The sequence below is a fragment of the Hypanus sabinus genome, chromosome 10 (genome assembly GCF_030144855.1).
Source record: "Hypanus sabinus isolate sHypSab1 chromosome 10, sHypSab1.hap1, whole genome shotgun sequence".
Lineage (NCBI taxonomy): Eukaryota > Metazoa > Chordata > Chondrichthyes > Myliobatiformes > Dasyatidae > Hypanus > Hypanus sabinus.
The window spans coordinates 50,489,818-50,778,175 of record NC_082715.1 but is presented as its reverse complement, the minus strand read 5'-3'; the positions used below and the strand labels follow the sequence as shown (position 1 = coordinate 50,778,175).

Below are 288,358 nucleotides of genomic sequence, written 5' to 3'. Positions count from 1 at the left end.
CCATTGAGTTACCTGGTATTCTCAAAATACTGTTAATAGTCTTAGGGGTTGAAAATACATATATTGACTTTTGTAAGCAGAGTACCAATTAACAACTTATTGCAGTTACAGGCCAATGGTAGATTGTGTTGGAAGTATCCCTACCAGCAGACTGAAACAACCCCAAAGCATTGGAGATTACTGACAATACAGCAAGAATTCGGCCTTGTTGTGGAATAATTACAAGAAGCATAAGGAGAGGTCTGGAAGAATCTATGTTAGTTGAGTCAAAGGATAATAGTAAACAACTCTTTCACTGTGCCAATGTAGGAGGTGAAAATCACAGCAGATGCAGATTGCTTTGACATTTACAATGACTGCAATGTAGCAAATGTTTTGAATGATTACTTCCTCCACCATTCACATGGGAAGGCATCAACTACATGCTCTCTCACATTAAAGAGATATTGATTAAAATACCATGAAAATAAAATGGAATCATACAACGACATGGCTCAAAGTAAATACACCCCCAGGAGGAAATGGGAGGAAATAATGGCATTTTTAAAATATAGAGGGGTTTGAGACTAGATTGTGAGGAATCTATAGCCTACCATAGAGATGTCAATGTAATGGTACTTGTACTTAGAAACAGCATCATGTGGTGCATTTATTCAAAAGCTCATTCAGACAACCAGGCATCCTTCACTTTTCTATCCCATCCATATGTGTAAACTTATAAAATTAATTATCAATAGGTCATCTATGCAAAAATAACATAGCCATAGAAGTCAACAAGGATTCAGAAGGGTCAATTAGTTTTCTTAACTTTATAAAGAAACAACAACTGTATATATCATGCACATTGACATACATTACTCAACTTTATGTAACTTTGCATCAAAAATCTACATATTAGACAATTACTAAATAATCTCAAATAAGTGGAGGTTTAAAACAAAACTTACTTCTAAGGCAGGAATCATTAAATACTCATTAACAAAGATGGTTGACAAGGCTCCCCATAGTAAACTCATTCAGGAAGTCAGGAGGCATGGGATCCAGGGAAACTTGGCTGTGTGGATTCAGAATTAGCTTGCCAACAGAAGGCAGGAGGCAGTAGTAGTTGGGCCGTATTCTGCCTAGAGATCAGTGACCAGTAGCGTTCAGAAAGGATCTGTTCTGGGACCCCTGTTCCTTGAGATTTTTATAAATGATGTTAATGAGGAAGTAAAAGAGTGGGTTAGTAAATTTGCAGATGATGTGAAGGTTGGTGGTGCTGTGGAAAGTGTAGAAGGTTATCATATGTATCAATGGGACATTGATAGGATACAGAGCCAGGCTGAGAAGTGGCAGATGAATTTCCCAGTCTGGGAAAGTGTGCAGTGATTCACTTTGCAAGGTTAACCTTGAAGACAGAATACAGGGTTAATGGCAGGATTATTAAAAATGTGGAGGAACGGTTGGTCTTGGGGTCCACAACCATGGATCCCTCAAAGTTGCAGCGCAAGTTAGTTAGGTGGTTAAGAGGTATATGTTGGCCTTCATTAGTTGGGGGATTGAGTTCAAATGCTGTGAGGTAATCTTGCAGCTTCACAAAATTGGTTAGACCACACATGGAGCTTTGTGTTCACTTCTGGTTGCCTCATTATAGGAAAGATGTGGAAGATTTAGAGTTATTGCAGAGCAGATTTAACCAGATGTTGCCTGGATTAGAGTATGTCTAATGAGGATAGGTTGATTGAGCTAGGGCTATTCTCTTTGGATCAAAGGAGGATGGGAGGTGACTTGATAGAAGTATACAAGGTGATAAGTGACATAGATAGAGTGGACAGCTGGAGACTTTTCCCCATGCTAGAAATAGTGAATACAAAGGGCCCAAATAACTTTAAGATATTTGGAGGAATGTATAAAGTATAGAGGGGGATATCAGAGGAAGCATTTTTTACATTAGGTGCATGGAATGAGCTGCCAAGAGTGGTGGCAGAAGCAGATATATTAAGAACATTTAAGAGACTCTTAGATAGGCACAAGGATGATAGAAAAATGGAGGACTATATGGGAGGGAAGGATTAGATGGATCTTAGTGTGGGTTAAAAGTTTGGCACAGACCTCAGGCTGAAGGGCCTGCATTATGTTCTACATTCTACAGTTGCTTGTGCACTTGTTCCACTGCTAATGTCGTATACTAAAGGGCTGCTCATGTATAAAATTAAAAATTGATTGGATCATGCTCAGTCCCAAGCCAATGCATATATTCTGGACTATTAGGCTTGGGACAGATACCAGGATCTTCTGTGGAATCAGAAATAAGAACTACTTCTTGTGCAGTTTGCTTAAAATAGGATACAGTTTTAGTTAGCCTATCAAGAAATTCAGTTCTAAGCTAGAGTTCATCTACTATATTTAAAAAAGACTCAGACTGGCCTAATCTTACACAAACCAGAGGATTTTTCACATTTTTGACACCCAAATGTAATGCATATAGTTGTGCCCCATCAGGCCTGGGATGAACACTAAGACTTTATCTTCCTGCTGGTTTCTCTTCCCCTCCAACCACCTCTGTGTTCAGTGATCATATACTTCAACATCCATTCATTTTCAAGTCAAACCAAACTGCTGCTGTTGTAGACCATCCTCTTCAAGTTTGGTATACTTTGCCTTCAGAGATGCTCTTCTTCACACCACTCTGGTATTGGGCCTGGCTTTAAGGCTCAGAAGTGAAGGGGCCGAAGAGGCGAGCTGTAGTAATAGGAGGTTTCTGGTTAGGAGAACAGAAAGGAGGTTTTGTGAATGAGAAGGAGATTTCTTGATGGTTAGATGCCTCCAGGTCAGGGACATCTCGGATTGAGTCCACAGCACTCTTGTGCAAAGGTGAGCAACCAGAGGTCGTGGTCTACATCATACCAATGACATGGGTAGGATCGGTGACGAGGTCCTGCAAAGTGACTTCAGAGAGTTAGGTGCTGAGTAATACAACAGCTCCTCCAGGGTTGTGTTCTCAAGATTGCTACCCATGACATGTGCTAGTAAGGCCAGAATTAGAAAGATTATACAGTTTAACACATGGCTAAGGAGTTAGTGCAGGAGGGAGGGCTTCAGATTTTTGGATATTAGAGCTCTCTTCCAGGGCAAGTGGAACCTGTAGAGAAGGTACAGTTTGCACCTGAACTAGATGGGGATGATTATCCTAGCAGGGAAGTTGCTAGTGCCACAAATGGGTGGGAGGGTTTAAGCCCAAGTTGCGGGAGGATAGGAATCAGAGTGTCAGAATAGATAGTAGAGTTGTTGTGGAGTAATTGTTGTTAAGCCTGCATACAAAGTCATGATTCAAGAGGCTGAGCACGGTGAGCTGTTCTGAGCTGCATATGTTTCAGAGCAAGAAATATTGTATGCAAGGCAGAGGAGCTTAGGCCGTAGATTAGCATGTGGAAATATGACATTTTAGCCATTAGCGAGACTTGGTTGTAGGAGGGGCAGGACTGGCAGCTCAATGTTCTGGGGTGCCATTGTTTTAGATAGTGGAGGAGTGATTAAAGGGAGAGGGCTGGCATTATTAGTCAAGGAAGATTTTATAGAAGTGTCAGTTGGGAAGATAGGAAGGCTTGTCTAATGAGGCTTAATGAGTGGAACTGAGGAATAAGAAATGAATTACCACATTAATGGGATCTATTTTAAATCATGTAACAGTCCACGAGATTTAGAAAAGCAAATTTGTAGAGAGATCGCAGACTGTTGCAAGAATCACAGGGTTGTGAAACTAGGTGATTATAATTTTCCACATATTGACTAGGACTCCCATACAGTAAAAGGGCTGGATGCGAAAGAGTTTATCAGAAGTATTCAGGAAAGTTTCTTTAATCAGAACATAGAAGTCCCAAATAGAGAGAGTGTGTTACTAGATCTCCTATTGGGAGTAAGACAAGGCAGGTAACAGAAGTTTGTGTAGGGGATCTAGTGATCACAATCCCATTACTTGCAAAGTAATTATGGAAAAGGATGGGTCCAGTCCTCGGATTGAGATTCTAAATTGAAGGAAGGCCAATTTTGATGAGATCAGAAATGATCTGCAAATGAGGACAATTTGTTTTCTGGTAAAGAAGTACTTGGTAAATGGGAGATCTTCAAAAGTGAAATTTTAAGAGTGTAGACTTTATATGTTCCTATCAGAATAAAAGGCAAAGATAACCTGTTTCAGGAACCTTGGTTTTCAAAAGATCATGAGGACCTGGTTAAGAAGGAGGTGCATAACAGGTATAGGCAAATAGGAACGAATAAGGTACTTGAGAAGTATAAGAAATGCAAAGGAACACTTAAGAAGGAATTCAGGAGGCCTAAAAGGAGACATGAGGTTGCTCTAGCAGACAGAATGAAAGAGAATCTTAAGAGCTTCAACCGCTATATTAAGATCAAAAGGATAGTAAGGAAGATCAGAGTGGCAATCTATACATGGAGCATCAATTTCTCTAATGTCCAACAATAATTCCTTTACACCCCCCTCTCTTTTTCCATGACCTCTCTTGGTTACACTCTCACCCTTTCTCTTCTCTTCATCAATCACCTCCTTCTGGTTCCTCTCCTTCCCTTTCTTCCATGGTCCACTGTCCTCTCCCATTAGATTCCTTCCCTTCAGCCCTTTACTTCTTCCATTCATCAACTCTCAGCTTCTTACTTCATCACCCCCCTTCTCCATCCACCCATCTACCCCCACGTGAGGTCTCACCTATCACCAGCCAACTTGTACAACTTCTGCCGCCTTCCTATCTGGTAAGGAAAAGGCTTTCCTCCCAAACTATTTATTCCACTCCATAGATGCTGCCTGACTTGCTGAGTTCCATCTGCATGTTGTGTGTGTTGCTCAGAAAGATGACACCTAAATCACCTACTTTCTCCATGCGCATTTCATTTTTATATATTTCATTATACAGCGTACAGATCATTAGAATTTGTCGGCTTCAAACTCACCACCTTGTGTTGTGCTATTTTTGACCGACGTTTATCTTTTTCAGAATCAGGTTTATTAACACCGGCATGTGACGTGAAGTTTGTTAACTTAGCAGCAGCAGTTCAATGCAATTCATAATCTAGCAGAGAGAAAAAAAGATAGTAAATAAAATAAAACATAATAATAATAAATAAACAAGTAAATCAATTATATATATTGAATAGATTTTTAAAAAGTGCCAAAACAGAAATACTCTATATTAAAAAAAAGTGAGATAGTGTCCAAAGTTTCAATGTCCATTTAGGAATCGGATGGCAAAGGGGAAGAAGCTGTTTCTGAATCGCTGAGTGTGTGCCTTCAGGCTTCTGTACCTCTTACTTGATGGTAACAGTGAGAAAAGGACATACTCTGGGTGCTGGAGGTCCTTTATAATGGATGCTGCCTTTCTGAGACACTGCTTCCTAAAGACGTCCTGGGTACTTTGTAGGCTAAATTTATAATCTTTTGCAGCTTCTTTCGGTCCTGTGCAGTAGCTCCTGCAGACCAGACAGTGATGCAGCCTGTCAGAATGCTCTCCACGGTAAAAACATAGAAGTTTTTGAGTATATTTGTTGACATGCCAGATCTCTTCAAACTCCTAATAAAGTAGCGCCACTGTCTTGCTTTCTTTATAACTACATTGATATGTGAGGACAAGGTTAGATCCTCAGAGTTCTTTACACCCAGGAACTTGAAGCTGCTCCCTCTCTCTACTTCTGATCCCTCCGAGGATTGGTATGTGTTCCTTTGTCTTACCCTTCCTGAAGTCCACAATCGGCTCTTTCGTCTCACTGACGTTGAGTGCCAGGTTGTTGCTGCGGCTCTACTCCACTATTTGGCATATCTCAGTCCTGTTCGCCCTCTTGTCACCACCTGAGATTCTACCATGAATGGTTATATCGTCAGCAAATTTATAGATGGTATTTGAGCTATGCCTAGCCACACAGTCATGGGTATACAGAGAGTAGAGCAGTGGGCTAAGCACACACCCCTGAGGTGCGCCAGTGTTGATAATCAGCAAGGGGGATATGTTATCATCAATCCTCACAGACTGTGGTCTTCCGGTTAAGAAGTCGAAGATCCAGTTGCAGAGGGAGGTACAAAGACTCAGGGTTGTGGGAATTCAGTTCCTCATTTACACTGTTATCTCTAGCAGTGTCTGTAAAGACAGACACAAGATGTTTGTTTAATTTCTGTGCTGTTTCCTCTCCCCAATTATTTATATTTTCTGTGTCCATCTATAACGGTCCACACTTACACTCACTCGTCCTTTCTCTTTTAGGTTTCTCTGAACACCCTTACAGCCTGTTTTTATATATGTTTACACTATATTGTTTTTTTCTTATCAGGTTCTTGGTCTTCTTTTGCTATAGTCTAAAATAGTCCCAATTCTCAAGCCTACTGTTACTTTTGGCAACTTTATGAACCCTTTGATTCAATATCTTTTGCTTGCTATTGTTTCTGTAGAATACTATTCCATTTACTATTTTTCTAATCTCCACTTCCTGCTTTGTTTCTGAAGTCCTCCTGATGTTACCATTTCCCTGCTAAGTTTAAATACTCAGCAAGAGTACTGGCAAATATGACTGAAAAGATCCGAGTTCTTGAGGTGCAGCTGTTCAATTTGCACAGGCCCCGTTCATCCCACAAAACGTTTCCAATCTCTCGGAAACTTAAACTATTCCCTCCTGCTCCATCAACAGCAAAACAAGTAGACAAGATAAGACAAAGAATTTTTGGCATACTTGCCTTCATAGGTCAGAGCCTTGACTACAAGAATTGCAATCTACCGAATGTTGAAAGGACTAGATAGGGTGGATGTGGAGAGGATGTTTCCTCTGGTGGGCGTATCCAGAACTAGAGGGCACAGCCTCAGAATTGAAGGATGACCCTTTAGAACACATGTAAGGAGGAATTTTTTTAGCCAGAGAGTAGTGAATCTGTGCAATGCTCTGCCACAGACTGTGGTGGAGGCCAAGTCTGTGCATATATTTAAGGCGGAAGTTGATCATTTCCTGATCGATCCGGGTAACAAAGGGTATGGCGAGAAGACAGAAGTATGGGGTTGAGTGGGATCCAGGATCAGCCATGATGGAATGGCAGTGCAGACCTGATGGGCTGAATGGCCTAATTCTGCTCCTATGTCTTATGGTCTAATGGACATCATGTTATATATGTACAAGTTGTTGGTGAGACTGCACCTGAAATATTGTGTGCATGATAGCCATCCATCTGCTCATCATTATGATCCTGGAGCTGATTAAGACAGGGAGTGTGCAGAAAAGGTTCTGAAAGATGACATGGGCTCTGGCAGGCTTGAGTTATACTGTAATTAAAGGATGGATAGACCAGGACAGTTGTTCCTGGAATGAAAGAAGGCAAAGGTGTGACAAGATCACAAGGGGCATAGATATGGTGGATAGTCAGAGTGGATAGGTCACAGTCCAAGGATAGGTGAGTCTAAACCTAGAGACAAAGGATGAAGGTGAAAGGGAGATGGTTTAACGGGGACCTGAGATGTAAGTTTTTCACACAGAGGATGGTGGACGTCTGGACTGAACAACCAGAGGAAGTGGAACAGGTGGGTACAGTTATAATGTTTAAAAGACATCTGAGTAGGTACAAGGATAGGAAAAGTTGAAAGGGATATGGACCAAATACAGGCAATCAAGACTAGTTCAGAAAGGCACCTTTATTGACAGGGATGAATTTGTTTAAAATGCCCATTTCTTCCTGATATAAACTCCATCTCTCTGGCCATATACTCATTTGATCTATCCTCCAACCTTCTGAACTTGTGGCACTGGAAGTAATCCCTAGATTTCAGCATTTGAAGTCCTGCTTTCTAACCTCTTATCTAGCTTCATAAACTTTGTCCGTAGGTCCTTGCCACTTTTTCTATCTAATTCATTGCTAATGTTGTGACCTCTTGATGTTCACTTATCTACTTCAGATACTTGCTGCTATTCAGTGACATCCTTCACCCAAGTACTCACAGGTAACATATCATTCAGAAATCACATTAAAAGCCACAGAAATGGCTTTCTGTATTCCCCATTCTCCAATGCCCATCCACACTTTTATAAATGTGATGATCAATTGCTACTGATAATTAATAGACCATGTCTAAACAGTCAGGATTTGATGCAGGAGAGCACAATTGGGTGGCAATGGAGATAGAAAGACGTTGGTCAGCCATATCACCCTCACATTAAAAATTGTAGAGAAGTTAGACAGAGCAATAAGACTCAATCACCTCAGGTGTTATTTATGGCTTGCTTAGAGCCTGCTCAGCAGAGGAACAGGAAGATTCCTGAAGGGATTTATACTAGGATTAGAGGAAAGGTAAGCGTGTATTTGGAAGGTAACTATTTACCCAAAGTGCTTTCAAGGAGGAATAAACAAATTTAGACGTTTTCTGTGGAAAAGTAAGCAAATACCAGATAGAAGTCAGAATTAAGCTTATTTTAATATACCTCCATCTTAACAACAAATATTGATCAACAGCTTTCCCAAGATCATGAGAAGAAAGCCTTCTAGGAGATACTGAAAACCTCAGGACCATCACTGATTCTTTCCCTTACTTTTCTGTTACTCTCCATTACACACTTATTTCCTCAGCCCTACACACCTAACTTATGAGAGAATCAGCTATGCTATGCAAACGACATTAATCTCCTGCACCAATATCATTCCATCAGGACCTAATGCTGCAAATAAAACACAGAAAATTGAAGTATAACTATGTGTAATGTGCTATGCATATGCAAAATTGGCTGTTTGGTATTGTATTATGCAGATACGTTTTATTCAGATTAATACTTTGCATGAAATTCCTTGATGGTTATTGAAAAAATACATTTACTTTAAATTTAACCATCCTGTCTTTTGAAAGGGTGTTTGTAAAGATAATATGACAAAATTCCATGCTAGTGTCCTACCCTAAATCCTGGCAGATTTCATCGCACGAAAAGCCAACTCCGACCATGACCTTGGAAAAATATTCTCCAAGGCCTCTTTCTGTAATCAGAAACCATATCATTAATCAGAGCTGTCTAGTACTAAATGCACTTGGTTGAAGTTTTTCTAACAGATTTCTGATAGATGGGAAACTAGTATCATCCATCCATTGTCATACCCCAGGGAACCATGGCGTTGAATGTACTTATATCAGAAACATTACAAGCATCCAGAAATTTAACCAATTAGTTATCATCCATCTGTAACACACTCATTTTAAGCTCAGATGATGATTAATAGAGAGAAAAATATATTTATTGGATTTTTATTGAGCAGCAATTTTATCCGTCTAATAATGCATTACGGTGATTGTTTGCTTTGTTGAAGTAACTGGTGTAGGTATTTCAATAAAAGTCTGTTTTTTTTAATTGTAGTGCATAATTGAAATTAAATAAATTACAAATAAATGTGCAAAATGATTCAAAATGCATTTGCTTTCTCTTGAAAACAACTTACAATGAGAACATATGCTTTCAATGAAAACATAGAACATAGAAATCTACAGCACTTTACAGGCCCTTCAGCCCACAATGTTGTGCTGATCATGTAACCTACTCTAGAAACTGCCTTGAATTTCTCTACCACATAGCCCTCTATTTTTCTAGGCTCCATGTACCTATCTAAGAGTCCCTTAAAAGACCCTATTGTATCTGTCTCTCCAACCTCCGCTGGCAGTGCATTCCACACACCCACCACTCTCTGGAAAAAACTTACCTCTGACATCCCACTTGTACCTACTTCCAAGCATCTTAAAACTATGCTCCCTCATGTTAGCCATTTCAGCCCTGGGGAAAGGCCTCTGACTATCCAGAAGATCAATGAATCCCATCATCTTATACACCTCTATCGGATCACTTCTCATCCTCTGTCACTCCAAGGAGAAAAGGCCAAGTTCACTCAACCTATTCTCAAAAGGAATTCTCTCCAATCCAGGCAACATCCTTGTAAATTTCCTCTGCACTCTTTCTGTAGTATCCATATCTTTCCTGTAATGTGACCAGAACTGAATACAGTACTCCAAATGGGGTCTAACTAAGATCTTATATAGCTGTAACATTACCTCATGGCTCTTGAACTTAATCCCACGGTGGATGAAGACCAACACACCATACGCCTTCTTAATAACACTGTCAACCTGAGCAGGAGCTTTGAGTGTCCGGTGGACACAGACCCCAAGATCTCGCTGTTCCTCCACACTACCGAGAAGAAGAAGAAGAAGAAGAAAGCCCTTAACTCCGAGTGGAGTCATGGGGACGCCATTGTGATGGTGTTTTTTTTAGCAGGCTTCTTTATTTTTATGAGGCTGAGTTGCTAATTTAACACTCAACCCAGCACAGATGGAATGCATGTAAGGGAGCTGGCTGGATTCGAAGTCGGGAACCTTCACTCCAAAGTCAGGCGCTGATGCCGCTACGCCACTACCAAGAGTCCTACCATTAATATTATATTCTGTCTTCAAATTTGACCTACCAAAATGAACAATGTCACACTTACCTGCGTTGAACTCCATCTGCCCAGTTCTGCATCCTATCGATGTCCTGTTGTAACTTTTGACAATCCTCCAGACTATCGACAACACCCCCAACCTTTGTGTCATCAGTAAACTTACTAACTTACCCTTCTACTTCCACATCCAGATCATTTATAAAAATCACAAAGAGAAGGGATCCCAGAACAGATCCCTGTGGAACACCACTGGTCACCGACCTCCATGCAGAATACAAACCACCCTTTGTCTTCTGTGGGCAAGCCACAAAGCAAGGTCTCCTTCAATCCCATGCCTCATTATTTTCTGAATGAGCCTTGCATGGGTAACCTTATCAAATGCTTTGCTGAAATGCATATATATTATATCCACTACTCTATCTACAAACATAAATCAATGTGTTTTGTTACATCCTCAAAGAATTCAATCTGGTTCATAAGGCATGACCTACCCTTGACAAAGCCATACTGAATGACCCTAATAAGATTATGTCTCTCCAAATACTCATTAATCCTGCCTCTCAGGATCTTCTCCAACAACTTGCCCACTGCTGATGTAAGACTCACTGGTCTATAATTTCCTGTGTTTCCTCCACTCCCTTTCTTGAACAAGGGAACAACATTTGCAACCCTCCAATCCTCTGGTACTTCTTCTGTCCCTTTTGATGACGATCATCGCCAGAAGCTCAGCAATCTCCTCCCTCACTTCCTACAGCGGCCAGGAGTGGATCTCATCTGGACCTGATGACTTATCTAACTTCATACTTTTCAAAAGCCCCAGCACATCCCCTTTCTTAATGTCTATATGCCCAAGCATATCAGTCTGCTGTAAGTCATCTCCACAAGTGCTAAGGTCCTTTTCACTGGTGAATACTGAAGCAAAGTATTCATTAAGTACCACTGTTACATCCTCCAACTCCATGCATACATTTCCACTGTTGTACCTGATTGGTCCTATTCTCACACAGCTCACCCTCTTGATCTTCATATATTTGTAGAATGCCTTGGGGTTTTCCTTAATCCTGTTCACCATGGCCTTCTCATGGCCCCTCCTGGCTCTCCTAATTTCATTCTTAAGCTCCTTCCTGGCAATCTTGGCATTTTCTAGATCTCTAACAGCACCTAGTTTCTTGACTTTTCAAAGCATTTCTTTACTTCTTAGCTATATTTTCCTCATTTGTACACCATGGTTCTCTTACCCTACCATCTTTTCCCTGCCACAATGGAATATACCTATGCAGAATGCCATGCAAATGTTCCCTGAACATTTGCCACATTTCTGCCAAGCACTTCCCTGGGAACATCTGCTCCAATTTATGCTCCTAAGTTTCTGCCTAATAGCATCATATTTCCCCATACCCCAATTAAATGTTTTCCCAAATTATCTGCTCCTATCCTTCTCCAGCACTTTGGTAAAGAAGATAGAGTTGTGATCATTATTTCCAAAATGCTCTCCCACCAAGAGATCCAACACCTGACCAGGTTCATTTCCCAATACCAGATCAGGTAAAGCCTCTCCTCTCATTGGCTTAACTACAGAGATATTACATCAGGAGATCTTCCTGGGCACACCTAACAAACTCCAGCCCATCCAAGCTCTTTGCTCTAACAAGATACCAGTCAATATTAGGAAAGTTAAAATCACCCATCACAACAATCCTGTTATTATTGCACCATTCTAGAACCTGCCTTCCTATCTGCTTCTCAATATCTCTGTTACTATTGGGGAGGATCTATAAAAAACACCCAGTAGAGTTATTGCCCACTTCCTGTTTCTGACTTCCACCCACAATGACTTCCTCCTTTGCTGCAGCCATGATATTGTGGTGAACTACATATACCTGTCTGGACACGCCCCCCCGCTGACTGCTCCTGTGGCTCCTCCCACTGACCATGGCTCCTCCCACAGACCCCGGTATAAAGGCGATTGTGGCCTGAGCCCTGCCCTCAGTCTCCAGGATGTAGTACGGTGGTCAATTGCTGCTTGTTCTTTCTTCCAGTCAATAAAAGCCGATATCTCACCTCACGTCTCAGAGAGTTATTAATGGTGCATCAGATATATCTTTGATAAGCATTCCATGCACCACCTCTTTTTCCTCCCTCCCTCCCTGTCCTTTCTGAAACATCTAAGCCCAGCACACTCAGTAACCATTCCTGCTCCTGAGACATCTAAGTCTCAGTAATGACCACAACATCATATTTCCATGCATTGATCCACACTCTAAGTCCATCCACCTTGCTCATGATACTCCTTATAGGCACAGCTCAAACCACCTGGCTGAGTGCATCTTAAATCTATTATCTGACAATCCTTCCTCATAAACTCTCTGCAAGCTGTCACTACTTGTGCGCCAACCACCTCATCCTCTGCCTCTTCAGTTCCCATCGCCCCTGCAAATCTAGTTTAAACCCTCCCCAATAGCATTAGCAAACCTCCCTCCCAGGATATTGGTTCCCCTCCATTTCAGGTGCAACCCATCCCACTTGTACAGGTTACCCCTTCTCCAGAAAAGGTCTCAATGATCCAAGTACGTGAAACCCTGCCCCCTGCAGCAGTTCCTCAGCCACTCACTCGTCTGTTCTATCTTCTGACCTTCCCTAGCTCATTGCACCAGGAGTAATCCGGAGATTACCATTTCAGAGGTCCTGCTCTTCAGCCTCCTTCCTAACTCCCTAAACTTACTGCACAGGACCTCTACCCCTCTCCTGCTTACGTCATTGGTCCCAAAATGTACCATGACTTCTAGCTGCTCACCCTCCCCTTCAGCAACTCAAAAACATCCTGGGCCCTAGTACTCAGGAGGCAGCACACCATCCTGGTGTCTCTTTTGCTAGCACAGAGTCTCCTCTTTGTCCCCCTAACTATCGAGTCCCCATGACTATTGCTGCACCTGGTTTCACCCTACCCTTCTGATGCTCGGAGCCGACCACAGTGCTGCTGCTGCTGCCTTGCCCAGAGAGGTCATCCCCCTCAGCAGTATCTAAAGGGGTCTACCTGTTGCTGAGGGGAATGGCCCCGGGGTCCCTGCACTGACTTCCTTCTCCCTTTACCTCTCTCGTGGTCACTCATCTACTCACAGAATGCTGCACTCAGGGGTGTAACAACCCGCTCACAAATCTTATCTATGAATTGCACTGTCTCCCAGATGATCCTTGTTTCATCCAACTATATTTACTGGAATTAACTACAACATAGTTTATTTGAAAAAAAAATAGAATTTTCCAAATGTTCTATTTTCCAAGCAGAAACATATCATTTCAAACTTTAGCAAGTGAAACATATTGCCATTGCAAACAGTATCTATAATTAACTTTAAAAAACATTTTCCCTTTATTATTTTTGTTGTGTTTAAACACTGAGCTCTGATTTCTATCACCAGGGGAACTGGGTTGGACAAATCACTGACTAAACTGTGTGTGGGAATAGATTAGCATCACTAAGAGCAGTATTGGTCATCTTGGGTGAATTCACTCCATTAATTCCTCAGATCCAACTCTACTTGCTGCATCGCTTAAGCAGCAACATTTAAATCACAAACAGGAAAAATAAAGAGGGAAATTTTAAACTAACTTCATGAAAAGCTGATAAAATCAGCAATGTTGCCTGGTTAACATCTCTCCTGATTTTACATTATTCCGATAGCAGATCTAATTCCATTCATTTCACAGATGATGGATTAGGGTGAAAGCTGTACAAGATTTCAGACTGATAGTCAAAATTGTAGTTGAAGCAGTTTCACTGCTTCAGTTCCTGCATAAATGTGGAGGCTGAATGTAACTAATAAAAAATCTCTAACTTTTCACCCAGCTTAAATCCATCTTCAGATCTCGGCTAATTATCCCGTGGATCATAGCTCCTCATCTACAAATCCAAATACATTCTAAGTTTGTTGTGGGTTTCCACCTCCATCATCAGTAAGTGTCCTATCACCCTCAGAGCGTAAACGATTTTCTGCATTTCATCTCTGATGTATGGCTTTATCAGGTGAGAGAAGTGTTATTTCTTTACCTTGTCTCAGTCTGTCATAATTTTAAACACTTCAGCCTCCACTGTTCAAATAAAAACAATCCTTGTTTATCTAACCTCTTTTTACAGCTACATTTTCCATTCTGGCAGTCCTTATGAATATCCTCTGCACCCTGTTCGCTGCTCTCACAGCTTTCCTGTAAATAGGTGATCAGTACTGTATGATGTATTCAAACTAACTTGTAATGTGTTCAATTCTAGCACTTTGCTCTTACAGTATATTGAGTGCCTCAGCTAGGAAAGGGAAGTACCACATTATTGATTCATCCTGCTTCATTACGAATCTCCAGACTTACACACCAAGCACCCTCTGCCCCTCCACGCAACTCCATATCCTTTCATTTATAGTGCACTCCTTAGATAAATTGTACCTTTCCAAGAGCATTTACCTCACACTTCTCTGGATTGTTAGTTTTCTACTCAACTGATTCAATCTTCAATATCATGATACAATTTAAAACTTTAATACATTCATAGAGTCATAGAACATAACAACAAAGAAACAGGTCTTTCGGCACATCTGGTCCATGCTGAACCATTAATCTGCCGAGTCTCATCACCCTGCACACAAACCATCACACTCCGTAACCCTCCCATCTATATACCTATACAAATTTCTCTCAAGTGTTGAAATCAACCCCACATCCACCACTTGCGTAGCCATCCTGAATGGTTCCCCCTCTTGTTCCCCTTAAACATTTCACCTTTCACATTTAAACCATGATGTCTAGTTGTAGACTCATCCAACCTCAGTGGAAAAAGCCTGCTTCGATTTATCCAATTTTTACCCTTCATAATTTTGCATACCTCTATCAAATCTCTCCTCAAACTTTGATGGTCTAAGGAATAAAATCCTAACCTATTCAACTTTTCCCTATAACTCAAGCCCTCAAGTCCCAGCAACATCCTTGTAACTTTTCTCCAAACTCTTTCAATTTTATTTACATCTTTCCTGTACGTACGTGACCAAAACTGCACATAATCCTGTAAATCAGGCCTAAAATTATACAATTCCATCAAAACATCCCAACTCTTGTACTCAGTACATTGATTTATGAAGGCTAATGTTCCAAAAGCATCTTAATGACTCCATCTATCTGGGATATCACTTCCAAGGTGTAATGAATCTGCATTCCCAGATACCTCTGTTCTACCGCACTCCTCAGTGTCCTACCGCTGACAATGTAAGACCTACGCTGATGCATCTTCTACAGTGCAACAGCACACACTTATCTGCATTAAATTCTATCTGCCATTTTTCATCCCATTTTGATAGTCTTCCTCGCTGCCCACTACACCCCCAATCTTAGTGTCATTCACAAATACGCTGATCCAGTTTATCACATAGTCATCTAGATCATTGATATAGATGACAAACAATGAAGGACCCAGCCGAAATCCTTGCAGGAAAACACTAATCACAGGCTGCCAGTCAGAGAGGCAACCATCTGCTACCACTCTCTTGCTTCTCCCACAAAGCGAATGTCTAATTCAATTTACTATCTCCTCTTGAATGCCAAGTGACTGAACCTTCTTGACCAACTTTACATGTGGGGCCTTGTCAAAGTCCATGTAAACATTAACTGTTTGCCTTCATCAACGCTCCTGGAAACAACCTCCAAAAACTCTCTAAAATTGGTTAGACATGGCCAACCATGCACAAAGCCATGTTGACTATCCTTAATCAGACTCTGACCATCCGCTTCTATAGATTTTGTTTTTATCTCACAAGTAAATACAAATACAGAAATTCCATTTAAGATCTTCCCCATCTCTTTGGGCTCCATGCATAGCTTACACTCAGGCTTCCAGAAGAGCAATTTTGTCCCTTGCTATCCTTTTGTTCTTAATATATCTGTAGAAGCCCTTAGGATTTTCAATTGGTTCATCTGCTCATACTCTTCAAGTTCCTCCCTGCATCTTCTTTTTCTTAACCAGGACCTCAATATCTCTCAAAAATCAATGATCCCTTAACCTGTTCTTTTTGCCTTTATTTCTGACAGGAACCTACAAATTCTGCACTCTTATTTTTTTATTTCAAAGGCCTACTGCTTACCAAGTACATTTTTCCCAGAAAAGAACCTTTCCCAATCCACATTTGCCAGATCCTATCTGACAATTTAGAATCTCCACATATGGACTAGACCTATCCTTTTCCATAATTGCCTTGAAACTAATGGCATGATCAATAGATGCAAAGTGTTCCCCTACACAAACATCTGTCACCTGCCCTAATAGGAGAAGTTATATTTGAATGCATGCAGTATACAGAATAAGGTAGATGATCTTGTAGCAGAGTTAGAGATCGGTAGGTATGATGTTGTGGACATCACTGACTTGGCTGAAGGAAAATCATATTTGGGAACTGAACGTCCGAGGATGCAGCTTGTATTGAAAGTGCAGGCAGGTGGGCAGAAGGGTATCTTTGGTAAAAAATGAAATCAAGTACTTAGAAAGAGGTGACAGAAGATGTAGGATCCTTGTGGGAGGAGTTAAGAAACTACAAGAGTAAAAAGACCCTGATGAGAATTATGTACAGGCCTCTGAACAGTAACCAGAATGTAGGCTACAAATTACAACAGAAGATGGAAAATGCATGTCAAAAGGACAATGTTATGATCATCATGGAAGATTTCAATATGCAAGTAGATGGGAAAATCAGGTTGATGCTGGACCCCATGAAAGAGGATTCGAAAGTTGTGTACAAGATGGCTTTTTAGAGCAGATTGTGGTTGACACCACTGGAAAAAGACAATTCTGGAATGGGTGTTGTGTAATGAACCAGATTTAATTAGCCACTTTAAGGCAAGGAAACCGTTAGGAGACAATGATCATAATATGATCAAATTCACCCTGCAATTTGAGAGGTAGATGGGATAGTCAGCTGTATCAATTTTACAGTGGAATAAAGGGAGACATGAAAGAGGAGCTGCCCAAGTTGATTGGAAGGAGATACTAGCAGGTACGATGGCAGAACTGCAAAGGCTGGAGTTTCTGGGAGAAATTTGAAAGGCGCAGGATAGATACACCCTGAAGAGGAAGTATTCTAAAAGCAAGATGACACAACTGTGGTTGACAAGGTAAGTCAAAAACAACATAAAAGCCAAAGATAGGGTTTACAATAGAGCAAAACTTAATGGAAAGTTAGAAGATTGGGTAGCTTTTAAAAACTAGTAGAAGGCAGCTAAAAAGCCATAAGGAAGGAAAAAAATGAAGTATGAAGATAAACTGCTAATAATATCAAAGGGAATATCAAATTTTTTCAGATATATAAAGAGTAAAAGAGAGGTAAGAACAAACATTGTACTGGTGGAAAATTTTGCTGAAGAGATAGAAATGGGGAACAAGGAAATGGCAGATGATCGAAATAAACCGGTAGATCTGAGGTGAGGCAGTGTTGAGACAGCGGGGTCCAGGCCAGAGAGCTAGGAATGAGCCAATGTTTGACCAGTTTTAGCGCTGGGCCAAATTGAGGTGACATGGCCCAGGCTCAGGAACCTATCACAGTAGCAGAGCTTGGATCCCTGAGTGAGGAAAGAGCCAATGTTTGACCAATTTAATCACTGGGCCAGATTGCAAAGGTCAGGGTGGCTGGGCTGATACAATAGACAGGCTGGTGTTCAGCTCATGGCTCGTCATGGTTTACTGAACTGAGGATATAGCCTGCAACTAACTAAGCCAGTGCCAACTGGCTTCATGGCTGTGAACTCACATTCATGAACTTTTGCTCTGAATGTTATTTGCTTACTTTTTATTGCTTGTATGGGCTGTTCTGTTTTTATTTTACACATTGAGTGTTTGACAGATTCGGTTTTGGTGGGTTCTATTGGATTTCTTTCTTTTTGTGGATGCCTGAATGGAGAAGACCATAAGAGCATAAGACAAAGGAGCATTGACTCTGCTCTGCCATTCCATCGTGGCTGATCCAATTTTCAATCCAATCTCCTGCCTTCTCCCATATCCCTTCATGCACTGACCAATCAAGAATCTATTAACCGCTGCCTTAAATATGCATACAGACCTGGCCACCACAGCCGCCTGTGGCAAAAACTTCCACAGACTCACCAATCTCTGGCTAAAGAAATTACTCATCTCCATTCTAAAAGGACGCCTCTCTATTCTGAGGTTCTCTCCTCTGAACTCTTCCACCTTAGGAAATATCCTCTCCACATCCACTCTAACAAGGCCTTTCACCATTTGATAGGTTTCAGTGAGGTCACCCCTTATTCTGAATTCCAGTGACTGGCCCAGAGCCATCAAACATCAAACACTCTTCCTACGGCAAGTTGTTCAAACCTGGAATCATGTTTCTCAACCTCCTTTGCACACTTTCCAGTTTCCACATATCATTTCAAAGATAAAAGGGGAAAAACTGCTTACTATTCTCCAAGGGAGGCCTCACCAGTGCTTTGTAAAATCTCAACATTACATCCTTGCTTTTATATTCTAGTCCTCTTGAAATGAATGCTAACATTGCACTTGCCTTCCTCTCCACAGACTTAACCTGCAAATTAAACTTGCAAACCTGCAAATTTGAGGATCCTGCACAAGGACTCCCAAGTCCCTTTGGGCTTCAGATTTTCATGTTTTCTCTCCATTTAGAAAATAGTCAACCCTTTCATTTCTTCTACCAAATTGTATGACCATACACTTCCTGACACTGTATTCCATCTGCCACTTCTTTGCCAATTCTCTTGAACTGTCTAAGTCCTTCTGTAGCTTCTGTACTTCCTCAAAACTACCCACCCCTCCACCTAACTTTGTATCATCTGCAGACTTTGCAACAAAGCCAACAATTCCAGCATCCAAATCATTGACATATAATGTGAAAAGAATCAGTCCCAACACAGACCCCTGTGGAAGACCACCAGTCACCAGCACCCAACCAGAAAAGGCTCCCTTTATTCCCACTCTTTGCCTCCTGCCAGTCAGACACTGCTTTATCAATGCTAAAATCTTCCATGTAATACCATGTGCTCGCAGCTTGTTAAGCAGTCTCACATGTGATAATTTGGCAAAGAACTTCTGAAAATCCAAATACACAACATCAACCAACTCTCCTTTGTCTATTCTGCTTGCCTCCATAATCTCTTCATCACCTCTCAGAACCCTAGTGTGTACACCATGTGGTCCAGGTGACTTATCTACCTTCAGACTTTTCAGTTTCCCAAGAACATTCTCTCTAGTTATGTCAACTTCACACACTTCATGACCCGCTGGAGCATCTCAAAGTTGTATATAGTATACATTGATAGTAAATGTAATTCAAATTTAAACTTTAAAGTTTGAAGTTGAAGTAATTTGCATCCATCTTCACAGTGGAAGACACTAACAGTATGCTGGAAGTTTGAGAGTAGCAATGGGCAGAAGTGAGCGCAGTTGTTATTAGAGGGAGAAGGTGCTTGGGAAAATGAAAGGTCTGAACACGGATAAGTCACTTGGACCAGACTACACAGGGGGTGGGGGGGGGGGAGAGAGAGAGAGAGAGAGAGAAAGACAACTCTTTGATTTGTCTTCTCCAATTAGGCACAAAACAAAGAGGGAACTTGAAGGTTATTCAGAGAGAAACATCAAACACACTCCTCTACACAAAAAAGAACGGCATCCCAATCATCTACCCCAACCCCCCTCCCCCTCACAAAATGCAAGTAGAGCATCAACTCCCAAACAACCCTTCCCTATGCAAAAAACTAACAGAACGCAACAAGAACATCAACTCCAAAACTCACAGTCCCCACCCAACAAAACGGAAAAGGAATGGGTGAAAGAACACAGAATATAAAAGCATAAGTCTGAAGAAGTCCACAGTCCATAAGCACAATAGTCCAGCCCATAAACGCAGAACCACAATAACATCTTCCAATATCACCAACATTCATCGAAAGAGAGGGACACCACACAAAGTAGTGGCGTCCTCACCCACCACAGCTAGCCACACAGAGTTAGGCCACTCACAGACAAGACAGCAGTCGGCACTGAACTCTCACTCACCTTCCACATTCACTTCAACGTCTCAATCTTCTTCAATGCTCATCTCTAACAAGCTTCTTGCTGCAGTGCTGCACATTACCTGGACAAAGGGAAATCTACTCATCTTATGTGGAATCCACTCAAAAACAACATCTACCCAACATTAGTAGGTAAAATGTAATATGTAGACTATGCTCACACATTTTCTCTTTAATGACCACCTTAACTGTTTTGAATCTTACCGCTTTGCATGGATGCAGTTTTGCCAAATACCATGAATTACCCATTACCAGCTCACCTACTGTCTTTCCTGTCTATATATCTACAGCATTTTAGCCAAATGCAGCCCAATTCCATTTTAATTCTTTATTTAAGTTGAAAACAATTGTTTCCCATCTAAGTTCTTGCTCACAGATTGTTCATTGTTTAAATTCATAGTGTTTTGATCTAGAAAATTATCCTAAATGCACTCTGAATTTGATTTTATGACCACCCATTCCAACTTGATTAATCCAATATATAAGATTAAATTCTTCCATATTTACAGGTTTTTTGCATGCAGCCATTATTTTTGACTTACATCCTTTCCTGTGTCATGGCTAACATTTGACAGTCTGATATTAATTCTACAAATGGCTTCTTCTTTTTGCTATTTGTTATCTCTGCACAAGTTTCATCTGATAACCGTAGATCATCTCTCAGAACTACCTTACCACCTTTTCCTTCCCACTTCTCCTTCTAGAAATCAAATGTTAGGTTTGGAACTTTGATTTTCCTGCAGCTATGACTCTGTAATGTCTTCAGATCATATCTATTTTTCTCCATTTAAACTGTTAGCCATCATACCTTATCATGAGTGCTTTATGTATTACTTACAAAACCTTTAAACTTGCCTTACTGCTGTTTTTAATAATCATCCATTTTGTGTTCTCTGCTTCTATTTGCCTCTCAGCTTTGATTTTCCTGCCTTCTGCTTTGGCATTCTAACATTCATATTTTTGCTTCTCTCGTCCTAGTTTTCCTGCTTTTGTTCCAACCTGCCCACAGCTCCAATTAAATTCCTTCCCAAAAGCTATTCTGTATGTACAAGTCCTGGCTTCCTCAAAACTGTGTCCAGCATCTCAGTAATCTAGAATCCTCCCTCCTGCATCATCTCTCCAGCCTTGCATTTGTAAGGACAACTCTTCCTGCATTTACACTGGAATTACTAATTTTAATTGATCTCCTCACTCCTTAATTCCTTTGCAGGAAATGTTCTGTGACATTATTCATCCTGGCACAAATGAAACAACATATCAGTGGAAGTCAGATAAATCTTGTCTGCTCCCCTTACCAAAAATACTGTGGATTTTACTTTACTAAAATACTGTGGCTCCTCCTCTCTTTTTCCTCCCCTCCCAGGCATACGACATCACAACATGAACTAAATGTCCAAACAATGCATATTTTTCAGAAATCATATTGTGCCACATACTTCGGCCACAATCCTTCCAAACAAGCATTCAATAGCAAATTTCAGAATTTCCAGATCAGCATGATTTGACGAATGGTTTGTACAAACTGGATTTCTCTCTGAAATAACCAATTTTCAAATACAATACATACAATAAAAAAAAGCAGGAGAAATACATGTGGCTCTTGCTGAGGCTGGCTTGGATTGGCTTCTGCAAGGACAGTGTACTTAGACATGCACATGAACAAGCGGGGAATGGAGGAATGGGAATAGTTTTGATTGACATCATGGTTGGCACAGATATCATTGGCTAAAGTGCCTATTCTTGTGTTGTACTGTACGATGTTCTATGTATCTATAAAGGTACTCTCAAGCCCTCAATACTCCCAATATCTGTTTCTAGATTCCTAGACAAAGTATTAATGAGCTATTTCTACAAAATGAAGAATTTTGAAAATGAATTTCTATCAGTGAAAATTTAAATATGAGAATCAAGCTTTCAGCTTTGCATAAGTAGGAGTCTATGCACAAGCTATATTATCCACCAATCGTTTAATTAACACAATACTGATATATCATCATTTTGCACTTTATAATGAGTGTACTAGCATTTTGAGATGCATGCATAAATTATATGTCAGATTCAGGAATTAAGGCTGAGCAATTTGACAAGACGTGATTTTATAGTCGATTGCTTTTAACTTAAGGTGAGATATAACTGCAATGTATTTTACAATTTGTAAACAAATGCTTGGTTTCATTTGCTGAATAAATTGCTTTTTACACTGGTACATGCAACTGGTTGAATCTTCTTTGAAGACAACATAAATGGTTTTGATTAATACATGTAATGCGACATCAATATGTATATTGCACACTTCATATTCAGTAAGTTTAAGTTAAACATAACTTGTCAATTATGATAATGACTCTCTGAGTATGTACATATTTTACCTCTTGCATTATGCATTCCATATATATTGAAAGCCTTTGATTCCATCTGCTTAACCTAAAAAAGGATCACATGAATTTCATGATTTTATTTTAGTTCTTTTTTTGATTGCTGAAGTTACAGCTGAGCATCTTTGGTAGCTGAATACTATCTGGTGGGTTACTGGCATATCAGTAAACAAAGAACACATTGGGGAATGAATATTCTGTCAAAGGAGGATTGCTGATGCTACACAGGGGAGTTTAAACTACCTTGGGAGGGAGCTGGGAACCATATCACCAGGTCCATAATTGAAGGATCGGTCCAGGAGGTAGATGTCAGGGCTGAAATTGAAATAACAGGTATAATGGGTCAGATAGTTTGAAGTGTGTTATTTTAATGCTTGGAGTGTTATGGGTAAGGGTGATGAACTTAGAGCTGGATCAGTAGAGCTGGAACTACGATATTGCAGCCATTACTGAAACTTGGATGAGAGAGGAGCAGAAATGGATGAATAATGTTCCATGCTTTCGAAGTTTTTGAAAAGTTAGAGGAGCATGTAAGGGGGGGTTTGCACTACTAATAAGGGACAATATCACAGCTACACTCAGGGGAGAGATTATGCAGGGGTCAGACACTAAGTTCGTTTGGGTGGAACTCGGGAATTAGAAAAGTGCAATCACATTGATGGGATTGTGCTACAGACTCCATAATAGCCACCGGGACGTTGAGGAACAGATATGTAATCAGATTAAGGAAATGTGTAAAAATGATAGGCTTGTTGTCATGGGAGAATATCAAATTCCCTAATATAAACTTTGACCTTCTTAGTGCAGGGGTCTTAGATGAGGCAGAATTTATTAAGTGTATGAAGGAAGTTTCTTAAATCAAGATATGGACATTCCAATGAGAGGAAGGGTCATACTGGACCTGGTGTTGGGTAATGAGGCTGGTCAGGTGACTGATCATTCAGTGGGTGAACAATGATCACAACTCATTAACTTTCAGGATAGCTGTAGATAAGGACTTGTAGGATCCTTGTGGGAAGGTTTTAAATTGGAGTAAGGGAATAGTCATGGGGGATTCAATATGCAGTAGGCTGGGAAAATCAGGCTGGTGTTGGATTCCAAGAGGGAGAATTTTCTAGAATGCTTACAAAATGGCATTTTCTAGCAGCTCATGGTTGAGAACTGAGCTATCTGAGCTATTGCAGATTGGATGTTACACAATGATCCGGAATTGATTAGAGAGCAAGGTCAAGCCCAGTCAAGTCAACTTGCTTTTATTGTCATTTCGGCCATAACTGCTGGTACAGTACACAGTAAAAATGAGACAACATTTTTCAGGACCATGGTGATACATGAATAATACAAAAGCTACACTGAACTATGTAAACCAATGCAAATATTACACTAGACTACAGACCTACCCAGGACTGCATAAAGTACACAGAGCAGTGCAGGCATTACAACAAATAATAAACAAGACAATAGGCACAGCAGAGGTCAGTAGGTTGGTAGTCCAATAGCTTGGGAGAAAATCTGTTACATAAATAATCAGCTGAATGGCGGCATCCAGGATTCCGTCCGATTCTGTACTCTCGCCGAGTATATCGTTGCCACAGTTGTAGTCCAATTTAATGTCCATTGGAGAGCAGAATGGATGGAAGAGCCGGCCGGCTAAGACTTGCTTTTTCCCTGGCACGAACTCCTGCCCACTTACGCTTCCTCACACACCGCTTATGCCGTCCCCACCTCTGGCCACCAGCATCAGGTGAATCCGAGGACTGCAGGCCCGATTTCCTCAGCAAGCCGACATTGGAGAGCAGAATGGACGGGAGAGCCGGCCGGCTAGGGCTTGCTTTCTTCCTGACACGGACTCCTGCCTGCTCGCCTTGCTTCCTCTTCCTCGCACACCACTTACAACGTCCCCATCTCTGGTCACCAGCATCAGGTGACTCCGAGCACTGCAGGCCCGATTCCCTCAGCAAGCCGAGGTCGGGCAATCTAACCAGCAGATTTTCATGAAGGTTTGTTTTTGGGCGATCTCTATCGTAGCAGTATCTGGTGATGGTAGATAGTCGCTCTGTTATTCATTGCCCTAAACCCTAATTGTGCCTTAAAATTAAATTTAATTAAAATTAAATTAAATTTAAAAACTAAATTAAAGTAGCACCCGATTCGAAAGGCCACTTCTGCCCTGTGCTGCGCTGCCTAAGGTAAAAGAACCCTTAGGGAAAGTGATCATAATATGATCAAATTCACACTGAAATTTGAGAAGGAGAAGCTAAAGTCAGATGTACCAGTATTACAGTGGAGTAAAGGGAATTACTGAGGCATGAGAGAGGAGGTGGCCAGAATTGGACCTGGACCCACTGCAATTTGCCTATCGCCACAATAGGTCAATGGCAGATGAATAGCTTTCCATGCAGTTTTAGACCACCTGGACAGCCCAAACACCTATGTCAGGATGCTGTTCATCAACAATAGCTCAGCATTTAACACCATCATCCCCACAATCCTGACTGAGAAGCTGCAGAACCTGGGCCTCTGTAACTCCCTCTGCAACTGGATCTCAGCTTCCTAACCGGAAGACCACAATCTGTGTGGATTAGTGATAACATATCCTCCTCACTGATGGTCAACACTGGTGCACCTCAGGGGTGTGTGCCTAGCCCACAGCTCTACTGTCTATATACACAAGACTGAGTGGCTAGGCATAGCTCAAATACCATCTATAAATTTGCTGACGATACAACCATTGTTGGTGGAATCTCAGGTGGTGATGAAAGAGTGTTCAAGATTGAGATCTGCCAACTAGTGGAGTGGTGCCACAGCAACAATCTGGCACTCAACGTCAGTGAGATGAAAGAGCTGATTGTGGATTTCCGGAAGGAACACATACCAATCCTCGTAGAGGGATCAGAAGTTGAGAAAGTGAGCAGCTTCAAGTTCCTGGGTGTCAAGATCTCTAAGGATCGAAACTGGTCCCAACATATCAATGCAGTTATAAGGAAGGCAAGACGGCAGCTGTTCTTTATTAGGAGTTTGAAAAAATTTGGTATGTCAACTAATACACTCAAAAACTTCTATAGATGTATCGTGGAGAGCATTCTGACAGGCTGCATCACTGTCTGGCATGGAGGGGCTACTGCACAGGACCAAAAGAAGCTGCAGAGGATTGTAAATTTAGTCAGCTCCATCTTGGGTACTAGGCTACAAAGTACCCAGGATATCTTCAAGGAGCGGTGTCTCAGAAAGGCAGCGTCCATTATTAAGGACCTCCAGCACCCAGGACATGCCCTTTTCTCACTGTTAACATCAGATAGTAGATACAGAAGCCTGAAGGCACATACTCAGCGATTCAGGAACAGCTTCTTCCCCTCTGCCAACCAATTCCTAAATGGACATTGAACCCTTGGATACTACCTCAGTTTTTTATCATTTACTATTTCTGTTTTTTGCACAATTTTTAATCTATTCAATAGACTATACTGTATAAAGTATACTGAATAAGATTTACTTTATTTATTTTTTTTCTTCTATTCTTGCATTGAACTGCTGCTAAGTTAACAAATTTCATGTCATATGTTGGTGATAATCGGTAGTTGGAAAGTTATTGGAGTCGATCCTCAAGGATAAGATTATGAATTACCTTGAGGTGCATGACAAGATAGGCCTGAGCCAACATGGTTTCATGAAGAGAAGATCCTGCTCACCAACCTATTGGAATTTTTTGAGGTAATCTCAGATAAGATTGACAAGGGAGAGGCTGTGGATGTAGTGTATTTGGATTCCCAAAAGGCCTTTGATAAGGTGCCGCATAAGAGGCTACTTAATAAGATGAGACCCCATGGAATTACAGTAAAGATATTGGAATGGGTGGAGCATTGGCTGATAGGCAGAAAGCAAAGAGTGGGAATACAGGGATCCTATTCCGGTTGGTTGCCAGTTACTAGTGGTATTCTGCAGGTGTCGGTGTTAGGGCCTCTTCCTTTTACACTGTATATCGATGATTTAGATTATGGATTAAATGGTTTTGTGACTAAGTTTGCAGATGACACCCAGATAGGTGGAGGAGCAGGAAGTGTTGAAGAAAGGGAAAGGTTGCAAAGAGACTTAGTCAGTTTAGGAGAGTGGGCAAAGAAATGGCAGATGAAATACAATGTTGAGAAATGTACAGTTGTACATTTTGGAAGAAGAAACAATCGGACAGATTATTTAGATGGGGAGAAAAGTCAAAAATCAGAAGTGCAAAGGGACTTGGGGGTCCGAGTGCAGGATACCCTAAAGGTTAACCACCAGGTTGGATCAGCAGTAAGGAAGGCAAATGCTATGTTGGCTTTCATTTCAAGACAAATAGTGTATAAGAGTAAGGAGGTGATGATGAGGCTCTATGGGGCACTGGTGAGACCCCATTTGGAATATTGTGTGCAGTTTTGGGCCTCCTATCTTAGAAATGATGTGCTGATGTTGGAGAGAGTTCAGAGAAGGTTCACTAGGATGATTCCTGGAATGCAGGGACTAACATATGAGAAGTGTTTGACGGCTCTTGGATTGTATTCATTAGAGCATTGAAGAATGAGAGGGGATCTCATAGAAACATTTCGAATGTTGAAAGGGTTGGACAGAGTAGATGTGAAAAGGCTGTTTCCCTTGTTGGGTGAGTCCAGGACAAGAGGTCACAGTCTTAGAATTAGAGGGTACCCATTTAAAACAGGGATGAGGAGAATTTTTTTTAGCCAGAGAGTCATGGATTTATGGAATTCATTGCCACATACAGCTGTGGAGCCCCGATCATTGAGGATGTTTAAGGAGGAGATTGATAGGTATCTAATTAGTCAGGGTATCAAGGGATATGGGGAAAACACGAAAATTGGAACTAGACGGGAGAATAGTTCAGCTCATGGTAGAGTGGCAGAGCAGACTCGATGGGCTGAATGGCCTACTTCTGCTTCTTTGTCTTGTGATCTTGTGATAATAAACCTGATTCTGTTTGGAAAAGAACACTGGTAAGGATAACAACAGAGCAGAAATGTTTGAAATTTCTGGAAGCAGTCTGAAGGCACAGGATATATACATCCCAAAGAGGAAGAAGTGTTCTAAAGGCAAGATGGCACAACCGTGGCTAACAAGAGAAATCAAAGCCAACACAAAATCAAAGATAAAGAGAGGGCAGGTAATAGAGCAAAAGTTAGTGAGAAGTTGTAGGATGGGGAGGTTTCAAATAGCAACAGAAGGCAACTAAAAAAGTCATGAAGAAGATAAAGACAGAATGAATACTTGATTCAAGATTCATGTTCTCTAATGATCAAAGAATGTATAAATTATACAATGTTGAGATTTGCTTGGTCTTAGGTAGCAAGAAACTCAAGAGAGTACAATTAAAGCAAAAAAAAGAACTAAAATAAAAATAAAAATCATGAAAACAATTGAAGAGAGCAAAAGCATTCCAACCCAAAATCAAGACCTCAGATCTGAACCCTGGAACAGCGAGAGTAGGTCCAAACTCTTGGTTATTAGTGCAAAATATTAGTGGGCATGGGACACAGTAGGCTCAGTGTCATAGTAGGCTCTCATCCCAATTGAAACTCTGTCTTTACAGTCTATCTGGGCCAGTGTTTAAATTGACCCAATAACAGAAAAGTGAAACGCTCCACACCCCGGAGAGAGGAGTGACCATCGTGAAGAATGAGCATAATTGGCTTCCATCTCCGATCTAGATAGGCATTGAAATAATCTGAACAGCATATTGTACCTCACACTAGGACCCAGGCACCGCTGCTGCAAAAAGACTCCGAGCCCCAATTTTACTGCCCAGTGACTCGCTCTGGGGCCAGATTTTGAATATAAAAGTAATATATTATTGAAGGATACAAAATGTTTCTTCAGATACATAAAGTGTAAAAGAGGGTGAGAGTGGATATCAAACCACTGGAGGCTTTAGTAAAGATCTTTCAAGAAATGCTAGGTTCTGGAATGGTTATGGAAGACAGGAAAATTGCAAATAGCACTCTATTCTTCAAGGGAGAGAGGCAAAAGAAACAAAATTATAGGCCAGTTAGTCTGACCTCATTGGAGGCAATTGCTAAAGATCTGGTTTCTGGATACTTGGAGGCACTTAATAGAATAGGTCATAGTCAGTATGTTTTCCTCAAGGGAAAACGTTGCCTGACAAATTGATCTGAATTTGTTGATGAAATAACAAACAGGAAATTCAAAGGAGAATTGGTTGATGTTATGTATTTGAATTTACAGAAAGATTTTAACAAGATACCACATACGAAGCTGCTTAACAAGCTATGAGCCATGGTATTACAGGGAAGATTCCAGCTTGGATAAGGTTGTGGTTGACTGGCAGGAGACAAAGAGTGGGAATGAAGGGGGTCTTTTCTGGTTGGCTACTGGTGACTAGTGAAGTTCTGCAAGGGTTTGTGTTGGGACCGATTATTTTCACGTTATATGTCAATGATTTGGATGATGAAATTGATCGCTTTGTTGCAAAGTTTGCAGATGATACAAAGATAGGTGGAGAGGCAAGTAGTTTTGCAGAAGTAGAGAGGCTACAGAAAGACCTAAACAGATTAGGAGAATGAGCAAAGAAGTGGCAGATGGAATACAGTGTCGGGAAGTGTATGGTCATGCACTTTGGTAGAAGAAATGAAAGGGTTGACTATTATCTAAGAGGAAAGAAAATACGAACAACTGAAGTGCAAAGGGACTTAGGATTCCTTGTGCAAGATTCCATAAAGGTTAATCTGCACTTTTACTCTGTGGCAGGGAAAGCAAATGTGATGTTAGCATTCAGTTCAAGAGGATTGGAATATAATGAAAGGATGTAATGTTGAGACTTTATAAAGCACTGGTGAAGCCTCACTTGGTATTGTGAGCAGTTTTGTGCCCCTTATCTTAGAAAGGATGTGCTGAAACTGGAGAGGGTTCAAAGGAGGCTCACAGGAATGATTCCAGGTTTGAAAGGTTTGTCATATAAAGAGCGTTTGATGGCTCTGGGCCTGTATTCACTGGAATTCAGAAGAATAAGGGGTGACCTTATTGAAACCTATCAAATGGTGAAAGGCCTTGATAGGGTGGATTTGGAAAGAATGTTTGTTCTGTTGGGAGAGTCTAAGACCAGAAGACACAGCCTCAGAATAGAAGGGCACCCTTTTAAAATGGAGATAAAGAGGAATTTCTCTAGCCTGAGAGTGGTGAATCTGTGGAATTTTTTTGCCACAGGTATGTATATGTATAGTTAAGGCAGAGGTTGATAGATTCTTGATTTCTCAACCTTTTTGCTCTGGAAGAAGCCTGAAATAATTTTTAGATCTCAGCAAACCACTGTGTAAAATTTTTACATCTACAGCTCACAGTACGTTAACGTGATCAGTAAATTGTCAATAATAATATTCCAAAAATAATTATCAATGTTCTTTTGAGCAGAGAATTATTTTTTTGCCAACTTTTCTTGTAAAAAACATAGTTAAGCTTAGCTTACCTTGCCTGAAATTAATCTTTTTCTTCCCCTTTCATAAATTTTAAACACTCATGAGGAAAACATAATAAATTACTGTTAAATAACTAGCTTAAGCCAAATGGGATTTATTTTTTTCTAAAGGTAAGCTTGGTAGATTTTAATTAATGCTATTTACATCATGAAAATTTATTGACAATGTTGAATAGTAAAGTTACTAAAAACCATAAGACAAAACAACATGAACAAAAATGTAGCCCAAGACACAAGACTTAAAAAAAACATTTTCTTACTAAGTGACATGATCAGGCTCAATGATAGGCTTAGCATGTGAAACCTCTGCTTGTTTTTTGCTGCACAAATACTCAGTTCTGGGTTGAACTTGAGATAAGCACACACAGATTCCACCTTCAATTGAAATAAGACAATTTCTATCCATGCTCTTGCTGCTTGTTAAACAGGAAAAAGCTTGCTCACACATGCAAGTTGGAAAATGTTCATTGTTTTCCTATGGATGGCAGGATACTCTTCTTCTTTCATAGAAGTGAAGTTCAGAACTTGTCCAGGGACAGGTCAGTAAATCTCATCTTGAGTGCACAATCAGACTATAGATCACAAAGTTCTTCATTTTCTCCCAAAGTCTAGTTCTCAGGCTGAGTAGAAGATTCAGAGAAACGGTCCCTTACCCAGTCATACACTTGTATTGAAAAGGAGGAAAAATACTGTTCAATTTTGTTCTGTTGTTCTTCCAGGTGGTTTTCAATAAGACTCAACTTCCAAATATCCTTCCTCACTCTCAAGCCCAAGTAGCAGTGAAAATACTTCAAGATTTCCTTTTAACCATAAAACAACTACAGCACAGAAACAGGCCATCTTGGCCCTTCTAGTACGTGCCAATCACTTACTCTCACCTAGTCCCACTGAACCGCACTCAGCGCATAACCCTCCATTCCTTTCCTGTCCATATACATTACCAATTTTACTTTAAATGACAATACTGAACCTGCCTCTACTGCTTCGACTGGAAGCTCGTTCCACACAGCTACCACTCTCTGAGTAAAGAAATTCCCCCTCGTGTTACCCTTAAACTTGTGCCCCCTAACTCTCAACTCATGTCCTCTTTTTGAATCTCCCCTACTCTCAATGGAAAAAGCATATCTATGTCAAATCTATCTATCCCCCTCATAATTTTAAATACCTCTATCAAGTTACCCCTCAACCTTCTACGCTCCAAAGAATAAAGACCTAACTTGTTCAACCTTTCTCTGTAACTTAGGTACTGAAACCCAGGTAACATTCTAGTAAATCTTCTCTGTACTCTCTCTATTTTGTTGACATCTTTCCTATAATTTGGTGAACAGAACTGTACACAATACTCCAAATTTGGCCTTACCAATGCCTTGTATAATTTTAACATTACATCCCAACTCCTATACTCAATGCTCTGAATTATAAAGGCCAGCATACCAAAAGCTTTCTTCACCGCCCTATCCACATGAAATTCTACCTTCAGGGAACTATGCACCAATATTCCTAGATCACTCTGTTCTACTGCATTCCTCAATGCCCTACCATTTACCATGTATGTCCTATTTGGATTATTCCTACCAAAATGTATCACCTCACACTTATCAGCATTAAACTCCATCTGCCATCGTTCAGCCCACTCTTCTAACTGGCCTAAAACTCTCTGCAAACTTTGAAAACCTGCATCATTATCCACAACACCACCTACCTTAGTATCATAACTAAGTATATATCATGATATATATCATATATATCACATGATACACTTAGTATCATATGATGTTTTGGAACATGATATTTCCAAAGATGCAGTTTTCTTTTAAACCTAAAAAAATTGTCACCTGAAGTCAAAAACATTTCCTCTAGGACCTTGCAGAGACTTGTTCAACTGGTTCACAAAATAAAATATGTCTGCTTAGTAGGCTAGTTTCTGTGGCTATTCCTCATCTTCAAAGCACTTAGCAAATTCTGGCCTACTATGTTCTTGAAAATACTTCTGCAATGGAGCCAGCCACTGATGGGGCACCATCAGTACAGATACCAACACAGTTCCTCCAAGACAGACCTTTTGTTTCCAGATAAAAAGACAAAACATTAAATATATCTTGGCCTTTGTTTGTTCCGGGAAGCTCCTTGCAATAGAAAGTTTTATTGAATTTCACTATCATTTACAAATCTTACAAATGCTACAACATGACATTTATTGGAGAAATCTGTTGACTCATCAACCTGAATAGAGAAGCTATTGTTCTTCAGTTTATCACACAAAACTGCTTCATCATCATGTGACATGTTGCCAATATGTCAACTTATTGTACTGCTGGACAGTGAAACCTTTTCAATATTGCATACTGTATCTTGTACTAGCATTTTGCCCAGTTTAATTTTACATAGGTTCACAAATAATTTTACATAGGTTCTCATCAGCTGTGTGACTTTTCCTTTTCTGGGTAGTAAGTTTTGCCACTAACTAATTTGCTTCATGAGTGTTATTACTGACTATGACTTTACTAACAAAACCTTTACTCTGCTTTGAGGTTCCAAAAGCCATTTCAAGTCATCAGCACTTTTACATGTTATATTGCTGTGATTTGCAGTCTTCTCAATTTTGCTGGAGCCATTGCTGCATTTCTAGGTTGTTTGACACAGACTAGGCACAATGGAATAGGATGCCTTGGATCACCAGTCCATATAAAACCCATTGATAAGTAGTTTTCATTATAAAAACAGGCTTTTGTTGTGTCCGTTGTTGCACTAGCACAGTGAAATGGCTCAGAAGATTGTAATTCTTCATCATTAAACTTAACAGAATTGTCCATAGGCCTGGGCCTTGAATCCTCCTGTTCCATCTCACACTTCCTCTTCAAATATTGTCACAATGGACTGTGTTTAGAATGAAAATCTCCCTGCAACTTTCTACTACACAGATAGAGTTAGTTTGCTCCCATAAGTCAGTCATCAGCATTTAAGGGGAAGTTCAGGGAGGTAATTCAGGAGGGAAAGGCTGACATCACAGCCCAAGTTGGGCAAGTCTATTTAATGCTCAGAAAATGCTTTTCATGCTACTTATCCGACTATCGTCCTCCCCTCCTTGCAGTACAGCACTCACCAATTATCAGACTACCATCCACCTGTCCATGTAATACAGTGTTCAACACTTAACATCCTACCATCCACCTGTCAATGTAATACAGAGCTCCCCAGTTATCCTCCTACCATCCAACTGTCCATGTAACACTGTGCTCACCGATTATCAGCCTACCATCCACCTGTGCATGCAATACAGTGCCCAGCATTTATCCTCCTACCATCCACCTGTCCATGTAAGACAGTGCTCACCAATTATCAGCCTACCATCCACCTGTCCATGTAAGACAGTGCTCACCAATTATCAGCCTACCATCCACCTGTCCATGGAATACAGTGCTCACCAATTATCATCCTACCATCCACCTGTCCATGGAATACAGTGCTCACCGATTATCAGCCTACCATCCACCTGTGCATGCAATACAGTGCCCAGCATTTATCCTCCTACCATCCACCTGTCCATGTAAGACAGTGCTCACCAAATATCAGCCTACCATCCACCTGTCCATGGAATACAGTGCTCACCAATTATCAGCCTACCATCCACCTGTCCATGGAATACAGTGCTCACCAAATATCAGCCTACCATCCACCTGTCCATGGAATACAGTGCTCACCAATTATCATCCTACCATCCACCTGTCCATGGAATACAGTGCTCACCAATTATCAGCCTACCATCCACCTGTCCATGGAATACAGTGCTCACCAATTATCAGCCTACCATCCACCTGTCCATGGAATACAGTGCTCACCAATTATCATCCTACCATCCACCTGTCCATGGAATACAGTGCTCACCAATTATCATCCTACCATCCACCTGTCCATGGAATACAGTGCTCACCAATTATCAGCCTACCATCCACCTGTCCATGGAATACAGTGCTCACCAATTATCAGCCTACCATCCAGCTGTGCATGTAAGACAGTGCTCACCAATTATCAATGGCCTCACCTGTCTCACTTCAAAATCTGAGACTAGACTCAACTAAATAAATATGGTCCTACTGCGCACTGCTATTCTGCACTGAGAGACCTCTAATGAGATTGCTAACAGGCTGCTCGGCCACTGTCCTTCACTGTGAGCACTAGCATTGCACATCGTTCAAAACGATGAGAATTATTTTTTTAAATCACATTCTCTCGCGGATCCCCTAGTGACCTCTAGTGGAACCCTTGTTGAGAAACCCTGAATCAGAGCATGAAGTGGTATGGAGAGAAGGCAAGAGACTGGGGCTGAGAGTAAAAATGGATTCATTATGATGAAATAGCAGAGCAGGCTCAGTGGGCCAAATAGTCCAATTCTGCTCCTATGTCTTATGGTCTAAATTACAAGGACATTATTCAGGAACTAAGAACTGTTCATTGGGAACATCTTTTCTCTGGCGATTCCACATCAGACATGTGGAGGGTGTTTAAAGATCAATTGCCAGAGTACAGGAACATTTAGAAGGAAGGATGGGAATAGAAAGATAAGAAAACCTTGGATCTCCGAACAGGTGATGAATTTAGTCAAAAAGAAAAAGCAGAAGTATGTAAAGCTTCAGAAGTTTGGATCAAATGAAGCACATGAACATAGAACATAGAACATAGAATAGTACAGCATATTACAGGTCCTTCAGCCCACAATGTTGTACTGACCCTCAAACCCTACCTCCCATATACCACCCCCATCTTAAATTCTTCCACATGCCTGTCTAGTAGTCTCTTAAACGTCACTAATGTATCTGACTCCACCACTCAGGCAGTGCATTCCACACACCAACCACCCTCTGAGTGAAAAACCTTCCTCTAATATCCCCCTTGAATTTCCCTCCCCTTAACTTAAAGCCATGTCCTCTTGTACTGAACAGTGGTACCCTGGGGAAGAGGCGCTGGCTGTCCACTGTCTGTTCCTCTTAATATCTTGTACACCTCTATCAGGTCTCCTCTCATCCTCCTTCTCTCCAAAGAGTAAAGCCCTAGCTCCCTTAATCTCTGATCATAATCCATACTCTCTAAACCAGGCAGCATCCTGGTAAATCTCCTCTGTACCCTTTCCTATGCTTCCACATCCTTCCTATACTGAGGTGACCAGAACTAGACACAGTACTCCAAGTGTGGCCTAACTGGAGTTTTATAGAGCTGCACCATTACATTGCGTCTCTTAAACTCTATCCCTCGACTTATGAAAGCTAACACCCCATAAGCTTTCTTAACTACCCTATCTACCTGTAAGGCAACTTTCAGGGATCTGTGGACATGTACCCCCAGATCCCTCTGCTCCTCCACACTACCAAGTACCCTGCCATTTACTTTGTACTCTGCCTTGGAATTTGTCCTTCCAAACTGTACCACCTCACACATCTCTGGGTTGAACTCCATCTGCCACTTCTCAGCCCACTTCTGCATCCTAGCAATGTCTCTTTGCAATCTTCGACAATCCTCTACACTATCTACAACACCACCAACCTTTGTGTCATCTGAAAACTTGCCAACCCACCCTTCTACCCCCACATCCAGGTCATTAATAAAAATCACAAAAAGTAGAGGTTCCAGAACAGATCCTTGTGGGATACCACTGGTCCCAACCCTCTAATCTGAATGTACTCCCTCCACCACAACCCTCTGCCTTCTGCAGGCAAGCCAATTCTGAATCCACCTGGCCAAACTTCCCTGGATCCCATGCCTTCTGACCTTCTGAATAAGCCTACCATGTGGAACCTTGTCAAATGCCTTACTAAAATCCATGTAGATCACATCCACTGCACTACCCTCATCTATATGCCTGGTCACCTCCTCAAAGAACTCTATCAGGCTTGTTAGGCACGATCTGCCCTTCACAAAGCCATGCTGACTGTCCCTGATCAGACCATGATCCTCTAAATGCCCATAGATCCTATCTCTAAGAATCTTTTCCAACAGCTTTCCCACCACAGACGTAAGGCTCACTGGTTTATAATTACCTGGACTATCCCTACTACCTTTTTTGAACAAGGGGACAACATTCGCCTCCCTCCAATCCTCTGGTACCATTCCCGTGGACAATGAGGGCATAAAGATCCTAGCCAGAGGTTCAGCAATCTCATCCCTTGCCTCGTGGAGCAGCCTGGGGAATATTCCATCAGGCCCCGGGGACTTACCCATCCTAATGTATTTTAACAAGTCCAACACCTCCTCTCCCTTAATATCAACATGTTCCAGAACATCAACCTCACTCATGTTGTCCTCACCGTCATCAAGTTCTGTCTCAGTGGTGAATACCGAATAGAAGTATTCATTGAGGACCTCGCTCACTTCCACAGCCTCCAGGCACATCTTCCCACTTTTATCTCTAGTCTATCCTACCTTCACTCCTGTCATCCTTTTGTACTTCACATAACTGAATGCCTTGGGGTTTTTCTTTAACCTACTCGCCAAGGCCTTCTCATGCCCCCTTCTTGCTCTTCTCAGCCCCTTCTTAAGCTCCTTTCTTGCTACCCTATATTCCTCAATAGACCCACATGATCCTTGCTTCCTAAACCTCATGTATGCTGCCTTCTTCCACCTGACTAGATTTTCCACTTCACTTGTCACCCATGGTTCCTTCACCCTACCATTCTCCATCTTCCTCACCGGGACAAATTTATCCCTAACATCCTGCAAGATATCCCTAAACATCGACCACACATCCATAGTACATTTCCCTGCAAAAACATCATCCCAATTCACACCCGCAATTTCTAGCCTTATAGCCTCATAATTTGCCCGTCTCCAATTAAAAATGTTCCTGTCCTCTCTGATTCTATCCTTTTCCACGATAATGCTAAAGGCCAGGGAGCAGTGATCACTGTCCCCCAGATGCTCACCCACTGACAAATCTGTGACCTGACCCCGTTCGTCACCTAATACTAGATCTAGTATGGCATTCCCCCTAGCCGGCCTGTCAACATACTGTGACAGGAATCCATCCTGGACACACTTAACAAACTCTGCCCCATCTAAACCCTTGGAACTAATCAAGTGCCAATCAATAATAGGGAAGTTAAAGTCACCCATGATAACAACCCTGTTATTTTTGCACCTTTCCAAAATCTGCCTCCCAATCTGCTCCTCGGTATCTCTGCTGCTACCAGGGGGCCTATAGAATACCCCCAGTAGAGTAACTGCTCCCTTCCTGTTCCTGACTTCCACCCATGCTGACTCAAAAGAGGATCCTGCTACATTACCCACCCTTTCTGCAGCTGTAATAGTATCCCTGACCAGTAATGCCACCCCTCCTCCCCTTTTTCCCCACTCTCTATCCCTTTTAAAGAACTGAACTCCAGGAATATTGAGAATTCATTCCTGCCCTGGTGCCAGCCAAGTCTTCGTAATGGACACTGCATCATAATTCCATGTATGTATCCAAGCTCTCAGTTCATCACCTTTGTTCCTGATGCTTCTTGCATTGAAGTACACACACTTTAGCACTTCTACCTTACTACCTTTATACCCTTTATTCTGCTTCTTTTTCATCAAAGCCTCTCTGTATGTTACATCTCCATGCACTTCTTTCACTGCTCTATCACTCCGGGTCCCATCCCCCTTGCAAATTAGTTTAAACTAAAGTTGAAGAGTATAAAAAACACAGAAAATAATGAAAGAAGGGAATTAGGAAAGCAAGGAGGGGCTATGAAAAGTCCTCAGCAAGTAGGATTAAGGTGAATCCCAAGGCATTCCATACATACATCAAGAGCAAGAGGATAACTAGACAGAGAGTAGAACAACTCAAGGATAAAGGGGGAAACATTTGCCTAGATGTAAAGAATATGAGTGAGGTACTTAATGAGTATTTTGCTTCAGTATTTACCAAGGAAAAGATGTGGTGGACCAAGAGATCAGTGCTGAGTGTATAAATACGTTGGGGCAGTTTCGAGGTCAATGAGGAGGAAGTGTTGGGCCTCCTAATGAGTATTAAGGTGGATAAGCCCTAGGGCCTGATGGGATTTACCACAGGCTATTGAAGGTGGCAAGAGATGAGATTGCTGGGCCTTTATTGTACTCTCTAGCCACAGGCGAGGTCTCGGAGGACTGACAAGCGGTTAGTGTTGTACCTCTATTTAAGAAGGGAACAAGGGGAAATCCTGGGAACTATCAACCAGCAAGTCTCACTTCAGTTATCAGGTAATTGATGGAGAAAATTCTTAGGGATAGGATGTGTGAGCATTTGGAAACCCATGGCCTAATTTTGGAGAGCATTGGCTCTGTTTGTGGCAGGCTCATTCCTTACTAACTTGATTGGGTTTTTTGACAAGGCGATGAGAGTAAGGCAATGGATGTTGTCTACATGGATTTTAGTAAAGTGTTTGAAAAGGTCCCTCATGGGAGGCTAATCCAGAATATTGAAATGCATGGGGTCCATGGTGAATTGGAAGTTTGGATTCAGAACTGGCTTGCACATAGAAGACAGAGAATAGTGGTTGAAGGGATTTATTCCAGCTGGAAATCTGTAATTAGTGGTGTTCCACAGGGATCTATGCTGGGACCTCTGGTGCTTATGATGTATAAAAATGACCTGGATGAAAGCATAGAGGGGTGGGTTTGTAAATTTGCAGATGATACCATGATTGGTGGAGTTGTGGATAGTGCAGAAGATTGGCAAAGAATACAAAACAAGATAGAACAGTTACAGATATGGACTGAGAAGGGGCAGATGGAGTTTAACCCAGATAAATGTGATGCATTTCACCTTGGCAGAGCAAATACAAGGAGACAGTACACTGCTAAGGGCAAGATCCTTAACAGTGTTGCTGATCAGAGAGATTTCGGGATCCAGCTCCTTGAAAGTGGCTACACAAGTCGATAAGGTGGTTGAGAAGTCTTATAGAATGCTTGCTTTTATTAGTGGTGGCATTGTGTTCAAAAGTCAGGAGGTCATGTTGCAAATTTATAAAACACTGATTAGCGCACATGTGGAGTATCGCATACAGTTCTGCTCAGCCCACTAAAGGAAGGATGTTGAGCATTTAAAGAGAGTGCAGAAAATTTACCAGGATGCTGCCTAGTTTTGAGGGCATGTGCTGTCATGAGATACTGGATAAACTTGGGTTGACAGGAAGTATCGGTTTCCCAGGGTTGAAATGTCTGAAACCAGAAGGCATACATGGAAGGTGAGAGGGGGTAGGGTCAAGTTGGGTGTGAGGGTTGAGTTTTTTGCCAGAGAGTTGTGAATGCCTGGTATGGTGGTAAAGCCAAATACATTAGAGGCTTTTAAGAGACATTTGGATGGGCAGATGGATGTTAGGAAGATGGAGGGATATGGACATGGTGTAGGTAGTTGGGATTAGTGTTTGGATGTTTTTGATTTGCTTTTAGCTCGCTCGACACAACATTGTGGGCTGAATGGGCTGTTTCTGTGCTGTACTGTTCTATGTACTATGTTCTATGTTAAACGAGGTATAACATATAACACCCGATAACGCCGCAAGAAATTTATCCATAAAGCACAGATTACAATTATAGAGTACCTTTCATTTGATGTCAATGGAACTCAGTTGCAAAAGAACATTACAATGCACAGAGAAGTTCTGCATTCATTTAATTCATAGATGTAATTCCGTGGATACAAATATATATCTCCTCCGTTACCCAGAGATCAGCCCTCAATCATCTTCCTGCCACCATAGCAGGGATGGGGTTTCCTTTGTCTTATCTACTATTCCACAAGCCTCCACATCCAGCACATCATTCTCTATAACTTCCACATCTTCAACAGAATTGTACCACTTAATGTCTCATTCCCTCACTCCTGATCCACTCGTCCCTCTGCATTGATCTCCCTCCTAGTACTTCTACCTGCAAGCAGTCAAGTGCTACATCTGCCCAGGGACCTCCTGCCTCAGCACCTAATATAACCTCAAACACACCTTCCAGTTGAGGTGACACGTTATTCGGAAATTTCTCGAGATTATCTACTGTATCTGGTGCTTCCGGTGAAGCCCCCTCTACATCGGTGAAACCCAACGTAGATTGTTGAGCACCTTCATTCTGTTTGACACAACAGATAAGTTTTCACAGTGGCCTTCCCATTTCCTTTCCCCATTCCGACATGTCAATCCATGGCCTCCGCTGCACCATGACAAGGCCATTCTCGGGTTGGAGAAACAACAGCTCATATTCCATCTGGTTAGTCTCCAACCTGACAGAATAAATACTGACTTCCTTAACTTCTGGTAAGTTCTCATCCCTCTTCTTTCTCTCTACTTCCATTCCTCATTCTGCCTCTTCTCCATTCTTTTCTCCCAGGGTTCACTCACCTCTCCCATCAGATTCCTTCTTCTTCAGCTCTTGACCTCTTCCATCTATCATTCCCAGCTTCTTTCTTCCTCCCCTTCCTCCCATCCACCTACCTTCCCCTCACCTGATTATTTCCTATCACTTACCAGCCTGTACTCCTTCCCCTCCTCTCACCTTCTTCCCCCTTCCATTCCAGTCCTGATGAAGGATCTTGGCCCAAAATGCTGATGGTTTATTCCTCTCCATGGATGCTACCTGACCTGTCGAGTGCCTCCAGCATTTGTGTGTGTTACTCTCAATTTCCAGCATTTGCAGGATCTCTTGTGTTCTTGATTCATTTCTAGCTCACAATTAATGTAAATGAACATATTAAAACAAGTGGAAAACATTCACAAGGAGACTTACTCCCTGCAGGACAGATCAAGAGGCGACTTAAATCCAGTAAAGTTGGAAGCAACATCAAAATAGAATTATTGCGTTAGCTGGGATGCAACATGGGAACTGGGTTCAGTTTCACGGCAGGATGCAATTGAAGATGCCGCTAGATCTCGGGAGAATGCAGCTCCAGTAAACCACTATCTCAACTTATTGGGTAGGCTAAGGATTCTACAATGAACAGCGCAAATTAGATGTCATTAAATCACGAACAGCTCAACTGTCCTAGAATTATAGTCTGAAAATTTATCACTTAGTGAAGAATTGTTTTATATGTACATTGCATTCTAATCACCAGAGGTGATTCAAGCAAAGTAACTTATCAAAAACTGAGAATGATTGCCTGGTGTCCTGATAAAAAAAAGAAGGGCACCTAAAAAACATTATCAATAATGTTTGTTCAGGAAAAAAAAACATGTATTTCCCTGCCTCCCAAGGAACTATAGACCCACCTCTACATTGGTTTTATTCAGCTCTTGCACTGGGCAGGCATGGGGTTGCAATATTAGTAAATTCACTGAATTAAGCAAGAGTTTATCAAGCAAATCTAACATAGCACTGGTGTGTTCTTGCTACTGAGCATAAAAAAAAGATTCACCCTGTAGGTTAGAGGCAAAATTTATGGGGTACCTTAATCCTTTGTCATACTTAACAAAACACAATAAATGAATGAAAGTGAGCTCAGATTGATCTCATGGACAAAATGGTAGAAGTGCAGCTGAAGCTCATCATGCTGGAATAACACAACCCATGGATATATTTTTACAGTCAAATCACCATAAATAAGAGGACAATTTGTTCATGGGAGGAGATGAATATTGCATATAAAGAAAAATATTTTCTCAGAAACAATATCCTTTTTGGAAGAATGTCCACTACCATAGCTAAATATGTATACTTCTTTATCTATTTGAATTAGGTTTCCATGACTTTTTTCCAGTCTGAGCAGTAAAATCTATTATTAAAACAAAGTTGATGAATGCTTTATTTACAGAAACTTTAAAAAGCATATGCACAATTTGGTGATTATGTACCTCTTCTTAAATTTAGATTAAAGAATGGCTAGAGGGACCAGCTATCTCTAAAGGGCATCAGGTAAAAATATAGTTGACAATATTTCACAGCAACCATAAAGTTGACAATAAAGGTTTACTGGTTTCAAGAGCTCACTCCTTCTGGGAAAATGTAATGAAACATAAAGTACTGGGAAAACTTAACAAATCAGGCAGCATCTGTGGAAAAAGAATCAAAGATAAAATGGTTCAGATCAAAGACACTTTATCAGAAGGAGGAGGGAAAGTGGGGGGGAGTGCATGGAAACGATAAAGCCTTTAAATGAACCTCTGTCTTTCAGCCCAAAGCGTCAACTGTACTCTTGTCCTAGATACCGCTTGGCCTGCTGAGTTCCTCCAGCATTTTGTGTGTGTTGCTCAGATTTCCAACATCTGCCGATTTTTTCTTGCTTCTCTGTGTATAGTGTGAAGTCTGGGTTATATCAATGAAAGGTAAAAAGAAACATGAAAAGAGGAAGGCCAAACACAAATGGCCAATCTGGATACAAACAGAAAGATAGATAAGCAACAAACACAAAATGCTGGAGGAACTCAGCAGGCCAGGTCAGTCCAAAATGTCAACAGTACTTATGTTCCATAGATGCTGCCTGACCTGCTGAGTTCCTCCAGCACTTTGTGTGTGTTGCTTGGATTTCCAGCATCTGCAGATTTTCTCTTGTTTGATAAAGATAGATAAAGTTGTTTGAAGTTGGATAATCAATTTTAAGTACTGCAGGCTCAGACAAGATATGAGGTGTTGTCCATTTTACATTGGGCTTCATTAGAGTTATGCATGAGGCCACAGGTCGAGGTCAGAAGAGAATGGGATAGTGCATTAATGTGACAATAGAAACATAAGGCCACCACACATGTGGACTGAATGCAAGTGCTTCACAACATGTTTGATTTTGCCAGTTAGAGGAGGCTACATTGCGCACACTGAATGCAGTATACTAGATTAGAACAATGGCAAGTGAACCATGAGTAGACTGCTGATGCTCCTGGAAGGTGGGAAGGAAGTTGGTGCAACACTGCTGCTCAGGCTACATCCACACTAGACCAGATAATTTTGAAAACGCTGGTTTCGCGTAAAAACGATAGGCGTCCAACTTTGTGTTTTTGAAAATATCTCTATCCACATTGAAACGGAGATTTTGCCGAATCTCCTCCTCCTGCGCACATGCAGGACACATCTACCGAAAACAAGTAACGTGTTTGGTGATGAATCTCGCCGTAAAAGTGCGCGTTTATATAGTTACAGACTAGAAAAACTTAAAACGATGGACAGCTGTTGGCTGTCGCACAGGAGAACTTAAAGCTAAAAAAAACAAATACTTAAGCATACGGAGGCAACCAACAGGGAGTTCATGGACAGATTGACCCGGCTGATGATGAACATTGAAAAACTGACTAACTCTGTGGCATTAATAAAGCACCTTGTTAAATGTATAAAACATGTCTGCATCAGTGTTATCTTGTATTTCCATACAACGTTACATTAGGCTGTTACACATCTATTGTCAGAGAAGTACTTGCATAAATAGGTAAACCACCTTCATACGAGCAAGGACAGAAAACAGGGCAAAGTGAGTACAGTATACTTATTTATTCAGTAAGTTATGGGTCAAAGCATTTGGTGAGTGATGCACCATCAATAACTCTCGGAGACTGGAAGTGAACGATAGGCTTTTATTAGCAGCAAAAGGGAGCACAACATCTCAGAGACCGAGGGAGGAGCAGTGCCCCAATCGCCTTTATACAGGGGTCAGTGGGAGGAGCCACAGGAGCAGTCAGCAGAGGGGCGTGTCCAGACAGGTATACATAGTTTACCACAGTGAGTACATTTCTAACTCTTCTGGCTTCAGTCTCGTTGCCATCTGTTCTGAATTTGTTAGGTTGAGTTCAAGAAAACAATGAAATAGCACTCCGCCATCTAATAGCGTTTTCAGATTTCTCCGGTTACCCCATCCACACTGATCTGCCCGAGCAGCGTTTTCAAAAATACCCACCCTGGAAAGCATTTCTGAAAAGCTCCAGTATTGGGGGCGAAAACGCCGTTTTAGTGTGGACGGAGGGTAAAAACGAAGAGAAAAGGCTTCGGTTACAGATTTATCCATCGTAGTGTGAACGTAGCCTCAGTATAAAGACAAAGAGCCTTAACTGTCTATTTACTTATTTCATCATTTCATTCCTATTAAAGAAATCTCCTCTATCTGCTCATTGCCATACCCTCTTCCCACCCAACCCCCACAGCGATTAACTTGCTTTCTTTCTCTCTGTTCTGATGAAGGGTCAGAAACTGTTTCTGATTGCGTAAATGCTGCCTGACCTGCTGTTCTACCACCATTTTCTGTTTTTATTTCAGATTTCTAGCGTCGTTTTTATTTTCGGTAAAATATGTTACCCTCACTGTGCAAATGATTTAATTGCACCATTATTAATTACCACTGGGTGGGTTAAAAGGACTGTGGGAAATTTGAAATTGAAAATTAAAAAAAGTATTATTCAAATACAAAAGAGGACTTAAAAAGGTCCAATTATTCTGAAGATTTTAACTTTTAATTTAATATATAAAAGATTAGGATTCAGTTTTGATTGTCACAATTAAAGTTCATTTTCTTTGGTATGCTTTAGAATTTACAGAAGCAAAATACTGCAGATGGTAAATCTGATATAAGAAAATGTTGCAAACAATCAACTATTCAAGCAGGATCTACACAGAGAGGAACAGAGTTAAAGCTTCATTTTTATTTGCTTTTCATTAATATGCTGCTGTCCAAATTTGATGATGTGATTTAACTTGCTGAAAAATCAGATGGTGTTAGTCTTCATGATTTGGCTAGTTTTGGTTCAAGTGGATGGCCAAAATATCTGAGTTCCTCCAGCAGTTTGATTTTTGCTTCAGATACCAGCATCTTCAGTCTCTTTTGTCTCCTACAGGCAGGCAATGGCTGCTTCATTATCTGAGGGCTTACAAACAGAGCTAAGCACCATGCAATTAGCATTGTTAATGTTCTTACTGTAGAGTCATAGAGTTATATAGCAAAAGCAGGCCCATGGATTCAAAACAGCCACACTGACCAAGCTGTCATCCTGAGCTAGCATTTGACCCATATTCCTCTGAATTTTTCCTATCTATGAACTTGTCCAGATGTCTTTTTAATGTTGTACTGTAATTGTATTCACTTCTATCATTTCCCCTGGAAGCTCATTCCTCTAGGTTTTGACTCTTCAGCCAGATAAAACATCCTCTCAGCACCTACACAGTAAATTCCTATTAGAAATTTGCATTTCTCAATGTCTCCAACATTTTTCCAATCTCTAAAAAGATCTAACTTACTCAGTCTTTCGAGTTGTCAAGTCAAGTTTATTGTTATTTAACTATATACATGCATACCATCAAACGAGAGGTTTCTCCAATCCAGGGTGTAAAGCACTGTAGTATACATAACACACAATAACTTATGAAAGTAAGAATGAAATCTACAGATGCATTACTTTTTTTTGATAAATAACTAAAGTGCATAAATATTGTAAGCCACAGAACAGATTAACTAGTGACACTTTGAATGGAATGCAGCAGAGAGTTCAGAAGCCTAATCGCCTGAGGGAAGAAACTGTTTCTCATCCTGACCATTCTTGATTTTATGTATCATAGTCTCCTGCCTGATGGTAGAAAGTCAAAGAGGATTCTGGATAGATGGGTGGGACCCTTAATAATACTAAGGACTCTGCGTACGTAACGCTCCTGATAAATGTCCCCATTAGATGGTAGAGAGACGCTATAATTCTTTCATCTGTTTTCATAATGCTTTGTGGGGGCTACCAGTCCAACGCTCACTTACTCCCGTACCAGATGGAGATCTGGTGAACTGTGCTGCTCCAAAGAGCTCTGTATGAGGTCATTCTTACCCTCAGCTATTAGGCTCTATAATGAGTGATGACCCACTCCTGTTAGACTGTTTATAACCTCTGTTTACCAGAGCTGGTCAATACTACTAACACTTCTTATCTAGACGGTATGAACGTGCACCCATTACTGTATAATATTACAGTAATTCTTGCACTACCATCTTATCAGTGTGAACTCGGATATCTTGCAATTCCTGAAAATATTTGACTTGTAAATCTTGTACATCTTACTTTTAAGGTAACTTTTTTATTCTTTCTTACATCTAATGTTTGAATATCTGTGCACTTGTAATGTGACACTATAATTTCCCTTGAGATCAATAAAATATCTATTTATCTACTTCCCTCTTTCACATGACCTCACAAAGTGCAATATTTCACACTTCCCTGGATTAAGTTCCAACTGCTATTTCTTTATTCATATTTCCATCTGGTCAAACTTCTGCTGAATACTTTGACAACCCATCTTACTCTCCACAACTGTGTCATCTGCAAACTTACTAATCAGCCTACTTACATTTTCATCTGAATTATTTATATATACATATATATATTGTATTTCAAAGAGGAGGTCCTCAATCTATGTGGAATACCACTGGCCATAGAATCCAGTCAGATTAGCACCCCTCTACTACTCTCCTCTGTTTTCAATCATCTTTGTTAATAACCCATTTTCAGGAATGGTTGAAAATATTCTGCAACGAACTGTGGTCTATTGTTAGTAATTAAGAGTCCTGGAATAACAACCCTTGAGAAGAGGCTTCTCAACACAACAGCAGGGTGCAAGGCTGCAGTAAGGCTATTGGGAACTCTTCTGGCCACTATGAAGAAATTTGTGCCCATGAATTGTCTGACAAAATCCACTTGAATCCTCTGCCAAGGCAAGGCAGGCCATTCTCAGGGATGGAGGGACACTGAATTAGGCATCTTCTTGACTAGCTGGCATCCCAAACAGTGCATGGCAAGCTGCTTGATCTGCTGATCTATTCCCAAGCTATCAGGTAAAACTTAGAGCCAATGCCTTCACTTTGATCGCACCTAAATGACTGTAGTTCTTCCAACACTTAAGCTCTCAGCTTGAATAGTACAGCTCTCAATCCCCACATAAAACAACCCCCATCAAGGGCAAGTTCATCCTGGCACTGGGAAAAATGGGGAAGCTGGGATTTCTGCTGCACATTCCAACCATTTTGGGATGCCATGTAGACCTGATACAGTGTGGGGTCTTTTCTCATTATCCTTTGGATCATCTCTAAAATAATAGTGAGGCTTTCGATTTGTAGTAGGGAGTGTGCCCCTTTGTAATTTTTTCTGGTATTTCCTTTTCTAAGGGTAAATGGGACAGTCCATCAGCACTTCAATGATTAAGCTTCTTGAACTTAGTCTTGTGAATGTGTCCTCAAAGAACAGAGCCCATCTATGCATTTGTACTGCTGCTGTTAGGGAACGTCCTTCTGTTGACTGAAAATGGACACCAGTGGTTGATCTTCCGTAATGAGGGTAAACTCTCTCCTATACAAGTACTAATTGAAATGTTTTACACCCCAAACCAAACAAGGCCTCTCTGTTAAGCTGTCTGCAATTTTTCTCTGCAACAGTAAGGAAACATGATGTAAAGGCTATTATGTGTTCACTTCCATCAATCATAACATGTGACATGACTAAATCTATACCATAAGATGAAGCATCACAAGCAAGCTTCACTGGGCGATGTGGATCATAATGTATGAGTATAATGTCTGATTCACTATTTCCTGGACCTTTTGGAAAGCTACTACACACTGTTTGCTTGGCTATATTGCATCCTGGCTATAATAATGGGTTCAAGGGATGGAGAACAGTAACTGGGTTTGGCAGGAACCTGTTATAATTATTGACAAATCCTAAAAAGGACCACAACTGTGACATGTTATTTATTCTTGGGGCATCCACCAATGCTTCAATTTTCTCAGCTCTCTTGTATAATTCTTGTGTATCAATGCTGAGACCACAGTAGGTGATGCTTGGATTAAAGAATTCACTCTTATTGCATCATGCTCTGAATCCGTAATCTTCTAAGCTTTATAACACTTTCTTGAGATTTTCCTTTGTGTAATAGATGACAATAAGGCTTTGCTTCCAGATGAGCTCAATGCCTTGTATGCTCCATCGTCAAAGCATGTAGAAACCAACACAAACTCCCAGAGCCCCCAACAATTCTGTGATTTCAGTCTCTGAGGCCATCGTGACAGCTTCTGGAGGGTACACCCATGGCAAGCATCTGGCCCAGATTCCTCAGGGTACCTGGCCAAGTTCACTGAGATCCTTCGCCTCTTGTTTCACCATCTGAGGCTTCAAGCAGGCTTCAATTCTACCAGAAACTAGGAAGAACATGGGCCCTGCCTCAGTAATATTGTCTAGTACTATTTAGACCATAAAATATATTAGCAGAATTAGGCCATTCAGCCCATTCAGACTGCTCTGTCATCACATCATGGCTGTTTCTGGATTGCACTCAACCCCATACACCTGCCTTCCCATCATATCCTTTGATGCCCCGATCAATTAGAAAACTATCAACTTCCACTTTAAATATACCCACAGACTTGGCTTCCACCACAGTCTGTGGCAGAGCATTCCACAGATTCACTACTCTTGGGCTAAAAAAAATTCTCTCTTAGCTCTGTTCTAAAAGGCCACCCCTCAGTTTTGAGACTGTACCATGTAGTTCTGGATACACCCAGCACAGGAAACATCCTCCCCACAGCCACCTTTTCTGGTCCTTTCAACATTCAGTAGGTTTTAATGAGATCTCCCCACATCCTTCTAAATTCCAGTGGGTGTAGGCCCAAAGCTGCCAAATGCTCTACATATGTTAACCCCTTCATTTCTGAAATCATCTTAGTGAATCTCCTCTGGACTCTTTCCAATGACAACACATCCTTTCTGAGATAGCGGGCCCTAAGCTGTTGAAAATATTCTAAGAGTAACCTGACTAGTGTCTTATAAAGACTCAACGTTATCTCCTTGCTTTTATATTTTATTCCCCTTAAAATAAATGCCAATGTTGCATTTTCCTTCTTTACCACAGAGTCAATCTGTAAATTAACCTTCTGGGAATCTCGCAGGAAGTATCATAAGTCCATCTGCACCTCTGATGTTTGAATTTTCTCCCCATTTAGATAACATTCCACACTATTGTTTCTTTTACCAAAATGCATTATTATATATTTCCCAACACTCCATTCCATCTGCTACCTTTTTGCCCATTCTCCTAATTTGCCTAAGTCCTGCATTGCTTCCCTGGCAGCTCCTCACCTCCACCTATCTTTGTATCATCTGTAAACTTTGCCACAAAACCATCGACTTGGCTAAAATCGACTAACAATGTGAAAAGTAGCGGTCCCAATACTGACCCCTGAGGAATACCACTAGTCACTGGTAGCCAACAGAAAAGGCCCCTTTTATTCCCATCCATTATCCCCTACCTGTTAGCCATTCCTCTATCCATGCCAGTATCTTTCCTGTAATGCTATAGGATTTTTATCTTGTTAAGCAGCTTCACGTGTGGCACCTTATTAAATGTCTTCTGAAATCCAAGTAAATGACATTCTCTGCCTTTCCTTTGTCCACCCTACTTGTTACTTGCTTGAAGAACTCTAACAGATTTGTCAGGCAAGATCCTCATTTTCAGAAACCATGCTGATTTTGACTCAGTTGATCACTAGTCTCCAAGTACCCAGAAACATCCTTAATAAAAGACTCCAACACTCTCAGCTCTGAGGTTAGGCTAACTGGCCTATAATTTCCTTTCTTTTGCCTTCCTCCTTACTTAAAGAGTGGAGCGACATTTGCAATCTTCCTGTCCTCCAGGACCATGCTAGAATCAAGTGATTTGTGAAAGTTCATGACCAATGCATCCATTATCTCTTAAGCAACCTCTCTCAGGACTCTGGATGTAGTCCATCTGGTGCAGATGACTTATCCACCTTAAGAGCTTTGAGTTTGCTTAGCACTTTCTCCTTTGTAATATCAATGGCACCCACTCCTGCTCCCTGACACCCATGCACCTCTGGCACACTGCTAAAGTTTTCCACAGTGAAGACTCATGCAAAGTACTCATTAAGTTCATCTGCCATTTCTTTGTCTTCAATTACTACCTCACCAGCATCATTTTCCAATGGTTCCTTATCAATTCTTACCTCCCTTTTACTCTTTATATAACTGAAAAACTTCTTGTATTCTGCTTTATATTATTGGCCTGTTGCCCTCCTATTTCACCTATCCTTCTTATAGCTTTTTAGATTCCTTTTGTTGGATTTTAAAAGCTTCCCAATCATCCAACTTCCCATTCACCTTTGCTACCTTATATGCCCTTTCTTTGGCATTTATTCAGACCTTAAGACCATAAGACCATAGGATATAGGACCAGAATTGGACCATTTGATCCACCGAGTCTGCTCTGCCATCCTTTTTTCCTTTCCTCAACCCTATTTCCCGGATTCCCCCTGTAATCTTTGATGTCATATCCAATCAGAACCTATCAACCTCTGCCTTAACGAGCTGGTCTCCACAGCTGTCTGCGGTAACAAATTCCACAAATTCACCACGCTCTGCCTATAAGCAATTTCTCTGCATCTCTGTTTTAAAAGGACACCACTATATCCTGAGGCTGTGCCATCTTGTCATAAACTCCCCCACCATGGGAAACATCCCTTCCACATTTACTCTGTCCAGGCCTTTCAACATCCTCCTTCATCTTTCTAAATTCCAGCAAGTACAGACCCAGATCCATCAAACCCTTTTATTCACAGAATGATCCTTGTGAACCACCTCTGGACTCTCCAACACATGCCAACACATCTTTTCTTAGATGAGGTGCACAAAACTGTGCACAATACTCAAGGTGTATCACCAGTGACTCATAAAGCCTCAGCATCAATTTCCTGCACTTGTATTCTAGACCTCTTGAAATGAATGCTAACATTGCATTTGCCTTCCTCACCACCAACTGTACCTGCAAGTTAACCTTTAGGGTGTTCTGCACAAGGACCCCCAGTCCCTTTGCATCTCATATATTTGGATTTTCACCCCTTTTAGAAATATTTTACACATTTATTTCTACTACCAATGTGCATGACCATGCATTTTCCAACATTATATTTCATTTGCCACTTTCTTGCCCATTCTCCTAAACTGTCTAAACAACCTACCTGTTTCCTCAACACTACCTGCCCCTCCACCAATCTTCATATCATCTGAAAACTTGGCAAAAAATCCATCTATTCCATCCTCTAAATCATTGATAAACAGCATACAAAGAAGGGTTTCCAACACCAACCCCTGTGGAACACCACTACTCACTGGCAGCCAACCAGCCAAGGATCCTTTTATTCATACTCACTACTATTACCAATCAAACAATGCTCTAACCACATTAGTAAGTTTCCTGTAATACCACAGCCTCTTAACTTGGTAAGCATGTGTGACACCTCGTCAAAGGCCCTCTGAAAGTCTAAGTATACAAAATCCACTGCATCCTCTTTACCTATCCTACTTGCAATCTCCTCAAAGATTTCCAACAGAATCATCAGGCAAAATTTTTCCTTAAGGAGATCATGCTGACTTTGAACTATCTCCATAACCTTACCCTTAACAATTGATTCCAACATCTTCCCAACAACTGAGATCAGGATAATTGGTCTATAATTTCCTTTCTGCTGCCCTTCTCCTTTTTTAAAGAGTGGAGTGATATTTACAATATTCCAGTCCTCTGGCACCATGCCAGAGTCCAATGATTCTTGAAAGTTCATTGCTAATGCCTCCACAATCTCTAATGTTACTTCTTTCAGAACCCTAGGGTGCAGTTCATCTGTTCTGGGTGACAAGTAATCTTAGGTCTTTCAGCTTTTTGAACAGCTTTTCCCTAGTAATAGTAACTGCACTCACTTCTCTTCCTTCACACATTACAACATCTGGCTTCTCGTGTCTTCCATAGTGAAGACTGATGCAAAATACTCATTTAGTTCATCAGGCATCTCCTTGTCCCCCGTTATTATTGTTCAAGCCTCATTTTCTAGTGGTCTTATATCCACTCTCAACTCTCTTTTAATTTTTACATACTTGAAAAATCTTTTCCTGTTCACTACGATATTGTTTGTTAGCTTGCTTTCATATTTCATCTTTTCCCTTCTAAATTATCCTTTTTGTTGCTCTCTGTAGGTTTTTAAAAGTTTCCTAATCCTCTCTCTTCCCACTAATTTTTGCTTTGATGTATGCCCCCTCTTTTGTTTTTACATTAGCTTTGACTTCCCTTGTCAGCCATAATTGTACTATTGTACCATTTGAGCATTTCTTCATTTTGGAATATGTCTGCCCTGCACCTTATTCATTTTTCACAGAAACTTATGCCATTGCTGCTCTGCTGTTATCCCTGCCAGCAGCTTCTTCCAATTTACTTTGGCCAACTCCTGTCATACCACTGTAATTTCTTTTAATCCAGTGAAATACTGTTACATCAGACTTTACTTTCTCCCTATCAAATTTCAAGTTGAACTCAATCATACTGTGATCGCTGGCTCCTAAGGGCTCTTTTACCTTAAGCTCCCTAATTGCCTCAGTTCATTACCAAGTCAAGTCAAGTCAAGTCAACTTTTATTGTAACTTCGACCATAACTGCTGGTACAGTGCATAGTAAAAATGAAACAACGTTTTTCAGGACCATGGATGACACCCTATCCAGTATAGCCAATCTCCAGTAAGCTTAATGACAAACTGCTCTAAACTTCCCTTGTCACACAGTTGCCTACCTCCACCATTTAAGAACAACTTCTTATGTGGGACGTATCCATCTTGCGCCATGTGAACAATTCCCAGAAACTTCAGCCATTTCTTCTCTGACGTCATCTCCACTTCACCCCCACCCACCCCAGTATCCTCCTCCAATCCACCTGGGCAAGCTCCTCTCTCGTGCCTTTGTAGTTCCCTTTATTCCATTATGATACTGATACATCTGACTCATGCTATTGCCTCTCAAATTGCAGTATGAATTTAATCATATTATGATCACTGCCTCCTCAGGATTCCTTTACATTAAGCTCCCTAATAAGATCTGGGTTATTACACAGCACCCAATCTAAGATAGCCTTTCCCCCAATAGGGTCAAGCATGAGCTGTTCTAAAAAGTCATTTCATAGCCCTCAACAAATTCCCTCTCTTGCAATCCAACAGCAACCTGATTTTCCCAATCCCTTTGCATATTGATGTCCCCCATTACAATTGTGACATTACTCTTATTACATACCTTTTCCAGCTCTCTTTGCGATCTCAACCCCACATCTTGGCGGCTATTTGGATACCTATATATAATTCCAATAATTTTTTTTTAACCCTTGCTGTTTTTTAACTCCACCCACAAAGATTCAACATTCTCTAACCCTATGTCACTTCTTTCTAAAGGTGGAATTCTATCTTTTACCAACAGAGCCACACAACTGCCTATGCCTTCCTACTGTTCTGTCAATACAACGTATATCTTTTGATGTTCAGCTCCCAACTGTGACCTTCTTTCACCTACAACTCAGTGATGCCTGCAACGTCATATCGACCAAACTATAACCGTGCAACGAATTTGTCCACCTTATTCTGAATACTATGCACGTTCACATCTGCCATGTTTAAGTGTTTTGATAGGTTGTTGATGAAATACGTCAACATCAGCCTGAGATGCGACTCTGATCAGCTCTAATTTGCCTACTAAGAAACAGATCCCCAGCAGATGCTATTTCATTGGCTTTTCACTCAACACTGGAACACCTGGATGCTAAAATACTATATCAGGATGCTGTTTAAGGAATTTGTAAAAATTGGATGTCGCATTTTCATTTAACACTACTTTACCCGTAATATGTTTGAGATTTCCAATGCCATCCTTGAACACAGCTGTGGCATCATTTAGTACCTTTCTTAATGTGATTTCAGTTGACTCTATTACAGGGACTGTGACTTGCAAATGGTGGATGGATTTCTTATCAAGCTATCGTGTCAGCCATCACAACCAACCAATGTTGGCCCTCCTATTTTCAATATGTACATGCCCAAAGTGGCTTGATGGTTGTTGCATTTTACTATTACAAATGACATTCCCACAGGAGTTATCTTTTCTCCAATATAAGTTCTTAGTTGGATATCTGCAGTTCAGTATATTTGAAATGCCTCACAAAATCATTTTGTGGAATGACTAAAGTAGCCACGCTAGTGTCCATTCCATTTTAATTCTAGTGTAAGCCAAATTGCTTGTCTCATTAGTCGCCACATTGTAAATCTCAAGACTATTCAGTCCTCTTGTCACTCACATCACTATCAGAATTTACATCAGCAGCATGCAGATTAGTGCTCTTTTTGAAACTGCAATTGACTTTTAAACTTTTTAGCTTTATCTCTTCCCTGTGTAGTCCCTTTATTTTGTCTGCCCAACATGTTCTTTGGACAGGATGTGCCCTACTTTATTGCATTTTCTGTCTTTAAATTTTCATCTTTAAACTTGTATTGGTCTGATTTATGAAAGCCCCAGCCACAATACTACCACAATTTGTTCAGCTAGGCAACTTTCTGTTTTGATGTTGCAATTTTGGTTGCTCTCACTTTTATTCCTGAGTGCAACTCAATTGCATCTCTGACTGCAGTTTCCATTGATGCAGTGATTTCAACTGCTCTTTGAAATGAGAGTTGTGCCTCACTTGGGAGCCATTTTTGAATGATTTCTTGTAAGATTCCACAAATTAAACAATTTCTTAGTGCATCATTAAGTCCATATCCACTTGAACTGGCAATACTCAGACAATTTCTTCCATTCAGCCACCTAAACTGAAATAGACTTTCCTTCCTTTTGATTCCACTTATAAAACCTAAAGTGCTCTGCAACCAACACTGGCTTTGGTACTCAATGTTTATGCATTACTTTTATGATAACCGAGAATCTAGTTTCAGCTGGTTTGGTTAGAACAGTCAAATGTATAAACAAACTGTGTGCAAAACTGGCACTCACTTTTCATTGGCTATTTGATTTGCATCAAAATACTGCTCAATTTGTTCAGTATACATCAACCAGTTATCTCTTGTCCAATTGAACCTGTCTTTCTGATGTAGCCAGCCATTTATGTTTTTTTAAAGTTTATTATTACTATTAACACATGGTACTCATTGTTTATAAACCTGTGAATTCATCCATTTTTCTGCCTTTTTTTAACTCAACCATCTTCTTGTTGGAAGAAAAAAATACGTGCTGCATTTATTTTAATTCAGTCATGTCGCTGCACTTTACCACGTGGGTAAGAATCTTCAGATAATTTTAAAACTACAGTGTGACATCAGCCTGTTAGAATATGCATGTTTTGTTTTTATTTTCAGCGAGGTGCGCACATGTGATGTTGTGCATAATGATGAATGTCTTTTACATATAACCCGTAATGAATTATTTAAACAAAGAATGCTTAATCAATCAATCAATATATTTACATTACTCAAATATTACTGAAATATTAGATACACAACAACTTCATTCATCACTATTCTGAACTGAATTTACAATCTACAGACTGTCTTTCAAGGCATCTTTGCAACTCATATTTTCAGTATAATTTTTATTTGCACATTTTGTCTTCTTTTGCACAATGGTGCTTGTCAGTTTTTGCCTGTTCATGTGTAATCATTCGTAAAATTCTATTGTATTTCTTTTTCCCTTTAAATGCTTGCTTGCAAGAAAATAAATCTCAAGGTAGTAAAGTATAACGTAAGTTTACTTTGAACTTAAGTGATGTAAGTTTTATTTTGCTATTGATTATGTGGTAATTTATTATAATTTTATACCTAACTAATCCAGTTTGACTGTCTTTATAAAACAAGAATGTAAAAAGCAAAATTTCACCAAGTCATGGTTTGAAAATACTGAATGTTTATTAAATAGCTAGTACACTCATTTCAATGGTATAAATATTTAGCAAGTGAATACATATCATTTTAATTAACTTCAAACAGGTTTACTTCAATTTTGCCTAAAAACCTACAAGTTAAACATAATACAATATATGAGAATCCAATATTAACCAAATATATAATGTTTTACTAACAATGAAACTAAATCTATAATAAATTGAACTTACAACTGCAGTTTGCAATTTTTAAAAAATAGTCCTACATGGTAAAGACAACTTAGATTTCCAATAAAATTCAATTGTAAGTTAAACTGAGCATGCATCATGGATAACACAGTGGTAAGTAACTACTGTAAAATCACAGTTCATATACTAAGACCAATAAATTCAAATTCCACGTACATCTTCCACATGTTTTCCTGAAGTGTGCATATTTTTAGCCTAAATATCCTTTTGGGTTTAAATAGAAACCAAGATTTGGGCATTACAAACAGCACTTTTTAGTCAGTGGTAAATAAATGGTGTTGGACGTTTATCACTCTTACACCTGCCCATAAACTTCCTGTGGGTTTTATGCATGATTGGCAGCAATTGCATTGCCAAAACAGTACACTGTCTTTTTACCGGAGATGAAAAGGACAAGAAGGAGTGCCAATTTAATCAATCATATTGAAGAACCCATCAATCTAAATAAAGAAATGTTAATGAGAATATTCAATTTGAATCCAAGTTATGTATCAAAGGCAAACTGAGGGAAAGAAAAGTGGACTTAAAAAGTGTAAGAGATAAAACTGTAAAAATGATAAAAGCTTTCAAATAAAAATACTTAAGTAACAATTAAAATATCAAAAATGCAATGGTGATTTTAAAAGTAAATTTTCAGAGTCAGAAAGGTTATTTTGTAATATTAATAATTATAAATCTATTAAAATATTATTTACACATGAATGCCTGAGCTAAACTTTATCTGCTACATATTGCAATGTAAATATAACTAATTGTTTCAGCCCTTTTTTCAGTGTTGGTCCGGCAAATATAAAACATTTCAAATAGCAGTTTTCTGACTATTTTGTTTACATGCCTTAATTGTAGTTAAATCTGATGTTGACAGTAACATAAAAGCCATTTTGTCTTTTATAATCAAACTAGGAATTGCTAAGTAACAAGTTTTGTGTAATGGTATAGTCATCACTGATACCTGTATACAATACTGCCGAACTTAACTGTTTCCATGTCATAATGTATTCTAATATCTACAAACAAATAAAACAGTAAAATAACTAGAATTATTTATCCTAGGAAAACATTGTGCTGGAATGGTACAGGTCTGTAATTCAGATTGTCATCTCTTACTTCTTGGGGAGCTCATCTCTGCATACAGCATTCTCTGCCGGAGTTCATCTAGACAAGATGGGCCATGAGATTTGCTATAAACAGCAGCAAAAAAGGGATATGATTGGCTGCTAAAAAGAAGCATTTGCCAAATGGAGGAAATTGCTTTTTTGATCTTCTCTCTTACACTACACTTTTGTATGGAAGAAATATCTTCAATATTCAGACATGGGAAATCCATTGATACGAACATTTTGGAAATTTCATCACACATATGAAGAAACAAATACTCTGCTGTTTGTGACATTTATCAACATGAAATTTGGAAGGATTATCATTAAAGTATTATTGCCGTGAAATTTATAATTCTTACATAACAATAGTAAAACAGTAAATAATTGCAACACTTTGTAAACCATCCAGATAACGTACAACAAAACATTCATTCTATCTTAAATACGGATGTAGATGTTTAGTTTTGATCCTTTTCGATAAACCAATTCTTATGGGACCAGAGCAAGTTTTAAGAGGTTCAATTCTTGGCAATCCATTTGACAAGTAAGACCCTGAACAAGAATTATAAGAAACATGCACACTTAGAGAGAAGTAGGATATAATGTAATATTTCGTACAATACATTAAATACCTCTGTATAATGGAACAGTAAAGAGGCAAAATATAATCAACAGCAAGGTCACAGTTGGCTATCTATTAGAGGAAAAAATAAACTTGAAAGTAACTCCTCTAATAGTGGAGATATTTACCAAACATTAGTTAAGCAACTGACGAATTGGGAAAGAACTTTCAATATTTTACACATATTTTGAACAAAAGATGAGGATAGCTTACAACCAATTGCTAATTCTGAAAGCAGACAACTTTTTGTGTTTGCCTGAAAAGGATTAGTCATCTAATCTCTAATAGTACAATTAACAATATATCTTTTAGAGGTTATTACAGACATTAAATATGTACAAACTGTAACCACAACCAAACAATACCATAAAAATAATCAACTACCAAAAAACCATCTTGAAGAAATATTTTAAAACAACGGTGTAGTTCTTTATTTCAAAGTTTCTTAACACCAAGGAAATCTAATTGTTGCCATACAGATTTCTTACTCTAAGAAGATCTGCATAGTATGGGGTACCGGACCCACTTTGAACTTCAAAATCCTCATATCATTTGCAAGACAGAAGCTAACTCATTTACAAATAGACGGTGTGTATATCATACATGCTCCAGGCTAGCACTAAATACTCAAGCAAAGTAACTAATGCTCCTTAACAGAGAAAGATGAAGGCTAATCAAAGATCAGGAGTTAGAACAGTCTGTCTTCCCAATTTAAAGGGACTACCAGCTGGCTTACAAAGCCCAAAAGCAGCCAGGGAGAAGTTTACATTAGGTTTGTATGTTCGCTGACCTGTTTAGAATAGCCAACATATTCTGGATACCAGAATCTGCAGCAGCAGTGGAATAGAACTAGCACTTTGCGTATGTACCGGGAGAAGCACTTTTGATTGATTAATATCTGTGCTGTACTGGTCAGTAGCAACTTCTTTTCATTGGTTAACTCTAGTGGCCTCAGTTGATTGATATTACATTAAATTGCTTTGGAATTTTGGCTTTTTAACACAGGCTGTTAGGGTTTGAGTTCCTCCAGCATTTTGTGCATGTTGCTCAAGATTTCCAGCATCTTAAGAACCTCTTATGTTTCTGACTTCTATTTTATTCCTTATACAATCATTAATATTCACCAACGTCATGCAAATAACAAAGAGGCTGCATTTCAACTCAATTTAGTTAACACTTTTACATACTTACAGGTCATGAAATTAGTTAACAGTTTTGATTACTTTCCATAGAATTAATAACACCAGATCTTACCTATTTTACTCTCAATACTATCCCTTGCAGTCCTTGTATTGTTTATTTTAAAATTAAATGCTGGTGACCATATTTTAGCTTCCCTGGACCCATGACTTCTGTACTCTATTAAAATTACAAAGAAAATTGTGATGAAAAGAAAGAAAAAAACATTAAATTCTCTGTATTTTCCTTTATAGAGTGAGTTATTTCTATGCAGACAACACACACAAAATTTGTGTGCTGGAGGAACTCATCAAGTTATGCAGCATCTATGGAGGGGAATAAAGTGTTGACGATTCAGGCCAAGATCCTTCATCAAGGCCTGCTGATTAGAAAAGCAAATCAGAATTATGTGTATAATTTCATAACAGAAAATGCATTAATAAACTTGACTAGAAGGGTTGCATTTAAGTATTATTTAACATACAAAGGAAAACATTAAGGAAATAGTTTAAAACAGGTGAAAGGAAATAGTCAATCATATGTATATATTTGGGATAGATCTCATTAGCACCAACTATATGAAACCACTTTTTCATAATCTACCACAAACTCCACTGCAATTTGATATGAAGCATGGCTATGATTGTGCAATAAACTATTACACAACTTTAATACACTTGGATTGTTTCATTGTGTCTGTTGGCAGATATCTGAAATATTTCGGAGGTACGCATGCTCTATGTTGGGCCTGGTAATAAAACTGACCATAACTTTTAACTTTTTTGACAACTGATTTTTCCAGACCACTACCTGAGAGATAGTCAGGATGTCCCACGCTGGAATCTCAGAAGAATTGATTATCAGGCAACTATTTAGTCAATTCACATGTTAACAATAGCCTGAATTAACTATTCTAGCTGAATTCACGGAAGTACAGAGTATTGCCAACTGCACACATACTGCAATCCAAACATTGATAGAGCAGTAAATTATTTTTTATAACTAGCAAGGAATATTCATGAATTATCACAAAGCTGACATGAAAATACAAAAGAAAATGTTTTTGGATTTTTTAGAGCAGTTTATAAAACTAAACTATATTGTTCCAATAAACAAGAATTTATTCAAAAGATATAAAGGATAACCATTTCAAATTAGGTTCCAGGTTCCTGCAATGGATACCATCAAGTAGTTACACAAGGGCTACAAGGACAAACACATTACCTTAAGGTATGTCAATCACCAATTGAGTGTATTCTTGAAGATGTACTTCAGTTATCTCAGTAGGTTCAGAGGCATTCTTCAGTATTGACTAGTGTACGTCTCCAAGATAAAAGCTGTATGCTGCATCCTTCATAACACTGTACAGCAAAGGAGAAAGCCTAACGAAGATAATAATTAACTTGTCCCTTGGACATGTTGGGCATAATTATGACTTCAACTTGCACAATAAATAGATGGTGGATCATGAGCGAAAATATGCTAGATTGCATTCAACCACTGAAAATGAAAATTATTCATTATCCTAAGGAATTTTTAGCTGCAGAAAACCAAGAGGCTATGGCAGCCATATGCCAGTAGTCTGTGATACAACAACTTTATTTCATATTAGTTTCAAGAAATTACCTACATTAAAGCTCCAATAATCTGCCATATGATCATTAAGAAAAATAATAAGATCTGTTATCTGGTTCACCAGCTAATGATTGATGTGTACTATTTAATTTACTAGGACTCCAGTTCCCACACTCTCTTTCCTCTTCACAATTACTGCTCTCCCTCTAACAAGCTTTGACCCTGCATTTAGTGTTCCCTTTCATTCACTGAATTCTTGTTCCCACATTCCCTTTCTACTCACCAAGCCCTAGAAGCAATTCCTATTCCACCTTCCCAAGTCCTGGTTCCTGGGCTCTGTAAAAACACCTAGGGCACAATTCTAGAACCCTGGGGGACAGTGATCATAATATGATCAAATTCACCCCACAATTTGAGAGGGAGGAGCTAAAGTAGGATGTATCAGTATTAAAGTGGAGTAAAAAGGATTACAAAGGTATGAGAGAGGAGCAGGCCAATGTTCATTAGAAGGGGATACAAGCAGGGAAAACGACAGAGCAGCAATGTCTGGAGTTTCTAGGAGCAATTCAAAAGGTGCAGGATAGATACATCCCAAAGGATAAGTATTCTAAAGGGAGAATGACATAACCATGGCTGACTAGGGTAGTCAAAACCAACATAAAAACCAAAAAAGGACATATAATAGATCAAAATTTATAAGTTAGAATAATGGGAAGCTTTTAAAAGTTAACAGAAGGCAACTAAAAAGTTATACAGAGGGAAATGATGGAATACAAAAGGTAAGCTAGCCAATAATATTAAAGATGTTACTTATAAATTACTTCAGATATATAAAGAGTAAAAGAGAGGTAAGTGTAGGTATCAGACTGCTGGAAACTGATGCTGGAAATATATTACTAGGGGACAAGGAAATGGTAAACAAACTGAGTATGGGTTTTGCATCAGTCTTCTCTGTGGAAGACAGTATCACTATGCCAGAAGTTCGAAAGTGTCGGGGCAGAAGTGAGTGAAGTTGCTATTCCTAGAGAGAAGGTACTTCGTAAACCGACCTGAAGGAAGATAAATTACCTGGTCCAGGTGGTCTACACCTCACGGTTCTGAAAGAAGTGGCTGAAGAGTTTGTGGAGGCATTGGAAATCATCTTTCAAGAATCAATAGATTCTGGCATGGTTCTGAAGGACTTAAAATTGTAAATGTCACTCCGTCCTTTAAGAAGGGAGAGAGAGGCAGAAGGAAGTAAATCATAGGCCAGTTAGTCTCACCTCAGTGAACAGGAAGATGTTGGAATTGATTGTTAAGGATGAGGATGAGATTTTGGATTAAATAGGCCAAAGTCAGCAAGAGTTTCCTTAAGGGAAAATTTTTCCTGACAAATCTGTTTGAATTGCTTGAGGAAATAACAAGCAGAACAGACAAGGGAGAACCAGTGGATGTAGTTTCCCTGGATTTTCAGAAGGCCTTTGACAAGGTACCATACATGAAGCTGCTTAACAAGTTAAGAGCCCATGGTATTACAGAAAAGATACTAGCATGGATACAGCACTGGCTGATTGGCAGAAGGCAAAAAGTGGGAATAAATGGAGATGCTTCTGGTTGGCTACCCAGGACTACTGGTGTTCCAGAGGGGTATGTGCTGGGACCGATTCTTTTTATGTTATATGTCAGGTCACTCATCTGAGTGCTACCGGTACCACGTAACCCAGTACTACCTGTTGCATGGTCGGGTGGTTGTTGATTAAACCAGCACCCCCACCAGGCTTGAGGATGGTGGCCAGACACGCAGCAGGATGAAAAACAAGACCTGTCAAAGGGCAGATGAACCCTCTTGTAGGGTCAACGGCCATCTAGCAAATACGTGCCGTGAAGCACAGAAAGGGCATCCCTTGCGTTGAAGATTGGTCTGGCCATTCACTGCAACAGAACTTCCCCCAGCTATCCTGGACCCCACCATGCCACTGGATCCAGGAGGGGATGTCGATAGGGTGGGTCTGGACCTGTGCAACCCCCTTCTCACCTAAAATCCATTCACACACACACTGTTCTTTTCTGAGGAGTGGGGTATCCTCAACACACCCAAGTCCTCTAGCAACGGGCAAGTGGCGAAGCGGTAGGCTTGACCAGCAGGGAGCCATCGTCACAAGTCTGCCTGCATGAGGCAGGGGGAGAGTGGTCGTACATGGATTACTGAGCAGAGATCAGGTGAGCCAGCATCCTCTGCATTTGAGCAGCCCTGTTAGGGAAGCACTGCTCACCCTTCAATTAGAGAAGGGCCTAGAAAAGGTGGCTTAAACAAAGCCCACTCACACCAACCTGGCCAGTCTGCCACGGCTGGTTGGTCGTCCAACTTTAGCGGTAGGAATCACAAGCAGAATCTGATTGTCACTTCATGGAACATACGAACTCTGTTGGACAATGCTAACTCTGATCGCCCAGAGAGATACACTGCACTGGTTGCTTGTGTGCTCAAGGACTACAACATGGACATTGCGGCTCTCCAGGAGTTCCAACTCGCACTTTGTGAAGAGAAAGGAGGGTACACATTCTTTTGGTCTGGCAGGCCCAAAGAAGAATGAAAAGAATCTGGTATGTGCTTGGCTATCAAAAACTTCCTCTCAGCAAAGCTACCAACCCTACCTGTTGCTGTAAGTGACCAAATCCAGACCTTGCGTACACCTCTGTAAGGAAAGCGCCACCTCACCATAGTCAATGTTTATACCCCAACTCTGACTAATCCCAGTGAAGACAAGGAGGCATTCTACGGTGAGCTGAAAACCACCATCAGTAGCGTGGCAACTTCCGATAAGCTGCTGTTGCTAGGACACTTTAATGCTTGAGTTGGCCTGGTGTGATTAGACACCAAGGGATTGGCAACAGTAACGGGAAAGGTCTACTGCTCCTCTCGATGTGCACAGAATTCAAACTGTGCACTACTAAAACACTGTTCAAATTGCCAGACAAGCTCAAATGCATATGGATGCATCCACGATCTAAAAGCTGGCATCCCATTGACTATGTCATCACCCAACAATGAGACATCTCTGACGTTCATATCACCAGAGTTAAGTATGGAGCTGAGTGCTTAACTGATTATCAAATGGTGTGGATGTATCTAAGTCTATTGATTAAACCTCCACACAGACTGAATGCTGCCAAACTACCCAGAAAGCTGAACACCTCCAAATTGAAACACCGTGAATGTGCTGATGCCCTAAAATCCTCTGTGGAAACTGCTCTAAGCAGACTGGTTGAGAATCCACCAGACGATATTACTAAGCACTGGAATGCCTTCAAAGAAATGGTCTACAGCACTGTCCAGGACACCTTGAGGAAAGTAAAGCACAAGCATCAGGGCAGGTTTGATGAGAGCAACCAGTCTGTTCAAGACCTTCTAAGAGCTAAGGCAGCTTCACACCAGGCTCTTCTTTGACACCCAAACTTAAGTTCCAATAAATGTGCCTTTTTGTGTGCAAAATCAACTTTGCAGAGGCAGCTCAGAGCTATGGAAGACCAGTGGTGGGTGAACAAGGCCAAAGAGTTACAAGCTTTCACTGACTATAATGACTCAAGAAGCTTCTATGAAGCAATCAAGGCTGTGTATGGTCCATCAAAGAAAGGTACCTCACAATTCCTGAGCAAGGACAGTACATCCATCTTTACTGAGAAGTCAGAGCACATGAAAAGATGACGAGAGCACTTCCACGAGCTGCTGAACAGACCAAGAACCATCACCGATGAATCACTGGGCAGAGTACACCCTCGACCCATACTGTTCGAGCTAGATGCTCCCCCTACTCTTCATGAGGTCATCAAAGCCATCAAACAACAAAAACCCAACAAAGCACCAGTGCCTGATGGTATCGCAGCCAAGATCTACCACATTGACATCATGCCTGCACCAGCTGTCCACAAAGTTGTGGGGAGCTGTAGAACTACCGCAAGACTTCAAAGACACACCAATCGTGACCATCTACAAGAACAAAGGAGATAAGAAAGACTGCAACAATTACTGTGGCATCTCTCTTCTGTCAACTGCGGGAAAATGCTTGCCTTTAGAAGCTTGGTGTCCAACATCAGTGACAACATCCTTCCAGAAATCCAGTGTGGTTTTTTAAACAGGCTGTAGTACAGTGGACATGATCTTCTCACTGAGGCAGGTCCAAGAGAAATATGTTGAGCAGTAGAGAAGTCTCTAGTCACATTTGTTGATCTAACCAAAGCGTTTGACACTGTTGGTAGAGATGGCTTGTGGAAGCTCCTACCAAAATTCGGGTGCCCCCCTATGCCTAACCAACATCATCCTTCAGTTCCACGAAGGCATGGAAGGCCGCATCAAATGTGTGGTGAGTTGTCAGACCCATTTCCCATCAGCAACGATGTAAAACAGGGTTGTGTTTTGGCACCTACTCTGTTTAGTCTATTCTTCGCTGCTGTTCTTCAGGATGCCGCATCACACCTGAAGTCAGAGGTCTTCCTACAAACAAGGGTTGATGGCAGGCTTCCTCAACCTTGCAAGACAGAAAGCAAAAAACAATAATTTGCTGATGACTGTGCACTGGTTGCCTATTCTCGCAAAGACTTACAGGAGATCACCAGTCGCATTGCCAGTGCAGCCAAAAGCTTCGGACTGACAATCAGCCTGAAAAAAACAGAAGTTTTGTACCAACCGGCTCCTCATTGAAGAACCAACTGTCCTCATTGATGACACTCATAACAATGCTGTCAACAAGTTTTGCTACCTGTGTAGCATAATAACATCCTCAGCTTCTCTGGATGTAGAGATTGAGTCAAGAACCAGAAAAGCCTGCTTTACCTTTGATGAGCAGACTCACTTGTAAGTGTTTTCAATATCTTCAAATTGAATTAAAAAAGTGTTGAGATATTTATAGAAATAACATCAAACAGCCAATCCAGCAAATCTGCCAATCCAGCACCACTGAAGGATTATCAAAGCTTTAATGCTTAACATGTTACACATAATTAAATTCCCAACAGCAATCCCAGAAACTAGCCACTTCTAGATCCACCATGCTCTGACCAATTAACAAGCCTTCAGACACCAATGAAATTCTAAGCCAAAGCATGATGTTTCTAATGTAATCTAGTCCATCATAAAGGGAAATAATGCTTTCTTTATAATTTATTTTTTTATTGAAGTTCATCATCAAACAAACATTTCCATAAGATGTATTTCAGACTTTGCACATATATATCATATAATCATATATATCACAAATCTCCACTAAGTATTTATCTGAGGTATACACTCATAGAAAAGAGTGGAAAGAAAAAAACAAGCAAAAGGAAAGAACTATGTACAAGTAGGGAGTGATCTTTTTTTTTACAACAGATTCATTGATTTGTGAGAATAAAATCAGACCTATGAGCCATTATGTGGTTAAACCATTTTTCCCAGTATGAATCAAATCATTCCAAATTGGATAAAATTCTCTTACATTTGATTGGATTTAATAGCCCATTGACATTAAAAGAAATAAATTTTACCTTGTCCTTAGCCATCTGTATTTATCTGTCAATGTACCATTGAAATTAGAATAAAACTTAATCGATCTACTCCCTGAACAAATAAGAACCAAGAAATGCAAATAACAACAAAAATGGCAACAAAGGTGTGATTCCAAGGCTGAGGTCTCTAGTAGATGACGCTGTGTTGAGCTAGAGGAAATGTCTAGCTGTTGGGGATAGCCCCTCCTACTTGTGAGTTGAGGGCCCCCAATGCAGTATTCATAAAAGTCAGTGAACAAATCCATTACACATAAAAGATTTCCCTGTGTACTCCTCCTATATATATATACATACATACATACACACACATATACATATACATACACACACACTTTACATACACATATATATTCTCATTTTGGTGGGGAAAAGGGAGTAAGTGAGAGAATAAAGTGCAAAAGCAACAATAGGTCCAGATCCACATTATTTCTTAGAAAATTCCAAAGTAATATCACCCTCAATGTGAGGGTCTTGGCAAATCAAGGATGTCTCCAAATCAGAACCTATTCCTCAAAATCATAACTGCACATCTGCAGTTTAAGAATGACTACTGACTTCATTATTATTGCTGTGCATATGACCATAAGACATAGGAGCAGAATCAGGCCATTGAGCCCATTGAGTCTATTCTGCTATGTGATCATGGCTGTTCCATTTCCTTGTCAGATCCATTTTTCTGCCTTCTCCCAAAACCTTTCACTCCCAGACCTCACAAGCACCTTTCAATCTCTGTTTCAAATACACCCAATGATATGGCCTCTGGAACTGCCGGTTGTAACAAATTCCACAAATTCATCACCCACTGGCTAAAGAAATTCCTCCTCATCTCCATTATAAATGGACATCACTCTATTCTGTGGTTGTGTCCTCTGGTCCTAGATCCCGCTACTATATGAAACATCCTTTCCACATCCGCTCTATCTAGGCCTTTCAATAGTCTATAGAATTCAATGAAATCTCCCCTCTTTCTTCTAAATACCAGTGAGTAAAGCCCAGAGCCATCAAACACTCTTTATATGATAAGCCTTTCATTCCCAGATGTATTTTGTGAAGCTTGTTTGAACCCTCCCCCAAGTAAACACATCCTTTCTTAGATAAGGGGCCCAGAATTGCTCACAATATTCCAAGTGACGTTTGACCTTTGCTTTATAGAGCAAGCTAACATTGCATTTGCCTTCCTCACTACTATTTCAACATCCAAGTTAACCTTTAGGGAATCTTGCAAGAGCACTCCAAAGTCCCTTTGCACGTCAGACTTTTGAATTTTCTCCCATGCAGAGAATAGGTTACACTCTTATTCCTTTTATCAAAGTGCATTACCATACACTTTCCAACACTCATTCCATCTGCCACTTCTTTGCATGTTCTCCTAATCTATCTAAATCTTTCTGCATCCCCCCTGCTTCGTCAACACTACCTGCCTCTCTACCTATCTTCATATCATCCACAAATCTGGCTACAAAGCCAGCAGTTCTGTCATCCAAATCATTGATATAAAACAGAAAGAGAAGCAGCCCCAACACCGACACCTGCAGAACACCACTAGTCACCGTAGCCTAATTGTAAGTTTCCTGAACTCATTTACATTTACAATAAGAACTAAAGCCTGGTTCTTGTTTGAATTAATATCTGTTATATTCACATAACTCCAGAATACTCACTAACAGGTAGCAATTTTATTTCATTAAAAAAGGCCAAAACATTAAGAGAACTAAAATGCAGCAGGAGAGTAAATTTGCAGGGAACATTAGAAATGTGAGGACACGATAATTTACTTTGTAAATGTATTGGTTATCAATTTTCAAATTTCTATAGATTATGGAACAGTTCACAGAGGAATGGTAAATATAATCTCACTAGTTAACAGACAATGGAGAGAGAAAACTGGAAACTATAGACTGGGAAAGCATAATATAGTAGTGGGGAAAATGCTAGAGTCTACTATAAAGAATGAAATACAGGATATTTGGAAAATATTACCAGAAATAGACTACATCAATGTGGATTTTTAGAAAGGAAATCATGATTGACAAACCTTCCAGAGCTTATTTGACGATACAAGTTGAATGGATAAGGGAAAACAGTTAGATGTGGCAAACTTGGATTCTCAGAAAGCCTTTGCTCAAGGCCCACTTTAAAAATCATTGTGTAAGAGAAAAGCATATGGTATTAGAGGTAATACAACTGCAAAGATTAAAAGACCGATTGACAGGTAAACAGAGAATATGAATATATGGATCTTATATGGTAGTAGGTTGTACCTAATGGGTATACAAGAGGATCAGTGCTTAGGCTTCAGTTGTTCATAACATGCATCAACTATTTGAACAAAAGAACAGAAAGTAATTTCTCAATGCGTGACAATGATATCAAACTGAATGGAATTATGAAATGTCACTCAGATGCAAAGAACGTTTCAAGACAACATAAATAGAGTGAGTGTGTACAAAATCATGGCAGATACTCTATGACATAGATAAATTTGAAGTTATCTGCTTTGAAAGGATAATCAAAAAGATAGCAAATTACATAAATTATATAAATTATGTTACACTAAGAAACGTAGATGCATAAAAGAAGCAACTCCCCCGGATTCTACATCAGCACAGGTGCACTATAAGGCTGTGTGCTTAGCCCCCTGCTCCACTTGCTTTGACTGTGACCGTGTGGATAAGCACAGCTCCAATGTCATTATCATTGGCTGAATCAAAGGTGGTGTCAAATCAGCAGATAGGAGGGAGATTGAAAATCTGGCTGAGTTGTGCCACAACAATAATAACTTTTCACCCAATGTCATCTAAACCAAGGAACTGATTATTGACTTCAGGAGGCAGAAATCATAGATCCATGAGCTAGTCTTCATCGAGAGATTGGAGGTTGAGAGTGTTAGGAACTTTAATTTCTACGGTGTTATCATTTCAGAGGATCTGTCCTGGGCCCAGATGTAAATGCCATAACAAAGAAAGCACAGCAATGCCTTTACTTTCTTAGAAGCTTTCAAAGATTCAACATGGCATCTAAAACTTTGACAAATCTTAATAGATAAATGGTGGAAATTATACTGACTGATTGCATCACAGCCTGATATAGAAACTCAATGCCTTTGAATGGAAAATCCTACAAAAGGTAATGGATATAGCCCAGTCCATCACTAGTAAAGCCCTCCCCACCTCTGAGGACATCTACACTGATTGCTGTTGCAAGAAATTAGCATCCACAATCCATGTCCCTAAACGTCAAGTTCATGCACTCTTCTCACTACTGCCATCAGGAAGAGGTTAAAGAGCTACAGGACACCCATCCAGATTCAGGACCAGTACCTCTGAACCATCAGGCTCTTGAACCAGAGGGGATACCTTCTCTCCCCCATCACTGAACTGTTCCCACAACTTGATGACTCACCTTCAACGACCCTTATTCACGTTCTTAATATTTATTGCTTATTGATTTATATATTTTTTTCTTTTTGTTTTGCACAGTGGCCATTTGTTGAACCTGCTGTGTGCAGTACTTTTATAATATATTTACTTAGAACTTTGAACTTGGATATTATTGCATATCCATCTCTGAAAGCAAGCACACAGGCAGAAAAAGTGGTCCGGGAAAACTAGCATGTTAGCTTTCATAGCAAGCGGATTTGAGTGCAGGGGCAAGGATGTCTTGTTGCGATCACAGAGGGCCTTGGTGAGACTACACCTTGTGTACAATATACAGTTCTAGTCTTCTTGCCCATAAAGGATGTTCTTGCTATTAAAGGGAGTGCAAAAACACCCACAGGTTGATCACAGGGAGAGCCTGTTCAGCCTGTTAGGGAAACAGCAATTCCATTGAATGGAAAGTCCTACAAAAAGTAGTGGATATAGCCCCTTTCATTATGGGTAATGCCCTCCCCACCATTGAGCATATTAACATGAAAAGCTGTCACAGGAAAGTGGCATCCATTATCAGGTATAACCACCACCTAGGACATGCTCTCTTCTCACTGCTACTATCAGGAACCTCAGGACTCACATCACCAGGTTCAGGAACTGTTATTACCTCTCAACCATCACACTCCTGAACCAAAGGGGATAACTTCACTCAACTTCACTTGCCCTGTTATTGAAATACTGTATTCCCACAACCTATGGATGCACTTTCAAGGACTCTTTATCTTAATATTTATTGCTTTTTGTTAATCTTATTATATCTTTCTTTTTGTATTGCACGGTATGTTATCATTTGCACATTGGTTGTTTGTCCATCCTGCTGAGTGTGGTCTTTCATTGATTCTATTATGTTTTTTGGATTTACTGTGCGTGCTCGCAAAAAAATGAATCCCAAGGTTGTATATAATGACATATAGATATTTTGATATTAAATTTACTTTGAACACTACCTCACTTTTTTAATATAATCATTACTTCTATTTTCTGCACAATCTTTAATCTATTTAATATACATGTACTTATTTATTATTATTATTGTTATTATTTTTCTCTCTATATTACATATTGCATTGAACTGCTGCTGCTAAGTTAACAAATTTCATGACACGTGCTAGTGATAATAAACTTGATTCTGAACTTTAGTTGAACTTAGAAAATTCTGATCAGTCTACACAGGAACCATCGTTCTCTTAACTCAAGGGATCACAGATTAAGATTATGGAGTAAGAGATCAAGACTGATCTGTGGAGGTGGTAAATATATTGAATTCACTAGCAGAGAGTACTGACTGCACCTAGAAATAGAGCATGTAGAGAAACTGGGAAGATAGTATTGAGATACTGTATATGATCAGTCATAATTACAGTGAATGTTGAAGCAGGCTCAAGGACAAAATGGCCCCCCTCTTCTCCTCTTTCTATTTTTCTAATTAGATAATATCAACCTCAACAATATTTTTAGATTATTTCAGAAATATCTCAAATGCATCTTCCTCTGTCTGCATTTATAACTGAAATCATTTCACATCCTTCAGTGCTTAACGAAATATGCAATGATCTTTTTAAATTTTATTGATAAATAAGCAATGCAAAATATCGTATCACAAGTTATAAATTAAAAAGTGAACTTGGAAAAAATTACTACTATATCTTAATTTACTGAACAATGTTTTTTTCTATTTTACAGTAATAGTTGAATATACTCACCTGAGACTTTATGTGGGATATACAATGACTCTTCATCATCTGTTTCTGAAACATCAATTGTCATTGGTACCTCCTGTTCTCCTTTGGTAACTGACAATGTCTTGGCAAACTTAGGAAGTGTATCTTGTAAAGCCTCTTGTCTTATAAAGCAATCATCATCATTTTCATCAGCCAAAGGCTGTGAGCTATTATGCATTTGACCCACATGTGAATTATTCATTTTATCATTATTTTGTGGAAACATAGCCACATCTTTTCTTTCATTGACAAGCTCAGTTACATGGTCTTCAGAAACTGTTTCAGCCCATTCTGATTGTTTACTGATCTCATGAAAAAGACAAAGCTCCTTCAGCACAGCACTAAACTGCTCTTTCATTTCAAAATTTGGTATTTCATTGTTTGAGATCACGATCTGTGTCTTGAAGCATTCCTCAGCAACTCTTGAGATTGTTGAATCTTTAGTAGAATTAATAGGCTCAAAATAATTAGTTCGTCCATGACCAATTATACTATCACATCTCATTGCTCCATCTGTCCAAGCAAAAGGGCCTGAAGTTTGCACTGATACCACCTGTTGAGTGTTATGCATTGAAGACAAATCATTCTGAATGTTGCTAACGATAACACCTGATAATTGCTGACTGTTTTCATTCACAATGGATTCTGTGTGGACTTGCTTATGGTCCAGTGTATGTTGCTGTACTTGATCTGGAGCACTGTCCAATTCATAATTTTTAAGTGAAGCCTTAGAAGCTTGAACACAATACATACTGTCTTCTTGAATTCTATTCTGCAACTTTACAGGTAACTTTATGTTAGAATATTCCTTTTTGTCTTGTTCATGAGGAATCACATTCTTGGTTTCTCCAGAATTAGTGTTATTTATGCTGCTCTGACAGCACTCTGCAGAACTGGATTTGGAGCTTGACATTTGAAGTGACAAAGCCTCATTTGAATTGTTATCATTATTATGAATAATCTGTTTAATTATGCTTGCATCCTCATTGTGTGCTTCCTTGTTGCAGCAATTATTTTTTCTAATGAGTTCTTGTTCTTCAGTGTCAGTATTGAGGGTATATTTTTCAAAACAGTCAAAAGCAGATGCAGTTGTTCTGGAAAAGCTTTTACTTTTTATTCCTGGCTGTTTGTTTTTTTCATTCACCAATTTAACCAATGTTGAATTTCCTTCAACATTTGAATGAGGAAATTCAGTATTTCCTTTTACAGGAAGATCAGTACTAAATGTAACAGTGGGTTTTTTCCTGCCATTACATCCTTCCAGTCCTCCTGCCATTTCAAAATGCTGTGAAGTATTTACAGTGCCACTCAAGCCTGAACAATCTTTGAATGAATTACAAATATTGTAACACTGTACTGCTTCATCAAAACACTTAATTTGAGTCAAATGCATTTTGGTAGGTTCAAATTGAGAAGTTTCCTGAAACTTATTGACTAAATCTGCAGTCAAATCATTACTACTATTTAAAAAACAACTTTGCCCATTCACAGGTTTATTAAAATGATTTGAAGAATTGTTTATACTACTATCTTCAAACATTGGATTGCAGGCCAGTGGTAATTGAAAACCCATGTACTTTGATGCACTAATCATGGCATTTTCTTCAATTTTATTCTTGGCATCTGGATCTGTACTAAATTTATCATCGTTTTGACGTTCTTCCAATATTTCATTCACATGCGTGAGAGGTGAAATATCCTCAGGACTACTCAATGATGCAGTATCTTTGCTTGAACTGAAGCAAAGTGAATACGGTCCTACATTATGTGAAAAATCAGTCTGAGAATCATGTGTATTTTCAGTATTAAAGTGAGATGCAGTATATAACACATTCAGTTTTCCATGAAGATCAATATCTGATTGTTTAAAGTGGTTATAACTATATTCACATTTATGAAAACTCTCCATTTCACTTTTGGATATATTATTCATTGTAGTCCTTGTGTAATTTGTTAAAGATGAATTTTCTGAAAAGAAGACTTTAGTCACATCTGAACTGTTCTCACAATCATTGTGAGAAGTAGGAAATGCTAAACGTTCATCCACAAGTTTATTTCGTTCTCCAACTAATAAATTAGCAGTGCTTGTCAAAGAAATATCATCTTTTGTCAAATTGCAAACACTAGAGAACTGTGCAGTTTTATTTGCACATCCAAATTCATACTCCTTCACAGTGTTACTCTCCAATGAAGAGACTGGATGTAACTCATTAACTGTTAAAGCATCCATGTTACTTGCAAAGCCTCTGAACTGCTCAAACATGGTTAAATGTTTAAGCTGATATTCTGCTTTATTTTCTGAACAATTATTTTTTTCAGAAATTTCATTTACATTGGGAGAAATTGCTGTTTCAATATTTCCATTTTCTGAAAATCCATTTGTAATATCATCCGTACTTTTCTGTGTACTAGATATAGTGGTAAATGTTTTAGTGCAGCATTGTTCATTCAATACCTCTTCCCCATAACTGAAATGTGGATTATTTTCAACCATGCTCAATGCTGTGTTTTTCTTAGTTGCCACATGCAAGACAGAAGACTCAGATTGAGACCTGAAGCTATTATCAAGGTGAGGAATACCATATAACGCATTGAGTTCTTTATGAGCATGGTGATTTGTATGTGTCATACTCTGTGACTTACTCACATACTTTTGCTGACACATTACAGCAGAAACCTTATTCCCTTCAATCTTCGCAAACGACATCTGTATATCTGCTTTAACTGGTACACTAGCAGTACAACTTAGCACATTGTCACTTGTCAAACTGCAAACGTTGTTTAAACATTCAGTATCAAAACTTTGCCCTTTGTCATCCTGCAAACATGAAATTGCTTCTAATAGTTTTGAAGCTGCACTCTGCATTTTATTGTCAGTACCTTGGAGGCTGCTAAGACTAGCTACATTTTTAAGATGACATTCTCCTTCTTTCACTAGAAAATTAGTTACTCCTGTATTTTTAAGCAAATTACAGGCAACAGATTGCTGAATACTTCTGTCATTTGGAACACAAACTGTAATTTCTTTGGTATTGTTCACTTTACTAAATGTAGTGTCTAGCAGATTATTAGTTTGAATTTCATCTAATAGTCCAGTTTTCTGACTATATAGCAAAGTATTTCCGGAGGTATTAAATTGTAACCAGTCAGATAACGAACAGGCAGGTGTGGAAGACTGTTTTAATATGCCTGTCCAATCACTTTGTACAATATATGTACTACATCCATCACTATAATGAATTGTATTTTCTGTTTGATAGTCACAGTTCCAGTCTTTCACATACTGGGTGTTGCACAAGTATTTCATCTGACATTCTGCTTCTCTTTCAGAAATATCTATTCCAGTTTCTTTTGTATATACCACAATAGAATCTGATTGGCCCTTGTTTATTTTTTCTGAACTAATGTTGGTTAATCCAGAACCCTTCAATATACTGTTAACAGTACACGTAGAAGGAATTTCCATTACACAAGTATCTTTAGGTTCCTCAATTTCACAAGCACACAATGATACACCATTGGTGCCAGAGGAATCAACATAGTCTTCCACTGAATCATTAAAAGTGGATGATATTTCTGTTTGACTTGCATATTCAGTTTGTATCAAATTGCCAGATTGATGTTCAGAAAGAGGCACATTATTTTCTATTAAAAGAAAATCTGGTTTAGCCATATAGATCAGTTCATGTTCTCCATCATTTTCTGAGGTGGTATTCCTATCACTTTCTTCATCACAGGCATTTTTATAAACAAAAATTCCTTTTGACATTTTTTCATATGCTTCAAATGAGCTGAAGAAAATATTTCCAGGCTGACATTCAATGCTACTAGAATGTACTAAATCCTTCATAATAATACCAACATTTAGCAGCATTGAGTCCTGAGACTCAGCATTATCACTGCACGACTCATACAGTACATCACAAAATGACTCACCATCTTTCTTTAAGTATATTTTTCTAGTCAATGAAGTAGCTCCCAACATTTCTAATTTTCTCTCCATTTGAGAACTGTTAAGATCACAATAATATCCACCCTTACAGTTTGAAATTTCTAGCAATTTTTGCTTCAAGTGTCCTTGCTTTTCCTTAGGCAACTGCAGCTGGATTATCAAAAATGCTTCTTCAGCTTGTTTTCTATATGCAGTTTGCATCTTTGTATCAATACTTATAGGAGAATTGCCATAAATTAATTCTATTACAGCTTTAGAAGCATCTACAATATTGTATTTGAAATTTAAAATTTCACGTATTCCAATAAGCTCACTAAAAGTCAGAGGGTTAACTATTCTCAGTGCCTTTTTAGTAACTCTCCAAGTTTGTTTACACTCATGAATTTGGACCTTACTAGATTCCTTATGAACAGCAGTGTCATATCTGTAATTGAGATTATTTTCATTCTTTCTTTTAACAGGAATCTTTTCAACAAAACAGTCATTGCTATTTTTAGAAGAGGCATTTTCTAAACATACTATGGCCATTTTCTGAGCATCAATGTCATAGGCATTTTCATTCAATCTAGAAATTTCAAGTAAACATGAAGTTTGTACATTAGTCTCCAAATCAGAAATAAGTGCTTCAGTCTGACTGATCATCATTGAATCATTTTGGATCTCACCATACTCTGATGTAAGTGGAACACCCAAAGTGAACTTTTTGTTATCCATAGTTGCATTTCCATGATGTTTCATTGTTATGGAATTTGACAGTGTTCTTCTGGGTTCTTGGGCTCCTTGTTTCATGTTTTTCATTTCCCCTTTTTGATTCTGCAGCCGACCAACTCTTACACGTTCAACATTATATATGTCACTTGTACCTGTTCCTTCTGAGTTAATTGGTTCACAAGTTTGAACACTGTCAAAATTATAAAAGCTGCAAACAGATTTACTGCAGCTTTGTTCTTGGGTTTTGACTTTTCCAACAGTAATGCCACTCAAAATCATACTTTGACCCAAAACCTGTTCAGACTTCATTGATATATTAGATATCAATTCAATATCCTGGATATCAGTTTTATACCCAAACAACATGAGTTTAGTTTCAGACGCTTTATCTTCTGTCCCACTTGGAATACACTGAGATCTGGGATAGTTAACCATTTTAATGTGTTTCTCTATTTGCACAGGGACCATTAGCTCTGAACTGTGATCTTCACAATTTGTAGAATCCTTTTCAAATCCATATTCATGAAATGTAAATCTCTCTTGTTCAACAGCATTGCTGCTAATGATTTTTCCATCTATAGGCTTTTTCTCCATAAATGAATCAATACAATGCCCTGTTTCTTGTGTAAATTCATTTCTATGCTTTAACAAATCCTGAATACTGCTTCGGGCTGCATTTTTCTCAATTGACCATTCATTTGTTTTGCAGGAATCAATTGATAGTTTCATTCGTTTTGAAGGTGAATGTTCCATGTCATTCTAAGCTTTGTAGAAAATTATTGTAGTGGTGTAGTATTCTCTATGAGAGGAATGGACTGCAATATGAATTGTGGAATAAGCTAAAACAAAGCAAAACATGTAAAGTGTAAAGTTTAGTCATCATTTGAAATACTTCAGTTAAAAAAAACTTATTTTTAACCTGTGCATATCAACCTGAACCAACACTCGTATATTACAAAAAATTAGTAAAACCTTTAGGCTGGGCATCCTTACCTACATGCCTATAAAAAGTATTCACCCCTTTTGGAAGTGTTCACGTTTTATTGTCTGACAACATTGAATCACACTGGATTGAATTTAGCTTTTTTTTTTACATTGATCATCAGAAAAACACTCTCATATTAAAGTGAAAACAAATTTCTACAAATTGTTCTAAATTTATTAGAAATATTAAACAGAAAATAATTGATTGCATTATTATTCACCCCCCTCAAGTCAATATTTAATAGATGTATCTTTGGCAGCAATTATAGCCTTGAATCTGTGTAGACAGGTCTCTATCAGCTTTGCAAATCTGGACACTGCAATTTTTCTCCATTCTTCTTTGCAAAACTGTTCAAGCTCTGTCAGATTGCATGGGGATCATGAGCAAACAGCCCTTTTCAAGTCCAGCTACAAATTCTCAATTGGATTGAGATCTGGATTCTGACGTGGCCACTCCAGGACATTAGCTTTGTTATTTGTAAGCCATTCCTGTGTAGCTTTTGCTTTATGGTTGGGTCATTGATTTGCTGGAAAACAAATCTTCTCCAAAGTCACAGCTCTATTGCAGGCTGCATCAGGCTTTCCTCCTGGATTTCCCTGCTTTTTGCTGCATTCATTTTACCCTCTATCTTCACAAACCTTCCAGGGCCTACTGCTGTGAAGCATCCCCACAGCACGATACAGCAACCACCATCCAAGCACCTGTTATCTCTTCAGCAACCTCCCTCAGGATTCAGGGATGTAGACCATCTGGCCCAGGTAACTTATTCACCTTAAGACCTTTGAGTTTGCCTAGCACTTTTTCCTTTGTAAAAGCAATGGCACTTACTCTTGCTCCCTGACACTTACGGACCACTGGTACACTGTTAGTGTCTAAGGGCTCCTTTACATTAAGCTTCCTAGTAAGATCTGGGTTGGTACACAACACCAGTCTAAGATAGCCTTTCTCCAAGTAGGTTCAAGCACAAGCTGCTCGAAAAAGCCTTCTCGTGGACATTCAACAAATTCCCTCTCTCGCAATCTGACACCAACCTGATTTTCCCAATCCCCTTGCATGTTCAAACTCCCCATAGCAATTATGTCATTACCCTTATTACATGCCTTTTCCAGCTCCCTTTGCAGTCTCAACCCCACATCTTGAATATTATTTGAAGGCCTATATATGATTCCCATAATGTGTTTTTTATTCTTGCAATTTCTTCACTCCACCCACTAAGATTCAACATTCTCTAACCCTGTGTCACCTCTTTCTAAAGATGTACTTCCATCTCTTACCAATGTTACCACACCACTGCCTATGCTTTCCTGCCTGTACCTTGTATACAAAGAATATTCTTTGATATTAAACTCCCAATTATGGCCTTCTTTCAGCTACAACTGAGTGATGCCCATAACATCATACCAATTTCTAATTGTGCCACGAATTTGTCCACCTTATTCTGAATGCTATGTGTATTTAAATACAGCACCTTCAGTCCTGCATTCTTTGCCCTTTTGAATTTTGCCCCTGCACTACAATTTAACTCTTATCTCTGTCTGCATTTGTATCCAGTCACTGGCTTGTCTTCCCTTACATTCACGTTATGCCCATCATCTACTTGTAAATCTTCTGGCTCATCCTCAGCCCGATCATCCTGGTTCCCACCACACCCCCCATGCCATTTTAGCTTAAACCACTTCCAACAGCTCAAGTAAATCTGCCTGCAAGAATATTGGCCCCCTCCTCGGATTCAAGTGCAAACCATCCCTTTTGTACAGGTCCCACCTACCCCAGAATAGGTCCCAATTATCTAGATATCTGAATACCCGCCCCCATTCCAAATCCTCAGCCACATACTTATCTGCCACCTCATTCTATTCATATCCTTACTGTCACGTGGCACAGGCAGTAATCCCAAGATTACTACCCTTGAGACACTGCTTCTCAGCTTCCTTCCTAACTCCCTATATTCTTTTTTCAGGATCTTCACCCTGTTTCTTCCTATGTTGCGGGGACCAATATGTACCATGATTTCTGGCTGCTCACCCTCCCTTTTCAGGATACTGTGGACACAGAAACACAGAAAACCTACAAGACAATACAGGCCCTTCAGCCCACAAAGCTGTGCCGAACATGTCCTTACTTTAGAAATTACCTAGGATTATCCTTAGCCCTTTATTTTTCTGAGCTCTGTGTACCTGTCTCTTAAAATAACCTATCATATCCACCTCCACCACAGTCGCCAGCAGCCCATTCCATGCACTCACCACCCTGCATAAAAAACTTACCCCTGATATCTCCTCTGTTCCTACTTCCAAACACCTTAAAACTGTGCCCTCTCATGCTAACCATTCCAGCCCTGAGAAAAAGCCTCTAACTATCCACACAATCAATGTCTCTCCTCATCTTAAACACCTGTATCAGGTCACCACTCATCCTCCATTGCTCCAAGGAAAAAAGACTGAGTTCACTCAACCTATTCTCATAAGGCATGCTCCCAATCTAGGCAACATCTTTGTAAATCTCCTCTGCACCATTTCTATGGTTTCTACATCCTGTAGTGACGCAACCAGAACTGAGAACAGTACTAAAAGTGGGGTCTGACCAGGGTCCTATATAGCTGCAACATTACCTCTCAGCTCCTAAACTCAATCCCACAATTGATGAAGGCCAATGCACCATATACCTTCTTAACCACAGAGTCAACCTGCAGAGCTGCGTTAAGTGTCCAATGGACTCAGACCCCAAGGTCCCTCTGATCCTCCACATTGCCAATATTACCATTAATACAATATTCTGCCATCATAGTTGACCTGCCAAAATGAACCATTTTTCACTTACCTGGGTTGAACTCTATCTGTCACTTCTCAGCCCAGTTTTGCATCCTATCAATGTCCACTGATAGGCCCTCTGACAGCCCTCTACAATATCCACAACACCCCCAACTATTGTGTCATCAGCAAATTTACTAACCCATCCCTCCACTTCCTCATCCAGTTCATTTATAAAAATCACGAAAAGAAGGGGTCACAGAACAGATCCCTGAGGCACCCCACTGGTCACCGATCTCCATGCAGAATATGACCTGTCAACAACCACTCTCTGCCTTCTGGGGGCAAGCCAGTTCTGGATCCACAAAGCAATGTCCCCTTGGATCTCATGTCTTCTTACTTTCTCAATAAGCCTTGCATGGCCTTGTCAAATGCCTTGCTGAAATCCAGATACACTACATCTATGGCTCTACCTTCATCAATGTGTTTAATCACATCCTCAAAAAAATGTAACCAAGCTTGTAAGGCACGACCTGCCCTTGACAAAGCCATGTTGACTATTCCTAATACTGTTATGTTCTCCAAATGTTCATAAATCCTGCCTCTCAGGATCTTCTCCATCAGCTCAACAACCACTGAAGTAAGACTCACTGGTCTATAATTTCCTTGACTATCTCTATCCCTTTCTTGAATAAGGGAACAACATCCGCAACCCTCCAATCCTCTGGAACTTCTCCTGTCCCCATTGTTGATGCAAAGATCATCACCAGAGGCTCAGCGATCACCTTACTCGCCTCCCACAGTAGCCTGGGGTACAGCTCATCTGGTTCCAGTGACTTATCCAACTTGATGCTTTCCAAAAACTCCAGCACATCCTCTTTCTTAATATCTACAAGCTCAAGCTTTTCAGTCCGCTGTAAATCATCCCTACAAACGCCAAGATTCTTTTCCGTAGTGAATACTGAAGCAAAGTACTTATTAAGTACCTCTGCTATCTCCTCCGGTTCCATACACACTTTTCCACTATCACACTTGATTCGTCCTATTCTCTCACGTCTTATCCTCTTGCTCTTCACATACTTGTAGAATGCCTTTGAGTTTTCCTTAATCCTGTCTGCCAAAGCCTTCCCATGGCCCCTTCTGGCTCTCCTAATTTCTTTCTTAAGCTCCTTCCTACTAGCCTTATAATCTTCCAGATCTCTATCATTACTTAGTTTTTTGAACTTTTCTTAAGCCCTTCTTTTCTTCTTGACTAAATTTACAACAGCCTTTGTGCACCACAGTTCCTGTACCCTCCCATCCTTTCTCTGTCTCATTGGAACATACCCATGCAGAACTCCTCGCAAATATCCCCTGAACATTTGCCACATTTCTTCTGTACATTTCCCTGAGAACATCTGTTCCCAATTTATGCTTCCAAGTTTCTGCCTGATAGGCTTATATTTCCCCTTTCACTAATTAAATCCTTTCCTAACATGTCTGTTCCTATCCCTCTCCAATGCTATGGTAAAGAAGATAGAATTGTGATCACTATTTCCAAAATGCTCTCCCACTGAGAGATCTGACACCTGACCAGGTTCATTTCCCAATACCAGATCAAGTACAGCCTCTCTTCTTGTAGGCGTATCTATGTATTGTGTCATGAAACCTTCTTGAACACACCTCACACTCCCCCACATCTAAACACCGTGCTCTAAGGACATGCCAATCAATATTTGGAAAATTAAAATCTCCCACCACGACAATGCTGTTATTATTACACCTTTCCAGAATCTGTCTTCCTATCTGCTCCTCGATGGCCCTGTTACTATTGGGTTGTCTATACAAAACACCCATTAGAGTTATTGACCCCTTCCTGTTTCCAACTTCCACCCACAGAAACTCCATAGACAATCCCTCCATGACTTCCTCCTTTTCTGCAGCTGTGACACTATCTCTGATCAACAGTGCCACGCTCCCACCTCTTTTGCCTCCTTCCCTGACCTTTCTGAACCATCTAAAGCCTGGCACTTGAAGTAATCATTCCTGCCCCAGAACCATCCAAGTCTCTAGCTTTCTCATCAGGAATGTAGCCCAAAGAATAAGTGGGATTTCAACACAGGAATCCTTATCAAGATATTTTAATACAAAATCCTAGACTGTCATAGTAATCTTTATGATCTATCATCAATGTAGAATGAAGTGAATTGAATTGAATTGAATTGACTTCATTACTTATATCCTTCATACACATGAGTAAAAATCTTTGTTACGTCTCCCTGTAAATGTGCAATTTATAGCAATTTATTATAAATAATATGCAATCAAAATCAATGCAATAACTACAAAACTCACAAAAACAGTAACTCTGCTACAACTCTGAGCAAAAGACCAAAAATTCACTTTGATTAATAAAATCAACTTTCCACAACTCCAAAAAACTGTTCTATCAGTGTGAAGATGGATTGTCCGCTAACTCTCCTTATCAATTTGAAGAAGGTAATTGTGTCAAGGATAAACCTGATACACAAATGGCACATATAATCTGGAAAACATCAGGATTAGTGTTCCATAGCACACATGCAGTTCATAGCCAAGTACCATACACATAAATTGTCCAAGAGTAACTAAAACCAACTGTTAATGAGCAAGCAGACAGTGTAACTGTGATGTGCATGAGAAACTTCAAGTTGACCTCAAAAATGCACATGCATACTGCTTTCTTTTCTATTTGTCATGATGCAACAATGTGCATTGGATGTCCAATGAACCACAATAAAGCAATACTTCTCCACTTACCAGGCTCAGAGCCATACCTCTCAATCCAACTTTAAAACTTCTAATATTCTTTTAGACCCACTAATTTAACCTTCACTAGTGCAACTTCTCAATCCTAACATAACTTGGAAAACTTAATACAGTTTATAGGAAATCACTTGAAAAATATCAGGACTCTATATTTACACAGTTCATCAACAACTTTTAACTACAATCTTACAAGTTGTGGCAGATGGAGATGTTTGATGCATGAATGGAAATCTTTTTAGCACTTTATGTAACCACATAACAATTACAGCACGGAAACAGGCCATCTCGGCCCTTCAAGTCCATGCCAAAAACTTCCTCTCCCCTAGTCTCACATACCTGTACTCAGCCCATAACCCTCCATATACCTATCCAATTTTTTTTTAATGACAATATCGAACCTGCCTCTACCTCTTCTACTGGAAGCTCCTTCCACACAGCTACCACTCTGAGTAAAGAAGTTCCCCCTCGTGTTACCCCTAAACTTTTGCTCCTTAACTCTCAACTCATGTCCTCTTGTTTGAACCTCCCCTATTCTCAATGGAAAAAGCCTATCCACGACAACTCAATCTATCCCCCTCATAATTTTAAATATCTCTATCAAGTCCCCCCCTCAACCTTCTACGCTCCAAAAAATAAAGACCTAACTTGTTCAACCTTCTCTGTAACTTAGGTGCTGAAACCCAGGTAACATTCTAGCAAATCTCCTCTGTACTCGCTCTATTTTGTTGACATCTTCCCTATAATTCGGTGACCAGAAGTGTACACAATACTCCAAATTTGGCCTCATCATTGCCTTGTACAATTTTAACATTACATCCCAACTCCTATACTCAATGCTCTGATTTATAAAGGCCAACATACCAAAAGCTTTCTTCACCACCTTATCCACATGAGATTCCACCTTCAGGGAACTATGCACCGTTATTCCTAGGTCACTCTGTTCTACTCCATTCCTTAATGCCCAACCATTTACCATATATGTCCTATTTGGATTATTCCTACCAAAATGTAGCACCTCACAAATAATTCAATAATATTTGTCAAACATGACCTTCCACGCACAAATCCATGTTGACTGTTCCTAATCAGACCCTGTCTATCCAGATAATTATATATACCATCTCTAAGAATACTTTCCTGGTAATTTCCTCAGTACTTCTATAAGTACTTCTATAAGATCAAGTAAACTTTCCTGAACAACCTGGAGCAGTACAGTGGTGCTAGAAAGTTTGTGAACCCTGCAGAACTTCTGCATAAATATAACCTAAAATGTGATCAGATCTTCATGTAAGTCCTAAAATTAGATAAAGAGAACACAATTAAATAAATAACACAAAAAAACATTATCCTTGTTCATTTATTTATTGAGAAAAATGATCCAATATTACATGCATTTGCTGGAAAATTATGTGAACCTGTGGGGTAATGCCTCCTGCAAAAGCTATTTGGAGTCAGGTGTTCCAATCAATGAGATGAGATTGGAAGTGGTGATTGAGGAGATGCACTGCCCTATAAAAAAGACACACAAAGTCAGTTTCCTGACAGACCTGCTCTTCTCAAGAATGATCTGTTTATGTGCACTATGCCTTGATCTAAACAATTTTCAGAGGATCTTAGAAGAAGAATTGTAGAGATGCATGAAGCTGGAAAAAGCTACATAGACATTTCAAAAGACTTGAGTGTTCATCAGTCCACAGTAAGAAAAACTGAAAGTCTACAAACGGAGGAAACTCAGTACTGTTGCTACTCTTCCTAGGAGTGGGCATCCTGCAAGGATCACACCGAGACCACAATGTGCAATGCTGAAGGAGGCGAAGTAACAGCAAAAGACCTTCAGAAATCTCCAAAACTTGCTATAGTCTCTATTCATGTGTCTGCTATAAGAAAAACACTGAACAAGAGTGGTTTTCATGTAAGGATCCAATGAAGGAAAGCACTTCTCTCCAAAAAAATGTTGCTGCACATCTCAAGTTTGCCAAAGACCACCTCTGGGACAATGCTCTGTGAACTGATGAGACAAAATTTGAACTTTGTGGCAGAAATGTATACTGCTATGTTTGGAGGAAAATAGGCACTGCACACCAACATCCCATCCCAACTGTGAAGCATGATGGAAGGAGCATCATGGTTTGGGACAGCCTTGCTGCCTCAGGGCCTGGACAGCTTGCAATTATTGAGGAAACAATGAATTCAAAATTGTATCAAGTCATTTTACAGGAGAATGTCAGGGTAGCAGTCCATCACCTGAAACTCAATAGAAGTTGGATAATGCTACAAGACAATGATCCAAAAGACAAGAGTAAATCAACAACAGAATGGTTTAAAAAGAAGAAAGTTTGTGTTTTAGAATGGTCGAGTCAAAATACTGACCATAGTCCTATATAAATATTGTGGAATGACCTGAAGCAAGCAGTTCATGCAAGGAAGCCCACCAACATCCCAGAGTTGAGGCAGTTTGGTAAGGAGGAATGGCCTAAAATTCCTCCAATCCAATGTGCCAGAGAAACAACAGCTACTGGAAATGTTTGGTTGAAGTTATTGCTGTACCAGGACGTCACAACAATTATTAAAAACAAAGGTTCATCTACTTTTTCCAGCAAATATATATAATATTGGATCATTTTTCTCAATAAATAAATGAATAAGTTTAATGTTTTTTGTATTATTCATTTAGTTGAGTCTCTTTATCTAGTTTTAGGACTTACGTCAAAATCTGATCATATTTTAGGTCACATTTATGCAGAAATAGAGAAAAATCTACAGGGTTCACAAACTTCCTAGCACCAATGTATCTTTCCAGATTGACTTTAATTTAGCTAGCATTGCTATTGTTTGGGCTGTCTTTGTAAGGACCTCAGGTTTTGATCCTTCTTGGTTGATGACGGCAAAAAGATACTTGAACCCTTTGACAATCTCTAATTCTTGTCCGCTGACTGTGATTTTGACTGACTGTCATGATTGGCTCCTCGCTGTTTCTCATCAGATTGGTATTCTTTTCACTGTTCTCAATACCATATCTGGTAGATTGATCATGGAGATGGTTCACAAGGCAGGCCAATTCATCCCCACTTCCTGCCAGCTCATCAATGACATCAGCAAACTTGAGGTTGGTTATGATCTGTCTCCGATGCTGACTGTGCTGATATGGCCTCCCAGAGCATCTGTCATCATTTGCTTCAGGAAAATGTTGAACAGTCTGGGTGAAAGGAGGCAGTCTTGTTGGACTTCAACTGTGTGGAACCACTCTCCAGCTGTGCCTTGAACAAATACCACACTGCTAGCTTTAGTGCAGAGCTGCTTGATGGTTCGGATCAGCTTCTGGCCCATGTTATATCTCTTCATCATAGCCCAGAGTACATCAGGCCACACACTACCAAATGCCTTCTTGAAGTCTATGATCACATGAAGGACGTCCTGTTAATGATGGTTATATTTCTCACATAGTACTCAGATATTGAATTACCAGGCTCAGAGCCATACCTCTCAATCCAACTTTAAAACTTCTAATACTTCTAATACTTTAAAACTTCTGTTCTGCCGCTTCTGAATCCAGCCTGCTCTTCAGTGATTATTTCTTCTGCCTGAGGTTTCAGTCTTTTCAAGATGACTTTCAACATCACTTGCATGGCTGATTAGACTTATGGTCCTATAATTCTGGCACTGCTGTAAGTTGCTTTTCTTGGGGAGAGTGATAATGAGTGATTTCATCCAGACTGAAGGCCTTCCCCAGTCTGCCAGATTTTGTGGCAGATATTGATGGGGATGTCTATCACTGTCTCTCCTCCATGTTTTATCAGCTTGGCTGAGATTTTGTCTATTCCTGCAGCTTTCCAATTCTTCAGCAATCTTATGGCTGTTTCTACTTCTCATCATCTGAAAAATCCTAACTTGTGAATATGCTGGGGTCTCCTTGTTGAGAATGTGTTTGTCTTCTGTGAGACAGTTTCCTTCTTTGTCTTGTATGGTGCTGGCTTGTAACCATCGCTGTTTAGTAAGGTCCTTCACAATTTGAAATTCTTGCCTGTTGTTGTTCTTGTTCAGACTATCTTCTATCTTTGTACACTGTCTCTCAATCCATTCTTCCTTGGCCTTGATCATAGTTTTCCTGATCTTAATGATCTCTCTGTATACTACAGCTCCTGTTGTTGTGTTCTTAGTTTTCTTCAGATCTTTTATAGTATCACAGAATTCTAGCATCTCCTATCTTACACAGGGTTGGGTTTTCTGGTGGTGTTTTCCAAGCATCTCATTGGCTGCTTCTGTCATCACTTCACTGAACTTACCTGTCAACGTTTCAACATCTTTGTCAAGCATCAGCAGTGTTGCAAAATTTCCACCAACTGTAGCTTTGAAGGATTTGGTGTTGGAGGAGTCCTTCAGTCTGAAGTTGAATTTCATTCATATGTTCCTGGACTTCTTGACTTCCTTCAGCCTGTTTCTAAAGCTGATTATCACTAGGTCGTGGTCAATTCCAATATCAGCTCCTGGGAATATCCTTGTGGTTCTCTTGATCCCATGCTGAAACCAGTTCTGCACCGGTATGTAACCGATCTGGCTATGATGTATTCCATTGGGCACATGCCTGGTCCAGCATTGTGACTCTCGAAGAGTGTACGTAAGCATTATGTTATTGTAACTGGTGAACTCAAGTAGGTGTAATCTTTGCTCATTGGTTACGGCATTACAGGAGGGGCCGCAGAATTTCTTCCGGTCTTTCAGTGTATCTGCACCCACTTTGGCAGTTCAGACCCCCTGGATGATTAAAATGTCCTTTTTGTCCATCTTGTCAATAATGCCCTGGAGCTGGGTATAGAATTCCTCCACATGGTCATCTTTGTAGTCAGTTGTTGGTGCATAGGCCTGTATTACCGTAATGTTGAAAGGTGCTGCTGGAAGGCAGATGGAAATAAGCCTGTTGGATACTGGGTGGCACCCCATATCTGAGTTCTTGATGCTGTTGTTGACATGAAATCCTATGTCATTGGCATGTTTGTCAAATTCTCCACTGTACTATCATATATGACCTTCCTCAGTAAGATATTCACCAAGGTTTTTCCACCTGACTTCACAAGAATCCTATGAAGTGCCAGGTTTACCTCTCCAGCTTATATGCAAGCTCTTTCAGTTTCCCTGCTTGGGCAGGTGTTCTCACATTCCACGAGGCTAATGAGATGTAATTTCTCCCATGGATATTCTGTGGAGAGGTTATACCAGTAGCATACTTAACACCTCCATCCTTGTGTGCAACATATGGCACGGTCCTTGGTGACCCAAGCGGTGACTGATTCAGTATAGGGTCTGTTGCTGTGTCCAGCATGTCACGTGTCTTGGGATGGAGAGGACTGACAGTGCCCACCCTTCTCCAGGCCAGACCACAGCCAACTTGGTGGCTCACCATGGTGTTGAACACATGGCTATTGTAGTTCTTCAGGTAACTCATCCACTGGCCGGTGACTTCATCAACAAGGTCCTTCACCCAGTGGTGTCATGTTAACACCACCTGTTCATGTTATTTAACTCTCCAGCTGAATTATTGTACTGGAATATGTTAATTGGAGGGAGACGTGAGAGTTTTAGGAGATGAATGAGGACTAGTAATGCCTATCTACCCTACTAGGTAGAGTGCAGATGCCAGACATCAAAAGTACTACTTCTATACAGAGCCCCTTCCCCAGTTATATTCCCCAACTCTTCCTCCACTAAATTAATGACTGTATTGCTGCTGCTTCATGCACCCATGCTGAGCTCATCAATTTTACCTCTAACTTCTACCCTGCCCTTAGTTTCACTTGGGCCATCTCTGACACCTCCCTCCCCTTTCATGATCTCTGTCCCCATTTCTGGAGACAAACTGTCAACTGACATCCTTTATAAATGGTAAGATTCTTGGCAGTGTGGAGAATCTGAGAGATCTTGGGGTCCATGTCCATAGGATACTCAAAGTTGCTGTGCAGGTTGACAGTGTTGTTAAGAAGGTGTATGGCATTCATCAACCATGGGATTAAGTTCAAGACCCTTGAGATAATGTTACAGCTATATAAGACCTTGGTCAGACCACACTGAGAGTACTATGTTTTGTTCTGGTCACTTCACTACAGGAAGGATGTGGATACTATAAAGACAGTGCAGAGGAGATTTACAAGGATGTTGCCTGGATTGCAGGGCATAAATTATAAGAATAGGTTGAGTGAACTTGGCCTTTTCTCCTTGGAGTTATGAAGGATGAGAGGTGACCTGGTAGAGGTGTAGAAGATGATGAGGACATTGATCATGTGGATAGCCAGAGGCTTTTCCCCAGGGCTGAAATAGCTAACGCGAGGGGACATAGTTTTAAGGTGCTTGGAAATAGGTACCAAGGAGATGTCAGCAAGGGGATGTTTTTCACAGAGAGTAGTGAGTGTGTGGAATGCACTGCCAGTGGTGATAGTGGAAGCAGATACAATAGGGTCATTTAAAAGCCTCTTAAATAGGTATATGGAGCTTAGAAAAATAGAGGGCTATGCACTAGGCCGGGGGTCGGCAACCTGCGGCTCCCGAGCCATTTGTGGCTCTTTCACCTCTGTGCTGCGGCTCCCTGTGGCTTTGGGAAATAATTGGTCAGTATTTAATTAAAATGTATTTTATGTTAGTTTGTTAGCTTTTGAAATGTAATTATGGTGATCTTGTACAACCTAAGTGTAGCGACACATTTCCTGCCACATCATAAAACGGCTCACAATTAGCCAGCATTCCGGCTAAGGGAGATAGCCTACGGGGGTTTGTGAGTACGCGTCTTTTGCAGCATCTGCGTCCATGGGGGCTGGGTTGAGGGAAGCTGAAAAGCAAGGCTGTTTAGTTCGAATAAAGCTATCTTTGACTGCAGTTTACTGACACCGCTACAACGTGTTTTTATCGCTGGCTGTCCAGACGGAAGGTGCTGAAACGCTTTGTCGCGTGTCTGGAAGAAGTGAAAACTTTCCTGGGCAGCAAAGGGCTCACCTTTCCTGAGCTGGAACAGCCAGAGTGGCTGGAAAAGCTACACTTCATGGTAGACATGACAGCGCACCTGAACATGCTGAACACAGCTCTTCAGGGGAAAGGACGTACAGCCCTGCACATGTTGGAGGATGTTTTGGCATTCGAGCGCAAGTTGACAGTGCTTGCCAGAGATTTACAGAAAGGCACTTTGTCTCACTTCCCCAATTTGAGAGAGTTCAAACAAGGTCACGACATGATAATTTCGGAGTATTTACATTCTGCAATCATCGCAATGCAAACATCGTTTGGGAAACGCTTCTGTGAGTTCAGAGAGGAAAAAAACACATTATCCTTCCCGGTCACTCCCTTAAGCATCGATCCTTCCCTACTGAATACGACTGCATTGGCAGGTGTGAGTCAACCTGATCTTGAGATGGAACTGGCCGACATAGCCGACAAAGACATATGGGTGTCCAAGTTTAGACGCTTGACAGCAGACCTTGAAGATGTTGCCCGTCAGAAGGCCGTTCTTGCTCAGAAACACAAATGGAGTGATATTGAAAACCTCACAGATGACAGCTTGCGATCCTGTGTAAAGATGAAGGTGACATCATACAGCCCTGATGTGCAGACGCTGTGCGCTGAGGTCCAGGAGCAGAAATCCCATTAACCAAGTATGATAAATATTTTAATTGCCTATTATTTTACTCATATTCATATTTTTTCATTGTTCAGTGAAATAGTCCTTTCATTTTTCAGGATGACAGCTGGCTGACGTTATTTTTGGTTTGCTGCTGGCGGAAAATTTAAGTTCGGCGTTTTTCATAAATACAAGAAGGACTCAAATAGACATTGAATATTTTACTTAAAAGTAACTTTCAACCCAACGTCTTTTTTTCGGAGTTCAAAATGTTTTTGTTGCATGCAGAAATGTAATTTCGTTTTCTCTGCAGGAGTTCATCAATTTCATAAATGCAACACATTATAGTTTGTTTATACATAGCATAAAGGCAAAAAAAACGTTGTATGCAGTGTTATTTCATTTTAAATGTCAAACGGGTTTTGCGGCTCCCAGTGTTTTCTTTTCTGTGGGAAACGGGTCCAAGTGGCTCTTTCAGTGGTAAAGGTTGCTGACCCCTGCACTAGGCCGTTTCTAGAGTACATTGCATAGTCAGCACAACATTGTGGACCAAAGGGCCTGTAATGTGCTGTAGATTTCTATGTTCTATAAACCTACTGATTCCCATAGTTATCTTGACTATACCTCATCGTATCCCACCTCCTGTAAAAATGTTATTTCCTTTTCTCAGTATCTTTGCCTCTGCTGCATCTGTTCTTAGGATACTACGTTCCATTCCAGGATATCAAAGATGTCCTCCTTCTTTAAAGAACGGTGATCCCCTCCCTCTATTATTGATGCTGCCCTCACCCACATCTCCTCCATTTCCCATACATCTGCACTCACCCCATCTTCCCGCCATTATAATGTGTGTGTGTAGTGTGTAGGCCTCTGCCAGTCTTAATAGACCATGGATTTGCACCCTGGAAAGTTTCCACGGCACAAGCCTGGGCAGGGTTTTTTTTTAAATGGAAGACCAGCAGTTGCCCAAGCTACAAGTCTCCACTCTCCATGCCACCAATGTTGTCCAAGGGAAGGGCATTAAGACCCATACAGCTTGGCACCGGTGTCATCGCAGAACAAGGTATGGTTAAGTGCCTTGCTCAAGGTCACACACGCAGCCTCAGCCAAGGCTCAAACTAGTGACCTTCAGGTCACTAGACAAACACCTTAACCACTTGGCCACGCGCCAACATAATAGTGATAGAGTCTCTCTTGTTCTTACTTACCAACCTATCAGCCTCCACATCCAACACATTATACACCATAACTTCCCCCCACCATCTCCGAAGGAACCCTACCACTAAATATAACTTTGCCTCCTCCCTCCCTGCTTTCCACAGGGATTGCTCCCTCTACAATTCCCTTTTCCATTTGTTCCTCCCCACTCCAGGCATTTATCTAAAGTACTTAAGTACTACACCAACCCATACACTTCACCTACAGATCTGCTGGAGTTGTCTATTGTGTCCAGTGCTCCCGATGTGCCAAAATGAGGCTGCCTCATAATCCATCTGGGTACCATCCAAACTGATGGCATGAATATCGATTTCGCCTACCGGTGAACAAAATTCTCCCCACTTCCTCTATTCTTCACTCTGACCTTTTAGTTCTTCTCACCTGCCTATTACTTGCTCCCAGGTTCCCTCTTCCTTCCCTTTCTCCTATTGTCCCCTCTCCTCTCCTATCAGATTCTTTCATTGCCAGACTTGACACAATGCCCGCCCACCTGGCTTCACCTATCACCTTCCAGCTAGCCTCTTTACCCTCCCCCACCTTTTAATTCAGGCATTTGCCCCCCTTCCCGGTCAGTCCAGAAGAAGGGTCCTCACCAGAAACACCAATCATTTACTCTTTTCCATAGATATTGCGTGCCCTGCTGAGTTCCTCCAGCATTTTGTTTGTGTTGCCGAGTACACCTTTGCCAAAGAACCTGTCCCAATCCACTTTCCAGGTTGAGTCCCCAAAATATGAAATCCCAAAACCTATAAATCTCTGAAATCTGAAATGTTTTTTAAGTGCTGACCTGAAGTGTTGGGAAGGTTTCCAGGTGATGTACAGGTCTCTCCACACCACAGACAGTTCTGAGAAGTGACCTCATATATGTAATGAACAGAAATTAATGAAAAATAGAAAACCATTGCTTAAAGCAAAAAATGAAGATCTTGATGGTAAATTGAAAAGTGAATTCATCAGCATGGGTGTAAGCACATGACACTTAACAGTGTGCTGATCATGAAACAAGCAAAGAAAGATCTATCACAATGAGCTGAAAACCAAAGGTAATTGTGAATATGCAGCAAGATGGTTGTAGAAATTTAAGAAAAGGCATGGTATTAAATATTTTAAACATTTGTAGTGATAAAATCACTGCTTAACCCAAAGCAGCAGAGAAAATTAAAATCACCTACTATAACACCCTTATGTTTCTTGCAACAGTCTGTAATCTCTTACTAATTTGTTCCTTTAAATCCCACAGACTGTTGGGTGGTCCAAAGTTAAATTATTATCAAAGTATGTGTACATTATACAACCTTGAGATTTGTCTCATTTTAGGCAACCACAAAACAAGAAACCTAAAATAACCCTTTAAGAAAAAGACCAACAGACACCCAATGTGCAGAGAGAGAGAGGAAAAAAAACAAAAAAACAAATTGTGTAAACAATAAAAGTAAGCTAAAAGCATTTAGAACAAAAGGGAGTCCATTGACACGAGGCTCGGAGCAGACTTGCAGCCTCAGCTCAACGTGTAGAAGAATAAATACCCAGAGCCCAGAAACATAAAGCCTAGAGCAGCCAGAGCAGGCCCACAGCCTCAATTTCAGTGCAGTAAAGAGAAGAGTAAACATCACGGAGCAGCGAGCTGAACCAGACCTAGTTATGTGATTCACCAGGACTTTAGTACCAGCATGGGTTCAGGTGGAGTCTGTCCCATCAGAACAGTTCTGTCCTTCCTCCATATTGGTGCCATTGTCCCTCGAATTCAGACCCACTTTTTCCACACCAATCATTAAACCTCACATTTAATTCTTTGATTTTATGGACAATTTGCATATGGCTCAGGTTACAATACAGAGATTGTTACCTTTTCGGTTCTGTGTTTTAATTGGGACGTAGCTACTCAAATATCCTCAGAAGAACCTCTTTCCTTGTTCTTCTATATCATTGGTGCCCATAAGGACCATCATATTATGTATTAATATTGAAATAGTAAAATGGATTCAACAGTGGCTGGATGGGAGATGCCAGAGAGTAATGGTGGATAACTGTTTGCCAGGTTGGAGGCCAGTGACTAGCGGTGTGCCTCAGGGATCTGTACTAGGTCCAATATTGTTTGTCATATACATTAATGATCTGGATGACAGGGTGGTAAATTGGATTAGTAAGCATGCAGGTGGTACTAAGGTAGGTGGTGTTGTGGGTAATGAAGTAGGTTTTCAAAGTTTGCAGAGAGATTTAGGCCAGTTAGAAGAGTGGGCTGAGCGATGGCATATGGAGTTTAGTGCTGATAAGTGTGAGGTGCTACATTTCCAAATAATCCAAATAGGACATACGTGGTAAATGGTAGGGTATTGAAGAATGCGGTAGAACAGAGTGATCTAGGAATAATGGTGCATAGTTCCCTGAAGGTGGAATTTCATGTGGATAGGGTAGTGAAGAAAGCTTTTGGTATGTTGGCCTTTATAAATCAGAGCATTGAGTATAGGAGTTGGGATATAATGTTAAAATTGTACAAGGCATTGGTAAGGCCGAACTGTATTGTGTACAGTTCTGGTCACCGAATTATATGAAAGATGTCAACAAAAAATAGAGAGTACAGAGAAGATTTACTAGAATGTTACCTGGGTTTCAGCACCTAAGTTACAGGGAAAGATTGAACAAGTTAGGTCTTTATTCTTTGGAGCATAGAAGGCTGAGGGGGGACTTGATAGAGGTATTTAAAATTATGAGGGGGATAGATAGAGTTGACGTGGATAAGCTTTTTCCATTGAGAGTAAGGGAGATTCAAACAAGAGGACATGAGTTAGGGGGCAAAAGTTTAAGGGTAACATGAGGCGGAATTTCTTTACTCAGAGAGTGGTAACTGTGTGGAATGAGCTTCCAGTAGAAGTGGTAGAGGCAGGTTCAGTATTGTCATTTAAAGCAAAATTGGATAGATATATGGACAGGAAAGGAATGGAGGGTTATGGGCTGAGTGCAGGTCTGTGGGATTAGATGAGATTAAGCGTTAGGCACGGACATAGAAGGGCCGAGATGGCCTGTTTCTGTACTGTAATTGTTATATGGTTATAACTGGATCTTTCCTCTTCCACTCCAAATTCCACTGCAGTTGCCAATTTACCAAACGGCCAGCAAGATGAAGGAGAATTCTAAGGGACCCTAAGTGGCAGATGAAATAAAGTGTAGGTCATGTACTTTAGTAGAAGGAATAAAGGTGTAGACTATTCCCCAAATGGGAATCAAATTCAGAAGTCAGAAGGTCTTGGTAGTGCTATTGCAGGAGTAATGCTGAGTCACTATAAAGCATTGGTCAGACTGCAATTGGGAGTTTTAAGCTCCTTATCTAATGAAGGACGTGATTGCATTGGAGTGGGACAAGAGGCATTTACAAGAATAATCCCAGGAATGGAAGATTTAATGTATGTGTAGTATTTGATGGTTCTGCACCTGTACTGACTAGTGTTTAAAAGATTATAGAAGATCTCATTGAAACCTATTGAATATTGAAAAGCCTTGACAGAATGGACATTGAAAGGATGGTTCCAATACTGGGTGAGTCTAGGAACAGAGGGCACAGCCTCAGAATACAAACATCTCTTTAGAGCAGAGATGAGAAAGAATTTAGCCAGAGGAGTGAATATATGTAATTCAATACTACAGATGGCAGTTGAGGCCAATTCATTAGGAGGGCATACATATTTAAAGCAGTGGTTGCTAGGTTCTCATTCAGTAAGGGTGTAAAAGGTTACATGATCAAATGGTGAAGCAGACTCAATGGGCTGAATAGCCTATTTCTGCTGCTATGTTTTATGATGAAACTGTAGGTGGGGGATAGAACTGGGACAGGTTGTTAATGAACAATAGAAGCAGGAGTAGGCTAGTCAGTCCCTGGATCCTGCTCATTTAATATGATCATTGCTCCAGTCCTTGTTTCCTCATCTGTCAGTTCTCATTGCCCTCAATTTCTTGATCTACCTCTAAACACTCTGAACCTTCTGGCTAAGAAGACTTGAGAGTTTCACTGCTAACAGAAGTTCCCACAAACCTCAGATTAACTGACCAACCTTTAATCTTGTAAATATGTCCCCTTGCTCGAGATTCTCCAATCATGCCCCCTAAGGGTCTTATATACATTGCAATAAGAGCCCCCCTTGTTCATCTGAAGTCCAAACAATGTTGATCTAATTTTCTTGATTATTCACGATAGGACAACTCCCATCTCAGGAATTTGCCAAATGAACCTCTTTTGGACTGTCCCTTAAATTAGGAGACGCAAACTCAGCCTAGAACTCCAGCCATGACTTCACCCATACATACCTGCCACAAATACCGCCACTGCTCATAAGGAGTTTGTACATTCTCCCCATGACTATGTGGGTTTTCTCTGGGTGGTCCGGTTTCCTCCCACAGTCCAAAGACATACCAGTTGGTAGGTTAATTGGTCATGAGAAATTGTCCAGTGATTAGACTAGAGTTAAATTGGGGGTTACTGGGCAGCAGGACTCAAAGGCCAGAAGACTCTATTTTGTGCTGTATCTGAATAAGTATAAATTTTTAAAAATATAAAATTTCAACCTGTGGAAGAGAATAGATCAAAGTGTAACATAAGAACTTCATGGGCCATGTAGCTTTATTTTTCATTACAAGTCAGTATAATAAAGCAGTAACTGAAGGTTAGATTTGAGCATGTATTGGTATGGGTAGTGTGCTCCCTTTTTCATTATCTCACTGGTAAAAATTATGGTTACTAAGACTAAACAGTAAAGATTATATTAAGAGTAATTTTCTTCTAATATAATTGGAAAAGAAACTGAGTCCAAAATGACTAGAGACAATATTTCATGCCATCTGTAACTGGTGCATTTAAAATAATTTTTTAATAAAGGTGCTTGTTATGGCTCGAATTTCCATCCATTCTCTTAAAATTACTAGGAACACGAGGGCGAATAGCAATTTAAATCCATCTCCCTTATAACTCCCTAATCAATTTTGCTTTGAACTAAAATCCTATCTAACTACTTTATTGGTCCCAGCTTTGTCTATCCTGATGGCATCTTGCCGTAAGATCAGAAGACATAGGAGCAAATTCGGGCTTTCGGACCCTCGAGCCTGTTCCGTTATTCAAAAATGGCTGAGTGCTGAATTTCCTCGGAAAACTCACAGGATCCAGTCCACGAGAATGTTTTGTTTTACCCCCACTTGGTTTCTTTCGATGCTGCTGCATACTTCTCTGTGGAGAATATTCTATTTAGATCAATTTTGTTCCCTTATTAGCGTGCATTAATCTATTTTTTTTAATTTCCTCCGAAGGTTGCGCATTAAGAGCTTAAATGATTTCAAGACCGCGCAGGTGGACATTTTGTAAACCTGTTGGGTGGAGGGGTGGGGGAAGACCTTCCAGAAGGCCAGATTAGAAAGGAATTCTGCCGCATTTTACAGAGGATAACCTGAGAATTTCAAAAGCCCTGGTGGTTTCCGGACGCCGTCACCAACGCAGGGACCCGACTTACCTCCTTTCTGTTGAATTGTTCCTCCCGGAACAGGGCAGCGGTTTGAAATATAGCGCCAGCCCGCGCCCTCCTCGCGCCCGCTCCCTCACCTGAACGACCACCCGCGCCCTCCTCGCGCCCACTCCCTCACCTGAACGACCGCCCGCTCCCTCACCTGAACGACCGCCCGCTCCCTCACCTGAACGACCACCCGCGCCCTCCTCGCGCCCGCTCCCTCACCTGAACGACCACCCGCGCCCTCCTCGCGCCCACTCCCTCACCTGAACGACCGCCCGCTCCCTCACCTGAACGACCACCCGCGCCCTCCTCGCGCCCACTCCCTCACCTGAACGACCACCCGCGCCCTCCTCGCGCCCACTCCCTCACCTGAACGACCACCCGCGCCCTCCTCGCGCCCACTCCCTCACCTGAACGACCACCCGCGCCCTCCTCGCGCCCACTCCCTCACCTGAACGACCACCCGCGCCCTCCTCGCGCCCACTCCCTCACCTGAACGACCACCCGCGCCCTCCTCGCGCCCACTCCCTCACCTGAACGACCACCCGCGCCCTCCTCGCGCCCACTCCCTCACCTGAACGACCACCCGCGCCCTCCTCGCGCCCACTCCCTCACCTGAACGACCACCCGCGCCCTCCTCGCGCCCACTCCCTCACCTGAACGACCACCCGCGCCCTCCTCGCGCCCACTCCCTCACCTGAACGACCACCCGCGCCCTCCTCGCGCCCACTCCCTCACCTGAACGACCACCCGCGCCCTCCTCGCGCCCGCTCCCTCACCTGAACGACCACCCGCGCCCTCCTCGCGCCCTCTCCCTCACCTGAACGACCACCCGCGCCCTCCTCGCGCCCGCTCCCTCACCTGAACGACCACCCGCGCCCTCCTCGCGCCCGCTTCTTCACCTGAACGACCACCCGCGCCCTCCTCGCGCCCGCTTCTTCACCTGAACGACCACCCGCGCCCTCCTCGCGCCCGCTTCTTCACCTGAACGACCACCCGCGCCCTCCTCGCGCCCGCTTCTTCACCTGAACGACCACCCGCGCCCGCTTCTTCACCTGAACGACCACCCGCGCCCTCCTCGCGCCCGCTTCTTCACCTGAACGACCACCCGCGCCCTCCTCGCGCCCGCTCCCTCACCTGAACGACCACCCGCGCCCTCCTCGCGCCCACTCCCTCACCTGAACGACCACCCGCGCCCTCCTCGCGCCCGCTTCTTCACCTGAACGACCACCCGCGCCCTCCTCGCGCCCGCTTCTTCACCTGAACGACCACCCGCGCCCTCCTCGCGCCCACTCCCTCACCTGAACGACCACCCGCGCCCTCCTCGCGCCCGCTCCCTCACCTGAACGACCACCCGCGCCCGCTTCTTCACCTGAACAACCACCTGCGCCCTCCTTGCGCCCGCTCCCTCACCTGAACGACCACCCGTTCCCCTCATTCCCCTCCAGCCGCACGCATTCGCTTCTTCACCTGTACGCCCACCTTCTCCCTCTCCTCCAGGGGTACACGCTCCATCTCCGCCGATTGCCAACGGCTTTTAGTGCATCGGCGACAGCGGGAGAAACAAGTTTAAATCTCTTCCCTGCATTGGAAGCAGTCAATTAAAGAGAGCACAATGGCTGGAGGAAGAGGCAGGAACTCAGCTGCTTACCACAGGGGATGGGACTAAGTTTTATACATCAATTGCTGGCACTGCACCGCCACCCTGAATGCATAGCTTTGGAGGAACTAATAGGAACAGTCCAGATGAAGGATATCGAGCAAAACATCGTCCGTTTATTTCCCTTCATGGATAATGTATTTTACCAATGAGTTTTTCCAGCGCTATGTGCATTGCTCCAGATTCCAGCATCAACTGCGTCTTGGGTCTGAAACCATTGGAGCAGAATGAGGTCATTCGACCCACTGAGGTTGTTCAGACCGATTTATTTTACCTCAACCCCTTTCTCCAGCCTTTTCCCCATAGCATTTGACCAATCAAACTCTTTTTTAAATATGCCCCGTGACTTGGCCTCCAACCCTGTCTGTGGCAAATAGTTCCCTGATTTACCACCCTCTGGTTAAAGAAATTCCTCCTTTCTGTTCTAAAGAAATATCCTGAGTTTATGCCCTTTGGTCCTCAACTGTTGGAGATATCCTCTCCATGTCCACTCTGGACTGGGAAATTTTAAAAAACCTACAGAGAGCAACTAAAAAATCATTAGAAAGGAAAAGATGAAATATGAAAGCATGCTAGCAAATAATATCAAAGTAGTTAGTAAAAGGTTTTTTTTCAAGTATGTTAAAAATAAAAGAGAAATAAGAGTGGATATAGGACTGACAGAAAATGAGAAAGGAGCAATAATAATGGGGGACAAAGAGATGTCTGATGAACTAAATGAGTATTTTGCATCAGTTTTCACTGTGGAAGACACTAGCAGTATGCCTGATGTTGTAGAGTGTGAAGGAAGAGAAGTGGGTCCAGTTATTATTACAAGAGAGAAGGTGCTCAAAAACTGAATGACCTAAAGGTACATAAGTCACCAGGACCAGATGAACTGCACCCTAGGGTTCTGAAAGAGGTAGCGTTAGAGATTGTGGTGAAATACAAGATAGTACAAAGTCAGCATGGTTTCCTTCTGGGAAAATCCACTATTTTGCCTATCAATGAAGTCAGGCTAACATATATAATTTCCATTTTGCCTCCCTCCCTTCTTAGAGTAGAGGCAGTTGCAATTTTTTAGTAATCCAGATGCATTCCAGGATTTAGCGATTTTTGAAAGATCACTACTTATGCCTCAACAATCTCTTCATCTACCTCTTTCCGAACCCTGGAGAATAGTAATTTGGTCCAGGTGACTTACCTAATTTCAGACCTTTCAGCTTCCCTAGCACCTTTATCTTATTAATAGCAACTACACTTATTTCTGATCCCTGGCACTCGAGCATCTGGTATGCTGCCGCTGCCTTCCATAGTGAAGACAGACACACAGTACTCATTCAGTTGTCCGCCATTTCTTTGTCCCCATTACCACTTCTCATGCATAATTTTCCTGCAGTCCAATTTCCATTCTTGTCTCTGTTTTACTTTTTATACAGTATATCTGAAAAAGCTTTTGGTATCCACTTGTATGTTATTGACTTGCTTACCTACATATTTCATCTTTTTTTCCTTATTCCTTTTGGTTGCCTTCCTTTGGGTTTTATAAGCTTCCCAAACTTTTAGCATCCCACTATTTTTCACTGTACTGTATGGCCTCTCTTTTGCTTTTATGCTGTATTTGACTTCCCTTGTCAACCACAGTTATCTTTTTTTCTTCTTCAGGATTCTAGATGATGCTGAACACTTGCTCACCTTCCACACTTGGCTTGATGTTTCAATCTTCCTTGACGCTTTAATCGGTGAGATCAGTGAGAAATGGAGTCTATCAGGTACAAAGTAAATTTATTATTAAAGTACAGATATATCACCATATACATCCCTTAGGTTCATTTTCTAGTAGGCATACTTACTAGAAATAAATGAAAGACCCACACAAGCTATTATGTTCAACCAGTGTGCAAAATACAACAAGCTGTGCAAATACAAAGAGAGAAATAATAGAAAATAAATAAGCAATAAATATCGAGAGTCCTTGAAAGTGAGTCTATAGGTTGTGGGAACATTTCAATAATAGGGCAAGTGGAGTTGAATGAAGTTATCCCTTTTGGTTCAAAAGCCTGATGGTTGAAGGGTAATAACTGTCCCTGAACCTGGTGCTGTGAGCTCTGAGGCTCCTGTACCTTCTTCACAATGGCAGCAGTGAGTAGACAGCATGTGTTGGGTGGTGGGAGTCCTTGATGATGGATGCTGCTTTCCCGAAACAATGCTCCATGTAGATGTGATCAAAGGTGGGGAGGGCTTTACCCATGATTGTCTGACTTGTATCCTCCTACTTCTTTTTGTAAGATTTTCCATTCAAGGGTGTTGGTGTTTCCATACCAGGCTATGATGCAGCCAGTCAATATAATCTCCACCACACATCTATTGAAGTTTGTCAAAGTTTTATATTTCATGCAGAATCTTTGCAAACTCCAAAGAGAGTAGAGGTGCTGCTGTACCTTCTTCATAATTGTACTTAATTGCTGGACCCAGGGTAGGTTCTCCGAAAAGATAACACCAAGGAATTTAAAGTAGCTGATCCTCTCCATCTCTGATCCTCCAATAAGGACTGGCTCATGGTCCTCTGGTTTCCTCCTCCTGAAGTCAATAATCAGCTCCTTGGTTTTGCTGACATTGAGTAAGAGGTTTTTGCTGTGGCACCACTCAGCCAGATTTTCAATCTCCTTTCTATATGCTGCTTTGTTACAGCCTTTGATTCGGCCTACAACAGTGGTGTCATCAGCAAGCCTGAATATGGCATTGAAGCTGTGCTTAGCCACAAAGTCATAAATGTAAAGCTAAGCACTCAGCCTTGTGGCAAACTTGTGCTGATGGAGATCGTGGAGGATATGTTACTGCCAAATTGAAGGAGGTACTGAGGCCATATTTTGAAGCTTGTCAATTAGTTTTGAGGAAATGATGGCATTGAATGCCTCTGTAGTTACTCAACTGTAATAACGATACATCTAATCTTAATTTCTCCCTCTCAAACTGCAGAGTGAATTATATCATATTATGATCTTTTTTCTCCTAAGGGTTCCTTTATCTTAAGCTCCCAAATCGAATCTGGTTCATTGCACAATACCCGATCAAGAACTGCCTATTCCCTCATGGGCTCAACTACAAGTTGCTCTATCTCGTAGGCATTCTACAAATTCATTCTCTTGGGATCCAATCTGATTTTGAAATTCCTCCATGACTAGAATAACATTGCTCTTTTTACATATTTTTTCTATCTCCTGTTGTAATTTGTACCTCACATCCTGGCCTGTATATAATTCCCAACGAAGGATCTCAGCCCGAAACGCCAACTGTTTCCTCTTTTCCATAGATGCTGCCTGGCCTGCTGAGTTCCTCCTGCATTTTGTGAATATTACTTTGATTTCCAGCATTTGCAGACCTCCTCTTGTTTGTAACTCCCATCAGGGCCATTTTACCCTTGCAGTTTCTTAACTCCACCTCATTGCATTGTTCAGTTGTTCATTGAGTAAGGGCAACTGACCCAAGCATGGAGCCATACAGCACAGAAGCGGGTACAAGCATGTCATACAAACCATCGTCCTGAACTATGTCAATCCCCACACTAAAATAGGTGATATCATAGACTGTGAAGAAGCTGATAAAAAATTGCAGTGGGATCTTGAATAGCTGGGTAGGTGAATTGGTAAATGGCAGTCAATACACTTAGTGTGAGGTATTGCATTTTGTAAAGTTATATCAGGGGGACTTAAACAGTGAAATGTAGGGTCCAGGGGAATATTATAGCACAGAGAACTAGGAGTACAAATATATGGTTTCAGTTATACCAATACCTAAGGAGAGTGTGGGGACCTGACTCCATGACTATCACTCTGTAGCACATACATCTGCAGTGAAGAAGTGTTTTGAGAGGCTAGTGATGAAACACATGAACTCCTGCCTGAGAAGGCACTTAGATGCTTTCTAATTTGTCTACAGGAGCAACAGGTCCACAGCAGATGCCATTACATTGGCTCTGCTCTTCAATCAATCTTGGAACATCTGGACAGCAAGATGCTCTTTATCAAATCATCATCCTTTCAAAGCTAATCAATAAGCTCCAAGATTTTGCCCTCAATACCTCCTTGTGCAATTAGATCCTGGATTTCCTTACTTTTAGACCCAGCCAGTTCAGATTGGCATCAACATCTCCTCCACAATGTCCATCACCAAGGGTAAACCACAAGGCTATGAGCTTAGCCCCTTTCTCTACTTGCTTTACAGTTATGACTGTGTGACATAGTAGTGGATACAGCCCACCAGGTTTAGGAACAGTCACTACCCCTCAAACATCAGGCTCTTGAATAAAGAAGATGATTTCACTCAACTTCATTTGCTCCATCATTGAGATGTTCCCACAATCTATGGACTCACTTTTAAGGACTCATCATCTCAATGTTTATTGCTTTTTTATTTATATTATTATTTCTTCTTTATTCACTTGCACAGTTTGTTTTCCTCTGCACTCCAGTTGAAAGCCTTAGTTTGGCCCTAGTTCATTGAGTCTGTTATAGTTACTACTCTACAGATTTGTTGAGCATGCCCACAAGAAAATGAACTTCAGGGTTGAATATGGTGACATATATGTACTTCAATAATAAAATTTACTTTGTACTTTGAAAGTGGAGGCACAGATAATAAAGAAGGAATTCAGCATGCTGCCCTTCATCAGCGAGGACATTGATTAAATGAGTTGGGACATTATATTACAGTTGCACAAGATGTTAGTGAGACTACATTGTCTACAGTTTGGTCACCTTGTTGCAGGAAAGATGCCATTAAGCAGAAAAGCATGCAAAGAAGACTTATGAGAATATTGACAGTTCTTGAGGGATAGATTTACAGAACAAGTTCAAAAGGTTAGGACTTTATTCCTTGAAAGTAATAGACTGAGTGATGACCTTATAAAAGTATATACAACCATGGACACAGGGTGCATGCAAGCAGTTTTTTTTTCAAGAGTGGAGAATTAACGAACTTAGAGAGTACAGGTTTTAGGTGGGAGGAGGAAATTTAATAGGAGCTTGAAGGAGCAACTCCTTCACACACAGGATAATACGTATATAGAACAAGCTGCCAGAAGAAGATGTTGGGACAGGTTCAATAACAACATTTAAAATACATTTAGTCAGACACATTGATAAGAATGTTTTAGAGGATAGTGGGCAAACACAGAAAATTTGGATTTGTTTAGATCAGCATCTTAGTCAGAATGGACAAATTGGGTTGAAGAACCTGTGTCCATGATGTATTACTCTATTACTATGTTCATTCAAGTGCTCATCCAAGTGCTTTTAAATGAACTGCCTGCACTCCTTTCCAGACTGCAGTCTTCCTCTTGGAGAAAATTCTTCTCCTCAGTTCACCTCCAATCTTAAGCCTATGTGCACTTGTTTTAGATGTTTCCGATAAAACCATAAGACATAGGGTTGTAATTAGGCCATTTGGCCTGTTGAGTCTACTCCACCATTCAATCATTGCTGATTTCCCCTCCCCCCCACCAGCCACATTCCCCAGCCTTCTCCCCGTAACCTTTGATGCTGTGTCCAATCAAGAACCTATCAAGCTCTGCCTTAAATACATCTAACGACATGGCCTCCACAGCTAACTGTGACAATAAATTCCACAATTTCACCACCCTCTGGTTAAAGGAATTTCTCTGCCCTCTTGTCTGAGACCATGGGAAACATCCTTTCCACATCTCTAGGCCTTTCAACATTCAAAAGCTTTCAATGAGATTCCCCCTTATCCTTCTAAATTCCAGCAACTACAAACCCAGAGCTATCAAACTTTCCTCGTATGATACCCTTTCATTTCCAGAATTATCCTTGCAATTCTCCTCTGAACCCTCCCCAATGCCAGCACATCTTTTCTTAGATGAAGAGCCCAAAACTGTTCTTAATACTCAAGGTGAGGCCTCACCATTGCCTTATGAAGCTTCAGTATCACATCCCTGCTCTTGTATTTTAGACCTCTTGAAATTAATGCTAACATTGCATTTGCCTTCCTCACCACTGACTCTACCTGCAAGTTCACATTTAGATTGTTCTGAACAAGGACTCACAAGTCCCTTTGCCTCTCAGATTTTTGGAATTACTCCCCATTTAGAAAATAGTCTGCACATTTATTCTCCTAAATATTCTGTTAATATTTCTAAGTCCTTCTGCAGCCTATCTGTTTCCTCAACACTACCTGCCCCTTCACCAATCTTTGTATCATATGCAAATTTGGCAACAAAGCCATCTATTCCATCATCTAAATCATTAATTTACAGCATAAAAAGAAGTGGTCCCAACACCAATCCCAGCGGAACACCGCTACTCACTGGCAGCCAACCGGGCAACGATCCTTTTATTCCTTTTATAGGCTCTTAACTTGGTAAGTAGCCTCATGTGTGGTAGCTTGTCAAAGGCCTTCTGCAATTCCAAATACGCATCATCCACTGCACCCCCTTTATTTCTTCAAAGAATTCCAACAGGTTCATCAGGCAAGATTTTCCCTTAAGGAAACCATGCTGTCTTTGTCCTATCTTGTCCTGTGTCACCAAGTACACCATAACCTCATCATTAAAAATTGACTCCAACATCTTCTCAACCACTGAGATCAGACTAACTCGTCTATAGTTTCCTTCTGCTACCTTCCTCCTTTCTTAAAAGAACGGAGTGACATTTCCAATTTTCCAGTCTTCTGGCACCATGCCAGCATCCAATGATTTTTTGAAAGATCATTACTAAAGCCTCCACAATCTCTACCGCTACAACTTTCAGAACCCTAGGGTGCAGTCCATCTAGTCTGGATAACTTATTTAGCCTTTGGTCTTTCAGCTTTTTGAACACCTTCTCCCTTGTAATAGTAATTACACTCACTTCTCTTCCCTCACACCCTTCAATATCTGGCATACTGCTAGTGTCATCCACAGTGAAGACTGATGCAAAATGTTCAATTAGTTTATCTGCCATCTCCTTGGCCCCCATTATTATCTCTCCAGCCTCATTTTCTAGTGTTCCTATATCCACTCTTATCTCTCTTATTATTTACATACTTTAAAGTACTTTTTTTACTATCCACTTTGATACTGTTTGCTAGCTTGCTTTCATATTTCATCTTTTCCCACCCAATGATTCTTTTAGTTTTTCTCTTTCTTTTAAAACAGTTCTGGTCACTGAATTATAGAAAAGATGTCAACAAAATAGAGAGAGTACAGAGATTTACTAGAATGTTACCTGAGTTTCAGCACCTAAGTTACAGAGAAAGGTTGAACAAGTTAGGACTTAATTCTTTGGAACATAGTAGGTTGAGGGAGGACTTGATAGAGGTATTTAAAATTATGAGGGGGATAGATAGAGTTGGCATGGATAGCTTTTTCCATTGAGAGTAGGGGAGATTCAAACAAGAGGACACGAGTTGAGAGTTAAGAGGCAAAAGTTTAAGGGTAACACGAGGGGGAACTTCTTTACTCAGAGAGTGGTAGCTGTGTGGAACGAGCTTCCAATAGAAGTGGTAGGGGCAGGTTCGATATTGTCATTTAAAGAAACATTGGATAGGTATATGGACAGGAAAGGAATGAAGGGTTATGGGCTGAGTGCAGGTCAGTGGGACTAGGTGAGAGTAAGTGTTCAGCATGAACTAGGAGGGCTGAGATGGCCTGTTTCTGTGCTGTAATTGTTATATGGTTATAATTGATTACCTCCTCATTCTCCTGTACAAACCGAAGGTCGTACAACTCTAGATCCCGAACATGCAGCCAGATGCATTTCACACAGATGGATCTCCCAGGCCTTCAACAATCAGCATGAAGAACACACAACAGCCATTTACTACACTAGGTACAGTAAGAAAGAAAAAACGGAACCCTAACAGAAGCTTTCCTAGAGCCAATGCCTCTTCCGAGCCTAAGCCTCGTTTGAGCCAAAACCTGATTCTTCTACTCTCACCACTGGCCTATTCCCAACAATGGCTGCCTCACTTGTCCCTTCTGTACTTTTAAACAGTTGAAATGAGCATGAACACTCATGAAGCTCTCCTTTTAAACAAGCGTTGTTGACTTGCAAGAACCCTCATTGCTGTGGCCTGCTCCTGTCACTGATTGGGCCATCAGAATGAGCCTGCACGCTCACAAAGCTCTCCTTTTAAACAAGTGTCAGTGGCCTGCTCCTGTCACTGATTGGGCCGTCGGAATTAAGGTGAAGAGTTTCTCACTATCCATCGTATCCATATCTCTCATAATTCAATTTGTCTATATCAGGTCACTCCTCCACCCTGAGGCCAAGAAACCTATCTATTTACTCTCTCATCATAATTCCATCCTATGTAGCATCCTGAAAATCTCCTCTCCTATACAATCAGGGCTTCACTAAAGTGTGGTGACAAGAAATGCACACAGTACTCTGGCTGTGACCTAAATAAAGATATGTAAAGTTGTACCTTTACATTCCTGCTCTTATATTTTACACCACACCTAATAAAGACAAACATCCTATGACTCTTCTTCATTACCTTATACATCTGTGCAGCAGACTTTGAGGATCTATGGATCCAACGTCCCTTTGCTCCTCCATGGTGTATGTAACAGCCTTTATTAGAGAATCAAAATACATCATTCATAGTTGTCAGGATTAATTGCTAAATGTTATTCCCATTGGAAGTCTTCATCCAATGTCTCAAACACACATGCATCAGAAGATGTGAAAGATCAATACCATCCTTCATGAGGACTTCCCACCTAAGTCGTATTCCAGACATTGATTCTGAGAACGTTGGACAGTAAAGATGAGTACCTGCTCTATCTGAGCCATTTCCCTAGGTTTCTAATCTGCCTTGATCTAAATTAAGTGTGGCAGACCACCACTAATACATAGTACACCTAATGCCACTGAATGGAGATAAAGTTTCAGCAGCATTGCAGGAAGCAACAGTTCAGTACTATTTCAAAGAGCACAGAAATGTCTCTGTTATCCCAGTGACTAATTATCTCTCAATTAACACTTCTAGATTTTCATCATTTACAAAGTGTGTCATATTATTTTTGGGTCCAAAGTGGATGATCTCAAATATTGAAATCTATTTGTTACATATTTTTACATTCCTTTACTTTATTAATAGTTCATTGAAATGTAATGCTAACCTCTATGGTGTTTACAGCGCTGCTTCCCTCTGTGACATTGGCAAGCTTGAATCTATGACTTTTATTTCTATTGTTTCTGTTCTATCTAAAGGGATGTTTCCTTAATCAAAAGAACTTTGAAAATTTTAAATAAAAACATCTGCAGTGTTCTAACCTAATTAATCTAAAATGCTATGAAGGAAGCCACGTGGCTTATAGGGATGTTTGACCCCAACATTTTAGTATTTCCTACATTAAAGCTTATATGTTAATTTAACTGTGAATCAAAATGAGATATTTGAATGGTTTATAAATGATTGGAAGATCATCCCTGGAATAATGCTTGCGTATAAAACAAAACACCTAAAAGAGACCCTGGTTGTATTGGAGAGAGATCAGAGAAAGTAGATAAAGACATTTCTAGTACTTTAAGCAATTGTGTGTAGACCCTAATTCAAACACCTAAGCGTTTTCACCATTGCAGTGTGGATCTGGATTATTTCCAAAGTTTAAAATTAAAGGTGAAGTTTCCCAGTAGTCACCCATTTCAATATGAGTTTCATCCTCATTCAGACACATCAGTCCATGGCCTCCTCTACTGCTACAATGAGGCATCATTCAAGCTGGAGGAGCAAAACTTTATATGCTGTCTGGTAGCTATCAATCTGATGGCATGCACATCAATTTCTCTGCCTTCTGGTAATTTCTCACCACTCCCCTTCTCTCTTTTTCCATTCCTCATTCTGGTTCCATTCTCACGCTTTCTCCTCCCCTACCAAACATCGCCCTCTGGTTCCCATTTTCTTTCTCTTTCTCCCATGGTCCACCATGCTTTCCGATCAAATTCCAGAAGACCATAAGATAAAGGAGCAGAATGGGTCATTTGGCCTATTGAGTCTGCTCTGCCATTTCACAATGACTGATCCAATTTTCCTCTCAGCTCTAATCTCCTGCTTTCTTCCTTCATGCCTAGACCAACCAAGAATCTATCAACTGCTGCCTTAAATATACATAAAGACTTGGCCTCCACAGCTGGCTGTGACAAAGAATTACACAAATTCAGCACTCTCTGGCAAAAGAAATTCCTCATCTCCATTCTAAAAGGATGCCCTTCTAATATGAGGCTGTGTCCTCTGGCCTTGGACTCCCCCACCATAGGAAACATCCTCTCCACATCCACTCCATCACCTCCTTTCACCTTTTGATAGATTTCTATGAGGTCACCCCTCATTCTTCTGAATAGTAGTGTGAACAGGCCCAGATCCATCAAGCACCCATCATATGACAAGTCATTCAATCCTGAAATCATTTTCATGAACCTCCATTGAACTATCTCTAGATTCAGCTCACCCTTTCTAAGGTAAGGGGTCCCAAACTGCACACAATACTCCAAGTGGAGGCCTCAACAGTGCTAAGTAAACTATCAACATTACATCCTTGCTTTTATATTCTAGTCCTCTGGAAAAGAATGCTAACATTGTATTTGCATTCCTCACAACAGACTCACCCTACAAATTAACTTTTAGAGAATCCTGCATGAGGACCCCCAAGTAAGTCCCTTTGCACCTCAATGTTTTGTATTTTCTCGCCACTTAGAAAATAGTCAACCTTTTAATTTCTTATACCAAAGTGCATGACCATACACTTTCCAACACAATATTTCATCTGTCATTTCTTTGCCCGTTCTCCTAATTTGTCTGTCCTTCTGTAGCCTCTCTACTTCATCAAAACTACCTGCCCTTAACCTATTTTCATATCGTCAGTAAACTTTGCAGCAAGGCTATCAATTCCATCGTCTAAATCATTGACATAGAACATAAAGAGAATTGTTCTCAACACAACCCCTGTGGAAAACAACTATTCACCAGCAGCCAAATATAAAAGGCTTCCTTTATTCCCACTCTTTGCCTCTTGCCAATCAGCCACTGCTTTATACATGCTGGAATATTTCCTGACATACCATGGGCTCATAGCTTGTTAAGCAGCCTTATGTGTGACGCTATGTCAAAGGCCTTCTGAAAATCCAAGTACACAACATCACCAATTCTCTTTTGTTTATCCTGCTTGTTATTTCTTCGAAGAATTCCAACAGATTTGTCAGGTAAGATATTCCCTTGACTATAGATTATTTTATCATGAGTCTCCAAGTACCCTGACACCACATGCTGAACAATCGACGCCAACATCTTCCCAACCACTGAGTCAGACTAACTGCCCAATAGTTTCCTTTCTTCTGCCTCTCTCCCTTCTTGAAGAGTGGAGAAACATTTATAATTTTCCAGCCTTCCTGAACCATTCCAGAATCTAGTGTTTCTTGAAAGATCATTACTAATGCCTCCAATCTCTTCAAAACACATCTTTCTGAACCCTGGGGTGTACTCCATCTACCTTCAGACCTTCCAATTTCCCAAGAGCCACCACTCTAATTATGGTAACCACACACTTCATGACCCCAGACACCTGCAACTTCCATCATACTGCTGGTATCTTCCACAATATGACTGACACAAAAAACTAATTCAGTTCATCTGCCTTTTCATTCTCCCCCATTACAACTTCACTAGCATTGGTTTCCAGTGGTCTAATAGCCACTCTCTGTCAGACGTTATGTATCAGAAGAAAATTTTGGTATCATCTTTAATATTATTGGCTAGCTTACTTTCATATTCCATCTTTACATTCTCAATGACTTTTAGTTGCCTTCTGTTGATTTTTAAAAGCTTCCCAGGAATTTTTCCGCTATTATATGCCCTCTCTTTGGCTTTTATGTTGGTTTTGACTTTTCTTGGTATCCACAGCTGTGTCATCTTTCCTTTAGAATACTTCTTTCTCTTTGAACTGTATATAACCTGTGCCTTTGAATTGCTTCCAGAAATTCCAGTGATTGCTGCTCCGCCATTATCTCTTCCAGTGTTTGTTTCCAATCAGTTCTGGCCAACTCTTCTCTCATGCCTGTGTAATTCCCTTTACTCCATTGGAATGCTGATATATCTAACTTTATCTTCTCCTATGCAAACTTTGGGGTGAATTTGATCACATTATGATCACTTACCTCTCAGGGTTCTTTTACCTTCAGTGCTCTAATCAATTCTAGTTCATTGCACAACACTCAATCTAGAATTGCTGATCCTCTAGATGGCTCAACCATGGGCTGCTCTAAAAACCAATCTCATAGGCACTCTAGAAATTCTCCCTCCTGGAATCCAACCTGATTTTCCCAATTTAACTGCATAATGAAGTCCCCCATGACTATTGTAACATTGCCCTTTTCGCATGCATTTTCTATCTCCTGTTCTAATTTGTAGGCCACATCTTTACTTCTGCTTGGGAGTCTGTAAACAACTCCTATCAGGGTCTTTTTACCCTTTCAGTTCCTTAGATCTATCCACAATGATCAAACACCTCCTGACCCTATATCACCTTCTATTAATGATTTTATTTTGTTTTTTACCAACAGAGAAACACCACACCCTCTGCCTTCCTGCATGTGCCTTTGATACAATGTGTATCTTTGGACATTATGCTCCTAACTATATAATCTTCTCCCAGCCATGATTCAGTGATGACTGCAATATCATACCTGCCAATCTGCAACTGTGCTGTAAGTTCATCTACCTTATTCCATACACTGCATCAAGCCACAGCATTGCCGGGGGAGGGATATAGAGAGGAGTGGTGGAACGATGGGCTCTTATTATGTGATTATAATCTTGTATGTGCTTACAGTGTGTGGCTGTTGGTAAAGTGTCTTTGCACCTTGAACCTATAGTAACACTGTCTCCTTTGGCTGTATTCATGAGTATTCATACTGTATAAGGTTTAATGACAATTAAACTTGAATAAAATACTATGCATATTAGACATCATTCGTAAATTCATAAGCCGTTTATATATAATGGCTATCAATCCTTTTTGAGATGGTTTAAGCTGAAAAATAACACCTATCACATTTGGTAAATGAGCAAATGGATAACTTGGCAATAAATCTCATAGAAAATTCCTAACTTGTAAATATCTAAAAAATTGTGCATTAAGTATATCATATTTATCCACTAGCTGCAAAAAAGACATTAAACAATTCTCTAAAAACAAATCTAAAAAAGTTTTTATTCCCTTAGTTTTCCATATTAAAAAGGCCTTATCCAGAATTGATGGTTTAAAAAAATAGTTAAGATGGAAATTACTAGAGAGAACAAAGTTATTGAAATCAAAAAATCTGCGAAACTGAAACCAAATTTTTAATGCATGTCTAACAATGGAATCTAAATCTTGCCTACCAAAAGTTAAACGTGCTTGGGAACTGGAACTTCAGGATTCACTTTCAGATGATCAATGGAATAAAATTTATCATTTAGTTAACAATTCATCCATCTGCGCCCATCACTCCTTGATTCAGTTCAAGGCAGTGCACAGGGTGCATATGTCAAAAGATAAACTAGCACATATTTTTTCTAATATAAATCCCACCTGTGATAGACGTAATGCTGAGGTGGCTACTTTAACTCATATGTTTTGGTCTTGTATAAAGTTAAATAATTTTTGGAGAGATGTTTTTAAAACATTATCCAAAGTCATAGGTTTGGACCTACAACCTAATTCACTTACGGCAACCTTTGGGATCACGCCGAAGGAAGCAGGAAATATTTCTGCTTCCGCTCAATGTATTATAGCTTTTTCAACTTTACTGGCTAGGAGAGCTATTTTGTTGTATTGGAAAGATCCTAATCCACCTACTGTTTTTTTTTTTGGCTTTCCTCCATTGTGTCGTGTTTAAGCTTGGAGAAGTTGATGCATCTTGGACGTTTGATACATCTTTTGAATTTGAGCAAACCTGGTGACCTTTCATTCAATATTTTCATATGATTTAAATTTTCTTCTTCTTTACTTTTTTTCACTTTTTTAGTTAATCTCTTTTCTTCTTCTCCGTGATGTTTCAGATTTGACTGGAAGGATATTTTCCCCCTTTTGTTTGTAATTATATCCTCAAATGGAATGCCCAGTCTTCTTTTTTTTTTGTTTTAGGTTAGTTTAGTGGGTTTTTTTCTTCTTAATAATAGAAATTTTTAGTCTTTTTTTTCTTGAATTGTTAAGAGGAGTTGTGGTTCCTTTCATATATTAGCTCAATATTATACTATATATGATTTAGACAGTGTACACTCCTTTTTTTGTTTGTACTTTTATTGGAATATGTATTTGATATAACTTCTCTGATTTCTATTTGTCTTTATATATTTTTTAAATCAATAAAAGAAGATTAAAAATTAAATGAGAATACTATGCGCATTCAAATAAAACACATACAGTCCTGTATTCACCATTTTAAATTTTGCCCATCTTTTTTGTTGCAACTCATCCTGTTGACTGCAATTTTGCCTCTCCTTACTACACATTGTCTTTGTAAACCTCATCTTCAACACCATAATCTACCTTTCCTATGATACATCGTGCATTGAAATATAGACAGCTCAGGACACTAGTTGCACCATACTCAATCTTTTGATTTGTACAGTAACTTTGTCTGAGGTCTTAACAACATCTACCCCCACAACCGCTCTACTGTCTCTTCTGGTACTCTGGTTCCCATCCCCTTGAAACTCAAGTTTAAACCCCATCATGCAGTACTAACAAACCTTCTTGCTTGATACTAGTCCTCCTTCAGTACAGATGCAAACTGTCCCTTCTATGCAGATCCACCTCCCCTGGAAAGGAATCCAATGATCCAAAAATCTTATGCCCTCCCTCCTACATTAAATCCTTAGCCACTTATTAACCTGTATAATCTTCCTAGTGCCTACATGTGGCATGGGTAGCAATCCTGAGTTCACAACCCTGCAGGTTCTGCCCTTTTACTTAGCACTTAACACCCTGAATTCCCTATGCAGAGCCTTGTCACTTGTCCTACCTATGTCATTGGTACCTACGTGAACCAGGACTTTCCGCTGTTCACCTTCCCACTTAAGAATGCTGTGGATTCAGTCTGAAATATCCTGGAACCTGATACCCGGGAGGTAACATATCATCCAGGAATCTTGTCCTCGCCCACAGAACCTCCTGTCCATTCCCCTAACTAATGAATCCCCTATCACCACAGGGTTGCTCTTCTCCCCCCTTTCCCTTCCAAGTCACAGAGCCAGAGACCCGCAGACTGGGACTTTCCTCTGTTAGGTCAGGATTCCCAACAGTATCCTCGGTTGTTGAGGTGGATGGCCCCAGGGGTACTCTGCAAAGGCTTGTTAAACCCTTTCCTCTTCCTGACTGTCACCCAGTTTCCAGTGTCCTGTACATTGGGTGTAACTTCCTCTCAACATGTCCTATCTATCACCCCTTCAGCTTCCCAAATGATCTGGAGTTCATCCAGTTCTAGCCCCAACTCCTTAACGTGGTTGGTTAGAAGCTGCAGCTGGATGCACTTTTTGCAGTTGTAGTGATCAGGGACACTGGAGGTCCCCCTGCCTTCCCACATCCCGCAAGAGGAGCATTCTACTATCCTGCCTGGCAACTTTACTATTATAGCTGAGCAGACATAAAGAAAGGAAGGGGAAAAAAAACTCGAGATTTCCTTCCTTTGCTTTCTCTGACTTTGCAGAAGCCTCAAAGAGCTAAAGCCTCAAGCTCACCTCTCTGACTCTGTCCACTCAGACAATGGCTGCTGCATGTGCCCCGCCTTCCTTTAATTTGTTCTTGCTAATTAATTGCATATGCCAATTGGTCACTGGGCAAAGCTCTTTTTCGCTGCACTGACCCGCTACCGCCTTTTGTACTCGGACAGTGGACCTGATTGAAGTCCCCTCCTCTCAAAACTTCTGATGTCCAGATTTGCTGCTGGTCAAAGCTCTTTTGAAGAAGATCCCTTCTTCTTCACCCTGTACCTCTTCCACTTATCACCTCCCAGCTTCTTTCTTCATTCCCCCTCCTTCTTCCCCACCTTCCCACTTCACCTTGTTTCACCTATCACTTGCCAGATTGTATTCTTTCTGTAATGTTTCGTTACTTCAAAACATTAAACAAATTCAAAAGAAGACACAGGAGTCCAAAATATGAGTCTAACCGCGTTGAAGTGAGGCATGCATCTATTAGTGGTAGGCTGGACATACGCATTTTACATATTTATACATATAACCAAAAACAAACAAGAATGCTTAATCAAGCAAAATATATTCAAGACTATAATATTACTAAAATACACAGCACTCCTCTCTGCTTAACTATCAAATCCAACTCAATAGATTATACATCTCAACTATATGCACAGTAGACTACAACTGCAATATATATAGACATCCATAGCATGGTAAATTTTAAACTATCCCATTTGGACCTAAAGATTTGATTGCTGTGGAGGATTTCTTACTCTCGGGGGTGGAACAATGTCTTTCCTACAGCTGCTTGGCAGGTGAGACTTGTGGCTGTGAAACAATCTCAAGTTCTGGGGCCTTCTCAATGGTTGTTGTAGGAGTTGACTGTGCTCTCCTCAACTGATCAATGTGCCATCTCCAGATATCAGATGCAATCTCCACTGTGTAGGAGAGTGGTCCATTTCCAGTTGCCCAGATGCCCAACAACTACTTATCAGAGGTAAAAAAAAAACAAAACAAAGAAAGCTACTAAGTACTTTATTAGTAACAGTTTATTAATAATGATCAATGCTAACAATGGAAAGGTGAACTGTGGTGGTGGCAGAGGCATAGGCAAGGTATGGTTGGAGAAAGGGTCGAAGTAGACTCAAGGCAGAGTCGTGGCATCCTCAAGTGCATTGAAAGTCCCAAAGTCTGATCAATGTAAGTGCTGGGCCAAACTGGAAAGGTTGGATATGGGCAGAATCGTGACAATAGGGTTCAGGCCCCAGAGTGGTCAGAAAGCAATGAATGCTGTTTGGATGATTTAAACACAGGGACAGATTGAAAAGGTCAGGGTGTCAGGACCAGAAGTGAGGTTAGGACCGGTTCTGCTCGGTTCCATTCACTGCTCCATGACATTTATTCAGCTCAGCACTGAACTGAGGCTGTGGCCTGCTCCAGTAACAGTGGCACCTGGCTACATGTCTTTCATAAAACTTCAGCTCTGAAGCTATTTGCTCATTTTTATTGTTTTTGTTTTTACAATTTGTTCTTTTTTCTCCCTCTCTCTGCTCATTGAGTGTTTGATGGTCTTTTTTTTAAAACAGGTTCTTTTGATGTTTCTTTGTTTTGTGGTTGCCTGTAAGTAGACGAATCTCAAGGTTGTATAATGTATACATACTTTGATAATAAATCTACTTTGAACTTTTGATCACCTATGTAGTTCCTTGCCAGGACTGTTGACCAGGTGTGAAATATCAAACCTCCCTGTTTCAGGAGCTTTCAATTTCTCTCAGCTATTTGCCTTGCAAACTCCTTTTGAGATTGGGTTTGAGCAGATCCAACCCTGTGCGAGGGACAACCCAGGCACAGCATAACTGGTGAGATGTTTATTGTGGACAGTAGTGCATTACGATGTGCAAGGGCAAATATTGGTGAACATCTGGTTCAGTGTTAGTGTAGTTTGCTCTGTTGACATTGCTCGCAGTGCATTCTTTAGACTCTGGACAAACCATTCCACTAAGCCATTTGTAGCTGGCTTATGGTGAAAATGGGATATGTCTTATTCCATTCATTTTTAGGAATGACCGAAACTGTTCCCCAACAAACTGAGGTCCATTGTCATTGATTAAGTGTTCTGGAACATCAGTCCTTGTGAATAAGTTTCTCAATTTATCAACAATTCATGAGATCATAGTGGAGGCTATTTGGAACATTTCTGGCCACTTTTGTGCTCATGAATGGTCTTGCAAAATCCATATGAATCCTCTGCCAGGGCAATGTAGGAGATGCACTGCTGTTGGCATCTTCTGGATATGTTGGCATCCTGAACAGTGCATTGCAAGTTACTTGATCTGCTGATCTTTCCCAGGCCACCTGACAAAGTTTCAAGTCAATGCTTTCATTTTAAGAAAGCCTAGATGACCTGCATGTAGCTCCTCCAACACTTTAGCTCTTAGCTTGGATGATACAACAACTCTCAATCCACACATAAGGCAACCTCCATAAAGAGCAAATTCATCTTGGTGATGGTAAATATGAGGAAGCTGGAGTTTAAATTACAGCCATTTAAGGTGGCCATGTAGACCTAAAACAGTGTGGTTTTTTTTTGTTTCCCTTTTGATCATCTCTGCCATAAATCATCTCTGTAAGGGAATTGAACTGTGACCTATCAGTGAGCAGGATTCATTAGAAAGGGAGAATAGAAGTATCACAAATGCAAAAGAAGTGGCCATTCTTGAAGCAGCCATTGTTGTGAATGACTTTGGCTCATCAGACTTGGGCGAGGAAATGTATCTGATTAAGTTCCTCTTTTTGTTCTTAATTCTTCATTCTTCATCTGTTTAGGCATAACGGTGCAGTGAGAATGGCTCCAGGGCCAGTGTTTTGTATTATGTGTGAAATCTGGGAATTCTGGAAGACATCCAGCTTCGAGGATAAACACATCTACACCAGATGCACCAAGTTGCAGCTCATCAGAGAGCATGCTAAGGAACTGGATCTGCAGCTTGATGACCTTCAGCCATACAGGAGAATGAGGAGGTCATAGACAGGAGCTACAGGGAGGTAGTCAACCATAGATTGTAGGAGACAGGTCACTGGGTGACTGTCAGGAGAAGGAAGGAAAATGCACAGCCAGTGCGGCGTACCCCTCTGGCCATTCCCCTCAATAATAAGTATACCACTTCAGATACTATGGTGTGGCACAACCAAGCAAGGAGAGCAGCAGTGTCTAGGTCCCTGGAACTGAGTCTGGTCCTATGGCTCAGAAGAGTAGAGAGGTGAAGAGGGTTGCAGTGTTGATAGAAGATTCCTTAGTCAGAGGTTCTGTGGGTGCAATAGAGATATCCGTATGGTATGTTGCCTCCCAGGTACCAGGGTCGGGGATGTCTCAGATTAGGTCCGTGGCATTCTTAATGCGGAAGGTCAGCAGCAAGAAGTCTTTGTACATTTTGGCACCAATAACATAGGTAGATAAGGTGAGTAGGTCCTGAAGAGAGATTTGAGGGAACTAGGTAGAAAGCTGAAAAACAGGACCTCCAGGGTAGTAATCTCTGGACTGCTGCCTTTGACACGTTCCAGTGACAGGGAACAACAAGATAATTTGGCAGGTGAATGTGTGGCTGAGGAACTGGTGAAGGGAACAGGGGTTCAGATTGATGGATAATTGGGATCTCTTCTGGGGAAGGTATGAATTATACAAAGGGGACAGGTTACACCTGAACCTAAGGCAGTCCAGTATCCTTTCTGGCAGGATTGCTAGAGCTGTTTGGGAGGTTTTAAATGATTTGGCTGGGAAATAGAAGCCAGAGTGATAGTGCTAATAATGAGGAACCTGGTTTACGCACAGCGGCAGTGTATAGTGAGACTGCTAGCGGGGAAAGGCTGATGATTGTGCAAAGTTACACATAACAGGATGAGTGGCAATTTACAAGGTGGACAAAATTGAAAATGGTGAATACAGGACTGCAGGCGTTATATTTGAATGTGTTAAGTATACAGAATAAGATAGATGAACTTGTAGCACAGTTATAAATTAGCATGTATGACATTGTGGGCATCACTAAATCATGGGTGAAGGAAGATTATAGCTGGGAGCTTAATATACAAGGATACACATTGTATCAAAAGGACAGGCAGGTAGGCAGATGAGGTGGCATGGCTCTGTTGGTAAGAAATGAAATCAAATCATCAAAAAGAGGTGACATAGGGTTTGAAGAGTAGACTCGTGGATAGAGCTAAGGAATTCCAAGGGTAAAAGGATCCTGGTGGGAGTTATATACAGAACCCCAAACAGTAGTAAAGATGAGGTCTACAAATTATAATGCAAAGTAGAAAATACATGCCAAAAAGGCAATTTTACAAAACTCATGGGTGATTTCAACATGCAGGTAGATTGGGAAATCAGGTTGGTGTTTGATCCAAGAAGGGGAATTTCTAGAATGCCTATGAGATGGTTTTTTAGAGCAGCACGTGTTTGAGCCCACTAGGGTATCAGTTATTCTGGACTGGGTGTTGTGCAATGAACTGGAATTGATTAGAGAGATTGAGGTAAGGGAACCATTAGGGATAAATGATCATCATATGATAGAATTCACTCTGCAATTTGAGGAGAAGCTAAAGTCAGAGCTATCAGTATTACAGTGGAACAAAGGGAATTACAGTGCCGATAAAAAGTATTCACCCTCCCCCTTCAAAGTTTTCTTGTTTTATTGTTTTACAAAATTGAATCACAGTGCATTTAATTTAGCTGTTTTGACACTGATCAACAGATAAAGAATCTTCCATATCAAAGTGAAAACAGAGAAGTGATCTAAATTACAAATATAAAACAGAATAATTGATGGCATAAATATTCACCCCCTTCAAGTCAGTATTTAGAAGATGCACCTTTGCAGCAATTATAGCCTTGAGTCTGTGTGGATAGGTCTCTAGCAGATTTGCACATCTGGAAACTGCAATTTTTCCCATTCTTCTTTACAAAATTGTTCAAACTCTGTCAAATTGCATGGGGATCAGAATGGAACAGATTTCTTCAAGTTCAGCAAAAAACTATCAATTGGATTGAGGTCTGGACTCTGATTTGGCCACTCCAAGACATTAATTTTGTTGTTTTTAAGCCATTCTTGTGTAGCTTTTGCTTTATGCTTGGGGTTATTGTCTTGCATGAAAACAAATCTGCTCCCAAGTCGCAGTTCTCTTGCAGGCTGCATCAGGTTTTCCTCTAGGATTTCCCTGTGTATGGCTGCATTCATTTTACCCTCTACCTTCAGAAGCCTTCCAGGGCCTGCTGCAGTGAAGCATCCCACAGCACGATGCAGCCACCACCATGCTTCATGGTAGGGTAACATTTAGTTTGATGGCCAAGCAGCTCAATTTTGGTTTCTTCAGACCATAGAACCTTCTTCCAGCTAACTTCAGAGTCTCCCACATGCCTTCTGGTAAACTCTAGCTGAGATTTCTTGTGAGTATTTTCAACACTGGCTTTATCTTTGCCAATCTCCCATAAAGCAGTGACTGTTGAAGCACCCAGGCAACAGTTTTTGTATGTGCATTATCTTCCATCTCAGCCAGTGAAGGTTATAACTCCTCCAGAGTTGTCATTAGTCACTTGGTGGCCTGCCTCACTAGTCCCCTTCTTGCACAGTCACTCAATATTTGAGGATGGCTTGCTTTACGCAGACATACACCTGTGTCATATTCTTTCAATTTCTTGATGATTGACTTAACTGTACTCTAAGGGATATTCAGTGACTTGGAAATTTTCTTTAATTCATCTCCTGACTTGTGCTCCTTAATGACCTTTTCGTGGAGTTGCTTGTAGTGTTCTTTTATATTCATGGTGTAGGTTTTGCCAGGATATTGACTCACCAGCAGTTCGACCTTCTAGATAACAGGTGTATTTTTACCACATTCAGTTGAAGCACTTTGACTGTACACAGATCTCCATTTGACTAATTATGTGACTTCTAAGTCCACTTTGGCTGCACCAGTAATGATTTGGTGTGCCATATTGAAGGTGATGAATACTTTTGCAATCAATTATTTTGTGTTTTATATTTGTAATTCATTTAGATTACTTTGTTGAGATGTGTTTTCACTTTAACACAAAAGAGTCTTTTTCTGTTGATTAGTGTCAAAAGGCGGCAAATTAAATCAATTGTGTTTCAATGTTGTAAAACAGTAAAACATGGAAACTTCCAAAGGGGATTAATACTTTTTATAAGCATGGTATACAAAGATGCCCAGGATAAATGGGTGATTAATTTATTTTTATATACTAGTATTGGTTCAGGTTGATATGCACTTTGCTTGTTTTGCTTCATTTTAGCTTATTCCACAATTCATCTTGCTATCCATTCTTCACTCAGAGAATACTACGCAAAGAATAAAGCAGTGGCTGATTGGCAGGAGTCAAAGAGTGGGAATAAAGGAAACCTTTTCTGGTTGGCTGCCAATGGTTAGTGCTGTACCACAAAGGTCTGTGTTGGAGCCAATTCTTTTTACATTATACGTCAATGATTGGGATGATGGAATTGATGGCTTTGCTGCAAAGTTTGAAGATGATATAAAGATAGGTGGAGGGCAGGTAGTTTTGAGGAAGTGGTGAGGCTTCAAAAGGACTTAGTCAGATTAGCTGAATGGCCAAAGAAGTGGCGGACAGAATACACTGTAGGGAAGTGTAGGGTCATGCACTTTGGTGGAAGAAATAAAAAGGGTTCACTATTTTCTAAAAAAAGAAAAATTTCAAAAATCTAAATCACAAAGGGAATTTGGAATCCTTGTGGTGGATTCCCTTAAAGTTAATTTATAAATTGAGTCTGAGGAAAGCAAATGTAATATCAGTATTCATTTCAAGTGGACTAGAATATAAAAGTAAGAATGTAATGTTGAGGCTCTATAAAGCACTGGTGAGACTTCACTTGGAGTATTGTGAGCAGTTTTGGGCTCCTAGTTTAGAAAGGATGCGCTGATATTGGAAAGGGTTTAAAGGAGTTTCACGAAACTCATTCCAGGAAGAGCATTTGATGGCTCTGGGGCTGTTTGTGTCACAGTCTCAACTGTTAATTCCCCATTTTTTCCTAAATCCCTTTGATGACAGAACATCTGGTTTTCATCAAGACCTGTAGGCGGCGTGGCACACAACAGAAGCAGCCTTTCGGATCTGGTGCTACTTTAATTTAGTTTTTAATTTAATCTTAAGGCTTAATTAGGGTTTAGGGCAATGGATAACAGAGCGACTATCTACCATTGCTGGATACCGCTACAATACAGAGATCACCCAAAAACAAACCTTCATGAAAATCTGCTATTTGGATCGCACAACCTCAGCTTGCTGAGGGAATCGGGCCTGCAATCCTCGAAGTCGTTTGATGCCAGTGGCTGGAGTTGGGGACATCTTAAGTGGTGTGCAAGGAAACAGAAGCAAGGCAAACAGGCAGGAGTCCGTGCCAGGAAAAAAGGAAGCCCTAGTTGGCCGGTTCTCCCGTCCATTCTGCTCTCCAATGTCTGCTTGCTGAGGGAATCGGGCCTGTAGTCCTCACAATCGCATGATGCCGGTGGCCAGAGGTGGGGATGTCATAAGCAGTGTGCAAGGAAGCAGAAGCGAGGCGAGTGGGCAGGAATCCATTCCAGGAAAAAAGCAAGCCCTATCCAGCCGGCTCTCCCGTCCATTCTGCTCTCCAATGGACATTAAATTGGACTACATCTGTGGCAACGAAATACTAGGCGAGAGTACAGAAACGGATGGAATCCTGGACGTGACCGTTCAGGTGATTATTTATGTAACAGATTTTCCCCCTAGCCATCGGACTGCCAACCTACTGTCCTCTGCTGTGCCTATTAACGTCTATTATTTATTGTAATGCCTGCACTGCTCTGTGTACTTTATGCAGTCCTGGGTAGGTCTGTAGTCTAGTTTTTGTGTTGGTTTACGTAGTTCATTGTAGCTTTTGTATTGTTCATGTAGCACCGTGGTCCTGAAAAATGTTGTCTCATTTTTACTGTGTACTGTACCAGCAGTTATGGTTGAAATGACAATAAAAAGTGACTTGACTTGACTTGACTTGAAGACCTGCAGCATAAGAACCCCGGCTTTGCATCCACTAGTTGCCAGATTGGTGGTTTTGCCTGTGTTTGCCTGACTACTTAGGACTGTGTGTTCTAAGTCTTGCTTCAGTACCGAGAATTACCTGTGAAACTCAGTCTCTTCACGTCAAGATAAGTTTTCTATTCGAGTTCCGAGGTTTACCCGTGAAACTCGGTCTCTTTCTGTCAAGATAAGTCTTTTAAGTTTTACTTCAGCACCGAGGTTTACCTGTGAAACTCTGTCTCTCCATGCGAAGATAAGTTTTGTCTGCCACTTCCCTTTCTACGCTTCGTGTCAAGATCAGTTCAGCCTGTCTCCTGCCTTCCTGCAACTCTCTCCTGTTAGCCGTTCAACGCGCACACCCGCATCTACATCCTAACACAACTTCCGTGCCTGTGTCCTGCACTTGGGTTTGCCTCGTTAGTTGAAACAGTTTTCATTAGAACCCAGAAATAAATGAGGGGTGACCTACTTGAAATCTATCAAATATTGAAAAGCCTTGTTAGAGTGGATGTGGAGAGGATGTTTCCTATGGTGAGAGAGTGTAAGACTAGAGGACACAGCCTAAGAATAGAGGGTTGTCATTTTAGAATGGAGATGAGGAGGAATTTCTTTAGCCAGAGAGTGGTGAATCTGTGGAATTCTTTGCCACAGGCAGCTGTGGAGGTTAAATCTTCATGTATTTAAGGCAGAGGTTGATAGATTCTTGATTGGTCAGGACATGAAGGGCTACAGGGAATAGGCAGTAGATGAGGGCTGAAAGGTAAATTGGATCAGCCATGTTGAAATGATGGAGCAGACCCGATGGGCCAAATGGCTTAATTCTGCTTTTTTTATCTTATGGTCTTATATCATTTATTTCATTCAGGATGTTAATGAACTTCTTGAGTCCTTTTGGGACTGCATTGATAGATGCAAGTGGAGAGTTGCAAATTGGTGTGCCCTATTGGTGGAAAAGCTTTGGAGACAGCAAGAGATGAGTAACCTCTTGAAGGATACCTAGCTTCTGGAATCTATTTGTATCCCTTATGTCTATGTGACAGGCTTAAGTTCAATGTCTGCTCAATGGTGATCAAAATGTTTATAGAAAGTAATAATGTGTTGCATATGTACTTGAACATCAGAAGTTAATGGTTACATTCTCTCTTATCAGAGATAATCTTTTACTGACTCTGGTATGGTTACCTATACACATTTTGAATGTCAAAGATGGTTTCACAATGACTCCATTCAGAGGAACACTCTGGAGCTGAGTTATAAACATGCTTTATAAATATTTGATCAGGAAATTATAGGATCTTAAAAGGATTATATCCTGAGATGTTTATGTAAGAAATAACAATAGCCACATGGCTGGCATTAGCAAATTATTGCTGTATTCTGTGGAACACAACAGACCAAACAAAGTTGGAGATATGGGATCAGTAAGTAAAATGTAAATTTCTTCAATTAGTTTTTGAAGAGAAATATTTCACATCGAGCATTTCCTCTTGAGATGGAATTTGTGAAGTAAATTCTAGATTAGAATAGAGTGTATATGATTTGCAGAAGAGGCTAACTACTAACATACTTTGAGCTGTAGTACTTGCTTCTATTTTTACAGAAATCAAAATGTCAAATTGGGACATTTCGCTGCTTGGAAATTTTCTTAACTTGCATGATTCTGCCTTCCAGGAGAAATGCCTTATCACAGATGTAGAAAATATAAAAAGCTTTCAAAACATTATCCATATTTTGCTTTCTGCTACTGATCTTCACCAGTTGTCAAAGTTCTCACATTATCAAAATAAACAAAGCAAATTAACTATCAGTACAGTATATTTTAAAATTTACTTCATTCTTAGCCAATACATCACTTGTTTTCTCAACTTTCATTTAATTCATTTAACATTTGGCATGCGTTTTCTCTCTGTTCAATATGTGTAACATAGCCGTTCATTTAAAATGGCAGTATAATTATACAAGCTTCACTCATTCTTCAGAAATTAATTGCAACTTATTTCTAAATTGCAACTTATTTCTTTCTAAGTGCTGACCTCTTGCAAAATGATGGCTTGCTCTTTTTACAGAGGTTACAAATTTAAAGGGTATCCAAATTAAAAATAAAATACCATATAATCAACTACATAAGTACCGTCATTGCAATTTTTTATGTCATTCAAGTTTATAAGTCTAATTTAGAACAAAAACATTTCATATTTTGCTGTATGTAATTTAATACCAGAATAGTCATTGAAAACAAGTACCAACTTAAATCAAGTGAGTTAATGCTGCATGTACAATTTTCTGGAAAGTGAATTAACATACAGTCATAATCAACCAAGTAATGAGCCATGACCGTTAATTCTATCAGAATCAGAATCAGGTTTCATATCATTGGCATATGTCATGAAATATGTTAACCTTGGGGCAGTAGTACAATACAATACATGATAAATATTAAAAATAAAGAAATCAATCAATCAATTCCAGTAAGCATGTGATATATATATAGGTAAGGTAGTGTTCATGAGTTCAATGTCCATTTGGGAATCAGATGTCAGAGGGGAAGAAGCTGTTCTTGAAGTGCTGACTGGCTGCCTTCAGGCTTCTGTCCTTCATTCCTGATGGTAAAAATGAAAAGAGGGCATGTCCTGGGTGATGGGGGTCCTTAATAATGGACACCGCCTTTTGAGGCACCACTCCTTGAAGAGGTCTTGGAGACTACAGAGGCTAGTACCTATGATGGAGCTGAATAATTTTCCAACTTTCTTAAGCTTCATTCGATCCTGTGCAGAAACCCTCCCCCCCATTTACCAGATAGTGCTGCATTCTGTCAGAATCCTCTCCAAAGTATATCTGCAGAAATTTTTGAGTGTTTTAGGTGACAAACCAAATCTCCTCAAACTCCTAATGAAACATGGGACCAGGTTAGATCCTGAGAGATATTGACACCCAGGAACTTTAAATTGCTCACTCTCTCAGCTTCTGATCCCTCTATGAGGATTGGTTCATGTTACTTTGTCTTACCCTTTCTGAAGTCCACCATCAGCTCTTTGGTTGTTGCTGCGACGCCACTCCATTAGCTGGTAAATCTCACTCACATACATCCTCTCATCTTTATCTGAGATTCTGCCAACAATGATTGTATTTCTAGCACTGTTCCAACAAAGTCCAAAGTAACTTCGATGTAAAGAAGTTATTGTTATGACTCAAGATATTGTAGCTCTTTGGAATCAAAAATTAATTCAACAATATATAAATTTTTGATGGCAATTTATAGATTTATAGATGTAAATTTATAGTAAATTTATAGATGGCATTTGAGCTATGCATAACCACACAGTTATAGGTATAGAGAGAGTAGAACAGTGGCTAAGCACAGACTCCTGAAGTGCGCCAGTGTTAATCATCAGCAAGCACCTATCATTGGCAGAATAGGATAATATTTTCCTAACTTTGTTTAGTTGAATATGTTTCTGTAATCCTAACCCTTTACGCACACTGTCTGATATAATTACTTGTACCCATACTCTGCCATTTCAACCAAGATCAATATTTTATAAATAATAAATTCAATTGTAAAATCATTGGTAGAAAATTAAAATTTATATATTTTTGAATTAATTTTTGATTCCAAAGAGCTACAATATCTTGAGTCATAACAATAACTTCTTTACATCGAAGTTACTTTGGACTTTGTTGGAACAGTGCTAGAAATCAAAGACAAATAGAAGTTAGAGAAATGAAGTGGCATGCTAATGGAAGCTCAAGATCAATCTCACAGTGTTATTCTGTAAATTTTGGTTTCCCAGTGTGCAGCACATCATATTGTAAGCATACAATGGAGTTTACTAAACTGGAAGAAGTACAGGTAAATTGCTGCTTACCCAGAAGTGTATTTGGATCATGGATAATGAGCAGGAAGGAGATAAATTTGCAGACTGCATGCGAAAGAAACACCTGCAGTATTTTGCTTTTGGAAAATAATCATTATTCTTGGAGTCATAGGAAACTGTCGAAGATTAAAATTTGGCTGAAAAACAAAAGGCAAAATTGGAACAGTCCATTTTTTCTATATTTACATTCTTGTTTGTCAACATAAAGACTCATTGTAGTAATTACAATTATCCATTTATTCCCAAAGCCTATAGACCATTCCAGCCACAGAATAATACTATCATTGTAAAACTTTAATTCTTACTATGTACTACTCCATTCAGGGGCAACCTGGTCTTCAGTTAACAATATACAAGAATCAGATATTGCATACGTCCTTTGGAATTGTTGGGCGAAAGTTATCATCACCAAGAATTCCAAAAAACAGCTAAAATACTAAAAATCTGAAAGCATTACACTCAGTGGCCAATTCATTAGGTAGCACCTGTACCTTAATAAGGTGACTACTAAGTACACGTATATGTTTGTGGTTTTCTGCTGCTGCCATCCACTTCAAGGTTCAATGTGTTGTGCATTCAGATTTACTCTACTGCATGCAAATGTTATAACACCTGATTATTTGAGTTACAGTCACCTTCCTGCCAGTTTAAACAAGTATGGCCATTTCCCTCTGACCTCTCTTATGAAAAAGGCTTTTTCGCACTTTTCTCTGTAAACTCTAGAGACTGTTGTAAAAATCCAAGAAGATCAGCAACTTCTGAGATACACAAAGCACCCCATCTGGCACCAGCAATTAATCTACAGTCAAAGTCAAATAGATCATATTTCAATTTTCAAAGTTCAAAGTAAAATTTATTATCAGAGCACATACATATCACCACATACAAACCTGAGATTCTTCTTTCTGAGGGCATACCTAGCAAATCTGTAGGTCAGTGACTGTAAACTGTAAACATGCTGTGTATAATACCCTGGTTAAGATTTCTATTGCTACACTGTAGTTATTTCATTTTAGCAGTTTTCTGCAAATCAGTGTGTCCTGCAGGTAGGATGTTTTAGTTTCAGCTAAAGAAGCCCTGCTCTTCAACTTAGGAATGGTGCATCAGCCAATTAGGCTAGTGGAATCTGGAAAAAGTTCTAGAGAAAGCAGGGCAGAGAGGGATTTATAATAGACTGTAGTCTGGTTTAGGGTCTTTTAGGCAGGAGCTGCTGGGCGAGACAGAAAGGAAGATGCTGCAGAATACTGCAAGAAGGAGAATCCCCATCGCAAGAAATGCTTTGTGCAAGATGAATGGCTCTGAGAAGAACAAATACTCCTGAGAGAGTGAGCCAGCTTGTTCGAGATGGACTTCAAGGGAAATTCAGACTGTGGCAGATGCTTTCACGCAGCCTGTGGGTTCGGCACTGTGAGTAATGGTTATACCCAGCTTTGGAAGAGATGAGCTCCAACAGTAATGTGCATATTTATACTGGTTTCACTGTAGTGGCAGTTTTATTTTTTCTCTTTCTTTCTTTTAATAACTGTTTGATAAAACTGAAATTGGCAAATATGCTTTCTTTATAATTTTATGCAGTGTATGATCTGGTATTTCTTGTCAACCAATAATTGTGTACAGGAAGTATTTACATAGCATTTGCTCAAATTGAGGTTTCTTTAATCAGAACATCATGAACCCCAAATCATACCAACCATAGATGTATATTGTTTATGAAAGGTGGCCTTCTCACCGCTAGGTCACGTGACTGTTAGCAAAGCTAGCTAACAAGCTGAGTTTGCATACAATCCCAGTGACAGGGTTACATTTGTGGTGTCCATCGTCCAGGGATTCTGGATGCTGTGTGACTGCTGTTTTAGAGTTGATTAAGCGTTTTGTGTGTTGAAACCTGTGTTTAAACTAGTGTCAGCATAAATGATTAAGGGTATTTTATTATGGACACTGCAGGGATTAAGGTTTTGTGTGATTTAAAGAGATTATCCACAAATAATGCTTGTGTTATGAATGGGATAGATATTTAAATTCTTGACAAACTGCTATTGAGGGTGCTGATTTCTGTAAATTTTTGAAGGAAGTTATACTGATTGAACAGCGTTTTGACTAATCAGCTGGTAATGATGTTTTCATTCAGACTGAAGTCGCACTGTCTGATACATTAGGAGACCTTAGAGAGGTGGGACCATAGGCAGTCCATACTTTTAGAGGAGAGAGGAGGTTGAGGGTGAAGACTTTAAAGACTAGTTGTTTTTATTTCTGCAAAGTAAAGGAAAGGAGTTGTCCAATGTGAAAGGCATAATGGATCCTTCAATGGTTGAGTTAAACTCTGAGCTGGTTTCGACTATTATATCACTGGTTAATAAATGTGAAGTGTACCTGCAGAGAGCCAAGGTTACCAAAGGGGAAGAAGAATATGAAGCATGGGCTGGGCAGACATCTCAGTTACTGGATGAATGGCAGTGCTGAGATAATATGAAAAAGTAGAGACTTAATTGGTCCAGCAGCTGATATGGTGAGGTTCCTGGCAGCAGAAAACCCATTAGCCAAGTCAGCTAATTACTTGCAAGCTCTGGAAGATGCTTTTGGCATTCCCGAAAGTGGGTAGCTGATCTTAGGATGAAGGTTAAGCACGCACTGCAGGAGGAAAGAGAGAAGATGTATCCTTACCTTTACAGGCTGGAAAAACTGCTGCATTGTTTGTGCTACAGAGGGGACATTCAACTATCTGAGAGAAATTGCTTGAGGATGGAGCAAGTTGTGAAGTGTGCACTGTCACATGATGTGATTGCTCTACACATTCGATTGACATGAAAGATGCTTCCTCCTCCATCTTTTGTTGAATTACTCAGAGAAGTTAGAGAGGAGGAAAACATAGTTAAGAAGCAGGATATTTCCAAAAGCTGAGTACTGTCTTCAATGGTAGACTCTGCTGCTAAAGTGCCAGCTGATGCCACAGAGAGAGAGCTTTTGAGGAAATAGGTAGAAAACCTTCAAGCTGAGCTGATTCAATGGATGTCTGCTAATAATTCAGCTAATCAAGATACATCCTTTGGGAAACTCGACCCACCTGTAGGACTTACAATGTAGAGGGATGCTGCCGAAAAGGGTCTCTTGACTAGAAAGTCAACTGATATTTTCTGCTACAGCTGTGAATAAGATGGACATTTCAGGAAAGACAATGAGTGACAGGAAAATTTTCAAAAAGTAAGTCAGCAGCTAATTAAACAGAGAAGGAAAGAAACAAAACTACGGAGGACCCAGTAAAGAAATGGTTGGCATCTCAGAGAGGATGCGTTCTAATCAGTATATCAAAGGAAATACTAAAGTACAAAACACTATTCCTGAAGGTTAGTGGAACCAATCTCTAATGTATCCATACAGATTGAATATGTTAATGCTAGAGCCATTCTTGACACAGGTTCTCAAGCTACTTTGCTTTATAGATCCTTTTACAACTGGCATTTGACTCATTTACCATTAATGCCACCCAGTGCTCTTGAGATTCAGGGGCTTGGTACTGATGAGTACTCATATGATGGTTACATTGTTGAAACTGTAGTTTTTGGAAGCAGATATTGGAGTAACTAAGACTATTGACACGCCAGGTTTGATCTGCCTGGATCCGATTGAAAAGGGTGGAGCTTCCATTCTTGTGGGAACAAATACTTCCATTGTGAAAAGGCCCATAGGAGCATGCAAGGAGAGGAATGGAGAGAGCTTTTAGAAAACCTTGTCCATTCACTCTCTTGCAAAGGTGCAAGTTCCTCCTAAGCAGGATGAAGAGCAGAAATGAAGAACTGTGTGGTGTACCCAAGCTAAACCTGTTATACTACGTCCAGAAGAAGTAGCTAGGGTGATGGGAACCCCCAGATTTGGTGGAGTGCCCGATGACCCAGCCATTCAGGTGGATGCTCCTGATGATTAGGAAGAAGAGTCACATTTACCTGCAGGAGTGCTGGTGAGACCTGAACTGCAGAAATCATTAGCTATCTATGCAAGCAGGATGACAGTGATTATCAGGAACATCTCAGGAAGAGATGTTACCCTCATCCATGAGATGCCAATTACCCTTCCTTTCCCTGTGACGGTAGTGAAGGGTTTCCAGGGGACATGAAAGAGAAACAGAGTCCTGGATCAAAGAAGTCAACATCAAAATCATGCCACTTTGGTGACTCATAGATGCCTGAGGAATGGAAAAAGAGATTAACTGAGAAGATGTCGGAATGCAAAGATGCCTTTTCTACTGATGAGTCTGATATTGGTTGCTCCAAAAGTAATTGCCACACTATTCGAGTTACCAAGAATACCCCTTTTCAAGAGAGGTCTCGCCGGTTAACAACAGTGGAGATTGAAGATGTTCAGCAGCACCTACTTAGAATGAAGGAATCTATGTTCAGTAATGGGAGGGGGGGGAACCTGAGCCACTGGGAGGTACAGGTGGTAGACAAGGGGAAACATCCTCTAGAAGACAGGAAAAATCACAAAGAATGGCTGAAGCTGGAGAAGCTGAAGGTAAAATAAGGAGGTCTCAGAGTGTCAGGAAACCCCTAGCTCGGCTGTCAGATGATGCACCTGGGAAATAGAGTGTTTTGTCCATTTCCATGGTGAGATATGCTACTTACAAATGGATTGGGGGTTCTAAAACTACAAAATTCATTTGAATACCATGGTAATAATAATGGTTTAATAAGTTTCACAGTGCTGAGGATATGACTATTTTTGGTGGGGAGAAAGTGTTTTTGGTGAGAGCTGCTAAGCAAAAAATGACGCTTAATGCTGCAGGAAGGAGAGTCTCCGTTGCAAGAAATGCCTTGTGCAGACAAATGGCTCAAAGAAGGAGGGCCAATACTCCTGAGAGAAAGCCAGTTTGTTCAAGATGGATTTCAAGGGAAGTTCAGACTGTGGAGGGTGCTTTCATGCAGACAATGGGTTTGGCACAGTGAGTGATAGCTATACCCAGCTTTGGAAGAGACGAGCTCCAACAGTCATGTGCACATTTAAACTGGTTTAACTGTAATAGGTCCTTTTATTTTTTTCTCTTTATTTCCTTTCTCTTATTAACTGTTTGATAAAGCTGAAATTGGTAAATATATTTTCTTTATAATTTATGTGGTGTATGATCTGTTATTTCTTGCCAACTGATAATTGAGCACAGGGAGTATTTATACACCTTTTGCTTAAATTGAGGCTTCCTAAATTGGAACATTACGATATTCCGATGTGACAGTGGAGAAGTATGTATGGAACTGGAGGAGATAGCAAAGGTACTTAATGAACACTTTACTTCAGTATTCACTATGGAAAAGGATCTTGGTGATTATAAGGATGACTTACAGCGGGCTGAAAAGCTTGAGCATGCAGTTATTAAGAAAGAGAATGTGCTGGAGCTTTTGGAAAGCATCAAGCTGGAGATGTCACTGGTACCAGACAAGGTGTACACCAGGCTACTATGGGAGGTGAGGGAGGAGATTGCTGAGTCTTTGGCAATGATCTTTGCATCATCAATGGGGACAGGAGAGGTTCTGGAGGATTGAAGGGTTGCAGATATTGTGCCCTTATTCAAGAAAGGGAGTAGAGATAGCCCAAGAAATTATAGACCAGTGAGGCTTACTTCAGTGGTTAGTAAATTGATGGAGAAGATCCTGAGAGGCAAGATTTATGAACATTTGGAGAGCATAACATGATTAGGAGTAGTGAGCATGGCTTTGTCAAAGGCAGGTTGTGCCTTATGAGCCTGATTGAATTTTTTGAGGACATGATTAAACATGTTGATGAAGGTAGAGTCGTAAATGTAGTGTATATGGATTTCAGCAAAGCATTTGATAAGGTACCCCATGCAAGGCTTATTGAGAAAGTCATGAGGCATGGGATCCAAGGGGACATTGCTTTGTGGATCCAGAACTGGCTTGCTCACAGAAGGCAAAGAATGGTTGTAGACAGGTCATATTCTGCATGGAGGTTGGTGACCAGGGATCTGTTCTGGGACCCCTACTCTTTGTGATTTTTATAAATTATCTGGAGAAAGTGGAGGGATGGGTTAGTAAATTTCCTGATAACACAAAGGTTGGTGGTGTTGTGGATAGTGTGGAGGGCTGTCAGAGGTTATAGCGGAACAATGATGGGATGCAAAACTGGGCTGACAAATGGCAGATGGAGTTCAACCCAGAAAAGTTTGAAGTGTTCAATAGACAATAGACAATAGGTGCAGAAGTAGACCATTCGGCCCCTCCAGTCTGCACCGCCATTCTGAGATCATGGCTGATCATTCACTATCAATACCCAGTCCCTGCCTTGTCCCCATATCCCTTGATTCCCCTATCCATCAAATATCTATCCAGCTCCTTCTTGAAAGCATCCAGAGAATTGGCCTCCACCGTCTTCCGAGGCAGTGCATTCCACACCTCCACAACTCTCTGGGAGAAGAAGCTCTTCCTCAACTCTGTTTTAAATAACTGACCTCTTATTCTCAATCCATGCCCTCTGGTACTGGACTCTCCCAACATCTGGAACATATTCCCTGCCTCAATCCTATCAAATCCTTTAATTATCTTAAACGTTTCAATCAGATCCCCTCTCAATCTCCTCAATTCCAGCGTGTACAAGCCCAATCTCTCCAATCTCTCTGCGTAAGACAGCCCTGCCATCCCAGGAATCAACCTAGTGAATCTACGCTGCACTTCCTTAATTGCCAGAATGTCCTTCCTTAAACCTGGAGACCAAAACTGTACACAATATTCCAGGTGTGGTCTCACCAGGGCCCTGTACAAATGCAAAAGAACATCCTTGCTCTTGTACTCAATTCCCCTTGTAACAAAGGCCAACATTCCATTTGCCCTCTTCACTGCCTGTTGCACTTGCTCATTCACCTTCATTGACTGGTGAACTAGGACTCCTAGGTCTCTTTGCATTTCTCCCTTACCTAACTCGACACCGTTCAGACAATACTCTGCCCTCTTGTTCCTGCTTCCAAAGTGGATAACTTCACATTTATTCACATTGAATGACATCTGCCAAGTATCTGCCCACTCACTCAGCCTATCCAAGTCTCCCTGTATTCTCCTAACGTCCTCTTCGCATGTCACACTGCCACCCAGTTTAGTATCATCAGCAAACTTGCTGATATAGTTTTCAATGCCCTCATCTAAATCATTGACATAAATCGTAAAGAGCTGTGGTCCCAATACAGAGCCCTGTGGTACCCCACTAGTCACCTCCAGCCAGTCTGAGAAACACCCAATCACTGCTACCCTTTGCTTTCTATCTGCCAACCAGTTTTCTATCCATGTTGAAACCCTGCCCCCAATGCCATGAGCTCTGATTTTACTCACCAATCTCCTATGTGGCACCTTATCGAATGCCTTCTGAAAATCTAGGTACACAACATCTACTGGCTTACCCTCGTCTAACATCCTTGTTACACCCTCAAAAAACTCCAACAGATTAGTCAAGCATGATTTGCCCTTGATAAATCCATGCTGGCTCGGCCTAATCCTATTTCTGCCATCTAGATGTGCCACTATTTCGTCCTTAATAATGGACTCAGGCATCTTCCCCACGACTGACGTTAGGCTAACAGGGCGATAGTTCTCCGTTTTCTCCTTCCCTCCCTTCTTGAAAAGTGGGACAACATTAGCCACTCTCCAATCTTCAGGAACTGATCCTGAATCTAAGGAACATTGGAAAATGATTACCAATGCATCCGCAATTTCCTGAGCCACCTCTTTTAGAACCCTCGGATGCAGACCATCTGGACCCGGGGATTTATTAGCCTTCAGTCCTACCAGTCTACTCATCACAGTTTCTTTCCTAATGTCAATCTGTCTCAATTCCTCTGATATCTTATGACCCTGGCCCATCCATACATCTGGGAGATTGCTTGTGTCCTCCCTGGTGAAGACAAATCTAAAGTATGCATTAAATTCTGTTGCCATTTCCCTGTTTCCCATAACAATTTCTCCCAATTCATTCTTCAAGGGGCCAACATTGTTCTTAACTATCTTCTTTCTCTTCGCATAGCTAAAAAAGCTTTTGCTATCCCCTTTTATATTCCTGGCTAGACTGAGCTCATACCTGATTTTTTCTCTCCGTATTGCTTTTTTAGTTAAGATCTGCTGTTCCTTAAAACTTTCCCAATCATCTGTATTCCCACTCATCTTAGCCCTGTCATACTTCTTTTTCTTTAATGCTATACAATCTCTGACTTCCTTTGTCAACCACTGTGGCCCCTTCCCCCTCTTTGAATCCTTCCTTCTAATTGGAATGAACTGCATTTGCATCTTTTGTATTATGTCCAAGAATATCTGCCACTGCTGATCCACTGTCTTTCCTGCCAGGGCATCCGCCCATTTTAGTAGGTCAAATATGATGGCAGAATATAGTATTAATGGTAAGACTCTTGGCAGTATGGAAGCTCAGAAGGATCTTGGGGTCCAAGTCAATAGGACGCTCAAAGCTGTTGTGCAGGTTGACTCTGTGTGTGTGTGTTAAGAAGGCATTGACATTCATCAATCGTGGGATTGAGTTTAGGAGCCGAGAGGTAATGTTGCAGGACCCTGGTCAGACCCCAGTTGGAGTATTGTGCTCAGTTCTGGTTGCCTCACTACAAGAAGGATGTGGAAACCATAGAAAGGGTGCAGAGGAGATTTACAAGGATGTTGCTTGGCTTGGGGAGCATGCCTTATGAGAATAGACTGAGTGATCTTGGCCTTTTCTCCTGGGAGCGGCAGAAGGTGAGAGGTGACCTGATAGAGGTGTATAAGATGATGACAGGCATCGATCGTGTGGTTAGTCAGAGGCTTTATCCCAGGGCTGAAATGGCTAGTTCAAGAGGGCACAGTTTTGAGATGCTTAGAAGTAGGTACAAAGGAGATATCAGGGGTAAGTTTTTTTACACAGGGAGTGGTGAGTGCATGGAATAGGCTGCCGACAATGGTGGTGGAGGCAGATATGATAGGGTCTTAAGAGACTCCTGGACAGGTACACAAAGCTTAGAAAAATAGAGGGCTATGGGTAACCCCAGGTAATTTCTAAGGTAAGGACATGTTCTGCACTGCTTAATGGGTCGAAGGGCCTGTATTGTGCAGTAGGTTTTCTATGTTTCTATGTGCAAGTACCGATAATAAATAAATAGCAATAAATAACGAGCATGAAATAATGAGATAAGAGTCCTTAAGTGCATGTAGTTATGCCCTTTTTTTCATGAGCATGATGGTTGACGGGTAGTAACTGTTCTTGAAGCTGGTGGTGCAAGTCCTGAGGCACTTGTACCTTCTACTGATGGCAGCAGTGAGAAAAGAGCATGGCCTGGGTGGTGAGGATCTTTGCTGGTGGATGCTACTTTTCTACAGCAACAATTCATATCGATGTGCTCAATGGTTGGGAGGGTGATGTATTGGGCTGAATCCACTACCTTTTCTAGGATTTTCCACTCAAAGTATGTTCCCAAACCATGCCATAATGCAGCCAGATAGCACACTTCCCACCACAGAAGTTTACCAGTGTTTTTGATGACATGCTGAATCTCCACAGACTCCTGAGGAAGTAGAGACCTTGTCATGCTTTCTTTTATCTGTAGGATTAGTCCAGGAAAGGTTCTTTGAGATAGTGACACACAGGAATTTAACGTTACTGACCCTCTCCACCTATGATTCTTCGATAATTACTGGCTCCTGGACCTCTGGTTTCCCTCTCCTGAAGTCTACTATCAGACAGTCTACTACTAGTCTTATTGACATGGAGTGAGAGGTTGTTGTTATTACACCACTCAGCCAAATTTTCAATCTTCCTCCTGTATGCTTATTCATCATCTATTTCTTTCCCATTCTGATGTTTGATCTGAGCGACGACTGACCTCTTGATCATTTCTCCATGATTTTATGCACTGAGTTGCTGCCACATGATTGGCAGGTTAGATACTTGTATTAATGAGCAGGTATACAAGTGTACCTAATAAAGTGATCACTTAAAATACATAAAGAATTTATTACTTATGCATTATAGTTGTATGATAAAAGAATTACCATAATGCTTTAGTGGTAATACACAGGCCAGTAGCATTCATATCCATCATAATGACTGATTTGAGTGGTTGGTTATTGCAAGAATTAACTCCTTCTTGAGCACTGACCAGGAGCTTTTGCATTTGGCTTATTGCTGCAACAGTTTACAGTAGATACAATCCTACTTGCTCTCTGCTCTGCTTTGGAGCACTCAGGCAATAGCAAACAAAAATAAGGCTGCCCATTTATCAATTACAACACGATGTTCAATACCTTCTTCCCCTCAGTATTAAACACTAAGCATCTAAACCTTGGCCTCTGTACCCCCCCCCCCCCCCTACATTTCAGTACTGATTGGTAATAACATCTCCTTCTCACTAACAATCAACACAGGTGCTTCTCGAAGATAAATGCTTAGTCCACTGTTCTGTTCTCTCTGGACACTCATGCCTGTGTAGCTAAGCACATCATGAACACTGTCAATAAATTTGCTGCTGACTCTGCTGTTGGTAAAATCTCAGATGATAACAAAAAGGTGTACAAGAGATAATTCAGATGGTTGAGTGGTGTCACAACAACCACACACTCATCATCAGCAAGACCAAAGATCTAATTGTGGACTTCAGGAAGAGGAGGACTGGAGAATGCACACCTATACTCTTTCAGGGGTCAAGGGTGCTAAGGGTGAGTAGCTTCAAGTTCCTGTGTGTCAGCGTTCTGGAGAGTCTATCCTGGACCCAACACTTTAATGCAATCATAAGACACTAGGACCATAAGACAACAGAGCAGAGTTAGGCCATTCAGCCCATTGAGTCTGCTGTGCCATTTCATCATGGCTGATCCCAGAACCCAATCAATCCCATACACCGGCCTTCTCACTATGACAGTTGAACCCCTAACCAATGAGGAATCTATTGACTTCCGTTTTAAACATACCCACAGTTTTGGCCTCCACTGCATTCTGTGACAGAGCATTCCACAGATTCACTACCTTCTGGCTAAAAAAATTTTTCCTTATCTCTATTCTAAAAAGTCACCCTCAATTTTGAGGCTGTTGCTTCTAGTTCTGGAGTAGGTGCACCAGTGGCTCAACTTCATTAGGAGCTTGAAGTCACCAAAGACTTTTGCAAATGTGTATAAGATGATAAGAGGCATTGATCACGTGGATAGTCAGAGGCTTTTTCCCAGGGCTGAAATGGCTAGCACAAGAGGGCACAGTTTTAAGATGCTTGGAAGTAGGTACAGAAGAAATGTCAGGGGTAAGATTTTTACACAGAGTGGTTGCTGGCGACAGCGGTGGAGACATGAACGATAGGGTCTTTTAAGAGACTCCTGGACAGGTACATGGAGCTTAGCTTAAAAATAGAGGCTATGGGTAACCCTCAGTAATTTCTAAGGTAAGGACATGTTCAGCACAGTTTTGTCGGCCAAAGGGCCTGTATTGTGCTGTAGGGTTTCTATGTTTTTTTATGTTTCAAATTTCTACAGATATATGATGGAGAGCATTCTGACTGGTTGCATCACAGCCTCATATGAAGGCTCCAAAATGCAGTATCATGAATAGCTGCAAAGGGTTATAGACTCAGGCAACCCCATCACAAGCACAACCCTCCCTACCTCTGAGGACATCTTCAGAGCTTCAATATGGTATCCATCACTAAGAAACTTCACCATCCAGTATATGCCCTCCTGTAACTACCACCAGGGAAAGACAGAGGAATTGAGAGCACAGCGCTTCAGAAACAGATCCTTCTCCTCTGCCGTCAGATTACTGAATAGTCCGTGAATACTACCTCATTATTCCTTTGTTTGCCCTGAGTATTTACTTCATAAAAGATTTTAATTTTATGTCATTGCCTTATACTGCTGCTGCAAAACAAAAGATTTAACATCATATAAGGTAGTAATAAACATGATTCTGATTCTGAGGCTTGATGAGATCTGCCAAACCAATGGAAGCATATCTCTAAATACTTGAAAAGTTTTTTTTTGAATCTTTGAACCTTCACAGTGGATAATCTGTAACTAATAATATATATGGTAGATGCAAATACTTTGATTTGGTTCAACACATGAGATGAATTAAAGATAATAAGTTGCTTTAAGTGTTCATCTGAGAAGCAGGAAAAGAATCTGAAAAGATGTAATATTTTACAGGAATTACAAAAAAGAATCATTTCAACTGGGAAAAGGCAATGAAGATAGGTTACTTAAAACTACATCCGAAACTGATAAGCATAAGAGATTCTGCAGATGCTGGAAATCTTGAGCAACATATACAAAATGCTGGAGGAACTCAGCAAATCAGGCAACACCGATAAAGAAGAATAAACAGTTAATATTTTGAACCAAGATCCTTTATCCAATTTGGAAAGGAAGGGACAGAAGCCTGAACTGGAATGTGGGGGGGAGGGGAGGGAAGGGGAAACAGTACAAGCTGGCAGCTTGTCTGTGAGACCAGGTGAGGTTCATGACGTAGGAAGGTGGGAGGGGATAGGTGGAAGAGGAAGAAGAAGGAATCTGATAGGAGAGGCCATGGAACAAAGGGAAGGAGAAGGGGAACCAGAGAAGAGGGGATGATGGGGGGCAGGTGAGGAGAATGAGATGGTAACCAGAATGGGGAATGAAATAAGAGAGGAATGAGGAAGAGAAATTAGTTCTTTAATTGAGGCAGTCTGTATTATGAATCTACAGTAGATTTCACATCTACTCAATAGTTATCATCAGTTCTCATACCATCGTCAATTGTTTTATAGACACAATGGTGCAGCTAATGGAATTGCTGCAAGCCAGTTCCAGCAGCCCCGGTTCAGTCCTGACCTCCAATCCTTTTAGGCTCCTCAATAACTTCCCTTTATTCAATTATGCATTTGTGCTGCATTGTGAATAACCACTGTGAAGGTTAAAATAAAACGCATAAAATGCTGCAATACTCAGCTTGTAAGGTTGCACCTATGGAAAGAGAAATAGTTCACATTTTAGATTATCAGTTTGAAAGATGGATTTTTAAAATTTTCTTCTGCTATGAATAATAAAGTAGTTGGTTTCCATCATGGGTGGATGATCTGCAATATCAATTTTACTTCCAGTTGAAAATCTGCAACAGCTTGTCAACAAATACAAAATAAGTCTAAACAGTGCTCATTTACTTCAAGCACATTTCAGTCATTGCTTTTGTTACACCATTTATGATATTAATGGCATCTCAATGTCAATAGTCACCATTTTCCTATGTAAACTGATCATTCACAAAGTTTATCATGCAGATAACATTTTTTCTACTTCCTGATTTTTGTCACTTATTTGGTGTTCAAACCAAATTATTCTGCCTAATTTCTCTTCTGGACCTTCCCAGTCACTTTAGCTTTACAGTCAAAAAATCTTTCCCTTTATTTCCAGTTTTATATCTAGTGCTGGCAATCTTCTTTCCTCATCCTGCTTATTTGCCACCCCTTCTATCCTAAACCTGACAATGCCCATTTACAGGCCACAATCCTGTCTGGCTTTGCTTTCCCCATCCAGGTAAAAGCTGTACTTGAAAAGCCAACTCCTATCTTTAACTAGGACTTTTGTTTATTTTCAGAGATTGTATCTCCTATTTTCTCTTGCTACTATTAAAGATTTTTTTTCCAACTTTTGGTTTACAAGGTGGAAATTCCACAACTATCGCTCAACTATTATCATCGCTCAGAATCAGAATCAGGTTTATTATCACCGGCATGTGTCATGAAATTTGTTAACTTAGCAGTAGCAGTTCAATACCATACATAATATAGAAGAAGAAATAATAATAATAATAATAATAAATAAATAAGTAAAGCAATTACATAGAAACATAGAAAACCTACAGCACAATACAGGCCCTTCCGCCCACAAAGCTGTGTCGAAAATGTCCTTACCTTAGAAATTACCTAGGGTTACCTATAGCCCTCTATTTTTCTAAGCTCCATGTACCTGACCAGGAGTCTTTGAAGAGACCCTATCTTATCTGCCTCCACCAGCTTTGCAGGCAGCCAATTCCATGCATTCACCACTCTCTGTGTAAAAAACTTACCCCTGACATCTCCTCTGTACCTACTTCCAAGCACCTTGTGCAACCATTTCAGACCTGGGAAAAAGTCTCTGATTATCCACATGCTCAATGCCTCTCATCAGGTCACCTCTCATCCTCTGTCGCTCCAAGGAGAAAAGGCCGAGTTCACTCAACCTATATGTATAATTACAGCATACATATATTGAATAGATTTAAAATTGTGCAAAAACAGAAATAATATATTATTTATAAAGTAAGGTAGTGTTCACAGGTTCAATGTCCATTTAGCAATCAGATGGCAGAGGGGAAGAAGCTGTTCCTGAATCGCTGAGTCTGTACCTTCAGACATCTGTGCCTCCTCCCTGATAGTAACAGTGAAAAAAGGACATGCCCTGGGTGTTGGAGGTTATTAATAATGGAAGCTGCCTTTCTGAGATACCGTTGTTTGAAGATGTCCTAGGTTCTTTGTAAGCTAGTACCCAAGATGGAGCCAGCTAAATTTACAACCCTCTGCAGCTTCTTTTGGTCCTGTGCAGTAGCCCCTCCATACCAGACAGTGACACAACCTGTCAGAATGCTCTCCATGGTACATCCAAAAACCTGCTCCTTTTCCGTTATATCCTTGTATTCTTCAGTGTCATTCCTCATTGATAGTATCTCGGCATCATTACGCCCTAGTTATTATTGAAAAATATGTGTACCCCACAAGGCTGCTTTATGGTCCAGAATAACAAAGGCAGCACCCAAACACTAGAATAAGGTGCATTCCCTATTTGATTAAATAAGAGAAAAAGTGAGAAGGAAAATAGAGGCAGGCAGGGAAAAAATTAAATAAATACTGAAAATGCCATACAAGTCAGAGAAATCTGTGAAGGCAATCAGAGTTAACTTCTCAGGCTGATAATTTATTATCAGGTTTTATGAATACTCATCAAATTGGAACATTAATTGTTTCTATATCAACAACTGCTGTCTAAACATTTTTGTTTTGTATCAGGTTCTCAACATCTCTATTTTGGTTTGTTATGGAAGTTATTCTGAAAATTCCCATAAGGAATTATGTGGGAGATCACTGGTTATAGCACTTAAACATGGGAATATGAGTAACGTATTGAGTTCTTACAATCTTGTTTTGAAATTCCAGGCCATACTCCCATATTTCTCAGTAACTATTTTCAACAAAAACCTATTAATCTCAAACTTAAAAAAATGATTGAGATAATATAGATCATGTCTAACCAATGTTACAGAGTTTTCTGAGGAAGTTACCAGGAAAGTGGATGAAGGCAAGGCAGTGGATGTTGTCTACATGGACTTCAGCAAGGCATATGACAAGGTCCCGCATGGGAGTATGTCAAGAAGATTCAGCCACTTGGCATTTAGGATGAGATGGTAAATTGGATTAGACATTGGCTTTGTGGGAGAAGCCAGAGCGTGGTATTAGAGGGTTGCCTCGCTGACTGGAGGCCTATAAATAATGAAGTGTCACAGGGATCAGAGCTGGGTCTATTGTTTGTCATCCATATCAATGATCTGAATAATAATACGGTTAACAGGATCAGCAAGATTGGGGGTGTAGTGGACAGTGAAGAAGACTCTCATGGCTTGCAGCGGGATCTGGACCAGCTGGAAAAAAGGGCTGATAAATGGCAGGTGGAATTTAATGCAGACATGTATTGCACTTTGGTAGGCCTCACATAGTAACACATACAACACCCTGGAGGAACTCAACAGGTCGGGCAGCATCAGTGGAAAGGAGCAGTCAACGTTTTGGGCCGAGACCCTTCGTCAGTACTGAAGAGGGATGGGACAGGGGCCCTATAAAGAAGGTGGTGGGAGGGTGGTTTGAGAAGGCTTGGCATGAATATCGAATTCTCCAACTTCCAGTAATTCCCTTCCTCTGCCTTCTCCCATCCCAGTTTCACTCTGCCAGCTGCCTATCACCTCTCTCATGATTCTGCCTTCTACTACACAGTGCTTTCCCCTTACATTCCTTCTTCACCTTTCCTGCCTATCCCCACCCTGCTTCCCTTCCCCCACCACTTGATCTTTCCTCTGATTAGTTTTTCACCTCACACCTACCAGCCTTCTCCTTCCCACCCTCCCCCTACCTTCTTTATAGGGCCCCTGCCCCCTCCCTCTTCGGTCCTGATGAAGGGTCTCGGCCCGAAATGTTGACTGCTTCCATGGATGCTGCCCGACCTGCTGAGTTCCTCCAGCTTGTTGTACGTGTTGCTTTGACCACAGCATCTGCAGTGTACTTTGTGTAGGCCTCACACAGTGAACAGTAGGGCACTGAGAAGTGCAGTAGAACAAAGGGATCTAGGAAGATAGGTCCATAATTTGTTGAAAGTGGTGTCACAGGTAGATAGGATTGTAAAAAAAACTTCTTGCACATTGGCCTTCATAACTCAAAATAATATGTACGGGAGATAGCATGTTATGTTGAAGCTGTGTAAGACATTGGTGAGGCCTAATTTGGAGAATTGTGTGCAGTTTTGTTCACCTACCTATAGGAAAGGTGTAAACTAAGTTGAAAGAGTGCAGGAAAAATTTACAAGGATGTTGTTGGGTCTGGAGGACCTGAGTTATAAGAAAAGATTAAATAGGCTAGGACTTTATTTTGGAACATAGAAGGTTGAGAGAAGATTTGATAGAGGTATATAAAATTATGAGGGGTAAATTCAATCAGGCTTTGTCCACTGAGGTTGGGTGGGGCAGCAACCAAAGGTCAGGGTGAAAGGTGAAAAGTTTAAGGAGAACATGAGGGGAAACAATCGCTCAGAGGACCGTGAGAGTTGGAATGAGCTTCCAGCACAAATGGTGCATGCAAGTTCAATATCAAAGTTTAAATGGTCTGGATAGGCACATGGATGCTAGAGGTATGTAGAGCTATGGTCCCTGCGAAGGTGATAGCAGTAGGCAGTTTAAATGGTTCAGCATAGATTAGATGTTCTGAAGGGCAAGTTTTTGTGATGTACTTTTCTATGACACTATGAATCTATAATATCAATTACTCTGTATGAAAGAATACTCCAGGCTTTTACTGGCATTCCAAAACAATCTATTGACAAACTTCAACTCATTCAAAATGGCATTGCTCAACTTAATTAAAACTAGGATGAGGGCACATATGACTCCTGTCATAGTCAGTATACATTGGGTTCCTGTATCTTTTAAAAATTGATTCTATCACTTGCTTTTAAAGCTCTGAATGGTTTGAGAACTGCGAACATCACAGTTGACTTAAATGCCAATTCAAAACCTATTAATTTTACTTTGCTTTTCTTCAGGACTTGAAAGGAAGGGGGAAGATGCCAGAATAAAAAGTTGGGAGAAGGTGAAAACGTATTTTCATCTCTTATTTCATGTTTGCACTTTATCCCATTGTAAAGCACATTGAACTGCACCACTTGAATGATAGGTTCTCTATAAATAAGTTATTATTATTATTATTATGCTTTTTTCTCAGGTCAAGCTGGTAAAACCTGAGGGATGGACATAGCAAAGCAGACTCATTTGTCAATTGCTATGAACTTTCAGTCTATTCTAGTGGTGTTTCTTATTGTTACTTTCTGAAGATTTACATAGATATGCAACCCTAATTGTTTAATACTATTGTATAGTGCCTTTGGGATGACACCATTTGTAGATATTACCATCAGAACAATGTATATCTTGTTCATGTTCCAATGTCTTTCAATTTCCTCTTTTAATTCAGCATATTTCTGGCATTTTTCATTTTCTGATTTCTGTAAATAATGTGTGTTTGGAATGGCCATATCTATTAAATAAGTTGTTCTTGCTTGTTTATCCTGTATTATTATATCTAGATGGTTATTATCTGTAATAACTGATCAGTCATGATATAATTTGTAGTATAATGACTCTAAATCTGGATCAGGGTTGTATTTACAGTAGGGTGTGATTTTATTTAGGGTTTTAGTAGGGTTTGTATTTTGGTGAATGATATTTGCTACTTGATTGTGCTCGTGTAAGTAATCAGATTGTGTTAAACTGCTACAAGATCCTGTAATGTGTTGGTTGTTTCTGTTTTTTTCTTGGCATTATCTAAATTTATCATCTTGAATTTGTTGGTCTTTTATTATGTATTTTTGATAAGTTTTTGTGTTAACTACCTGGTCCTGTATTGCCACAAGGAACCCTTGTTTTTCTGGGAAGAGGTCTCCAACTCTGAGCCAGATGTTCGATGCTTCTTTGCTGACATCTAATCCACTCAGACCATGAGGATGTTTTCCATGGAAGGTCATGCTCTTCCGTTGGTTAACTTTTCCTTCAATAGTGATAATGTCTTCATTTTTCTGGGTTGTGCTCTCATTTATGTTTCATAGTGTATACTTCTTATTGGAATTATATATGCTGGCATGGAGTGCTGATTCCTGTGTTCATTGATGAAAGTATATCCTCAGAAGAATTATCTGACTGCTGTGTAGATTTTAAATTTCTATTATTCCTCTTTCCCCTTCCGTCCTACGTAGTGTTAATCTAACAAATATACATAATGTTTTCTGAAATTTGTCAGTTCTGTTCTTATTTTGCTTTGTAAATTTTCCAGATCAGTTTTTGGACCGAGGTATTATGCCAAAAGAATGTATTAGTATAGGTATAGCAAAAGAGTTTATTGCCATTGTTATATCTTTACTGTTGAGCTCTGTGTGACAGATTTTTTAAACCTTAAAGTAAATTCTGTCAAAAGTTTTTCATTTATCACACTATGATCTATTTTCTTTGCTTGTTGATATCCAAGGTACTTATTTGTTTCATATTCATCCATCACTTGTATTGTATCCTGCTGCTCTGCTTTGTATTCTATTAGCTGTATTGCACCTTTCTTTATGTTTAATGTTCTCCAGTTATCCAGACCAAAGTTCATGTTTATATCTTTTGAAAATAGTTCTACTATTTGAATGAATTGCTTTAGCTTAACTTACGAAGGAGCATATAATTTCAAATCATCCATGTATTATATTATTACTATTATTATTATTATTGTTATTATTATTATTAAGCTTTTGACCACCCATTCATACAGCTTTCTTTTTGACTTTCTACCATCAGGCAGGAGACTACAAAGCATAAAAACAAGAACAGTCAGGATGAGAAACGGTTTCTTCCCCCAGGTCATCAGACGTCTGAAATTCCTGCTGATTCCTATCCAAAGTGTCACTAGTTAATCTATTCTGTACCTTACAGTATTTAATATTAATGCACTTTAGTTTGTTATTTATGCGTAATTCATAAGTCACCGTGTATTAAGTGTGTTTGTGTACACACAAACCAGCTTAACACGCTGGTTCAGAGAAATGTCTCATTTCTATATACATTATATGGTTATATACTACATGTTCTATACATGTATGTAGTTAAATGACAGTAAACTTGACATGACTTGACATTACAGATACACATAAGAGAGAAGTTAAATAAAAGCAGAAAATGCTGGAAATAGGAGATATGACAATTCTTTGAAAGCAGTGGAGTAAACATTTTGTGCTCTTAGGTATGTTTCACCTATGTTTTGATAGCTATGTTTTGTGGCATCACCAAGCCCATTTATGGGTTATAAATACAATCAATAGTTGTAACTTCAAAATACAGCTCTGGTCACAACCAACCAGCTTGATTTCATCTCCATTACTCCTTCTCCTGGGTTCCTATCATTAAACCAATTTTTTAACTGGGTCAGCAATTTGATTTCACTTCTAATGTACTCATCTTTAGTTAACAATTATAAGAGAATCTTTATCTATGAAGCCTTCTATGAAATCAAAAAAATATTCCAGAACTTCTGCTATGGCCTCTCTTTCTGGTTCTTTCTGAACAGCTAGAATTTATTAAAGTTTTCAGTCACTCTGCTGTTAATGATAGATTCAAATAATTTCCCATCAGATGTTAAATGAACATAATTATCTTTTTTCATTTTTTCTCTATAATTCACTTTTCTCATGCCCTTTTTTAAAATATGGAGGGATGAGTACAATTTCTTATAAAACTGAAAAAATTTTTGGTAACACACACAAAATGCTGGTGGAACGCAACAGGCCAAGTAGCATCTTTAGGAAGAAGTACAGTCAACATTTCATACCAAGACCCTTTGTCAGGACTAACTGAAAGAAGATAATAGTAAGAGATTTGAAAGTGGTAGGGGGAGGGGGAGATCCAAAATGATAGGAGAAGACAGGAGGGGGGAGGGATGAAGTGAAGAGCTGGAAAGTTGATTGGCAAAAGGGACACAGAGCTGGAGAAGGGGAAGGATCACGGGATGGGAGGCCCAGGGAGAAATAAAGGGGGAGGGGAGCACCAGTGGAAGATGGAGAGCAGCCAAGGAGTGAGGGGGGCAGAGAGAAAGAAAAAAAAGGGGGAAAAATAGATAAATAAATAAGGGACAGGGTGAGAAGGGGAGGAGGGGCATTAACGGAAGTTAGAGAAATCAATGTTCATGACATCAGGTTGGAGGCTAACCAGACGGAATATAAGGTGTTCCTCCAACCTGAGTGTAGCTTTGCCTTGACAGTAGAGGAGGCCATGGATTGACATATCAGAATGGGAATGGGACGTAGAATTAAAATGTATGGCCACTGGGAGATCCTGCTTTCTCTGATGGACAACGCATAGGTGTTCAGCGAAATGGTCTCTCAGTCTGAGTCGGGTCTCACCAATATATAGAAGGCCACACCGGGAGCACTGGATGCAGCATCCCACACCAACCGACTCACAGGTGAAGTGTTGCCTCACCTGGAAGGACTGTCTGGGACCCTGAATGATAGTGAGGGAGGAAGTGTAAGGGCAGGTGTAGCACTTGTTCTGCTTACAAGGTTAAGTGCCAGGAGGGAGATCGGTGGGAAGGGACGAAGGGGGACGAATGGACTAGGAAGCCGCGTAGGGAGCGATCCCTGTGGTAAGCAGAAAGAGGGAGGGGAGGGAAAGATGTGCTTGTTGGTGGGATCTCGTTGGAGGTGGTGGAAGTTATGGAGAATTATAAGTTGGATCCTGAGGTTGGTGGAATGGTAGGTGAGGACAAGGGCAACCCTATCCCTACTAGGGTGGCAGGAGGATGGGGCGAGAACAAATGTGCATGAAATGGGAGAGATGCATTTGAGAGCAGAGTTGATGGTGGAGGAAGGGAAGCCCCTTTCTTTACAAAAGGAAGACACCTCCTTCATCCTGGAATGAAAAGTCTCATCCTTCTAAAGATGCAATTCCATCTCTTATCAGCAAAGCCATACCACTGCCAATGCCTTCCTACCTGGCCTTTCAATACAAAGTATATCCTTTGATGTTAAGCTCCCAACTATGGCCTTCTTTCAGCCATGACACAGTGGTGCCCACAGTGTTATACCAACCTATCTCTAATCGTGCCACGAGTTTGTCCCCCTTATTCCAAATGCATTTATATACAGCACCTTCGTTCCTGTATTCTTTGCCCTTTTGAATTTTGCCTCAATTTAACTCTTTGCTCTGTCTGCATTTGTACCCAATCATTGGCTTGTCCTTCCTTACATTCATGTTACACCCATCATCTACTTGTAAATCTGTTGTTTCATCATCTGCTCTATCATACTGGCTCCAATCCCCCTGCCATATTAACTTAAACAACTTCCAACAGCTCTAGTAAATCTGCCTGCAAGAATATTGGTCACTCTCAGATTCAAGTGCAACCCATTCCTTTTGTACAGGTCCCACCTGCCCCAGAAGAGGTCCCAATTATCCAGAAATCTGAATCCCTATCCCCTACTCCAATTCTTCAACCATGCATTTATCTTCCACCTCATTCTATTCCTATTGCTGCATAGCACAGGCAGCAATCTTGAGATTACTACTTTTGAAGTCCTGCTTTTCAGCTTCCTTCCCAACTCCCTGTATTCTTTTTCCAGGACCTCTTCCCTTTTGCTTCTTATGTCATTGGTACCAATATGTACCACAACTTCTGGTTGCTCACCCTCCCTTTTCAGGATATTGTGGACACATCCAGAAACATCTCAGATCCTGGCACCTGGGAAGCAAACTACCGTCTGTGATTACTTTTTACAATCCACAGAATCGCCGATCTGTTCCCCTGACTAGAGAGTCCCCTATAACTGCTGCCATCCCCTTCAGTTCCCTACCCTTCTGAGCCACTGGGCCAGACTGATGCTTCCACTGTTAGCCACTGTTGCTTCCCCCAGATAGGTTGTCCCCTGAAACAGTACTCAAAATGGAGTACTTATTGTTGAGGGAGACGGCCACAGCTGTGCTCTCCACTATCTGATGTTCTTCCTTCCCTCTCCTGACAGTTACCTGTAGCCTTTTTGCTGACTACCTCCTTGTAGCTCCTGCCTATCACTGCCCCACTTTCCCTAAAAAGCTGGAGGTCATCAAGCCGCAGCTCCAGTTCTCTATCATAGTCTCTAAGCAGCTGCATCTTGATGCACCTGGTGCAGATGTGGCCGTCGGGGAGGCTGGGAGTCTCCTGGAAATCCCACAACTGACACCCAGAACAGAACACTGGCTCTGTAGGCATGCCTCCTATTCCCTCAAGTGTTAAATAAGAAAAAAGAAATGAGAAATAAGTAATGAACTCACCTGCTTATCCTGTGCCTTTCTTGCCAAAGCCCTTTTGAGCCAAAGCCTTACTACTGTGACTCAAGACTATTCTGATGATCGCTCTGGTGGGTGATACCTGTCTTTTATAGAGAATGGATTTTTAAAAGCTCTTGTTGGAACTCTGTAGGAACACTCCTGTTGCATCTGCACAGTACTCCAACCAGCAACTCCATCGAAAAACTTGCTGCTTTTTCAAGCTCTTTCTCAGACCTGCACAGGAACGCCCTTGTTACGTCCACACAGTACTGCAACCAATGACTGCCACCGAAAAGCTTGCTGCTTTTTCAAGATCTATGTCAGGCCCGCGAGGGAATGCTCCTGTTGCATCTGCACAGTACTCCAATCAATGACTCCCATCGAATGATCAGATCATTCATAACAGAGAATTCATTCCACAAGGAACTGAGTACTTCAAGATTCTTAGGACAACAGCTGTCCCTGCTATCCTTAATATACGCAACAGAATTTAAGTTTTCTGCAACCAAGCTGCAGATAAGGTAGGTCAAAAATCAGCTGAGACTCAGGATAGCTTGCATTTACAGGATTCCATCTGAATGCGGAATAGAGTATATCAAGCTTACAGTGGAGACCTACTTCAAAGAGCACAGGAGGTATATCCATTTGGGTTAGACCATAAGACATAGGAGCAGAAGTAGGCCATTCAGCCCAGCAAGTCCACTCTACCATTTCAGCATGGCTGATCCCAGATCCCATTTAACCCCATAAACCTGCCCTCTCACCATATCCCTTGATGCCCTGACCAATCAAGAATCTACCAACTTCCGTTTTGAATGTACCCATAGACATGGCCTCTATTACAGTCTGCGGATTTCTGGGTAACATGGATGGGCAGTAGCAGAACTTTGCATTAATAATGGCCTAGGATTGTCTTTGACGGCAGTACAATACTGTGCCACGCCAAGGGCTTTTGGGACCACCTAGTGCAAGAAGCCATTGAAATAAAACTAGAGGAAAAGAATTTTAACAAAGACAAAAGTCTCACTCTAAGTAAAGGTCTAGAATTTGATTGTAAACAAGGTTGGACAGCAGAAACCTGACTGGATGAGGACTAACCAATCAGGAGGGATGGACAACAGGAGTATAAATACCATTGAGCTAGATGTGCAGGCATCATCCTTGATGAAGATGGTACAGTTTGATATCAAAACACCAGTTAAAATTGATACTATACCTGGAGGCAACTGGAAGCCCAAGAAGAGTTTATTCATCATATACATTGCAAAAACACTAGATCCTTTTCATTGCCCTCCTTAACTGTGTCTTGATTGTGTGAACTCTGACCTGTGCCGTCGCTAACTGGGGCAATAAAACCACCATCTGCAACAAATATGAGGATTTCACCACAGAGTTGCAGCAAGTTTTTACATATGAGAAGTGGAAGGCAGGCAACATCTCCTCATTTCCTTCCTGGGTTATGTCCTTTCACCCCAAAGCATAACCATGGACCCAGAGGAATTGTGAGCCATCATTAAATGGCCCTGACTGCACTTCCTCAAACATCTAAGTGCTTCTTGGGCTTCTCCAACTTCCACTGCCACTTCATCAAAAACTACAGTCAGATCATCACTCCTCTCACATCCCTAGCCAGTCAGCTACCTCATAGATAACCTGGTCTACAGCACAGACCATGCTTAGATGTTCCTATTCTCCACCATCCAAACCTCTCTGAACCTTTTGTGGTAAAGGTTGATGCATCTGATCCGAGCAGCAGGATAATCCACTCCCAGTGAGGACTGGACAGGAAGAGACACCCTTGTGCTGCTTTCTCGCACAAGTTCAACTTTACACACTGCCATTGTGGAATAGGAGATATGGAGCTAATTAATGGGCCTTGGAGGAAGGAGAAATTGGCTGATGGGAAGCAACAAGCCTTTCCTGATCTGGACTGACCACCAGAACTTCAGGTACATACAACAGGCCCGCCAACTCAATCCATGTCAGGCTCACTGGGCTTCTTCTTCAAAGAATTCAACTTCACCATCACCAACCAACCCATTTTCAAGAACACTAAGGTGTTCAACCAGTTCAACCAAGTTCAACCAGGCCAAGACGGAGATCAACCCTCAGCCTATTTTTCCATCCTCTCAGATCCTCGCTCTGATCATCTCAGATCTGCCAGGTCCTACAGCCCAAACCTGCTCTGGCCAACACATCTGACAACCACATGTACGTGCCAGCTGTCATGCTCTCTGAGGTGCTCCAGTGACCCACTCCTCACCCCTCTCTGGCCATCCAGATGTTCAGCGAACTCTGAATTTTCTGCAACACTTGTTCTGATAGTTCACCTTGATTATAAATATATGTCAGTTTATCGTTGCCTGTCCTCAGCACGCCAAGTCCAATTCCTCCAACCAGTGGCACTCTGGGCCCCTGCAGTTCCTACCAGTCCTTTGATGTCCATGATCCCACATCACCATGGATTTTGTCACAGGTTTGCCTCTTTCCAATGGGGACAGTGATCATGACAGTTGTGGACCGATTCTCCAAGGTGATACACTTCATTGCCTTTCCCCAAACTTCCCTCAGCCGCTGAGGCTGAGGACCTGGTTCTCCAACATGTAATTCACCTCCACAACTTCCCTCAGGACATTCATCTCCTGCTTCTGGTGAGCCTTCTGCTCTCTACTCCACACCATAGGGAGTTTGTACTCTGCCTATCATTCTGCAGATCATTGTCAGTAAGAAGAAGCCAATGAGCAAGTGGAGAGGCTTCTGTGATGCTTTGCTGCCACTAATCCTCACCACGGAAGAAGTATTTTCTCTGGGATGAGCTGTCCCACAATCTACACACCTCTCTGGCACAAGTACTGTACTGTATATCGACCTTTGAAGTGCTTCATGGCTACCAACCTCTGTTGTTCCCTGCAGAAGACCAAAGGTGGAGGTTCCATCTGCCAGGGCTGTAGTTTCTCTCTGTCAGAATGCTTGGAAGAGAGCACAGAAGGCCATCCTGGCTGCCTACCAAACCTACTCCTGCCAGGCCATCAGTGCCCGACCAGACAACTCCGGCCTTTCACTCCATCACATCAATCCAGTCACTTAACATCTCCAGCTACCACTGTCCCTCAAGCTCACAACTACCTTTCATGCATCCTGCCTCAAGCCCAATGTCTATGGTCCATTCAACCTGCAACTCCAGAACCTAGGATAATGGAAAGTGGTCCAGTATACATGGTTGACCAGTTGATGAACTTACATCATTGTGAATGCAGTGTGCAGTACCTGGTTAACTGTGAAGGACAAGTCTTGGGTGCCGTCCAGTGAAACTTGGATCCATTGCTCATTGAAGAGTTCCACCAGACCCATCCAGATCATTCTGGGCTGTCGGGGCTGACTGTTGTGGGGAGAAAGGATCCTTTCAGGCTTGCACGTGCAGGCACTTTCCAGCCTCCACCCAGCTAATAGGAGTCACCTGCCACTCATTTCTAAGTCATCACCTGAAGTCTATTTAAATCCAGCTCTCATCCACAGTTCTTGTTCACTCATCAAATCAGTCAGCCTCAACCGAATGCTCTGAACCTTCAGTTACCCTGTTACCTGCTGTGTTTAGTATTTTTTCTTTCTTGTTTTGTGGTCCCCATTGTGATCTAAACTTCTTGCCCCCTACTCTGTCTATGTCCTCTAGTTTTATCTTTTGGCAGCTAGGTCCATATTTGCTCAGTGTTCACTCTCACCACTTACTTTGCTGCCAACATTACTCAATCTGTCTTCTGAACCTTAGCCTGACCATGTCCCTGAACAAATTTATGCATTTACCTAAACATCTTCCAATCCCTCCATAGACGATAGTTGCTATCACATTTCTTGATGTCTTCACTTTTTCAATCTTATGTACTCTGTGCAATTCTTACCAATGTGTATGGGATAGCTCTTAAATCAAGGAAGCTTTGGAAGATCATGACTAAATCATCACCAACATATGCCTATTTGGTCCAGAAAAGATGCATCTTGGCTTGCTTGTCCATCCAGTGAATTTGGTGGATTTTGTGGAGAAAACCAACATATAGGGTGTCAATCTCTGGAGCCTAATAGACCATGCCTAAAGTTTTGATCTTGAAATAGCCCTTTACTCAATTGATCAACAGCTGTAAATGTGAAGTGAAAGCAATGGTGAATTTTGTCAATAATATTAACCATGAAGTGACTCTGGAGATACAGGAAGTGGTCCATGTCTGCCAAACTTTGCCATGAATCTTTAATGTCAAATGCAGCACAAATTTTGTAAACAATGCACAAAGGACAGGTAATACACAAAAAAGGTGCTCCACTGAGAAACAAATTTCAGCCCAAAGGTTAAGGATAATAATAAGATATTGAAACTGGAAAAGAATCCCACAGAACCATGCTAGTCTCACCTGCTTGCTAAATCTACTAACAATCATAATGAATCATTGCCAATGACAAAATGATTGGTGCTAAAGTAGGTTGGTTATATAGTAGGGCCATATTTTTTATGATTCATCAAAAACTGTGCAATTTAAACTTTAGAGCAGGTGTTACTATTACTTTTGACCAGTGGAAGATTTGAATGTCTTATGAATGGCAAGAAGCAGCAAACATCAGAGGTCCAAAGAGGTTTAGGGTCTCATCTATGAAGGCAACAGTTTCCCATTGAAGCATACAAAAATAATCAAAACAACAAATGAAATGTTAGCAAGTTAAACTAAAGAGGGTAAAATATAAAGCGAACAGAGCTGTGCAGAGCAGAGCTGCAGCTGTGCAAAACCAGTTAGACTGAATCTGGATAATCTATAATACTACTGGGCATCACATTTTGGAATGGGTGTACTCTTTTGAACTTTAGGAGGCCACATCACACCCAAAAATGATCGCTTTTGTTCATTTGTTCCAATGTAAGAGATGTTCTAAGTACCTTTTAAGTTTGGTCGTACATCACAATGAGTAATATTGGAATTTGTAATAACCAGATATTAGACACAATCTCAATCACATGTTAACCACAGATACCGCTCTGTGATTCTGTCATTGTTGTAAGATTGCAAGGTAGAAGTTACTTCTTGACAACCCACAGGTGAATTGTCTCATCATCTCCATTGTTTATGTTGCTGAATTAAGCAACAGTAAAACCTCAGAAACAGCACCTTCTTATCTAAGGGCAGGTAAATGAGGTGAATATATTAAACGTGACCAAATATCTCACGTGAAATATTTGTTCTGCTTGCTACATCTTTCCATTGAAAAGTGACATTTGAACTAGTAGGCCATTTAATTGCAAAACACTTCTCATAAGCAATGGTTTAACAGTTTACCAAACACTGGTTGTTCAGTAAAAAACAATGAAAATGAAAATGTAATTTGAAATATAAACAGCTCAGATTGTCTCAATAGTTTCTATAACAAAGCCATTTTCTTTTCACATTATAGCATTCAGGTTTTCATAAATGTGGCAAAATACCACAGATCTTTCTTAACTGCACCATGCTACATTTTAAACCTTCAAAACCCATAAACTAACTCATGATACCCAATGCTGATTTTGAACACAACGTGCACATTGTAAACATACCAGTGCCAAATGTAAGAGAATGGACATCTCTTTCACTGCATAAGTAAATATTTGTTCAAAAATCATTTTCAGTCTTGCCTAACTTAATTTTCTAAATAGCAATTTGAAACATCGGTCAGTTGGAATCTTAGTGAACTATCTTTATTCCTTTATGCCAGAATAAACAGATTTTTATTTGTGAATGTACCGTTGTATAGAATAATTAAGTTAATACAGAATAGGCTAATTTCGGTGTAATATTCTTCACAATAAAACGTTTTTCATAACTCAGGTACCGGCAGTGCGTGATCTGAATGCAACATACCGACACATTGATATACTTTGACTTCACACTTTTCCATTAAACAGTGAACGTTATAACCCACAATTATCTAGACCTCCATTGTAAATTAAACAAGCGTAGTGGGTGCCTAAGCAGGAGAGGGGATTTATATTTTCATATGTTGAGATAGCAACCGCTCACATAAAACATCTGTAAATGTTTACTTTTTTGCTGTATAAATTTAAATACATTTTCAAAAAATATGATTGACAAATAGAGATGAGATTGATATAAGTGGAATTCGTAAAAATAATTCAGTTGATTATTTTTATCATGAATGGCGTGAAAGCGTTTTAAGATGAAGTGTTGTAATCACAATGTTTGCACGTTTCCTTGCATCTGACAGCGTATTTTTTTTCCCCGTCCCACCGATGTTTCTGCAGCACGGCTGAAACTGACCATCTCAAGCAGTAGCAGATCCCTTAACGGTAGGCGGGATTCTTCTGGCCGCGCAGACTCAGACCATATGACATCAACTAACCACGTTACTACTTCCAAAAGAAAGCGAATATATGGAGTGTATGATTCACGGGGACTGACGCTTGCTTATACTCGTTTGTGCTTTAGCAGTACTCCATAACTCAGAGCTGACGCGAGTCCTGTTGCACAGAATACATACACTTCTACAGGACCTGTACCAAACATTTGTGACTCAACCATTTTCATTGTTTTAACTCGAATGGTAGGATTCAACTGATTTCGGATCTAGCGAAAAAGAATAACTGCAGATTTAAAAATAAAACATCGTTTCACCTATAAAGGTAAGTGGTTGATGCACTGGAGAGAGAAAAATAATATTGCATTGTGCGCATGCCGATTCAGACTGCTTGTTTAAGGTCTGCGTCTTTACTATCATCTAGCAGTAGTGTCTCTACTTTTCCCTCAAACCCGTGCAGTTTTGCTAAAAGCTCGCATCACTAAATCTGGCATGTCTGATCTAAAATGGCATTTATAATGGCCGAAATGTTGTTGGAACACAAATCATTTAAGCATTTCACTTTCTCATCAGAACTGAGCACGATTCTGGCATCTTGAGATTGAATGAATTAACTGCGGAATACTGTAATTGTGCATATATATCAGCATGGAAAAAAATCCATACTATGCATGATTGCCCTTATAAAGGTTCATTGCTGGTAGTTGGACAGTATTTATCGATGCAAGGTGCATGTAATTTTCCACCGTAATTCCATCGTGAGTTGTGATTCGCAGTCGCGTGCCTGCAAAAAAAAATCAACGAAGTCCAGAACGCATAAACATCATTATTCGTCAGTTTCCTAAACCTTGGAATAGACAGAAGCATGTCACCAGAGGCTGAGAAATGTATCCGCTAATAAAGCTACCTAATTCCTGTTTGATAATTGAACAAAAACATCGTGGTGCTTCATTCAATGCAAAAAGCAAAGCGCAGGTTTATGCATTTACAGAGGTTGATGAAGTAATAATGCAAAAGCGACTCCTTAAGTCCATCTCGTGGCTTCAAAACTGAGACGCGTTGCAACATTATCTATCCCCGCCTACTGCCCCCAGCAGGTTTGTTTTATTTCTACAAAAGGCAGCATTGTTGCCTATGGGGAGGTGGGGGGAGGCTGATATTTAAAAATATTATTTCTGTGGCAATAGTATTTTTCCTGCTCTGGTTCTGATGTATGATATTGTTTTGAATCCACAACTGTGAAGTACAGTGAGTAGCTTACCAGCTAATGATAAATTCATGTAAATGCCAGTACATCATTTAATAATTAGAGTAATTCAAAATTTTAATTCAATAACGACATCAGCTATAACGTACTGTTTTTGTAGTGGGAGAAGGACACGTAGTTTATTTTTTGTCAAAGACATAACTTTGATTATTTGAATTGCAGAATTGTAATTATTCCTGGTAATCTACTGTGGTAAAATGCTTATGCTAAACTCCAAACAGCTTTTATTTTAATACTGCTAAAGCGGCATCATGTTGTGCCTGTCAAGGTTTGCTCATACAAAGTGAAGTTTTCCAGATTATATGAATGGCGAGTTTCGACAGCAGAAATTATCTAGAAATATGATTATGATCATGGAAACTGGAAGGCTTGGATTTGTGTAAGCAGATTGCGGGCAGATTGTACTCGTAATTTCAACGTTATATTAAAGTCCAGATATTGGATAGTATTAGAAATAATATCTAATGTGAAATATGGTCTTGAATATCTTTAAAACGAAATTACTATGTTGTTTAAAGTAAACAGCTATTCTTGCAGGTTTCTGAAAATTCATTGGATGTAGATGTAGCTGTAAAAGTGTACATCCCAGTTTTAAGCAGCAGGGCAAAGACTCATTTTTACAAGAATACCAGTTACCGGATCACTCTTAGTGGCTGTACCATTTTGATTTTATATTAAATAATTTTTTTCTCTACTAAATTAAGTATTCTTCCTCAAGACCTTTATCCGTTTGGCAAGAGCAGTAGAAACGTCTGGTATAATTATAAACTGGAGTAGGAATTTTACTTGCGGCACAAACGCCCAAAGGAATTTTAAAAGTGAAGCATGAAAGCACTCCGCTTAAAAATTGACGGCAATGCGCGCAGATAATGCCCGCAATGCAAAACCAGAAAGGAGTAAATATCGGACTTTGAAGACTTTGATAATTTTACGAATTTGTAGCTTGTAGATTAATTGTTTAACACAAAAGTGTTTTTTTTCTGACTTTAGAAACTATCTATTGTCATTTCCAAGCTCACCAGGGATGACTTGGAACTTTCCTGTAAGGAACACCCAGTTTGCTATTGTCCAGTTTAGCAGTGAAATGTGAATAAAATTCAAGCAAGCTTCGGTGGGGAGCCTTTGTATTTTGTGCTGGAAAGGATCTGATTACTTTGGTAATGTGAGGTGCTTCATTTTACTGTCAATGAACATGTTATGTGGCTTCAGTATATTCTGATGGCGATATAAGGCTTTTAAATTAAAGCAATGCAGTCATTCCTCTATTGTCTATAAGTATGCTGATTCTTCGTCTGTCATTATCTTGTATTGCAATGCACCACCAATAAAGTGCCCCTTACTTACCCCCCCCCCCCCCATATTCACAAAAGTGCGTTGTATAAGCATGTCCACGGCTTACAAAATAAAGAATCATGTTTTATTCTTTTTTGCAATTGCCGGTCGTTCGTGTAATCTGTAAAACTCAGAAAAATCTGCCTGCGCTGTTTTACAACGGTCTTCTTCAAATAAAACTAAAATATTAAGGTCTTCTCGTAATAGGGAAGTCATATCTATGTCACTATATAATCCATTTATTTCGTGGTTATACGATCTTGTTTATTACGATCATGTTTAACTATTTGATTGAACTAGATTTAACTGGATTTTTTGTCACTCGTGTGATTACTAATTATTGGCGTGGACCCACGTTTTATCTTTAACAGCTGATAGTTCCCATTGGGAGCCTTGCCGCTTCCAAATAATAGTTTATGTGGCTATTATATGGCCGGTTTGTTATTTTCCAGTTTGTTCGAATACTGGAATGATATGTGAAGCGAAAATAACTATTGTAACAAAACCAAGTTTCTACCAGAGGGCGCCACTAACAAAATGCTGAATTGCTAGAAGCTGGTCAAAAAATAAACTACTTGGTGATTATACGTTTCGGTAGCTTTTTCAGTCCGCAAATGATTGTTTCGAAGCAATATCCTGAAATGTTACTTTGAATTCAATCATCAACTTGCCGCATATGTATTAGCTGCCAACCACTTCTAGTAACTGTACTTCAGTTCATACCGTTCCGGGAATTCTAAAATTTCACAAGAACAAGCATGTATAGTCACTTTTTATTACTTCTGTCCCAAAACTTTCAGCAGTTAAGTTTTTTTTAATAAAGGCAATGCAGTCATGATCTTGTACCCATAAACAAGTGTCATTTAACTCCTAACTAATCTGATTTTTTTTCGGTTCAGCAATAAAAATTGGATTTCAGAGTTTCTTCCTCCGCCCCCCCCAATCAAACAGTGCGATGGGATATTTTGTATATAACCAGAAGACAGATACAGCCTCTATTCACGTGAATGAAAACACTGTAAATGCAGAAAATGAGAGTTTAAACTAAACTGAAATTGCTGGAGTGAGACAGGATCAGAGATCTAAGCACAGTACTTTTTCAGCACAATGACCAATGCTACCTGTCCTCCTGATGATTTCAATTTGATATCTATCTGTACAGACCATGTAGTGTGTAGAATTGTGAGCTTACTTGCCTGTGCTTATTTGTAACTCAGAAAAGCATGCTGTCGTTGAACCAAAATTTACTGCTGTTGATTTGATGGAAACTGGCTTTTTTTTTGGCTTCCAGAATCTGTGCTGACCACTGAGCATCCATTTTTAGTTATCCTAGCCTAATTCAATTTGTTCTCTTCCCCCCACCCCCCCCCCAACCACCCCCACTACCACCATCCAGATTATTACTTGATAGGATTATGGTAAATTGTCCTTAATTTCCCACTACACTCCGGGGTAACTTACAGGAGCCAATTAATCTTCCAACCACTACACTCAGGATGTGGAACAAACTGAAAACTCAGAGGAAACCTATGTGGAGAACATGCAAACTCCACACAGACAGCACTGGAGGTCCACTTTGAATCCTAGTTTCTGGAGTTGTGAGGCAGAAGCTGTACTAGCCTTGGCTTAAAGCTGGAGGACATGATTGAAACACAAAGGTTGCTCTGGAATTGACTTGCCATCAGCAATATTACTGTTAACATTGTTCAATTATCAATATTGAAAATATTCAATAACTCTAAATTGTGAGACACATAAGTTTCAGAGAAGGTAGCTTGCAGCACAGAACCCAGTTGGGAGTGTTACCAAGTTGTCTTCTGAGGAGGGTGAAGGAAGTGTGATATTGGCTTTTTAAAGAAAAAAATCTATCTGTGCAGCAATAAAATCAAGCAAGATATTAAATAAGTTATAATCCACATATCTTCAGTAGCTGACATGGTGTTATAGATTTGTTTCCCAAGAAACACATGAGGAGTGAAAATTAATTCTGCTGAAACGAAGATTAAGACCTAGATTTAGTAAAAGAGTTTAAGTATCCAGATTAAGAGCAATAAGGATTGTAATAATAAATTTAATTAGAAATTTGATCTTTTGTACATGGTCCATTTTATTGGTTAACTATATTTTGCTTTGTACAAAGTTTCCATTAACACAACTTTTACATCATTCTTAGCATTGTGCTATTGTTTTTTGACAAACAGTATTGCAGAAGTACTTTCAATTATTTTCAAATCTCAACACCAGACTTTCGGAACTCTACCTTACCCCAGGCTCCAATAGTCAAGAGATTTTCAGGTGGACGGAGAAAACATGAAAGATGTTCTCAAACTCTTAACTCTTTTTTTTAAAAAAGAAACTTCACAAACGAGAAAAAATCTGTAGATGCTGGAAATCAGAGCAACACACACAAAATACTGGATGAGCTCAGCAGGCCAGGCAGCATCTATGAAAAAGAGTACAGTCAACATTTTGGCCAGAAACGTCGACTGTACTCTTATATAGATGCTGCCTGGCCTACTGAGTTCCTCCAGCATTTTGTGTGTGTTGCTTTTTTTAAAAAAAACTTGTCAACTTTTGGGAATACCTGGAAATAGTATCTGTATCTGTATAATCTGGATAATATCTGTATATGTATAATACCTGGAAATAGTATCTGGAAATAGTTCCTGGACTCGTCGAAGTAGTGAGACTGTAGCCAAGAAGACATTGATAACCTGAGTCTCTTCTGGAGCATACAAAAGCCATGCTTCACCTCACTGCCTTGCCTGTACATAGAATCTACAGGTCTGACATGGGCCTCGTCAGCCACTTCAGAACACATAGAACGATGATGGAAGTAAGTAATATGTGGCTCTGTGGAAATTTTAGTGAAAACTTCAGTGTAGTATTTTTAGAAACTTCTATCAAAATAAAGCCTAACCAATATTCAAGTGATTTATCAAAACCCAATGTGCTGCAGAAAATGTAGCAATATGCTGTATGGTGACATGTCTGTGAAGGTGCTGGAATAAATTAGTTGAGGCTATCCAGAAAAACCAAGATAACAATTCTGAGAAGCTCTGAGTCGGAAGCTACCTGGATATGGAAATCATTGCACCTTAATCACAAGACCCAACTGCATGCCAGTGCTCTGCTTAAACCATTTTGGAAGAACTCCTTCACATGGACTGTAGTTCCTTGAAAGTTCTTTCAAGGCAAATAGGGCAAAAATACAGAAAAGTGCTCAAAATTATGACTTTATTTATTGTGTTGTTGGATGAATGATGTTTATAAAAATACTTAAGTAGGTTAAGGGCTTCATTTCAAAACATCTTTGAGAAGCTAAGTGGTGAGTCATTTGAGTGAAGTGCAGCAGTCCTTGTATAGTTCCCCCTTTGTGCTGTGAAGCAAAGAGATTCAACTTTTGATCCATTTATATGGAGTGTACATATAAGAGACAGGATGGTATCTGTATTGAAGGAGAATGCAGGTGAAGTTATTCTGTGACAGTGGTGCTAGACAGTAGAGTACACAAAATTTACAAGTAGGTTAAAGAAAGTGTACACCTCATGGAGGGGCTAATCATTTGGCATGGCAGAATGAATTTGATTTAAATACATTAACATTGACTAAATTAGTCACAAAATTAAGTTGACTTCCAGACAGACCCACTGACTGCATAAGCTTTATTATTATTGTACAATTGGGTGTCAAAGGACTCATTGACTTAGATTACAATGGGCATTTACGTATTCTAAGGCTATATCTAAAAACACTTAAAAACAATAATGAACTGAATACGTTACGGTCCGCCATGGTGGCATAGAGGTTAGTGTGATGCTAGTACAGCTTGATGCATTCCAGAGTTCAAAGTTCAATTCTGGCACATCTGTAAAAAAAAATTGTATATTTCCCCATGAATGCGTGAGTTTATTCTTCGTTTCCTCCCACAGTCCAAAGACCTACTGGTTAGTAGGTTAATTGGTCTCTGTAAATTGTTTTGTAATTAGACTAGTGTTGAATAGGTGGGTTGCTAGATGATGCAGCTCCATGGCTTGGAATGGCCTTTTCTGTTTGGTATCTTTTTTTTAAAAAAAACACAGATGGACTTGGCTATGTTTGACAACTCCAAGGAAGCTTCCAAGATTAATTTACTTTATCACTTTTTTTCCATTTCAGAACTGTACATGAAGTTTGATAACAGAGCCTAATTGTGCTGAGATACCCTAGTATTATATAATCTTACATCATCCAGTCTTTGAATTAAAATCCCCATTTATTTGAATAGGATTTCATGAAGCGGAAATTAAAAAAAATACTTTTTGCTTACTTTATTCAATTAGTTAATGTTTCATTTGTGTTTTACTTTTGAAAGGTATTTTTAATAATTCAAAACCACTTTAATCATTTTTAATCTGTCGTCAGTTATCCAAAACGTGCAAAAATACTTAGTAAGCCTCTACAGACAGAAGATGAGGCTCCACCTCCAGCCTTGCCACTTGTCAAAAGCTGTTCCTGTATTTGATGTATCTAAGATCTAGTCACTGCTGAGCCCTCAGTACAATCAAATCCAGGATTGTGCAACTTGAGGCCCATATTCACCTCTGGCTACCTCAGTTACAGCATAGGCTGAAGGGTGGTGGAGTGAATCAGGACAGTAGGTAGAAATGCACATGATTCAGCCCATTTACTGTATTGCTATGATTTGCAAATTATCAATCTACCTTTAGTAATCAGAGGAAGTAATAATAGATTCAGGGGTTGAGTTAAGGAATTTTTGTCACCACATCCCACTTGCCCAAATTGGTACTTTAAAGAAAAAACATTAGTTATCCATCTGCTTGCAAACATTGGTTGTTCTTTTGTATAATTATCCCTAATTTTGAATAGAATATACACTGTTACTACTTTAGTGAAGTTGCTATCCATGGGGGAAAATAAAGTTCTAACAAAAACATAAAATGACTTTTTGTTTCCCCTCAATGCTGTAGTTATAATGATGCTGTTAACTTGTAGTATTTTGTGTAAGAAATTCATAGTACACTAAAGTACTTCTCCATTGCTAGCTGTTGTTTGAAAATAGGCTTTACAGAAATGTTTCAGAAATTACATGAAGTTTAATTTCAGGTTTAATTATTATTCAACTCTGCATGATTATAGCCAAACAAAACAATGTTTCTCCAGGACCAAGATGAAAAACACATTACCACAGCACATTGCACAAATAGCACATATGGTTATGATTTCAGCCACGCATGCAGTTGCAAAGAAAAAAAAGTATAACCCAAGTCCTTGAGTGGTAATGACTAGAATTGATGGTAAGTTGTCCTGGTTCAGTTCGCTGTTCCACAGAGCGAACACTGGAGGATAGCACTGATGGGAAGGGATTGTCGCCAACTCAAGTACAGATTCCAGTGTAGTCCACAGAGACTGTCCCGCATTGCATTAGAAACATAGAAAACCTACAGCGCAATACAGGCCTTCAGCCCACAAAGCTGTGCCGAACATGTCCTTACCTTAGAAGTACCTTAGAAATAGCCCTCTATTTTTCTAAGCTTCATGTACCTATCCAGAAGTCTCTTAAAAGACCCTACTGTTTCTACCTGCACCACTGCCGCTGGCAGGCCGTTCCATGCACTCACCACTCTGTGTAAATACTTACCCCTCGCATCTCCTCTATACATTCCAATACAGCACAATTATTATAAACCTGCTTTCAAGTCACCAGTTACGCAAGGTATAACATTCATGTTTTATACACCAAAAATTCCTACTTGTAGTTGAATATCAATATTTCAATTCTCAATAAATTACCAACATAAACAAGAAATAGCGAACAAATGTAGGATCAATTTATACACAAATAATGCTTAATTTTCAGCTTCAGAACATAATATCCCAACTTACTTGCAATTTAAAACAAATTTCAAATTCCACTATAAAAACACATAAAATTGAACTTACACTTGCATGACACACACTTGTAAATCAAATCCTATTGTATGATTGGGCATGCTTTATCAATACTTTAAACTCTTGCTTAGAGGACAGATTATTGAAGGTGTTGAAACAAAATGAGATGCATAAAGTAAATGTCAATCTGAGCTCTCTCCTCTCCCGGTCGGCTGCAACAGGCATAGCCCTAGTCCTCGCTCGAAATGAGAGAACACGGCTTCCCCCACCTTTGGTTTTGCCAATGAACCCATGAACTAGACTTGAAGTATTCTGCATCACCAGTGTCCAACAGGGTCTTGTGATCACAATAAAAATGTCCAAGACAATCGCTTGCATTGCACAACATCCAGCAGTACACAGCAAGTTCAGATGACATCATAACAACGGTACCGCAAAAAGTCCAGCTCCATTTAGCAGCTCATGAATGGGGAGTCCTGCAGTACCTGATGTTCTTAGTATCCAGCAGTGACTTGCAATTGTATATATTTTTTTTTAAAAAAAGACAAGTTGAACAGACCTGGAGTGGACCCTGCGTCCAAGCGCACTGACATCTTACCGAAAAGGCTGAAGAACATGGTCAACAAATTTATAAAATAAATGCTGATGGAAAGTTCTGTAAGTTTTAAACTATTGTAAAACATTGATTTTGGCTTTGGTCTATTATAAAACCTAGCTGTCTTTATTGTACCTTTTGCACTTCATGGGAAAGCTGAGAGACTAATAGGTCATAATAGGTAATGTAAATCTGTAGTCACCTGTAGGCCTGATCAGGAAAGCTTTCTTCCATAAAGAGCATTAGCAATTTTTTTTTGCATGACTATCTTATAGTTTCATTGCAGATAATGGACTTTTAGTCCAAATTTATTAACTGAATTTAATTGGGGTTTGAAATGTATGCTGATCATTAGTTCAGACCTCTGAATTGCCAGTCCAGTGAATTAGCCACTATTGTATCCCAACACTTGATTATTTGTAGTAAAGATTAATGTTTGTTTGAAGTTATAGACTGGGGATTGCAGAAGTGCTTAAGCACTTAACCAATCTTTGATCTAATTATTTCCCTCTGCAAAGACAGAGGAGTGTGACCATGCAGTGACCCTCCAGCTCCATAACTTCAGCATGAGCTAGGAGCCAAGAATGCTTCCCTCGCAAAGAAATCTATATACCATTTCTCTGTGGTATGCAGTATGATCAGTCAGTTTGATAGAATTTTTGGTATCTTTGGAGTTTTATTTGCTCAATGCACAAGCTCAACGTTTTGTACAAAAAAAAATCTGTCAATTTTCATTTTCCCATAATGAGTTTTCAAGATGGTATGAGTAAAACTGTATAAACAGTGTTATTGAAGTTTAAATTTAAAGTGGATCTATTTTATCAACCTTTAGGGTACTTAACAACCCCAGCACAAAAGTGTCAGGAGAGATGCCTTGGAGGTGCCCATGTCCTAGAGGAGTTCCAGTGATGATAATTCAATATTTTAATCAGTACACCCAGACATCAAGTTCAAGGACAGCGAGTTCAAGGACAGTTAATGACCATTAGTTAGTAAACAAGAACAGAGCTGATTCTTTTATAGACTGTGTGATGTTTTACCAAAGTTACTGCTTGCCAAACAGAATTACAACTTGAAATCATGTACTCAAACAGCGACACTTGGTCTTTTTTTTTTGTATATTTTGTATTATGCTATTTTGGAAGGATAAAAATCCCTCCAGGTCAACTGCAAAACATAGAATTAAATCTGATCTAAACAGGGAACATGCCAAATTTAGTTGACTAATAAGTGGAAATTCTTTATTTAGATTACAGTATTTGAATATTTAAAGAGAAAAACAATTTTATTCAATAGTTTGGATTGTAGAATATGGTTATCTATTCTAAGACATTGATTTTCTGAATAACTTAGAATTATACAGCTCTTCTTTAACTTGGTGCTCAAGAGCAAAGGCCTGATATTCTTTCATAAAGGTAAAAGAAATTGTTGACTTCATAACTATAGTTGTAATTACTAGATAAAAACAGAATTACTGCAGTATATAAATGTAGGAGTATTACTTTTAGAATTCATGCACTGTATTCTTGTGCTATTCTTTATGCTGATTTTAGTCAAATTGCCATGTGCTATAGTTTTTTTTGGTCTTGGAAACATTGTTAAGTACACACTTGTAATTAAATGCAAAGAAACAAAATCTAAGATGGTTGAATCTGATAATGCATGCAGGAAATACTTGCATGAAACTAAATACTAATGTGATTTTTTTCAGAATAAAAAGAGCTGCAATATGCAAATAGAAACCTATCCATTCGTGCCTCTTGGGTGCCATGATAGCATAGCATTTAGCGCAACACTTTTACAGCTCAGGCCATCAGTCTGGAGTCCTCTATAAGGAGTTTGTACTCTCCTTCCCTCCCCCCCCCCCACCTCCAATGGAATGTGTGGGTTTCCACTGAGTGCTCTGCTTTCCTCCTACAGTTAGTAGGTTAATTGATCATTATAAATTGTCTCATGATTAGACTAGGTTAAATCGGAGGTTGCTGGGTGGCAAAGCTTGAAAGAATGGAAGAGCCTATCTTATATCCCCACATAAAATCAACAATGAACTATCTTAAACTTGGACTGACTCAAAGCTGCAAATTGTATTTGCCTGTATGCCCAATTCCTGCTAAAATACAACAGTGGGAAAGTCTAATTGATATTCCCCATTTCTCAGGTTTTAACCTGCTTTCCTGTTTTAGGTTGTACCTCTTTTTGAATTCCTGGACACTCTGGCCATTTTGCAACATAGACATAATTAGTTCTTTGGCTACATAGATGTAGATTATTCAAAATTAATCAAAATAGATAATTTTTAAAGGTTGCTGCATTGTTACTGTTTTTTTGAACTTGGTCAGTGCTTTCAAGTCAGAGCAACGTTCATACAAGTCAAGTGGAGCTTATTGTCATGCAGAAGTAGAGAGGTTCACTACAGTAAAAACATTTGCAGCAATATCACAGGCGGATACAAAAAGTACATAAGATTAAGCTATACAGTGAGATTGCAATACAAGAACCTTAGTACAAACAAAAACAAAGACGCAACTCCACAAGGTGCTCTGTAGGTGGGATTAGGGTTATACCAAAAATTTTAAGAATCTGTTGGTTCTAGAAAGTAACTGTTTCTGAATCTGGTGTTGTGGGACCTTGAGCTTCTGTATTTCCTCTCAATGATAGCAGTGAAAAGAGGCATCATCCAGATGGTGGTGATCCTTTTGATAGATGTTAAATGTGTTCTGCTGGTGATTTTCCAGAATCATAGATTAACAAAAGTATACTTTCAATAGTAGCTGTGTATTAGAAAAGTCTACCAATTTCTCAAGATGTTAGAATTGGCAAGGCTTTTTTTCTTAAACATCTTAAGAACTATAACTGCAGCTATGATAAATGGGCAGTTATCTAAAAGGATTGATTCATTGGTACTATTTAATCTACCCTACTATACTCTGCTGCACCTTTAATAGTTCACGCAAGATTTTGTGGGTTCTGCCTAGCCCACAAATGCCATTACTGAAGCTTTATGGTCCTTGAACTGTGGTATTCTTCAGCTCAAGCAAGGTTGTACAAAAATGTTTTTGAATATATTTTATAAAATGTTGCATTCAGAAACTTGAGTCCAAGATTTTCACATGTACTTCTTAAAAATCTTTAACCTAATTCTTGACCTTATAGTATCTATATTTCACTTAAAATTGTACTGAAGCTCTTTTACTTACTTAATTTGTTACTGACTAATTTTTCCTTGGCCCTCAACTGCTATTTATGCCAGCTTTGTTTTCTCACTTATTTAAATATTAGGACATTCATGACACTGGCAATGTTATGTTATTTTTTTCTAGTTGTCCTGAGGATTATAGTTTGGTGCTTTTTACAAATTGCACCTTTAGTAGTGATAGTATTCCTTTGTAATTATGAGTACAATTTCAATTTTGTTGAAGGTTTGATCTGGTTACAGATTTACCACTTGCAGTCGTACCACACGTTCCGATTTTGCACTTTATGCCTTTTGATTTCTTCCTAGGTAGTGTTAGTGCAGCATCTACCCTTTGATTTCTGACAAGGCATCTTCAGTATGCACTTGAACCAATTTCATCAGTTGTCTTATCTTTTATCAATTGTCATCTTAAAAGGTTCTTACCAAAGTCTCTATAAATGCCTGTTCATGGATTAGTCTGTCCTCTGGCTTTACCTCTCTCCCTCTCACCAATTTTATCATATGGCCTATTGCTTATGAGACATTTACCCTTGCCTTCTGCAGCCTTATGGGATTTGGTAAATTCCAGGATATTTTTTAGGATATCTAATCTCTAATTTAAAATAGGTTCAGTAATTCTGCTATGCTTCCATGATTTGAGAAATTAAGTTGCGCAAAGAGCGAGTGAAAAGCCTGGCAGGGAAGTAACAAATCACAAAGGCATGCACCAAAATATTATTCATATTTCTCATCATTATGAGAAAGAAAACAAAGGCTTTCTCTCCTTTTGCAGCCACTGATTGATGTGGCGTATGAATATCTTTAATTGTTTTTTTTTAGTTTCTGTCTCAGCGTGCCAGTTTCTGAAGTATCTTTCTTTTGCAGCTTTGATTTTTTAAAAAAAATATCTCCCTTTTCTATACTCACGGATGTTTTCATTATCAGTTTTCAGTGGATTGTGAATATGGCAATGCTATTTTTTCACACTGGGAAAACAAGCTGCTGTTAAAGTCTGAATCAATGCAAAACACAAGTCTGCCATCAGTGAAGTTTTGCATTCTGAAGCTGCTGTCACTGAATATTATATTTGTTTGTCGTTGCATCTAGAAAGCTTAATTGCAGAATAATGATCTTTTGAATTGAAATTGCTAGATCATACACATTATTGACCATTGGAAAAATGTCTTGCTACTTTGTAGAAAATGTTTGACTTCGCAGGAGCCAGTAAGCCTAACCACATTTGTGCTGGTTGAGAAATACAGCCAAATTCCTAAACTTGGTTCATGGTAGAAGATGTGGTATTTTTGGCTTTTTTATCCAATAGCACCCCCTAGGTGCAAAGATTTTCCTCCTGCCTGCTGTAATCTTTTCACAATTATTTGAAATCAATGCCTCCTGCTTTTTAATTCCTCTTGCAGGGGGATCAATAATCACCCCCCCCCCCCATTACAGATTTCATCTTAGTTGCATGTGTTCCAAAGAAAACAATCCCAGCCTATTCAGTTTTTTCCTCATTGTTACTGTTTTTCTAGTTCTCTCAATGTACTTGCTACCCACTGCTGCATTCCATCTTTGCAATCACAAATTACCTGTAATATCCAAAATGGCCAGATTAATCTACTTACAATTCTAGATAAGATCCTTATTCTTGCATTCTAAGCTTTTGCTAATAAAGGAAGGCATTCCATGTGTCTTCTTATTAATCTGTGACACCTTTTATTCAAAGCACTGTCCCTCTACTTCCCCCCCCATACCTTCCAAATTATTGATTTTCCTTTGACTTTTTGCACAATCCCAATGACAGTTTTTTTTTTCTAGATTAAACATTTTTACCGTTTACTTTATCCAATTGACAATCCACTGATATCCTCCTGTCAATCTGATCAATTTTTGTAACGTGTGCAAATCTCTTCAGAACCATATGCAGGGAACATAATCAATCATTAATGGATAATGTAAACAGCAAAGGGCTGTCCTGAAATTCGGTGAGATTCCAAATACTTCCTCCCTCCATTTTTGACAGTAGGTGCTAGATGCTGGTTGAGTGTGGTTGAGGAACATTGGTTTTGACCTAGAGTAAGTGATATTTTTCAACATGACTCATTCAAACTAGAATGTTGGCAGGTCTTTCTCCCTGTTGCACAAGGCACAATTTACAGCAAATTGTGCCTGGGCTTTACAGCTACAGTGGACTGAGTTTTAATTTCCTGCATCATGTCAGAAATTTATGAACGGTTAGTTAATTGGCCACTATAAATCGCCTTGACTGTAGTATGTTTATAATGTGGCTTGAGGAAGATTCATATTGCTCTGTGAACTGGGATAGACTCAATGTGCCAAATGGCTTACTCCTGCATTACAAGGAAATGGAGAGTACTGAGCCACTTTGAAGCACATTGAAAATAACCTTCCACTTGCAAAGTTAACATCTGTGTTCAGTATTCAACACAATCATAACCTAATTTCTCATCAAAGAAATCCAAAACTTGGGCCTCCGTACACCCTTTGCCACTGGATCCTTGACTTCCTCACCAGGAGACCATAGTCTGTGCCAATTGGAAATAACATCTCTTCCTTTCTGCTAATCGGCACTGGTGCACCTCAGTAATGTGTGTTTAGGCACCTCTCTACACTATGGCTGTGTGGCAAGCCACAGCTCAAACACTATCCATAAATTTGCCAATGACGCAACTACTGTTCACAGTATTTTAGATGGTAGCGAGGAGGTGTACTCATTCAGGACTCAGAAGTGGAATGGGTGAGCAGCTTCAAGTTCCTGGATGTCAACATAGAGATGTTGGGCCCAGGATAGATCCTCACTATCCTGGGCCCAACATATTGATACAATTACAAATAAGGCGTGACATTGGCTTTATGTCATTGGGAGTTTGAGGAAAATTGGTGTGTCACCAAAGACACTCACAAATTTCTATAAATGTACCATGGAGAGCATTCTAACTGGTTGCATCACTGCCTGGTATGGAGGGACCACTGCACAAGATTGGAAAAAGCTGCAGAAAGTTGTAAACTCAGTCAGCTGCATCATGGGCACTAACCTCCCCAACATCCAGAACACCTTCAAAAGGTGATCCCTCTAAAAGACAGCATCCATTGTTTAAAAACCCTCATCACCCAGGACTTGTTCTCTTCTTATTGCTACTATTAAGGAGGTGGTAGAGGAACCTGAAGATACACACCCAGTGTTTCAGGAACAGCTTCTTCCCCTCTGCCATCAGATTTCTGAATCCACGAACACTTCCTCAGTATTATTTTTCCTTCTCTTGCACAACTTATTTAATTTATTTTTATATATACTTTGTATTTTATAGTTTTCACTATGTATGTATTTCAATGTACCCTTTTGCAAAAATTTTCATGACATGCCAGTGATATTAAACCTGATTCTGATTCTAGTTAAAGATATCATTGACACACGAATCTGCACAAACAAAAGAAACTGTCTTGTTTTTTTATTTAACCCTCTCTCCTGCAACTCCACTGTTGTATGTTATTTACTTTTCACCCAACATCTTGGAATTGGACAGTACTCACAGTGAATCTGGAAACATATATAATATAACGCAATGTCAAATATGACCTCTTGCATGAAGATCTATGTCAACTTGGTCTCTTATGTCTTCAAGTTCTAGAGGTTGATTTTGCTCCACCAGGAAGTTCGGGTTCCAGGGAACAAACTGCAGTGGTTTATTTCCAAATGTAAGGATTTTGCTTTGAAGGAAAACGTACCACGGCCAAGTAAACTAGTAGCTATACACCAAGTTGCTGTCTCAGTCCAGTTACTCCTCACCTGCTTAAAAACAGTTATTAGTAAATTAATGAAAAGAAAGTGGTTATATCTTGATTATGGAATTGACTTATCAATAGCTAATAGAGTTATAATGCTGCAGAAATATTATTGAAGGTCAGGTAGAAGTGAAGCACTGCTGTAGCTTGACAGTCTCAAGTGATAACTATAAATTTCCTTGTTAAATAGATATAGGATTCAGGAAAGAAAAACAGAAATCCAGAGACGTCCAATCGTTGTAGGGACTTCAACCAGGCCAGCTTTGAGTCTCTGATAAACTACCACCAATGTCACCTGTGGAAGCAGATGAGCAAACACACTGGATCACTGTCAAGAGTGCTGATTGTGCCATCCTGCAAGCCCGATCAGCTGGATGTTCTTCAGCTCCTGGCATATACTGAGGACCACAGCACCAGTGGTGAGAATCGTGAAGATAAGGTCTAGGGAAGTGGAGGAGCATTTACAGGGCAGTTTTGGAATGGTGGACAGACCATACTGAGAGATTCATCTTTGGATCTGAATGGGTGTCACTGAATTCACCAAGCCTGATTGGATGAACGTCTGCCTTTGAAAAGCTACTGTGTCTTCCCAAACAAGAAGTTGAGGATGAACCAAAAGGTTCACAGTCTGCTGAGCACTTGATCAGTGGAAATCAAGAACAGCAATCCAGAATCCTGTAAGAAGTCCAGATACAGCCATCACGAGAGTAACAAAGGTAATACTGTGTTAAATTAGAGACACGCTCGGATACAAGTCTGTTGTAGTAAGGCTTACATGGTTTACTTCCTATCAGGCAAAACCTAACAGCAGAAATGACAGAGATGCCTCACTGCCTGATGAGTCCAATGCCTTTTACACACACCTTGAAAAGGAGAATAACGTTATGCCCTTGCAAATTGCCACAACATCTGGTAACTCTGAGATTTCTGTCTGGATGCCAGTGACAGAACATCCTTCAAGAGGCTGAGCCCTTGCAGGTATCAGGCCCCAGACATGTACCTGGCTAGGGACTGAAACAGGTGCCAACCAAATGACTGGAGTATTCAAGAGCATCTACAACCTCTCACTGCTGCATTCTACTGTGATGAAATACAACCAGAACTTGATAACTCCTGCCTTTGCGAGGACCTAGACCCGCTACAATTTATCCACCACCATAGCAAGTCTAAAATGGATGCAGTCTCACTGGCTCTCCTCTTTGCTTTGGAGCACCTTGACAGCATTAAAACCTATGCCAGACTGCTGTGTATTGATTACAGCTTGGCATTGTTACGAACCCCGTAACTGGGTCAATACCAGCAAAGATAGAGAGGTCCGTTGAAGTCTGATGGTACTATTTTTAACAGTATTTATTGATAAAAATACACAAAAATAATATCAATGCAAACATACAGATAATATACATCGTCAATACTAAATCTAAAAGTGCGGGTATAATAATAATCGATAAGGAATAGCTCTATCGTTGTCTGATGGAAATATAAAAGTCACTTTAATTCATTCATGCTGCAGCTTTTTGGTTAGAGAGAAAGACGGGTTAAAACTTGCCCATTCCTTTTTTGATGTCAATCCTTCGAGAGTTGTTGGGAGTTGATTTCCCCGTTGTTAGCTAAAAAACGTTCTTCCGTGGTAACGGCCCACCAATTCCGGGGCAAATGGAAAAGGATGCACGTGGCCTTCCCACCGGCTTTTGCTAATACGGGATCGCTAGCGTTTCTTCTGGTGCGTCTGAGGGGCTGTTCCCACAGACCCTCGTTTATCCTGACTCACAGGGTCTCTGATGTCAATCAGGTTGGGATGATCCAATCCCTCCACCAACCCCCCTCGGTTCATTGCCTGGGGGCTTCGATGAATCGTACCGCATTCAATACACAATTCCGTCTCCAAAAGACAGTGACCTGTTCTGTGGCTTTTTATCTCGGAGGCCCAGGAAACATTGCAACCATTGAGGAACCTGTGTGTGTCTCTCTCTCATTTCCCAGGTCTCCTGACTCGAATCAATAGCGATCCTGCGATTCTCAAAAAGGAGGGGGCCACCGGCGTAACAGCATTCTATTCCATCATTCCCTCAATGTTAATCACCAAGCTTCTAAATGTGGGCCTCTGTACTACCCTCTGCAACTGGATTCTCAGTGTCTTAATTGTGATACCACAGTCAGAATGGATCGGTTATAACATCTCCTGGCCGACAATCAACACAGACGCTCCTCGAGGATGCATGCTTAGCCCACTGCTCTACACTCATAACTGCTTGGCTAAACACAGATCAAACGCCACACAGGTAGTGTGATAAAATCTCAGATGGCGATGAGGAGATGTACAGGAGTGAGATTGGCTGGTTAAGTGACGTTGCAGCAGCAGCTTTGTACTCAAGACCAAGCAACCGTTTCAGGACTTCTGGAAGGGGATGTCAGGAGAACCTGCCCAGTCCTCATCAAGGGGTCACCTGTTCAAATTTCAGAGTAAACTTATTAACGAAGTACACATATGTCACCATATACTTACGTGGGATTAATTATCTTACAGGCATTCACAGTAAAACAGAGAAATGCCATAGAATGAATGAAAAATTACAAAACCAACAAAGAACCAATCTAAAAGAAGAGAAACTGTATGAATTCAAAATAAATAAATAATCCTGAAAACCCGAGTTGTGGAGTGCTTGCAAGTGCAGGTTGTGGAATCTGTTCAGAGATGAGGCGAGTGAAGTTATCCACACTGGTTCAGGAGTCTGTTGGTTAAAGGGTAGTAACCTAGTGGGATGGGACCTAATGCTCATACTATACCAATGCCAATGGCAGCAGGGAGGAGAGAGCATGGCCTGGAGATGGGGGTCCTTGATGATGGTTTCTACTTTCTTGTGGCAGCATTGCTTGTAGATGGGCTCAAGGGGATGGTTTTGCCTGTGATGGAATGGGCTGTGCCCATCACTTCTTGAAAGCTTTTTCATTAATGGGCATTGGTGTTTCCGTACCAGACCATGATGCAACCAGTCTGAATATTCCACACTGTGCACCATTTGTCAAAGTTTTCTGTGACATGCCAGATCCATGCAAACTTATAAGACAGAGATGTTGCTGTGTCTTTGTGATGATACTAAAGTGCTGGGCTCAGAACTGATCCTCTGTTATGATAAGGCCAAGGAACTTAAACTTATGGACAATTTCCACCTCCAATCCCATAATTTGGGCTAGCTCATGTACTTCCAGTTTCTTCCTCCTAATGTAAATATTTAGCTCTTCGGTTTTGTGACATTGAGTGAGAGGTTGTTTTGGGACAGGTGAGCAGCTTTGAGCTCCTGGATGTCAACATCTCAGGATCCATCCTAGGTTCAGTATATTGATTTAATGATGAAGGAGGCAAGTCAGTAGCTCCACTTCATAAGGAGTCTTTGGTTACATGCCAGATCTCGATCACATTTCTCCAGATGTACAGTGGAGAGGATTGTGCCTGGTATGGAAGCTCCATATCACAGGATTACAAGAGGGTTGCAGACTCAGCCAGCTCTAGCATAGACCTCACCATCGATGACCTCTTCAAAGGTGGCATCTCCCCAAAGCAGCATCTATAATTAACCCAGTCATCTGGAACATCCCCACTTCTCATTTCTACCACTGGGGAGAGTGTACAGGAGCCTGTAAATTCGCATTCAGCAATTCAGAAACAGTTTCTCACGTAACTGGATTTCTGAACAGTCCATGAACACTTCCTTGCTGTTCCTTTTATTTGTACTGTTACTTATATTGTAATTTATTGTACTTTATATCTGCTGCAAAGCAAAAAAAAATAGACATTCTATAAGACAGCGATAATAAACCTAATTTGGATTGTAAATCATGTGGGAAATGAGAGTAAGATCAACTGAGTAATTGAGCTAAGGCCTTGAGGTCGCAGCAGGACCAACAATATCTATGAGATCGACAGAGAACCAGAGAGTAGAATGGGAGTCACCATCTTGTCGATGAAGCAGTCCCCCAATTTACGATGGACCTCACCAATGTAGAGGAGTTCACACCGGGAGCACTGGATACAACAGACAACCCCAGCAAATTTGCAGGTGAAGTGCCACCTCACCCGGAAGGATTGTTCAGTGCCCCTGAATAGTGGTAAGGGAGGAGTGAATGGCCAGGTGTAGCATTTTGGCCACTTGTGGCCTAATTACTGGGATGGAGATTAGTGGGAATGGACAAGGGAATCATGAGGGAGTGATCCCTTTCAGAAGCAGAGGTGGGGGGGAGAAGTAAAAATGTGTTTAGTTGTAGAATCACTTTGGAGATGGCAGAAGCTGCTGAGAATGATGTGTTGGATGTGGAGGCTCATGGAATGGTTGGTAAGTAGACGAGGAATTCTATCGCTGTTGAGGTGGCAGGAAGATGGAGTGAGCTTGGATGTCTGGGAAATGGAGGAGATGTGGGTGAGGGCAGCATTAATGGTTGAGGGAGGGAAATGCTGTTCTTTGAAGAAGGAGGACATCTCTGATGTTCTGGAAAGGAAAGCGTTTCTGGGAAAAGATGCAGTGGAGACAGAGGAACTGAGAATAGCATTTTTACCGGAGACAAGATGGGAAGAGGTATAGTCAAGAGAGCCAATGGGAATTAGTAGATTAATAAAAGATGCCGGTCAATAGCTTGTCTCCACAGATGGAGACAGAGTGATCGAGAAAGGATGAAAGAAATGGACCAAATGAATTTAAGGACATGCTGGAAGTGGGAGGCAAAGTAGATGAAATAGATGAGCTCAGCTTGGGTGTATGAAGCAGCACCAGTGTAGCAGAGGAAGAGAAGGGGAGCATTACCAGGGACGGCTTGGAATATAGACTGTTCCAAAATGCTACATCTTCCAATTCACCTCCTCCCTCACCTCCATTCAGGGCCCGAAACAGCCCTTCCAGATGAATCAACATTTTAGTTGCAGATCTGCTGGGATCATCTTTTGTATCCAATGCTCCCGATTCAGCCTCCTCTATCTTAATGAGACCCATCTTAAATTGGGGGACTGCTTCGTCAAACACCTGTGTTCCATTTGCTTAAAGCATAGCTTCCTGCTGGCCCAATATATTCACTCTGCTTCCCATTACCTTTCCTACAGGGCAGTTCATGGCCTCCTCTACGAGTCCATTATAAGGCCACCCTCAGGATAGAGGAGCAACACCTTGTATTCTGTCTGGGGAGCCTACACTTCATGGCATGATTAGCATTGTTTCCTTCTGGTAAAAATAATCTCCCTCCCCTTCTCTTGTTTTCCTTCTCTGTTCTCTCACCTCTTCTCACCTGCGTATCAGCTCCCTCTGGTGTCCCTCCTTCCCTTCCTCCTATGGTTCATTCTCCTTTCCTATCAGATTCCTTCCTCTCCAGCCCTTGACCTTTCCCACCCGCCTGGCTTCACCTATCACCTTCTAGCTATCCTCCTTCCCCTCCCTTCCCTTTTTCTTCTGGCATCTTCCCCCTTCCTTTCCAGCCTTGAAGATGGATCTCACCCTGAAACGTTGACTGTTTGTTCATTTTTGTAGATGCTGCCAAACCTGTTGACTTTCTTTTCTTTCTGGTTCTGCTCTTAACAAAGTTTTTCCAAAAGCCTATATATGTCCTTTGTTTATTGAACAACATCTAATGCAATGTTCTCAGATCTATCCTATAAGCTAGCATTTGTTTTAATTATAATAAAGCAAAGATATCTTTTTAGTGCCAGAAATTTTCCTCTGCAGTAGTCAAAGCATTTACTGCTTCAGTTTTTGATGCAAATATTCTAGGAGGCTTGCTTCATTTACTTGAGTACTACAGAGCTCCTGATTCTAATTGGACATATTGTTCCATGAATGAGATGGTCAGTGTCTACTCAAACCACCAGTGGAATGTCAGTGCAGTGCAGTGCACTGTCCTGTCGCTCAAATGGAGAAGACTCTTAAAAGTTTGTCCTGCTTCCAGAGAGTAAATCTGCCATTGTAATCTTTCTGGGATCTAATGAACTTTAGTTTGTGATACTGATCTCAGCTGGCATGAAATTCTAGGCTGGAAGGCACAAGGGCACAATTCCTGTAGTAGCTTGAGAACACTCAAGCGATATCATTTTCACATGTGGAAGTAGATGGTTAACTCCAGGTGGAAAGGGGCAGCAGGCTGTGAAATGTGGAGCAGAATTTGGATTTCACTTAGGCTTTCAGCTGGGCATCGTTTGCGAGGTAGGTGATGAAAAAACGGGTTATTTTAGTGATGATACTGACCGTCCCAAACCTGTGCTTCGACAGGGAGCTCCATTACAAGTGAGCAAAGGAACTTGGCTCCTATGAATATTATGATGTGAAACTGAACCAGATGATAGCAGTAGTGCTTTAATTTGTGTGAAGTAAAATTTCTGGCAACATTGCAAAAAGAATTACTTTATATGAAACCATGATTTAAATTGATAGTAAAGTGCAAGAGACATTCAGTGGCCACTTTTAGGCACACCTGCTTGTTAATGCAAATAACTAATCAGCCAATCATATGGCAGCAACACCGATGCTTAATAGCATGCAGACATGGTCAAGAGGTTCAATTATCATCCAGATGAAACATCAGAATGAGGAAGAAATGTGACCAAGGTGATTTTGACTGTGGAATGATTGTTGGTGCCAGACAGGGTGTTTGAGTATCTCAGAAATTGCTGATTTTCTAGGATTTTCATGCACTAGTCTCTAGAGTTTGCAGAGAATGGTGCAAGAAACAAAACAAAAAATCCTGTGAGTGGTTGTCCTGTGGGCAAAAATACTTTGTTAATGAGAGAGGTCGGAGGAGAATGACTGGATTGGTGCCAGCTGGCAGGAAGGTAACAGTAATTCAAATAACCACGGGTTGCAACAGTGGTGTGCAGAAGAGCACCTCCAACACACAGCACACTGAACTTGAAGTGGATGGACTGCAGCAGCAGAAAACCACAAACATACACTTAGTGCAGCCTCCTTATTTGTGCCTAATAAAGTGGTCTCTGAGTGTATGTTCCTGTACCTGCTGCTGCTGTACTTGCATTGAATACCACCACCAGAAAAAGATGCAAAAGGTATCCCAAGGTAAAATGACATTTGCCAAAACTACTGCCTTTTCCATTATAAAATATTCAAAGCATAAACTGTGACTAGATGATAAACCTTTTTGAGTGCTTAGTGTATACTTGATAATGGCATCATTATGCTGCCTCTTGAATGGGTTTTGCCGAAGCAGCTTGAATGCAATAGAGTGGCAATTATTTATAATTCTGCAGATGTGGGTCTCTGCTATGTGAATGTGAATGAGTTAATATTTGCATAACATAAAAATGCTGCCAATTAATTGCAAGCCCTGCTATCGTTTACTTGCATTAAATAGAACTACAACTATCCACTGGCTGCAAATTCCTCACGTTTTTTTTCCCTGTTTTTATTTCTCTCTTCCCCTCACTCTTCTCTCGCCATCGTTTTTGTCTTTTATTTTTTTTCTCTCACTCACAATAAATAATACTGATTTATTGAATTGGAGTTTGCATATCAAGGGAGTACTAGAATTGCCACCAAAGTAAATGAATACAAATTGTTCCCATGATCTCAGTTATTACATTGCTTTATCAGTTGAGGGCCCATTAAAATAGAATAATAATGTACTGCAGACCAGCATTTTATTATGCTAGATTGCCTAATTTAGGAAAGTTTGGTTTCCCACTGATATTTAGTATTCTGAAGTTTGACCATGTTACTTGTATAATACTATTTTCTGATGTTTGCTGCTATGTTCTGCACAGCAAGACTCAGTTTAACGTACATCTACCCACAGTTTCTATTATGCCACCAGTTGCTAAATCAGCTATAGTCATTTTTGGCTGGACAGATATTCAATTAGGCTTACAGGATTCTGAATTTGAATCAGTAAGTGCAGTTTGTTCCAATTGTAGGAAAGGAGGAAGAAAAAAAAACTTCCTTCATTGATGTTGCATCTAGGTGTTCCAATGATCAATGATCTCTTTGGGAGTTAGAAATGGAGCATGTACTGATTCCTTAAATCCCCAATCAGGCATCCAGACAGGACAAAAACCATATCAAGAAACATGGCCGATTTCTTCCTCTTATGTCGTATCTGTTTATGCTTCAAAGCTGCCATGTATTTTTAATAAAAACACTAATTTGGATGAACAGTGCAGTTGAAGGGCAGAAATCTCAAATGCAGTTTGCCTAACTACTTCAAAATTATGGGTGAAGTGTAGATAAAATGGTCTCCATGGGTGTGCACCCAGATGGCTTAAGCATGTTCTCTTTTATTCTTTGTATCATAACAATTCCATTATTAGTGTCTTTTCACACTGCAGTGAATCTTGCATCTAACTCATCTTTAATAGCAGAATCTGAATCAAGTTTATTTATTAACATGGCTGGTGCCATGACCAGTTGTTGAATGCAGTGGTAGAATGTATCTCCTTGACCATTAACAACAGTAGGCACCTTCACCAACTGAACAAGCCCATAGCCTTTGTCATAACTGGAGATCAACCATCGCCTCAGCCCAGATCACCAGCAGGCTTGCTCACAGCAGTGTCTGACTGCCTGTAATTGCAAGCAATTGAAGTTCCCTGCCTTGATTGCATCATTGTCCCTAAGGCCTGATATGGCCATTCTGTCAGAAACCTTGAAGCAAGTGGACATGGTAGAACTGATAGTTCCTTGAGGAGACATTTAATCATAAGAAAGCCGCAGAAGCTGCTGAGTGAGACTTCAGATGGCTATAGATAGAGGTATGACCCATGGACCAATGCTGCTGGGACAAAGGCTGGAACCTGCACAATCGTGGCTGGGTCACCCAGGCGAAAGCATCTAATGTGGAAAGGCCCAAAGCACCCAATGATCCCAGGTTGCATCACTGATGATGTGTCTCAGGATGTATCTCAGCATCAGTGAGATACATCATGAGATTTCTTGTGTTCTGGCAGCAATACATTGCAAAAACTACTATAAGTTACAAAAATAATTGGAATAGTGGAGAAGAGGAATAGCAAGGTATCGTTCAGGGACCCTTCGGAAATCTGACGACAGAAAGGAAGAAGCTGTTCATAAGTCACTGAGTGTGGGTCTTCAGGCTTCTGTGCCTCTTCCCCATTGCTAGCAAGTAGAAGAAATCATGGCCCAGATGGTGAGGGACTTGATGATGAATGCTTCCTCCTGCAGGCCCTGTGTTTTGAAGATGCCCTCAGTTGTAGGTGGATTGTGCCTGTGCCGGAGCTGGCTGAGTCCACAACCCTATGCAAGCTCGAGTTAGAAATTAAAACACTCTGTGTTTTGCTTTTATTCATACCTGCTTCAACGAGGAAACGTTCTTTTGAAATTGAGTGTCTGGACACAGAGACAATTTGATAGACATCAGAAAGTTAATTCCTGGCTCAGTAAACCATTATTTTGTTTCAATCATTGTTTGTCTTAAAACATACAGTATTCCTGATTGCCATTTCTGTACCAGCTGTGACGCTTGCCCTCTTATTGACAATCCATAATTAATTCTTAATTATAAACTTGAGATTCTGCAGATGCTGGAAATCCAGAGGAACGCACACAAAATGCTGGAGGAACTCAGTAATTCAGGCAGCACCTATGGAAGTGAACAAACAGTCAAGACCCTTCTTCAGAAATGGAAAGGAAGGGGGAAGATGCCAGAATTTAAAGATGGGGAGAGGAGAAGGAGGACTAGCTAGAGGTGAAAGGTAAAGGACTGGAGAAGCAGGAATCTTGATAGGAGAGGAGGGTGGACCATGGGAGAAAGGAAAGCAGGAGGGGCACATGGGGAAGGCGATAGGCAGGTGAAGAGAAGAGATGAGAGGCCAGAGGGGGAATGGAAGAAGAGGGAGGGGAAAATTTACCAGAAGGAGAAACTGATGTTCATGCCATCAGGTTGGAGACTATGTAGACAGAATATGAGGTGTTTCAACCTCCACCCTGGGAGTGGCTTCATTGTGGCAAAACAGGAAGTTATGGACTGACACATGGGAATAGGGATTAAACTGGTTTATCACCAGGAAGCTCTGCTTTTGGCAGTTGGAGTGGAGGTACTCAACAAAGTGGCCCCCAATTTACATCCAGTCTCACCAGTGAGAGAAAGCCACGTTGGGAGCACCAGATACAATAGATGACCCCAACAGATTTGCAGGTGAAGTATTGCCTCCCCTGGAAGGACTATTTGAGGCCCTGAATGGAGGTAAGGGGGGGGGGGAGATAGTGAATGGGCAGCTGTAGCATTTTTGTCACTTGGAGAGATATAAATATGCCAGGAGGGAGATTAGTGGGGAAGGACGAAGGGACAAGGGAATCACAGAGGGAGTGATCCCTACAGAAAGTAGAGTGTGTTTGGTGATAGGATCCCATTGAAGATGGTGGAAATTAAAGAGAATGATGCATTGGATGTAGTGGCTCATGGGATGGTAGATGAGGACAAGAGGAACCCTATCACTGTTAGGGCAGCAGGAAAATCGGGTGAGTGTGGACATTCTTGAAATTGAAGAAGTGTAGGGGTGAGGGCAGCTTCAATGGTGGAGGAAAGGAAACCCTATTCTTTGAAGGAGGACAACATTTCTTATGTCGTGGAAAGGAAAGCCTCATTCTGGGAACAGATGTGGTGGAGTAAAGGAACTGAGAAAAGGGAATAGCCGGGTGGGAAGAGGATAGTCAAGATAGTTGTGGGAATTGGTAGGTTTATAAAAGATGTCAATAGACAATTTGTCTCCAGAGACGGAGACCATGAGATCAAGAAAGGATGTCAGAAATGGACCAATTGAATTTAAGGGTGGGGTGGAAATTGAAGACAAAGTTGTTGAAATTGACAAGCTCAACATGGGTACATGAAGCAGCACCAATGCAGTCATCAGTGTAGAACAGGAAGAGTTGGGGAGCATTACCAGGGAAGGCTTGGAATTGTAGACTGTTCTATGTAGCCAGTGAAAAGGGAGGCAAAGCTAAGGCCCATGGCTACCCTTTGGGTTTTGAGGAAGTGGGAGGAGCCGATGAAGAAATTGTCGAGGATGAAGGTAATATCTTAATAGTATGTTTCTTTACACCTCCACTCCCTCCTCTACCAACCACACATCTCCACCTCCCTGCCATACAGATTGATGCAAATTAGGACCTTGGTACATGATAAATCATGGGCAGAAATAAACGTTTTTCCCTTTCAAGCTGAAATGTACCAGCATAATTTATGCTTGTTTTGTTTTGCTCCAAAGATTAAATATACCAAACTGGTTCTCTGTACTGATGGTTCCAACAGCTTAGAAGATCATGTACAATGGGCTAAGTTTTACAAGATGCCACACCACACAGTGGGGTTTCAGATGCACAAGGTGACCTATTATTTCATTGCATTCACAATTAAGAAACTTTATATCCTTGTGCTGTTTGGAAGAGTGTTTATAAATAAGCATGTTTTGTTCAGCAAAAATACTGCTACCACATATCCTTCTGCATTTGATAAAGCAGATTAGTCCTTGATGAAAAGAGAGAAGGAATTTAAGCACTGATTGTATCAGAGGGTTTTCATGGTCATCTGCTCTTGCAATCTGAACAGCATAAATCTTTTGATCTAAGCATCTTTTGCAGGGTCAGGTTTTAAACATTATGCATATTGATAAATCTGTAGATACACTTATCAATTTGAAAATTAAACCTTTGCATGTCATAGTGGTAGATTTTGGAATTGCACTCTTTATCACTTAGTTATAAAAATGACCTCCTCCAGTACTAGTTTTGCAGTTTGGCTCCATTGCTCCAACATAACTGTTTACATCCCTCAATTTAAGTGTCAGGAGAAGCATGACAATGCCTCCTGACTCACTCATTGAACATAATCATTACAATTAACATCTCCCCTTTAGTGCCCAACTGATATTGGTATTTCTTACCCAGATCTCTATACTTATGTAGTTCCCTTCTGCATTTACTGCTCAGAGTCTACAAACAACTGCCATCAGTGACCTGCAATCTCAGTTGTTCTTTTCTTCTGTCCACTTGAGCTCTGATTCTGAGTGAAATGGGCTGACTCAAGGTGTCAACATTTTCCACCGCACTCAATGAACCACAGATTTCTCATTCTTCAATTCTGGCCCACTGATTTTGCTGTTGATTTCTACTGCTGTCCATCATTGTATAGGAGTTTATATATTTCCAACATTAATATTAATCATCTTAATTAACTGTCAGCTTTTGCACTTTCAACTTTACCATCATTTTAATCTCCTATATGATTAAAGTGTCAGTAAATAATTGAACTGCTTGTTACTGTCAATTTACATTAACAGCTCTTTCTTCTGTGATACCTAATTTCCACCCTTATTAAATTAATTTAATAAAAATCTCCACTTTGTTCTCACTTTATTCAGCTGAGTTTGGAAACACGTGGCCTGGAAGAATAAAGATGTCCTGCTTCAAACTCACAATTTACATTTCTTTGAATTACAAGGCAGTTTCAATTATATTTTTTTCTATTGCTGATTGCTTTTAAGAAAATGGTGATAAGCTGCTTTCTTAAGCAATTACAGATGGGGAGTTGAAGGTACTCCTATTGTGCAGTTAAATTGGGAGTTCCAGCATGAATGATCAGGGATATATTTCCAAGCCAGGTAGTGTGTTTTTGCAAATAATGTAATCTTCATACACTTATTGCCATCATCAAGGGTTACGAGTTTTGGAGTTGATAACAGGAAAAGCCTTTGTGAGTTACTCCAGGGTACATTGCAGATGATACACTACATTGTAGAGAGAGCATGTTCATAATGGGGGGGAAATGGAAATTTAAAATATTTATGTTAAAAGTTATAGATACTAAACTATTTGAATTGCCCTTATCTAAGCAAATGAAGTTGTTCTGTAATGTTAACAGAAAAAAGGTTTTTGGAAATCAGAAGGTGAGACACTCACTACAGTTTAATTTGTCTTTTTGGTCAAAGTCTTTGTGCAATTAGTCGAGTTAAATTCCAAGGCATTGAGGACTGCATCCCATTCCACCTCCCCGCCCACAGGGATTGAATAACATGGACTCGGCAAATATTAACCTATTTGTTTGTTAAGGGTCGGCCTGGAGACAGCCATTGCTTGAGACTTGCATGATACACATTTTACTTATTCTCTGCTGCTCACAGTCAAGGTCTGCCTCATCATGGTATTACAAAGGTTCAGTTAGGAAACTTTGTGAGTCATCTTGATTGCTGATTGAAGGCAATTGATGAAGTAGCTGAAAATGGCTGGGCCAAAGCTCCAGCAGTGAGATGTAGCCTTTAATTAACAGAACATTGAAAAGTTTTGCCCCTGATTTCAATTGTCTTTTCATCAGAGCTTTCTGATATCACCTGTCATTCTTGTCTCACCTCTGGAATCTGGAATTTGGGTTCAGAGCCGAATAATAAAGACAGTTGAATACTGGTGATTGTGCTACTTGTGAGTAGCTGCTAATTGATGGCACTGTCAATGATACCTTCAGCTGCTACTGACAATTGATTGCCAATTACTGATAAGTGGCAATTAGCCACAACAGACTTGTGTTGCTCTTTTTGGACAAGGTGCATCTGGGCTATTTTCCATATTCTCAGATAGATTATCAAGGTTACAGCTGGCCTGGAGCACAGTACATTAGCTGGAATGTTACCTGGCTCCTCAATCTTTGCTATGTCAGTTGCGCTCAGCTACTTATTGGTGTTATGTAGAATGAATTAAATTCATTGGCTTCTATGAAAGTGGGCACTGTAGGAGGCTGCGATAGATCATCCACTTGGCACTTTTGGCTCGTCGTTACAACTGCTTATGGTATTGATATTCACATACTTTGCCATCATTGAGGACTAAGTTTTCTTCATGGAGTCTCCTATTAGCTGTTTAATTGTTCATCTGCTCATGCCTGGATGTGGCAGGCTACAGAGATTTATTCTGGTCTATTAGGACTTGTTGGCCCTCTTGTTCTATCCATTGCATAAAGCTTCTACAGGCAACCCTGTGTTACAAAAATATCATATTTGGTCTCTCATCTTTAAGTGTGTCAGTTGCTTCTGTTCTTCTGTGTGCTTTGTTGAACTAGGGTCAACACTTGGCTTGATAGTTAATGTTAAATAGATATTGTCGGGCATGATTTTGCAATCTGTCATTCTGCTGCTGATGACCACACTGAATCATGGATCATCTTGGCAAAACCGATTCCAAATCTCAGCTTGTTTTAGCACCACATACTGAACAATATACGGTATAAACAAGTCTTTGGCTCCAGAAAGACTGTAGTGGCCACCCTCATGGTGTGTACTGTTGGTGAGTCAAAATATATTCAGGATATGATCAAGGAATCTGAGATACTAGCTTTGAAAACTCCGATTCTGTGACCACAAAGGAAATGGGATGTACCAAAATAACACAGGTGGACAAGTTCTAAGGAAAATCCCAAAACAATTTTTTCAAGAAACTAAGGGGAAGGGAGTAAGCAGAGAAAGAGTAGAGCCATTAAGTGCTTTGACCAGCAGCCAATCTGGACGTTTGAAGTTCCCTCTTCTCAAAACTTCCATCGGGTTCACTGTAATAGGTCAGTACAGTAAAAATTAGCTTTGACCGGTGACCAATCAGAATCAGGTTTATTACCACCAGCGTGTGACATGAAATTTGTTAAATTTGTCAGTGTTGGGGACTGATTAGTGAGAGCAAATTAAAAGAAGGTGAGGGCAAGTGTAGTGGCCATCATCTGAGTAGTAGTAGTCAGAGTGGTGATCTTGAGCCTTTAGCTCTTCGAGACTTCTGCAAAGACTTCAGTCAGAGAAAGCAAAGGAAAGAAAAGCTCAGGTTTTTTTTCCTTCTTTATATCTCCTGAGCTAGGACAGTAGAGATGCCAGGCAAGATAACAAAATGCTCCTCCTGCGGGATGTGGGAAGGCAGGGAGACCTCCAGTGTCCCTGATCACTACAACTGCAGGAAGTGCATCCAGCTGCAGCATCAAACAATTTGGAGATGGAACCAGATGAACACCAGATCATTCAGGAGGCTGAGGGGTGACAGATAGGACATATAGAGTTACACCCAAGGTGCAGGATACAGGAAACAGGGTGACGGTCAGGAGGGGAAAGGGGTTACGGAGCCAGTGCACTTCACAACGGGTATATAACTTTGGATACTGCTGGGGGTAGGGAGGATGACCTAACAAAGGAAAGATGGCACTGAGTTTGCTTTTGTGACTCAGAAGGAAGGGTGGTGGAAGAAGAGGCACACCGGTGATAGGGGGTTGATTAGTTAGGGGAATGACCAGGAGATTCTGTTGGTGAGAACAAGATTCCCAGATGGTATGTTGCCTCCCGGCTGCCAAGGTCTGTGATATCTGAGATCGATTCCTCAGTCAGAAGTCATGGTTTATGTAGGTACCAATGACTTGGATGGGATGAGTGGCTAAGTTCTGCATTGGTAGTTCATGGAGTTAGGTTCTGAGTTAAAGGGATGCACATCCAGGGTTGTGATGCATTGGCAGACCCTAACTAGAAAGATTCAGAACTAAAGATCCTGAAGGGAATTGTATACAGACCCCCCCCCCCAGAAAAGTAGTAAGGATGTTGCCCACAAATTACAATGGAAGATAGAAAATGCACGCCAAAAGGGCAATGTTACAGTAGTTGATGGGGACCAATATGCAGGTGGATGGGCAAAATCAGGTTGGTGCTGGAATGCAGGAGGGGGAATTTCTAGGATGCCTATGAGATGGGTTTTTAGAGCAGCTCGTGATTGTGCCCGGTATAGAATCAGCTACTCTGGATTGGGTGTTGTAGCATCTGTGGAAGAAAGTATGATTATGATTGGAAGTATGATATATGAGTGAATTCACTGGAAATTTGAGAAGGAGAAGCTAAAGTCAGATGTATCAGAATTACAGTGGAGCAAAGGGATTACGGAGGCATGAGAGAGGAGTTGGCCAGAATTGATTGGAAAAGAACACTGGCTGGGATGACAGCAGAGCAGCAATGGCTGGAATTTCTGGAAGTAATCTGGACGGCACAGGATATATACATTCCAGAGAGGAGGAAGTATTCTAAAGGAAAGATGACATAACCATGGCTAACAAGACAAGTTAAACCCAACATAAAAACAAGGGGGGGCATATAACAGAGCAGAAATTAGCAGAAGGTTAAAGGTTCGGGAAACTTTTAAAGGCCAGTAGAAGGCAACTGAAAAAAGTAATTAAGATGGAATATGAAAGTAAGCTAGCCAATAATATTAAAGAGGATACCGAAAGTTAATTCAGATACATAAAACGTAAAAGAGAGGCAAGAGTGAATATCAGACCACTGGAATGAATGAAATGACTTTATTTCTTGCATCCCTCATATACATCAGTAAAAATCTTTACATTATGTCTCCATCTAAAGGCTGATTTATACGTGTGTACGGGCTACGCCGTAGCCCTGATTTTCACTTTTGCGTAGCTCTACACTGTAGCGAGCAAGCATTGGTGTGTGCCAAAACACTAGTTGGAATTGTGGTTTCTATGCCACTGAGTTTATTTGTGAGAGACATGGACAAGGAAGCATGTCGGCAGGTAGATTTGACGATTGGGTTAATTTATTTCACATCGGTGCACAGACATGGTGGAGAAGAAGCAACCAGAAATGCGATGCTACCAAGCGGACCAATCACAGTTGTTGCGGTCTGTGCCGCTGCGACACACAAATTACTTTTTTGGGGAGGTGTGCATCACCCTACGGTGTAGAGTACACGGTACCTATGGCATAGATGCAAAGCACAAGTATAAATCAGCCTTAAATGTGCAATCATAGTAACTTATTATAATTAGAACAGTCAATAGAACATAGAATACACTGAAATCAGAGTGAGTTAATCAGTCTGACGGCCTGGTGGAAGAAGCTGTCCCGGAGCCTGTTGGTCCTGGTTTTTATGCTGTGGTACTACTTACTGGATGGTAGCAGCTGGAGTAGATTGTGGTTGCAGGTGACTCAGGTCCCCAATGATCCTATGAGCCCTTTTTACACACCCATCTTTGTAAATGTCCTGAATCATGGGGAGTTCACAACTACAGATGCACTGGGCTGTCCGCACCATTCTCTGCAGAGTCCTACAATTAAGGGAGGTACAGTTCCCATACCAGCCAGTGATGCAGCCAGTCAGGGTGCTCGCAATTGTGCCCCTGTAGAAGGTTCTTGGGACTTGGGGGCCCATACCAAACTTCCTCAACCGTCTGAGGTGAAAGAGGCACCGTTGTGCCTTTTTCACCACACAACTGGTGTGTACAGACCACATGAGGTCCTCAGTGATGTGGATTCTGAGGAATTTAAAGCTGTTCACCCTCTCAACCCCGGATCCATTAATGTGAGTAGGAGTTAGCATGTCTTCATTCCTCCTGTCATCCACAACCAACTCCTTTGTTTTTGTGACATTGAGGGAGAGGTTGTTTTCTTGACACCACTGTGTCAAGGCAATAACCTCTTCCCTGTAGGCCACCTCGTTTGAGATGAGGCCAATCAATGTAGTATCATCAGCAAATTTAATTGGATTGGCGATACAATCGTGGGTATACGGGGAGTAAAGGAGGGGACTCAGTACGCAGCCCTGAGGGGCTCCTGTATTGAGAGTCAGAGGGTTGGAAGTGAGGGAGCCCACTCTTACAAACTGCTGACAATCTGACGGGAAGTCCAGGATTCAGCTGCTCAAGGCCGAGGTCTCTGAGTTTCTTGTTGAGCCTGAATGGAACTAAGGTGTTGGATGCTGAACTGTAGTCCCTGTTGTTTTTTTATTACGTAGTTCAGTGTAGTTTTTTTTGTACTGTCATGTAAACCATGGTCCTGAAAAAAGTTGTCTCATTTTTACTATGCACTGTACCAGCAGTTATGGTCAAAACGACAATAAAAGTTGACTTGACTTGAGAACAGCATTCTCACATAAGCATCCTTCATCTCCAGATGTTTTAGGACAGTGTGTAGAACTGTGGCTATTGCATCATCTGTCAGTCAGTTGTATCAGTAGGTGAACTGTAGGGGGTCCAGTTTGGGTGGTGGAAAGCTGCAGGTGTAATCCTTGACCAGCCTCTCAAAGCATTTGCTTATTATTGGGGTGAGAGCAACAGGACACCAGTCATTCAGGCATGTTACCTTGGTCTTTTTGGGTACAGGGACAATGGTGGATAATTTGAAGCAGGAGGCACTCTAAACTGGGAGAGGGAGAGGTTAAAAATAAGGCTAGAGAGGTAGTAATGGGGGACAACAAAACGGCAGACAAACTGAATAAGTATTTTGCATCTGTCTTCATGGTGGAAGACACTAACAATATGGTAGAAATCCCAGGTGTCAGGGGTGATGAAGTGTGTGAAGTTGCTGTAAGGAGAGGGCAGTTTCTTGGGAAATTGAAAGGTCTGATGGTAGATAAGTCACCTGGACCAGAAAATGTACACAGCAGAGTTCTAGAAGAGGAGACGGATGAGATCATGGAGGCATTAATAATGATCTTTCAAGAATCACTAGGTTCTGGAATGGTTCTGTAAGACTGGAAACTTGCAAATGTCACTCCACTTTTCAAGAAGGGAGAGAGGGAGAAGAAAGGAAACTACCAGCCAGTTAGTCAGAACTCAGTGAGTTCTGAGTAAGATGTTGGAGTCGATTATTAATGATGAGGTCTCAGGGTACTTAAAGGCGCATGATAAAATAGGCCAAAGGACTGAAGCGATTCAAGAAGGCAGCTCAAAGGCAACTAGGGATGGGCAATAAATGCTGGCATAGCTGGTGACGCCCACGTACTGCAAGTGAATAAATAAAGAAAGAAATAGCATGGTTTCCTTAAGGGGAAATCTAGCCTGACAAATCTTTTGGAATTTGTTGAAGAAATAACAAGCAGGATAGACAAAGGGGAAACGGTTGATGTTGTGTACTTGGATTTCCAAAAGGCCTTTGATAATGTGCCACACATGAGGCTGCTTAACAAGCTATGAGCCCATGGTATTACAGGGAAGATTGTAGCATGGATAAAGTAGTAGCTGATTTGACAGGAGGCAAAGAGTTGGAATATATTGAGCCTTTTTGATTGGCTTCTGGTGACTAGTGATGTTCCATAGGTTTATGTATTGGGACCAATTTGTTTTACATTATATATCAGTGATTTTGATGATGGAATTGATGGCTTTGTTGCAAAGTTTACAGATGATATGAAGATAGGTGGAAGAGCAGATAGTCTGAGGAAGTAGAGAGGCTACAGAAGGACATAAGGGAGATTAGGAGAATGGGCAGAGAAGTGGCAGATGGAATGCAGTGTCAGGAATTATATGGTCATGCACTTTGGTTGAAGGCATGAAAGGGTTGACTATTTTATAAATGGAGAGAAAATAGAAAAAAACTGAGATACAAAAGGACTTGGGAGTCCTTGTGTAGGATTTCTTAAAGGTTAATTTGCAGGTTCAGTCTGTGGTGAGGAAGGCAAATACAATATTAGCATTAATTTCAAGAGGACTAGAATATTAAAGCAAGGATGCAATGTTGAGACTTTATGAAGCACTAGTAAGGCCTCACTTGAGTATCGTGAGCAGGTTTGGGCCCCTTATTTAAGAAAGGATGAACTGAAACTGGAGAGAGTTCCAAAGGAGGTTCATGAAAATGATTCCAGGATTGAATTGCTTGTCATATGAAGAGCATTTGATGGACTTGGGCCTGTATTTACTGGAATTCAGAAGAATGAGGGGTGAACTCATTGAATCTTATCAAATAGTGAAAGGCCTCGATAGAGTAGATGTGGGGAGGACGTTTCCTATGGTGGGAGAGTCTAAGACCAGAGGACACAACCTCAGAATAGAGGGTTGTCCTTTTAGAAATGATGAGGAATTTCTTTAGCCAGAGTGTCTTGAATCTATGGAATTCATTGCCACAATCAGCAATGGAGGGCAAGTCTTTATGTATATTTAAAGCAACGGTTGATAGATTTTTGATTGGTCAAGACATGAAGGGATATGGGGGAGGGGAAGGCAGGAGATTGGGGCTGAGAGGAAAATTGGATCAGCCATGATGAAGTGGCAGAGGAGACTCAATGGGCCAAATGGCCTAATATTGCTCCTATATCTGATCTTATTAGGAACTAAAGAGGCAACCTGTGCATTTAGCCAGAGGATGTAGATGAAGTCTTAAATGAATGCTATCCATCTGTATTCCCTCGGGGAAAAATAAAGCTTTGCTGTTGGAAAATTCTGCAAGGGGACTGAGATTCTAAACAAGTTACCATTAATAAGAGGAACTATTAATCTTGGGGAGCTTAATTTTGGATAAATCCCCATGGCTTACTGTGATCTCATGTTCCTATGGGAGGCAATGAAAGAGATTGCTAAAATGTTTTAATCATCACAAGCCATTGGTGGGGTGCCAGATGACTGGCAGTTTTTATTCAAGAGGAGTGACAGGGAAAACAAGGTAATTGGAGACTAGTGAACTTAATGTCAGTGGTAGGGAAATTACTGGGAACATTCTGAAGGACATGATTAATCTACACTTAGAAACACAGGGACCATGCAACGATCCCCATAATTATTAGTGGGAGATCTTGCATGATCAATTTGACTGAATATTTCAAACAAGTATCAAATGGAGCCTGTTTTAAAAGGTTAGAGCCCATGAGATCCAGTGAAAATTGCCAAAATTGATCCAAAATTGGCATATTAATAAGAGGCAGTGGACTATGGGTGCGGATGGGTTGGAAGCCAGTGATCAGTAATGTACCATAGTGCTGAGTTCCTTACTGTTTGTTATCTGTATGATCAATCTTAATGTGAGTGATTAGTAAGTTTACAAATGGTATACAATTGGGTGTGTTGATGGTGAAGAGGATAGTCCGGCAACAGGAGTTTATAAGACGGATAGCATAATGCCTGAAAGAATTCAGTCCTGATGAGCATAATGCCATGTATTTTGTGAGGACGAGAGGGCAGATGTAAACAAAGGCCCTAGGGAGTATTGAGGAATCAACTGCAGACCAGGTATTCTTGAGAATGATAATCTGGAGACTTAAAATTGACATGAAGGCATAGAAACCATAGAAAAACATAAATCTACAGCACAATACAGGTCCTTTGGTCCACAAAGCTGTTTCAAACATGTCCTTACCTGAGAAATTACCTAGAGTTACCCATAGTCTTCTATTTTTCTAAGCTCCTTGTACCTATCCAGGAGTCTCTTAAAAGACCTTATTGTATCCGCCTCCACCACCATTGACGGCAGCCCATTCCACACACTCACCACTCTCTGAGTGTAAAGAAAAACAACTTACCCCTGACATCTGACATCTCTGTACCTGCTTCCAAGCACCTTTAAACTGTGTCCTCTTGTGATAGCTATTTCAGCCTGGTGGGGGGGGAGGGGAGGAGAGCCTCTGACTATCCACACAATCAATGACTAGCATCATCTTATATTACTCTATCAGGTCACCTCTTATCCTCCGTCATTCCAAGGAGAAAAGGCTGAGTTCACTCAACCTATTCTCATAAGGCATGTTCCCCAATCCAGGCAACATCCTTATAAATCTCCTCTGTACCTTTCTATGGTTTCCACATCCTTCCTGTAGTGAGGCAACCAGAATTGAGCACAGTACTCCAAGTGGGGTCTGACCAGGTTCCTATATAGCTGCAACATTACCTCCTGGCTCCTAAACTAAATCCCACGATTGATGAAGGCCAATGCACCATATGCCACCTTAACCACAGAGTCAACCTGCACAGCAGCTTCGAGTGTCCTATGGACTCGGGCCCCAAGATCACTCTGATCCACCACACTGCCAAGAGTCTTACCTTTAATGCTATACTCTCACATCATATTTGACCTACCAAAATGAAACACCTCACACTTATCTGGGTTGAACTCCATTTGCCACTTCTCAGACCATTTATCAATGTCCCACTATATCCTCTGACAGCCTTCCACACTATCCACACCACCCCCAACTATTGTGTCATTAGCAAATTTACTGACCTATCCCTTCACTTCTTCATCCAGATCATTTATAAAATTTACGAAGAGTAGGGGTCCCAGAACAGATCCCTGAGGCACACCACTGGAGACCAACCTCCATGCAGAATATGACCTGTCTACAACCACTCTTTGCCTTCTGTGGGCAAGCCAGTTCTGGATCCACAAAGCAGTGTCCCTGTGGATCCCATGCCTCCTTACTTTCTCAATAAGCCTTGAATGGTGTATCTTATTAAATGCCTTGCTGATATCCATATACACTACATCAACTGCTCTACCTTCATCAATGTGTTTAGTCACATCCTCAAAATTCAATCAGGCTCATAAGGCATGACCTGTCTTTGACAAAGCCATGCTGACTACTCCTAATCATATTATACCTCTCTAAATGTTCATAAATCCTGCCTCTCAGGATCTTCTCCATCAACTTACCAACCACTGAAGTAAGACTCACTTGTCTATAATTTCCTGTGCCATCTCTCTACTCCCTTTCTTGAATAAGGGAACAACATCTGCAATTCTCCAATCCTCCGGAACCTCTCCCGTCCCCATTGACGATGCAAAGGTTATTGCCAGAAGCACAGAAATCTCCTCCCCTGCCTTCTACAGTAGCCTGGGGTACATCTTGTCAGGTCCCGGTGATTTATCCAACTTGATGCTTTCCAAAAGCTCCATGCTCATGCTTTTCAGTCTGCTGCAACTCAGCACTACAACCACCAAGATCCTTTTCCATAGTGAATACTAAAGCAAAGTATTCATTAAGTATCTCTGCTATCTCCTCCAATGCCATACATACTTTTCCACTGTCACACTTGATTGGTCCTATTCTCTCACGTCTTATCCTCTTGCTCTTCACATACTTGTAGAATAACTTGGGGTTTTACTTAATAAATCCTGTCTGCCAAGGCCTTCTCATGGCCCCTTCAGGCTCTCCTAATTTCATTCTTAAGCTCCTTCATGCTAGCCTTGTAATCTTCTAGATCTCTATCATTACCTAGTTTTTTGAGCCTCTCATAAGCTCTCCTTTTCTTCTTGACTAGATATACAACAGCTTTTGTACACCATGGTTCCAGTATCCTATCATCCTTTCCTTGTCTCATTGGAATGTAGTTATGCAGAACTCCAAGCAAATATCCCCTGAACATTTGCCACGTTTCTTCCGTACGTTTCCCTGAGAACATCTGTTTCCAATTTATGCTTCCAAGTTCCTGCCTGAGAGCCTCATATTTCCCCTTACTCCAATTAAGGGAGATTATAGAAAAGCAATTCTGATCATCTCAACATAAGCACTGGAAATTCACCAGGATGTTGCCTGGGCAGATGGTATCTGATTTGAGGAGAGATTATGCTTTGGGAACGGAGGAGCTTAAGAGGTTTACAGTTATGAGGAGCGTATTTAGGATAGGTGGGCTATGGCAAAATGTTTCTTACTAACTGTCTAAAATAAACACCATGGGTTTAAGGGAATGGGTAGGAGATTTAGAGAGAAATCTGAGAAGGAATATTTTCCCAGAGGGTGGTTTCAAACTAGAACAACAAGCCAGAAGGGGTGGTGGAGGCGGAGACACTCACAAGACCTGTTGAGGCAAACACTTGAATCACTAAGGCATTGGAAGTTAAGGGTAACATGCTGGAAAATGGGAATAGTATAGATGGTTTCTGGTACCTCATGTTAATGATGTAGTGGACTAAAGAGGTTGTTTCTTTCTCTGTGACCTGGTCAGGACTGACTTGTCTGCTGCTGTCCTGATTTTTGATCTTGATAGACGTTAGTGCATGCAATTTGCAGAATTGATTTGACTGAAATTAATTTTACCATGGTTAATGCATAGTGTGATGCTGTTTTGTTATTGATACAGCAGATGTGGTAATTTGAAGGTCATGACACCAAAATCATTAAAGTGAATGGAATAATAATTTGAAAATGTTAGTGAAAATCATCTCCATGAAAGATGTAGGATTATATATTGAATAGATTCATTGAAGCTTTTGTAGTCTACATGCATTACAAGATTAACCCTTAATAATCAGGTTAATCACCATGAAGTACAAATGTTCCTACTGCCTCTAGTCAGCCCTTCCAAATGCCATCATCTGTCATTGGCTATTCAAACAGAACCAAATCTCAGACTTGCTCCATCCTCACAGTGTGGATACTCTGTCACCACTGGATGCTGCTGTGATGTCCATTGGTTGCATCTAGTCTTGCTGGGATTCCATAGCATCATGGCTGGGCAGTCACCATTTTGATGGAGTTGCCCCTCAGTCTTGACACTAAGCCAAAGAACTCCGTGGTTTTCAATGGGCTTGCAGGGCACAGATGTGGGATGAGAAGGGGAAGGTCTTCAAAGTTTACTTCAGATTTCATTTTAAAATCAATGTTTAAGATGACTGAGAAGTATTAAAATAAAAATCATTGGCTGTTTTGATGGAAGGTAAAGCTCCAGCTCTACTTTCTTTAAGTGTCAGGGTACTTGGGATCTACTTCAACGTGCCACGTGCACAGTGGAGACCTCACTCAAGAGTGACAAAGATCCACCAAATGGTGAGACCATCAGGTAGTTGATCTAGGCTGTTGACCTGATCCAGCAAGGTGTGCCCCAATGCTGACAATGAGTAGATTCACAAATATTTAGAAAGAAACTGATAAGTTAAGCAATTTGAGATGGCCACTAATTGTAGCTTGCATCCTATTTGGAAGGGTTTTTTTTAATAGAGCTTTTAAATAACTGACTTCATGAACGGATATAATTAAATATAAATGTGTTAAATGCTTTACTTTCAAAATATAAACTTTTATAGTATCTCTGCATATTTTTAGATTGAGATCATTCATTTTGATTCCTCGTTAATATCTTTTATTGCATCCTATATACTTTTTATCATTTCTAATGTAAAAGCTGATTATCCTGAAATTATATTATTCATATTTGTAACATTTTGAAATATTCTGGTTTAATTCAGTGTTTAATATATATTCAATAAAACAAACTTTCATAAAATTGAAATATACAATGCCTAATGCATTTTATTGTTTACTTGTAAAGATTATCGTATTTATCAGGCAGCAGGGAATCATATCTGTTAGCTATTTGTGGTAATGAGCAGGATTCTATATTTAATCACTATCATTTTATGCAGTATTTTCTGATTTGATACCTAGATATAAAATGATCACTCAAGAAATACACAACAAAAAATGATGAATTCCAAAACTATAATATTACGATTTGAAATAATTCTTCAAATTGCCATGGCATAACAAAAAAAACCTAATTCTTGATATGTCTTGGTCTTAGCTCTCTATGTATGGAGAATTGCCTGATCTGTTTGATTGTTCCCTGTTCATCCAGTCACATTATCGTACACATAGAAAGAAATTATCTGGTGGATGCAATTTCAATAGTGCTATTTACCATCTGTTTATTTCGAATCCATGGCATATTCTACATCAAATCTTTTGATTTTTTAAAAAAAATTATTAACCTATAATACTGGGTAATTCATAATAGCAAGTTAACTTTCCAGCAAATCTTTGGAACATGGATGAAAATTGGAGTACTGGAAGGAAACTAGGCAATGGTCCTTTTATACAGGGAAGGACACATTGTTAACTGTAATTGGTGGAGAAGACTTGGATTGTGCTCACACACCTGTATGTCATTGTTAAAATATGCTTTGTATGTATTGAGCTATTGACTGCCTAAGCACCGTGTAATTACTTCAGGCCTATACCCAGTGGTTTTTGACAAACTTGGAGGAGGTTTAACATAAAAATCATGAGACTGGTGATGATCGCTGCCATCAGGTCCAGACCTAGAGTATCACTCTTGCAGAATGTGGTTGAGGAATCCTCCTTGCCCTTGGCACCACAAAGTGCTGATGCTGACACCTTCAGACCATAATTTCTCTTTTATGGTGGTACCAGATTTTACCAAATGGCATGGCATGTACATGCTAGGCAGTAAGAAGTCAAAACTTCATTGGCAACCATCCTGTGGGAATAATTTGCATTAACAGTTGAAATGTTTTGCGTTCAACTGGATACTTCAATGCACAACAATAGGGAAATAATGTTAGAACACCATCTCCATCTTATCCACACTACCACTCCCTTTATTCCAGAAAGGGAAATAAAATATTCTGTGGGTGGGGGAGGGGAAGAAGATAAAGTACAATTGGAAAATTGTTTAAATATGATTGAAATAATTAATAGATTTATTGAGTGAGAAACTAACTCTTAAAAAGTTGAGTTTTAGCTGCACTTATTGATGTTTCTTCATTAAACAAAGTAAAGTTTCAGATTCTTATGGTCATGTCTATAGCTGCCTTAAGTGGGAGCTGAGCCACTTGAGGATCATAATGAGTGACTTAGCTTGCTCGTAAAGTCCCCTCTGGGGAAAATTATTTTTCTGGTGAGACGAATGTGACTGCATTTGCTTGCTCAAAGTTTTGTTCCATCAACCAAAGGTAAAATTGGAGGGAAGAGTTGATTGATGTTGGAGTAGGTTAGCAGGTTAGCACAATATCATGGCCTGTACTCTGCTATTCTGTGCTGTAAAATTAACTTCTTTTCAGTGCTTTCAGACCTTGTGGTTGTGCTCCCTATTCTTCCTGCCAACATCCTTCCTCCCAAACTAATTGATTGTGGGGGTTTCCTTTTGGAAAGCCATTTTAACCTATTTGATATCCACATCTTATACTATCTTATATCTTGTACTGATTCTTATTTGGTGCAAATAAGAGTTTAATTTGTTTAGCTAGGAATGATTTGAAAATTTTACAACAGAAAGAAGTCATTCAAACAATCACACCTTGATTAGTCGGGGCATGAAGGGATACAGAGAGTAGGCAGGAGACTGGGGCTGAGAGGAAAATTGGATCAGCCATAACGAAATAGTGGAGCAGACTCGATAGGCCAAATGACAATTCTGTTCCTATATCTTATGGTCTTATCTGTATGAGTTGACAGGCACCTGGCCTAATTATAACTTTTGAGTGTTTGGTCCCTAGTTGTGCAACCTGAGTCTTCAGCTCAAAACAACTTTTAGTTTCTTCTTCTACCATGATCTTGGAAAGTGAGTCCCAGTTCCCTAGTACATACTGGAGGAATTGCCTTTTCCTCATCCTTGTTCCCAGGACTGAGTGTTCTAAATCCCAGGGTTTAAAAGGAGATTGATGAGAAGCTCAGAGATACAAGAGCAGACATTAACAAACATGGAGTTGGATTGGGAAGGGGAATATTCGCTGCAGCTTTGTAAGTATGTTTTGAGGTCATAGAATGTAGTATTCATATTTGTATCATCTCCATCTTAGGTAACTTGAGTCCTTGACTGTTAAGAGTTTTGAAGTGGGATATTTTTCACGTAACTGAAAGTTGTTCTGGCATTCCCATTCCCCTCTCTCCTACACCAACTTCCTAGCCATGTGTTAAACCATATGATCTTCCTATTTCTGGCCTCACTAGCATGTGGCACAGGTAGCAATCCTGAAATCACAACTCTGGAGATCCTGCCCTTTAACTTAGTACTGAGCTCATTTTGCAGAGCTCTGCATTGTCTGTTTAACTCCTTTTCCCTTCCTGGCTGTCACCCAGTCTCCTGCGTCCTGCAGCTTGGGTGTAACTACCTCTCTATATGTCCTATCTATCATCCCCTCAGCCTCCTGAATGATCCGGCGTTCATCCAGTTCCAGCTCCAACTCCTTGTCATGGAGTGTTAGAAGCTGGAGCTGGATGCAGTTCTCACAGGTGAAGTCATCATGGACTGCCTTCCCACAACCTGCAAGAGGAGCATTCAACTATATTGCATGTATCCCTATTGTCCTAAATGTGTGATGCACCATCAATAACTCACACTGAGACGTAAGGCGAGATATCGGCTTTTATTGACTGGAAGAAGGAACCAGGAGTGAGTGTCCATCATACTATGTCCTGGAGACTGAGGCCGAGCGTCAGGCCTCAGATCGCCTTTATACAGGGGCCTGTGGGAGGAGCCACAGGAGCAGTCAGCAGGGGGCGTGTCCAGACAGGCACATAGTTCACCACATTCACCCCCCCTTTGTTTGAAAGAGTCCCCATGTGGCGAAGTTTCTTACAAGTCAAGTCTATCAGGTGGTCGAATCTGTCGCTGCGATCTACATAGCACCGACTGTAATCGCATGGATGCCGACGACATTGGTGATTGCACAGGGGACGGAGGTTGCGCTTGTTCCTGCCCACTAGGCGCTGGTGATCCCTCACGCATGTGCGAGGCGCCTGGTATAAATGCGTACGAAATGCCAGGTATACAAGTGTCGTGAGGAGTCTGTGTAGGGCCTGGTGAGCACGGTGTCACCTCTGGTGCAGGGTTCATAGTTACTGGAGAGCCTTCAGGGTAGTGGTCTGCCGCACCTGCGGGTGCCAGATCGCGGATGGAGACCGTGTCCTCCCGCCCATCAGGTAAGACCACGTAGGCATACTGGGGGTTCGCATGTAGAAGGTGAACCCTCTCTACCAGCGGGGAGTATTTATTGCTCCTCACATGTTTCCGGAGCAGCACTGGCCCCGGGGACATCAGCCAAACTGGTAGGGTGGTCCCAGTGACAGACTTCCTGGGAAAAGAGAATAGGCGTTCGTGAGGGGTGGCATTGGTGGACGTACATAACAGAGAGCGGATAGAGTGCAGTGCCTCAGGGAGGACCTCCTGCCATCGAGAGACCGGCAACCCTTTTGACTTAAGGGCTAAAAGTGTGGCCTTCCACACTGTGGCATTCTCCCGCTCCACCTGGCCATTACCCCGGGGATTATAACTCGTGGTCCGACTGGTAGCAATGCCCCTAGCTAGCAAGTACTGGCGCAGCTCCTCACTCATAAAGGAGGACCCTCTATCACTGTGGATATAGCAGGGATACCCGAACAGAGTGAAGAGCTGGAGCAGGACTTTTATGACGGACGTGGCAGTGGTGTCGGGGCAGGGGATGGCAAAGGGGAACCGTGAGTACTCGTCGATAACACTGAGAAAATAGACATTGCGGTCAGTGGAGGGAAGGGGGCCCTTAAAGTCAACACTCAGTCGTTCAAAAGGGCGGGTGGCCTTGACAAGTTGTGCCGTGTCAGGACAGTAGAAGTGCGGTTTGCACTCAGCGCAAATTTGGCAGTCCCTGGTCATCGTCCTGATGTCCTCCAGGGAGTACGGCAGGTTCCGAGCTTTCACAAAATGGTAAAATCGGGTGACCCCCGGATGGCAAAGTTGTGCATGAAGGGTGTACAGCTGGTCGAGCTGTGTGCTAGCACATGTTCCCCGGGATAGGGCATCAGGGGGCTCATTGAGTCTGCCAGGCCGGTACAGGATATCATACGTGTAGGTGGAGAGTTCTATTCTCCACCGCAAAATCTTATCATTTTTGATTTTGCCCCGCTGTTGGTTGCTGAACAGGAACGCAACCGAGCGCTGGTCGGTCAGCAAGGTGAACCTTTTGCCAGCAAGATAGTGCCTCCAGTGCCTAACAGCCTCCACTATGGCTTGGGCTTCTTTCCCCACCGCGGAGTGCTGAATTTCGGAGCCTTGGAGGGTGCGAGAAAAGAATGCTACTGGTCTGCCTTCCTGATTGAGGGTAGCAGCCAGAGCAAAATCGGAGGCATCACACTCCACTTGGAAGGGAGCGGTCTCGACCACGGCATGCATCGTAGCTTTGGCAATGTCCTCTTTAATGCAGTTGAAGGCCGCGCAGGCCTCAGCAGAGAGGGGAAACGAGGTAGACTTGACCAGGGGGCGTGCCTTGTCTGCGTAATGGGGGACCCATTGAGCGTAATAGGAAAAAAAACCCAGGCACTGTCTGAGGGCCTTGAGAGTGGTGGGAAGAGGGAGCTCTAACAGGGGGCGCATACGTTCGGGATCAGGGCCAATAACCCCGTTTTCCACGACATACCCAAGTATAGCAAGGCGGGTGGTTCCAAACACACACTTGTCCCTGTTATAAGTAAGGTTCAGAGCTGCGGCCACTTGGAGAAACCGTTGGAGGTTGGCGTCGTGATCTGGCCTGTCATGACCACAGATGGTGATGTTATCCAGATAGGGAAATGTGGCCTGCAGTTGGTACTGGTCCACCATCCGGTCCATTTCCCTCTGGAAGACAGAGACACCATTCGTGACACCGAAAGGGACGTGCAAGAAGTGATAGAGCCTGCCGCCCGCCTCGAAGGCGGTGTAGGGGCGATCCTCTGGGCAGCTGGGGAGCTGGTGATAAGCGGATTTCAGATCTATTGTCAAGTACACCTTGTACTGAGCAATCTGGTGACCATATCCGCGATGCAGGGTAGGGGGTACGCGTCAAGCTGCGTGAAACTATTGATGGTTTGACTATAGTCCACCACCATCCTATTTTTCTGCCCAGTCCGAACAACAACCACCTGGGCCCTCCAAGGGCTTGTGCTTGGCTCAATGATCCCCTCCCTGAGCAGCCGCTGCACCTCCGACTGAATGAAGGCCCTGTCCCCCGCGCTGTACCGCCTGCTTTTAGTTGCCACAGGCTTACAGTCAGGGGTCAGGTTGGCGAACAGCGGTGGGGGAGGGACCTTGAGGGTGGAGAGACTGCAAGTGGTGTCGGTAGCGCAGCTGTCGGCATGGTGCTGGATGGGACGTGTGGGCCCGTGTGTGTGTGTGGTCAGTAGTGATGAAGTCCCACAAAACTGAGGATTCCTGACAGTGAGTGGTGGGAGGGGCCCGTCATGCACCATAGTCACACTTTCGAGGTGGCTCTGGAAGTCCAGCCCCAATAGCACAGGTGCGCACAGATTAGGCATGACCAACAGCTCAAAGTTCCGATATTCTGTGCCTTGCACCACCAAAGTCGCTACACAACCCACCCGGATGTCTGTGGACTGCAACCCAGAAGCCAAATGGAACCTCCGACTTACCGGCCGCGTTGCAAGTCCACAGCGTTGCACTGTGTCCGGGTGAATAAAACTCCCAGTGCTGCCCGTGTCAAACAGGCATCTAGTCCTGTGCCCCTCCACCCGGATGTCCATCATGGATCTTGCAAGCTGGTGTGGGGCGCTTTGGTCGAGAGTTACAGTGGCCAGAGTTGAATCGCCGTCGGGGTACCCGGTAAGCATCGGAGGGGCGGGGCATGCTGACGCCGACAAAGATGGCCGCTCACATCCGGGGTACCCGGTAAGCATCGGAGGGTCGGGGGCGCGGCGTGCTGATGCCGACAAAGATGGCCGCCCACATCCGGGCATGCAAGATGGCGGCCCCCACGTCTCACCCGCAGCGCTGCACTCCGCTCGAAGTTGAGACTTACAGACCTTGGCGAAATGGCCCCGCTTTCCGCAGCTGGAGCAGGTCGCTTCTCGCGCTGGACAGCGTTGTCGAGGGTGTTTTTTATGGCCACAGAAAGAACAAAGCACAGGCTTCCGACGAGCTGCCGCTGTGGTCGGGTTCGGGGAGCTCGTGGAATCGCGACTGGCAGCGGCGTTGGCGAATTCGCTCCCGAGAGCCGGCGGTGGCGGGGTCTGAGGTGTCCACGGAACCGGCGGGGAATCGCGCGACTGGACAGCGTCGGCGTAGTGCAGCGCAGCTTCCAGAGCGTTGGCCGTCTCGATCGCCGAGCTTAAGGTAAGGTCGGCATTTTCCAACAGCCGCTGGCGCATGTACACTGACCTCAGTCCCGTCACAAAGGCATCTCGCACTAGCAGCTCCGCATGCTGTTCTGCCGTGAGCGTCTTGCAGTCGCAAGCTCGGACGAGTGTCTGTAGTGCTCGGAGAAACTCAACGCACAATTCGCCAGGCCGCTGTTGCCGGGTAGCTAAACGATGTCTTGCGTAGACGGTGTTCACCGGCCGCAGGTACTGTCTTTTGAGGGCGTCCAGTGCCCCATCGTAGGTCGGCAGGTCCCGGATAATGGAGTAAACTTTGGGGGTGACCCTCGAGAGTAGAATTCTGTGCATAACGGCGGGTTCAGTTGCACGAACCTCCTCCAAGTACGATTGGAAGCATGCAAGCCAGTGTTCAAAAGCGAGAGCTGCTTCAGGGTCTTGAGGGTCCAAATCCAACTGGTCCGGATGCAAAACGGTTTCCATGTTTTAAAACTTCCAGTCAATAAAATTGATGCACCATCAATAACTCACACTGAGATGTAAGGCGAGATATCGGCTTTTATTGACTGGAAGAAGGAACCAGGAGTGAGTGTCCATCATACTATGTCCTGGAGACTGAGGCCGAGCTTCAGGCCTCAGATCGCCTTTATACAGGGGCCTGTGGGAGGAGCCACAGGAGCATTCAGCAGGGGGCATGTCCAGACAGGCACAAAGTTCACCACAATGTGTCAAATATAAAGAAGAAAAACAATAAATAGACTGGGAGAAAAGTAATCTCCCTTCAATTTTTCACCTTCTCTCACTCACTCATTCCTCTCCTTGCTGAAGCCTTGAAGAGTTAAAGCCTCAAAATCCCTACTCTAACACTGTTCACTCCAGCAAGACTGCTGCTCTTGTCCCGCCTTATTTTAATTTGTTCTTGCTGCTCAATATCAATCGGTGATTGGCTACTGTCAAAACACCAAACTGCCGCAAATCGATGCCTTGTGTACTCACTCGATGAACCTTATTGAGCTATGTCTTCTTGTGCTTTTGATTGCAGATCTGTCACTGCTCAGAACAGTGACTTAATCAAACAGTGGAATGACATTTGTGATTTTTTTTTCCCCCAGTCTCATGGAACCTGTCTCTAGTGATTTCTGAGACATCACTACTAACACCTTCACAACCTCTTCAGCTACATCTCTCAGAGTCCTGGGGTATATTCTATCCAGTCTTGGTGACTGATCCACCCTCAAACCTTTTGCTTCTGAAACACATTCTCATTAGTAGAAGTGACTGTACTTGGTTCTACCCCCGATTTGTCTCAAATTTCTGGCATGTTGTTAGTGTCTTCCACAGTGAAGACTGGTGCAAAATACATATTTTGACCACCATTTTTTCATTCCCCATTATTACTTCCAGAATGTCATTTTCAGTGGCCCAATGTTCATTCTTGCCTCTCCTTTGCACTTTAAATATCTGGAAAATAAATGGTATTCTCTTTTATGGTATTGACTAGTTTACCTGAAATTCCATATTTTCTTCCCTTATGCCATTTTGAAGTTGAACTTTGTTGGTTATTAAAAGTTTCCCAATATTATGTCTTCTCTTATGTTGTCTTTGCCTTCCCTTTGTCAGCCATGGTTGCCTCATTCACCCTTTAGAATGCTGCTGCTTCTTGGGGATGAACTACTTATGCCCCCAGAAACTCCTGCCATTGCTGTTCCATCATTGTGCCTGCTGAGGTCCCCTTCCAATCAACTTTGGCCGGCTCGCCCCTCATGTCTCTGTTGTTGCCTTTGCTCCATTGTAATATTGACATGTCTGATTTCAGTTTCTCCCTCTCAAAAGACTGTGAATTCTATCAGATTATGATCAAAGGATCCTCAGGATTCCTTTACCTTGGGCTCAGTAGTGAAATCTGGTTCATTGCACAACACCAAATCCAGAATTGCCTATTCCCAAGTGGGCTCAACCACAAGCTCCTCTAAAAAGCATTCTTGCAGGCATTGTACAAATCTCTTGGGATTCAGTTCCAGCCTGTTTTTCCTAGTCTGCCTGCACATTGAAGTCCCCCATGACTACCATAATATGACCTTCCTTGCACGCCTTTGGTATATCCTACAATTTGCACCCCGTATTTTGGCTACTGTTTGGAGGCCTTCTATAACTCCCATCAATGTCTTTTTGTTCTTGCAGTTTAACTCTACCCACAAGGATTTTTCATTCCACGCACTCACCACTCTCTGCGTTTTTAAAAAAGAACAACTTAACCCTGACGTCTCCTCTATACCTACTCCCAAGCACCTTTAAACCTGTGTCCTCTTGTGGCAGCCATTTCAGCCCTGGGAAAAAGCCTCTGACTATCCACATGAACAGTGCCTCTCATCATCTTGTACACCTCTATCAGGTCACCTCTCATCCCCCGTTGCTCCCAGGAGAAAAGGCCGAGTTCACTCAACCTGTCTTCATAAGGCATGCTCCCCAATCCAGGCAACATCCTTGTAAATTTCCTCTGCACCCTTTCTATGGTTTCCACATCCTCCTTGTAGTGAGGTGACCAGAACTGAGCACAATACTCCAAGTGGTGTGTGACCAGAGTTCTATATAGCTGCAACATTACCTCTCTGCTCCTAAATTCAATTCCACGATTGATGAAGGCCAATACACCCTATGCTGCCTTAACCTCAGAGTCAATCTGCGCAGCTACTTTGAGCGTCCTATGGACTCAGACCCCAAGAACCCTCTGATCCTCCACACTGCCAAGAGTCTTACGATTAGTGGAATCAGGAAAATGACAGGAGTCAGCCGAAGTAAATTGAAAGGAGCTGCTGGCAGGGATCTCAGCAGAGCAGCAATGCGTGCATTTCTGGAAAAAATGAGTAAGGTGCAGGACATGTGTATTCCAAAAAGGAAGAAATACTCAAATGGTAAAATAGTACAACCGTGGCTGACAAGGGGAGTAAAGCTATTGTAAAACCAAAAGAAAGGGCATAGAACAAAGCAAAAATTACTGGGAAGATAGAGGATTGGGAAGTTTTTAAAAACCTACAGAGATCAAGTAAAAAATCATTGGAAGAGAAAAGATGAAATTTGAAACGGATACTGGCAAATAATATAAAAGTGGATAGTAAAAGCTTTTTCAAGTATGTTAAAATAAAAGAGAAATGAGAGTGGATACAGGAGCACTAGAAAATGAGGCATGAGAAATAATAAAGGTACATAAGTCATCTGGACCAGATGAACTGCACCCTAAGGTTCTGAAAGAGGTAACATTAGAGGTGGCAATAGAAAGGATCTTTCAAAAATCATTGGACTCTGGCATTGTTCCAGAGGACTGGAAAATTGCAAATGCAAGTGTACATGGAAGGTAGCAGAAAGAAAATTATAGACCAGTTAGTCTGACCTTAGTGGTAGGGAAGATATTGGAGTCAATTGTTAAGGGCGAGGTGATGGAGTACTTGGTGACACAGGACAAGATGGTACAACTTAGTACAAAGACAGCATGGTCTCTTTCAGGGAAAATCCTGCCTGATGAACCTGTTAGAATTCTTTGAGGAGATTACAAGTAGGATAGATAAAGGGGATGCAGTGGATGTTGTCTATTTGGTCTTTCAGAAGGCCTTTGACAAGGTGCCATTAATGAGGCTGCTTACCAAGTTAAGAGCCCATGGTATTGCAGGAAAATTACTAATATGGTTAGAGCATTGACTGATTGGTAGGAGGTAGCGAGTGGGAATGGTTAGCTGCTAGTGACTAGTGGTGTTCTGCAGGGGTCGGTGTTGGGACCGCTTATTTTTGTGCTGTATATAAATGATTTGGATGATGGAATAGATGGGTTTGTTGCCAGGCTTGCAGATGATACAAAGATTGGTGGAAGGGCAGGTAGTGTTGAGGAAACAGGTAGGATACAAAAGGACTTAGACAACTTAGGAGAATGAACAAGAAAATGGCAAATGAAATACAATGTTGGAAAATGCATGGTCATGTGCGGACTATTTTCTAAACGGAGAAAATCCAAGCATCTGACATGCAAAGGGACTTGGGAGTCCTGTACAGAACACCCTGAAGGTTAATTTGCAGGTTGAGTCGGTGATGAGGAAGGCAAATGCCTTGTTAGCATTCATTTCAAGAGGTCGAAAATAAGAGCAGGGATGTAATGCTGAGGCTTTATAAGGCACTGGTGAGGCCTCACCTTGAGAATTGTGAACATTTTTGGGCCCCTCATCTTAGAAAAGATGTGCTGGCATTGGAGAGGGTTCAGAGGAGGGTCACAAGGATGATCCTAGGAATGAAAGGGTTATCATACGAGGAATGTTTAATGGCTCTGCGTTTGTACTTGCTGGAATTCAGAAGGATGAGTGGGGATCTCATTGAAACCTTTTGAATGTTGAAAGGCCTAGACAGGAGATGCAGAAAGGATGTTTCTGCTGGTGGGAGAGTCTAGGACAAGAGGGCACGGCCTCAGGATAGAGGGGCACCCTTTCAAAATAGAGATGTGAAGAAATTTCTTTAGCCAAAGCTGGTGAATTTATGAATTTGTTACTACATTCAGCTGTGGAGCTCAGGTCGTTGGGTGTATTTAAGGCAGAGATTGATATGTTCTTGATTAGACATAGCATCAAAGGATATGGGAAGAAGGCCGGGAACTGGGGTCCAGGAGAAGAAGAAAAAGGATCAGCCATAATTGAATGGCGGAGCAGACTCAATGGGCCAGATGGCCTAATTCTGCTCCTATGTCTTATGGTCTAAATAGCTTTGAAGGAGCGTATGTTCTAATGCTTCATAATAATAGGCTAAATTCTTGTTTAAGGATCTTACAACTTTACATTCTTGGGTTTACTCCAGCGGTCATAATTCATCAGGAGTTTGAGGAGATTTGGTTTGTCACCTAAGACACTCGGAAACTTCTACAGATACACTGTGGAGACCATTCTGACTGGCTGCATCACCGTCTGCTATGGTGGGGGGTTGGTGGTTGCTATTGCACAGGATCATAGCAAGTTGCAAAATTAGTTAACCCCATCATGGGCACTAGCCTCCCTAGTATCCAAAACATTTTCAAGAAGCGGTGCCTCAGAAAAGTGACATCCATGATCCCTCTCCACACAGGATATGCCCTCTTCTCATTGTTATCATCAGGAAGGGGGTACAGAAGCTTGAAGGCGCACACTCGGGGTGATTCAGGAACAGCTTCTTCCCCTCTGCCATCCAATTCCTAAGTGGACATTGAACCCATGAACACTACTACTTTTTGAAATTTATTTTTCCACTAACCTTAATTTAACTTTTTACTTACTGTAATTCAGTTTTTTTGTTTATCATGTATTGCATTGTACTGATGCGGCACAGTTAACAAATTTCAGAACATATGCCAGTGATATTAAATCTGATTCTGAGAATGGTTAATGCATCTTTGCCACCTTTGACATGATTGAGCTTGTTTAATGTGGAGAGGAGACTATAATATTTTCAAGGATGATTCTGATGTAGAAAACCCAAAAGCCAGCATGCAGTGTTTCGGTTACAACAAAAGATCTGTCTTCAGCTATGTTCTGGAAAATGGGCCAAAATTTTCAGCAACATTTGCCTTGCATTCTCTGAAGGGTACCAAATTATGTACAAACTGAGAAAGTCCCACCAGCAATTATCTTTAATTTGAAGGAATTCCCATCAATTTATCTTCTGATTTTTTTTTTTGTTTTAATACTATCACAAATTGGTCATCCTGGGTCCTAAAGTGGATATCAAAAGGAATTTGTATGTCTGTCAACATAAAATGTAATAACTGATTAGTGTAGAAGTCCTCAAACGCTGATCATGAATGTTTACACTGCAGTTTATAGGCTTGACAAAATGCATTAAAGATGATCTGTGTTACACCTTCAGAGTAGATCTGAACTAACTGAACCCATTTACAGCTGCTCTATAATTGCATGTTTGAATTATCAGCAGATGTAATAGGCTTGTGATGAGGAATCAAGTAGTTGTTGGGGATAGGACTGTAGAAAAGCTACCTGCCAAACTCTATCAAGCCCATTGACAGGATTTTTGTTGTGATAGCTGATCATCGATAGAGTTAGAGGAACTTCTGTCAGCAATGCAGAGGAACACCAGCTAAGATGTCATTAAGTCCATAGTAATGTTTGTAGTCAGTTTCTTGTGTTCCTTGATGCTAACTCAAATGGATGCTTGATTGAGTTAAGCAGAATTGTGGTTACAGAGGTAACGACATACAGCATGGAAATTGGTCCTTTGTCTTCAACAAGCTCACGCCAACCATCAAACATGCGCTTGTATTTAATCCTACACTCATTCAGGTTTTAGTCCACCACATTTCATCGATCCCCCTCATATTCGACCATTCTGCTTCTAATGTGTAGGAATGTACAGTGACCTACTAACCTGTATTGCTTTGGAATGTATGAGAAAAGCAGAACACAGGAAATCCACACCATTGTACAGAAAGCATGCAAACTCCACACAGCATCCAAGTTTGGGATTGAACCTGGGTTTCCAGCTATGCTGTTGTGTCTCCCACACTTGTACCAGTAATTCCATTTGGAGAACCAAGAGAAATTGCCCTGTGTAAATTACCAGCTGACTTGAATACCTGGCACCCATCTATTCGAGAGTGCTACAAGATATAACAGGATCAAACATCTGTTAATGTTGCCTTCTCACCCTGCTTCCAATGGGGCAGCAGAAAATCTGTGCGTTTAGTAGTTAGCTTTGAAGATGTACACAGTATATTCCAAGGCTACTCTGGCATCAAGATAAATAATTAGCAAATTTTTTGTTTAAATATCATATGACTTAACATTCTTGTTTTTTCTCTGGCAGAGTTGTTAATGGCATCATTATCTGTACACATGTTCAAGCTTGATACAGTTTAACTTGGAGAGGAGAATATAGACACAGCAATGTTGGAAGGAAAATCAGACAATTCAAATGAATAAGAGATTTGGAGTCAGCAGTCTAATGAGCATATAACAGACTCGGCAATGGGATTCTCATTAAAGTAATCATGATCTGTAAAGAGATTTGGGTTGTATTGAAAATTATATCATAAATGTTCATGTGGAGAAAATGATTTGAGCAAGATTATTACCTGTGGAAGCTGGTGATATATAATGATAAGTCAGTTTTTGATACTGATACAGTCAACTCCTTGTGAAGATTTACAGAAGCCTAATGTCAATTCATAACAGAAAAAATCGAAGTGCTTACGTTCCAGGGACAGACTCACAATTTGGCGGTGAATTTGACTAAAGGAAGCCAGTCAACATAAAATCTGTAATGAGAGTGTATAAATTTTACATGCATTTTCTTCAAATAAGGAAAGCAGTGTGATACCATTTTATGACTATAAGATATAGGAGCAGAATTATGCCATTTGGCCCATCGAGTCTGGTCTGCCATTTTGTCACAGTTGATTCATTTTCTTCCTCTTAGCCCCAATCTCTTACATTCTTCCCATATCCCTTCATGTCCTGATCAATCAAGAATCTATCAACCTCGGCCTTCAATATACGTAAAAAACTTGGCCTTCACAGCTGCCTGTGGCATAGAATTCCACAGATTCACTACCCTCTGGCTAAAGAAATTCCTCCTCATCTCTTTTCTAAAAGGACACCCCTCTATTCTGAGGCTGTGACCTCTAGTCTTAGACTCTCCCACTACAGGAAACATCCTCTTCTCTTCCACTCTGTCAGGGCCTTTCACCATTTGATAGGTTTCAATAAGGTTACCCCTCATTCGTCTGAATTCCAGTGGATACAGACCTAGTGTCATCAGATGCTCTTCATATGACAAATCGTTCAATATTGGAATCATTTCGTTAAGCTCCTTCAAACCCTCTCCAGTTTCAGCATATTCTTTCTAAGATAAGGGGACCAAAACGGCTCACAATACTCAATGTGCAGCATCGCCAGTGCTTTATAAAGTCTCAACATTACATCCTTGTTTTTATATTCTAGTCCTCTTGGATTCTAGTCTACTCATGGATAGTCAACATGGCTTTGTGAAGGGAAGATAGTGCCTCACGAGCCTGATAGTTTTTTGAAGAAGTAAAGAAATTGATGAGGGTAGGGCAGTGGATGTGGTCTACATGGACTTTAGCAAAGCATTTGACAAGGTCCCTCATGAGACTCATCCAGAAAGTCATGAGGCATGGGCCAAGTGGAACCTTGGCTGTTTGGATAAAAAAATTGGCTTAAAAGAAGAAAGCAGAGGGTAGTTGTGGAAGGAAAGTATTCTGCCTGGAGGTCAGTGACTAGTGGAGTGTTGCAGGGATCTGTCCTGGGACCCCTTGCTATTTATGATTTTCATAAATGACCTGGATGTAGAGGCGGAAGGATGGGTGAGTAAGTTTGCGGGAGACACGAAGATTGGAGGAGTTGTGGATGGAGCTGTAGGTTGTCGAAGGTTACAAGAGGATATAGACAGGCTGCAGAGTCGGGCAGAAAAATGGCAGATGGAGTTCAATCCGGACAAGTGTGAGGTGATGCACTTTGGAAGGACAAACCAGAAGACTGAGTACAGGATTAATGGTCAGTTACTTAAGAGTGTGGATGACTTGGGACTTTGGGGTTCAAATCCATACATCCCTCAAGGTTGCTGCACAGGTTGATAGGGTAGTTAAGAAGGCCAATGGGATGCTAGGCTTCATCAACAGGGGGATTGAGTTCAAGAGTAGAGAGGTCATGTTGCAACTCTACAAATCTCTGGTGAGACCGCACTTAGAGTATTGTGTTCAATTCTGGTCACCTTATTATGGGAAGGATGTGGAAGCTGTGGAGAGGGTGCAGAGGAGATTTACCAGGATGTTGCCTGGTTTGGAGAACAAGTCATATGAAGCAAGGTTAGCAGAGCTGGGACTTTTCGCTTTGGAGCGTAGAAGAATGAGAGGGGACTTGATAGAGGTCTACAAGATTATGAGAGGTATAGATAGGGTGGATAGTTAGTACTTGTTTCCCAGGGCACCAATAGCAAACACCAGAGGGCACATGTACAAAATTAAGGGAGGGAAGTTTAGGGGAGACATCAGGGGTAAGTTTTTTACACAGAGGGTTGTGAGTGCCTGGAATGACTTGCCAGGGATGGTGGTGGAGGCTAAAACATTAGGAGTATTTAAGAGCCTCTTGGACAGACACATGGATGAAAGAAAAATGGAGGGTTATGGGGTAATGTGGGTTTAGTACCTTTTTTTTTTAAAAGGTTTATATAGGTCGGCATAACATGGAGGGCTGAAGGACCTGTACTGTGCTGTAGTGTTCTATGGTTCTTGAAATGAATGCTAACATTGCACTTGCCGCCGTCACCACAGACTCGACCTGTAAATTAACCTTTAGGGGATCCTGCACAAGGACTCACAAGTCCCTTTGCACCTCAGTTTTTTGTATTTTCTCTCCATTTAGAAAATAGTCAGCCTTTTCATTTCTTCTGCCGAAGTGCATGACCATACACTTCCTGACACTGTCTTTCATCGGACATTTGTTTGCCAAATCTAAGTCCTTCTGTAGCTTCTCTACTTCCTCAAATGTACCTGTCCCTCCACCTATCGTTGTATTATCTGCAGACATTGCAACAAAGCTGTCAATTCCATCAATAAGTCATTGACATATAGCATAAAAAGAATTGGTCCCAACACAGACTGCTGTGGAACACCACTAGTCACCGGCAGCCAGACAGAAAAGGCTCCCTTTATTCCCACTCTTTGCCTCCTGCCAGTCAGCCACTGCGTTATCCATATTAAAATCTTTCCTGTAACACCATGGGCTTGTAGCTTGTTAAACAGCCTCGTGTGTGGCACCTTGTCAAAGGACTTCTGAAAATCCAAGTGCACAACATCAACCCATTCTCCTTTGTCTATCCTGCTTGTTATTTCCTCAAATAATTCCAACATATTTGTCAGGTAAGATTTTCCATTGGGGAAAGCATGCTGACTATGGCCTATTTTATCATATGCCTCCAAATGTGACCTCATCCTTAATAATCGACTCCGACATGTTGCCAAAACCACTGAGGTCAGGCTAACTGGTCTATAATTTCCTTTCCACTGCCTCTCTCCCTTGAAGTGTGGAGTGACTTTTGCAGTTTTCCATTCTTCCGGAAACCATGCCGGAATCTAGTGATTCTTGGAAGATCATTATAATGCCCCCAGCCACCTCATTTAGAATTCTGGGGTGTACACCATCTGGTCCAGTTGACTTATCTACTTTCAGACCTTTCAGTTTCCTGAGAACCTTCTGTCTAGTTATGGTAACCTCACACACTTTATGCTCCCCCGACACCTGGAACTTCCACCATACTGCTAGCATCTTCACAGTGAAAACTTAAAAAAATTATATACATATATTTTGCACGTATGTCTGTTAAGTGAACACTGTGTGCTCTGAATTCCTGGTTGTTAGAGTAATCACCTTTATTCATAGCTCCCATGTTCTGAGGATGTTACCAGAGCCTTGTATTATCCAAGGTTTGCATTAAGTTGTGTCATATGGGTAAAAAGAGAAGAAAATAAATATCAGTTTTCTAATATATTAGTGATCCTTCTGCAAATTGTGAAGTAGCAGTTGGAAAGGAGTGACCATAAATAGAAGACAATTAACATCAAAGTGATTGGGAGAAGAAAGATGGTTGGTACATCAGTGTAGTGGGCTAGTGTAATCCTGTTAAAGAGCCAGTGAGCTGGGACAATTCTACTGTTCTCTGTCAGGAGATTGTACACTCTCCTCATGATTGCGTAGGTTTCCTCTGGGTGTTCCAGTTTCCTCCCACATTCCAAAGACATACGGTTGATGATCACGTAGGTGTAATTGGATGACACAGGTTCGTTGGGCTGGAAGGGCCTGTAACTGTGCTGTATCTCTAAATAAAATGAACTATGTGAAGAGCAGCAAAAAATTAAAGTTGGATTAAACAATTAAAAAGGAAATTGAAAATTTTGCTACAATATAACATTCCTTTACAAAAAATTGCCTGTATCATGTTTCAAAAATTTTACATGTGTAACCTCTGCGATTGGGTAATTAATGCTTTCATTTAGAGTAATGAAACACCTTGAATTTTCAGTTGACCAAGGAAAGCCGGCATGAACTTGTGAAGATTGGAGAATGTCTGATGAATCTAATAACATTTTCTGCAAAGATGACCACTGTAGTTAGCAGAAGAATGATTATGAATATTATTTATGTGGACTTCATAGAAGCAGTTGATGAAGCCATTTGACCCACAATATGAATGTTTTTTTAATGCAGCTATGTCTTTGTGGAAACAATCTATCAGCATTCCATAATCGTGTATTAAAACAGGGTAGCTATATTGAATCTGACATTCTACGCCGCATTCGAACTTGCCAGTGGTGGTGTACAGATCTGCTAAGGCAAGGATTCAGCTGCAGCCAGATCACAATCCCTTCAGTTTACATGGATTCTTGATGCTTTAGTGTCACAATAGTGGGGAAAAGTTGTTGGTGATGGTGACAGAGGAAAACTACTTTGAAATTTATTTAAATCTACTTAAAAGCCTTTTAAATGTCTCAGATCATCAGAGACATTTGAAGGCAAATTCAAAGATATTTAAAAGATGATAGTTGTCAGAAGATTGAGCGTAAGCCTCAGAATTGGACTTGCCTGCTAAAAGTACAGAAATATGGAATACCTCTCCGAGTCAGCATAGTTGGTCCCTCTTATGCAGAACAAGCTGACCGTAGTGGCCCACTGGACAGATCCAGATCTTTACCAAGGACAACGTTCAATGAATTCAAATCAATTTGCATATCGACCATTGTGAAATTGGCTGAGTTGTCAGTGGCAGAGATGAGAGAGGTGGTCAATGCATTGTGCCTACTTGGAGATGAGCGGTGAGGAATATGCAAATGGTTTATTGCGATTTATAGACCTCACCAGTTCCCCAACACCACCACACTCCTCAGGTTGGCGGAACTGGTACTCACACTTAATAACTTCTCTTTCGGCTCTTCCCACTTTCTCCAGATCAAGGGTGTAGCTATGGGCACTTGCATGGGCCCCAGCTATGCCTGCCTCTTCGTGGGTTATGTGGAACAGTCTATGCTTCAAATCTATACTGGTACTGCTCCCCAACTTTTCCTTCAATACATTGACGACTACATTGGTGCTGCTTTCTGCACCCATGCTGACCTCGTCAATTTCATCAACTTTGCCTCTAACTTTCACCCAGTCCTCAAATTCATTTGGTCCATCTCGGACACATCTCTCCCCTTTCTCGGTCTCTCGGTCTCCATCACTGGAGATAGACTGTCCACTGAGATCTTCTACAAACCCACTGACTCCCATAACTACCTTGATTATATCTCTTCCCACCCTGCCAAATGTAAAAATGCTATTCCCTATTCCCAGTTCCTCCGTCTCTGCGGCATCTGCTCCAAGGATGAGGCTTTCTGTTCCAGGATATCCCAAATGTCCTCTTTCTTTAAGAATCGTGGTTTCCCTTCTGCCATCGTCAAAGATGCCCTCACCCACATCTCCTCCATTTTCCGCATTTCAGCCCTCACCCCATCTTCCCGTCACCACAATAGGGACCATGTCCCCCTTGTCCTCACCTATCACCCCACCAGCCTCCGGATCCAGCAAATAATCCTCCGCAACTTCTGCCACCTTCAACAGGACCCCACCACTTTCCCTCTACCCCCTCTGCTTTTCGCAGGGATTGTTCCCTCCGTGACTGCCTGGTCCACACATCCCTCCCCACAGATCTCCACCTGGTACTTATCCCAGTAAGCGTAAGTGCTACACCTGTCCCTACACCTCCTCTCTTACCACCATTCAGGGCCCCAGACAGTCCTTCCCGGTGAGGCAACGCTTCACTTGTGAGTCTGTTGGGGTAATCGGTGCTCCTGGTGCAGCCTCCTCTACATCGGCAAGACCCAACACACATTGGGGGACTGCTTCGTCAAGCACCTCTGCTCCGTCCGCCACAACAGACAGGATCTCCCGGTTGCCACCCACTTCAACTCTCCCTCATTCCCATTCGGATATGTCCATACGTGGCCTCCTCTACTGCCATGATGAGGCCAAACTTCGGTTGGAGGAACAACATCTCATCTACCATCTGGGTAGTCTCCAGCCCCTTGGTACGAACATCGAATTCTCCAACTTCCGGTAATTCCCTCCCTCTCCCTTCCCCCATCCCACCTCTACTCTGTCTCCTCTTCTAGCTGCCGATCGCCTCTCATGACTCTGCCATCTTCTACTAACCATAGTGCTTTCCCCTTATATTCTTTCTTCACCTTTCCAGCTTCTCCCCTCCCTGCTTTCCCTCCCCTACCCCTTGATCTTTCCTCTGATTGGTTTTCCACCCTCTCCCCGCCTTCTTTATAGGGCCCCTGCCCCCTCCTCCTTTAGTCCTGATGAAGGGTTTCGACCCGAAACGTTGACTGCTTTTTTCAATGGATGCTGCCCGACCTGCTGAGTTCATCCAGCTTTTTTGTACGTCTTGATTTGACCATAGCATCTGCAGTGTACTTTGTGTTCATTGCGATTGATAGGCGAGTGCGTTTAAAAATGGAATCTAATGTGGGAAAATGTGAAGTCTGTCATTTTGGAAAGAAAACAAAAAATAAGAGAAAGCTGCAACTTTCTGCACCAAGGGGGGCCTTGTTTGTAAAACACAAATGGAGCTCGCAAGTACAGCAGGTATTAGGAAGGCGAATAGAATATTGTCCTTGCAAGGATTTTGGTGTATGGAAATGGGGATACCTTACTACAATTGTACAGAGCACTAGTGAGATCACATTCCAGATCACTGAACACTTGCCTGATGAAGGGCCTTTGGCCTGAAATATCTTTTTCATAGATGCGGCCTGGCCTGCTGAGTTCCTCCAGCATTTTGTGTGTGTTGCAATGTCTTAATAAATTTGCTGACCATCTCATCAACCTGAAGAAGCTGAATATAGCTTAAAATGAACTGCTGGAGGGACCCAGTGGGTCAGGCAATGTGGAGGCAGAGAGATGGTCATCGTTTTGAGTGGAGATCCATTATCAGGACTTTCCACAGATGCCATCTGACCTTTGTTCTTCCAGCAAATTGATTTATTTTCTGTTACATCACTTTGCTTTCACTAAATGTGGCTTCCCCTCTGAGCTTTGGTGTCCGTACTCTCAAATGTATTCCTTAATAAGGTTTTAAAACACAGTCACTATCTCCAACTTGCCTTTTCATTCTGACTCAAAACTCTTGTTGCCTCTTGATTCACGCCTGTCTTTTCTTTTGATTCTAGATGAATCCTTCTAAACTGATAATTGGTCCTGCCATGGTCCTGAAAGAGAATTGCAGATTTTTTTTGTATGTGAACTTGACTTTGGTAAACTATCTCTCCTTATTTGTGCTTACCAGCTCTCTCTAGTGCTGTCGATTACTTCCTCCGCCACTGCTTTTACTTTGTCCAGGTCGCACATCCTTTTGTAAGAACTAAAAAAGAGCTGGAAACATTCAGTAAAGATTCTCAGAAGAGAGATGCAGTGCTGCTGTTTCCAGTAGAAGAGCTTTCATCAGAAATGAAAAATCAAAAATAAACCCTTTTTTTAAACTTGCAAAGTCATAGCTTTCAGCATCAAATTTAAAACAGTTCACTGCCCTCAACCTTCCATCCTGTTGTTATTTTCACATGCGTTATCTCTGACACTTTCTTTTCTCTGTTTCCATAATTACAGAAATTTAATTTCTGACACCTGAATTTTTAACAACTTACTTAGTAGGTATTTGCAGCAGTTTTTGTTTGGAGATTTCCAGCACTGCAGTGTATTTTACTTTTCAATTAAGCTTTTGGTTTGTTACTTTCCATTTATTGAACTGTTGCCAGAGAATTATCTGCATTTTTTTTCCAACTTCCCCCAGTTAAAATATCATTGCCTATGGAATTCAGAATCAGGTTTATTATCACCGGCATGTGATGTGAAATTTGTTAACTTAGCAGTAGCAGTTCAATGCAATACATAATCTAGCAGAGAGGGAAAAAAAGTAAATAAAATAAAACATAATAATAAATAAACAAGTAAATCAATTACATATATTGAATAGATTATTAAAATTGTGCAGAGACAGAAATACCATATGTTAAAGAAATTGAAATAGTGTCCAAAGCTTCAATGTCCATTTAAGAATCGCATTGCAGAGGGGAAGAAGCTGTTCCTGAATCGCTGAGTGTGTGCCTCCTGCCTAACAGTAACAATGAGAAAAGGGCATGCCCTGGGTGCTGGAGGTCCTTCATGATGGACGCTGCCTTTCTGAGATACCACTCCCTGAAGATGTCCTGAGTATTTTATAGGCTAGTGCCCAAGATGGAGCTGACTAGACTTACAACCTTCTGCAGCTTCTTTCAGTCCTGTGCAGTAGCTCCTCCATACCAGACAGTGAAGCAGCCTGGCAGAATGCTCTCCACGTTACAACTATAGACCAAAGGTCTATCATTGATGCTGCTCTGTTTCTCACCTGAATAGTACTTCTCAACAGTTACCATCCAAAGACCCACTAGGTTCCATTCATAAGCAAATTACATTGACTACTTCTCAGATGCCTCTCTGGATTGTGCCTCCGACTTGGGTATGCTGCATTGCTTAACACATGCCTAATGAAGGATGAGCAAATATGTCGTTCAGCTGAATAAGGGGAATTTATTTTGACTTGTATCATCACAAATGCACCTTTCTGGACAACATCCTATTTCTGGGAAACGTCAGAATCTAAACCAGAGAGACTACTTCCATCAACATATTTCTCAATCACAAACACATAACATTACTCAGACTATTTGCAGCCTCAGGTCATGTACTGCTGAAACTCAGATTTATTCCTCTTACTTTTGGATCTAACTATTCCACTTCTCTTTTGGCTAGCTTTGAATTTTCTACTTTGTTTGAATGAGATGATGTCCCAAAACTCTGTCACCCTCACTTTAGCTTTCTTAATTTATCATTCACTTATTTTATCCATGTTTGTTGATCTGATCACAGTTCAGAAGTCTCATCCTGTGTGTACTGTGTTTATTTTCTAAAGGACTGAACCTTTGATTACAACACATGTAAACTGACCTAGATATTTCCAATCTTCTAACCCTGTGCTTAAATATATTTAATTCTTGACTCAACGGGTGCAAGTTTGTGGTGATAAAATGGTAAATGCGTTAAGAACTTAGTGCAGAATTGTTTAAAATACTCCAAACCTTGTGTCTAACTCCAAACCTTCACAATTTCTCGATTATTTATGCATCTGAATTAAAATTGACTAGGTTTTGCCAACCATGTAATACAAAACATCGACTACTCTTTTCCGTAGACGCTGCCTGCCCTGCTGAGTTCCTCCAGCGTTTTGTGTGTGATTTGCTTGGATTTCCAGCATCTGCAGGTTTTCAATTGTTTGTCATTTAATATAATATACATTTTCGTTACACAGTCTGCAGTGAAATGTTTTATTACAAATAAAGCCTCTATAAAGTAACATTTTTCAATGGTGAGCTATCAAATGGAGCATTCTTACTTTGCACACAATCGCAACCAAACAAGATCTTTATAAATAACTAGCTTATTTTCCAAGAGAGTATGATTTCATCAAGTCTGCTTTCCAATACACTGGTTGACAGTGCATTGCAATAAATAAACTAAAACTGACAACAATTCGATTTTGTTCCATTAACTCAAGCAAAAATACTCTAAGGGAAATCTGAGGCTGTTTTCAGCAGCGGACTGGGCAACAGTAATCTGGATCAATCATGGTTATGTACTTAGAGCAAAGCATGATGTACTTTCTTTTCCTGCCAGCTGCAATCATTGGAAATAAACTCATCCATGGCATTCTGAATGAGGCTAGATTAACTTGGAATTTCCAGGGAATTGAGTTGGATTAGCCGCATCTCTCAAATGTGTCTCTGCATTTCCCAATCTCTTTCTGTGAAAATCAAAGTAATTATGTTTCCTGGTTCTTGGCTCCTCTTCTGAATACATCGCTATCGGTAGCTTAGTGTGTTATATCGTTCTCTATTCCCTCAGTTCCTGGTGGTGGGGAGGATTGCAGAATGATTCAGGGGGTGGTGTAGGTGCTGTTGACAGTTGCAACTACTTAGAGTTCTTATGAGTGTGATGGAGGCCAATACCCTGTTCGGAACACCTGAGGACTATAGCAGACTATAGCATTAGCTTTTTGAAAGGCCTAGATAGAGTGGACATGCAGAGAATGTTTCCAATAGTGAGGGAGTCTAGGACCAGAGGGCCCAGCCTCAGACTAGAGGTCATCCCTTTATAACGGAGGAGGAATATTTTCAGCCAGAAGATGATAAATCTGTGGAATTCATTGCCACAGCTGGCTGTGGAGGCCAAGTAATTGGGTATTTTTTAAAATGGAGGTCCCTGGTTAGTGAAGGTATCAAAGGTTACGATAGAAACAGTAGAATGGGTATGAGATCGATAATAAATCAGCCATTATGAAATGGCAGAGCAGACTCGGTGGGCTCAGTAGCCCAATTCTTGTGATCTATAGTAGTCAACATTACCCTTTTAAAATGCAATTTAACCATGATTTGTGGTGTGTTCTGCATTCTGCTTATGTACCACTTAAAATCTATTTTTCAGTAGCAAAACAAAATAATGACTTTTAAATTCATTAAATATATGAAACAAAAGTTGTCTGTACCTTGATTTTTTTTAATATTGCATTTTCAAATAGATTTTCAAGAACCCTTACCTCCTTATTCTGGTTTTTGTTCACTTTTTCTCTTTCAGTCCAGATGAGGAGTCTCAGCCTCCATTTCCCTCTACAGATGCTATCTGACCTGAATTGCACCAGCAGCTCTGTTTTTTGTGTTTGCATCACACATTTAAAGCATTATTTGCGTTTTGTATCGAGTATATTGAATTTTGTTCTTTTACATCAATTTTTGAATAACAAAGAGAAGGGGTGAATTGCTAGAAAAACCAATACCATTGTTCTGGCACTTAGCAGGCTCATGAATGCAAGATGATCATGACTGATAATGGTGACTTTATTGTTAGGCATTAAGGACTAAAAAGTCAGAAACTTGCACAAATGAAATTATTAACGCAGTTCTTTTCAGACTGATAATTTAGATATTATTATTTTAATCACATTCTTTTCTATCTCCTCTCTGCTGATTTTCATATCTCAGTGTGTGAAATTAACCTTTTGTCAATTTAAAACTCAGATTCTAAGAATAAAATGTCTCTATTACAATGTTAATTCATTTGTTATTTAGTGCTTAAGAACCCTGATTTAAGAAGATGAATAATTATCTGTTGACATGTTATTCCAGGCCTTTTCAGGGACAATGGGGAAACAGAACAGCAAGCTTGCCCCTGAGGTGATGGAAGATTTGGTGAAGAACACAGAATTTAATGAACATGAACTCAAACAATGGTACAAAGGATTTCTTAAAGACTGTCCTAGTGGTAGGCTGAACCTGGATGAATTCCAGCAACTGTATGTAAAGGTATTTTAATAATTTTTTTTGTTATTCTGAGAGCTGAAAAGAACTAGTAATTTTTTTAATCAGTATTATTATCTGTAAAGCTGACCAGTATGTTTCAATTGATTGCTTTGGATAGCTGTTCATAACTCTTCTTATTTAATAGTATCAGTAGTTTTATAGTGCTTATAAATCAAATTGCTTGTTTCTGTTAATAGTTATTTGAACTAATACAGTTAAAACAAGAATTTTGTTTTTTTACTACAAAAATTTCTACTTCAAGCAAAAATTGATAAACTGCCTTTTGCTGCCATGGTGCCGTGAAACAATTGGGAAATATTGGTTACAATTTGTATGTACTGTCCTTTTCCAACCAAATAATTGCAGGTTTAGGACTTTAATAAAGAGTGCCTTTGTAATTGTTGATTTACTTAAAATTAATTTGATCCTTATTCCAAGAAATGCTGGAATAGTATTATGGTTTCATTGCTATCAAAGTAGATTACATAACCAAAAATACAGTACTGTAGCGCCTCATTTCCTAGCGTATCCGAACCGACTCACAATTAGATAGCCTACGGGGGTTTGCGAGCACAGAGCTTTGGAGCCTCTTCGCCATGGGGGGCCGGTTGACAGAGGCTTAAAAGTGAGGCTGAAGTTTCCGAATAAAGTTTTTCCTTCGACTGCAGTTACCGACTCCGTGTCGTAATTTTAGCGCTGCGTGTAGCACACCGCTACAATTGGTGACCCCGACGGTCCAAACGATTTTTGGACCAGAAATGACCGACGCCGCCTCTGTTCATGCGGTTTCGTTGAAACTGCCGGGTTTCTGGACACAGCGCCCGGACCTATGGTTCCAGCAAGCCGAAGCCCAATTCCACGTTCGCCAGATCACCTCAGAAGACACCCGCTACTACTACGTGGTGGGCTCCCTCGACCAGGACACAGCTGCCCAGGTCGCGGAGTTCGTACAGTCGCCCCCGGCAGACGGCAAGTACACGGAATTCAAAGCCCTGCTCCTCAGGACTTTCGGACTCTCACGGCGCGAGCGGGCTGCCCGTTTACTGCACCTGGATGGCTTGGGCGACAGACCTCCATCGGCTTTAATGAATGAGATGTTGTCTCTGGCCGAGGGACACACAGGCCTCATGTTTGAGCAGGCATTCCTGGAGCAGCTGCCCGAGGACATACGCCTGCTGCTGTCCGACGCGGATTTCAGTGACCCCCGGCAGGTGGCAGCCCGGGCGGACTTGCTGTGGAACGCCAAAAAGGTGAGCGGGGCGTCCATCGCACAGATCTCCCAGCCACGCTCCCGGCAGCAAACCAGTCCAGGCCCGGCCGCAGAGCCCACTAACCCCCGGCCCAATGACCACTGGTGCTTCTACCACCAGCGGTGGGGCGCAGAAGCCCGCCGTTGCCGCCCGCCCTGCAAGTTCCCGGGAAACGCCAGGGCCAGCCGCCGCTGATGGCTACGGCGGCTGGCCATCGGGATAGCCTCCTGTATGTGTGGGATAGAAGGTCGGGACGCCGGTTTTTGGTCGATACTGGGGCTGAGATCAGCGTTTTACCTCCGACGAGTTACGACACCCGCAGCAGGGCACCGGGTCCCCCCCTGAGGGCCGTGAATGGCAGGACAGTAAGGACCTATGGCACCCGTCAGGTGCAGCTACTGTTTGGCCCCAGCCAGTTCACGTGGGACTTCACACTGGCCGCCGTAGCCCAACCGCTTCTGGGTGCGGATTTTTTGCGAGCTCACAGCCTGCTGGTTGACCTGCCCAGGAAGAGACTGGTACACGCCGAGACCTTTCAGACGTTCTCCCTGGGCGCGGCCCAGTTGCCAGCCCCTCACCTCGGCTCCATCACGCTGTCCGACAACGACTTCACCAGGGTCCTGGCGGAGTTCCCATCGGTTCTGGCACCGCAGTTCACAGCAGCCATGCCCAGGCACGGCGTACAGCACCACATCCCGACACAGGGACCACCCCTCCATGCCCGTGCTCGGCGGCTTCCCCCGGACAAGCTCCGACTGGCGAAGGAGGAGTTCCAGAGAATGGAGGAATTGGGGATCATCCGGCGGTCCGACAGCCCCTGGGCTTCCCCCCTGCACATGGTGCCCAAAGCGACGGGGGGCTGGAGACCGTGCGGCGACTACCGCAGGCTGAACGAGGCTACCACACCGGACCGCTACCCTGTGCCGCACATTCAGGACTTTGCGGCAAACCTGCACGGCGCCCGGATCTTCTCCAAGGTCGACCTTGTCCGAGGGTACCATCAAATCCCGATGCATCCTGACGACGTCCCCAAAACGGCTCTCATCACCCCGTTTGGCCTCTTCGAGTTCCTCCGCATGCCGTTCGGCCTGAAGAATGCCGCACAGACGTTCCAGCGGTTAATGGACGCGGTGGGACGGGACCTGGACTTCGCGTTCATCTATTTGGATGACATCCTCATAGCCAGCGGCAGTCGTCAGGAGCATCTGTCCCACCTCCGTCAACTCTGCGCCCGACTGAGTGAGTACGGTCTTACAATCAACCCTGCCAAATGCCAGTTCGGACTTGATACCATTGACTTCCTGGGCCACAGGATTACTAAAGACGGGGCAACCCCTCTGCCCGCTAAGGTAGATGCGGTCCGCCACTTCCCCCGACCCACCACGATCAAAGGCCTTCAGGAATTCGTAGGTATGGTCAATTTCTACCGCCGCTTCCTCCCTTCAGCTGCCCGGATCATGCGCCCCCTGTTCGCCCTGATGTCGGGTCCGAGCAAGGACATTACCTGGGACGAGGAGTCCGCCGCCGCTTTCGTTCAAACGAAGGAAGCTTTGGCTGACGCCGCAATGCTAGTACATCCCAGAATGGACACCCCTACCGCCCTCACAGTGGACGCATCAAACACGGCAGTCGGTGGGGTGCTGGAGCAGCTCATCGCAGGTCGCTGGCAACCCCTGGCGTTTTTCAGCAAACACCTGCGGCCACCCGAGCTCAAGTACAGTGCTTTTGACCGGGAACTGTTGGCGCTCTACCTGGCAATCCGGCATTTCAGGTACTTCCTAGAAGGTCGGCCCTTCACCGCATTCACAGACCACAAACCGCTTACCTTTGCGTTTACGAAAGCATCCGACCCCTGGTCATCCCGCCAGCAACGCCACCTGTCCTACATCTCTGAATACACAACGGATGTCCGGCACGTCTCGGGTAAGGACAATGTCGTGGCGGATGCGCTCTCTCGCCCTACCGTTCATGCCCTTTCCCAAGGGGTAGACTTTGAGGCACTGGCAGAGGCACAGCAGGTAGATGAGGAGATTCCGAGTTACAGGACTGCAGTCTCTGGTTTGCAGCTCCAGGACCTCCCCGTGGGCCCAGGTGAGAGGACCCTACTCTGTGACGTCGCCACCGGCCAGCCCCGTCCGGTCGTCCCCGCAGCCTGGCGGCGACGTGTTTTCGACTCCATTCATAACTTGGCGCATCCCTCCATCCGGACAACTGTCCGGCTGGTTTCCAGCAGGTTCGTTTGGCACGGTCTCCGCAAACAGGTCAGTGAATGGGCCAGAACGTGCATGCACTGCCAGACGGCCAAGGTTCAGCGGCACACCAAAGCCCCACCGCAGCAGTTCCATCCCGCCCACCGGCGTTTCGACCACATTCATGTGGATATCGTGGGCCCCCTGCCAGTGTCGCGCGGAGCGCGTTACCTCCTGACTATCGTGGACCGGTTCACAAGATGGCCAGAGGCGGTCCCGCTCACCGACACCACCTCCGAATCTTGCGCCCGAGCCCTGCTCGCCACCTGGATATCCCGCTTTGGTGTACCAGCCCACATTACCTCCGACAGAGGCGCCCAGTTCACCTCCAGCCTGTGGTCAGCTATGGCCAGCCTTTTGGGGACTCAGCTGCACCACACCACTGCCTACCACCCACAGTCGAACGGGCTAGTGGAGCGTTTCCACCGTCACCTGAAGTCGGCCCTCATGGCCCGCCTGCGAGGAGCCAACTGGGCGGACGAGCTTCCCTGGGTCCTTCTTGGCATCCGCACAGCGCCCAAGGACGACCTGCACGCCTCGTCGGCCGAGTTGGTATACGGCGCGCCCCTGGCCGTCCCCGGGGAGTTCCTACCAGCCCCGAGGGGGCAAGAGGAAGAACCCGCTGCAGTCCTGGGCAGACTTCGCGAGAAGCTCGGTAACCTGGCCCCCATACCCACTTCACAGCACGGGCGGAACCCGACCTGCGTACCCAAAGACCTGCAGAACTGTAAGTTTGTGTTTGTACGAAGAGGCGGGCATCGGCCACCGCTGCAGCGGCCATACGAGGGGCCGTTTACGGTGCTCCGGAACAACGGGTCCACGTTCGTGCTGGACGTTGGGGGGAAGGAGGAGGTTTTCACGGTGGACTGCCTCAAGCCGGCCCATGTGGACCTGGCGCAACCGGCCAAGTTTCCGGCGCCTCGGCGCAGAGGCCGACCTCCCAAGCAGGTTCTGGCCCAGGCTGTGGACATTGGGGGGTGTATCGCCGGTTCTGGGGGGGGGTTATGTAGCGCCTCATTTCCTAGCGTATCCGAACCGACTCACAATTAGATAGCCTACGGGGGTTTGCGAGCACAGAGCTTTGGAGCCTCTTCGCCATGGGGGGCCGGTTGACAGAGGCTTAAAAGTGAGGCTGAAGTTTTCGAATAAAGTTTTTCCTTCGACTGCAGTTACCGACTCCGTGTCGTAATTTTAGCGCTGCGTGTAGCACACCGCTACAGTACTAAATTATGCTTTAATTAACTGAGACTAGGAACAAAATATGTTTGTACTTTCTGAGGAGTATGTGTGTCAGACAGAGTGGTCAGCAGCACTTGGGCTCCACAGGGGACTGTCCTGTCTCCCTTTCTCTTCACCATCTACACCTCGGACTTCAACTACAACACAGAGTCTTGCCATCTTCAGAAGTTTTCTGATGACTCTGCTATAGTTGGATGCATCAGCAAGGGAGATGAGGCTGAGTACAGGGCTACGGTGGGAATCTTTGTCACGTGGTGCGAGCAGAATCATCTGCAGCTTAATGTGAAAAAGACTAAGGAGCTGGTGGTGGACCTGAGGAGGGCTAAGGCACCAGTGACCCCTGTTTCCATCCAAGGGGTCAGTGTGGACAGGGTGGAGGATTACAAATACCGGGGGATACAAATTGACAATAAACTGGACTGGTCAAAGAACACTGAGGCTGTCTACAAGAAGGGTCAGAGCTGTCTCTATTTCCTGAGGAGACTGAGGTCCTTTAACATCTGCCGAACGATGCTGAGGATGTTCTACGAGGCTGTGGTGGCCAGTGCTGTTGTGTGCTGGGGCAGCAGGCTGAGGGTAGCAGACACCAACAGAATCAACAAACTCATTCATAAGGCCAGTGATGTTGTGGGGGTGGAACTGGACTCTCTAAAGGTGGTGTCTGAAAAGAGGATGCTGTCCAAGTTGCATGCCATCTTGGACAATGTCTCCCATCCACTCCATAATGTACTGGTTAGGCACAGGAGTACATTCAGCCAGAGACTCATTCCACCGAGATGCAACACTGAGCGTCATAGGAAGTCATTCCTGCCTGTGGCTATCAAACTTTACAACTCCTCCCTCGGAGTGTCAGACACCCTGAGCCAATAGGCTGGTCCTGGACTTATTTCCACTTGGCATGATTAACTTATTATTATTTAATTATTTATGGTTTTATATTGCTATATTTCTACACTATTCTTGGTCAGTGCGGCTATAACGAGACCCAGTTTCCCTCGGGATCAATAAAGTATGTCTGTCTGTATGAAAATTTGAGCTTTGATGAAATCATACTGTTTAAACTGTGGTAGAAGTATGATGTGCTGGATTGAAATTGCAATTACGGGAGAACAGTTTAAGTGCTACAGCTTAGGTTTGACATGTTACTATGAATGAGTTCTGGTTTTGCAGAAAGGTTCAATAGTTCAAATTAACCATGGCTAACATAAAAGCCAAAGAGAGCAAAAATTAGTGGGAAGTTAGAGGATTAGGAAGCTTTTAAATACCAGCAGAAGGCAACTAAAAAAGTCATTAAGAAGGTAAAGATGAAATGCAAAAGTAAGCTAACCAATAATATTAAAGCGCATACCAAAAGTTTCTTCAGATACATAAATTGTAAAAGAGAGGCTAGAGTGTTTATCAGACCACAGGAAAACTATGCTGAAGAAGTAGTAATAGGGGAAGAAGAAAATGGCAGACAAACTGAATAAATACCTTACATTGGTCTTCACTGTGGAAGGCACTAGCAGTATGGTGGAAGTTCCAGATGTCAGGGAGATGAAGTGTGTAAAGTAACCATAACTAGAGAGAAGGTTCTTGGGAAACTAAAAAATCTGAAGGTAGGTCAGTCACCTGGAGCAGATGGCGCACATCCCAGACTTCCGAAAGAGGTCGCTAAAGAGATTGTGAAGGCATTAATAATGATAGATTCGGGAATCATTTCGGAAGACTGGAAAAGCAGAAATGTCACTCCACTCTTCAAGAAGGAAAAGAAGCAGAAGAAAGGAAACTATAGACCAGTTAGTCTGTCCTTAGTGGTTGGGAGGATGTTGGAGCCAATTGTTAAGAATGTCGTTTCGGGGGTACTTGGAAGCACATGATAAAATAGGCCAAAGTCAGATTAGTTTCTGGAAGGGAAAATGTTACCTAACAAATATGTTGGAGTTCTTAGAAGAAATAACAAGCAGGATAAACAAAGGAGAATCAGTTGATGTTGTGTACTTAGATTTTCCAAAGGCCTTTGACAAGGTGCCACAAATGAGGCTGCTTAATAAGGTACATGGTATTACAGGAAAGATACTTGCATGTTATAAAGCAGTGGCTTATGGGCAGGAGGCAAAGAGTGGGAATAAAGGGAGCCTTTTGTAGCTGGCTGCCAGTGACTAGTGGTGTTCCACAGGGATTTGTATTGGAACCGATGCCTTTTACGTTATATGTCAATGATTTGGATGATGGAATTGATGGCTTTGTTGCAAAGTTTGCTGAAGATACAAAGATAGGTTGGGGACGGGGGGTTTTGAGGAAATAGAGAGGCTACAGAAAGACTTGGATAAGTAGAATGGGCAAAGAAATGGCAGATGGAATACAGTGTCAGGAAGCGTACGGTCATGCATGTTGGAAGAAGAAATGAACGAGTTATTTTCTAAGTGTATTGTTACGAAATCCCATAGCTGGGTCACTTACCAGCAAAGATAGAGAGGTCCGTTGAAGTCTGATGGTACTATTTTTAAAAGTATTTATTGATAAAGGGGCACAAAAATAAGATTAATGCAAACATACAGATAATATATGTCATCAATCCTAAATCTAAAGTGCGGGTATAATAATAACCAATAAGAAATAGCTCTATCGTTGTCTAGGGGATAATGTATTGTCCAATGGAAATATAACAGTCACTGTTAGTTCGTTCACGCTGTAGCGTTTTGGGTTTAAGAGAGAGGCGGTTTAAAATTTGCCCAGGTCTTTTATGATGCCAATCCGTTGAGTCGGGGGAGTAGGTTTCCCCGTTGTTAGCTAAAAGCCGTTTTCCGTGGTTCCAGCCACCAGTTCCATCAACGGAACTGAACGCACGTGGCCTCCTTCAGATGACTTCCTGCTGTTATGTGGTCGCTTAACGTTTCTTCTGGTGTGTCTGAGGGGCTGTTCCTATAGACCCTCTTTTATCCCAACTCGCAGGGTCGTAGATGTCAATGAGGTTGGGGGTGTGCAATCTCTCCCTCAACCAGCCCACTTTGCCTGAGGGCGTTCACGTAGCATAGTATCTCAATCCACAAATTTGTCTCCAAGAGACAATGGCCATGTCCCGTAGCTTTACATCGCTGGGGAAACGAGACATTCTGCACGTCTCTTCTCATTTCCTGGGCCCCTTGACCCCACCCAACAGTGATCTTGCGATTCTCACAAAGCAGGGGGCTACGGACGTAACAGTATTATGACTATTTTCTAAGTGTAGGGAAAATACAAAAAACTGAGGTGCAAAGGGACTTGGGAGTCCTTGTGCAGGATTCCCTAAAAGTTAATTTGTAGGTTGAGTGTGTGGGGAGGAAGGCGAATGCAATTGTTAGTGTTCATTTCAAGAGGACGAGATATCAAAGCAAGGGTGTAGTGTTGAGACTTTATAAAGCACTGGTGAGGCGTTTGGAGCCCTTTGTCTTAGGAAGGATGTGCTGAAATGGGAGTGGATTCAAAGGAGGTTCAGGAGTATGATTCCAGGATTAAATGGCTTGTTATATGATGAGTGTTTTATGGCTCTGGGCCTGTATTCGCTGAAATTTAGAAGAATGAGGGGTGATCTATTTTAAATTGATCAAATGGTGAAAGGCTTTGATAGAGTAGATGTGGAGAGGATGTTTCCACCAAGACAAGGGGGCAAGGGGGCAGAGCCTCAAAATAGAGGGGAGTCCTTGTAGAACAGAGATGAGGAGAAATTTATTTAAACAGAGAATGGCGAATCTGTAGAATTCTTTGCCAGAAGCAGCAATGGAGGCCAAGTCTTTTTGAATATTTAAGGGCAGAGGTTGATAGATTCCTGATTGGTCAGGGCATGAAAGGATATGGGGGAAGGCAGGAGATTAGAGCTGAGAGGAAAATTGGATCAGCCATAATGAAATGATGGAGCTGACCCAATGGGCCAGATGGCCTAATTTTGTTCCTATAGCATACAACAATCTTGCTCTTCGCACACATCCAGAAAATGGGGAGGAACCCAAGGAAGAAATGACCGAAATGGTCAGAAACTCGAGCTCTCCCCCCACACACAAGCAGCAGCAAATGCATCAACCCTCCCACTCCCCCCTCTTCATGTTGTGGTTTCTCTTATTCCAGATAAGATGGTTTACAAAATAATATGAATAATCCTATTGACCTACAAGATGCTGTAAAATTGTAAACATTTTCCCCTATTATCTGGCACTGTGGCAGCAAGACACCCCACTTTAAGATTATTACAGAGATAATTGAAGTGGATGGTATATTTCAGCAAGTTAGATAATTGTTTTGGAAGGTTGAAACATTATTCAACAGGAGATTGAGTGGATTTGTCTGAGTGACTTTGAAGTTTCAATGGAAAAATCCCTTTAACTTACTGTAACAATCTGTCATTTGTTACGATATCTGTGTATTTGTAGCCAAGACTTGTAATGCTGGAATATAATGCAAAAAGTGTAGAAAGCCTACATAATAGTAGTATGATTGTCCTAAGAGTCCTAGAAAAATACAGCACAGAAACTGGCCCTTCAGCCCATTTAAACTGCCTACTCCCATTGACCAGCACCAGGATTATAGCTGTCCATAACCCTACCACCCATGTACCTATCCAAACTTAAACATTGAAATCAAGCTCACATGCATCACTTACACTGGCAGGTCATTTCACACTCACAATCCTCTGAGTGAAGAAACTTTCCCTCCATCTTCACTAAACTTTTCACCTTTCACCCTTAACCCATAACCTCTAGTTGTAGTCCCAACCAACCTCAGCTGAAAAAGCCTGCTTGCATTTACCCTGCGTATACCCCTCATCATTTTGTATACATCTATCAAACCTCCTCTTAATCTTCTGCATTTGAAAGAATAAAGTCGTAACCTAGTCATTTCTTCCTTATAGCTCACGTCCTACAGTCCCAGCAACATCCTCAAATTCTGTCTGTACTCTTGCAAGCACATTTACATCTTTACTATACATAGCTGACCAAAACTGCACACGGTACTCCAAATTAGGCCTCACCAATGTCTTGTACAATTTCAGCATAACATCCCATCTCCTGTACTTGTAATTTGATTTTTGAAGGCCAATGTGTCAAAAGCTTTCTTTACGACCCTATCCACCTGTTCCACCATTTTCAATGAATTACAGACCTGTATTCCTAAATACCTTTGTTCTACCATGCTCCCCAGTGCCTTAGCGTTTGCGGTGTAAGACCTACCCTGGTTGGTTCTACCGACTGTGACACCTTGCACTTGCCTGCATTAAATTCCATCTACTGTTTTATAACCCATTTTTCCAGCTGGTGTTGATCCCACTATAAGTTCTGACGGTCTTCCTCGCTGTCCTCCACACCCACAATCATGGATCATTAATTAGTGATGACAAACAACAATGGACCTAGCGGCAATCTCTGCAGCATTCAACTAGTCGCAGGCCTTCAGTCAGAGAGGCAACCGTCTACTATCGTTCTCCAGCTTCTCTCACAAAGCCAATGTCTAATCGAAATTACTGTCTCGTCTTGAATGCCGAGCAACCGAACTTTCTTGCCCAGCCTTCCATGCAGGATTTTGCAAAATGCCTTGCTAAAGTCCATGTAGACAACATGGACTGCCTTGCCTTCATCAACTTTCCTGGTAACTTCTTCAAAAAAAAACTCTGTAAGATTGGTCAGAGACTACCTACCACCTAAAAAGCCATGGTGACGATCCCTAATCAGTCAATATCTATCCAAAAGCTTATATATTCAGTCCCTTAGAATACCTTTCAATAACTTCACTTTCTTAAACAGCACAACAGCTTTGGCTATCTTCCAATCCTCCGGTACCTCACCTGCTGCTAAGGATGAGTTAAATACTTCTGCTAGTGCCCCTGCAATTTCTTCACTTACCTCCTACAGAGTCTGAGGGAACACCTTGTCAGGACTCAAATTTGCTTCAAGTAAATCTCCATCGGTAATCTGTATAGGGTCCCTAACCTCGCCACTGTTTTGCCCCACTTTCTGTTCATCTCCTGAGTAAATATAGATCTAAATACATTTGCAAATTTCCTTACTCTTTCAGGTCCATCTGTGAAGTCATGTGGCCTATGCATCTCAACTCATTTTCCATCATCCTATCTCAAAACTAATGAACCATAAACCGGCTTGCTGCAAAAGAGCTGCATGTCCATGAAAATTTTAGCAAGTTTTATATTCATGTGCTAGATAATGACAAATCCACAATCTTCTGGGGGAACAGTGTTCCAAACTTCCATGAGCATATGTGCAGGAGAAATACACTAACCAATTCTTTTCTGCACGCATTCATTCTAAATTGAAATCTTTCCCTGGCAGTTGGTTGTTTTGTCATATTAGTGTAGTGGAAGGATAGGAAGGTAGGCAGAGGAGGTGGCATGGCTCTGCTGGTAAAGAATGGCATCAAACCGGTTGAAAGATGTGACCTGGGAGTGGAAGATGTTGAATCCTTGTAGGTTGAGTTAAGAAACTGCAAGGGTAAAATAACCCTGATGGCAGTTATATACAGGCCTCCCAACAATAGCTGGGAGATGGACCACAGAATACAGTAGAAAATAGAAAAGGCATATCAAAAGGGCAATGTTATGCGAGATTTCAGCAAGCTGGTCAATTGGAAAAATCAGGTTACTAATGGATCTCAAGAGAGTGAATTTGCTGAATGCCTAATGGATGGCTTTTTAGAGCAGTTTGTCATTTAGCCTGCTAGGGGATCAGCTATACTGGAATGGGTGTTATGTAATGAACAGGAGGTGATTAGGGAGCTTAAGGTTAAAAAAAAATTCTTAGGAGGCAATGATCACAATATGATTGAGCTCAACTTGAAATTTGACAGGGAGAAAGTAAAATCTGACGTCGCAGTATTTCAGTGGAATGAAGGAAATTACAGTGGTATGAGAGAGGAGTTGGCCAAACTAAATTGGACTGAAATGCTGGCAGGGCATGCATGGCTGAGTTTCTAGGAAAAAGATGAGGAAGGTGCAGGACAGATGTATTCCAAAAACAAAGAAGTACTCAAATGGCAGAATAGTACAACCTGGCTGAGAAGGGATGTCAAAGCTAATGTGAAAACAAAAGAGAGGGCATACTACAAAGCAAAACTTAGTGGGACAATAGAAGATTGGGAAGCTTTTAGAAACCTACAGAGAGCAACTACAAGAATGATTGGGAGAGAAAAGGCGAAATGTGAAAGGAAGCTAGCAAACAACATCAAAATGGATAGTAAAAGCATTTTCAAGTATGTAGAAAATGAGGCTGGAGAAATAATAATGGAGGACATGGAGATGACAGATGAGCTAAATGGGTATTTTGCATCAGTGTTCACTGTGGAATACACCAGCAGTGTGCCAGACATTGTAGTGTGTAAAGGAAGATTTAGTGAGTGCAGTTACACTTACAAAAAGCTGGCCAACGTAAGAGTACGTAATTCACTCGGAACAAATGAACTGGACCCTAGAGTTCTGAAAGAGGTAGCGGTAGAGATTGAGGAGGCATTAGAAATGATCTTTCAAAAATCATTGAACACTGGCATGGTGCCTTGCAAATGTCACACCACTACTTAAGAAAGAATTGAGGCAAGAGAAAGGAAATTGTAGACCAATTAGCCTGACCTCAGTGGTTGGGAAGATGTTGGAGTGAATGGTTAAGGATGAAGTTCTGGAGTACTTAATGACAAGATAGGACAACATCAGCATGGTTTTCTTGAGGGGAAATCTGTTGGAATTCTTTGAGGTGATTACAAGTAAAATAGATAAAGGGATGCAGTGGATATTGTATATTTGGACTTTCAGAAGGCTTTTGACAAGGTGCCGCACGTGAAGTTGCTTACCAAGTTAGGAGAGTTACTAACATACATACTATAGCATAGTCTGATTGTTAGGAGGCAGGTGGTAGGTGGAAATAAAAGGATCCTTGTCTGGTTGGCTGCTGATAACTCTAGTTGGGACTGTTTTTTTCTTATTATGTATATTAATGATTTAGTTGATGGATAGTTTGTTGCCAAGTTTGCAGATGATACGAAGATTGGTGGAGGGGCAGTATTGTGTATGTGGCCTGGTTACACAACAATGCTATTAATAAAAAGGCTGGAGATGGGACCTAAGTTTCATGGTTCTTTACTGGCAGAAACTGAACTCAGCACACACGTACAGATCAATACGCATCTAATAGTGTGTGCTCAGTATGCACCTAATAGCACATGCAACGACGTGTTACTAAAACATAAAGTAGTCTCTTATTATAATATAGGCTATACAGTACAGGCAGGTAGTTGCAAGGAAACAGGTAGGCTACAGACGACTTAGACCGATTAGGAGAATGGGCAAGAAGATGGCAAATGAAATGCAGTATTGCAAAATGCAGAGTCTTGTACTTTGGTAGTAGAAATAAATGTGCAGACTAATTTTCTAAACGGGTAGAAAATCCAAAATCTGAGATGCAAATGGACTTTGGAGTTCTTGTGCAGAACACATAAAAGTTCATTTACGAGTCGGTGTTGAAGAAGGCAAATGCCTTGTTATCATTCATTTCAAGAGGTCTAGAATACAAGAGCAGGGATGTGATGCTGAGGCTTTATAAGGCACTGGTGAGGCTTCATCTTGAGTATCGTGAACGGTTTGGGGCTCCTCATCTGAAAAAAGAGGCAGTTCACAAGGATGATTCCAGGAATGAAAGGGTTATCATACGAGGAATGTTTGATAGGTCTGGGTCTGTACTCGCTGGAATTCAGAACGATGAAGGGGATTTTTCATTGAAACCCTTCGAATGTTGGAAGGCCTGGACAGAGTAGATGTGGAAAGGATGTTTCCCATGGTGGGGTCTCTAGGACAAGTGGGCACAGCCTCAGGATAGAGGGGCATCCATTTAGCCAGAGGTGGTTAATTTGTTACCACAGGTAGCTGTGGACAGCAGGTTGTTGGGTGTATTTAAGGCAGAGCTTGATATGTTCTTGATTGGACACTACATCAAAGGTTACGGAAAGAAGGGGTGAGTGTGGAGAAGGATTAGCCATGATTGAATGGCTGAGCAGAATTGATGGAGCAAATGGCCTATTTCTGCTACAATGTCTTATGGTCTTATCTGCATCGACCCAGTCAAACTACTTCCAGTTTAAAAAAAATACTTGGTAAAATCACTTACTGCTTTCCTTAGAATGTTATGAAATCTTGCAGTAAAATGGTGCCTTTGGACATCTGAAGTAATCCTTCAATCAGTTATGTAATTTGGACTTATAGGACTGTTGTAATATAAAGTATTAGTACATTGTTGTGAATAAAATGGTGCTTGCCCTGAGCATAGTAAAATTCCAAAAAGTTCAGTGTAAAGAATAATAGATATTCACCTTAAAGTAATTTTGATATTTGTGATTGAATATTGAGCAAGAGACCAAGAGTAACTCCCTGCTCTTTACAGTGTTGCCACGGGATCTACTTTTCATCCAATTGTTTGACCTCTCTTCTGAAAGCTGGTACCTCAAATCATATTTCAGCAGTGTTTTTGACCTGTGGATTGTCAGCCTAGATTTTTGAGTTCCAAGTTTCTGGAATAGGATTTCACTTCACAAACACCTGACTCAAGTGCTACCAACCTAATGCTCGTTGGCACAAATCAAGTTTGTTCAATTAGCACTGATAACACTGAGTGGGACCTTGCATTGGTCCTAATCTATTTCTCTTTGGTTTGGTTCAGTTTGTCTGTCTAGTGAAAGGCTTTTGTTTTTTACCCCCTTTGTTAAGAGGGCAATATAACAGCAAATTGATTTTGTTTTATTTAAATTACCTTTTTTTTGCTGACCTTTGATAATAATTTTGAAATATAATACTCATTGCTGATGTTGTAGTTAGAATAGGAGCATTTGTTTTGTGGGATACAGAATTCAATACTGTATCCGGAAAATCAGTAAAAATGGTCTAGCTCTCAGCAGGGCAACAGAAATCTGAAACTGTGGAATCTCATGTTTTTGAAGTTAACCACGGATGAGTTGTGTTGAAGCTATTTACCAAAATTACATGGACATAGTGTGGATGGGAAAGTGTGAAGTTAAATAAAGATGTGTAAAATAGAAGATAACATTTGAAGTAAGGTGCAAGCTGCAGAATTTGGAGTGTAAACTTTGTAGATGTGAAGGAAAGGAGATTGCTTGGCAAGTTATGTTGTGACAATGTGTTTCCAATGAATTGCACATTCCAGGAAGATTGCATTTCTTTATACTGCAACCTATACTGGTTGGTAGCTATTAATCTCTTAAACATGAATATCTGGAAAGATAAGATGTGTGAGCAAACAAAAAATTGTTTCTGAATTGTTTGAATCGAATGAATTGCATGAGTTTGAGGATTAGCTATTGAAAAGTGAAATTTGATAGACTGAGATAGACAACCAAATTTAGTTAATCAATTGAAATAGAAAACTGTTTTTAGAATGTCAGAGAGGTTATATTATTTGAAATTGTCAGGGGAAAGTTTTCACTTTATGAAAGGCATCTCAGCGGACTTCTCTTTTGCAAAAGCCACGTTAACCATATTTTACACAATTGTACTTGCATAGAGAGAGATTGCTGTTGAGTGGACTTATTTAGAGTGTAAATACTCTTGGATTTTTACACTTGTAAAAGCAATATTATTTATCCCGAGGTGGTAAGTGACCCACTTCTTTACTCCCCAATCACCATTAAAAAATTGGAGTGTGATGAAATGCTCTCCACTTACCTGAATCAGTAGTGTTTTGACTGTACTCGAGATGTTTCCCATCATTCGAAACATGGCAACCCATGTGACTGATGCCTTATCCACAAACATTCACAACCCCAATTAAAGTATTAAAGCTAATCACAAACAAGAGAAAATCTGCGGATGCTGGAGAAATCCAAGCAGCACACACAAAATCCTGGAGGAACTCAGCAGGCCAGGCAGCAGCTATGGAAAAGAGTACAGTCGATATTTCGGGCTGAGACCCTTCATCAGGACACTGCGAAGATTAATCAATTTCATGGTAGCTCAGACAGTGCTGACCTTGTTAATGCATCCACATTCCTGAAATGATTTGTATGTAAGTTTTTCCTGTTAATTGCACAGGGGTTTGTTTTCAGGAATATTCGTGTTTGTCCTCTGTGACCTTGGTGGACAACTGAGTAATATTGTGCAATTAAGTTTATAGCTTATCTTCTGACAAAGCTATAGTTACCAATTAGGAGAGCTGCTCAAGAAGATTCCCTGAGCCGATTTAAATCTAGGAATCTTATTTAATATGACATTAAGTGTTCACTCATTGGGAAATTGCAGCTTTTCAAAACACAAAGATAGTTTTTCATTTCTCGCGTAGGAAGAAAACTAGTAGTTGCGAATCTGGTTTCTGCTATAGACCCATCTGTTTATTCTCCCACCCACACTCACATCAAATGTGTTTATTACCCCTTCACTTGAGAAATCATCTCTGAAACATTTATTGAGTAGAAGTGATTTTGACAAGAAGAAGGTGCTTAATTGCTTGGATAATGAAGCATTTCACTAATAAATTTTTCCCATTATACAAAATGTAACCAATGAAATTGTTTCTTGTAGGTTCATACATTTGAATGTACTTCTGTTAGATCATGCAAAATGATGAATCATTTTCACAGGAACCCAAGTCTGGCAGGGTTATAATATATATTCTCAAATATGATATTCAGAAGTTAACATTGTAATAAAGCTGTTAAAAGACCTGATTAACTTATAATTTTCTCCTGATAAAATATTCTTTGGTAGCAGTTCATAATCTTAAAACCTGATGTACAATGGCTTGTGTTCTGAGTAAGAGAATTCATTTGCATCTGAAAGGCTGTTTACTTAAATTGGATAACTGGTGCTCAATTAATTAGTGCAGAAAATTAACCCTTGACAGTTCTGTATATTGCAGCCAAGATGATAAACTGGAGTTGCTTGTTTCAGTGAATTTTGTTGCATGCAGCAAATACACATTTATTAGCTGCAACATCAGCAAGAAGTTTAGAATTGCGATGGCTATTGTAAGCCAAAATCGCCCTGCATCTTTTAAAGGAAACGTGCATTGTGGTTCCAAGAACTGATCGCATTTTTGTTGTTAAATGAAACTTTGTTGTGAAATGTAGCTGAGAAATCAGAATTAAGGAATTCTGCTAAAATCATGCAGTTATGAGATTGGATCATATGAGTGTTTTTAACTAAGTAATAATTAATGCAGCAACCATAATAAACTATCGGCAAGTAAATACTTGTTAGACCAGTACTGCATGATGCATGTTTCATGTAACTTGCATTCTCTTTTGTAATCCTCTACAAATCACTTCATGCAAATTTTGTGTAAAATTGGAATTATAATGCTTTGTATATTTCAGGAATGTGAAATACAGACACAAAGCAGATATTTTCATGTTTTGTATAATATCAGAAGAGACTCCAGTCCATGAGCCAAGGGAACTCCCTCACCCTTTCTGTAATTAAGAAAGCACAGAAAGGTGAAAATGTGTTTACTATGAGTGACAATAGCTGAACAAATTTGTCAGTGGCTGCTGTGGTTGAAAAGACAATTGAATGTCCCTGCCAAAATTACACATTATCCTTTTGTGCTTTTTTAAAATATTTGTTCAATTTAATTTTAAAGCAGACCGGATGTGTTTCATTATGTAACCAGTTTATGGGAGGTTGCAAGTGGGAAATACAATAATCGGAAAAGATGTAAACAAGATAATTAAAAAGTGAAGAAGGAAAAATTAAATTATTAAAAGAAGTATCTTGCAGATAAATAAGATTTAAGAGGAAAATGAACTGCTTAGGAAATAGTGAACCATACTCAGTAGTGAAATGAAAATAGCATTTCTCCTGAGTAAACTCATTGCCCTTAGTTATTCAGCAGGAAGATGTGAGCAGAGCCTGCAGGTGGGTGAGGGATTTAAAAGCTCTGTTATTGTTAATGCAGTTAAATAAAAAAAAACATCCATTCTGCAAAACCTACCCTAGTTGATAGTGATAAACATTTTATGCAGGCACATCTGTGCTTTATACTTTGACTCTGAAATTCATTCCATTGAATTTCCAAGGCAGGATACCTTGATGTTTTTATTGTGTAAGAGCAATGGAAACTAGTATCTGGAAATGTCCCCCAGGGATATAACTTAAAATATCAAGGAACTTTGTGGTTGCATTTTGCTGGGTGATTTTCATATGACAAGTCCTGACACTTATTAAGCAGCTTTTTAAAAAATACTATACGACTCAGGATTGGGGATTGCCAAATGTTATGTAGATTTTCTGATGTAGTCTGTTCTGTCATGCATTTTTGTGATAACATTCTGGAGGTACTTTGTCTCATTTTTTAACTGCATTGCATCTGTGGTTTCTAAATGACAATAAACTGAATCTGAATTTTAAAAATATATAACTTTAAAATTAGCATTTTTCCCCATTCCAGAAGTATTCATCTACAGGCATTATGATAATGGGTATTATGATTTAGATCCTGGTCCCACTTTCCACCGAAGATAATACTCTATTTATTTAATACTGGATTTATTGCTTCTCATTTATCCGAGCATGAGAAAAATCTCCCAGTGAATGTCACAGGTGGTTTCTGATTTAGAAATATTAGGATAAATGAGAAACAACACATACGACAGTTTGCAAAAAAGACATTTCCTTTGAAAATACCCATCAGAAAATTGGGCATGTGCAGCTCACAATTTTTTTCATTCATTATCAGTTAGTTAAATTTGGGAGAACTACCTTATCTAGTATCTTCTCCTAATGATACTCCTACAAACCCATGCTTCGTAAATTGACCGTCTTTATGAGGCAGTCAAACCGATCAGTTTGGCAGAGCATAAACTGTTATAACTTTGCATAATTAGTGCAAAAAAATTGACCTGCCATTTTAGTCGGTCTGCAAAAGTCACCTTGAGCTTGCAGTTGTCAGTGACCATTGATCCACTGTTCCATTCCTAATCACCACTTACGCATTTCCAAAGAGACTGAACATGCACAGTGGATTCTGATTAATCGGAACATATCCCGCGGGATCAGTACATTTTGGCCCAATTAACCGGCTGTCTCAATTAGCTGAAGTTCATTGAAATAGTTGAAAAGGTATAAAATCAACAAACTGCCACTTAACTGAGTAACAGATTATGTATTTAAATGAAATACCGACCAAATTAGAACACTACCAGTACCACGGCAATGCTGTAAAACTGCATTAGTTTCTAATTGTTATTGACAGAGGAATTCACTGAATGTACTCTGCCATGTTCTTTTGTTTAATTGTAAGTGAACAGAATCAGCACGGACACCTAGTGCATGAATGAACTGCCTTCATACAATGCTTTTGATCCTCTAAATCTACATTTTCACTGTAACATTCAAGATGATTGTCGATATCTTCAAATTCTTTGCAGTTCACTCCCACTGTTTCTCACACCTTGTGCCTGAATGCTTCAAGTGGCAATGAGAAAAACTGTTCTGAATTGTCTTACTGCTCATTTCTCAACAACTATCAGTGATAAAGGTCACTGCTTTTTGAACACAAAACACACAACTACTGCTATTTAAAAATTGTTCATTCTAAGCACAATCTAACGGCCACACTTGTGCATCTGCCTGATACTAGTTAGGACCTGTTTCACAAGTTCCCTGTCCCAATAAAGCTGCATAGTGTCCCAAATGAATTAAGGGAATAAGAATGTAAGAAATAGGAGCAGGAGTAGGCCATCCAGCCCATCAAGCCTGCCCCACCATTCAATGAGATCATGGCTGATCTGTCCGTAAACTCTAAACTCAGCTCCATCTACCTGCCTTTTCCCCATAACCCTTAATTCCCCTACTATGTAAAAACCTATCTAACTGTATCTTAAATATATTTAATGAAGAAACCTCAACCACTTCCCTGGGCAGAGAATTCCACAGATTCACCACTTTCTGGGAAAAACAGTTTCTCCTCATCTCCATCCTAAATCTTCTCCCCTGAATCTTGAGGCAATGTCCCCTAGTTCTAGTCTCACCTACCAATGGAAACAACTTTCCTACTTCAATCTTTTCTGTCGCTTTCAAAATATTGTTTGTTTCTATAAGGTCCTCTCTCATTCTTCTGAACTCCAGAGAATATAGCCCCAGGCGACTCAAGTTCTCCTCGTAGGTTAACCCCTTCATCTCTGGAATCAACCTGGTGACCCTCCTCTGCACATCCAAAACCAGTATATCCTTCCTCATGTATGGAGTCCAGAAATGCACACAATACTCCAGGTGCGGCCTCACCAGTACCCTGTATAGCTGCAGCATGACCACCCTGCTCTTGAATTCAATCCCTCTAGCAATGAAGGTCAACATTCGTTTGCCTTCTTAATAACCTGTTGTATCTGCAAGCCAACTTTGTGCGATTCATGAACAAGCACTCCCAAATCCCTCTGTACAACAGGATGCTGCAATCTTTCACCACTTAAATAATAATCTGCTCTTTTATTTCTTCCAAAGTGGATGATATCGCATTTACCAACATTGTATTCCATTTGCCAGACCTTGGGCCATTCACTTAACCTACCTATATCCCTCTGCAGACTCTCCACATCCTCTGCACAATTTGCTTTGTACAGAGCTATTTAATTGATTAGTTTTTGTTCTTTGACAGTTGTCCCAAATAAGCGGCTACTCCAATTAATCAATGGGCGAACTATCAGAGTCCACTATACTTGGACAGATGTTATCTTTTAACTAGGCACAGTAGAGTCCACCAGCTTCAATCTTCATAGATTCATAGAGGTAAACAGCACAACTTGTCCATACTGACCAATATACCTACCTAAACTTACCCATTTGCCTACCCCTCTATCTTTCTTATTCTCGTATCTTTCCAAAAAATGTTTAAACATTGTAATTGCTCTTACCTCTAACCACTTTTCTGGCAGCTCACTCTATATACCCACCATCTTCTGCGTGAAACACTTGTCTCTCCTATCACCTTTCCCTTCTCATTTTAAACTTATGCCCACTAGTTTTCAACTCTCCTACCCTGGGAGAAAAAGACTGCAGTATCTTAGCTAATGTCACAATACTGGGCACCCTTTAGTCACTGGATACCACAGGCTATGGCTAACAAAGAAACAGGCGTCACTGCCAGGCCCAGCAATCTCCTCGCTTCCCACAACATCCTTGGATGCAACTGGCTAAATCCCAGGGATTTAATCCATCTTTATGCACGGCACAACTGCTAACACCTCTTCTTTCCTAATATCAATATGTTTCAGGATATCACTATTCTGTGCCAAGGTAAATGGAGATGAGAAGTATTCATATGGGACCTTACTCTTTCCAGACAGCTTCTTACCACACTGATCTTTGAAGGAATCTAATCTCTGCTTAGTTACTAATTTTGCTCTGAATATATTTACAGAATATTTTAGGATTATCCTTTATTTATCGGTCTGAATATCTCGTGTCCCCCTTTTTTTTTGTCTTTCTTGCACCTCTTGTCTCCCTCAAAAGTCTTGCTTATCTCAGTTGCTTCTACCTGAGTTACATTCCCATTTTTCCCGATTAGAGTCTCAATCAACCCGGATACTCTAATCCCGCCAGTCTGCTCTTCACTCAACTGGGAACATGTTGGCCCTGAACTCTCACCATCCCACTTCTAAAAGCCCCGCAACTTGCCAGATGTCCCTGTACCTCCAAGCAGCCTCTCCCAATAAGCCTTTGCAGTTTCCTGTCAAATGTGATCGAAATTGGTTTCACCAATTTGGAATTTTAACTTTTTCCATAAGTATCTTAAAACTAATGGAATTATGGTCACTGATTCCAAAGTGCTCCCCATGGACATGTCTAAGAGAAGGTCGAGTATTACCCCTTCTCTAATCGAACCATCAATGTATTGCTTCAGAAAACTCTTGGACTAACAAAATCTCTGGGAGTCCCAGGCAATATTAGAGAAGTTAAAATTACCTACTATTACATTGGATGCTACCCTGTTGCCAGTCTAAATTAATTTTCCTGAACTATCAAATCCCCTTGCTAGAACATCGGTCCCCGATAGTTCAGGTACAATTCATCTCTCTTGTACATGCTACCTCAGCTCTGGAAAAGATTTCAGTGGTCCAAGAACCTCAGTCTTTCCCTCATGTACCAGCTCCTTAGCCAAGCATTTGTCTGTTCCATCCTCTTATTCCTGCTTGCATTTGGCAACAGAAGTAAATCATACATTAAAACCCTTGAGCTTCTGCTTTGTAATTTCTTCCTAAGGTTCCAATGTTCACACTGCAGGACTGCATCCCTTTTTGTAGTGATGTTGGCGGTATCAATGTGTACAACCACCTCTGGCTGTTCACCCTCCCCCATGAGGACGTTCTGCATTTGCTCAGAGGCATCCTTATCCTTGACCAAGAATGCAACATGCTATTCTGGATTCTGATGCTGTAAGCATGATTTTCCTGTTTGTTACATTAACTATTGAGGATCCTCATACTAGAGCTTGTCCAAACTCCACTATCGCCTGCAGTACATCATTGACAGTCGTGGTGTCACAGGTTTGGCTGCTATTCTCCTCTAAAAGGCCATCCCCTCAACAGTATCCAAAATAATATAGTTGTTACTGAGAAGAATGGCCACAGGGAAATCCTACACTCCCTATCTAACTCTTCTGCCTTTCCGGATGGAAACCCAGCTATCTGTTGGAATCACCTTTGGGAGTGGCCATCTCAAATGCTCAATAGCAAGGCCAACTCCTAAGTCCAAGTTGCTTGATACAGTCAGTCAAAGTTCATGGTCATGTGTATTCGTCGAGCGACTAGAGCTAGAGCTGGACCTACTCCTTACAGCTATGGGCATTAATGTCACTGGAAATTTCCCAGATCTCCTACATACTAATTTTGGACTTAGGAGGTTAGAAATGAATGAAATCCTCAATGACTACAGAAATATTAAAAGTATATTTAAGAGGGAAATCAAGAGGTCAAAGGGAGGGTATTTAATGGATCTGGCAGGCAGGATGAAGGAAAATCCCAAGAAGTTCTGTCACTCTATAAGAGTGAAAGGGTGACAACGGAGGAGGTCTCCTTGGAGATCACCATGGCTGCCTACGTCTTGAGCCACAGGAAATGGGTGGGATCTTTAACAAATATTTCTCCTCTGTTTATACTGAAGAGACAAGGAAAACAAGTGGAGATGTCTTGTGGTCTAAAACATTCATATTACTGGAGAAGACGTATTTGCAGCTTTACAGTGCATTGAAGTGGATAATTACCCAAGGCCTAATGATCCTCTGAGTTTGTGGACGTCTAGAGAGAAGAATTTGCAGAGGCCCTTCGAGAGATATTTCCATAAGACATGAGAGCAGAATTATGCCATTTGACTCATTGTGTATGCTTCATCATTTGATCATGGCTGATCCATTTCCCCCTCAACCCCATTCTTCTGCCTTCACACCCTGAGTTATCATAAATCTATCAACATCCACCTTAAATATATCCAATAACTTGGTGTCCACAGCCATCTGTGGCAATGAATTCCACAGATTCACTACCCTCTTGATAAAGAAATTCCCCATCATCTCCTTTCTAAAAGAGTTCCCCTCTACTCTTAAGATTGTAGCCTCTGATCCTACACTCTCCCACCATAGGAAGCATCCTCTTCATATCAACCCTATCTGGGCCTTTCAAGATTCCATAGGTTTCAATGAGATTCTCCTTCATTCTTCGAAATGCCATCAAGTACAATCCTAGAGCCATCAAACGCTCCTCAGGTGCTAAGCATTTCATTTCTGGAATCATTTTAATGAATCTCCTTTGAACCCTCTCCATTATCAGCACATCCTTTCTTAGAAAAGGGGCCCAAACTGCTTATAGTATTTCAAGTGAGGCCTCACCAGTGCCTTATAAGGCTCAACATTGAACTTCAGGGAATCCTGCACGAGGATTCCCAAATCCTTTTGCACCTTTGCATTTTTGAATTTTCTCCGTTTAGAAAAGAATCTACACTTTTATTCCTTCTATCATATTGCATGTCCATGCATTTCCCGACACAATATTCTATCTCCCACTTCTTTGCCTAGTCTCCTACTACCCCTCCATCTATCTTTCTATCATCTGCTCACATATCCACAATGCCATCAATTCCATCATCCAAACCATTGACATAAGTTAAAAAGAAGCAGCCCCAACACCGACCCCTAACAAACACCACTACTCTCCAATCAGAAAAGGCTCTCTTTATTCCCACACTTAGTCTCCTGCCAATCAGCCAATGCTTTATCCATACTAGAAGCTTTCCTGTGATACCATGGGCTCTTACCTTGCTAAGCTGGCTTATGTATGGCACCTTGTCAAAGGTCTTTTGAAAATCAATACACCAATTCTCCTTTGCTTGTTTTTTCCTCAAACAATTCCAATAGGCAAGATTTTCCCTTGAGGAAACCATGCTGACTCTGGCCTTCAAGTACCCTGAGACCATGCCTTCTCCAGAAGCGATCCCAATGATCCAGAAATCTGAACTCCTGCCCCCTGCACCAGTTCCTCAGTCAAGCATTCTTCTGCCAAGTCATCCTATTCTTGCCCTCGCTGGCGTGTGGCACAGTAAGCATTCTAGCGATTACTACCCTGGAGATTCTGCTTTTCAGCTTTCTACCTTAGCTCCCTAAATCTGCACTTCAGAATCTCCACCCTCTTCCAACCTATGTTATTGTTGCCAAGACATCTGGTTATTCACTCTCCTCTTTTAGAATGCCATGGACCCAATCCAAGATGTCCTGACCCTCCATCTGGGTTTCTCTATCATATCCACAAAATTTTGTGTCTACTGCTCTAACTATGGAATCCCCTATCACTCCTGCAGTCCTTTTCTCCCTCTTTCCTTTCCCTCATGAACCATAGTGCCAGACTCAGCAATAGAGAGCCGTTTGCTGTGTCTTCCCTCCAGTTGGTTGAAAGCCCATGAATGCTCCTTTTAGAAATCTCACTCATGGATCCATGAGCTGCCTCCTCTCTCTTTCCTAATTTGATTGGGCCACCAGAAAAATGCCAAATGCCCATGAAAGCACCTTTTTAAAAAAAAAATCTCACTTCTGGACCTGTGAGTTGCCTTAATTCCCTTCATCAATATGCATTGGTGAATTTTCTGAAGAGCAGAAGGTGGCAAATGACTCATCTCCTTCTACCTTAGGCCAGAAACTTCCTGCATAGTCACTGCAGAGTTGAACTGCACATGCATGTAACGAAAGCTGTATAACTCATCTCCTTCTACCTCGGGCCACAAACTTATCAATCACCTCTGCTGTGGACACTTTCAGGAGGCCCAAGATCTGTATGCTCCACAACTGCTGGACTAAGTGTGTAAATGTAGGAGGGGACTATGTTGAAAAATAAATGTGCTAGGTTTTCTAAAATTGACTCATTTTACCTTAGGCCACGAACTTCTCAATCACCCCTCGTAGGTCATCAACCCGAATCTTATGTTTCTGTCTACAGATTCTGCGCGATCTGCTGAGTATTTCTGTCTGTTGCTGCTTTAATTTGCAATTTGAAAGTGTTCTTAGAAATGTAACTAAAGTTAGCAATGTGCATAATCAATTTGGCTTCCATAACACTTTGGTGTAGAATGAGACCATGAAGCATACTTCCTAGGTTTTTATGCCATCTTATATAGAACCATAAGACATAGGAGCAGAATTAAATCATTCGGCCCATCAAGTTACTTCTACTATTCGATCATGGCTGATTTATTTTTCCCCTCACAATCCCATTCTCTTACCTTCTCCCAGTAACCTTTGACACCCTTACTAATCAAGAATCTATCAACTTCAGCTTGAAATATACCTAATGACTTGGCTTCAGCAACAATCCATGACAATAAATTACACAGATTCACTACCCTCTGGCTCAAGAAGTTCCTCCTCATCTTGTTTGCCACAGGAGTGAAAATAGCACTAAGAAGCAAAAACAATCAACCATTTTCTTTCCTCTTTATTTTCTCAAGGCTTCTCCACATTTTGAAATCTGTAACTGTATTTCTGTACATATTAACATAATTATTTGCAGATAAGTTCCCAGCAATTAAGTTCATTGGAGGAGTAAGAAAGTCCTGTCAGTGAATTATTCACAGAACTAGGTTTCTGAAAGTTGTATCAAAGTATATGACATGTTTCTGGATATCATTGTAAGAAAACCTAAAGAAAATAATTAAATGTAAACTAATCAACCAGTCAATAATTAAAAACAATAGGCTTTCCAAGTTTCTGTGCATTCATATTCTATTTATTTTTCCTATTTTATCCACAAACATGGTTGCTGTTGTCATGTCCTCACTTTTCTTGGTGAACTAGAACATAGTTGTGTCAGGGTGAACAGGCTGACTTTTTAAGCAATTCTAATTCATGCCTTGAAAATTGATCGTGTAGCTGTTACCGCCTTTATATCAGAAGACAGAATCAATTAGTGTTGTTTAGTCTACTGTATTGGAATCCCACAACCCAGACCATGAGGGAATCTACCCTGTCTGACCATGTACCAATTCCTTTCTGTATACTTACCTGAAATTCAGAGACCAAGTTTGTGTTTCTGCCTTCCAAGACTATCTGGTCCTGCATCAGCCTACTCAGAGACAACAATGCTGCCATTGAAGAACAGTCCTATTCCAACAATAAAGTAAGATTTCTTACTGTAATGTGGAAGAAAAATAATTTGAAATAAGTCAACGCATGGTGATTTTTACAAGCAAATGTAGAAAGGGTGCCATAATGTGGTTTGTAATGTTGTTATCTGTTTATGTTACATTTAAAGATCAGTCCATTGTTAAGCAATACAGTAAATACAAGATGGTCATTCAGTGTAGGTTTTACCATTTGGGGACCATCCTTGGTTTAATTTTGAGTCGCCCCTTTTCTTTGTACTTTTCTGAATGGGGCAGATTTCATTCTGTATATGTTAGTTCATGACCTGGCTGTTAGGCCCGTACCTTCGCAAGACATTTATAATGGACACTGATGTGTAGAATGCCTATAGAGTGTCTTCCCATCATAACTCCTCTGTAAAAGGAATTACCAACCTGGGGTCCAAGGAGTCCTCAGTTAATGGTGGAGTCCCATGGCATAAAAAGGTTGTGAACCCCTGCCATATAATATTTTCTTTAGGTGATTTATAAACATATAATACCTAACATACTTCAAAATTAAAACATACTGTAGGGTGTCAGAAAAAAAATCACATTGTATGTTTTTACTTGTGAACATCATACAACACAGAAACAGGCATTTTGACCTGTCAGGTTCCTGATGACAATCAAGGATACTCTTACAGTAATTTCCTTGTCATCGTCTCCATGTTCCCATCACCCACCCCCACCCCCACTCCAGCACTACTGTGCTGCCCTAACACGCCAAATAACCTGCTAACTGTAGTTGGCCTCAACTTTTTATTTTCCATCCTATTTGGAAAGAGGTATCTGGTAATGCACAAGTGAAATGAAGCAACATTTATACTTGGTGCATATATATGTTTTAAAATCAGAACTTTAATTGTCTGTTAGTTAAAATGTTTCCTGTGGGGGCGGGGGGAGGGGGGGTCATATAAATACCATGCAACTGATTAAAATTTCTTCTGGCTTGATCGACTAAGGATTCTCATCAATCAAATACTTAAAGTTCTCAGTTTTTCCTTCCTAAACAATTTTAGTAGGTAACCATGGAAAATATGTCTAGAAAGAATATTAGCATTTTAATTCCAATGCTAACTGCCAGATTGTACAGGCAGGATGGGACTGTTCTTCCTGAGTTATTCTCCTTCAGAGTTCTATTTTACCTTCGCAGTGCCTGCAAGATCATTTTAGCAGAGTCAATACGAAGCACACAGAAATGTCCTTTTCGGGAGTCTGCTAAAATGATCTTAGTGTTACTGAGTTAGAGGCAAATATGCCAAAGAGTCTTGGGAATTCACTGGAAGCCTTGAGTTCTGATCTGCTGATGAATGGGCCTTCCAGTTTTGTATTGACAAATTACCTTTATTTTAAAAGAACTGTTTATTTACTCTTTACTGAACAAATGCAAATATCTGGGAATAGTCAATAACAGAATCCTATTTAATCTGTCACAAAGACTGTGCAATTATGTTGGATTAAGAAGCTGGTAGTGATAATTCACCTGAATTGCCTTAGCAGACATTCTGATGTAGTTTTTAAATTCTGTAGTTTAGAATGTGTCTTACAAGGCTATTACTTAAACACTAAGATATTCATGATTAGTACATTGGGCCTTCTCTCAAGTACAATTTTAATATTGAATTGCCCTGGATAATTCACCCGCTGTTGCAGTTGAACCGCAGCAAGACAAATGGAACTGTAGGCAATATATTTAAGCAATAAAGTAGAATCATTCATTAACTAGAGAAACATTTATTTCATTTTCTATTTGGTAGAAATATTATCCCAATGTTATAGAATACAAAACTAAATGATCATGAGAAGTTCCAGTATTACCAAACCTATATAGATTTCAAAACTCTCCACCTGCATTTTGAGAAAGAAATCAGTCACGTGATTTGTTTAAAAGTTTGTCCCACTGTACTTGTCAATTATTTGGGCATCGGAAATGTACCCCAGATGACGACTTCTTTGTCTCCCCTTCATTCTTGGAATCTATTTTAGATTAATTCACATTTACAGGAAATAAATTTAAACCTATTATTACTTTTTCTATATTCCATACTCCTATATTAAGTTCGTTCAATTTATCATTTCATTTGGCAGTATACAAGCGTACAGTTGAATGACAGTGTTTCATTGTTTGGACCAGGGTGCACAACGCGGTACACGTAACTCCCATACAATGTATAAAGCAGAATTTCTCAAGTGGAGTTCCACGAGAGATTAAAAAGAATAAACATTTTTTAAACTTTGCACAATGTGTGTTGCTAGTGCTCCCCAGTGGTGGGCAGTAACCGAGCAACCCTGTTAGCAATCTCAGCCCGGTCTGGCAGTGCACAGTAAGACCAAGTATATTCCGTTGAGTCCATTCTCAGTTTTTGACGCAAGATGTGGAGGCCATTGATAATTGGTGAGCGCTGTAATGCGGGAGGGGAAGACAGTAGGCTGATGAGCGTGAAGTGCATTTTCCAAGCATTGAATGGACTCGCCCATCTTGGGCTGTGATGTCAGCCGCTCCCTCCCGAATTACCTCTCCCAGCTTCCCCTTGCATACCGCGGACTAACTTATGGTGTTACGAAGGATGAACAGCTCTGAAGGGCGGAAGGGACCAGGGTTGCCCATGTCCCCCTCCCCTGGGAGAATTACAAACTGTTACTGTTGCCAGGCTGCTAATGAGGGAGAAAGAGATGGAACAAAACATACTGGGACTGGAACATTTGCTTCAGACAAGGGAGAGATAACAACCAGGGGAGAGAGACCATATTATGACTCATGTAAGATTTATGGGTCCAGAGAGGGCTGTTTACTTGGTACCATTCTGTTCATTAAAATTCCTCAGTGGACAGCCGGAGTGGCTGGTTTGATGGGCTAAGCCATTCAAAACTGATTGACACCTGAGACCCCGTGAGTAGGGATAAAAGTGAGGTCTGGGGAGACACCCCTGAGACGCACCAAGAGACACACTAGTGTGCACTGCTTAAGTGTTGGAACCCACGAGAAAAGTGTGGGGCATCGGAGACCGAATGAAGGATCGGTCAATTTTAACTCAGTGTTTATAGCGAGGCCGGTGGGGGCTTGTGTGTGTGTCCACCCTTGCCTGGGTGACGAGTCCACCATAGAAGAACGGTCTAGCTAAAGGACAGAGGGGTCATACCTGAATGGCCACAACAACACATCGACGGATCAAGAACGTAAAGGAAGGTTTGACTGACTGTAGCTGTCACTGTTTGCTTGCTCTCTCTCTCTCCCTCTAACGGTTACAACAAAAGAATCAACAACTACCTCAGCCTACATGAACTGAACTGAACTTTAGACTTTCCCATGATAATTCATTATCCCCCAGACAACGATAGAGCTTGTTTATTATTGATTATTATTATACCCACACTTTTAGGTTTAGTATTGCTAACGTGTATTATCTGTATATTTGCATTGTTGATATTGATTTGTATATTTTACTAATAAACTCTGTTTTGAAAATAGTACCAGACCCCAACGGACACTTCTATCTTTGCTGGTAAGACACCCAGTTACGGGGTACGTAACAAAGGGAACAAACAAACTCTATCGGTGTAGTAAACAAATGGGGAGGATATTTTCATTGAAAAGGGGAATTTTTACACACTGCAACTCAGTTAGAAGCGAATTCTATTGTGAAGTTTTTGTATTTTTTTGCAGTTTTCTCATTTAGTTTATTTATAATGCAGTTCTTTTCTATATTTTGTTATCCCGTGTTATGACAAGATGCAGTCAGAGAAATTGAAAAAGCTTCACTCTCGAACATTACAATAAGTCGACATTGATGATGTCATATGCTGAAGAGGGTTTGTGTGATGAACTGAAAAACAACAGCTTCTCTATTCAGGTTGATGAGTTACCAGATTTCACCAATAAAAGTAATGTTGTAGCATTGTAAGATGTGTAAATGATGGTAAAATTCAAGAAAACTTTCTATTGCAAGGAGCTGCAGAAGCAAGCAAAGGCCAAGATATATTTAAAGTTTTGTCTTCATATCTGGAAACAAAAGGTCTGTCGTGGAGGAACTGTGTTGGCATCTGTACTGATGGTATCCCATCAATGGTTTGCTCCACAAGAGGTTTTGCTTCGCTTGTAAAAACAGAAAACCCTGATGCTGTCACAACACACTGCGTTCTTCACAGAAAGGTGCTGATGTCAAAAACTCCTGGAGAGGAAATGAAAAAAAGTTCAGGATGATGCTGCAAAAATGGTTAACTTAATTAAACAAAGACCAGTTCATTCGAGAATGCTTTTTTCAAAAAAAAATGTGTGAAAACCTGGACAAAGAGCACACCAATCTCCTGCTACATACAAAAATCCAGTGGCTTAGCAGAAGAGTTCCGAACAGGGTGTTAGAGCTGAAAGGTGAATCGCAAGAGTACTTTCAAGAAAATAGTAGGCCAGATTTTGCTGAGTGTTCTGAAGATGAAGAATGGCTGCAGAAGCTACGCTACTTAGTGGACACTTTTCATCGTATGAACCAGTTGACCAAGTCTCTGCAAGGCCCTGGAGAAGATGTTTTGACTTGAAGTGACAAGATTCATTGATTTAAGAGGAAACTGAATCTTTGGAAAACTCAATGTTGCAAAAGGAAATCTTGAAATGTCTCCACTGCTGCTTGGGCTTGAGAGTGAGGAAGGGTATCAGGAAGTCTCGAGTCTTACTGAAAATGTATGGTTGCCTTATGAGTTTTTAAAATTTATGAAAGGGAAAGAAAGAGCTTAATTTCAAGAAAGGTAAACTAAGGTTAACTATCAGTTTTTCAAGAAAGGTTGGCTAAAAATTCATTCTCTACTCAAAACAACATTGATAATTATTTTTGGATTATTATATCTACAACTTACTGATCGCACTAACGTACAGAGAGATCTATATATAATATTTTTTTCACAGGATTTCCCTGAGACCTGAAAATTATTTCAAGGGTTCCCTCAGGGCAAAAGTTTGAGAAAAGTTGATATAAAATAATAGAACCAGATATTGCTGCCAGTGCCATGTGCCGGAGAGGGTAAGAATAGGAGGGAGAAGCTGAAGTCAGATGTATTGGAGTAAAGGGAATTACAGAGGCATGAGAGAGAAGCAGGGTAAAGTTGATTGGAAGAAGGCACTAGCAGCGATGCTGTGTTTCAGGGGAAAATTCAGATGGTGCAGGACAGATACATCCTAAGGGTGAAGAAGTGTTCAAAAGGATGGATGGGGCAACAGTAGCAATGAGGGAAGTCAAAGACAGCAAAAAATGGGGACATATTGTATTGCAAAAATGAGTGTGGAGGGAGAGTATTGGGAAGCTTTTAAGAACCAATAGAATGCAACTAAAAAAAACTGTAAAGGGAGAAACAATGAAATATGAAGGTAAGCAGGGCAATAATGTAAGAAGACACAAAGAGTTTTTTCCCAGATACATAAAGAGGAAAAGATTGATGAGAGAGCAGATAGGAAAATGAAGCTGCAGCGATAGTAATGCAGGACAAAGAAATGGCAGAGGAACTTCAGAACTTTGCATCAGTGTTTACTGTGGCAAAATGTCAGAAATGCGAGAGAGTCAGGCAGAATTGAGTGTCATTGCCATTACTAAGGAGAAAGTGCTTGGGAAACTGAAAGATTTTAAATTAGTTAAGTCTCCTGAACTCAATATACTACAGTCCAGGGATTCAGGAACACACACTCAGTGATTCAGGAACACATACTCAGGGATTCAGGAACAATGTTTTCCCTCTGCCATTTGATTTTGAAATGGACCTTGAACCCCCTGAACACTACCTCACTTCATTTTTATTATTTCTGGTTTTGCACGATCTTTAATTTAACTATTTGATATACATATACACTTCAATTCATTTATTTGTTATTTATCATGACATATGCCAGTAATACTAAACCAGCTTCTGACTCTGATCGTGGAGAAACTAGTAATGATCTTCCAGAATCTCAAAGGGAGGGATGTAGAAGAAAGCAGTGTTACAGAGGTCCATGAGTGTCAGAGAGCAGGAATGAACAACAGTGCTATTACAAAGGAAAAAGTGCTAAGCAAATTCAAATGTCTTATGATGGATAAGTCACCTGGATCAGATGGACTACATCCCAGAGTTCTGAGAGAGGTTACTGAAAGCGATGATGGATGCATTGGTCATGATCTTTCAAGAATCTCTTGATTCTGGCATGGTCCCAGAGGACTGGAAAATTGCAAATGTCACTCCAACTGAAGGGAGTGAGGAAGGCAAAAGAAAGGAAATTATAAGCCAGTTAGCTTAACCTCAGTGGTTGGAAAGTGTTGCAGACCATTGTTAAGGATGAGGTTTGGCGGTACTTGGAGACTAATGATAAAATAAGTCAAAGTCAGCATGGTTTCTGTAAAGGGAAAACTTCGCTGACAAATCTATTAGAGGTCTTCGAGGAAGTAACAAGTGGGTGGACAAGGAAGAGGCAGTAGATGTCATTTACTTGGATTTTTCACAAGGCATTTGATAAGGTGCCATACATGAGGCTGCTTAACAAGATAAAATCCTATGGTGTTACAGAAAAGATACTGGCATGGGTAGTGGAATGGCTGGAGGTAGTGAGTGGGAATAAAGGGGGCCTTTTATGGTTGGCTGCCAGTGAACAATGGTCTTCCTCAGCTCAGTATTGTGATTGCTACTTCTCACATTGTCAATAATTTGGATAATGGAATTGATGGCTTTGTGGCAAAGTTTGCAGATGATATGAAGATGGGTGGAGGGGTAGGTGGTGCTGAGTAAGCAATGCGATTGCAGCAGGACTTAGACAAATTGGAAAAATGGGTAAAAAAATTGGCAGATGGAATACAGTGTGAAATGTATGATAATGCCTTTTGGTAAAAGGAACAGTGGTGTGGACTGTTATCTAAATAGGGAGAAAATTCAAATATCAGAGGTGCAGAGGGACTTGGGAGTCCTCATGCAAGACTTCCAGAAGGTTAATTTACAGGTTAAGTCAGTGGGAAAGAAGGCAAATGTAGTGTTGGGATTCATTTCAAGGGAAATAGAATACAAAAGCAAAGAGATAATGCTGAGCCTTTATAAGACACTAGTCAGGTCACACTTGAGAGTATTGTTAACAGTTTTAGGCCTCATATCTCATAAAGGATGTGTTGTTATTGGAGAGAGTCAACAGGAGGCTCATGAGGATGATTCCAGGAATGAAGGCGGATTAACATATGAGGAGCTCATTGAAGTCAACCAGATGTTGAAAGGACTAGATAGAGAAGATGTGAAGAGGATGTTTCCTATGGTGGGGGTATCCAGAACTAAAGGGCATAGCATAGCCTCAAATTTGAGGGGTGACTTTTTCGAACAGAGGTAAGGAGGATTTTTTTTAGTCAGTGAATCTGTGAACTGCTTTGCCACAGACTGGTCCGTAGGTATAGAGACCAGTCCGTAGGTATATTTAAAGTGGAAGTTGATAGCTTCCAGATTGGTCAGGGCATTAAAGGATATGGCAAGAAGGCAGGTGTATGGGGCTGAGTGGGATACGGGATCAGCCATGGTAGAAGATGGAGCAGACTCGATGGGCTGAATGGCCTAATTCTGCTCCTATGTCTTATGGTCTTAAAGGATATTATCGACCAGTTAGCCTGACATCATTGTTGGACAGATGTTTGAGTCTTTATTAAGGATAGGGTTTCAGGAGACTTCGAAGAACAGGATAAAGTAGGCCACAGTCAGTGTGGCTTTCTAAAGGGAAATCTCACCTGACAAATATATAGGAATTCGTTGAAAGAACAGGCTATGTAGACAAGGGAGAGTGAGTGTATGTTGTTTGTTTGGTTGTTCAGAAGGCCTTTGACAAAGTGCCACAAATGAGACTGCTTAACAAAATAAGAGTGGGAGACAGAGTGGGAATAAAGGGGGGATATTCTGGTTGGCTGCTGGTGACTAGTGGTGTGCCTCAGGGTTTGGTGTTTCGACCGCTTCTTTTCATGTTGCGTGCCAGTGATTTGGATGAAGGAATTGGCTTTCTGGATAAGTTTGTGGATGATACGAAGTTAGGTGAAAGGGCAGGTAGTGTGGAGGAAGCAGGATGTCTGCAGAAGGACCTAGACAGATTGGGGGAATGGGCAAAGAAGTAGCAGATGGAATGTAATATGGGTTAGTGCATTGTCATGTACTTTGGTATGAGGAATAAAGGCATGGAATGTTTTTTAAGTAGGAGGAAAATTCAAAAATCAACTACAGAGCAATTTGGGAGTCCTCATGTAGGATTTGCAAAGGTTAACTTGCAGGCTGAGTCAGTGATAAGGAAGGCAAATGCAAAATTTGACTTTATTTTGACAGGACTAGTATACAAATGCAAGGGTGAAATGCTGAGGCTATACAATGCATTTGTCAGGCTACACTTGGAGTATCGTGACCAGTTTTGGGCCCCTTAACTAAGAAAGGATGTGCAGGCACTGGAGACAATACAGAGGAGGTTCATGAGAATGATACAGCAATGAAACATGAGGAGCATTTGATGGCTTTGGGCCTTTACTCACTGGAGTTCAGAAGAATGCGGGGGGGGGGGGTGAATCTCATTGAAACCTCTTGAATATTGAAGATTCTGGATAGAGAGGATGTGGAAAGGATGTTCCCTATAGTGGGAGAATTCAGGACCAGAGGGCACAGCCTCAGAATTGGGAACGTCTATTTGGAACAGAGAGGCGAAGAAATATTTTTTAGCCAGAAGATCGTGATTCTGTGCCACAGATGGCTGTGCAGCGATCTTCACAGGGAGTGTTGGAAGGGAATTCAGTAGTCTTACTGCCTGGGGGAAGGAATTGTTTCCCATCCTAACAATACGTCCTAATGCTATGGTACCTCCTGTCTTTTGGTAAGGTGTCAGATGGGAGTGATCATTGACAAAGTCAAGGGCCCTGCATACTCAGTGGTCTTGATAAATATCTCTAATGGTGGAAGAGAGACCCTGATGATCCTCTCAGCAATCTTCACAATCCTTTGTAGGGACTTGTGGTCAGATGCCTTGCAATTCCTGTACCAGATGGTGATGCAGCTGGTCAGGAGACACTCAATGGTGCTTCTGTAAAAAATTGGTTAAAATGGAGGGGGGGAGGGGAATAACCTCACTTGCCTCAATCTGCTCAAAAAGTGAAGATGCTGCTATGCTTTCTTGACCAAAGAGGTGGTGTTGAGGGACGAGGTGGGATCATCCATTACGTGCACACTCAGAAACTTGTTGCTCCTAACTCTCTCCACAGAGGAGCAGTGTTTGTGCAGTGAAGAGTGCTCATCCTGCACCTTCCGAAAATCCACAACCCTCCCTTTGGTCTTGCCCACATTGAGACTCTCACCATTCTGCCAGCTGTTCCACCTCATCTCTGTACACCATCTCATCATCGTTGTTGAGGAGGTCGGCCACTGGTGTGACTCAGCTCAGTTTGAACTGGGTCCAGCTGTGCAATCTTTTGCGGAATAATCAGGGATATACAGAAAACAGTCTTATGCAACTGTTCTGAATTCAGTGTTATAATAAGGTCCACTGCTGTGATTATTTTAGCACTGAAAGGAAGCACCTGGTGTACTACGGCAATTGCAACATCCTGAATGTGTTGATTATAATCCCTTTTTATAACAATTGCAGAAAGAGAGGAAAGCAAACACACACAAAACATAATTTTAACATATTCAATAAAATCATAGGGAATTCTTTACTCGTTCTTATGGGTTGATAAACATATATTTTCAGATAAAATGAAATTAGAAAACGTTAAAAAGTATATAATTGCAGAGCCTTGTTTGAAGATCTGTGATTTAATCATGGTATTAATTATCTTGCAAGCCTGTGATACTGTCAGCAGTAACAGATTGTTAACAGTTCTTATATATTGCATAAGTACCGATGTTAAATATTTATTTTCTACTGTAAACCAAACAACAAGTAGTTTGGTTAGTTGAAATTAGTGGTAATTTAGTGGAAGTAATTCAAATTCATGAAAAACCAGTGAATTTTTGGATGTTAAAGGGAGAAAAATAATTGTACTTGGAGCATAAGGGAGAACAAGCAAATTAATGCCGTATTTCAGTAGAAGCCTCGGTATTACCGGAAGAAATATTAATATTTGTGTTTAATGTAAAAATGTTAATCATTTGGCTACATTAATTACCTGTCCAGACAATAGATCGCCTTTGCATTATCTATTCAATTTCCCATGTGTGTTGAGCAGCACAAGAACAGCGTCGGGTCACTGATTCATGCAAAACAGAGTAGCTGTTGGACTTGTCAAAGCCCATGGATGAAGAATAAACAACTGGGGCAATGTAGATCTGAGAAGTGTTGAGACTGAAATTTATACAAGTCATGAAAATAGTAAAACTATACACAAGGCAAGCAAAGTAGGTTTTTTTATGTGACGTCAAAGGAGTAATTACCTCAAAAGACCTGCATGGAAGTTTCAACGATGTTAAATTGCTAGCACAACTGAAATAATTGCCTAATAATATGGGAAAATGGGATTGGAAATGATGAAAAGGGCTTTGGTGAAATTACAAAGGCTTTATACAAAAATCTTTCTGTGAAGTAATTCTGTGTGCCACCTCTCTGAATCCCTTCCACGTGATGTCGAATTGCAACGTGAATCAGGAATAAAATGCAGCCTCACATCCCACATACATGCTCTCACATTTGTTGTTTTGGTCAATCCAAGCTCTCTCAAACTCTGCTTATAACTTTTATGGAGCTAACTATTTGAGCTGCAGAACATTATTTCATCCCAACCACAATTATGGATAGCTATGGTCATCAGTAGCTACAGTGCTACCCTCCTCCAGCTTATTTTCCACCTTGCATTCCAAATCTGCTGCCTAACTTGACATCAAACTTCATTTGCATCGGGGCTACTGAGATTTTGAATTGAACCCTGAGTTTTGAATTGTTTAGGAATCAAGGCTTGGGCAAAGAAAATTGTATCCAAGCCTGCAAAGATGCTAATGTATCTGCCACAAAAGGCACATCGAAACCCTTGAAGGGGCTGTGCCAAAATGGATACCTGACCTTGATTTTGGGCATACCATTATTAATAACTTCATAAGGAGCATCCAACACAGTTGAAACTAGAAAACTCCATGAACATTTGAGGAATTTTGGCTCGGTTGTTTTATTTAGTTAAGCATTCTGTGACAGTAGGTCATGCGCTCAGAAGGAGGGAAGTTACATTTTGTGGCAGATTCAAGGAAAACCTATAATCAAAGTCAAGGATAGTTTTAGAGGTACCTGGAGAAGATATCAAACATATCATGTAATATTACGCTCTGACAGGAATCAAGATAGATAAGTCACAAGGGTGTTTCCCAACCTTTGGTAGCCCAACACCCCTCTAAAAGACTTTCATACTTTCCAATGCCCCTCTTAGGCATGCTGTACTTTCCACCACCCCTATAGTGTAAAAACGTATCTGTCATATGCTAACATGACAAAATGATTCTAATTTAAATTTTTATTTGTCCTTAAATGTCTATTGCACGGTACCTGTGCACTGTACAGCAGCTTCGATATCAATGTGATCCTTGAGCTTGATGGTCTTTAGCAAGAGTTGAAATATTTGGTTCAAGTTGTGACAGCAGAAGTCTTAAGTCCCCACACATAACAGTGTCCAAGCGGTTTCTGTTTTTTGTGTGTATCTGGTTCACTGCACTGATGCCTCTTTCAACAAGGTAGGAGGATGGAAATGCAATGAAGAACAGTCTGACTCTTCTCCAAAGACCAGGAAATTTCGCTCGACTGTGTAGCCACATACCAAAAGTCAACATTGTTGAAAAGTATTCTTGTTTTTCCATCATTCTGAATTTTGATTATTTCTTCTTGCAAGCTGTCCTCCTGTTCCTCCACCTTGCAAAGAAATGGGTTAATTACCCAGTCCATAATTTCCAGATCGTTCAAATCCTTGAATAGACTCTGAAAATCCTCTTCAGTGGCTGCAGGCATAAGCAGTACTCTTGCAAATCATTGTCTGTGAAAATGTGCCATACTTCCCATTCAGGGAACCTGAGAACACTCTTCTCCTAATGTTTTGCTAATATATTTATGATTTTCTGATAAATGTAGACATTATACTTTTTGCCTGGATTAAATTGAAATTCTCAGCCTGCAGAGAATATTTAGAATGTTCATTTTTGTCATACAGATCAGCTGGGTATGCCATCTCCATGTAGAAGTTCAATCTTGTTTCCCAAGTTCTTGTTGACTTCGAGCAAAAATTCAACCACGGTGTCAGAAAGATCAAAGAAACATTTTAAGCATCTGCCTTTTGACAGCCCAGACATTTCAGTGTGAAGAAGCAAGTGTTCAAATTCTTCATCATTATCTTGCCATAACTGGTGAAATATTCTGCTATTTAATGGATGTGCTTTAATTTTGTTGATAGCAGGTATAACAAGAATAATGCTTGAAAAAACTCATTGGCTGAGATTTTTGGCTGCAAGATGTTGATGATTAATTACACAATGGATTGCAAACAGACTTGGAATTTCTTTTTTTGTAAATGCCACTAAACTAGCATGGCGACCTGTCATATATGGTGCTCCATCTGTTCCACAAGAAATCATGTTCCGAATCAGAATATTTTTATCCTCAATATCCATTTTGAGTCGTCTTAGATTGATTTGCCTTTGATATTTGCTTTTAACTTTTTACAAAAGAGAATCTCTCCATGAACATTTCCATTTTTGATAAACTGTACATATACCATTAGCAATGTCTTGTTGTCTTGCACAGTTGATTCATCTATTTGTATGCCAAATTCTGTTTTTGTACCTCTGCGCATAGTTGATACTCAATGTTTTCTGTCATTTGGTCAATACAATGAGCCAGAGTTTTTACTCAGAGGAATTGATTTTTAAATACTGGTACCCAATTTGAGAACAGTGGTGAGCACTTCTGATACAGCAGGCATTATTAATCTTTCACCAGTTGTATGAGATTTTCCACACTTGGCTAACGTATTGAATATGTTATATGAAACAATATAACATACTATCAAGGTCATTTTTAGCTTTCTTGGCAAATGACTCGAGTGTGCGGCTCTTCAAATGCTTCTTTCATTTTCTGGAACAAAGTAATAACGTAAGTAGCCATTTCAGGGTGTCTTTTATGGAAGTGTTCCTGCAATATTGATGATTTCATAGCTTCATTAGTACAGTATTACAAATAAAACTCATGGGGCATCATTGATCTGACAGGAATGGAATAAAACCATACTCCAGGTATGTCACATTGTGTTGACGCACTCTCTTTAGTTTCTGTTTCTTAGCAGGATTAGAATTCAAGGCTTAACCCCCTTCAGACTCCTAGAAATCACACTGAGGTCACTGTGAATACCTCAGGAGCAATCCTTGAGGTCAGCCGGTTCACTGGCTCTATTCCACCACTTGGTTCCGGCCAGTGCTGTATCACTATGTGACCTGTTTTCTGTAGATCTGTAGAGAAAGTTGAGAGAATGTACCAACTATTAAGTTGCATGAAACGGTTCCATGCCGTGAGTCAAGGGCACCCTGATTACCAATTTTTACATCCTCAATAACATCTGGTTGGTTGGTAAGGTCAAATAAGATTGCTGAGTTTCAGACACATTGGGATGACAAGCGCTCACTTCCTGTGTTCCAGTGCCTCATCCTTTGTTTTGGAAGTGCCTGTTCTATTAACAGTCAGTCAGGTCTATTGCCCCCCCCCACCCCCGAACATGCCCTTAGGACACGTAACAGCACTCAGTGGGGATCGCTGCTCCAGTCTTTTATTGTTGATGAGCTCACAACTCATCTGAGAGAAGTCAAAATTGATTTTAGGAGCAATGTGGTTAAACTGCCAGAAATCTTATTTAATAGTACTGTTCGGACAAATTCTGTGCATAAAGTGTTCAAATTAGTGCAGAATATGAAGGAATTCCAATCTGAACTTCCCAGTTCAAAGCAAAGTAACCTAAGTAGATCACAGAGAAATTAATAATGTCAATAGAAGCAACTAGATAGTTTTCTGAAGGGAGAAGAAATTGAGGATTATATTGAACGGTATTGAGATCAACCGAAAGTGTTATTTGATAAATTGCATTTCCGTCTTCATAATGGGTTGCATATTTTAACTCCCTGGCAGTGACTAAAATTTAACACTTATTTTGGTTCTGTATGGGTGCTGTGTTACTGTTTTGGAGAAGCAACACCAGTGTATTGAGGCATTGTTTCGGCTTGGTCTAAAAAGGCATTGGTTTGTTTATTGCCTTGCTTGTGCTGCTGGTCCAACCCCGACTGTATCTCTTCCTGTCGGATTCCTGTGAGAATCCACGGGGCGGGGGAGGGGGATTTATGACACCCCTGGGACCCAGGCTGCAGTTTTTGTTATCTTCCACTGCCTCCAACTAGAATCAATTGGATGACGTCTTGATGTTTAAATTGTGTTAAAGCTCAGAAAATGACTCATTCAATGCCTGATCCAAAAATCTGACAGTTTTCAAAAGTTGCTATTTTGTGTAACATTTCTGTTTCACAGTGTGCAGTGGTGTTATCGTCGCTTGACGACTAGTTTGAATAACTCATTTCCAGTGTCAGCCAGTCGGTAACACAGGTGATCTTCGTTTCCACTCCACATGTTCACTTGCATCATTCCACCATCACTAAGTAGTTTCCTATTCAATGTTAAGAAAAACTATATCACAAATAAATTGATTAAAATATCAGGAAACTTTATAATACTTGGAATGTGCCCAACATTCCATTTTTAATTATTTGTCAAGAAAAACATTTGCAAGGTGTAAGATTCTAAATTAACACTTTACCATTGCTGCACAAAGTTCACACTGCAGGCATCAAATAAATTTTATCCTGTGTTGTGAATTGATTTGTGGCTTGCATGTTAATTTTAGGCACTCATTCTGTTTCCCCTTGTAGAATCTTAGATTCAGAGAAATCTGTGGCACCGATGAAAGTTAAATTAATCTCCAGAAGTTATTTGTAATGTTATAAAGCGAAAAAAGTGCATTCAATAAAATCTGTGCTATGCACTTGGTCAGAAGATTCTAGTTTTGTGCCACTAATATCTTTCTTGCCTCATCAAATTTGGATTCTGTAGATTGATGTACAGCCAGTGAAGTAGTGAGATAAGGGAAAGGAAGGGTGCAATATAAAAAAAGGAATGGCTGAAAACACTCAGCAGGTCTGGCTCTGTCTGTGGAAAGAGAAACCGATGAAGACCTGAGATTGAAAACCCTTCATCAGAACTGGGATATTCAAAGAGAAGTTGATATTAATTATTGTAATTACAACACGAAAAATAAAATGTACTGACGGCCATTGCATAATAGGCTTGCTTTGGATAATAACTTGATATTTCAATATTATTTTAAAATTGTTTTTTGTGTAGTCAGGTGAAACTTGATTCAGAACAGAGGACGTTTTTTCCACCAGGCCAACATTTTGTTAAGGTGTGTACTTTAAAAAAATATATTCAGTTTAGTTGTAATTATCTTTACTATATAAAAGAAGTGTTTTTTTCCAGCCATAGTATTGAACTAAGTACATGTATATACATGTGTCTGAAAAGAGGATGCTGTCCAAGTTGCATGCCATCTTGGACAATGTCTCCCATCCACTCCATAATGTACTGGTTAGGCACAGGAGACCTTTCAGCCAGAGACTCTTTCCACTGAGATGCAACACTGAGCGTCATAGGAAGTCTGTGGCCATCAAACTTTACAACTTCTCCCTCAGAGTGCCAGACACCCTGAGCCAATAGGCTGGTCCTGGACTTATTTCCACTTGGCATGATTAACATTATTATCTAATTATTTATGGTTTTATATTGCTATATTTCTTTACTATTCTTGGTTGGCGCAGCTGTAACGAAACCCAATTTTCCTCGGGATCAATGAAGTATGTCTGTCTGTAATTCAGTTTTTTTGTTTATCATGCATTGCATTGTACTGCTGCCGCAAAATTAACAAATTTCACGACATAAGCCAGTGATGCTAATTCTGATTTTATGCCAAAAGATGTCAGACTGCAACTTTGCTGATAGTGAGCCACATTGACCAAACTAAAATTAATATGATTTTAATTTTACTGGACTGTTTTGAATAGATGGAAGAACTAATTTAGGTTGGAGCTTTGAAGAGATGTGTTTGCAGTGTAGCTGGTGCAGTGCAGTGGCTCAGTTTTTTAGTTATATGGTCAGTATCATTGTACATTTCTCTTCCACATGCTCTCTATTTCGATGCCATACCCTTCAGACCTCTGTCGACTAGTGAACTACAAATGAGTACAGTACACAGTAATTTTTATTTGAAGAAAGAACTGCAAAGGACAAAGGCATGTTTTCAGCACAGTGATGCAGCTAGTAGAAAAGGTGCCTCACGAACTGTGTTCATTCCTGACCTCTGATGCTCCCCTTGTCAACTGCATTTCCACCGGCTGTGTGTTTTGTTTTGCTTGCCGCATCTTCAGTGTTGGTAACTGTCAGTCCATCTTCGAAACTGGCTTTAGTGACTGGAAACGTGCCGCTGAGCGAACACCACAGGAAAACGATTCTGACCTACATTAAACTAGCATCTGACAGCGGAAGAATAGATACAGGACTGCAAAAACAGTTTGAGTCAGAGTGTGTCTACTGGACCGACGTATTGAGAGGAGCGGTGGCCGTTGTGAAGTTTTGGGTCAAGAAGGGACTGGCTATCCGAGGCTCCAGTGACATATTTGGCGGGCTTGATAATGGCAACTACACGGGCATTCTAGAGGTAATAAGTGAGTTTGACCCATTTTTGAACCGCACATACAGAAACTTGGAAATGCAGGATCCGGTAATCCTTCATATCTTTCATCTGAAACGTGAGGAGTTTATCCAGCTCATGAACGATTGAGTTCTGTCAGAGATCGTCAGTGAAGTCAAAATGGCCAAATACTTTTATATTAGCATTGATTCAAGCACAGATGTTGCACACGTAGATCAGCTCACATTCATTTTACGTTATGTGTCAACTGATGGAAACATTCAGGAGCGATTCCTACGATTTCTACCGTTGAGAACCACACAGGGGAGACTTTATGTGAGTCTGTGCTCAGAGTTTTAGGAGAGATGAAAATTGACAAGAGCGACTCCAGGGGACAGCGCTATGACAACACTGCAAATATGTCTGGTGCATACAAAGGCTTACAATCCAGCATCAAGGAAATCGATCACTTGCTGAGTGGGTTCCATGTGCAGCACACACATTGAATCTCGTTGGAATCAACTGTGTCAACTGTTGTGTTGAAACAGCTGATTTTTTTCAGCTTCGTGCAGAATGCTGTCCTTCAAACTAAGAATCTGCATTACTTTCTGTCCTCCCTCTTAAGGCCTGTAAGTTTATAGTCTACGTATCATACTAAACCAATGTCTCAGTAGACAGCTTTGATATTTAGACCAGTACGACCTTTGCTCTTGTTTTTGCCTTTTTTTTTGCTTGGTACAGCAGCATTTTACTGTGTCGGCAGAGGCTTATCTGGGCCTCCAGCCCTGGCTGTAAGGTTTAATGCATCTTGACCCATCATCACTGTATTTGAAGTGGGTTTTTTTTAAGACACCTTTTGCAGCCATCGGATGCTGAAGATGATGGTGAAAGGCTTTTTCTTCCTAAATCAATCAATCCCTCAAGGATGAGATTGTTAAATGTGAAGTCTTCATGTTTTCAGAGCTAGTGGTGATTATGAGTCTTTAGCTCTTCAAGGCTTCAGTCAGAGAAAACAAAAAAAAAGAAAACTTCACGGTTACGTATTTTTCCCTTCCCCTCCTAATATCTGTTTAGCGAGGACAGTAGATATGCCAGACAAGATAGTTGAATGCTTCTCTTGCGGGATGTGGGAAGGCAAGGAGAGTTCCTGTGTCCCTGACGACTACAACTGTGAGAAACACATCCAGCTGAAGCTTCTAACAATCCACATTGAGTTGGAGCTGGAACTGGATGAACTCCAGATCATTCGGGAGGCTGAAGGTGTGATAGATAGGACGTATAGAGAGGTTGTTACACCCAGAGTGCAGGAAGGGGAAAGGAGTTAAGGAGCCAGTGCAGAGTACCCCGCAACAACAGCTTTATCATTTTGGATACTGCCAGGGTGGGGAGGGAGGGGGGTGGATGACCTAACAGAGGAAAGTTGCTGTGAGTCCCCAGCACTGAGTCTGCATCTGTGACCCAGAAGGGAAGGGGGAAGAAGAGGGACGTGGTGATGATAGAGGATTTGTTTGCTAGGGGAACAGACAGGAGGTTGTGTGGGTGAGAACAAGATTCCCAGTTGGTATGTTGTCTCCTCAGATCGAGTCCTCAATGTTATTAAGTGGGAAGGTGAACAGCCAGACATCATAGTCTATATAGGCACCAGTGACATGGATAGAATGTGTGACTTAAGTTCTGCATAGGGAGTTCAGGGAGTTAGGTGCTGAGTTAAAGGGCAGAACCTCCAGGGTTGTGACCTCAGTTTTGCTATCCATGCCACATGCTAGTGAGGGCAGAACTAGGAAGATTATATAGTTTAATATGTGGTCAAGGAGTTGGTATAGGAGGGAGGGCATATGATATTTGGATCATTGGGCTCTCTTCCAGGGAAGGTGGGACCTGTACAGAAGGGATAATTTGCACTTGAACTGGAGGGGGACTAATATTCTAGTGGGTAGGTTTGTTAATGCTGCATGGTGGGGTTTAAACTAGAGTTACAGGAGGATGAGAACCAGAGTGCCGGAACAGTTAGTGGAGAGGTTCTGGAGGCAGATGTTGGTGAGACCTCAGACAAAGTTGGGAATAAAGAGGTTGAGCATGGTGTTACTAGTGTCCTGAGCTGCGTATATTTCAATGCAATAAGTATCATAGGAAAGGCAGATGAGCACATGGCATGGATCTACACCTGTAATTAAGATGTTTTAGCCATTAGTGAGACTTGGTTGCAAGAGGGGCAGGACTAGAGGCTCGATATTCCGGGGTTTTTGTTGTTTTAGATGTGACAGAGAGAGGTGTTAAAGGTGGGTGGAGGGCATTACTCGTCAGGGAAAGTGTCGTGGTAGTGATCCATCAAAACAGACTGGAGAATTCTACTAGTGAGGCATTATGTACGGAATTGAGAATTAAAAAAAGGTATGACCATGTTAAAGGGACTATATTATAGGCCACCCAAGAGTTCTAGGGATTTATAGGAAAAATTTGTAAAAAGTTTGCAGACTGTTACATGAAACATAAGATCGTTATAGCAGGCGATTTTAACTTTCAACATATTGACTGGGAATCCCACACTGTGAAAGGACGAGATAGGATAGAATTTGTCAAAAGTGTTCAAAAAGTTTTCTTCTTCGTAGACGTCCCGACAAGAGAGTGTATGATGCCGGATTGGCTTTTAGAGAATGAGACAGGGCAAGTGACAGGAGTTTGTGCAGGGGGAACACTTTGCATCTGGTGACCACGATGCCATTAGCTTCAAAGTAAGTATGCAAAGAGGTAGGTCTGGTACGTGGGTTGAAATTCTAAATTGGAGAAAGGCCGGTTTTGATGGTATCAGAAATGATCTGGCAAGCGTGGATTGGGACAGGCTGTTTTCTGGCAAAGGTGTCATTAGAAAATAGGAAGCCTTCAGAAACACAATTTTGAGGTTACAGATCTTTTATGTGCCTGTCAGAATAAAAGGTAAAGATAACAAGTGTAGGGAACTTTGGCTTTCAAGAGGTATTGAGGCCCTGGTTAAGAGGGAAAAAAGGGAGTTGCATAGCGGGTACCATCAAGTAGGAACAAATGAGATGCATATGAAGTACAAGAAATGCAAGAGAACACTTGAGAGAAATGAGGAAGACAAGGTGATGGAGAATCCTAAGGGATTCTACAGATATGTTAAGAACAAAAGGATTGCACAGGACAAAATTGGTCCACTGGAAGATCAGAATGGTAATCCTTGTGTGGAGTCAAAACAGATGGGGAAATCTTAAAAGCATTCTTTACCTGGGAGATGGACACAGAGTTTATAGAAGTGAGGAGAAGCATTTCAACTTCATGGACCCTGTACAGATTACAGAAGAGGAGGTGTTTGCTAGCTTGAAGCAAATCGAGGTGGATCAATCCCCAGGGCCTGACAAGGCGTTCCCTCAGATCCTAGATGCAAGAGCAGAAATTGCCAAGGCCATAGCAGAGATATTTAAAACATCCTTAGCGACAGGAGAGTTACCAGAGGATTTGGAGGATAGCCAGTGTTGTTCTGTTGCTTTTTAAAACAAAAAGGCTCCAAACAGAAACCAGGAAATTAGAGGCCAGTGAGTCTGAGATCAGTTGTGGGAAAGTTATTTGAATGTATTCGAAGGGATCAGATATATAAGTACTTGGATAGACATGGATTGTTTAAGAACATTTAGCATGTCTGTGTGTGGTAGGTCTCGTCTAACCAATCTTAGAGTTTTTTGAGGAAGTTACCAGGAAAGTTGATAAAGGCAAGGCAGTGGATGTTGTCTACATTGACTTTAGCAGGAGATTTGACAAGGTCCCACATGGGAGACTGTCAAAAAGATTAGGTTGCTCAGCATTCAGGATGAGGTAGTAAATTGGATTAAACATTGGTTTTGTGCCAGAGAGTGGTAGTAGAAGGTTGCCTCTCACTGGAGGCCTGTGACCTGTGGTGTACGGTAGGGATTGGTGCTGGGTCCATTGTTGTTTGTCATCTATATCAATGATTTGGATGATACAGTGATTAACTGGATCAGCAAGTTTGCAGATGACACCAAGATTGGGGGTGTAGTGATTGGTGAAACGCTATCATGGCTTACAGAGGGATCTGCATCAGCTGGAAAAATGGGCTGAAAAAATGGCAGATGGAATTTCATGGAGACAAGTGTGAGGTTATGACCAACCAAGATAGTCCTTACACAGTGAATGGTAGGGCACTGAGGAGTGAGGTAGAACAAAGGAATTTGGGAATACAGGTAGCTAATTTGTTGGAAGTGGTGTCACATGTAGTTAGGGTCATAAAGAAAGCTTTTGGCACACTGGCAATGTACTGAGTACAGGCTACGGGATCCTGTGTTGAAGTTGCACAAGATGTTGGTGAGACCTAATTTGGAGTATCATGTGCAGTTTTGGTCACCTGTCTACAGGAAAAATGTAAAAAAAAAGGTTGAAAGAGTGCAAAACAAAAATTTACACAGATGTTGCTGGGACTGGAGGACCTGAGTTATAAAGTTTGAATAGGTTAGGACTGTATTCTTTAGAATGTATAAGATTGAGAGAAGATTTGATAGAAGTATACAAAATTGAGAGATACAAATAGGGTAAATGCAAGCAGGCTTTTTCCACTGAGGTAGGGTTGGCCTACAACCAGAGGTCATGGCTTAAGGGTGAAAGGTGAGAAGTTTAAGGGGAACATGAGGGAAAACCTCTTCACTCAGGAGGTCATGAGAGTGTGGAATGAGCAGCCAGCACAAGTGGTGCATGCAAGCTTGATTTAAACATTTAAGAGAAGTTTGGTTAGGTACATGTATAGTAGGGATCTAGAGGGCTATGGTTCCAGTACAGATCAATGGGAGCAGGCAGCTTAAATGGTTTTGACATGGATTAAATGGGCCAAAGGGCCTGTTCTGTGTTGTACTTCTCCATGACTTTATGGCAGGGAGATGAACTAACTTATTGGTCTGTTGAATAATACAAGTAATACAATCTACAATTCCTGTTTGCTTTGTTATCATCAAATAATTCATCAAGAGTGAAGGGAAACAGTTATAACATTTATTTAATTATGATTGTTCAACAATGTTAACTCATCTATTAAAAGCAGGAACTCTAATAATAAACCATATACAAGAGGAAGATAAGGCAAATTACTTGAAAGTTAGAGATTTTGGTAATTCTGTTTATTACGGGCCAGAGGTTGCCGGGATTGTTATGGCACCTACCATTATTAATTTGTATGAGTAGAGATCAAACTCCCTGCCATAGCTGGCTGAATGTAATACCCTGTCATTTTCCATAAAAGACCACAAAGTTATTGAAATTATATTGCTTTCTTTCTTTAAATTATTCCTTTAGGGCTGGTAACTAATATCACAGATAACAGATTTAATTATTTCTTCCTGACCTGTATTTTGATCTCAAATGTATGTAAAGGAATTGATAAAATTGAGGTGCTTCATTACTGCAAATACTAAGTCATTCCTATTGATATTTTTCAAATTGTTTTTATCTACCATGGTCATCTTGCTGTTCACCCAAGTGTTCATGTGGTAAAGTAAATAGTTTTAGGATGTAATGCCATTTCAACAAACTTTTCAGAAATTATTATTATGAAATACTGTATGAATAACTTGAAGCAGGATGTGTCAAGTTTAATGTAATTGGAAAGGAAATAGTAACTTTGCAGTTCTTGTTCCTAAACCTTGCTATTGGAAATTTTCTAGTCACCTGTTTGTTATTTATTTAAGAAACTGGTGCAGTGATGTGGGCAGTTGTCCACACATTCACATACCAGTTATCACTGGCACTGCATTACTGTTTACAATGACAATTGTTGTAGCATTTACAAAATAAGAAAACAGCTCTGTCAATATTGGATCTGGTATTTAATGGAGATCATGTCAAAGTTCAAAGTAAATTTATTATCAACGTACATGTATGTCACCATATACAACCCTGAGATTCATTTTCTTGTGGGCGTGCACAGTAAGTAAAAAGAAAGAACGAAAAAGCAAAATAATAATAAACAAGCATTAAATATTGAGAATGAGAAAAAAGTGAGTCTTTTCAGTGTTGGGGTATGTGAATTTGCCCCTGCATCCCCCCCCCTCCCCCGCCATTTAAGAGCCTGATGGTTGACGAGCAATAACTGTTCCTGAACCTGGTACCGCTGGTCCTGTTCCACCTCCATTAGCAGCATTGAGAAGAGAGCATGACTGGTTTGGTGGGGGTCTCTGTTGATGGATGCTGCTTTCTTGTGCTCAGTTTAGGGAGGGCTTTACCTGTGAAGGACTGGGCTGTATCCACTGCTTTTTGTAGTCTATTATGCAACAGTTAGAATGCACGCACTGAGTATTCCACTCTTTCTGATCAAGCTAGAGAGCTATTGGCTTTATTGTGTCTGAATATATTTCTCATGCACACACACTGTTTTATTTTTAGAAATGCCACCTTGTGTACATTTTTTCTGTTTCTGATTTTATTCTTTTGAAGAATGTGTGTTCAATTGGCTTGAACTGCTGCTGAGAATATTGTCCATGTACAGGCTTGTACTTTTAGTAAAGTGTGTGTTCATTCGAAGGTTCTTTAGATTGTCCCTCTGAAACAATATGCTAAACACTGTTGCAGCCGTCAGCAGTGCATAACATAATCCTTTAATCCATAATCCTTTATTATTCACATGCAATAATCCATAAACTGCATTCTTTGTCTTATTCATTCTTTACCTCCTTTTTCTGACTCTAAATTGATTCAAGTTTGCCCTGTATCATTTCTGCCATTCACTCCATTTGTTTCAGTATTCTTTTACACTGGTTACTAGATGAAGACCTTGCTGACCTTGACCTTAACCTTAACCATGCTCTCTGAATCTCCTCGAGCTTTAATGATCTCCGACCCATTGGTCTGCAACATCTGTCATCACTAACCTACAAGTTTCCATACACCGTGCGCGACTCCCTTGTCCACTGGTCCCCCCCCCCCCCCCCCCATCCCTTCCCACCGATCTCCCTCCTGACAGAACTTATCCTTGTAAACGGAACAAGTGCTACACCTGCCCTTACACTTCCTCCCTCACCACCATTCAGGACCCCAGACAGTCCTTCTAGGTGAGGCGACACTTCACCTGTGAGTTGGCTGGTGTGGTATACTGCGTCAGTGCTCCCAGTGTGGCCTTTTATATATTGGTGAGACCCGACGCAGACTGGGAGACCATTTCGTGGAACACCTACGCTCAGTCTGCCAGAAAAAGCAGGATCTCCCAAAGGCCACACATTTTAATTCTACGTCCCATTCCCATTCTGATATGTCTATCCATGGCCTCCTCTATTGTCAAAATCAATCCAAACTCAGGTTGGAGGAACAATACCTTATATACCGGCTGGGTAGCCTCCAACCTGATGACATGAACATTGACTTCTCTAACTTACGTTAATGCCCCTCCTCCCCTTCTTACCCCATCCCTGACATATTTAGTTGTTTGCCTGTTCTCCAACTCCCTCTGGTGCTCCCCCCCTTTCTTTCTCCTGAGGCCTCCTGTCCCATGATCCTTTCCCTTCTCCAGCTCTGTATCACTTTCACCAATCACCTTTCCAGCTCTTAGCTTCATCCCACCCCCTCCAGTCTACTCCTATCATTTTGCATTTCCCCCTCCCCCCTCTACTTTCAAATCTCTTACTATCTTTCCTTTCTGTTAGTCCTGACGAAGGGTCTCGGCCTGAAACATCGACCGCTTCTCCCTATAGATGCTGCCTGGCCTGCTGTGTTCTACCAGCATTTTGTGTGTGTTGTAGTTTCCATACTTGAGCCTTTGCTGTATGATCTCCCAGCTGAAAAGAACCATTTAGATTCGTTATAGCACCGTGTTCCTATCAGTGATTTGTGACAAGTGTATGGAGCTGTAATACTCAATGGCTAACATTTCCAATTAGAATAGTCAGCTGTAGAGGCTGCTGGTGAGAGATAGAGAGTCAAACCTTCAGGTCAGTGACTCGTCAGGCTTTCTTTGGAGCTTGTCTTAATTATTGTGAAACCAACGGCAAACAGCTGACAGTTGCAGAGGGAACTGCATACTGTTGTGCTTTTAATATTTCAGTAGTACTTCAGTGATATTGTAAATGTATAGTCTGATTAAGCATTCTTGTTCATTTAAATAATTCATTATGGGTTATATGTATGGCGGTACCATAGAGTAGGTGTTAGCTCAATACTTTAGAATATAGGTGACCTGGGTTCAATTCCCAGTGCTGCCTGTAAGGAGTTTGTATGTTCTCCCCAGAACCGCGTGGGTTTACTCTGGGTCCTATGGTTTCCTCCCACAGTCCACAGGCATATGGGTTAGTAAGTTAAGTGGTCATTATAAATTGTCCCGTGATTACGCTAGGATTAAATCAGGAGATTGCTGGACGGCATGGCATGAAGAGCCAGAATGCCCATCCTGTGCTGCATCTCAGTTCTTAAAAATGTAAAAATAAATGAATTGCATATGTCATGAACATGATATACACGTGCCTTGCTTAAAGTAAGCATGAAGTTAAACTCTCATTTTGGACTCCCTAGATTTTTTTTTCCAATTAATTTTTATGTTTTGGAATTACAGAACACAACACTTATTAAAAATCTAGCCAAATGTAGTGGGTTAATTGGTCATTGTAAATTGTCTTGTGACTAGGCTGGTGTCAAATAGACTAACACTAATGGGTTTCATAAATTCTAGTATATTTCTTTATTTTCCTGGGAATGCCTGCAAGAAAATGAGCCTCAAGGTAGTTTATAGTGACATCAACATACTATATTTGATAATAAATTTACTTTGAATTATGAATTTGTGCAAAAGGCACATTGTGGGTAACTAATTCCAAGTATGATTTTGAAGCACAAGACCTCCCAAACTTTCAAATGGCTGACTAAAGAACAGTCCATACCTACAGACAGTCATTTGGGAGACCAGTGGAATGAATTTGCCATCTATTGCGGTCGAATTTCCGACTTGCAAATGTCCAGGTTTTGAGCAGTTATGTGGACCGCTTGTAACAGTAAAGATCAGTTAGAGAAATGCAGTTAATGTGATGTATATGGATTGGGAAAGGAGTTGGCTGCTGTATGCTTTAGCCTAAAACATCAATTGGTGTCCACTTCTTAGATGCTGCCTGCCCTGCTGGGTTCCTCCAGCATTTTGTGTTTGTTACTCAAGATTTCCAACATCTGTAGAATGTCTTGTATTTTCAATATGTCCTGTTGCTTTTCCTTTAACTTCTGCCATCTAAAAATTCGTCATGGTTTGATCAGGAATTTATACAATTTGTATTGACTGCTGGTATTTTGTAATGATGTTTAAATGTCTTTAAACCTGATTGGTAGAGTGTATGATTCACTGTTGGCACAGATTCCATTTGATTGAAGGTAAAAGCCACCTTTTGTCCTCTGCTATTCAATGATTCTGTGAAATCGCATTTCTATTCTGAAATGCATTGGAAAATTACTGACAGTCATGGTTCTGCAAAATCAATCCACTTTATAATTTACAAGGCTGAATGGTGCCACTTACCCATTCTGCTGGCTCCTTGACAGCCGTTTATCCTTGCATTTGGACTGCATTTCCTTCCGTGTACTTGTATATAAGCCTCTGATCTGGTTTGAAGTGGTGTAGTAAAGAGAAACACCAAGTAGAATACAAGGTTCGCACAATCAATGGTCTTATTTCCTAATTGCTGTAAATGAAACAGTTCTGCATTTCACTGATTTTTTTTTAAAGCAATATAATTTAGAGCAACAAAACAGTGCAAACAGAACCTGCATCCCAAAATACGTTAATTAATGATGATACATTGAAAAGGGGAATAGCTGACCTGGTATAACAGTTCCAATTCAGAGATTGATTTTCAAACAGACCTCAAGTGTATTGTCTTTATTACCTCCATCTGAGCTTAACAAATAAAAAAAGTGGTAAAGATGTAAAGAATATTTTATAATCTGGAATTACTCCAAATAAACAACATCTATGAGTTGAGTGTAGTATCCATGCTATATGAAGAAGAATATGGAGCTGATTTCTTAATGTCTGCATCTTTTTCTCTCCAGTTTTTCCCATATGGAGATGCATCCAAGTTTGCGCAACATGCCTTCAGAACCTTTGATAAAAATGGTGATGGAACAATCGACTTCAGAGAGTTTATTTGTGCTCTCTCTATCACTTCACGAGGCAGCTTTGAACAGAAATTAAACTGGGCTTTCAATATGTATGATTTAGACGGTGATGGTAAAATAACAAGAGTGGAAATGTTGGAGATCATTGAGGTAAGGAAAAATGTGCAGCTGCGGATTGTTAAACTGTAAAATCACAATCCAGTTATTCATTAAATATGGCAGCAAAAATATACCAACAAAATATAGTCTAAAAAAGAATTTATTTGACTTAAGACTTGTTCTTGAGACACCACAAACCACGGATCTAAGATAGCACCGCAGAACATGGGGTGAAGTATTTGTGAGGGAACTAATGTACAGGCAATAGGTTTGTACTACTGACTACTCTGACACAAGCTAACAAGAACAGTAGAACCTAGGAAAATAATCTGTCTTCATACAAGGTAAGTCTCCATAGTCCCCATCTCTACCCCCATCTTAACCCTGGCCTCCTGCTCCATCCCTAACCCTCAGCCCTTCTTCTCTCCACCTCTCCACATCTCTCCTCTACTCTCCATACCCCACCTATCTACCCCCACACCCTTTCTCCTCCACCTCTTCCATTTCACTCTGCTACATCCCTGCTTACCCACTCACTAGTTCCTCTTTTTCCCCTTCCCCAGTTCTTTCTGTTCCCCCCCATCCCCTTCTTCTGCATCTCTTCCTTTTGCCTCTCCTGTCCCTCTATTCTCCCCCTTTGCTACCTGGGCTCCGTATGGAATTAATGCTGATGCAACCTTCTGATATAAAACATGTCACACCCTTCACCCCACACTAATTTTGAATTGCTCTTTCTTATTTTAAGGCTATTTATAAGATGGTAGGAACAGTCATAATGATGAAAATGAATGAAGATGGTTTAACGCCAGAACAACGAGTTGACAAGATTTTCAGTAAGATGGATAAGAACAATGACGACCAGATTACGTTGGATGAATTCAAAGAAGCAGCAAAGAGCGACCCTTCAATTGTGTTACTCCTGCAATGTGACATTCAGAAGTGAGCCATTAAAAAAATGCGTATAATGGACTGCACAAATTCAAATGTTTCATTCAATTTGCAGCTGCAGCTACATTCATACACACACTCGAAAACAAAGTGCTTGGACTACCTTTAAATGGACTTGCTTCTTGTGTTAAAACACGTGTGCATGAGAATGTCATATGCAAAAAAAAAGTTTAAATTAATATAAAAACTGCCAAAAGTGAAGTGTGCGCAATTTTATTATCATATGAAACTCATTCCTCAGAGGCCTGTGCATTAGTATCGTGTTGCATTAAATTATTGTTCATGTTCCACTGGAGCTTGCAATGTGTTTCACTTACGAAGCATGAAACTTAATTTCGATGTTTATAAGAAATCACTTTTTCCTCCAAACATTGTAGCAGATTGGAGAAGGGAATTTTGGAAAATGTTGGCAGCAGATTCTGATAAGAAAAAGAACAGTAGGTATTACGCAAATCCATTTGTTTTAACTGGATATAAGTATCACGCATTTTCGTTGAGTTTTCTTTCATTTCCTCAAACCCTTAAAAACAGAAGGACTAACATACCTCAGAAAACTGCAGGAATCTTTAACAAGTAAACAAAATTCAAGATTCAGCATTTATAATTAGCATCTTTCTCAAACATGGAGATTCAAGATTCAACAGACTAAAACAGGTGCATAGTTTTAGTAAAGATTTTAAAAAAGAAAATACCCAGAGGTAAGATTCTCTCCCATTAGTTTATACCTTTCCTACAATAACTCAACTAGTAGTTGCCAGGAAATCATAATTATGACTTTTTCAACTGATTTTTTAGAGCTTTTCCACTGGTGGTACATTAATGGTAGTTTAGCTTGCATTCATATAAATCCTATAAACACATCAATATCAATTGGTACAAAGAGAGAAAAAATGTAAAACTACAATAGTACAAGTTAACAGTAAAAGGCCTTTTTATACTACCCACACTCTTTAACTAATAATTAGGTTTGTGAACCAGTTGTAGTACCATAATCATATATAGTGATTCATTTGAAAACTAGTATTAAAGATTTCCTAACATTCTCCCCATACATTGCTAATTTTAAAAGGGAGGTACAGTCTGCACAAGTGTCTCATTGTCATAAAGAGAAAAAAGTAGAGTTTTAGGGAACATCGCAACCATCCATTGGTACTATTTCAACTTTCAGGAGAGCTGCCCACAACCAGAAGTGTTATCCTCCACAGAAATGAAGACTGCTAACTACAGTCTCCATTCATGTGATTTTTGGGCAAAGCTTATGAGCAGAAAATTGGGATTCAAAATCTGATTTTGTACATCAGTGGCATCAACGTGCTTGGCAGAAAGTTGTGGCGTACTACCACGAAAGTTGTTTGCTGAAGTTCCCAAAGCCAGCACAAGAAGTGCAAGAGGTTTATATGTTACAGGCCTTACCCAAGATTGGAAAGCATAATTCTGTTACCAGCTCTTTGCTCTAGCATTGATTTGAACTGGGAATTAACGGTCATAGACTGGAATCTTAATAGAAGACACAATTTGGTAACCGATGCATCTGGTGTTTTTCTTCCAGTTGTGCTTTTCTAGCATGCTCAGTATAAATGCTTTTCCTTTGAGTGCAATTTTTTTTTAAATTGCATTTTAATCTATTTTCTTCACTATTATTACTATATTCCATTGTAGAGAACTTTTATATTTGATAGCCCCTGCTTGTTAGATAAGTATTTCATTTTAAATTCCTTTTGCCCTCAAACTGGAGCAATTCCTGGGACTGGACCTGCTTGGATATTGGACAAACCAGAGTTGAGTAGTCGCAGGCCAGCAAGGTACTTTGACACCACCGGACGGTATTCTCAACGAGGCAGCAAATGCACCAACCGTTCAGAGCTGACCAACTTGCACACCAGCTGCCTGACAAAGTGAGTGTCAATAGGTGATGAAATTCTGGAGTTTCCTGGCTATTACAAGGTCCAAAACCAGCTAAAAATAAGCTGCTGCTGCAATTTGAGAATGCTGCCCAAATTTGCTCATTTTCACACTTTATGTAATTTCAATCTTTATTAAATAGGTTAAAATGCTGTGTTACTGTCCCCACTAAATTTACTATTTTACAATTATTTATTTTCACTTAATTTCTCCTTAACCAAGACTGAAAATACTATACATCATTTTGAAATGGGACAAATGAAGTACTGACATTCAAAGTGCACCTCTCTTTAATTTCAACTTACTAATTGCACTGTTCATTTATTCAATTGAGATGGCTTTTCCTGCCTGGAGAAGATAAGTTCTACAGAGTGCCTGTTTCTAAATTCAATAGCAATTCTAAATCAGCCATGTTAATAAGAAAAGGATTGAATTCAAACTTGGGTAAAACCATGGGGACATCTATAAATACTTACTCTTCAATATACCAATTAGTAATTAGATCTTTGAGTGCAGAACATGATGGTTTTATGTACAAATAACAGAACTTTAAAATTAGCAGGTGACATTTAATCCGATGGCAGCACTGAGTAGGAATGTGAACACATTCATACCGATGTTCGGTATGAACTCTCAGCAGGTGAGGCTCTCTTGTGACTAGGTGAAATTGGAATTTGAAACTTAAAAGCTATGTCTTATTAAACCAGACCGATGCTTTATCTATTCTAACAAAAGGATAGTGAATAAAAGCTTACCAAACCTTTCCCATTTATGTATGCAATGTAAACAAGATGTTGGTGAAAGTGTTCGGTGCAGTACCTAAATGTTTGTTATGGCTTTTATAAATGTCATGGATCAATACATAAATCATTCAAAAAGAAATTGTGCAGGAAACAAAACCCAGAACTGTTAAAATGAAATTGTGCTACCATGTGAAACAAAATAAACAGTGGCATGGACATACTTTATCACGAAATCCATACTTGTCATTTCTTCTGGTTAATGTGCACAAATCAGTCATAGAAGATCCAACAAAAGAATCAGGAATGACATGCATTTTAAAGAGCCATATCTTCCAAATACATCACATTATGTTGGGCAAAACATTTACACTGTTAACAAATAGGTGGTTTTGGGGAGGGGGGGAAGCACATAGATATTCACTGATGATTAGGAGCAATAACACTAAGCTGACATCAAAGTTACTAATAAAGAATGAATAAATACCATGCGATAACGCCAGCCATTTCCGCGTTAACTATCCTGCATAGACCAACAAGTACTATAAAATAGACCCATCAGAATAGTTGCACATTCTTTCTAACTTCCTTCTGGTTACACTGGCTGGATTCATAACTTCAAGGTTGGAAAGTGATAGCATATTCTGTCATCCTAATACAAGAATGGTGGTAATAATTGCAGTTGTCTTCAAGAGCAGGGACCAAATGTGTATAATGCTGCCCTTATTAATTGAAAGTAGAGAAAATGCTAGGCTAGCTCCCTCCATTGTGAATTTTTTGACCCTGCAGCTGTTAAAAGTTAGCCCTACCATCCTTCCACTGATAAATCCCTGGGGAATGGCTGAGAGAGGGATGCAAAAGTAAGGAACTGAGAAAAAGGAGACTTCGAGCTGCAACAGGAAGTAATAACAGCAAGCTTCCAACAGGCAAAATGAAACACTGGAGGAATGAAGCAGGTCAAAAGGCATCTATTGAGGGACATAAGCAATTAATTTCTTGGGCCAAGATCCTTCATCAGGATTTGTTTTTTATAGTCAAGATTTCCAACATCTGCAGGATCTCTTGTGTCAGCAATTTTCCAAACAATGGGGTTTGTTCTGGAAAGGGAGAAAGCCAAGTTTCTTCATCCAATTTTGTTTTTCAATCCACTTATAACCCATGGGGTGAAAATGCTCCACATCAGTTCCTCTGTTTTTTGTAGGAACTAGATAGCTCTAGAACAGGGACCTTCTCGATTATAAAGTGCTTTGGCAAGATGATAAAGGGGTACAACCCAAGATTTTGTGGCCATTCACTTCCCATCTAACCAAAACTGCAGACTTTACAAATGCAGTCCTCCCAAAACTCTACTGATGTTGCCAATATTGGATGGCAAACTTTATGTCCTCTTATGTTAATGCAATAAATCAATTCCAACATTGGGGATGATTTAATAGCACCACAGCATAATCTCATGCTTATGCTTGAAGGTGATCTAGGGGCTTTAAGACTGCTGTTGAGGACGACCCATAAGCAGCATCCATTATCAAAGACAGGTCCCTCTAAAGCAATATACATTTGTTTAAGTGTGTAATGTTGTTTTCAGAAAAACAAATAACTTCAGTTTTTGCAACAGAAAATTTAAACCCCACTGATGACCCCATTCCTCTACTTCATTAATTGATGCCTGCATTTTCCTAACTGAAGCTCCTATTTATTATTGGCAGTGGGCAGACTAACTAAAAAGGTGTAGTACCACCACCTAGGGTGAGGAGGATTTAGGAGAGTGGTCCTAACACCTACTACTAATCAATCCCAAGAAGAAATAATGCTAATGATAAGGATAATAGTAACATGAACAAGGTATGCATTGTCCCAACAGAAATGTCTACAACTGGTATTATTCCACAGGTGCTACACAATAGTATTAAACAATTAGAGCTATACAACAGTATCTATGTAAATTTTCAGAAACCCACAATACTAATCACCACTAGAATAGTCTGAAAGTTCCTAGCAATTGACAAATGAGGATGTTTGGCAATGCCCATACCTTTGGTTTTACCAGCTTGAGCTAAGAAAAAAATTAAGTTGCAATAATAATAATGACATTTTAATCAAAATAAACTAAAACATTTTCCAAGGCAACTCTCTAAGTCAACTATTGCTCTGTCTAGCTTTAAACGTGCTCTCTAATTTACAGAATTGGACGAAAATTGGGGTTCAAATCAGAAACAATGACAAGTTTCCTTGACACACCTTCTACAGGTGGATGATTTGAAATGATTTGCTCCTTCATCAGTGAGGCTAAAGCAATTAATTCAAATAGTAGAACAATTTTTAAAAGATGCAAACATGAGTTTTGTTCTGGATAAATGGAGAACATTAAACACAAAGGATGGTGCAATAGAGTTAATAGCACACAAAACAGGGCGCAGGATACAATACAACCAATGGATGAATATGAAACACGTATGTATCTGGAATATGAACAAGTAAAGAAAATAAATCATTGTGTGAAAAAGGAAAAACTTTGACAGAATTTACTTCAAGGCTTAAGAAAATCTTCCAAACAGAGCTCAATAGTAAAAATATAACAAAGGCAATAAACACTTTCACTACACCCTTATTAACATATTCTTTTGGCATAATAACTTGGTTGGAAACCGATCGGGAAGATTTAAAAAGGAAAATAAGAATTGAAACGACAAATTTCAGAAAACATTATGTAGACTCAAGCGTGTTTAGATTAATATTATCTAGGACAGAAGGGGGAAGAGGAATAACAGACATTAAAAATCTACATGACAGTCAGATAAAACTTATAAGGCCATATTTTTGTCAATGAAAACAGGATTCAGCACTCCATGTGAGCATATGCAATTCTGATAAGAAGTACACACTACTAAACTTAAATGAGAGCACAACACAGAAAATGAAGTAACTATCACTGTTGAAGAAAAAGTTAACCAATGGAAGAGCATGACCCTCCATGGAAAACATCCCCATGATCTGAGCAGACTAGATGTGAACAAGGTTACGCGAAACACCTGGCATAGAGTTGGAGATCTCTTCCTAGAAACAGAAGGGTTTCTTATCGCAATACAGGATCAGGTAGTTAATATAAAAAGAAACAAACAATATATAATTAGAAGATTAATAAATTGAAAATGATAAATGCAGAAAATACCAAGAATAAAAAACAGTAACAATCCAACACACGACAGGATCCTGCAGCAGTTTAACTCAATCTGATTACTTACACAGGCACAATCAAATGGCAAATCTCATTCACCCATATCTTACCTTAAAATAAAAATTCATAAAAGAAATCATATCTTACCATAAATACAAGCCTGTTCAAGTTTTAGAGTCAGAATCCCACAAATTATATTACAACTGATCTGTTATTAGAGGATAAATGAGCAAGAATAACTTACTTAATAAATATTACCATTCCAAACACACGGACTAACATACAGAAATCAATAAGCAAAAAAACACCAGAAATATGCCGAATTAAAAGAGGAAATTGAAAGACTTCGGAACATGAACAGAGTGTACGTTGTCGGATAGCAATATCTTCAACAGATATCACCACAAAGCCACTACACAATAGCATTAAACAATTAGCACAATATCTATGTAAATTTTCAGAAAGCCACAATACTAATTGCCACTAGAACAGTCTGAAAGTTCCTAGCAATTGACAAATGAGGGTGCCCAGCTATGCCCATACCTCAGGTTTTACCAGCTTGAGCTGAGAAAATATAAATTTCTATAATAATAATAACTAAATAAATATATAAAGACACACCATTGACTTAAATTGTATTAAACAACCCAACAAGCAATTTAAATACTTGCTTATGCTTCTCTCTTGCCTCTTCACCTTATCTCACCAAACACTCCAAAGTAAAATTATTGCTTCTCAGAATCTGCTTTCTTTCCCACTCATATGCCCTACATTCGAATAACATGTGAGCAACTGTCTCTGGAAGGCAACGCTGTCTACATTCACCTGAGGTATGCTTACCAAATCTACACAATGGGACATTTAAACCAGTATGCCCAGGAACTGAACCTCTTGACCATGTCTGCATGCTTTTATGCATTGAGTTGCTGCCACATGATTGTCTGATTAGATATTTGCATTAATATGCAGATGTACAGGTGTACCTAATAAAGAGTCCACTGAATATATATGCACATGTGCATTAATTTAACTCAAAAAGGTAATGTAATTCTTTAGAAGAAAAAAAGCCTTGTTATAAACCTGATAGTGGAGATAAAAAGAACTGACATCAACTCTTACATTCTACTGCCTGTGGCACCAGATCAATGGGAATACTCTGATAAACCACTTCTTAGGACTGAATATGAATACATTCCAAATACAACTGGTAGTGGCATTAAGGTTGTTTCATCATTTTTGTCCCTTGTAGTTATCTATTTCTAGTTTCAATCTCCTTTATAAGTACCATCATTAACTTTGCATTAACAAGACCTCCTGATGGGTATGTTCTACCTTCACAGAACATGTAGTGAAGAATTCTTTCAGATATACATTTAATCTCTTCCACCTGAATCTTGGTAATTTATACATTCCCTTTAATTTAAAAGTATACCTTCAAGCTGAAAAGACATCTCTTAAATTTGACCAGGAAAATTTTGTATTCTATGATTATTAATAATCTACAAAGCAGAGCTGCAATAAATTTTCTTTTTTTCATTTTGCTAACACAATGATTTTAAAATAGATTTTGTTAAATTTCTATAGCTTTATGCAAAGATCTTATTTTTTTTATTTAATCACTGAAAATATCAAGAAAATTGTTTTGCTAACTGGCAATAAAAATTGTTATTAAAGGCAGCAAATAATGGATGTAGGAGCCACATATGCCTGTATTGCATTTTGTGGCATGTTTATCATGGTAATCTATCACATGGCTTGGGGCGCAGTCGATGCAAATATAGTTACATATTCATGCTTGGGGTTAGTTAGTTGCTAGGCAGAGGGAGTGAGCCGTGGGGAATGATATTTTTTCATTGACCGTTTAAATAAGTTAATTAGTTAAGCTAACTAGATCGCTAATTGGAAAGTTTTTGACCACTATTAAAAAGCTAATTATGCTATTATACTGCTTACTATCACTAATATTGCTATTAAATTGTAATTAATTAGTCTATTACATCACTAGTTTAGTTTTGTTAGTTTTTTATCACTCCAAGATCTTTCTTCTTTGCTGGTTTTGCAATAAAGGATCGAATGTACCTTTTTCCATTTGGAAATTCATTATTTGGCAGCATATCATACCTTGTCAAATACGTTGGCTTACTTAGCCTCTCAGTGGTTTTGGTTTGCTTTCAAGTAACCATTACAATGGATTTACTTAGCAAGCAGTCAATATTTGTGGAAAGAGAGCAAGTTTAAAATTTTACTTTAATGACTTTTTATCCAAACATTTGTTTCAGGTTTTTTGTATCAATAGTTTGTTGCTTTTGTCATTGGAAAAATAATTTGTTCCGCATCCACTTAAAAAGTATTCTCACAAACTTATTTGACACAAATTTACAGAAGAGTTTTCTGGGAAGATTGTGCAAAAACTGTATACTCTCATTAAAATCTCACCAGATAAACATACAGAACCATTTAGGCTAAATGTCAACCTATTTGCATCGTGTTTCTGTCAGAATATGTTTGATAAGTTTACTGCAATATTGAATTGCTGTAAAAGTCAAAATACTATTTTCCAAAGAATAACAACCTGAAAGATGTGCACAAATTGCAGTGCTGATGACAGGAAGTTCGTCAGATTCTGGATAAGATGAGATAATTGACATGATACCAGTATTAATTTCCAACAGTTGCGACAAGTATAAAGATGATGACCTAGGATCAGACAAACCTAAATTCCTTTTAACATAATGAGGGTAACTTGTAGTATTCTTGCCGAGTTGAGAATTTAATAATTCAGTCATGTAGCCCATACTATCTGCATCACATTTTAGCTCACTGTTCTTCTCTGGAGGCAATTATCTAATACCTTTACTGCAGTGTGCTTTCAATGAGGAAATGAATACTGTCTTACAGAACATAGAAATTGGTTAAAGCCATATCTGGTATTGAAAAAATTTTAACATTCAAGAGAAAATTTGCAGATGCTGGAAATCCAAGCAGACAAAATGCTGGAGAAACTCAGCAGGCCAGGCAGCATCTATGGAAAAGAGTAAACAGTTGACATTTCGGACCAAGACAGATGAGAAGTCAGAGCAAGAAAGTGGAGGGAGAGGACGGAGAAGCACAAGGCGGTAGGTGATAGGTGAAACTGGGGGAAAGGAAGGAGTGAAGTAAAGAGTGGGGAAGTTGATTGGTGAAAGTGATAAGAAGCTGGAGAAGGGGAAATCTGATAGGAGCGGACAGAAGGCCATGGAAGAAGAGGAAGGGGGAGGAGCACCAGAGGGAGGTGATGGGCAGGTATGGAGGGTGGGGGAGAAGGGGGGAAGGGGGGAGGAGGAGAGAGGAGAGAGGAGAGAGGAGAGAGAGAGAGAGAGAGAGAGAGAGAGAGAGAGAGAGAGAGAGAGAGAGAGAGAGAGAGAGGAGAATGGTTGGGGTGGGGAGGAGTGACAATTACCAGAAGTTCAAGAAATTGATATTCATGCTGTCAGGTTGGAAGCTACCCAGACAGAATACAACAGAATGCAAGGTGTTGCTCCTCCAACCTGAGTGTGGCCTCATTGCAGCAGTAGAGGAGGCCATGGACTGACATGTCGGAATGGGAATGGGAAGTAGAATTGAAGTGGGTGGCCACCAGGAAATACTGCTTTTCTAGCGGGTGAAGAGTAGGTGCTTAGTGAAGTGGTCTCCTAATCTACGTTGGGGCTCACCATTATACAGGAATTTAAATATTCTCTGTTTTGCCTTAGTGCCTGATACTGGCAGTGGAGGGAAAGGACGTGTTTCCCATCAGGGTGGAAAGCAATTGAGGAAAGGGCTTGGCAGATACTGGGCGTGACAGGTGAGGAGACTAAGACAGGGAGGGGCTGATCAATCAGGGAACTGAAGAAATAAGTCAAGGTGGGGAGAGTTAAGAAAATGATCAGCATCTATAAGTGTCCACAGTCATTATGCATGTTCACGTCTATGCAAGCCATATGTGGTCATGTGGAAAAGTGCCTGTGCAAAATCTAGAACAGATTCTGGTAATCTCCTTGCCACTAGTTTGCTAACAATCTATGGTAACTAGTGTACAATGGTCACTCCACGATACAAGAACTCAGACAGAGGTATATTCATTTCCTTAGAATTACAAAGGAAGCAAGTCATCCTCAACCCCAAAGCACCGTCTCAGTCAAAGAACTCAAGGATCAATTGAATTTAATTATAAAACTATTAAATAAACATCAAAGTCACACAGACAAAGGAAAGGACACTCTTTGATGTCTCACTGGAAAAGGAGAGCAACTGTGGTTGACAGCAAACACCAACCTCTGCCAAGTGATCAAATATCATCCAGCACTGAGCCAATTCCATCTTCACGTTAAATCTTTAAAAATAAAAATACAAATAGCATGAGCCAGAAACACAAAAGTAAACGAAAATAATCCAGTTATAAAAAAAATCGGTATTTGTTTCCTATATTCAAAAAAAAACAAAGCAGATAAAAATGAATTCTAGTTGTAAAGTTACAATCAGTTTATTACAGAGAACACAGAACAGTACAGCTCAGGCACTGGCCCTTCAGCCAGGACGTTGAGCCGAACAAATTGAGCTAATGATGCCTACTTACACTCATCCATTCTGCTGGCACATGGTCAGTACTCCTCCATTCTCTGCATATTCTTGTGCCCACCTAAGAACTTCTTATATATTGGCATTCAATTCACCTTTCACCTACAAATCTGATAGATTCACCTACTGTATCTGGTGCTCCTACATTGGTGAGACCCAACATAGACTGGAACTGCTTTGTTGAATACTTTCGCTCCATCTTCAAAAAGCAGTGCCCAACCACTTCAATTCCAATTCCTATCCCAACATGTTGGTTCACGGCTTTCTCTACTACCACAATGAGGCCACTCAGGTTGAAGGAGCAACGCCTCATATTCCATCTGGGTAGCCTCCAACCCGATCAACTTGATCAACATCAAGTTCTCAAACCCCCAGTAATTTTTCCCCTTCCCTTTCCTCTTCTTCAGTTCCCCACTCTAGCACCCCTCTTAGCTCTTCTCTTCTGCTCACCTGCCTATCACCTCCCCTGGTTCCCCCTCCTCCTCCTCCTCTCTTTTCCATGGTCAACTCTCCTCTCCTATCAGATTCCCTCTTCTCCAGCACTTTACCTTTTCTACCTATCACTTCGCAGCTTCTTACTTCATTCCTGCACCCCATCCACCTGGCTCCTACTATCTCACTGTACTCCTTTCCTTCCTCCTACCTTCTTCTTTCTGGCTTCCTTTCCAGTACTCCTGAAGGGTCTCGGCCCAAAACGTTGACTGTTTATTCATTTCCATTAATGCTGCCTGACCTGCTGAGTTCTTCCAGCATTTTGTGTGTGGGCTGTCTATTCTATCATAATTTTACAAATTTCTATCAGATCTCCCTTTACCCTCTGTCACTCCAGAGAAAACAGCCCAAATTCATCCAACCTCTCCTCATAGCACCTGCCCTCTAATCCAGGCAGATTCCTGGTAAACCTCTTATGAATCCTCTTCATTTGCTCCTTGTAATGGGGGCAACCAGAAGAGAATGCAACACTCTAGATGTGACTTAATTAGAGTTCAGCAAACTGTACTTCCTGGCTCCAGATTTCGATACCTTGACTAATAAAGGCAAGTAAATCTAGTAATCAACTACAGAATATTACAAATATGATGATAATTAATAATATCACATCAATCACTTCTTTAGCTTGAACTGCTGAATGCTTCTTTCTATTCTGCTTTCCTGTGTTTTCTGTGCCTGATCTAGGTCACTGAAAGATAATTCATTGCCTGCTCATTTCCCACTCACTGTCAGTAAACTCTCCCTTTCTTACTCAATTTTTTCACATCTCTTCACAATCTATTCAATCAAATTTCCAGATGCTGTAATATTACATAGCTGCCACAGATCCTTCTTTTAATTATCTCATCTCATTTTACCTCCACAATTAGATCCTGTTAATACTTTCTTCTCAAGGTGATCTGAAATTTACATTCAGTGCTACTCTCATCTTTACATGTATTAATTATATTATTTCTGGGAAAATCCCAGCTTTTTTAAAGCTATTATGTAATATACATTTTTTTAAATTTGCAAAATATTTGACCTCCATACCCTGAAGGAATGGCAAAATAAATAATTTATGAATAGAATATTTAACTCATTTCCCCATTGTCTTTTGTGTAACCTATTTCCTTGAAAGAATATTTTAAAATAAATTGAAATAACCCTCCTTTAACTGACAAAATCCTGTTCTTCAGGTAGAAGACAATATTCCCATATTAACATTACTGAGAAAACCTGATGAAGTAATATTTGCAGCAAAGGGAAAAGTGTCTACTTAATTCAAACAGAAAGGTAAAATTATGTTATAAATATATTCATGAGAAACAACAGAAGCCACAATATATATATATATGCTGGTTGGCTTTCTGAAGCAAAGTGGCAAATAACCTTCCCTTATGGGAGGGCCACCTTAGAAGAATGTTAGGGGGAAAAAAACTTGTGTGGACACGTAGAGATTACTGCTTTTTTTAATGAATGTTAGAAAATATTATATGGTGTGGAAGCCAAAACAGATTTCAGCCACAGCAACTCATTAATTCTACCCCATACTATCACTTTTGCAAAGACTTGCAAACTTGTCTTCACCATGTACATTTAACCATTCGTTGAAGGCCAGAATAGAACTCAGCTCCATCAGCCAGTCCTGACGAAGGGTCTCAAAACAAAAACATCAACTTTTTAAATGCCACTATTCAAATTACCCTGGAGAGCAAATATTTACCCTGACCTTCTGTCAGCTATTAATTGCCTACTGTTTATCCATGCCATCAGTATCTTTTTATGCCATATATTTTGGGGTCCAACTTACAATGAAAGATGGAAAAGGCATGTAAAAAAATTACGGGAAGATAGCCATAGAGGATTTCACTATGCAGGTAGATTGGGAAAATCAGGTGGGTGCTGAAACCAAAGAGAAGGTATTTGTAGGATGCCTACAAGATGGCTATTTAGAGCAGCTACTGGTTGAACACACTTGGGAAAATTCTGGATTGGATGTTGTGCAATAAAACAAATTTGATTAGGAAGCTTAATGTAAAGGAACCCTTAGGAGGTAGTGATCATTATATAATATAATTAACCCTGCAGTTTGAGAAAGAGAGAGAGAGAAGATAAAGGCAGATGTATCAGCATTACTGCAGAATAAAGGGAATTTTAG

General features: G+C 40.8%; 2 protein-coding genes across 3 annotated transcripts; one reads left to right on the top strand and one right to left on the bottom strand.

Annotated features, from left to right (window-relative positions):
• Positions 1 to 155,137: 155,137 nt before the first annotated feature.
• On the top strand, positions 155,138 to 278,181 carry vsnl1a (visinin-like 1a). 2 transcript variants are annotated; one of them, XM_059981859.1, is made up of 4 exons: positions 155,138 to 155,397; positions 220,941 to 221,117; positions 274,201 to 274,416; positions 275,111 to 278,181. In XM_059981859.1, exons 2-4 carry the CDS (start codon positions 220,956 to 220,958, stop codon positions 275,306 to 275,308), a joined length of 576 nt encoding a protein of 191 aa, XP_059837842.1. In that variant the 5' UTR covers positions 155,138 to 155,397; positions 220,941 to 220,955; the 3' UTR covers positions 275,309 to 278,181. The 2 variants fall into 2 exon arrangements, with proteins under 2 accessions (XP_059837842.1, XP_059837843.1); XM_059981860.1 differs by lacking the exon at positions 155,138 to 155,397 and adding an exon at positions 156,226 to 156,320.
• Positions 155,738 to 200,339, bottom strand: LOC132401317 (uncharacterized protein K02A2.6-like). The gene is made up of 2 exons (XM_059983450.1): positions 199,580 to 200,339; positions 155,738 to 155,856 (listed from the first exon to the last, which is right to left on the bottom strand). The coding sequence occupies exons 1-2, from the start codon at positions 200,223 to 200,225 to the stop codon at positions 155,738 to 155,740; spliced, it is 765 nt and encodes a 254-aa protein (XP_059839433.1). The 5' UTR covers positions 200,226 to 200,339.
• Positions 278,182 to 288,358: the final 10,177 nt, after the last annotated feature.

What these genes read in the sequence shown, in the direction of transcription:
- LOC132401317 (XM_059983450.1), bottom strand. Translation starts at nt 200,225, where the DNA reads ATGACCAGGGACTGCCAAATTTGCGCTGAGTGCAAACCGCACTTCTAC. An exon ending in TGTGAGGAGCAATAAATACT is followed by an intron (nt 155,857 to 199,579) that starts CCCCGCTGGTAG and finishes TTTTTTTTGCAG; the next exon opens with GCACGCGACTGCGAATCACA.
- vsnl1a (XM_059981859.1), top strand. Translation starts at nt 220,956, where the DNA reads ATGGGGAAACAGAACAGCAAGCTTGCCCCTGAGGTGATGGAAGATTTG. An exon ending in TCCAGCAACTGTATGTAAAG is followed by an intron (nt 221,118 to 274,200) that starts GTATTTTAATAA and finishes TTTTCTCTCCAG; the next exon opens with TTTTTCCCATATGGAGATGC. An exon ending in AAATGTTGGAGATCATTGAG is followed by an intron (nt 274,417 to 275,110) that starts GTAAGGAAAAAT and finishes TCTTATTTTAAG; the next exon opens with GCTATTTATAAGATGGTAGG.